Genomic DNA, 236,597 nt, shown 5'->3' on the forward strand with positions numbered 1-236,597 from the left:
TGCAAGGGGGCCCAAGGATCGTCCAACGCTACGCAATGCAGGACTCTCCACCTGCAGTCTCTCATCCAATTTGAAACCATATCGGACCCTGCTTAGCTTTGCAAAAGTGCTAGCAGTTTTATTGCTGCGCCACTAAATACGTAGAAGGTATCTGAGGGTCCCCCTCAAACACACACACTCAATAGGTGTTAAAACATACAGATAATTACAATAAAAAACAGCGCAGCACCAGCCCTTTAATTAAAAGCAGTCCGTTCCCAAAAGGCTCTTCAGCCAGGAGGGGCAAAGCCTGGAGATGTCGCCATTGTCAGCTTCTTCCGTCTGAGGCGACCCGGAAGTTGGCGAGGCTGCCTCAGTCTGCGTTTTGCCATCGCTCATAGCACCAAGTCCGTAACGGCTCTGCGAAGGCACTTCCTGCCTCTCCCGGAAGTCGCCTGACGCCACTTCCTACTCCGCCGGCCGTGGTGCTGGTCGACCGCTCCTGAGGGCCCGGAGCCATGAAGGCCATCATCCAGCGCGTCACCCGGGCCAGCGTGACAGGTGCCCCCGCTTCCTCCCCCTCCCCTCTCCGGCCTCCGCCGCGGGTTGAGCCGGTCATGGGGCTCACTGAGAGCCCGCCGCGGTCTATGGGAAGCGCGACGGGGCTTCTTCCACCTCAGGCTTGTCTCTTCTCTTTTTTTACGCATCCGCCTGCCTGTTAAAGCAGCTGCTCCTCAGAGGTCCACTGCCTCTGTCCCTGGAGGCTCTGCTTAGGTATCGTGGCCAGAGAACCCAGGGTCATCTAGTCCAGTCGCTGCAGCGCAGGAGTCTTTCGCCCAACGTGGGAATCGAACCTGCGACCCTCAGATTATGCCGACTGAATCAGACTGACCAATAGGATTTGCCTTGGGAGGAGTGGGGAAGGGACCGTGGAAGAGCCTCGGTTCAGTCTCCAGGGGCATCTCTAGGTAGGGCTGGGACAGAGTCCCTGCCTGAAACCCTCCAGGGCTGCTGGCAGTCAGTGTAGACAAGCCTTTCTCAACTTTGGCCGGGGGGGGGAGCTGGATCCCCCCCGCGCGCCTGATGCTGTTGAACTACAGCTCCCATCATCCCTAGCTAGCAGGGCCGGTGGTTAGGGATGATGGGAGTTGTAGTCCCACAACATCTGGGAACCACCAGCAAGGTTGAGAAAGGCTGAGGTATGCAATACTGTACTAAGCTAAATGATCAGACTCAGTATCCCAGGGGTCTCCAAACTAAGGCCCGGGGGCCGGATGCGGCCCAATCGCCTACTAATTCTGGCCCGCGGACGGTTTTTACATGAGTAGAATGTGTTCTTTTATTTAAAATGCCTCTCTGGGTTATTTGTGGGGCATAGGAATTCGTTCATATTTTTTTTCCAAAATATAGTCCGGCCCCCCACAAGGTCTGAGGGACAGTGGACCGGCCCCCTGCTGAAAAAGTTTGCTGACCCCTGCAGTATCCTGTAGCTTTCCATGTTAATAAGAATTTTACTTTTGTTCATTTGGGCCTTAGTAGAGATAAGTTTCCTATTCTGCCACAGATGTTAAAATTTTTAGTTTAGCTGTTGTCACGATCATTTACCACTGTAGTCTTAAAGGGTTACTGTGCTCATTTTGCATTCATTCTAGCTCTAAATGAATTGTCAGTAACTGTGCTCTCTACATTTCATTTCCCACTGACCTTGGTATAAGGCAGCTTCCCATCTGTGTTCCTAATAGTGTAGGAAGTTCCTTGAGGACATGCCGTGCCTTTTAATCTCTGTGGTTGTGTCTGCATTGCTTTGGCAACAGGGAGCTGGCATGGAAGCATTAATTAATTAATTGCATTTGTATATCGCCCTTCACCCATAGATCTCAGAGTGGTTCACAACATAAAATTACAATATATAAAAAAGGCAAAATCAAACCAATAACTCCTCACCCACTCCCAATTTTCTCCTGTTTTTTCCCCTTGTGTGAATAGGGCAAGCTGCTGGATAGCAGTTAGAGACTTGATAAGCACAGGGTTGCATCCATATCATCTAAGCAGATGTCCTAGAAGTTGTGTGACGAGCATCCCAAGGTGCCATAATGTTTAAGGAAACAATCTTTAAATCCCAGCTTAGGCTTGGTGGGACTGAACTGCATGGTGGAGCTGCCGCCACTTGCAAAGCACTCCTGTTCGCAGTAGCCATGGTTGAAGCTGGGAGAAAGGCAATGAAGCTGCCAATTTTTTTTTGCTGTGTGAGCTACAGGCTGCTGCACCAGAATGGCCTGAATTGGGCCAGTGCCCAGTAGCTGGACTGGACTGGCTTAGGATCCCATGGGTTCTTGGCCCAGCTCCCACCCTGGAGGTACTAGTGTACCCCCACTTTTTAGGACAAGCCCTCACAACACATTTGAGCATATTGACAACTAAATGCATCAAACTAAAAAAATCCCTTCCAACTCTATGATCCTGTTATCTTTTTGCCCATACCTGTACTGACCTCAGAAGTTGTACAGTAGTTTTGTTTATATTATTTTTATGCTATGTTTTGCCGCATACTACATATATATTAATGATAGGCCTATAGACAATTTTAAAATAAATAAAAACAAAACATAGGAGGCCAACAACAAAAAAGCTATAAAGTTTCTAAGGCCTCTTACGAATTCAAGAGTTATAATCATGAAATTGATTAATTTGTTGTACAGTGGGGCTCACCCACAACAATGCTATGAGCCTGTTAGGTTAGGCAGGGTATAAATGTAAGAGAATAAACAAATATGCACTATGTAGTGTTGCCAGATTGATTAAGTATGAATCCTGTACATAAAATACCTCATGCAGAAGGAGAATTTTGATAGATGTATTTTTTCTTACCATTCTAAGTACTGTGAGAACTTTAGTAATAAAATGTCTCCCTTTGTTTAGCTGTAAGAGTACTCTGCTTCTGTAATGAATGACAGTAGAAATTGGAGTTCTTGGTAAATTTTCTTCTGGCCTGAGTTCTTGCAATTTACTGTTTATTTCTGTAATGAATGAAGCAAAAAACCCGACAAGAATGTGCACGAAAAGGCTGATTCATAAATTGAATTATATATGTGAATTATATATTCAGCATCAAATGCTAATAAGCGAAAAACAGAGAGTACCTAGCATTAAGCACCCATTTCCAAATACATCCTTCATCAGTGTATATACATGTTGCTGTAAAGCCAAACACATAAAACAATAATTAATATATGTTTGATATACCATCTATAAACATTTAAAAACCATAGGGCTATGCTGATATAAATAAAGCATCACATAGCCATTCAGCAAAGTAAAAAAAATATGTGTTTCCAATAGTGCATGTATGCTTGTTCTTTGGGTCTGGGGGAGGAACACAATGACTATTGGAAGCAGTATGGCTCTGAATAGCAGTTGCTGGGAATCAAAACTGGGAAGAATGCTGATGTGCTCAGGTCTGGCTAGCACAATTCCTATAAGCATTTGGTTGGTCACTGTGAGAGCAGGATCCTGGACTAGATGGGTCTTTGACTAGTACTTAAGGGACAACAAGCCACTGGCAGTAAGTTGGTTTCTTAGATTCAGAAACTTTTAAAACTCCCTATACTGTAGTTTGCTGGGATATATAATTGCATGTGACAAGTTTAACCTATGTTTTAAAATCCCCCTACAGTTGGTGGGGAGCAAATAAGCTCCATTGGACAAGGCATTTGTGTCCTGCTGGGTATCTCAGTGGAAGACACTCAGAAAGAGCTTGAGCACATGTAAGTCAATCTAAAGTATAAAGCTTTTTCTTTGTATTGTGCTTATATAAATTTTGTTTGTTTGTTCACTTATATGAAATATCCAGTCTGGCTTCTAGTTAGGCTTCCGAATTAACTAACAATACGCTTCCTGATGATGTTAGTTACTGAGCTAGGAAAAAACTAGGCTCAGACAGTCCTTAGGACAGCCTTTCTCAATTTTGTATTCCTAGCTCTTGTTGGACTACAACTCCCATCATTCCTGGTCACTAATCCTGCTAGCTAGGGATGATGGGAGTTGTAGTCTGACAACATCTGGGGACCCAAGGTTCAGAGAGACTTCCTTAGGGTATCCTGGACCCGAGTTGTTCAGAGCTTTGTATATTAATACAGGGACTTTGAATTTGGCCTGGTAAAGTGTTTGCAGTCAGTGCAGATGTTTTAGTAGAGGTGCATGCTGTCAGCTATTTGTTTCTCATCAATCTGGCTGCTGCATTCTACATTACCTGGAGCTTCTGTACCAGGCCCAAAGGCAACCCCACATAGAGCACATTGCCATAATCTAGTCTTCAGTTTACTAATGCATGGACCACAGTGGCCAGGCTATCCCGATATGACTAGCTGGCAAACTGGATGAAGCTGAATAAAAAAATTCCTTCAGTAGCACCTTAAAGACCAACTAAGTTTATATTTTGGTATGAGCTTTCATGTGCATGCACACGAAAGCTCATACCAAAATATAAACTTAGTTGGTCTTTAAGGTGCTACTGAAGGAATTTTTTTATTTTGCTTCGACTCAGACCAACACGGCTACCTACCTGTAATTGGATGAAGCTGGTAAAAGATACTACTGGTCACAGAGATCACTTGGGTTTCTAATTACACAGGAATACCCTCTTGCTATATATCTGCTCTTTCAGCAGGAATGCAACCCCATGCAGAACAGGCAGTTGGCTAGTCCCTGCATTAAGGCACAGCCGTTCCCAGTTCAGCTGGTAAGGAGAACTAGAACTGTGTGTCATTGACATATTTATTATGTCATGACTCATGCTCCAGTCTAATGACCACTCACAATGGCTCATGTAGGGGTTAAATATTACTGGAAGCAAAAGAATGTCTGTGAAACTCCATAGCAGCCATGCAGGTAGGAACAAAGCCACTGTAATAAAGTGATTCCAAAACCCATTCTACACAGTTGGTCTAGGACGATGCCATGGTCAATGGTACCAAATGCTGTTAGGCAGTAAGAGTAGCAGGGTCACACTCTCTGATAAAAGTCATCCACCAGGCGATCAAGGCCGATTTCATTTCTGAAACCAGGCCTGAACACAGGTTGAAATGGATCCAGATAAACTTTTAATTTTCTAGATATGATGACAAAATATGGAATCTTCAAGGTCTATGAATCTTTTCTTTGTTCCATATTTTCAGGCTGTGGTTCCCCAACCCCACTTCATATTTATGTGGAATTGTAAGAATGATCTTTTTTCGAGACAGGGACCTTTCATGTCTTTTGGTTTTCAACTTAGGGTTAGAAAGATTTTAAACCTGTGTGTGTTTGAAGATGAAAGTGGCAAACTGTTCTAAAAGTTTAATGGACTTTTCATGTCTTTTGGTTTTCAACTTAGGGTTAGAAAGATTTTAAACCTACGTGTGTTTGAAGATGAAAGTGGCAAACACTGGTCTAAAAGTGTAATGGACAAGCAGTATGAAGTGCTCTGTGTCAGCCAGTTTACTCTTCAGTGTATCCTGAAAGGAAACAAGCCAGACTATCACATGGCAATGCCTACAGATCAAGCAGAGTCTTTCTATAACAGTTTCCTAGAACACCTTCGCAAATCATACAAGCCAGAGCTCATTAAAGGTAAGGCCAAATTACAGAGTTGGATAAATGGGAAAAGCTTCCTACAGCACAATCCTATACATGTCTATTCAGAAGTAAGTCCCACGGAGTTACTTCTTAACTGAGTCTTACTCCGTGGTGAATATGTGAAGAATCTAAATAAACAATAAAACATGTTTGCCTTTTGGTAGCTGCTACTTTTATTTTGCCTTTTTCCTATCAGTTAAAGGGATCATTATTTCCTTAAATTTGTGGACCAGGGAAAGCACAATGGCTCCAGAACATAAATGAAAACAAGTAGCCTTTCTGGTCTGTTAAAACAAAATTCACAGGGACACTTGAATAACATTGCTTTGTTAATAAAGTGGAGTATCTGCATATCGATGTGCTGGATGGAAAAATGAGTGGAGAGACAAGACAGAAGCGAGTCACTGCAGATTGCAAGAGGGAGAGGTCAAAATAGTGTGCAGGAAAAACTGAACTTGTGAAATGACAACCCTGCCTCTCCTTTTTGCCCCTCTAAAGCCTGCTGGAATTGAGAGCTCAGTGCTCTGCCATAATATTGCCTTGGAACCCTCTCCTGCAGTCCTGTGTCGCCTAATCTGCATCAGAGGTTTCCCCAACCTCTGGGGGCACATGGGAGACTGCTGTGATGGAGAAGAGCAAAGGACATTCCTGTTTGTGTGTGCAGTAGTCTGTTGCATAAGTGGGACATAACAGTTGGATAATGGATATCACTCAGCAAAGCAAAGATATTACCTTAGATACACTAAAAACAAAAGTGATCCATGCGGTTAATTAATTAATTAAAAGAATTTATATATACAATATTGTCTTTCGTTTCATAATTAATCAGTTCATGTAGTTATCTGGAAATTTATGTATGTATCTTTGTACTAGATTCTTTGCAATATTGACAAAATGTGAGGTGGGTCAGAGGTAGATCAGATCAACACTAACCAATATTGTTTGCTTTCTTTTCATGGACTAACAACTGGTTACAGTATATATCTTCAGAAAATTCTGGCACTTGATTGTATGTTCAATCCTGTTCCTGAAAAACTAACTTCCAAATGAATATGCTTATAGATATTGGAGGCAAAGCCAATGTTGAAAGAATCCCTGTGTCTCTTCCCCACCTCATTATAAAAGAAGCAGTTGGAGATTTGGAATGGCAATTGATTGCCTGGGAAAGTTTCAAGCCACAAGAAAACCTTGCTCAAAAGTTAGGAAAGGGGGATAGCTCAGTCGGTAAAACATGAGATTCTTAATCTCAGAGTTTGGGGTTCAAGCCTCACGTTGGGCAAACGATTCCTGCATTGCAGAGGGTTGGACTAGATGATCCTCATGGTGATTTACAACTCTACAATTCTATGAAACATGTAGCTTGGCCCTAACTAGAAATCTCTTGTGCATTTTGGAGACTTCTACCTTATAAAAAAGGCATCACTTCATCCCTTGACAATGTTCTATACCTTTCTTTAGAAGTAGCATATTACCACCATGCCATTCTGTTTAATCTGTTTAATATTGTCATATTTTATAGGAACATTTGTGCTTGAATGGGAGGAAATAAAACAGTAGATAGAGAAAAGTGTTATGATTCAAAATCCTGATTGGCAGTGCAAAGATATAATCACTTATCATTATTCCTTTTGAAAGGAACAGTGCCTGATAGGGTTTAAATCAATTTCTAAAATGTCAGTTTCTTGTCACCTACTTTGTATTCAATGCAATGTAGTTATAACGGAGATAATGGATCTGCGAATATGTGGGTTGAAGCTTTTAGACATAAACATGTTAAAATAAAAGTTTCTTGTAAGCTGTCAAATCTGAAAACTAAAGCATCAAATGGAACTCTTCTTATTCACTTCAGATTCTGTTATGATTAAGAACCAGTCTTTAAAACCTAGCACCAGGTGGTTGTGGAGGAATTACGTTCTTAGTTTACTTACTAAAATGTTTGCCAAGACACCAGCATCTTCAGCTTTTTTATTACTGTTAAAAGATTTGTGGCTCTCAAAGTCAAAAAGAAAGGGGGAGTAGTAGTATACGAGAAATATAAATACAGTGCACAGGCTTTTTACGGTAATTGAAGGAGCAATATTGTAAGTTTAGCAGAAGGAAAACTGTACTGCCACCTAGTGGTCACTTGGCCAACAGCATAGCATCTTAAGCCAAGTGAAAAAAATATTTCCTTGGAAAGAAAAGCCTGCAACTTTACTGTTTTATCAATTGTTACATTAGACAAGGTTTCAAGGGCTATGGATGTATTCAGGCAAAAATTGGCAAGAAGATGGATATCTCTGTAATTCTTTGCCATCCCTATGGATGGGGAAAATGCTCTTCCAAACAGCGTCCCATACCTATAAAAATGTATAAAAACAAGTACAAATACCTGCTAGAAATGTAAAGAAAAGGAAGGTACCTTTCATCATATGTGGTGGCCATGTAAGGCAATAAAGGCATTCTGGGAAATGATATATAATGAACTGAAAAAAATGTTTAAAATAACTTTTGTTTTAAAAAGACCAGAAGCCCTTTTATTAGGAACTACCTGGCCCGGCCACACGTTGCTGTGGGTTTTTGTGTTAAGTGGACCTTTTTCTGTTAAGTGGACCTTCAGAGTCTCCCTTCAGAGTCCCCTCACCTGCCCTGTCCCAACCCTGACTCCCCTACTGTAAGTTTCAAAAAAAGACTCCCCTACCCACACGTGTTCCTGAAAATGTCCCCACCCCCAACTGCTTTGGCTGACTCTGGGTCCTACCTCCCCCCCCCATGGCCATGGGGTTTCCCCCCTCCCTTTGTTGTGCCTCATCCCTGTGATTCCCTCACCCTGTGAAAGGCCCATATTCTGTTTGTTTTCGCCTGTGGCCTACTGGGCAGTGTTGCGACCTACTCAGTTTTCCCTGTCCCAACCCCCCCCCTGCTTTGGCTGACTCAGGGTCCTCCCCCCCCATGGCTATGTGTCCCCCCCTTGTTGTGCCTCATCCCTGTGACCCCCCTCCCCGGTTGTGAAAGGCCCTATTCTGTTTGTTTTTGCCTGTAGCCTAGTGAATGGTGCGGCCTACTCAGTTTTCACTGCTTGGCAATGCTGCGGCGTATTGAAAAAGCTGGGCCTTGTTGCTGCCAAAGGACTGTTTTCAGTTGGTTGCTGTGGAATTTTGTGATGTCATCTGGCAGCGCGGCTTTGGAGGCGGCAGTGTGCGATCTGCCTTTCTATTGGATGCTGCTGGAGTCTTCAGACCTTCTGGTGGTGACATCTAATTTGGGCGCCACCTTTTTGTGTTTAATCATTATTTTAGGTGTGAAATGTGTGGGTTTTTGGAATTTTTTTATGCCAGATCCCTCCCTGATGGGCATGGAATGTTGTGGCCAGATTTGTTACATTACAGTTCAGCAGTTACGGAGAAAGGCTGTGACCTCCGCGCGTGCAATGCCTACATTTAGATTGTAGGTACCAACATCCCAAAGGAACAGAAAATACTTTTTATGTATGCGACTGCAGCAGCATGGATGTTACTAGCCCAGATATGGAAAGAAGAAAGAGTCCTTATCAGAGAGGAATGGCAAAGCAAGCTGTTAGACTATGCCGAAATGGCAAAACTGACCAGAAAGCTCAGGAACCAAGAAGACAAAAACTTCAAGAAAAGAATGGGGGGAAATTATAATTTATTTAGGAGACTACTGTAAACAGATGAAAACATTAGCAGGATTTTATTTTTATTTTTTAAACATACTTTTTATTAATTTTACAAAATACAAAAAAAAACCAACGGTACATACATAAACACCTTTTCCACCTCCTTCCTACCCACCCACATGGGTCCTCCCCTGCCACAGAAGTATCCCATGTATGTGAACAGTCAGAGATGGTCCATTTTATGCTTGGATTTCTGTCCTCCTCCCCCTCCCCTGACCCCAAAGCCCCCCCCCTGCCACCAGGGAGCTCCAGCAAACCAGGGCAGTACGCAGGAGGCCATCCATCCAACCATCTATTGTCATACCAAAAAAAGAGAAAAATAGAAATAGGAAAAAAGAGAAAAAAGAAAGGGCAAAAAAAGAGAAAAAAACAATACAAAACAGAAAAAATTTTCTTACATTCATAATTGTAAAACCATATTTTGTGGGCTTCCCCTCCCCCCCTTCCCCGGTTTTCATCCCTTTTTTATCATCTGCAACAGTTTCTTACTTTATAAAAATACACCTTTGTATCTTATACAACTTATAAATCAATTGTTAACATTTTCATCTAATATTCAAATCACTGAAAAATCAAACTCCCATTTTATCTTCCCGTGCCTAATTTTTTCTCCCTCTATAAGCCTCCATATTTTCACATTTTTCCAAAATCCATTCACTTTTAAAACTATAACTATTCTCAATTTAACCTTACATCCCCGATTACCGGCTCCACCCCCCCAATCCAGCAAATTCCATAATCAGCAGACCAGTTATAAATCTGTTAATCCATCCTTATAATCACAACATCACTTTCCCTTCACCCCACCCCCTGTTTACAGTCTTTTGCCATCCAGGCCACCATACAGGACCCCTGAATTTCTTCTCTTCTCTGCATATTTTTTCCTTCTTCCCTGTGGGCGTTCTGGAGTTCCAATAATACCAATCGTGCCCCCCTCAAAGGCAGGGCACTCCATCCAACTTTTTGTAGAGTAAAGTCATCATTTTTTTCGTGGTGTGCTTCATTTTGTGTTGAATCATCACAGTCCTCATCTTCATCTTTTCCTTCCAAATCACAGTCACCATCATTGTCATTCTCACATTCATCTTTTTCAGTGTCAAAAGCTTCATCTTCTAAAAAATCATATTCTGCCATCACCATCTGAAATTGTTGCTGTAACTCTTGCCGTCGTGTCTCCTCTTGACATAGCTCTATTCTTGTTTCCCACATTAAGGTCAAAACAGACCGCTGGAACTCAGGGGAACACTTTTTTGTTGACATAGTTCAATCCTGCCAAGGTCAAAACTTGTCACGTGGGGTGGAATATGATCACAGTTTATTTTCTCGACTCCATTTTAACAAGCTGGCTGCATTCTTCAAGTCTTATTAACAATAAAGTTCGAACTCACATTTCACAAACATTTAAACCAAAAAAGAAATTCCACAAAGTCCAGAAATACAAAGTGAAATAAAAATTGACTTATAAATCCTGATCAACTCACTGGGTTGTCTGGGCTGCCGGCTCCCGAGGAAAAGAAAGGTTTTTCTTAGTCTTTACCTCTTGCTGCAGGGCACTCACGACCACAGTCTCTCTCTCTCCCCTTTCACCCTGCATCAAAGGGGAGATTCTCTTTGATGCCTTTGAGGGATCCTTTTGAATTGCAAATCTTCTGTTTACGGCTTCGGGTTTCTATTTACTGTCTCTTTTGTTGCCGTGGGGGGGGGGTGGCTTCCTCTTTTCTCCCCTCTCTCCCAGATCCAAATTGTTTTATAATCCAAATCGTGAAGTTACTTACAGTCTTGTTTCCAATCGTTTTATTTTCGGAAGAATCCAGCGCTCTCCGCCTTCGGCTTGAAGGTTCTCCCTGCTAGAATAACGTTGCCGCTCAAAATGGCCCCCGCGACTTCTACCCTCCTCGCTCCGGAGCTCTTATTAGAGCTAGCCGAAGGGTTGGGGAGTCCGGATTGGGGCTGTGCCGAGCAAATTTGCCCCCGGGACGCCCTTCCCGAGGTTCTAAGGGGCGCAGCGTCACTCTCGCTGCCCTCCCCACTCCTAGCAGGGATGGGCCGTCTCGGAGACGAGACGAGACCCCGCCGATCGGCGCTGGCGCTGAACCCGGAAGCCAACATTAGCAGGATTTTAATCTCATTTGTAATGTAACAAATACTATGAACAATATGGACAGATATAAAATATAGATTATGAAATAATATGCATTTGAAAATGCTGGGGGAAGTCTCAAGATACAGAGAAATCTCTTTATATAGATATGTATTTGGTATTGCTATAAATTTATATTTGTAAAATCAAATAAACATGATTTCAGAAAAAAAAGGGAAGGAGGGGAAACTGAAAGGGAAGCTGTTATTGCGAAGGCAGACACCACTGTTACAGAGAAGCTAGGGGAGGGAGTGTTCTCCTGAAGGAGTGTCTCCACCCCCATCGTTCTGCCCGGACACTGAGGTCCAGTGCCGAGGGCCTTCTGGCGGTTCCCTCGCTGCGAGAAGCCAAGTTACAGGGAACCAGGCAGAGGGCTTTCTCGGTAGTGGCACCCGCCCTGTGGAACGCCCTCCCACTAGATGTCAAAGAGAAAAACAACTGCCAGACTTTTAGAGGACATCTGAAGGCAGCCCTGTTTAGGGAAGCTTTTAATGTTTAATAGATTATTGTATTTTAATACTTCTGCTGGAAGCCGCCCAGAGTGGCTGGGGAAACCCAGCCAGATGGGTGGGGTATAAATAATAAATTATAATTATAATTATTCTGCTATTGGAGGGGAAACTGAAAGGGAAGGCAAGCAGGCAGCAATTATATCTCCCCCTGGAGTTTGAGGGCTGTGACTTGCCTGCTCAGTTTATTTGAAACTGTTATCACGATGTGGATTTAATATTGATTTTGGATGTTATATCAATATTTCACCCAGCCCTACTAGCTATAACCTTAGGCTAAAAGGATATCCAAAAGATAGTTACAAAACAGGTCCTTTGGCGCACTCTTCCAACCGCTGGAGATCACTCTGATTCTTTAGGCTGGTAGGTGGCTGCCTGGGCTCCCATGCCCACAACACATCCGGATGGTAAACAACCCTTTCCTTTGAAGTCTAGTCTTTTTATACAGTCCCAGGCAGCAAGATGCCAGTCTCTAGACATCAGTGTGCCTCCCTTCTATGTTCTCAGCAGTGAGCCAAAGTTTATGTCCAGGTGCCAGCTCCATGGTTGGGTCAAGGCAGACCTGTCCTCCAGTTGACTCCATTATCAAGGCCACCTGGCAGAACCCCTGTCTTTTACCAAGTCTTGTAATGGGGCTAAATATATAGCAAATAAGCATTGGAAGCAGGTACACCGTGCAGTGGCTGCTGTCTGCCACTACAAAAACCAAAGGTGGTTCTTAGGTAAATGTCCTCTTCTTCCCACTCAACTCTAATTTAATTTTTCAGATGGCAAATTTGGTGAATATATGCAGGTACATATTCAGAACGATGGACCTGTCACTATAGAACTGGAGTCTCCTGCCCCTCCCATTGACCCTAAGCAGGTAAGTGACATTGATGCTTTCCTTCATCTGAGGGCCAAAGTTTGGGGGTGTCTGGTATAGAGCTGCTCCATCTTTGGCTGCAGAGAATATAATCAATCTGATTTCGATGCTGCCCATCTGGTGATGTCCATGTGTAGAGTCGTCTCGTATTGTTGGAAAAGAGTGTTTGTGATGACCAGCTTGTTCTCTTGACAGAACTTTATTAGCCTTTGCCCAGCTTCGTTTTGAACTCCAAGGCCAAACTTGCCAGTTGTTCCTTCTATCTCTTGATTCCCCACTTTAGCATTCCAATCCCCTCTAATGAGAAGAACATCCTTCTTTGGTGTCATTTCTAGAAGGTGTTGTAAGTCTTCATAGAATTGGTCAATTTCACTTTCTTCAGCACTGGTAGTTGGTGCATAAACTTGGATTACTGTGATGTTAAAAGGTCTGCCTTGGATTCGTATCGAGATCATTCTATTATTTTTGAGATTGCATCTCGGTACAGCTTGCGCCACTCTTTTGTTGACTATGAGGGCCACTCCATTTCTTCTACAGGATTCTTGCCCACAGTAGTAGATATAATGGTCATCCGAACTGAATTCACCCATTCCCGTCCATTTTAGTTCACTGATGCCCAGGATGTGAATATTTATTCTTGCCATCTCATTTTTGACCACATCCAGCTTACCAAGGTTCATGGTTCTTACATTCCAGTTCCTGTGCAATATTTTTCTTTACAGCATTGGACTTTCCTTTCGCTTCCAGGCATATCCGCAACTAAGTGACCTTTCGGCTTTGGTCCAGCCGCTTCATCAGCTCTGAATCTACTTGTACTTGTCCTCCACTCTTCCTCAGTAGCATGTTGGACGCCTTCCAACTGCAGAAGAGCATTGTCACTCCCACGTAATGATCCTGCCACTTCTACCCCACTAACCAGGTCATCACTATTGGTTAGATCAGATCTAAAATGGCTGATCCTCTTGTTGATCCCACTTTCTGGACAATGAACTTGTCTGCAAGGCCAGTGAGGAATCTGTTCGACCTTATGCTCTTGGCTGAGTTTTACATCCAACAAATATCAGGATAGTTGAAATCCCCCATTGCTACTATCTCACTTCCTTTTGAATGCTTGGTCATCTGTTCCAGGAAGGCTTCATCTGTGTCCTCAGTTTGGCTTGGGGATCTATGCAATATTTGGCTTGGGGATCTATAGTAAACTCCCACAATGAGATCACTGTTATTTTTCTCTCCCTTAATTTTGACCCAGATACTCTCAATATGGCTTTGAAGTTTTAAATCCTGGATCTCTTCACAGGTATACACATCCCTGATGTATAACGCCACTCCTCCTTTCCTGTTTGGTCTATTTCTCCGAAATAGATTGTATCCCTCTATTACTACATTCCCATCACATGAGGTTTCAGTGATGTCTATTATGTCGTATTTAGTTTGCTATACCAAGAGCTCAAGTTCATCTTGTTTATTTCCCATGCTCTGTGCATTAGTATACAGCAGGCATCCCCAAACTGCGGCCCTCCAGATGTTTTGGCCTACAACTCCCATGATCCCTAGCTAAGAGGACCAGTGGTCAGGGATGATGGGAATTGTAGTCCAAAACATCTGGAGGGCCGAAGTTTGGGGGTGCCTGGTATACAGACATTGAAGACCATTGATTATTCCCCTATGTCTCTTATTTAATGATTTTTTCCTCCCACCACTAAGTCTGCGTGCTGTTTGCTCCATTTGGCCCTTGACATTTGGGTGATCTTCAGGACCACTGTCTCCCTCCCCCACATAAGTCAGTTTAAAGCCCTCCTGATGAGGTTTTTGAGTTTCATGGCAAAAATATTCCTCCCAACCCTTGCGAGGTGCAGCCCATCACTTGCCAGAAGTCCATCTTCAAGAAACTGCAGACCGTGATCTAAGAATCCAAACTGTTCCTGTTTGCACCATTTGCGAAGCCAGTTGTTCACTTCCCCTATTTTTTCCTCTCTCCCTGGGCCACGTCGTTCAACTGGGACGACAGATGAGATGACAATTTGTGCATTTAAGTCCTTCAACTTCCTGCCCAGAGCCTCATAATCACTTTTGATCTTCTGAAGGCTATGGCTTGCAGTGTCATTGGTTCCCACATGGACCAAAAGGAAGGGGTATTTGTCAGTGGGTTTTATGATTCCTTGCAGCCATTCTGTTGCATCTTGGATCTTGGCCCCAGGGAGACGGCACACCTCTTGAGATGTCTTATCAGGCCCACAGATCACTGCTTCTGTACCCCTCAGAAGGGAATCCCCTATCACCACTACACGCCTCCTCATAGGCTTGGTTAGGATTCTTCCATGTGCTGTCCCTTGCAAGGTCACCTGCATATTTCTGGAGGACTGACTTTACTGCTCATCTTCATATTTCTGATCAACTGTGATGAGGGAGAGATCTTCAAATGGAGTCTGTTCTTTGTCTTCCATGTTAAGGGAGAGCACTTCAAATCGATTGTGTAGTTCTAAACATTCAGAGCGATCCCTGGGCCTTCTACTTCTATGAGTCACGTTCCTCCATACATCTGGCTGCTGTGTTGGGGAACTGACCTCCTCCTCAGGGATGTCCCCTGTCTCCTCCTTGGTGCTGACAGTGTGCTCTGCTGCATCCAAGAAAAGCTCCAGCTCTTTAATTCTCTGGAGTGTAGATACACGGGCCTGAAGTTGCCAGACCTTGTCTTCTAGTAGGGCAATCAACATGCAATTGCTGCAGGTGTAGCTGCCTACATCCTTTGGCAAGAATACAAACATTGCGCAGGAATTGCAGGTGACTGCAATTGTTCCCTTACCCTCCATCTAAACTAAGAAGAAGAAGCAGCCGCCGTGGCCTAGGTCTCCCCCAATAAACGTTTAAGACTAGCTCCCGTAAATCTAAAAGATGGGTCAAACTGCGCTGAACTCCAGGCACTGACTAGTTCCGCCCACAGCTAGTCACCTGACTCACCTGACTCCACAGAAGCCCCACCCCCTCAGACCATGTGCTCAGGGAGAGCACACTATCAAGGTCACCGGCCAGAAACAAGCACACACACAAGCCTGGACAGTCACACAAATCCAAGAGGCAGAAGCCCTTGTGCTCCCTCCTCAGTCGCTCCTCAGTGACTCCTTTGTTCTAAAGTCACTTCAATGACATTATTTTCTTTTTGTAAAGTGTTTTGACTTTGAGGTGTTTTACAGTCAAGTGGTATACAAATTGTTTGAAATAAAATAAATAACTAAAATTCAATCTAGTTCATGCTTTCTGGTTCTGCTTTGTTGGCTAATTGAAAACTGGTTCAACAATTCAAATATACCATACCACAGTTAAGTTTCCTTCCTTAACCATGGTTCATTGCAATGCGTGAATGAGCCCAAGTGTTTCTTCTTTACTTTACAACTTACTGGTAGTATGATGGCGCTGAGCACACAATTGATTTTACAGCATATAGAGAAGGGGTGATGTTGTGGCATAGCCTCAGCATTGTTGGCTGCTAGAGTGAGTGAAATTGTGGACACTGTGGCAGTCATTGTTCATATCCAGTGAATGCATCTGGCTGGATTTAAAAACATTAACCAGCACCACAATCTTATTCATACTTGGGAGGAAGTCCCATTGAACAATAAATTTGAGCACAAGGGTGTGGTTTAGACTAGGATCTGGGAGGCCAGGGTTTGAATCCCCACTCAGCCACAAAGTTCACTGGGTGCCCTTGGGCCAGTCACATCTTCTTAGCCTAACCTACTGTAAGGGGGTGGGCTTACAGGGAGCAGCCACCCCCCCATCAAATCCAGCTCAGACGGTTCGGACAGCAGCTGAAGGAAAGGAGAAAGGAAGGAGGAAGTGAGCAGAGCGGGCCAGGGCTCAGACAGCATACAAGAGCCCTTCCTGCAGCCTGGGATATCAGCAAGGAAGGAGGCGCCAGCAGAAAATTCCAGCGGGGAAACAGCAGAGGGGCGTCCTTTCAAATTCACCCCGGAACTGAGGCGATCAATGGCTCGCAAACGCAGGGGGAGGAGATTTGGGGTCCCCAAACTACTCTGCTGGGGGAGGAGCCAAAAAGCGCCATTGGGAGAATCTGATAGCACTGAGTAGACATGTTTTCATGAAGCTCTTGCATTGTAAATAGCTTTCGCAATAAAAGCATTAAAGACAAGATGTTTTGGAGCAGGGGTCCCCAGACTTACCCGCCTTCGGGCCGGTGCCCGCTGCGCCGATCGCGCGGCGGGCCGGAGTGCGGGGGAGGGCGCGCGCAGTGGGCCGGAGGGTGGGGGAGTGCGCGCCAGTGCGCATGCGCACACCCATTTACTGGCGCGGTGGCACGCTTCCAGGCCGGAAAAATTGCCGAAAATTGTTTGTGCGCATGCGTATGGGCCTCCCCCGACCCGGAAGTGCACCTCCCCTGACCCGGAAGTGCACCGGAAATGACCTCTTCTGGGTCGGGAGAGGCCCATACGCATGCGCAGAAACGATTTTCGGCGATTTTTTTTCAGATCTGGAAGTGCGCCGCCGCGCAGAGCGCCACAAGAGTGGGCGGCGGCAGCGGGCGGCGGGGGTCGTCGCGGGCCGGATTGGGAGGCCAATTGGGCCGCATCCGGCCCGCGGGCCGTAGTCTGGGAACCCCTGGTTTGGAGTGTCGTTGTTCGAGGGTAGCCAGCAACCGCCCTGACACCTACCTCACAGGGTTGTTGTGTGGATTAAATGGGGGGGGAACCATGTACGTCACCTGGAGTTCCTTGGAGAAAAAGGTGGGATATAAATGCAACAAACAAACAAATATGCCTAGGCTTGAATCTTCCCTCATATTCTCTTCCCTGCAAATGGTAGGGAAATGCTCTTCAAGTCCACCCAAAGAAATTAGATGGGGTGGGGGGAAAGAGAAGCTGGTCTGCTTTTAAGAGATCCACCATGAGTGAACATTTTGAACTCATTGAAGTTTATGTGATTTACATTCTCTGTGACTGGGCCTTACCTTGCTATCTGTTGCTATGGGAGCCATGTACACAAATAACAGTCATTCTCCATGACATGGTTAAAAGTTTTAGGAGGCTCTTTTAATTTTTCTCTTTGAACAACCCAAACTCTCTTATTCTGATTAGATTCTTTTAATCTATTCTACTGTGTTTCAAAGACATAATTTACTTCCCTGTGAAGTTCACACCAATTGAAATAGATTTGAAAGAAAAGACTCTTCATGGTCCTTTTGAAGGACTTTATATCTAACTGGAAATGCTTCATTATAACAAAGAGTGATGTTGTAGGACTTAATTGATGATCTCTGGGGACAAAGGAACCTCAAGGAGGACAGCATGTACTGGAAATGTACCACGCTCACTTAACACTCCTAGAAGAGGAATATTAGTTTTAATTTTTAATGCCCATTCTGCAATAGAAGTCTTAAACTGATCCTGTTTGTTCTTACTATTTCCGGCCCATATTTTGTATGTGCAGCCTGAGATAAGGAAGCAGGGAGGTGCTGAACTGTCAATGAGTCTATTGTGCAGCTAAATACTGTAGGTGGTAATAACATCATTTTAATTATGTGTGTTCATTGCCAGTTAATTTGTGTTTTGAGTAGGGGTTTATGTTATCAGTTCACAGGAACATCTTGCCTGGAGTAAATTTTAAAGTTAGTATAAATCATTTTTAGTTTCTTGACAGGGCACCTGGAGATGGATTTGTCCACTGAGAACATAGATAGGCAAATAATGTGTAATGACTCCATGGTAATGTCAGCTGCCTGTGAGACTAATTGAAATCATTTTGCATGGTGATGTCTTAATATATTCAAGGACAAGGTAAACTCAGAAGAGAAAGGAATTCATACTTTCCTTAAGGCTTTGTATTGGTATCCTGACACCCTTCACAGTCATCTCAAGCTTCCAGTCTCTGCTATTAAACTTCTTTGCTTCTTACCTGACTGCAGCTCCTTGCTTGTCTATTGTTACATTTATTTTTTACAAAAACAGAAACCTTTTACTCTGGTACCCTGATACAGGCAAAATGCGAAGTTACTTTCTCTGCCCTATTTTGAATAGTCGCCGGGGATAAAATGGACCTCAGCACAGATGTTTGGTAGTTTCAGTGTTTATTTCAGTAAAAGTAAATTGCACCCTTGTAACTAAGTAAGTAAAGCTTAACTTTTTAGAAAATTGAAAGGCTGGGGCAAAGGAAGGAAACATCACAGGACAACTGGCCCCTTAATTGTTGAATACAAAGACTATGATGTGACTCAAGTTTGCAAAATAAATAAATGCTAATAAAGTTTTACAAATATTTCAAACAGATGCCGGAAGGGTTAACACCTGTTACTTAAGATGAATGCCCATGTTACTAAAGAAGGGTTATACTATTGGAATACTGTACACATGGTAATTTAATTATTTCATGCTGTAATTTGTGTTTGTAAATCATTTTTTAAAAGACAAAATATCTTTCTTGCACAAATCCCAAGGAACCGCAGCAGTAGGTGATTCTTGGTAGAAAATTAGATTTGGTGCATAACCTTCCTTAAGAGATGCAAAAGTTTTAAGATTTTTTTTTTAATCCAGTAGTCTGTTCAAAACGTCTTGTTTTGTTTTTCTTTGCAAACAGCTGGCAAAACTTGAGAAACAGCAGCAGAGGAAAGAGAAGACCCGGATGAAGGCACCCTCTGAATCAAGCAGAGAGAGAAATGTTCCTAGAAGTAAAAATGATCCTAGTGCAAGCAGTGGGGCTGAGGGGGATGTGTCTTCGGAAAGGGAACCATAACTTATGAAAAGCAGGTTCAGGTATGGACTCTTATTTCCCAGCTAATATCTTGAACTCACTCTTTGCATGCTTCAGTTCAGGGTGAAGGGGAATTAATTCATGAATGCATAGTTCCTAGTATTTTCAATTATTTCCTTGTTGCTTAAAAGCATTGAGCCACACCATGATCAACTCACAAAATCCAGGGATGAGAAGAGGGCAAGTTGCTCTTCTGCAGGGATGTGGGATCTGTGGCTCTCCAGATGTTGCTGGTCTACAACTTCCATCCTTCCCGACCGCTGTCCATTTTCACTGTAGTTGATGGGAGTCTGGCAATATCTAGAGGGTGACAGGTTCCCAACCCCTGGTCTACTAGTTTGCCAACTAGCAGCTGCTAGTTGCTGAGATTCTTACAAACAGTGCTTGACTAGGTTGACTTCTCCAGCAAACTTCTAGCATTTTAAAACAAAACTGTATATGACTTAGCACAAATTACTTATGCCATAGCAGTTAAGAGAACTTGAGTGTATATTGTTGTTTTGTGTTTAAAGCAAGTTAACAGATCATGGCGAATTATGAAGACTAGACCATGCAAGACTGAAGGCAACCCGTTCTTGGCCTACTCATGCTGGCCTCCCATTCTTCCATTATCTCCTATGTCAGTTTGCTATTTCTCTGCTAAATTTTGTGGACTGCTGTTGAGATAATTTCTCTCCTTCCATCACTCTTTGCATGCACTTCAAGCTTTGGGTCCTTTTAATACTCTCTTTCCATATGACTTACAATTTCTTCCTCCTCTCTCCTTGTGCTTAGCCTTTGCTCTTTTGGCACATAATAACTGTTACAAGGTCTAAAGGCTGGTTGGCAACAAAAATCAGCCCTTTGCATTACAGATAGTCACATGGCAAATCTGTTGTTTAACTTTTCCGTTGGATTTCTTGATCCACTGCTGCACAGCTTTTTCTGGAAAGGTAAAAATCAGAGTCTCTGGATCATCTGGATGTAGCTCAGACTGCGGCTTCTTCACATTGATAGTTTCACCCCTCATGCAAATGGAGACAACAGTGGCTTGGAAATATGCAGCACGTACCGCTTCCATGTGACCTATGGCTTCCTTGGGGATGCGGGAAGAAGTTGTCATGCCAAAAGTGGTATGAAAAGAAGACTATTGCTACTCCTTTGGGCATTCCTAATTTGAGATTAGCATAGCATGTCACTCAGAAATGAAACAGGGTATTTTTTTGTTTTTTGTTTTTATTAAAAAAAAACTTTATTGATAAGTTCACTTTAAAAGCAAAACAAAAAAGATAATATATGTAAAACATCAATACAAAACTAATATATTGTTACATAATAAGCAAACTATACATAAACTGTTATTATTCAATCATTTGTTACACGCTTACCATTGCCTAAATACCTAAGGTAAAGAAACAGGCTATTTTGAATGGGATGCATCACGATGCACAAAAGATTTATTGGGACAGAAGGTGAAAACAATGAACCTTTATGATCATCAGGGTGTGATCCCACTGGCCAGTCATACCACAAACAGCTCATGCTCAATAGTGTCCAATGATGCATCATTTAGGTTGCAATTATCCCAATCCATCTCTAGGTGGAGTTGGTCAACCAAGGCCACAGTGTTTTTGCGATGCCGAGGCTGAAAGCCAGACTGGCAGGAATCCAGTAAGCTGATAGAATCCAGGTGTGACCAGGCTACTCCTCACTCAGAAACCTTCCCCAAAAAGGGAAAGTTCAAAGCAAGGTAGTAGCTGTTTGGAGAATCTGCATCCTGGCTTGTGTTTGTTTTTCTTCAGAGCAGAAACTAAGCAACCACAGATTTGATGCCATAAAATAGTATCCAACAAATCCCTATCACTTTTTGTGGCTGGATTTTATTAACTTTGAGTGGACATTGGTCCAACTATTAAAGTGTTTACTTGGGAGGAATGACACTTTAGATTTGTAACAGTTACTTGGAAAATGGGGGGGTGGCATAAGATAATAAAATGAAGGGCCCCGACTGTTATGTTGAACAGGTTTCTGTTTAACTAACATTAAAGTTATCTGACACAATCTCTTTCACCCCCTTTCACATGCCACCTCCCTTAATCCTTTCCCCTTTAGGCTGATGAGATGGCTACTCTACTCTAACTACTCCACATGTCCCTTGACCTCCTGACTCCCAGTTGCCTTCTCCCCCATTTTTATTGCCTTTCAACCACTATGTCTTTTTTATTTTATTTTTAAAATAAACTTTATTTCTCATTTTAAAATCAACAAATCAACAGACAAACCAATACAAACCTACAAACAAAAGAGATATAAGTACAAAAAAGACAAACAAACAAATGACAAACACAATTCTACAATAGAAAACCATCAATACACTCCAATTAAAATTTCTTCCAAACCAATTATATATCGCTTTCCTTATAAGTTCTCCTATTACTTGCATTACGATTTTGTTGTTCTTCTACTAAATCTAATTTTCCCCATCCTTATAGTTCTCCTGCGAAATATAAATATATCCCCGTGATACTTTCAACCACTATGTCATCAGCCAATCTTTCTCTGGCTCTTTCCTTATTGAATGCAAACATGCCGTCACCTTTCCTATTCTAAAAAACAACAACCCACAATTGAGAATGGGTTTTACTTCGCTAACCAGCAGCCAATTTCATCTGGTATCCTTTTCTACCACTTCATTTGCAAATCCAAAGGTTGGTACTCTGGCATTCATCATGGTGCTCCATGCGCTAGAAGTGGTTTAGTCATGCCTGGAAAAGCTGTCTGCAAACAAACGCTGGCTCCCTCGACCTGAAAGCAGAGATGAGCACTACACCCAATAGTCAAATTTGACTGGACTTGACCATTCAGGGGTCCTTTACCCGGGCTACCTTTGATACAGTTGATCATCCTCCTCAGCTTGACCTCACCTCTATGACTATTCTTAACTGTTTCTTCCGCTTCCTGTCTGATCACTGATTTGTTCCCACTGGGCAAGGCTCCTCTTTAGCCTTTCCCTCCTCTGATTGATTCCTCAAGGTTCTTTCCTTCTATTCCTATTCCACTCTTTTCTGGGGGGGGGGGACTCCATAAAGGCAAATTATTTTCAGTATCCTATGACAACACCTAGCTATATATCACCATTTCCTCCACTCTATCTAGTGCCCCTCTCTCTGCCTGCTTCTTGTGTGTTTCCCACATTCAATATGTTATCATCATACAGTAAAAACCACCCAATTCCTCTCACTTGTTACGACAAAATCTCTTGTTTATGCCTTGGTCATTCTCCTTGGCTTACCCCTCCAGAGATCATTCTTATTTCTGTCCCAAACCCTTCTGTGAGAATCTATCACTTCTGTCTCCCATACTTTTCTTTTTGATTTTGTATAGCAAAATTGACCTTTTGTAAAAGGTAAGAGTGGTAGTGATAAACGGGCCAATTCCAGATTGGAAAGAAGTAGAAGCTGGTGATAGTTTGGCTGTGTGCTGTTCATGCCTTGGATTAAGGATGGTGTGTGGCTTGACAGGGTTGCACACTTTCTGAAGCTCTGAAACACAAAATGTGGACCATTAGACATTAGTGTGCTTTGAAAGGGACTGGAATCTTGAAAAATCAAGCCGCTGTGTTGGGTGCATCCTCAGTTCCCTCTCTTTCTACCAATATATGGGTTGTGACATTCTGGTAGAACGAATAAGAAAGCACCAAGTATTTCTTACTGCTGTCCATGTGACAGCTGATAGTCATGCAATCATGCAGGAATCCTGGAAGCATCACAGTTGCTAGAAAGTACAGTTTTAACCGAGGAAAACTCTGCCCCAGGTATCAGAAGTGTGGGAAATCTTGCTAAGCCTGACCCCACTTGCTAAGCCTGACCCCACAGCCTGACCCCACGGTTACCCTCCCCTAAGGTTTTATTTCATAATGGTTTTATCTTATTCGTAGACTTTTAATTTTAAAATTGAATTTTAACATTGTATTAATCTGCGTTTTAACTGAATTGTTTCTTTTATACTTGTGTTATTATTTGTTGTTAGCCGCCCTGAGCCCGGTCTTGACTGGGAAGGGTGGGGTATAAATAAAAATTATTATTATTATTATTATTATTATTATTATTATTATTATTAATGAGTAATTAATAATATTTCAAAAATATTAACAGTTTTCAAACTGATGTTTAAAATAAAGCTGTCTCCTTGTTTGTTAAGGTGAGGAAAAGCAATGGCGATATAAAATAATAGTGTGTGTTTGATGAATATCAGCTCTCCCTTCATGTCTTGTGATACTCCACTTCTTGCTTTGACAGAAAAAACTCCATCAGAAGCTTCTGGTGACCTTTTCTATTCATTAGCTGACAGCACTCAATTCCTACATGAACAAATTGGGACAGAAAGAACATTTGGAACAGAACTGAGAAGTAAGATGTTATGGACCTCCACCATATTGCATTCAGGAACAACCAAAGGGATGTTACCTGTCTCCATTGTAAAATGCTTAAAAGTGGGGGTAACAGAGGACATTTTTCTTGTTTTCTGGTTCTTATGTTGTTGTTACTGAAGTGTGCCTGCCATATCTGTCTGGTTGGTTCCCATGTAAATGGGAAGTGATCAGATATTCCACATGGTTCTTGGCACACATCTACAAATGCTTTTGTCATAGCAAGTGTCTTTAGCTACTTCTTGGAGTCCGATCCTCAGTGAATATGGCAAGCCCACTTGTAGTAGGGGAGGGGGAGTTGGAGGATTGGGGGCAGAGGACGACCCTGCAGCTGTCCTGTGTACTGGATAGGCTCCTAGCACATTGGAAAAATAGCTTCCCTGCCCCCAATCTCAATTATTGGAGGGAGCCTGGGGCTCTTCAGTGTTGCGCTGCTGCTCTTTTGGAGCCACACTTAGTGTGGCCTTCTCCAGGCCACTTCTTGAACTTGGAACTGGGGAAGGGAACAGGGGCTTGTCTGTAACCTCATGTTGAGCTCCAGAGGCACTTGGAACACCTTCCCAACTCAGCATGATGTTAGAGCCATCTGACATTATTCTGGTGGTGTGGGTAGTAGGCTCCTTTCCATATCACCAGGAACGATGGGAAGATGCAGGCCATGCAGAAGGGGCCTCCACTGCAACTCCTCCCAACCCCTTCCAGAAACCGGAACAATGTTGTTTTGGAGAGGGCCTGCAGCACAGGCTCCTCTTCTGTGGCACAAGGTTTTTCCTGCTGCCTTGGTGATAGAGGAAGGAACTCTCCGCAGCAGCTCTTTCATCAGCATGTAAGAAGAGGGCCACTGTTACTGAATGAGGAATGGTGGGGGTTTTTTCTGTGCAGGTTGCAGCAGTCCTGCTTGTATGAGCTATTGATCATATGCTTCGTTTTTATAAAATCAAGAGTTTTTTCCTTACATTTTCACTTTGAATCTAAAGAGCAAGCTTATATTTTGATTCTGTTGGTGTGATGTCACTAGTGTCTCTTTTCAGAGCCCTGTATATGCCTATTGCATTGTCTATGTGTGTCTGGCAGTACAATTTGTGGGAAATAATTGAATTTAAATGAGACTGATCTGCCTGTTATTTATTTATTTATTGTGAACAGTGTATGCCTCTGTGTGTGTGTCTTTTAAACTTTTTGACAGAGAGAAAAACTTTAATAAAGTGTGCCTCCTGAGTATTTCTTCTGTAGGACGCCTGTTCTTTTAGGAAATTCAGCGAGGCTTATCCATGTGAATGGCATGGTGTATCAAAATTACCTCTCAAATCAGTATTTATACATAAGTGGGTCACAATCAGCCTTCTCAAAAAAGCTTTGCCACATTTCTTTCATGAGGTACATTCAGTATGTCACATTGTGCTGGCCACTGATTGCCAAATTACACATTGAATGCAAACATACGTAACTGTAGCTCTTAGACCTACTCCTACCCACAGGAGTTCTGCGCTTGAAACCCAGTGGGGGGAAGCTGCAGTGGGTGGATTTGGAACAGGAGAAAGGTTGAACACTCCCTTACCACCTGCTACTTCTGTGCTCCCAGAAGCCTTTTTCTCTTCGAAAAGGGCGGTTGAACTATGATTATATGTGCTTGTGTTCTGTGTCTGATGGCATTTCTACCTGAGCCAGCAAAGGCAGTCTGGTCTTACCAAGCAGCGTTGTGCAAAGAGAGCAGAGACAGCAGATTGCAAATTGCTGTTGTTTGTGCTGGTAAGTCAGGGAATTTCAGCCCCCTCTAATCCACAGCTTGGCAGATGCCATCTGCTTTGCCAAATACGCCATTCTGTATCTTTGTTTTTATACCAGAGTCTGTGGCATAGGACTTCTAGGAAAGAACAGCAATTTAAAATTTTATTGTAGTCAGATTGCTTGTCAGGTCAAGCAGCTCTGCTATACACAGTATGTGCTTTTAGGGATTCTATGTGTGTTTGAATTCATTATATATAACTATAGATTAGCTCTTCATTCCAGTTGTTACTTGCCTTGACCTTTCAGGCTATGTTAGGCTGCAAATCTGAATAGTCAACATACTGAAGTACTGAATCAATAGGAGTATAGCATCTAGATCTAGGGAAGTAATAGTACCACTGTATTCTGCTCTGGTCAGACCTCACCTGGAGTACTGTGTCCAGTTCTGGGCACCACAGTTCAAGAAGGATACTGACAAACTGGAACGTGTCCAGAGGAGGGCAACCAAAATGGTCAAAGGCCTGGAAACGATGCCTTATGAGGAACGGCTTAGGGAGCTGGATATGTTTAGCCTGGAGAAGAGAAGGTTAAGGGGTGATATGATAGCCATGTTCAAATATATGAAAGGATGTCATATAGAGGAGGGAGAAAGGTTCTTTTCTGCTGCTCCAGAGAAGCGGACACGGAGCAATGGATGCGAACTACAAGAAAGAAGATTCCACCTAAACATTAGGAAGAACTTCCTGACAGTAAGAGCTGTTCGACAGTGGAATTTGCTACCAAGGAGTGTGGTGGAGTCTCCTTCTTTGGAGGTCTTTAAGCAGAGGCTTGACAGGCATATGTCAAGAATGCTTTGATGGTGTTTCCTGCTTGGCAGGGGGTTGGACTGGATGGCCCTTGTGGTCTCTTCCAACTCTATAATTCTATGAAGTGTTGAAGACCCTGGAACTTGGTTTTTAGGCTTATTGGTAAGGAATGTTCAAATGTGTAGAGTGTGGTACATGTCTGGAAAACTACATTTCAGATACACATGTCCGTGAACATGTCTGAAGCTACCTGGTGAGTGTATACTTGGTATAGAGATTACCTGGCCAGTAGTGTATGGAATGGCCTAAAGTTCAAAAAGAATTCAAGCTTCCCAAAGTTCTTTTCGCTTTCTGAGTGACTCAAAGAAGCCATATCCCAACACTGATGTAGGGATCATGGGATCAGCCACTTGTATTTTTTCCAATGTTATTATAGAAGTTATTATCATTCAAATCTATTTACTCCATATAATTTCTGGAGAAGATTTAGGGGAAGGGTCTACCCACCTGCATTTTTATTGGACAGAAGTAACAGTTGTTCCATTGCAGGCTTGTCCTGAGGACCAGATTCAAATAAGGTCAACCAGAGTTGGAAGTGGGCAGGGCAAAAGACAATGCAAATTTCCCTCCAGTGTAATAAACCAAAACACAAATAAAAAACATCCACCCAAGCGGCTTCTCTCTCTCCATTACAGTGGTACCTCTGGTTAAGAACTTAATTCGTTCTGGAGGTCTGTTCTTAACCTGAAACTGTTCTTAACCGTAAGCACCACTTTGGCTAATGGGGCCTCCCGCTGCCGCCACGCCGCTGGAGCACAATTTCTGTTCTCATCCGGAAGCAAAGTTCTTAATCTGAGGTACCATTTCTGGGTTAGTGGAGTTTGTAACCTGAAGCGTTTGTAACCCGAGGTACCACTCTTAATTGTTATCAAAACACCTTTCTTCCAAAACAAAATATCATCTGTCTCCCCAAAAGAGTGGTTTTCACACACATCTCATTTGCAGTTTGATCCATGAAGTAAGACTGATTGAGAAGTAAATAACAACAGTGGCAGCAATGTTATCCAGGCACTAAAGCAAAGTGTCCTCAAACGCACCCGTGAAAACTCATGCTAGGAGCAGTTCAAAACCTGATTTGGAAAGCGCTTTTAGCTCCCAGCAGTCCAAGTAGCTTCCTCCGAAAGGGAGTGGGCAACATTACGCTGTAAGCCAGGACCTCTCTAGAGCAATCCAGGAGTAGTTACATAGCAACCACTGAGCTGCTAGTAAAATGCACCACATTCAGGCTCTGCATTTAAGGAAGAACCTTAAATGCAGGGTTGCACTATAGTGTACCAGCAAAAGTAGGAAGGCACAAAAGGTGCAAAATTTACACAATGCATGAGCAGCTGACCTGTGGCAGCAGGTGGCAGTTTGCAATAGTGCTGCAGAGCATCAGTAGCAACCACTGGCCCATTCCTGCTGAATACGGTGGGCGGGGGCCCTGACTGACTCCAGCTATGAAAGTTGAGGCTGCTGAACAAACTCTTGGGCTGGAGTATTGTTTGAGGAGTTTTGTTGCTGTCATTAATACTTACTTTTTTGCATCTTTATTTTTAGATCTTATGGAAACTGTTTTTGTGTACTTTTTGATGTATTTTTCATGTTTATTACTACTTTTGTAATTATGTAAATCTTTTCATGTTGTGAGCCGCCTTGAGCCTAGTTTTAACTACAGCATACAAATAAAATGGAGTTTTCTTGGCAGGGATACTGGAGTGGCTTGCCAGTTCCTTCTCCAGGTGGATCACGTTTAGTCAAAACTCTCCACTATGACCTGTCCATCTTGGGTGGCCCTGCATGGCATAGCTCATAGCTTCTCTGAGTTATTCAAGCCCCTTCGCCACGACAAGGCATTGATCCATGAAGGGGACGACAGAGGATGAGATGGTTGGACAGTGTTCTTGAAGCTACGAACATGAGTTTGACCAAACTGCTGGAGACAGTGCAAGACAGGAGTGCCTGGTGTGCTCTGGTCCATGGGGTCACGAAGAGTCGGACACGACTAAACAACAACAACAAATAAAATGGCTGTGGTGATGTTTAAAGATGCCACTCTAGATTAATGAAAGCTGCAGCTAAGAATTCACAGCTGAGGCCCCCAAGGAAAACATGAAATAAAGCTATGGCGCATGCAGTAACTGACATATTGACAAGTGAGCAGGAAATGGCCTAAATGGGCAACTTTAGACCTACGGTGTAACGTTGGAAAATGTCAATCGCTTCTACCTAGGCAGTTATCTTTCCACAAGGGCCAACATAGATGCCGAAATCCAGCATCACCTGAGCTCTGCAAGTGCAGCTTTCTCCTGATTGAAGTACAGAGTGTTTGAGGACCGGGACATTCGTAGGGAAACCAAAATGCTTGTTTACAAAGCTATTGTACTACCAACCTTACTATATGCTTGTGAAACATGGACCACTTATAAACACCATTTCCAAGTCCTCGAAATATTTCATCAACGATGTCTCCGAAAAACTTTACACATCACTTGGGAAGACAGGCGAACTAATATCAGTGTACTGTAAGAAGCAAAGATCACCAGTGTCGAAACAATTATTCTTCAACATCAACTTTGTTGGTCTGGTCGTGTTGTGCGGATGCCTGATGATCATTTTCCAAAGCAACTGCTCTATTCCGGAACTTAAAAATGAAAGCATAATGCTGGTGGTCAACAAAAGAGGTTTAAAGACTGTCTCCAGGCAAATCTTTAAAAATGTAGTATAAACACTGACAACTGGGAAACACTGGCCTGCGAGTGCTCCAGTTGGAGAACAGCCTTTACCAAAGGTGTCATGGGCTTTGAAGAAACTCGATCTCAGGGTGCAAGGGCTAAAGGCCAAGCCTCCGCCTTATGTGTTTGCGACAATAAGTCAACAGAATCCCTCCGGCATATAATGTTCAATTGCCCTTTGTATAGTGCGGCTCGGACGAATATACTGATTCCAATAATCCAGGAATTTGATGACAAACCAGCAGAGTCATACCTTGCACTTACTCTACAAGATAATAACCCCCATAGAACTCTGCAGGTAGCAAGGTTCTTAATCTCAGCCCTCTCTCATAAGAGACGGACTGGAATGCTGTCTGATTATTGAAAGTTCTACATATTATTTTATTCTATTTTCTTTCGATATATATATATATATATATATATATATATATATATATATATATATATGCATATATATGTGTGCACCCAAATGGCTGTGGTGTAAATTCTTACAGATGTTTTATGTTTATGTTTTTCTGATATATGGTTTGTGTTTTATGTTTCGATGTATTTTTTATTATGTGGGCTTATAGCTGCAATAAATCTGAATAAAAAAAGGATGCAAGGGAGAAACATGCTAAGAGGAAGGCAAGCTTGGCAAATCCACACCGTGATCAACTCCCGGCTGGAAACCACAGCCACTTACGGACCCATTGTTAAAACCATGTTTATGAAAGACAATCTTACTCTGCTACGAATGATCGCCAAAGAAGAAGAAGTATCGTGTTCAAAAGTAAGCGCTTTGGAGCATATTCACCAATTAGATAACAGCATGCAAATTAACCAAAACTTGCTGATGACTGGCATCACCCAACAGGCAAAGGATGTCTGTGAAACCAAACCCCACTCAGCCAGACATACAAGTAACACAGGTAACACAGCTGTTGTGTCCACACTGGGGTAAATCTGAAATGTACCCTACTATCTGAGACCCTACTGTTACCCTACTATCTGGGTAATAATTGGTAATTCTAACACACACACACACACACACACACACACACACACACACACACACACAAAACCACAGTTGTGGAAGGGAAAAAATGTCTTCAGATGATGATCAACACATCTGAGGAAGCTGCTGTCTCAGATGTGTACATGTCTATGGTATCAGCCTACAAAAATTCTTCGGCAAAAGCCACCAGGCTTCAAAGTGGCCTAGTCTTTGAAGAATTTGGCTGCCACATCAAAGAGACTGGCAGTACCTTGTGATAAAGGCGAATGCCATCTTTCAGTGGGACGTCATGAATGAAGATGGTGGCACAGTGGACTCTAGACCTGAAGACTGGCTCTGGCGAGGTCTACCATGGCGCTTCCTGCAAGCCTGCAAACACTGTTCATTCTCTCTTACCAAAACTTCATGGAGCTTGCGCTGGGCAAGATAAAGCCATAGAGAGCTTTCCTGGTGAAGGTGAGGGGCAATTAAGAAGTAGGGAATTAACACATTAAATAACAGCAGCTAGAATGGCTTTGTCATGCTGGCCACATGACCTGGAAGCCATACGCCGGCTCCCTCGGCCAATAATGCGAGATGAGCGCGCAACCCGAGAGTCGGTCACGACTGGACCTAATGGTCAGGGGTCCCTTTACCTTTACCTTTAGAATGGTAATAGCCAGAAATTAATGAATATTGACCATTTGAATAATACAGCCTGACCAACAGTTTTCACAAAAATTGAAGGTGGCAAGGGGAGAGAGGAAAAAGTTACACTCTATGCTATGATTTTATTAAATATTCAAATGAAACAACACATGGATGAGAAGTACCTACAACATATAATGCAATATTGCAATAAATCCAATATTGCAATAAATATTCTGTTTCCCAAGTTGATTTACTGAATAATCTATTGAACTGCTGTCCTGTAATCATCTCATTATTATGTCTTGTAAAATAATGTTCAGTATTTTACCCCATGACCCATATTTTGCCTGTCATGTTTTATGATTTTATGTTTTATGTTACGTTTGTACAATTTTGTAAAAGAAAAATAAGGAGAGAGAGGAGAAGGAAAAGGAAAAGATAACAAAAACAAACCAGGTGGTTCTTCCCCCTCAATTCTATCATCACAACAATGAGAGATAGTGACTAGCTTGAGGTGACCAAGTGGGGAATTGATCTTGACACTGGTCCTGATGTAACCATGGCCCCTAACTCTTGGGGGACAAAATAATTCAAACCCAGTGTAAAATAACATTTTGTACACTTGTCTCTATTATTTTCCTACTATGTCACGTTTTCAAAGGCCCCAGATGGTGTCCTTGGCTTTTTGTGCAATTCAAAGCTAATAAAATTTCATAGAAAAGGCAAAGACCGGTGGTTTAAGTGTTCCTGGTTTCACACAGTACTAGAGATTTTCAGGAAAATGCTTGATGGGTTTGTTTCTCTAAATACAGAACTTGAGCATATGGTACAACAAAACCAGAAGGCTTATTAATATGAGGCAGGCAGATGAACAGTTTGGCAGGCAGGATGTATGAGACTGCAGTCACAAACAAAGGGAAATGGTGAATGAAGGGAAATAAGCCTGATGTTGCCATGGAACTCATTTGCCCCAACAGCTTCAGCATGGGTGGTTTCTTATTGGTGATATTAAAAATTGAATCAATTCCTCAAAACCCTACCTTCCCGATTCCTGTAGCTCTCTCACACATCTCTAGAGAGGTTAGACATTCCCCAAGTGAGAGTCTGGACACGCTAATGCACCACATAAATTAACGGAAGGAAATAGTATCATGAGACCAAAGTATGTATCTACGGAGGAAGCTGCCCAATGCATCTCTAGATGAGTCACTAGGCTTACCCTTGGTGCCTTTCAGTTGGTTTTTGCTGGAAGATGGGTATCTTGGAACTTTGGTTGTAAGTGCATCATTCAATCAGTTCTGAAACTGAAAACCTGTAGAATTACAACCCCCCTTTAGAGGAGGGTGCCTGTTGCATATTGTTACAAACACCCCAATCTACGAACTGTGTGAGATTCCAGAGGTTCCAGGCACTTATCCAGGGTTCACGTGTCCTTTGGGAAATGCGGCACAGCAGAGACTGGTATCAATATGATAAATGGTTTATTTACACATATAGATGACCTGAGCTGGAGGGGCTCACAGCATCACCTACCAAGAGGTTATTGCTTCTCCATGACTTCAGCTTCATGACTCACTGATCCAGACCTACCCCTCTGCTACTTGACCACTGTGCCCAGAACAATGATGCACACAAGCACAGAAGTCAACTGTTACGAAGTGTAATTCTTGCTCTTACATACAGTGGTACCTCTGGTTAAGAACTTAATTCGTTCCGTAGGTCTGTTCTTAACCTAAAATTGTTCTTAACCTGAAGCACCACTTTAGCTAATGGGGCCTCCTGCTGCTGCCGTGCCGCCGGAGCATGATTTCTGTTTGTAACCTGAAGCGTTTGTAACCCGAGGTACCACTGTACCAGTCAACTGTGCATTGAATTTTAATTCAGAAAAAAATATTGGTTGCCTTGGTTATCAGGAATCTGAGAAAAACTGAGGTGAGTGCTAGCGGATTCTAAGGCCAGCTAAAGTAAAATATACTGGGAAAGATTAGGATTAGCATTAGGGTTAGGGATAAGGTTGGATTAGGGATAGGACAAGGTTATGGTTGGGTTAGGGTTGAATTAGGGTTAGGGATGGGATGAGAGTTAGGGTTAGGGTTGGACTGGGGTTAGGGTTAGGGTTGATTTAGGGTTAGCATTAGTGTTATGGTTGGGGTTAGAGTTAGGGTTGGGATAGGATTAGGGTTGGGGTTGGGTAAGGTTTGGTTTGGTTTAGGGTTAGGAATGGGGTCAGGGTTAGGGTTGAATGGGGGGGTAGCCTGGGACAGGGTGGGAGTGGGGTGAGGGGTAATAATGGATGTAAATTTTTGATTGATTTAGATGGTTTGAAACTGGAACGACTTATGGAACTCGCTGACGTATCTGGGAGACCCTGAGTCCAGGGGAAAGGGGGCTGAATTAGTTTGATATGGTGTTTTTATGTTTTTTATGTTTTGTTTTTGTGATTTTGCAATATTGGAAAATGAATAAAAAATTATTTGGGAGAAAAAAAAGAAAACTCTGTCCAACCATCTCGTCCTCTGTCGTCTCCTTCTCCTTGTGCCCTCCATCTTTCCCAACATCAGGGTCTTTTCCAGGGAGTCTTCTCTTCTCATGAGGTGGCCAAAGTATTGGAGCCTCAGCTTCAGGATCTGTCCTTCCAGTGAGCACTCAGGGCAGATTTCCTTCAGAATTGATAGGTTTGATCTACTTGCAGTCCATGCGACTCTCAAGAGTCTCCTCCAGCACCATAATTCAAAAGCATCAATTCTTCGGCGATCAGCCTTCTTTATGGTCCAGCTCTCACCTCCATACATCACTACACTGGATCTACACTGATATAAATATATGCAATTTTCCATTGACTGCTGTACAGCACCCCTTGGCGTCACATTTTAATAACACGTTTATAACGTTATAACTCACCAGTATAGATTAGTCCCAGGTGAGAGTCAGAGGCAAACTGCCTAGTCAAAAGCAGGCAGAGGGACACAGTTAAGGGAGGAGTGAGCAATTAGGATTTTCCTACACATGGGGTCCAGATGTGTGAGCAAATGTGCGGTCCATGTGGGAAAATAATATGCTTCCAATATTACACATGTAAGAGAAATTGATTGATAGATTTCTAATCCATTCTTCAAGGAAATTCTTCACAAAATCAGCTTACAAAATGAACCCAAATTGCAACATATAAAATCTGATTTGGCACAATTTACTCTACCTTACCTCTCACTGTTTCCCTTTTCTATAATTTTCACACATTTATAATAAACATATAATGTCCCCTCTTAAAATGTATTTCTTCTGTTCAAAATGTGCATTTTGATGCAAATAACAAAACCACCCCAAAACATAATCAAAATCAACCATGATATAATAGAAGATTCATATTACTCAATAGCTTAATTGTGAGAGCACATAATTGTGATATTCAGTAGCTAAGGCTGGTTGGTAGGTCCAGAGGGAGGAATCAAGTATTTTTATTTGTAGAGGAAACATGCAATCTTTATATTCAAAAATGCAAAAACATTTTAACAAGTTTAACACACGGAAGTTCATTAAGTTTAAAATTAAGTTTATTTCAATACAGGAGTTAAACATATGCTTAAATCTTGCCCATTGAAATCAATAGGACTTAAAATGCTTACATTTAGTGGGACACTGCTCTGTGTAGTTTGCTTTTTGGGCTGCCTTGAGATGCCTTCTAAAGGTCTGGTAATTGTTGTTCACTTTGAATGGGAGGGCATTCCACAGGGTGGGTGCCACTACTGAGAAGGCCCTCTGCCTGGTTCCCTGTAACTTGGCTTCTCCTAGCGAGGGAACCGCCAGAAGACCCTCGGCGCTGCACCTCAGTGTCCGGGCAGAACAATGGGGGTGGAGACGCTCCTTCAGGTATACTGGACCGAGGCCGTTTAGGGCTTTAAAGGTCAACACCAACACTTTGAATTGTGCTCGGAAACATACTGGGAGCCAATGAAGGTCTTTCAAGACCGGTGTTATGTGGTCTCGGCGGCTGCTCCCAGTCACCAGTCTAGCTGCCGCATTCTGGATTAATTGTAGTTTCCGGGTCACCTTCAAAGGTAGCCCCACGTAGAGCGCATTGCAGTAGTCCAAGCGAGAGATAACTAGAGCATGCACCACTCTGGCGAGACAGTCCGCAGGCAGGTAGGGTCTCAGCCTGCGTACCAGATAGCGCTGATAAACAGCTGCCCTGGATACAGAATTAACCTGCGCCTCCATGTACAGCCTTGAGTCCAAAATGACTCCCAGGCTGCACACCTGGTCCTTCAGGGGCACAGTTACCCCATTCAGGACCAGGGAGTCCCCCACACCTGCCCGCCTCCTGTCCCCCCCACAAACAGTACTTCTGTCTTGTCAGGATTCAACCTCAATCTGTTAGCCGCCATCCAACCTCCAACCGCCTCCAGACACTCACACAGGACCTTCACCGCCTTCACTGGTTCTGATTTGAAAGAGAGGTAGAGCTGGGTATCATCCGCATACTGATGAACACCCAGCCCAAACCCCCTGATGATCTCTCCCAGCGGCTGCATATAGATGTTAAAAAGCATGGGGGAGAGGACAGAACCCTGAGGCACCCCACAAGTGAGAGCCCAGGTGTCTGAGCACTCCTCCCCCACCACCACTTTCTGAACACGGCCCAGGAGGAAGGAGCGGAACCACTGTATGACAGTGCCCCCAGCTCCCAGCCCCTCTAGACGGTCCAGAAGGATATGTAAATGGATATAAGTAAATGTGTGTTGTAACCCAACATTAATCTCTTGAGTTGGAGGAATGCAGCTTGTTACATTTACACTCTCCTTCCAAACCGTATCACTTTAATCTCCTCCATAGTCTTTTCCAGTAATGCCTACTGGCAATGGAAAAACAAATTAGCTGAAGTTCATTTATTTTCTCCAGAACACTTTTAACTCTTGGGGAACTTAACACCAAAAGCAAATCAGTGGGGGTCAGTGACTGCAGCATACGGTATTTACAAAGGCTGCAGAGTCTTCTGGGGAAGGAGGTGTTAACAGCAAGGTTTTGTTGCAGTCACTGCTAAAAGACAGAAACAAAAGTTGTCACTGGCCCAGGAATTAATCTTGCTAGTACTGGGCCATTAGAAGCTTGTAGCTAGGAGTGCATGCTTTAGGATAGGAGAATAAAAACATTTCTCCAAGCATGTAGACAGTTTGTGTTATTTTCATGTTACTTTTTTAATGCAGGGGTTAGCCCTGCTGCAAGAATGAGAACTTTTAGCGCTCCTGAACTGCTCAAAGCCCAATGTGTTCCTCCCAATCTTGTTGCAGGCCCACTGTATTTTAATATTCTGTTGGAAGCTGCTCAGAGTGGCTGGGGAAACCCAGCCAGATGGGTGGGGTATGTATGTATGTATGTATGTATGTATGTATGTATGTATGTATGTATAAATAAATAAATAAATAAATAAATAAATAAATAAATAAAATAATTATATAGTGATGCAAGATTCCAGGGGCTTCAAGGCCTTTCCCAGGGTTCGTGCTTCCTTTGGAACAAGGGGCAGTGGTGCTTTTATGATATATGGTTTATTTACACATATATACAACCTGAGCCTACGATGGAGGGGTTCACAGCATTAATAATTTTGGTAATTTTGTCTTTGCCGCAGCAAAAAAAAAAACCACAAATGAGCGCCGTACCCCGTAGTCGTCTCTGACTGGACTTAACCTTCCAGGGGTCCTTTACCATATTACCTAGTTCCCTTAAATATCTTCTTTGAGGTGGGTTGTGTGCTTGGTTGGTCAAGACGAAGTTGTGGTGCTGTACAGAAAATACAGTTTACATTCTGAAAATTAGAAAAGGAATTCACCAGAGACCAATTCACCAATGACCATGAGCATCTTAGCTACTCATGAGTAACCTGAAGGGTGATGGATCTGTATGACATTTCTGGTTAACCTGACCCAGAGAATGCTTCTGCTAACGTCACTAGCTGTTCTGTCAAAGCCATTGTGACCTTCACTTACCAGAGCTCAGGCATCTCCCTGGTTTACAGGGAGGCTGTTTGGACAACATCTAGAGAACAAGTGGAAAAACATACCCATTTTGGCCAAATATCACCATTTGGTGACATTGCAGAGCCATTGTACCTTTCTGCAATCACTGTTTTATCTTTAATCCTGCATTAGGCAGGGACGTGGACCTAAATTCCCCTCTTCCTCTAAGATTTATATCGCTTGATTGTAAAAAAACAAAACCATAAAATAAAACCATAAAATTAAGAAAAATCACAACCATAGTTAAAAACATAGAAAGATTGAAATTACGTAAATGACCTCCAAAGTCCTTTCCAAATTCTGTAGTTCCACGAGAAGAGGGGGATGGGCTAGGGCAACTCACACGTGTGTGCATATTGCTCACTGCTTGTAATTAATGTAAATAAGCAGTGGTTTTTTTGTGTGTGAATGAGCTGATACAGATGAATGATCATAGGCAGAGTTTTCATATTTTCCATTGTCACTTTAAACCATGTTTTTCCTGCCCCAAGGGAGTCTGTTAATGCATTCCTTTTTTCAGACATTCTAAGACTGTGTTGAATCAATGTAAAAAAATTCCTTCCAGTAGCACCTTAAAGGTAAAGGTAAAGGGGCCCCTGACCATCAGGTCCAGTCGTGTCCGACTCTGGGGTTGCGGTGCTCATCTCGCTCTATAGGCCGAGGGAGCCGGCGTTTGTCCGCAGCTTCCGGGTCATGTGGCCAGCATGACAAAGCTGCTTCTGGTGAACCAGTGCAGCACACGGAAACGCCGTTTACCTTCCCGCCGGAGCGGTCCCTATTTATCTACTTGCACTTTGATGTGCTTTCGAACTGCTAGGTGGGCTGGATCTGGGACCGAGCAACGGGAGCTCACCCCGTTGCAGGGATTCGAACTGCCGACCTTCTGATCAGCAAGCCCTAGATTCTGTGGTTTAACCCACAGCGCCACCTGGGTCCCCAAGGTAGCACCTTAGAGACCAACTAAGTTTGTTATTGGTATGGGCTTTTGTGTGCATGCACACTTCTTCAGATACCTTCTTCAGATGCACACGAAAGCTCATACCAATAACAAACGTCGTTGGTCTCTAAGGTGCTACTGGAAGGATTTTTTTAAAAAAATTGTTTCAACTACGGCAGACCAACATGGCTACCTACCGGTACCTGTAACGTGAATCAATGTGTTAGCTGATACTAATTGTGTTTAAAAACAAACAAACCTGCATGTAAGATTCAAAGACCCAGTTTACCTTTATGACTAGTTTGGCCCCAAATTACCTCAAAGTAGTAAATTCTATAAATGTTGCCTGAGGAAAGTAGGAAATTCTATAAATGTTAGCTGAGAGCACTTGCTCAGTGTTTGTGATCTGCTTTCGGATTAATTTGTTGCTAAAAAAGAGGGCCCTTTGCAGATAACCAGAGTGCATTAAAATGGTTCATTGGTTGGTGAGTGCATTAAAACGGTGCTTCGAAAGAATAGACCTTGTTCTCTTCCCAACTCAAGTACCCATAGTATTACAAGGAAAGGGGCTGCCTCAGGCATCAGATTTTGGATGTGTGTAGATTTGATCCTGAAAAAATAATCTAGTAAAATATTATTTAGGGCTTACGCAGGACAATGTCTTACTGTGTCCTGTGTTAATATATGGGAGGGGAAGACACCATTTTTATTTCATTTTTTACTTCAGGCACAACTGTGTTCTAGGCCAGCAGGCCTTGGCTTCACGAAGGCACCTATATAATTATAAACTTTTCAGTGAAAGCTTCATGTTCCCATTTTTCTCGAAACAGTTCAGTGCTTTAAAAGAAATTATTGATAATGCGGAGTTTTTAATAGCTTTTAATTCATTGGTTCATAATGTGCAAATCTTTGATTACAAAACCAACTTGGTTTTATGTCATTTATTTTAAACTGCATCTGGGTAAAATGTGAGAACAACAAGAGTTGTCTTTGAAAGAACTAAAGAAAGAGAAAATAACCGGTGCTGTTTATTAGCGAGAAGGACTGCATTCTGAGCCTAAACAGTTTCCCCATCATGCTTGCTACTATTCATAATGTATTTAGGCCTTTAAATTGTTAAAGATGAACCACACTTATTCTACTCAGCTGTTAGTTTAAACCAAAGCAAGCAAATGCAAAATATGCAAGAAATCATAGAGAGTATTGTACAACTTGGGGCAGTGGCAGGTGGGCAGACAGGTGATAGGAAGCACATTAGACTGGTTCATGCAATGCATGTTAATTACTCAACATGTTTTGTTTTTTGTTTTGTTTTACATTTTAGTCTCACCCTTTCTCCAAAGTCAGAGTAGCATGCAAGGTTCTTCTCACACCCATTTTATCCCCACAACAATCCTTTGTTAGGCTAGGGGATAGTGGCCAAGATTACCCAGTAAAATTGACATCTGTGTGGAGATTTGAACATGAGTCTCCCCAATCCTAGTCTGATACTTACAACTGTACTGTGTTACAGTGGATCACGAATTTGCTGGGGCTGATGCATTGCAGGTGTGAATGTGTGAAACAGACCATTTACAACAAGCCCCTCTGGCTCAGCTTACAGAAGAAGAAGAAGAAGAAGAAGAAGAAGAAGAAGAAGAAGAAGAAGAAGAAGAAGAAGAAGAAGAAGAAGAAGAAGAAGAAGAAGAAGAAGAAGAAGAAGAAGAAGAAGAAGAAGAAGAAGAAGAAGAAGAAGAAGAAGAAGAAGAAGAAGAAGAAGAAGAAGAAGAAGAAGAAGAAGAAGAAGAAGAAGAAGAAGAAGAAGAAGAAGAAGAAGAAGAAGAAGAAGAAGAAGAAGAAGAAGAAGAGTTTGGATTTGATATCCCGCTTTATCACTACCCAAAGGAGTCTCAAACATTCTCCTTTCCCTTCCTCCCCCACAACAAACACTCTGTGAGGTGGGTGGGGCTGAGAGACTTCAGAGAAGTGTGACTAGCCCAGGGTCACCCAGCAGCTGCCTGTGGAGGAGCGGAGACGCGAACCCTGTTCCCCAGATTACGAGTCTACCGCTCTTAACCACTACACCACACTGGCTCCATTCCAACACGAGGGATGGATGGACCTGCTTACTTGCCCAAACACCTGGGCTGCCCTGATTGGCCGTTAAGTCATACCCTAAAAAAAAGATCCAAACACATCAATGTTCCTCAACCTAAGTGCTTAGCTTGAAAACTTTAGCAGTCCCACCACCTTTCTCAAACCCACACTATTTCCTCCTCTGTCCACCTTGTCAGTTTCCCTGTTCCTCAAGACAAAAGCAACAGGACCTGCAGCAGGGGGCAAGAGAGGAAAGCAAGCGAGGAAAGGGCTGCGGAGGCTTTTTCCAGTGGCAAATGATGTTGTCTGCTGCCAAAAATCAAGGAAGTAATACCTGGAGCTGCCAATGAGAGGCCCTTTGGAGATCCTCTGGACTAATTATATGCCCTCCACAGCCTACTCCACCCCCACCCCACCCCCCATAAAAGGAATACTCTCCCCTTGGATATGCTGAGGTTTGTGGAGCAGATGAGGTGGGGTGTGAGCCTATTTTCAGTGAGGCTCAGCTCAAAGGTAAAAGGCTAGGCTAAACTCAAAAAGGGGTTGTGCCTCTGAGCAGAGGGGAATTGCAGTTTTGAGGCCCCCCACTTTTTCAAATATGTTAAAAGTCACCCAATATAAGTATCAATTCCATTACAAATGGATTCATACAAAGGGAAGTCTCTGTTGCTGCTTTGAAAGTGGTTTCAAAAATGCGTAATTAGGGAAGTCAGCCTGACGGCAAAGTAGTGCAGATTATAATACAGCAGCAATTTTCATTTTAATAAATATGTATAATGTAAATAAGATATCTGCTCCATAAAGTCAATGGAAGTGCAGTCCATCATTTTGGAAGAGCATTGTTAGCAGCAATAATTCACAAGGCTTAATGGCATAGTAATGAGTTGTGTGGACAATCATTCATAATGCTACACTCCTAAGAGGACAAAGAACAGTTAATCAGTCACAATACATTTATCCATTCATTTGCCTTGAAATGAGTACAAATCTATAAACCTGAGCAGGGCATGTCCAGATGCTGTCCCAATATCAGAGCAGCTGAAAACCCAGTAAATTACGGAGACATTTTGCATGCTTTAATGTACACTAATAATTGCAAATCTTTTCACTCTAAAGGATAAATTTAAGAAGGGCTTAATTCTGTTTCTCTTTTGGCAGATGCCACAATCCAGTGGAAAAATCTCTCATGGAAGCTCCACCAAATTGAATGGGAGAAATGCAAGAGCATGGTGTTGTTGTTGTTTAGCCATTTAGTCGTGACCCCATGGACCAGAGCACGCCAGGCACTCCTGTCTTCCACTGCCTCCCGCAGTTTGGTCAAACTCATGTTCGTAGCTTCGAGAACACTGTCCAACCATCTCGTCCTCTGTCGTCCCCTTCTCCTAGTGCCCTCCATCTTTCCCAACATCAGGGTCTTTTCCAGGGAGTCTTCTCTTCTCATGAGGTGGCCAAGGTATTGGAGCCTCAGCTTCACGATCTGTCCTTCCAGTGAGCACCCAGGGCTGATTTTCTTAAGAATGGATAGGTTTGATCTTCTTGCAGTCCATGGGACTCTCAAGAGTCTCCTCCAGCACCAAGAGCATGGTAGTAACTCACATATAGACAGGTAGCATATTGGTCACTATTGTTGTCATTGCTGTAATCACTTGTCAAACCACGTGAGACACAGGTGGTCAGTTTCATTTGACGCTAGTAATGCTGTTGATAATTAGCTGTGGGTAATGGATTTCGATGACGCTATGAATGCTCATTTTGTACCAGGAAACACTTTCTGATTTTATATAAAGAGAATGGGGCCTATTGTTTCCTATTACTTTCCCTAGTCACAAAAAGAGTTCAGCGTACCCTTTCAGGCACCGTTGTCCTAACAACAGAGTTTTGGCCTTTTAAATTAAAAGTTGAGTGTACCTGTGGGTGGTTGTTGGTGAATGATAGCAATCTTTGTGGCTGTTTGGAGGTAGTTAAAAGCGGTATTTGTTGTTCATCTGTTTGCACCCCCTCTCGCTCTGTGTTTCTATGGATGTTACTATCTACACATTTTTCTGCACACAAAGCATGCTTATCAGGTAGGAATTTGATAATCATGAAGGAGTGCTTAGTTTAATATGGAACCCTTCTGGTGTAGTTCCGTCTGTGATGGAACTGCAGTAAGAATATGTGATGGAAATGGACGTGTGGTATCATTTTGGGCGGAAGATAGGAAGCTGCATTATACGGAGTCGGTTCATTGGTGCACCTATCCTAGTCTTGGCTGTCCTGATAGACAGGATTTCAGACTCCTCCCAGCCATGTCTGTAGATGTCAGAGACTGGACATGCATGCTGAATATGTGTCCATGTTCACTTTTTTCCTTACATGCACTGATGATAGCCATTGTTTGGGTGGTTTCCCCCCCCCCCCAATCCATTTCTGCAGTCACACAATCATTCAGTAGCTGAACTGGTTTCCACACAGTCACAAAAGCAAGTCACAAAAACAAAGTCACAAGTCACAGTCACAAAAACGAAAAAGCCACACGAACAAAAACGCAAAAAAGAGCAAAAACAAAAGCTCCAAATATCACCTCTGTGTTGCATCGGTGCTCGGACTCAGGACTCAGCCCCTGATTAGCAGCGGGGGACTCAATTCACAAATGAATACATTCGGCAGGAAGCTGGACAAGGCCAAGCTCACAAAAAGGAACACCTACTTCTGGGTTTGCAGAGTTCTATTTCCAAGTTGTTCATAAACTAAGCTGTTCTAAAACCAAAGTACCACTGTACTCTCCTTCCTGTTAAAACCCATCCCACACAGAGGAATGATCCTGAAACTTTGGGAAATTCTCTTTAAAATGATCTACAACATGTTTAGGAACGATGAGTCTGTAGGTTGACATTTTAATGGAATGACCCTGTGATTTCCAAGGTGTGGTGTTTACGCAGCCTTCGAGTTAAGAGAATAGAGGCATGGAAAGGCCATATGGTTCAACTTTGTAACCAACCAAATATTCACATCAGAAAATATAATATGGGGACCACAGCTGAGGACCTGCCAAGCTGTCAACATCTGTGGACAAGTCAAGCCAGGGAGCCAAGCCACATGCACCAGTGACTAGTGTCACTAGTAATAATAATAACAATAACAATAACAATAATAATAATAATATTTCCATGCCCTCCTCTGGGCTTTGCAGCTCCTCCTACCTTCAGAGTTCCTTTTCATCATAACTGTTGGGCACATTTGTCTCAGCAAGTCTCTCACCATCATCTGACAGGCATCCCTCTTGCAGACCACTAAAAGGCTTGCTTGCAAAGCAGCACTTTGTGACATCAGCTGGCAAACAGGGGCCAGGCTGCTGGGTTGCCAGGCAGCTGAATTCAGAAAAATAAAATCAGGGGGGTCAAAGTGTGCTGGGATTAGGCCACCGTGGGTCAGGCCAGAGGGTGCTGTTGGGGTGTGTGGTTGTGCCTCCCCTTGTTCTGCATCTTGCTCCCCCATCATTTCCATTACCTGCTTGATAGAATCATAGCGTGGTAGAGTTGGAAGGGATTCCAAGGGTCATCTAGTCCAACCCCTAGCAATGCCAGGATCCTGCCCACAACCAGCCTTGGCTGGGCTCCAAACCCCGACCATCTTCTTACCAGCCAGATACACTGACCCCTTGCAATTCTGCTTGGGGTGGAGAAAGGGGAGAGAATTTTTTTTTTGCTCTCTCTCTCAGGACATTGATATGAGAGCCACACCATGCAGCCCTGTCAATATCTCAAGGGCTGTCACAGGGAGGATGGAGCAAGCTTGTTTTTGCCTGCTCCAGAGGCCCTCAGGACCTGAAGCCATGGCTTCTAGTTACAAGAAAGGAGATTCCGACTAAACTTCAGGAAGAACTTTCTGACAGTAAATACTGTTCGACAGTGGGAAGGAATCCCTCGGAAAGCGGTAGACTCTCCTTCCTTGGAGGATTTTCAGCAGAGCAGGGCCATCTTATCCATAGCCTATAGGGGTGCGGGGCACCTGGGCTCTGGGCTCTCAGGGGCACCAGGCCGAGAGTCTATGGCCCAAGAGTTGAGTCCGGGGAAGAGCCTGCCCGTCGGTCGGAGTGAGTTTGGGGATGAGCAAGTTCGGGGCCTGCCAGCTCTGTGCACCTCAAACGCCCTGCCCAGAGTGCACTGCCCACCTGACGAGGCGCCCGGCCTAACGCCACCACCGCCTCACGCTCCTCTGTGCCCTGCACACCCGGGGACAATTGAGGAGGTAGGTAATGAGTAATTTTGGTTTAAGTTTCCTGTTTTCTTTTCATCTTTGCACCCCAGCGCCGCATATGCTTTAGACTGCCCTGCAGCAGAGATTGGATAGCCATCTGCCATGGATGCTTTAGCTGAGATTCCTGCATTGGAGGGGGCTAGACTAGATGACCCTCGGGACCCTCCCAATTCTACAAGTGTATGATCCTATGATTTAAAGTGCATCCAAAGAGGATTTAAAGCACATGATATCCCCCAAATGGGGTGGGCATTGCAGCTTCCCTTTCACAGACCTACAATTCCCAGAACCCCCAACAAACTACAATTCCCAGGATCATTTAAGGGAAGGCACCTGCTTTTTAGAGCAGGGAGGAGAACCTGCAGCTCACTCCCCAAATTTCCTAGGAACCAGGAACGCAAAGCTCAAGTGTTTTTACTAGTGTGACTTCAGGGAGCAGGCTTATAAAATATTGTTCCAAAAGTTGAGTGCCTCCCCTCTCTCTGCTGAGCGGTGTAAGAGCCCATGGGGTTCCAGGCTCTCACCTTTGGAAAACTGAGACATGGCGGAGACTCTCGTAGCTTTAAGAAATACAGTTTGTTCACCTATCCCGATCTTACAGCAGGGTCCTTTTAAGAGGGACTTGTCCCCCACAGCAGGGCAGCCAGTCAGCCTTTCCAATTTGGATTCCAGACTCTCCTCCTCCTTCTTCTTCCCAGCACCCCTTGCTCAAAGCCTCTCTTTTCCTGCCACCTAAGCACCCAGTTATCCTGTCCCCCCTTTCATATCCCCCGTCTCTGTTCACACCACAGGGCAAAGGAGAAGGACTTCTCTTGGATTTCCAGTTACGTCTCTCAGGAGTCTTGAGTTTTTTCTTAATGGCCCTTGCAGCTTGTATTTTCTCCCTTCAAAACCCAAATAATCCCAAATCCTGCCATTTATCAACTTCCAGGGTTTAGTAGGATCCCCCCTAAACTGATAAAAATATTGTGTATAATATGATAATTGAGGTGATGCTATTAGAATTCCAAAGGGAATGTCAAGCAGGGAGGGAGGGGGAAGAGAGAGAGTGGAATTCTGGTGGAGACGGAAGGTTGGAGGAGGCTTGGAAAGGGAGTTTGAATGTTGTGGGGGGGGGGCAGTTGAGAGTTAGTTGAGAGTGGTGGGTTCTAGAAGGGGGCACTTGGTAGGGGACCTGAAGCTGGGCTGGGCAGCTATTCAGCTTAGGATCAGTATGACAGTTGCCATTTGATGGTGACCAAAAAGGATCGGAGATGCAGAAAGAGACTGTAAGTCTCTATGGTGGCCGGGGAATGTGTCAGTCCCATGCCCAGTGAAGAGGGGCTCTGCCAATTGCCCAGGAAACAACAGAATTCCCTCGATTTAGGTGGGCCATGGAGCCAGGGCATGGCTAACATTGCTAATGCTCAGATACCTCACACCAACCCCTCCAATTACCTGGAAAGTAGCTCTACAGACCTGGGCTATGGCTGATTATCGTCTTCCCAAGCAACATAAAAATAAAAAGAGGTTTAAAGACTCTCTCAAGGCAAAGAAATGTAGTATAAACAATCAGGAAACGCTGGCCTGTGAACGCCCCAGTTGGTGAACAGCCTTTACTGAAGATGTCGTGGACTTTGAAGACACTCAAACTCAGGATGAAAGGGAGAAATGAGCTAAGAGGAAGGCATGTTTGGCAAATCCTTACCGTGATCAACTCCCACCCGAAAACCTACTGTATGTCCCCACTGTGGAAGGACGTGTGGATCCAGAATTGGCCTCCACAGTCACTTATGGACTCACTGTTAAGTCCACGTTCATGGAAGACAATCTTACTCAGCTACAAGTGATCGCCAAAGATAAAGATAGATTTGGGGTCTACGGCCAATTTCATGGACATGGACTTCATGGAACACTCTTGGGAAGATGTCTCACATGTCCATGCTCCCCCTCCCTCCAGTTGGTCCAACACTTCCACCGTCATGCTCCCCAAAAGCCGGCACACATCTGGCAGGTGGAGGCGCACCTTGGGGAAGGGGCTAGAAGGCAACTTCGCCTGCTGAACAGCAGTCTGAAGAAGGAGTGACTCCAGATGATCAGCCTTCAAGGACTCCGAGGAGAAGGCGCTGATGAGAACCAGTTGGCTTCAGTCTTCTTAAGCAGAGCTCCCAGCAGCTGTCAGAGAAGGAAAGAAAGAAAACAGCTTGTTATTTATTCTTTTTAACATTGTTTATTACGAAATATTATTTGATTCTTGGCATATCAAAAGCAACCAGTTCCTCCAATTTCTTTATTGCACTGAGCTGCCTTCAACGACTTGGAAGGACTTTACAATCCAGAAAGGCCAGACTGGAACACCACGGATGACGGAGTTTGGCTCTTGTCCATTAGCTTGGGAAGTGGCAACGGAGACCATTCTCTGGAAGTGTGGCCCTGTGAAGGAAGAAGGACTGGGTACCCCCCTGGCAGAGGTGGGAAATAGATGCCCAATGCCCCTGCCCTGACATTGCTCCTAAAGAAAGTTTGGCCAACCAACTTCAAAATGAGAGCACCTCCTTTCTACTCTCACGCAGGAAGGTTCTTTAACCTCTGTGACAGACAACACAGGGCCTCCACCACCACTGGCTATTCCCGGTCTCAGCTCGCATGCGGCGCTACAGTTCCCAGATGGACGCAGAGAGGATTACAAAACTCAGGAGCCACCAGTAATTTTATGCCTTGCGAGTTTGCTCAGCAGCATGGTGTGACAACGCAAACATTGGGGGATCTGTGGACAGCGAGAGCCCATTCACATGAGAGCCCATGCAGTACTCTGCTTCCTCCACAGAGTCATGCGTCCAGGGATCAGGCTCCTTCTCTGTGTGAGTATGGCTCCTTCCTGGCCCTGTTTGGCGCTGAAGCAGGAGCCCAAGTTTCCTCGATTAAGACCACATCTCAGCTAATTTCTGTGAAAGTGGCAAAGTGGGGAATGTGGGGAAAGGCTCAGAGTTCAGGTAGGTGAAAACACCACTTGAGTGCCCTATATTATAGGAATGCTTCCTTCCCATGCCCCCCCCCCCCGCACCAGACTGGTGCTAGCATGGCTGGGAGCCAGGCGCCTGCTGATGTTTCCCAACTTTTAACTTGTTCTGGCCAAATCCCTGGAGAGACATGACGACCCTCAGGTACCAGGGCAGAAGGAAGGGGTCCTTGTGAAACACATTTGGGAGTCATAGGAACACACTCCCCACCTGTGGTTGTGACAGCTGAATGGGCGCCTGAGGCGTTCAGTCTGTGATAGCCCATTCACATGTTCAGGGATTCTTCCCTCAAAGCAGCCCATAGTTGTCCCATGCTTCAAAGATAACTTCTTTCTTGCAGGAACAGCTTTGTGCACCACTGTGGCTCCTGCAGAAGTGCTCTGTGTAAAAGGTTGAGCATAAACAGAGAATGGAATAATAATAATAGTAATAATAATAATAATAGGGGTCACCTGTCACTGATGCATGTGGCTAGACTTGTCTACAGCTGTTGATAGCTTGGCAGGTCCTCAGCTGTGGTCCCAAGATTATATCTTCTGTTGTTAATATATGCTTGGTTACAAAGTTGAACCATATGGCCTTTCGATGCCTCTATTCTCTTAACTCTAAGGCTGCTTACACATCACACCTTGAAGTCACGGGGTAATTCCATTAAATGTCACCCTACAGACTCATCATCCCTAAACATGTTGTAGTTCATTTTAAGGAGAATTTCCCAAAGTTTCAAGATCATGTCATTGTGTGGAATGGGTTTTAATAGGAAGGAAGTAAAGGTAAAGGGACCCCTGACCATTAGGTCCAGTCGTGACCGACTCTGGGGTTGCGCGCTCATCTCGCATTATTGGCCGAGGGAGCCGGCGTATAGCTTCCAGGTCATGTGGCCAGCATGACAAAGCCACTTCTGGCGAACCAGAGCAGCACATGGAAACGCCGTTTACCTTCCCGCTGTAGCGGTTCCTATTTATCTACTTGCATTTTGACGTGCTTTCGAACTGCTAGGTGGCGCTGTGGTTAAACCACTGAGCCTAGGGCTTGCTGATCAGAAGGTCGGCGGTTCGAATCCCTGTGACGGGGTGAGCTCCCGTTGCTTGGTCCCAGCTCCTGCCAACAGGAAGGAGAGTATATGTTAATTGAAATTTATCCCTCCAGATACCCACAAATGTGAGATGAACAGAGTTTTAAAATTCCCTCCTTGACAGCAGAACTAAAAGCTTAGGAATTAGGCTGTGAAACCTTGTTTTGAGCAATTCCAGCTATGAAGTCAGCTGCCCACTTCAGAAAGAATCAGGCAGCAAGCTGAGAAGTTTTAAAATAAGCCTTCCTTACTTTATTATCACTCATTTTTTCATAGCAACAGTAGCAGTAAAAACTATGCAGGCAAAAGAATGTTGTGGATTTGCAGGAGACACCCCTAAACCCTAGAGATTAATAAATTGTAGGGTTTTGAGGGTTTGGAGTATTGAAGGGAAGATTGGAAGTCAGTGGGAAAGTAGAGGCTCAGATTTCTTTCCATGCCTGGGAGAGAGACAGGAACATGCCCAAAGGGGTTGATGGCCCATCGGAGAGCCTGGGAGAGATGCCTGGGACCCCAGGGCTGCCCTGCTGTGGGGGACAAGCCCCCTCTGGACAGGACCAGGACTCCTGTCAGATGCGGACTCCTTCCACGCAGACGGAAAGGGGCAATAGGGGAATAAAGCGTATTTCTTAGTGGTACGGCAGTCTCTGCTGTGTCTGTTCTCCCAAGGAACACGGGCCCTGGGTGAGTGCCAGGACCCCCCTGGCATCTTGCAGAGGGTGGGGGTGGTAACTAGCTTTTGTAACAAAACTGACATTTACATAACCAATGCCAGGCACATGCGGAAGAGGCATGTCTGCATCCAACACGGGTCCAAGGAAGAGAGAGGGGAAAACGAAGTACAATATGCTCCTTTCTCTCCAGGAGAGCAGGGGAAAAGACGTCACACAGAGCCCTCTCTGCCAATTGTATTTCTAAGGTCCGAGTCCCTGGTTATCAGCAATGCAGCTCTGCAGACTTAGCTCCTTTTCATGCTGCAGGTTTTAAGGGAAAGGCGTCTAGCGGGCTTCAGCTTGCACAGGGCAGGAGCATAGTGTGATTTCTTTTGTATTATTTCTTTGCACCATTGCTGTGTGTGATCTTTGAGAAAGAGGTTCCTGCCCCAAGGGGCTTACAATCTTTAATATGACACAGGGAGGGAACAGAGAAAGGTTGAGGTCCAGGGTAGAGCCTGAGCCCTCTGCGAGACACAAGCCAGGGTCTCTGAGTTTAGACTTTGGGATTCCTGGACATTTCCCATTAGTAACCTGTTCCTCTATTTGCATTTTCCTTTCTGTCTCATACTGAGAGGCTGCTGTGGCCCCATGAAAGTGATGCAAGAAGGGGAAGCCGCTATGGAAGTCGTGGTATGTTAATTCCACGGGGAATCCATTCCCCACATGCACCAGGAGGTCGTGGTACCAACCTAAGTGAAACAGGGCTGTGGGGCGGGGGCAGAGGCCCAGCTCCCCCCAGTTTATTGCCCCCCTCCTTCTGAGCCAGGGGTTGGGCCGTCATGTGCCCAGGCAGGAGGAGCGATCGTTGGCAGCCAGTGGTGACGTGGGCATGGGCAGCATGGCAGGGGGGCTTGTTCTGTCTCCCTTCTTCCCTGGGTCAGCTGGCCAGCCACGCTTGCCAGTGCTCAAGCTGTCCCTGCCATAGTTTGGGGGCTGCCCTCCCAAGGGGCCCTATGTCCCCACCCCAGGAAGGCCCTGCCTCCGCCGGCTCGCCTTCCCCTGCGTTGCTGCTGAGCTGTTCTGTGCCACACAGGAGAAGGAGGGAAGGGGCTGGAGGGAGGCAGCAGACTGAGGACAAGAGGGAGCTGGGAAGGCAGACGGGGTGGGGGGAGAAAATACTGAGGGTGATGTGCCCCAGAAGACCACAGGACCCCTGTCCCCTAGAGTGGATTCCTATGCCAGGAGAATACAATGTCCTTCTTCCTTCACAAGACCATGGTTTGGGAGAGGCTCTGGCCATGGGGAAACCCAGAATTTGTAGGCATGCTGAGCTAGGCTGGATGGAACTGAGACGCCCGTAGGGAGGCCAAGTGGGAGAAGTTAGTAAGATCAGATAGGGAGTGTGGGAATGTTAGGGATGTGGAGTAGGATATATTATTAGATAGATCCTATCCAAGCTTGTGTTAGCAAGCTTCCAATATCAGCAGAGTGACATTCCCCTTTTGTGCGCAGCAAAGCGTGAGCATTAGGTTTGTTAGAACCTCTACAACAATATTAAACCTCAATGTTATACTTCCTGGCAGATCCCCTTTGTCCCTCTTAAAAGAAATACACGACACAATAGTATTAAAATAAGATAGAGTTTACTCACATGGCATCCTGAGTTAACAGCATAATCTCAGAAAGGCAGGCTTACGTAGAAAAGTTACAAATATATACACCTGGAGACTACTTAGTAAAGTGAGGCTCCATCTGGTCTCTCTCTTGGCAGCAGGCCAAGAGGGAGAACCATCCTAACTGGAGATTCTCTGGAGATGTGTTCCCGTTGAAGGAGAAAAGGCTAAGAGAGAGAATGGCTGCTGGCTAGGGGCTTTTCTCTGCCAGCTAATCCATCTCATCTGCATATCTGGAGGAACAGGAACTGAACTTAGTCAGGTGTCCCTCCAGGTGAGTTCCTCTTAGTGGACACTCTAGGAACTGTTGTGACTTGTCTGCCCCAGTGTTCCACCCCACAGGGAGAAATGCACTCTTCCCCCACCCTCCTGCCCCAGACTGGGGCTAGCGTGGCTGGGAGCCAGGCGCCTGCTGATGTCTCCTTTTGCTTTGCAGCGAGGGAAAGACACAGCCTGGGAGAGACTGCAGCCCAGACGAAGGACACCTGCCTCAGAGGTACTGGGACAGGGGGAAGGAGGGGGCCTTAGGAAACACACAAGAAGGGTCTGCAGGATCAGGCCAAGGGCCCACTTGGTCCAGCCTCCTCTGCTCCCAGGGGCCACCCAGATGCCTGTGGGAAAGCCGCAAGCAGAATTCGAGCACAAGAGTCCTCTGCCCACCTGGAACTTCCTGCAACTGCTTTTCGGAAGTATGGTTTCCTCCATCAGGACTAGTAGCCTTTGAGCGCTGAAATATACCCGGAGTCGAGTGTCAATTTCATGCTCTTTATTCAGCTCATAGTAGCAATGAATGAAACTTTCCACAAAACGTCTGCTTTATATACATTATTTACACAAAGGGCCCAGTGTGATTGGCCAATCAGGTTGCTGATTCACTTCACCCAGGAGCCTGATTGGCTGCTCCTGCAGGCTAATCAGGTCGCTGATTCGCTTCCACCTGGCGCTGGATTGGGTAGCTCCTGCAGACCAATCAGACTTGCTGCATGACCCTGGGAACTGTAGTTTTTTCGGGGCTCTGGAAATAACTCCCATTAGCATTGAACCCCTAACAAACTACAGTTCCCAGGATCATTTGGGGGAAGACGCCTGCTGTTTAGAACAGGGATGAGGAACCTGCAGCTTCCTCACACCCATTTCCTAGGAACCAGGAAAGGGAAGCTGAAGTGCTTCTTCTAACAGGATGGTTACAGGAAGAAGCAGTGCTTTTCTTCAGCCGGAATTCTCCAGACCTCCGTTCCAACCCCTGAAAATATTAATTAATTTCCCCCCTGCTCGCTGTGAAAAGTCTCTCCCCACCTGTCAATGCAACTAAGATGGCTCGCTGCTGCGTGCCCAGGGAAGGGCTGTCCTTGCCCGCTGCAGCGGACACCTTGTGTGTAAAGAGAAGTATGCTGATTGAGAAGCAGTGGGAAAGCTCAAAATTGATGCAGGACTGCAGGAGGCATCATGCAGAATTAAGATGAACATTGTTTTATGGAATTCAATGTGTAATATGATAAAATACAATATGAAATGAAGCATTTGGGGCACAATTGGGGGGGGGTTGTTTCTAGTCCTGATCTGGAGGCTGTCTTCTACTTGGAAATAAATCCCAACAATTCCAATGGGGTTTCCTCCCAAGTAAAATGTGCGTGGATTGGGGATCTCAACGGCTAAAGCCATTTGTGTGTGTGGAAATACTGCTGCCCTGAGACCTTCCAGTGCTGTCTTGTAAAACACAAGCATTCATCAGAGTTAAATGTCAGCGTTTTGCTTAAAATAGCATTCAGTGCAGTCTGAGGAGTAACTTTGTTGTTGCAGTTATCTAATATTAATATTGAACATTAAAACATTGAGATATTTTCAGTGCATCTGTCTAATGAGCCGGTTGTAAACCCGCTCCAGAGTCTTTAGCCTATGTCTAAGATAGAAGCCTGGAAAGGTTTCCCTGTCAAACTTGGCCTGCAAAGGCTGGGAGAGATAACAATCTGACCCATAGAGCCAAGAAGGCTTCCCACCCTTGTGATAGGAAAACAAGCCACCAAAATACTTGGATCATGTCAGCATCCTTTGTGGGAAAGAAGATTTCCTTTTGGGGAGTTAATTTTAGCTGACACAGAAGGTGAACGGGCCTGTGGCTCAAAGATAGCTGTTGCTGAATCACATGTTCCTTGCAATATAAAGCATTAATATATATGTTAGCATGTACACAAAAAGATAGAAACCCCAAGAATGAAGGAAACAAGAGGAAGGAGATCCTGAGGACAAAGCTGAAGAACCTCTAGGATTCCTTGGCAGGACAATTAGTTCCAGTTGCTTTATTATTGCTGCCATTTGCTGGAGCCCCTGGAGCAGGATGGTTCAACTTTTCATACCAAGTGGGCCACACAACTACTTTGACACAGAACCTATGGGCCACACACTGCCTTCCTGCACAGGATGTGAGGAGCAAGCCCCACCCTCTAGCTTTGGTGCTGCCTTCCCAAGCTTGGCTAAGTGACATGCTGGGCTTTGGGAAGGTGTGAGGGCTCTGACAGGGTCCTAGAGTCCTCGCTTCTTCCCAGCTTTGGGAAGGAGGAAGGAGGGCTCAAGGACCATGCCAGAACCTTTACGCCTCCTTCCTAAAGTGCAGTGCTTTGCTTCGGGAAGGCAGTGTGAGGGCTTGGGGGGGGCATCAAATGTTGACGAGAGTCACCAAAAAAAGGCATTGAGGGCAGCATGCGGCTCTTGAGCTGCACTTTGGACCAACCTCCCCTAGAGCATCTGTGTCTCTCTAGGTGTTGTTAAACCCCAACTTCCATCACTCCTTAACCAGCAATACCAGTGGTCAGGGATGATGCAAATTGGAGTTCAAGTACATTGGAGGGCAACAGGTTCCCCATCCCTGCTCTGGAAAAACAGGGGTTTGAGTCTATCTATTAGTAGGGAGCAGATAAAGGGACTGTGATGGAAGACTGGGAGTTCAGATAGGAGACAGACCAAGGAAGAGACCGTCCTCATTTGCTGTGGTGGCTATCCAAGGAGATCAAAGGGGTGCTACATACCTACCCAAGGGTTCGTCCTTTTGCTGAACTTGTTTGTCCTACTTTTTCCTTGGGGAATCTGCCTTTGCTGTCTCTTTCCCTCTATGCTTTGGGCTACCTTGCATAGTCATGGTGCAATGGGTTTCCAAAAAGAGATCAAGTATGTGGGTGTCAGGCTTCAGGGACTCGGCTTACTCCCCCACTGCCTTTAGCAGCAGAAAAGCAGAACAAAGAGAAAGGAGTCTCTTGCCATTTAGAGATTTTAATGAGCACAACAAGAGAACAAACAATCCATTCCTAGGACGAAGGTGCTCCCTATTAAGGATTTCACCCACTTCCCTCTTCATCACCCACCTCTCTTCTGTGTCTTGCAACCTGATCTCGGAACCACTTTGCTTTCTGTGCTGCCACCTTATCTACTCTCCTTGACCTTGGGCTGAGCGGATGGATGCTTTCCAGTGCAAGAGAGTCTGTTAACTCTCTCTCAGTTCTTCTCTTAGCTGTTCACCACCCAGTTCTTCCCAACTTCTGTCTTCTGAAGTATGTTCCTCTGCAATCCACTGTTCTAAATCTATACTGTCCCACAGCTCCTGAGAAGATTCAGTATCCTGATCAGGAGCAGGGGGAGAGGGAGAGGGTGACTCCTACCCTTCCTCCCCAGTGCAGCCCTCCTCAGCATGATCCCTGACATCACCCCCCGGGCTCTCCTCCTCCTTCCACCCCACTGGCTTGGGTCTATGGGGGTGGCTTGCATGAAATGCCATGTGCAATTTTGGCGCATGCACATGCTGTGCATACTCACATGATCTTTCTGCCTGCCCATACCCCTTCCACCCAATTAGGTACTGCAACTTCTTCCATCACCATCGAGAGTCTAGGATTTGCTCTACTTCATATTCCTCCTCTCCTTCCACTATGGCAGGAGGTGAAGGAGCTTCCTTAGGAGTCTGGTGTGGGTGTGCAGGCACCACTGGTGACAACAATGATCTGTGGAACACGGGGTGAATCTTCATGGATATAGGCAACTGGAGTCTAAAAGTCACAGGATTAATCTGGCCTATCACTTCAAACGGACCCACTCTCTGATGATCTAATTTCTTGCATTGCCTTTTTGCGGCAAATCGTGTGTTGACAACCACATCTGATCCCCTACCTTGATCTCACTGCCAGGCTGCCGGTGAGCATCTGCTGCCTTTTTATAGGCCTCCTTTAAACAGGCCAGACTCTCCTATAGTAACTCCTGGATGGCTGCCAACTCCTCTACGAATTATTCTGTGGCTGGCACTGACAAGGTGTCGGTTGGTGATGGAAAGGAGTGAGGATTGTATCCATAGCTAACAAAGAAGGGGGTCTGCTGAGTTGAAACATGAAGGGCGTTATTGTACACAAACTCCGCTAAAGGGAGCTTGGTTACCCAATCATCTTGCTGGTAGTTGCTGCAATGTGGCATTAGACCTCTCCAACTCTCCATTAGTCTTGGGATGTCTGGCAGAGGAAAGGCACAGCATGAGTTTCTTCCAGAACTGCGAGGTGACTTGGGTTCCACAATCTGAAACCACTCAGAGTGGGAGCCCATGTAACTTGAACACGTGGTCTACGAAGAGCTGTGCTGTATCTTGGACTGTTGGGAGTCCCTTACATGGCACAAAGTGCGCCATTTTGGTGAACAAGTCCACTACTACCAGATTACTGTCTGCTGCTGCGACTTCAGTATATCCATTATGAAGTCCATAGCAATAGTTTCCCAAGACCTTTGTGGGGTAGTTAACAATCGCAGCAATCCTGCTGGCGCTTCCTTAGGCCTCTTTGCCTGTTGACAAGTCTTGCAGGCTCACACATATTCCTTCACCTCTTCTCATACTCTTGGCCACCAAAACTGGCGTGTCACCTGGTATAACATATTGTGCTGTCCAAAGTGACCCACTGTAGGGTTACCATGACATTGACGCAACACCTTGGCTCTAAGGTCACCCGCTGGAACGTAAAGAGCTTCTCCTTTGTACAATAGTCCCTCTTTCTCAGAGAAGCCCTCTGCCCCGTGCAACATTGTTAGCTTGCCTCTGGTGAAGGCGTCCTTGAGAGTTTGCCGTTGGAACTCTGCGTCATCCACCACTGATCCTGCAGCCAACTGTAGCTGTGTCGGCTTCAAGATATGCCTATAAACTGAGACTGGTTCATCCTCCTAGAAAGGGCACCCGCCCCCTCATTCTGACTGACTGCCACATACTGGACTCTGAAATCAAACCTGGCAAAGAACTGCGCCCAGCGAATCTGTCTCTGATTCAAATGCCTTGTCATCTACCAATACTCTAGTTTACGATGGTTAGTGCACACCTCTACCTGGCGCTGCGCCCCTTCCAGGAAGTGTCTCCACACCTCAAAGGCTTCCTTGTTCTCTCAAATGGTATAGTTCTGCTCGGAAGGAGTCAGCTTCCTAGAGTGGAAGGGGCATGGACAGAGGTTGCCATCTGGGTCTGCCTGCAGCAACATCGCACCCACTGCCCTGTCCGAAGCATCCATTTCCACAATCAGCAGCCGGTAGGGATCTGTGTATGCTAGGTACACCTCTGAAGAGAACATGGTTTTGAGCTGCTCAAATGCCTGTTGCACCTCTGCCATCCACTGGAAGGACTTCTTGCCCCTCAAACAATCTGTGAGAGGTGTAGTAAGCCTTGAATAGGCTGGCACGAACTTGTGGTAGTAGTTTGTGAACCCCAAGAATATCTGCAGGTCTTTCTTTGCTTTGGGTTCCTGCCACGAAACCACACTCTGCACCTTAGCGGGGTCCATGTACACCCCCCTCAGGCATGAGTCTGTAACCCAGGAAATCTACAGTTGAGACGTGGAATTGGCACTTTTCCAACTTAGCATAAAGCTGGTGTTCTCTCAATCGCTGCAGCACCTCTGTCACATGCAGGACGTGTTGCTCTGGGTCCTCTGAACAAATCAACACACCGTCAAGGTACACCACCATGAACCTATCCACTAGACCACTGAGGACATAGTTGATAAAGGCTTGGAACGTTGCTGTCCCTGACTGAAGTCCAAAGGGCATGACCAGATATTTGAAGCTGCTGTATCTGGTGCAGAACATCATTTTCCACTCATCTCCCTTATCCCTGACAGTGAACATGTGGCACACTGATAGGTGCCAGCCATGCAGTGAAATCTGAATACCATTTAGATCCATGAGTCTTCAGTACAAGCTTAACTGGTTTCCCTACTTGAAGGTAAGGTTGCTGCAACTCTAAATCTCAGCACCCACAGGTCTTCATGCAATTATCCAGCAGAAAATGCCGGGGCCAAAGTGTGACATGCAATTTATTTTAGGCTGATCATATGCTGGCCTAGTCCTGTAGTTGCCATGGTGCCCGTGATGTTCTAAGTGGCTTCTGCTGAGCTTCCCTCAACATGGATGTTGGTCTTTCAGAACCAACAGCCCATGGGGGCTCCTTAACATCTCCAGCAGCTCAGGCAGGGTGATAGTTGGGCGGATAGCAGCATAGTTGGTACATCTACAGAATCTGCATCTTGTCCCCTGCACTCAAAGCTAGGTACAAGAAGAACACGAGACCAGGGCTGTTTTGGGTAGAAACGTGGAGAAGGAATCTGAACTGCTCTTCCTAGCCATTAAGTCTGTATTGGTGCTGCACCAATAATCTAGGATTACAGAACTGGGACAGACTGAGTCCCCATCCCCAGCTCATCCACCAAATTATTGACGATGCAAGCCAGGCTGGCAAGGATTCAGTTCCATCAGGCTCCTCCCCACATCAGCTGTCACCTGGCAGCAGCCATTCCATTGGCAAAGGGAGAGGTGAGAGGCAAAGCTACTCCACCAGTTCTGTTGAGACAACAGCAACTCTTTGATCCTCCTTTCCTCAAACTGTTTCCATTCCAGGCGATCATATTTAGCTAAGAACCAATGCCTGTTTGTTTTTTCCTCCTCCTTCCCAATCCCCCTTTCCTTTGTGCCATGCACTCTAGATATAAGCCTGAGGCAGGGAATGTCATCCCAGGTGGGGTTTGCAAAATCAAACAAACAATAATCCCGTATTAGAGTTGTTTTACCCTTGTATCAGCCTGGCATTTAGCAGCAGCGCCTCAAGATTTGGCAGCTTGTTGATAAAAGAGGTGGCGCTGTGGGTTAAACCACAGAGCCTAGGGCTTGCTGATCAGAAGGTCAGCGGTTCAAATCCCTGCGACAGGGTGAGCTCCCGTTGCTCGGTCCCAGCTCCTGCCAACCTAGCAGTTCAATAGCATGTCAAAGTGCAAGTAGATAAATAGGTACCTCTCCAGCGGGAAGGGAAACGGCGTTTGCGTGTGCTGCTCTGGTTCGCCAGAAGCGGCTTTGTCATGCTGGCCACATGACCCGGAAGCTGTACACCAGCTCCCTCGGCCAGTAAAGTGAGATGAGCGCCACAACCCCAGAGTCGGACACGACTGGACCTAATGGTCAGGGGTCCCTTTACCTTTTACTTTACCTGATAAAACAGCAAGGGTAATTGTGGATCAAAAGGGACCAGAAGCTAGCTGCAAGCAGGCTTTATTTACCTGACCTTTCTTTCCCCTCACCTAAGAATCTGGCATCATATGCTTCAAGCAGCTACTAAGCAGTAACATGACATGTGCCATATGAGCATAATAAAGGCAGTATAGAAATCAAGAGAGGACAAAATAAATTAATAGCACAAAAACACACTTCCCCCTCCACAAGGTTCAAGCCAATTTTTGCAATCCTCTCTCTTACCAGTGATGGAAGGGTCCCTCTTCCTTCCTCATCCGTCAGGCTGCGGCAGACTTCTGCTATCAATTTCCTGCACAGTTACATCCATTCTCATACTGGACCATATATTTGTTAATGCCATAGGAATGGGTACTCCCATATTCCTTTTGCTCCGAAGCTGAGGGTTGTCAAAATATGCATTTTGAGGTCATGAAAAACCACAAATTTAATTATTGATGAGGAAGAAATGAAAGTATGAAAGAAATGAAGTATGAAAGTGTAGTGTGAAAATAATTGTCCCTTAGCCAATAAAACTTTCCTGACTCTCTCCTGTGGGAAGTAGTCTATACCGGCACCTTGACTCTCACATGCCACGGTGGTTTCTTCCTGCTGTCGCTGTATGTAATTTCTCATGACTGTTTCCTCTCAGCAGTCCACGCAGAAGCAAAGGGGCACAAGAGAAATTGACACAGGGATACCTGGTGCTCCCTGTTGGGCAGCTGGGCTTTTGAGATGTGGTTCAGCGCACAGGGGTCCCCCTCCTGTGGTGGCACTCTGACGGGCTTGCCATATTGTGGACTGGTACATTTCTCTGGGAATCTAACTTAAGGGGAAAGGGAGCTGTCATAGAATAATAGAATCATAGAATCATAGAGAATCAGGAAACACCATCAAAGCATTCTTGACATATGCCTGTCAAACCTCTGCTTAAAGACCTCCAAAGAAGGAGACTCCACCACACTTCTTGGCAGCAAATCCCACTGTCGAACAGCTCTTACTGTCAGGAAGTTCTTCCTAATGTTTAGGTGGAATCTTATTTCTGGTAGTTTGAATCCATTGCTCCATGTCCGCTTCTGTGGAGCAGCAGAAAACAACCTTTCTCCCTCCTCTATATGACATCCTTTTATATATTTGAACATGGCTATCATATCACCCCTTAACCTTCTCTTCTCCAGCCGAAACATGCCCAGCTCCCTAAGCCGTTCCTCATAAGGCATTGTTTCCATTTTAGTTGCCCTCCTCTGGACACGTTCCAGCTTGTTAGTATCCTTCGTGAACTGTAGTGCCCAGGACTGGACACCGTATTCCAGGTGAGGTCTGACCAGAGGAGAGTACAGTGGTACTATTACTTCCCTTGATCTAGATGCTATACTCCTATTGATGCAGCCCAGAATTGCATTGGCTTTTTGAGCTGCTGCATCACACTGTTGACTCATGTCAAGTTTGTGGTCTACCAGGACTCCTAGATCCTTTTCACATGTAGTGCTCTCAAGCCAGGTGTCTCCCATCCTGTATTTGTGCCTTTCATTTTTTTGCCCAAGTGTAGTACCTTACATTTCTCCTTGTTAAAATTCATCTTGTTTGCTTTGGCCCAGTTGTCTAATCTGTTAAGGTCATTTTGAAGTCTGATCCTGTCCTCTGGGGTATTAGCCACCCCTCCCAATTTGGTGTTGTCTGCAAACTTGCTCAGGATGCCCTCAAGCCCATCATCCAAGTCATGGATAAAGATGTTGAATAAGACAGAGCCCCGTGGCACCCCACTAGTCACTTCTCTTGCTCTGTCACATCTTGCTCTGTGAATAAACCTAATTAGACAGCTCTGTGGGGGCCTGAGAAGCAGAAGACAGTGTGTGGAGAAGGCAGAGTTGTATCAAGAAGCCAGGCAGCCGTGTGGCGGACTGTTCAGCGTAGAGTGAATAAAACAGTCTAAACTCTTCCAAAACAAATTTGTAATAGAACTTCCATCCATGCAGGTTTGGAATCAAGTGGACAGTCATCAAGCAATTATTTGTTGGGCGGCTGTTTTGATACCAACTCTGGCACACTCTACTGCATGTTTCCCTCAATGTCTCTGCTGCTCACCAGCCTTCTCAGTTCAGATGCTCGATATGCAAAAGGCTGGTTTGTAAATGGAAATGCTATACAGTACTGTAGTTGACATTGGTGTCCATTGTAAGAGGTGAAGGACAAGCATGATCCCTTTCAGGCTTAGGCCCAGCAAACTGGGGGAGAGCAAGGAGGGTGTGAAGGAGGCTGGTGGAGAATCAGATCTTGGTGTGTGTGTGTGTGCATTCCTAGTTCCCTCTGCTGCCGACTTGCTTCCACTGCCTTCACTCCAAAGACAACTCTTTCCTCTTTGTGCCTAAAACCTATGAAGGGAGACAATTGGCAGACTTGCCACAGGGGCACAGGGGCAAGGGGGTGACTTAATCCCCCACAGCTCCTCTTCTGAAGTGCTTTTCTGTCAACCAGGGTCACTTCCAGTATTGCAACTTTGTCTGGAAGAAAAGATACCTGGAGAGAAGGCCTGTGTGGAGGTGACAGGGAGAGGGTTCTGCCCTCCTCACCTAAACATGCCCTTTTTACTTTTAAAATTCCCAGGACTGGAGCTCTTCTGTATCTATACACACACTGTTCCTAGTACATTCTAGGTTGGTACCCTGTTCCCCTGTCGTTTCTTGCCAGAGTCTTCCGCAAGGTCTTCCTGACTTAGTGGGATGATTCGCTCTATGCAAGTGACCTCTTAGAATGATTCACTGTTGATAGATTGAACAGACCCAACGGAAAAGCATGGCCTTGACCTCTTGCTGAGTGCTCTCATTAATGCTCTGCTTTGATCAGCGAGGATTCATTCACAGTTGGAAAGTGCCCTCCAAACCTTCAGTCCTGAAGTTATGTCCCTGCCTCAGTTCTCTCCAGTGAAACTGAAATTCTCCGGTGAGATTCAAGGCCTAGAGAGGGAGACATCTGGCAATTACAGTACAGTAACTGTGCATTGTGAACCAGTTCAAGGTCCCAGGAGGCTTAAAGTAGGTGAGTGACAAACCTAACTAATTGGCAGGACAGTTGCTATTGCCCATTTTTGTCTCTTCTCTCAGAAGAGATAAGGGACCCCCCCCCAAGTTCTTTCCTCCTCTTCTGCCCTTTAGCGTTGTGTGTGAAATTTGCAACCCCTTGGGATCCATTTCCATATTTGCTGTGCCAATTACTCCTATAGCAGGAAATGCCCCTTTAACAGAAAGCCTGGCCAGGTTGACTCTCCAGTGCTTTGTCAACCAACTCATGCAGGTAAGCTAATTAAATCACATGCCATGCCAAATACTAAGTCATGTGTCTGTCTATTGGGGTGTGTGTGCGTGCGCGCGCACCATGGAACTAGCAGTTGTAGATGATTTTCAGAAGAAAAATAGAGAACTGAAAACCTGACGTGTCACTAGGCCAAACAAGGCAATCTGTGGGAAATTGTTGTTGTTGTTTAGTCGTTTAGTCGTGTCCGACTCTTCGTGACCCCATGGACCAGAGCACGCCAGGCACTCCTGTCTTTAATCACCTTTAGTCATTTGCATCTTTACTTTGTGGCTAAGATGGAAGTTGAACTCAGATCTCCACAGCAGAAGTTCATGGCCAGGCACAAATTAGGAGAGGATGCCCTAAACAACTCATTTCATATGGATGATTTGAGGAATGGCAGGACCTCAAACTCTGTAACAATTGCCTCAAAAAAAAAGCACTGCCTAGCCACCTCCACAATCCTAGGCAGCCACACCTGGAAATGTGACAAGCACTAGTGGCTCTAAAAGCTACCGGTATATAATGATGCTTTACATGACTCAAAGGATTATAAACCAGGAGGTCACAAAGTCCTTTCAATGCCAAAAAGCAGGTTCCTCTACACCAGTAACCTAGAAATTAGTCTGCACAGCCCAAGCCCTTAGCGTGGAACAGGCAGAGGCACTGCCCCAAGGAGCCTACACAGTAGTTAGCTTCTCATGACTAAAACTAATATCTGCATGTGAATGTGCTTTTTAAAAAAAGATTTTTATTGAGGTACGAGAATTTTTACATACATTATATTCTCTCCTTCCAATTTTTAATTTCCCGTACCATTTTCCCTTTCCCTTCCCACCCCTCCCCCACCCATAATCCATTGGAAGGGTTCAAACAGTTGTCCTCAGCCACGAGCACAATGTCTTTAATTTCCACTGAATGTCTTCTGGTCCAGTAGTTGTTATCCATTGAAGATAGGGGTTCCATCTGGTCCTTATCACAGTAGACTTGGCCTTCCATGTTATTTCCTGTGACGTTACTGCCACGATGTCTGACTGAATAAATTCAAACAAATAATTAGTCCAGACCTCTACTGTCCATTTTTCTCTATCTTTCCAACCTAAGGCTATTGTTGCCTTTCCTGCTAGTATCATTGCTTTGAAGGTGTGCTGGTCACCTTTCTCTATGGAATGTGCTTAGTTTATCTTTTGGTTTCTGTTTCATTGATGCTGTTAATAATGTTTTATATATTATAAATGGTGTATTGATTTGTTAATCATATAATATGACTTTTGCTTTGATTCTGATTCTTAGCTTATTTTTAGTTGTTGCTTTGTTAACAGTGTTTTATAGATTGTAGATACTATTTATACTATATTAGTGATGTATGTACATCACGTTATTGTTATGTATTGTTTGTAAGCCACTTCGGGATTCATTTAAATGAAAAGTGCTTGCATTCATTCCCAGTATCTCCTGGCCCCATTCTTGTTCTATTCCTTTTGCATCTACCCTCTTCCCCCCTCCTCCTTCCTAAATTGAAATGTAGATTAAAAGCTTATTGAGTCAGAGTCCTGTCTTTTGTTGCATTGCGTTACTCTAAAGCATCCTGTACTGATGGTGTATAACAGGATTGGGCCAAAGATATACAGGTGTCCACCAGAATTTGCAGCAGACTCCCAGATGCTTGCTGGTTGCTGGATTATTATTATTATTTAAAAGAACCTGTCCAACGTGGGTTTTGTTCCTTGTAAGGCATTTTTATACGCCTAAGCAAGGATTAGTTTATGCTTAAATTGTTAAGAGATTCTAGAAAACAACTCTTGTTTTGTAAAGTCAAAATACATTGTTGAAACACAGTGATTCTAGACCAGCTGGGACCATTCTGATCTTCAGGGATGGGCAGGAAAAGGAGAATCAAAATGAGTGAAATTTTTCTCACATTTAGTGGCTTGCAATCTTTCGCTTATTTATCGGGGGGGGGGGGTACATTAAATCCATAGATGCATAATTGTTTCCAGGGCAGGACACACAATTCTATTAAAAACAATATACATAAGTATAACAGTAAGAAAAGATTGGAGAAAGAATAGGCCTTGTCCAATCCATTACTGATCCCAATTTTAACACAAGCCAGAAACCAGACTGAAGTGGATCCAGGTAACTGGTCTCATCCAAGAACAACTGGAGTTTCACTGCAATTATTTGCATATTTGTTGGTTTTTACCTTCCTGCTTTGATACATGCTCTCAGGGTGGCTTATAGCAGTTCCCCCTAAGTTTTAACAGTACTGTCTCTAAGGGGCTCCCAAACTATAAAACTGGGGCCTAAGGAGAATTTCATTGACACAACCACAGTGGTACCTCAACCTACGAATTTAATCCGTTCTGAATGGACCTTCGTAAGTTGAAAAATTCATAAGTCGAAGCCAATGGGGAAATTTTTTAAATAAAAAATCGTTAAATCGAATAAATTCTATAAAAATTCATAAGTAAAAAAAAAACCTATCTAAACCGCATCCAAAATGGCGGACAGAACTCTGTTCGTAACTCGAAACATTCGTAAGTCGAGTCATTTGTAAGTTGAGGTACCACTGTACCTGTCTCAAGGTGATTGTTTTTTTTAAAATCTTTATTAATTCATATTAAAATCCATACAAAGAAAAAAGAAATATACATTTCATTTGTACAATAATAAGTAAAACAACTTCCGAACTTTAACACATCACTTTCCTTTAAGTTTTCTCCATTACTTGCGTTACTTTCCCCTAAAACAAACACTAAATTTAGGTTCCCTCCTTATCAAATTTCCCACTAAGAACCCTTGTGGTCAGCTAGTCAAAACAGATCACCAACTCTGTTTTAATATCTTTTTTCTTAAAATATTCCTCTACATATTCCCATTTCTTTTTGGAACTTTGTTTCGATTTGTTCCTAATTGCCGCTGTCATTCTATCAAGGTTCATAAATTCAATTAATTTTAACTGCCACTCTTGAATTGGTATCTCTTCTTTTTTCCATTTCTGACCGATCAGCAGTCTTGCTGCCGCACAGGAGTAAAGAAAAATATCTATCCTATCCTCTGGGAGGTTTCCAGGTACCAGACTCAATAGGAAATATTCTGGGTTCTTTTTAAAGGTGATCCTTAACATTTTTTTCAATTCCTCGTAAACTTTCCCCCAAAATTCCTTAATCTTTGCACATCCCCACCAACAATGCATATAATTTCCCCCTTTATTTTGACATTTTCAACAATTTGTTTCTTCATTTTTATACATTTTGGACATCCTTTCTGGTGTTAGGTGCCACCTATAAACCATTTTAAACATATTTTCTTTTATTCTAGCACAGGCAGTAAACTTCATTGTAACTCTCCATAATTTATCCCATTGGGCTTTATAAATTGGCCTTCCTAGGTCCTGGGCCCATTTAACCATGACACATTTAATTTCTTCGTCCTTCAGCTCCCATTCCAAAAGAAATTTGTAGATCTTTGATAATGGTTTAATGGTGTTTCCAAGTAACAACTCCTGTAATTTAGATTTCTCTTTCCCAAAGCCAATTTTTTGATGTTCTTTAAATAAACTTTGTAATTGAATATATTGTAACCAGCTCGTACAACTTAATTTAATTTGATCATAGGATTTTAACACTAATTGTTCTCCGTCTTTTTCTATTAGGTCTTTGTACGTTAACCATCTCCCATTTTTGCTTCTGCCTCCCATTGATGTCATCTCCAAGGGGGAGGCCCACCAGGGTACTTTAGGCTCTAATAAATCCTTAAATTCCCGCCAAACTTTAAGAATTGATTTTTTAATTACATGGTCTGAGAATTGTTTGAATTTCTTCGTGTCCTCCTGCAAAAGATATGTATGCCTTGATATGTCTCAAGGTGATTGATTGGGAATGTCCTTTCCTATGTTCAGCATTAGTTACCTGCAGGAGTCAGCTGCAAGTGGGGGAAGAGTCAATCAAACATGCAGCAGGAGTTAGTCCTCCAAGCACCTTGCCCACTTCCTCATGTTGCAATAACTAAAATCCATTCAATAAAATAAGCCTAAATGGTGTTCTAGATATATAAAGGTAAAGGGACCCCTGACCATTAGGTCCAGTCGTGACCGACTCTGGGGTTGCGCGCTCATCTCGCATTATTGGCCGAGGAAGCCGGCATATAGCTTCCGGGTCATGTGGCCAGCATGACAAAGCTGCTTCTGGCAAACCAGAGCAGCACATGGAAACACCGTTTACCTTCCCGCTGTAGTGGTTCCTATTTATCTACTTGCACTTGACGTGCTTTCAAACTGCTAGGTTGGCAGGAGCTGGGACCAAGCAACGGGAGCTCACCCCGTCACAGGGATTCGAACCGCCGACCTTCTGATCAGCAAGCCCTAGGCTCTGTGGTTTAACCACAGCGCCACCTGGGTCCCTTATATATCCTCTGGATATATACCTTAACTGAACTGCAGAGCTAGTGATGTCCAGGTTAACATACACAAATTTGTTCTGGCAGTGCTCAGCAAACACATCATAGGATGCTTCAGAAAGCTCCTTCACATAATCATTTAGGCCAAGTTGGCGAACACTGTGAATTACCTAGTAAAATACTACAATCCCTCCTACAGAGTAGGCTGCATAATGAGCTTTTATCCATTTTCTGCCACTTGCATTCTAGCCATGTTCCTGTCTATCTCATTTTTCTCAGCTCTCTCTGGTAAAGCAAAGTTTTAGTTAAGTAAGACCATCTGACCTTGTCTTTTTTGCACTGAGTAGTAATAGGTATTGGACGCTGGTGGCACTGTGGGTTAAACAACAGAGCCTAGGGCTTGCACATCAGAAGGTCGGGGGTTCGAATCCCCACGACAGGGTGAGCTCCCGTTGCTCGGTCCCAGCTCCTGCCAACCTAGCAGTTCGAAAGCACATCAAAGTGCAAGAATAGGTACTGCTCCGGCGGGAAGGTAAACGGCGTTTCCATGCACTGCTCTGGTTCGCCACAAGCGGCTTAGTCATGCTGGCCACATGACTCCCTCGGCCAGTAAAGTGAGATGAGCGCCGCAACCCCAGAGTCATCCGCGACTGGACCTAATGGCCAGGGGTACCTTTACTTTTACCTAGCAATAGGTATATACCGTACCTCACATCAAACTCAGTTTGACAGCTGATGTCATAGGAAGTCCCTACTCACTGGACATTTTTGACTCTACAATGCTCATTCAGAATCGCTTCCATGACTTTACCCCAATCCCAGTTATGTTTATACTTTATAGCTGTTATGTATTCAGCATCTAACTCCCTCAACCAGTCTATGATATACTTGGGGCACTTGCCACAAATTCTGCCTGTGCCTAAGACAGAGCCTTGGCTATGAGGAAGAACCCGATTACTGATGGTACTATTGCCATGGTTTCCATGAAAGCAACACATGACCCAAATGTTTTGATCAAGGGATCCTGTGGAAGCTTTAGAAAATTATTCAGCTGAATTCATTTTCAAAAGGGTTTAAAAAAACAACCCATATTTATTGTTCTGTGATTACAGGACTCGCACTTTATTTTGATGACAGACTAAGGTAAAGGTAAAGGGTGGTTAAATCCAGTCAAACTTGACTATGGGGTGTGATGCCGAGGGAGCCTGTGTTTGTTCACAGAAAACTTTCTGGGTCATGTGGCCAGCATGACTAAACCGCTTCTGGTGCAACAGGACACCGTGGCAGAAACCAGAGCGCACGGAAACACTGTTTACCTTCCTGCCACAGAGGTACCTATTTATCTACTTGCACTGTTGTGCTTTCAAACTGCTAGGTTGGCAGGAGCTGGGACAGAGCAATGGGAGCTCAGCCCATTGTGGGGATTCAAACCACCAACTTTCCGATTGGCAAACCCAAGAGGCTCAGTGGTTTAGACCACAGCACCACCTACTCCCTCTATGACAGACTAATTCAAGTTGAGGAAAAAAGCTTTTAAATAAGACAATATTCACCTATTTCCTTTTACTGCAATCTACTGTATGCCTTCTTGAGAATTATTCAATCAAACAGTGGGATATATAACATTTCAAAATGAATTAATTGAATTATTATTATAATTGTTACCATTAATTATTATTATATTTGTTACTATTCACATGCTTAAAAAGAAGACATTATTTTCTTTTTAAAAATTGTTTTTATTGAAATATTTTCAATACATATAGAGTCTCTGTTTTCAGTTCATAGAGTCCTGTCTACAGGTCTGTTAAATTTGGTGTGAGGCACTGTTATCATAGGCACTGTGAAAGGAGAAGGATGCATAGCTGCCAAGTTTTCACTTTTCTCGCGAGGAAGCCAATTCAGCATAAGGGAAAATCCCTGTAAAAAAGGGATAACATGGCAGCTATGGAAGGATGTGGTGAGAGAGAGGTTGGAGAAAGAAGGGGGGGTAGAAGATGACAGTATTTTCAACACATAAAATGACAAGTTCTGCACAATCCAATGGAGACAGAATTGTAAAAACCAAATATAAAATAGACTAAAAACTGGAGAAGACCAAGAACAATATGTTTTATGATGCGACTGTATGCACCTCAACTCAGAAATACAAATGAATCATGGTTGTTTTAAATTGACAGGTTATTTTTCTGTGCTCTGCCCTTAGATTTGCTTGTTTCATGAAATTGTCAGGGGACAAAGAGACTGAAAAACACAGAAACCAAGGAGGAGAAATGTAGAGAGGTCAGAACTCAAATGTACTAGTAAAAGCTGAAGAGAATGAATACATTTGAAGGTAAGTCACTGATTCTTACATAGGAAAAGTAACCAGTGGAGTGACTTTGATTTGAAACATGCAGAAACATCACCACATGCAGAAGACAATCAGGGGAGTGGTACAATTCAAAGCAAAAAGAAGAAACTTAAGCTGGAAATAGGGGAGACTGACTAAGACTGTAATCCAATACACATTTACCTGGGAGAAAGTCCCACTGAATTTACGTCTATGTTAACACTGTAGAGAGATTACAGTAATCCTTTCAGGACAAAATTAGGGAGGAACTAAAATATAAGCAGAATCAACAGCAAAGGATTTTTTTATTTTTATTTTTTAGCAATATTTGATCATTGGAAAAAAATAAGTAAGTAAAGGTGAAATCTGATATGATCAAAAATAATACCAAGCTCTCTAGCCCCAAGAAAAATAAACAAAAGCACAAAAGGAACAGGAAAGGAAGCATCCTCCTGAATGATAAAAGAATGAAATCCTCTCTTTGAAAGAAGTGCAGAGCAATTAACTAGAATTGGAAGACCTGGAGCACCTCCAGACTGTCATTATTTTTCATAGAATCAAAGAATTGCAGAGTTGGAAGGAACCCCTAGGGTCATCTAATCCAACCCCCTGCTATGCAGGAATCTCAGCTAAAGCATCCATGACAGATGGCCATCCAACCTCTGCTTAAAAACCTCCAAGGAAGGAGAGTCCACCACCTCCCAAGGGAGTCTGTTCCACTGTCAAACAGCTCTTACTGTCAGAAAGTTCTTCCTGGTGTTTAGTTGGAATCTCCTTTCTTTTAACTTGAAGCCATTGATTTGGGTCCTGCCCTCTGGAGCAGGAGAAAGCAAGCTTGCTCCATCCTCCATGTGACAGCCTTTTGGATATTTGAAGGTGGCCATCTATCTCCTCTCAGTCTCCTCTTCCCCAGACTAAACATACCCAGCTCTTTCAACTGTCCCTTGCAAGACTTGGTTTCCAGGTCATTGACCATCTTGGTTGGCCTTCTCTATACACGTTCCAGGTTGTCAATATCGTTCTTAAATGGTGGTACCCAGAACTGGACACTGCACTCCAGGTGTGGCCTGAACAAGGGGCTATGACTGCCCTTGATTGGGACTTCATACTTCTGTTGTTGCAGCCTTGAATAGCATTAGAGCAGGTTGTCCCCCTCAAGCTGTACCCCTCAATCCCTTTTGCAGGCAGTTGACAAGTTAAGGTGTATTAAAGGGCTCTGATGCTCTAGCACAATAAATGCACTTTAAAAGACAACCAGGCTTTTTGCAGTTTAGAAAGTGATGGAGAAATGCACTGAAAAGTGTGGGAAGAACAAATGATTAATGGGAAAGACGTGAACAATAAAAAGGAATGAATGAATGCAGAATGAATGCTCATTGTCATATACAGTATTGAGAAAATTTGTTTTTGGGATGAATGAATGCTCAATAAATACTTTGGGAAAGCAAATCAGGTGATTGCTTTATAAATAGGTTGTCTGGAGGGAGCTGCACTTGTGCAATGAGGTTTACTCCCAGGTGGTTAGTATAGGATTGCAGCCTGCTCAAAAAAGTAGAAAAGAACGGAATATTGCTGGCAGAGAGAAATGCATAAGAAGTTTGAAAGGACAAAGATAAAGGATAAAAAGCACAAAATATGAAACTGAGCCTTGTGGAACCCTGACAAACTGATTAAAGAACTATTAACAGAAACATGATGTATACTTGGAAAGATAAGAGGAAAAAGCCAAGACAGAACCGAACTGTGAAAACCAAGTTCATACTATGAAAATGATCAGAAACAATGAAAGTGGAGGATAGATCAAGAAGATTAGTTAATGAAACAAACAGCAATATCCTATACTCAGGATCTGCCAGGTGAAGGGTTTGGCATAAGCTGCACAATACCAGTCAAACACCTGGAAGAGCACTCCAGCAGGGCTGTTCTGCCTGCAAAGATACACCAGCCCAATGGCTAAAACCAGGCAGGGTCAAGGGCAGGATGGGATTGGAACCAAGCAGCACACTTGGTTCCAGACACACTTATGCCCTAACCTACATTCCGCCAAACTGCAGACATGACTCCATCAATGGTGCAGCTTTACATCAGCCCTAGATCTGGTGCAAGAAAATCCCCACCTGTAGACTTAAATGGAAGGGGGAAATGTAAATGGCCAGCCCTGCATTGATAGCTGCCCTGTAATAATTTGGAAAAATTAATAAAAACCATTCTAAAAAAAGAGATCACAGATTTTGCCGCATTTATTGATTCCCCCCCCCCCTGGCTGCATGTATGTTTCCCCTCTCTCAGGCCTTCTCCCCTAACCCCCACCCACTTACAACGTCATTTGAGGACATGATTGCTCTTCAGTTTTGAATATCAGTGTTGGTGTGTATCAGATCTTTCCTAACGTGGCTATTTACAACAACTCCTTAGATGATTATTTTGTACCACTGACAGTGGGTTCTGAATATAATCTCTTGGATTTTTAATATTTAAATAGCAAGAGGGCTATAAAAAGCTTCTATGAATATAAATGTTATGCTGAATATTTTAAAGACAGGCTTTAACCATCTGTTGGCAAGCACTGCTTACTACGGTGTCTTTTTAAATTGTGGCGGATCCCTGAGGAAGAAATGCTGCTTGAAACACATTGGGGGAATGTTTTATATTCAGAACAACTGATTATGTTCAGAACAACTTTGATTTACTGCCTTCTCAGTGCGTTTCTGAGCACAATTCAAAGTGTTGGTGCTGACCTTTCAAGCCCTAAACGGCCTCGGCCCAGTATACCTGAAGGAGTGTCTTCACTCCCATGAGGTCCTCCTCCGAAGGTCTTCTGGTGGCTCCCTCACTGCGAGAAGTGAGGTTACAGGGAACCAGGCAGAGGGCCTTCTCGGTAGTGGCGCCTGCCCTGTGGAACGCCCTCTCATCAGATGTCAAGGAAATAAACAACTACCTGACTTTTAAAAGACATCTGAAGGCAGCCCTGTTTAGGGAGGTTTTTAAATGTTTGATGCTTTATTATGTTTGATGTATTCTATAAGCTGCCCAGAGTGGCTAGGGAAACCCAGCCAGATGGACGGGGAATCATCATCACCACCACCACCCTCTAATCAAGTTGCTGATATAAATAAATCCATATTGATAATTTTTGATGTTTTCTTCATATCAAAATCCAGTTTCACGGTTTCAGTATTCCATCTTTGTGTCTTAGACTTCCTTTGCCCTCCCCTTATACACCCAATTTTCCCAAGAGGAAAAGCCAGGCCCTCCCTTTGGAGATAGGCTGGTCCGAGCAGCTGTAGGATCCCATGGAGGATGCTAAGGAGCAACTGTCAGTTCTGTGACAGTTGACATCCCACATCCCCTTTGCCATTGCAAGGCAACCCAGCCATAAACACTTAGATCCCCTGCCTGTTTACAGGTAATGTTAGGGGCTGCCCAGGTCCTGGGTCTTTTGCTCTTGACCCTTCCTGCTCTGTTTTAAAAGATCTCCAAAAATATTTTTATATCTTGATTTTATTCTGTGAGCCGCCCTGAGACCCCCAGGGTATAGGGCGGTATATAAATTCTAATTCTAATAATAATATTTATACATATTTATAAATACTGCCTGGGTGCAGTGCTAGTGAGACCCCCACCCTCCAGCCACTTACCACCTCAATTTCCCAGATGTTCTTATGTTGATGCAAATTGTATGCAAATCTGTGCCTTGAGCATGTGCTCATCATTTACATCCCCACCGACACCCCCTGCTGTTTCATTTAATATTCCTCAAAGAACAGACACATCTCTTGGATCTGCTTGTGCCAGTTGTAGGAGCCCTGATCTGGAGTGAAGGAAACCTTCCTTTGTAAAAGAAAAAATCGCTCCCTCTCGGGTTCCCCCCCCCCAATGGCCAATGCAGAATTCATAAAATGAAATGTTTTAAGAGCTCAGCTTTGCCACCTTTACCACACCTGTTTAGCGGGGAGGGGGTCATCAGGGCTCTCTCCGGACTGATTCACACGTGCAGCTGGTGGCAGCAACATCAAGCGGTGCGTGAACGAGCCAACCCTGATCTAACACCACGGACAGAATTCTTAGATCTCCGCTGCCCACTTCTCCTTTCCCGAACGGAACACTGGTCCGCTGAGCGTTCACACGTTCAGCCGCCCGCCGCCACCAAATGGCGAGCAACCAAGGCGTGTAGCAGGGGTTGCCGAGGGGAAAGCGGCACACAGGGAGGGACGTCTCCTGTCTCAGTCCGAAATCCAGCTGTGGCCGGGGCTGAGCTTCGGTACCAAGAAAGCTCTGCCAGGTCGCGCGGAGGATAGATTTTGACTGCAGGGACTTGGGGGTCCCCCAAAGCTCTGCCAGGTGCTGCTCCATCCTTCCAGGGAGTGAAGGAGACCATTTGCCAACCTCTCCGCGAGAAGCTGCAGCGGAGGCCGCCCTTGCAAGACGCCCCCTCCCCGGTCTGGCGGAGGAGGCGGAGCCGACGGCCGAGCGCCCCCCCTCCCCCGACCCCCGGCTCTCGGCTGGGGTTGCCGGGCTGGCCGAGCGCTCGCCACTGCCGCCGCCGAGGAGCCCTGCCCTGCCCATGGCGCAGCGCCTCGCCCCCGCCGCGCCGCCTCGCGCTCTCCCGGCAGCGGCGCTGGGAGGCGGCGCAGAGTGAGCGGCGAGCGGAGGAGACGCGGCCGGGCGAGGCGAGGCGAGGCGAGGCTGCACTGCTCGTAGCTCGCTCGCTCGCTCGCGCCAGCCAGGCAGCCAGGGGCGCTTGTGGGCTCGCGCTCCTCGGCGGCGCTCCGGGTCGGGCCGAGATGCTGCTGCCGAGCAAGAGCCCCGCTCGCCGGCGGAGGAAGGAGCGTCTGGCGGGCCAGCTGGGGCTCGTGGCCTCGCTGCTGTTGCTGCTGCTGCTGTTGGCGGGCGCCCTGGCAGGCCAGCGGGCGGCGCGCCCGGACGTCGCGGCCGGTGAGTGGGCGCTCGGGGCTCGGGGAGGGTCGGGCCGGGGAGCGCGGCGAGCGGCTAAGAGCGGGGTCTTCGCCCGCCGGGGACCGGCGCGCGCGGTGATGGCGAGTCCTCCCAGCAAGAGGCTCCCCCTCGAGAAACGCCCCCGATCTCGCCTGGCCTTTCGCACGACGCGCTCCTTTGGGGGAGCCCTTCGCTTGCCCTCCCTGGGCTCGGGGCTTCAGCTCGGATTTGTCCTTCCGCCGGAGAGAGAGCGGCGGTCCCCTTCCGGCTGCGCCTTAAGTTTCCCTGCGCCTCCATTCCCAGAGTGCTCGGAGCGGAGTCGTTTGCCACTCGGCAGAAAGGGGGGCTTCTGCCTCTGCCAGCCATGAAGGGGGGCTGTGGAGGGACAGCATTCTCTGTGGGGCTGGACAAGCTAGAGGGAAACACGACCCCCACACCCCGCCGTCCAAGAGGCAAGGTGGCAATCTCGGGGGGGACAGATTTGGGGCGGATCGGACTCATGTAGGGCAAACGCCTCCCCTCCCCAGAAGTTTTTCCTGCGGAAGCCCCATTGCAATGGGTGCCAGCAGTGCAACAGCCCCCATTCTTTGCCCTCGTGGCCTGTGTCCCATGTGGATGAAACTCGGTGGGAGGGGAGTGTCCATTGGGGTTTCCACCTCCTAAACTGAAATACCTTGAGCAAGTCTACCTGTCTTCTCACTAGCTAATTGTGAAAAGTAGTGTACAGAAATGGCATAATTTGGCTGGGATCACAGTAGTTTCAGTGGCCTTATTAAGCACACCTAAGGCTGTGTGTGTGTGGGACGTGGGTGGCGCTGTGGGTTATGTCGATCAGAAGGTTGGTGGTTCGAATCCCCAGGACGGGGTGAGCTCCCGTTGTTCGGTCCCCCAACCTAGCAGTTCGAAAGCACATCAAAGTGCAAGTAGATAAATAGGTACCGCTCCAGCGGGAAAGTAAATGGCATTTCTGTGCGCTGCTCTGGTTCGCCAGAAGTGGCTTTGTCATGCTGGCCACATGACCTGGAAGCTGTACGCCGGCTCCCTCGGCCAGGAAAGCGAGATGAGCGCCAAAACCCCAGAGTTGTCTGCGACTGGACCTAATGGTCAGGGGTCCCTTTACCTTTAAGGCTGTGTTGGACTGTGGCCAGCCTGCGTATACCCCCATTCAAACAAGGGCCCAGGCATGTGATTTGGCACATGTTTTTAAGGGGGCTACAAATATATACGGGGCAGCAAATCTGCCTTGTACCGAGTCAGCCAAACAATCCTTCTAGCTGAGCATTGTTGGCACTGACTGAGGTGGCTTTCCAGGCAGGGATCTTTCCCATTCCTACCTGGGGGCATCTTGTGCTTGCCAGTCTAACAGAGTTTAAAGGTGGGCAAATCAAAAGGGCCTCCAATGCCGATCTTAAAGCGCAAACAATTTCATGTGTGCCCTGGTGGATACTTTGGGGCACCTGGCCCCAAACGATTCAAGGCCTTAAAACTAGCACTTGGAACTGGGGCCAGAAATGCACTGGGGAGAAGTGCAGGTGGCATAGAATAAGCATAATATGTTCTAATCGCCTGGTCCCAACAAGCACACAAAGGGATGCTGCATTTGCACCAGCTGAGATTTCTGAATCGTCTTTAAAGTTGGCCTGTTGTAAAGTGCATGAGCCTGGATGCGTGGCTACAGCTGTGTCCACTCTGCAGCCTAAGATGGCAAAAGTTACTCCTGAATGCTGCCTGCACAGGTCTTGAATCCAGAAGTACCCCCCCCCCCCCGCAAACTGCAAATGTGGTCCTTCCCCTCCGGAGCCAGTGACACCTCTTCATCCAGATCAGCCAGTTTCCCTACCCGTAGCACCTCTGCCTAGATTAGGCTTCAGCCTATTCACCCTCATCCATCCAGACACCTGTCTGTTCAAGAGTGAGTGCCACTGCTTCCCTGCAAAAGGTGGAAGAGAGTCTACCCCACAATCTGCAGTTAATGGAAGCAAACTTTTCTCCTCTATAACTGACAACCTGTCAGTTTCAGGGGGCCACTTTTCAGAGCTGGTCTCCATTGGTGAATGTGGCTTACAGTTTTGTGTTGTGGCAGCTGCTGGACATTTTTCTGGAGTTGCAAATGTTACTGTTTAGCTACAGTTGCATAACTCTAGTGGAAAGGCTATTCGTTAGATTTCTTTGGTAATCTCCTCTGTTGGATTTTGTGAAGGGAAAGGCGTTTTGCAATGTACCACCTCCCTTTGTACAAAGGAAAATCCCTCTGGGTTCAGCTATTGTCTATTTCTTCAATACAATGAGAGTCACTGACTCAGTGCACAGCTCTGGGTTTTTGTAGGAAGATAATGAAATGTTTGGCTTTGGGAAAGTGAACTGACTGACGGTTTAATACCTTCATGTTGCAGTAGGATACTATCAAGCAATGCTGGGCATATGTTAAGAGGATTTTTTTTGAAAAGAAGATATACAATCACTTTGATGGCTGAGGGACCCATGTCTAATTTCAGACACCTTTTGATTCTTCTTTCCAGTCACAACCACAAAATGTATTGAACATGAACATGCTATCTGCCAAATTCTGGCATGCAACCCATACTTGCATTGAAAATTAGGATGTGTAAGGCTAATCTAGTAAAGGTAAAGGGACCCCTGACCATTAGGTCCAGTCGTGACCGACTCTGGGATTGCGCGCTCATCTCACATTATTGGCCGAGGGAGCCGACGTATAGCTTCCAGGTCATGTGGCCAGCATGACAAAGCTGCTTCTGGCAAACCAGAGCAGCACATGGAAATGCCGTTTACCTTCCCGCTGTAGCGGTTCCTATTTATCTACTTGCATTTTGACGTGCTTTCAAACTGCTAGGTTGGCAGGAGCTGGGACCAAGCAACGGGAGCTCACCCCATCACAAGGATTCGAACCGCTGACCTTCTGATCAGCAAGCCCTAGGCTCAGTGGTTTAACCACAGCGCCACCTACAGCTGCACAAATAATAGCTGCAGTGATACAATAGAGTACTGTATACATTCATTATTGATTTATAAAAGGGTTATTTGTACAAAGAAGGTTCATATATCCCTGTGCATGCAAGAAACATGCGGGGGGGGGCATGTGAGCCCCTCCTTCTGATGCTGACATGCCTGGTGGCCACATACCCATACAGCCCCTTCTCATATTCATCAGCTCGGCAGATGTGGGGTTATGGCTGCCATGTGTGGTGGAGGTAGGGCTAGCCCACAGAGCCCCAACCCCTTTTGTTTGTTCCTTGAATGTAGCAGGTAGAGTACATGTGCCATCTGAAAACCCATGAAATTACCAGGAAATGAAGTTTGCATTCTGCAAGCACAGATGATGTTTCTATCTACAACCACCCACCCATCCCGCTTCCCCCAAATTCAAGCCTGCAGCAGCTACATAGATTTGCAGAGTTGGAAAGGATCCTGAAGTCATCTAGGCCAACTCCCTGCAATGCAGGAATCTCAACTAAAGTATCCATGACAGATGGCCATCCAACCTCTGCTTAAAAACCTCCAAGGAAGGAGAGTCCACCACCTTCTGAAGGAGTCCTTTCCACTGCCTACCCAGTGCTAGAAACTGGGATAGAAAAGCTACCGGTAGGAGCCAAATCACTTCTGGAACCTGGTTGTGGGCGCCAAAACAGAATTTCTGGTCGCCACTGGGGGGATGTCAGCAACACTTTTTATTTATTATTTTGATAAGCATGAATTAATATGCAATTCACAGAAGTGACACAGTGGTAATACCATACGTAATACTTATTTAATTTAGTGTTTACAATAAAAATATTGGTGCTATACTTCAGTTTTCAAAAGTTACAAAAGTTAACACTCTACTTTTGTTAAACTCTTTGACGTATTGTCTATCCTTAACATATACTTTGAAGCTTCAAAGCACATGCATTTCAGTAATCCTTAAGTATCAGCCAGGCTCAAAAAAATGCCACCCAGACTTTTGGAGGTGCTCGCAAATGGAGAATCTTTAGGTGCAAAATGCACCTGGCGCTCTGCTAATTTTGAACCCTTGCCTACCTGTTCTTATTATATTTGAAGGTGGCCATCCTATCACTTCTCAGTCTCCTATCCTCCAGGCCAAACATAACCAACTCCCTTAACTTTTCCTCATAAGGTTTGGTATCCAGACCCTTGGTCACCGTCCTCTTTTATTCTCAGTCTGGAACAACCAGTTGCATGTTGTAAGACAACAAGAGGACCACCATATGGTAAATGGTCACATAGAATGTAATAGGTTCAAAATAAGGAATTGATGTACTTTGCATGATTGTTCTGAAGATTTGCAAGGTAAAAACTGAAAGGATAGTTGAGAATTGATGTAATATCTTTATACTTATTCTGAAGTATATAGTTCGGAATAATACTTAGAATGAAGTTTATGTAATTTTTTAAGACACTAACTATAATGCCATTGAGACTTGAAGGAGGTATTAACTTACACCAAAGAACATGCACATTTGCAGATTTTATTTGGCCCGTTCTATCCCAAATCAAACTCGACTAAATAAAGTAAACATGCGCTTCAGTCTTTGAAACCTCCATAGCTATTGATCATAACAGCTCCAGCTTTATGCCATTGAAATGAGTCTTCCCTAATGGGTGTCTCAGTTACTATGTTATGTGTGATAGGTTCTGATGAACTCCAGATCTCAAGATGAAGCAGGAGGCCTTAGAGATATCTTGAGTTTGTCAGAGGTGAAGCAACATCTCTACAATGTTGGTGTGAGACAAAGAAGGGACCCAAAAGAGCTTAGTGACACTTCGGAGATCCAGGCATCAAAATAAGAAGCATCTGCTGAAAGTGATTTACATTTAAGCTTTACCCTAATGCCATAACGGGATGCAGGTGGCACTGTGGGTTTAACCACAGAGCCTAGGGCTTGCTGATCAGAAGGTCAGCAGTTCGAATCCCTGTGACGGGGTGAGCTCCCGTTGCTCGGTCCCAGCTCTTGCCAACCTAGCAGTTCAAAAGCATGTCAAAGTGCAAGTAGATAAATAGGCACCACTCTGGCGGGAAGTAAACGGCATTTCCATGTGCTGCTCTGGTTCGCCAGAAGCGGCTTTGTCATGCTGGCCACATGACCCGGATGCTGTACGCCGGCTCCCTCTGCCAATAAAGTGAGATGAGCGCCGCAATCCCAGAGTCAGTCATGACGGGACCTAATGGTCAGGGGTCCCTTTACCTTTACCTTAATGCCATAACACCAGGGTGCTATGATAGTGGAAAGGAGAGCAAACACCAAAGTGGAGATAGGACATGAAGGAAAATATCTGTTGTAGCTCACAGGTGTGTCTTGTAATGGGAGGGAATGATTTTGCCATTGCTCTCCAATCTCAGTGTTTCACGGGGGATGGAGCAGATTTGTGAGAATGAAACTTACATCTCTAAGCTGGAAGATGCCAGGTTGGGGAGACGGTGAGAGAGCCCCTTTGTGATTGACAGGACTGGCTTGTGATCAGTGGGAATTATTTTTTACCTGGAAAATGAACCCCTTCTAGTTTTTCTCACCTCAAAATCAACTTTAAAGGTGCCTAACACAAAAGCCCCTTGTTTTTTGTTTTTTGGCAGCGTGGCATGATTCTTACCTAAAGATACAACTGTGATGTTTTTTGACCAATTGCCCACAAAGCTCATGGGGAGATCAAGCAATTTATTTTGCTTTTTTAAAAATAATATTTTTATTAACTTTTCAAAATTTACATTTCAAATTAGACATCTTTTATTATACCATGCGTTCATTGGCTTTCCTCCCTCCCCGTCCAAGGTTCATTTGACTTATCCACCATTCTTGCATATTTTAATATATCCATCTAATTTAGTTTCCCTATCTTAAAAAAAAGTTAAAGGACCCCTGACAGTTAAATCCAGTCACAAATGACTCTGGGGTTGCGGCGCTCATCTCACTTTAATGGCCGAGGGAGCTGGCATACAGCTTCCGGGTCATGTGGCCAGCGTGACGAAGCTGCTTCTGGCGAACCAGAGCAGCGGATGGAAATGCTGTTTACCTTCCCGCCAGAGGTAGGTACTTTGACGTGCTTTTGAACTGCTAGGTTGGCAGGAACTGGGACCGAGCAATAGAAGCTCACCCCGTCGCAGGGATTCGAATCACCAACCTTCTGATCGGCAAGCCCAAGAGGCCCAGTGGTTTAGTCCACAGAGTCACCTGCGTCCCTTCCCTGTCTTACATCAGTTCAAAATATACTGTTGAATTACTTTAATACTGCCAGCATTTTTAACTGTGCACAATTTTTTTCAATATACTAGACAACAAATTTCTATTCTTCTTTAAGTATCTGTTCTTCTTTTTCTGTTATTCTACGTGTTAGACCTGCTAATTCTGCATATTCTATCATATTAAGTTGCCAGTCTTCCTTACTAGTGACCCCTCTCACTTTCCATTTTTGGGCAAACAAAATCTGAGCAACTGTTGTTGCATGTGTGAATAAGTTCTTCTGACTCCTGGGAACCTTAATCCGAACAATTCCTAACAGAAATGCTTCTGTTTTTTAAGGGGGGAAAGTTGTTTTAAATATTTTTGTTCATCTCATGATCCATCATTTCCCAATATACTTTCACTTTTTGAATGTCCACCATATATAGAAAAAAGTCCCTTCTATTTCTTTGCATTTCCAACATAAGTCCAATTCCACATTATACATCTTAACCAATCTAATCAGAGTTAAATACCATCTATGGATCATTTTCATATAATTCTCTTTCAGTGTGTAGCATGCAGTAAATTTCAGATCATTCTTCCAAAGTTTCTCTCAAAGGTTTAAGTCTATATTATATCCAGTATCCATTGCCCTGTGGGTCATTGATGCTTTAACCAACTCATCTTTTGTTTTCTGTTCCAATAATAGTTTATACATTCTGGACAGTAATTTTTCCTTGTTCATCAATAACACTTTCAGATTGTGAGCTTTGGTCCCAAAAGCCATTTTTCTTATCTAATTTAAACATATCATGTAATTGGTAATACTGTAGCCAATCAGTAACGTGGCTCCTTACTTCTTCCAGTGGTTTCAATCTGGGTTCACTCCTTGAAAAGTCCAACAAATATTTATAGATCGCTCACCGTCTATCCATGTTTATTCTTTTGATTGTAATTGTTTCAATTGGCGACAACCCTGGGGTGTTTTTCTTTTCAACAAATGTTTGTGTTTCTCCCAGGCTTTATACAAATTTCTCCTGATAACATGGTTCATAAAACTCTTAAGTATTTTAAAGCAATTTCTTTTGCACCCACCTCCAACAAGGTGCTTGCAAGAAACTGCAGCTATCCTCCTGAAAATTGGTAACCTTGCTAGGAAATTTAATCCAGTTATGGAAAAAAAGTATAGATAATTCCTTCTTAGAAGAAAACCCACATTTTACAGATGTCCAGCACAAATGACCTTGAATCTGTTTGCCTGTAATTTGGCAGGCTTTATCTCTGAAGGATTCTACTATGCCTTCAAATTTCGCCCTCTTCGGGTGTTGGGAACAAAATAGACTTGGGCTTCTGAGCTGAATCTGGCAACCTCCAAACTGGTCAGCTCAATTGGGTTGCTTTACAAAGTGCTGAGTTGGGGTCAGTGCCCATGCCTATCAGATCATAAGGTATTGTGGTGTGTTTATGTACATTCCAGTTGCTCAAAAGATTTTAAAACTCAACAGTAGTTCCCAAGGCCAAGGGATAAAGCAGTGTGCTGTTTGTAGAAAAGAATGCAGCAGCTGTGTCTGTATATTTCAGTAGTGTGAGCATATTAGTATTGCATGTAAGTTGTGTATGTGAATGTAGATGTGAAAAACACATTTACAAATTTCATGTCTCTTCACTTTTGGATTTTTGTGTAAAAAAATGTGTTAAAGACTAGTCTTCCGGTATGCATCCTGTATTTCTTTGAAAACTGAGGCAATGATCCAATCAAAGTTAAATGCATTCATATTTCATTGAATTTAGTTGGAGAAATGTAAGCACTTGTTTCATTTTTCCCATTTAAACAAATAAAATGGAAATGCTTATCTTTGGCTGGGCTTCTTTGATGTTCTTTGCTACATTGTTTTCCCCCGTCTCTCAATGTTATTGTACAAGTCTTCCAGTCTAAGAGAAGAATCTAGGGTTAGAAAAGTCAGGGATAAAATCATGGTTATAAATACACATAGATCACTTGGATCTGTGCAAAGGACTTCCCTTATGAAAGTTGTGCAGAGTACTTTCTGTTTTTGCTAGTTACTTACTTTACTACTCCTGAATTGCAGCTATCTCTGGGGAAAGCCATGGAACAGAGAGCATCAATGCTACAAAGCCATTTCTAGATAAGGAAGAAATGCATTGATCTTTTGCCAACTATGTAGGGCAATGCTCTCTCTGATCTCTAGGCGAGTTTTCCATGTCCTGGCTCCCTGTAGTTTCCCCCATTTTGATGTCAAAAGATGTTTTAGGAATGAAGCCGAGGCAGGTGAACATTCTGACCTTAGCTTGTGTAGGTTTTGTCTTTTGATTTTCTGTGCTGTATAGGTTTTGATAGTTTTGGGTGAACGCTTGTGGCTGTACTTTGCTAAATCTTAGCTTCTAAGGACCAGGGCTTGCAAGAGGATATTAAGATAGGAGAGTTGGCCTACCAAGATAATGTAAGGAAAATTCATAAGGTGTCCACTTAAGCAGTTCTCAAACAGAACAAATGGTTGGTGCTGGTGGGGTTTGGGCAGCAAGGCGGAGGCAGAAGAAGTTCAGCAGAAATGCAAGAAACTCAAAATATTTGAGAAACACTGACCTACTCAAAATAGCAGTTGTTTTGGGAGTGACTTCAGGATCGCTCCTGTCACACTCCACGTGAACAACAGGCAGTAATGAGGGAGGGAGACTAACAACTTTCTAATGAGTAGAATTGTCTAAACTAAGGCTGTCTTATTAAAATGTGTTTGGCTTATTTTTAAATTCTTCAAATATTTCATCCTCATATCCCCTGATAGTTACCAAGTTTTTATCCAAAGCCGAACCTTATGTTTGTAACAAGGGAATTGGCCCCAATGGTGGGAATTTCCCTTTTATGTTCTGTGGTCCAAGTTCTGACACCTCTCCGCCTGTTGGCATACTTTTTTCCAGGCTAAACTTGACCTGGTCCCATTGGTTGGCTTTGTCAAGTGTCCTATGGCCCTTTATAGTTCTGAAGGGACTCCTCCTCTCACTTCCTGAGTCTTACAAAGATACTGCTGTTGAGTCTTCCCAAGTTAATCATCTTGTCGTGGCCTTTTAAAAACTCCTATTGATGTCAGCCACTGTTGCATCAGGTGAGAACAGAGTGCAGGATGGAGACCAAAGGTGGACAAGTTACCCCAGAAGGAGCACAATGTGTCCCCCCACCAGAGATACTACCCCTCCCCTAACACCCCATACATGGCTTCTACTGGCTGGCCAAACCAATCTAGGAGAAGGAAAACGCTGATCCTTAACCTCGGCTGCATTGTATCTTCAGCAGAGGAAAAGGCTAAGGAGTAAACCCTGTACAGTCATACCTCGGTTTACAACTGCCTCCGTTTGCGAACGCCTCTGTTTATGAACGCTGCGGACCCATCTGGAACGGATTAATTCACTTTCCATTACTTTCAATGGGAAAGTTCACTTCAGGTTAAGTACGCTTCAGTTTAAGTACAGACTTCCGGAACCAATTGTGGTTGTAAGCCGAGGTACCGCCGTACAAGTCCCTGAGATGGTTGGGTGCCTTCTGGCAACTCCTGCAGCCCAGCTGGTGCCAAATGTCTTGCTCTGCTTTCCTTTGAACCACATCAGCCAGGCCGAGAGAGGGGAGTCTTGTCATATGGGCTGCCCAAGACCCCCATACACACTGCCTAGGCTTGTGTCCTGGAGACGTCACTTCAGTGCTGCTAACGCAGTAATTTGATTTCCCCCTGGGAGGTGCACTCCTTAGTGTTTCGAGACACATGGAGGCCAACAACAAATTGAAGTCAGTGGGAAGAAAATTAATTGCAACACATCTGGGTCTGGAGTCAAGGTCTGCTGTTGGCTGGAATGTGGCAGGAGTTGAAGGAGTATAGCAGGTGCAGGGACCTGTAGTCCTCCAGATGTTGTTGGACTACAGCTCCCATCATCCCTGCAGCTGATGGGAGTTCAAATCCACCATCTGGCAGGCTACAGGCTCCCCATCCCCAGATATGGAATAAGTGTACTTTCCCCCCAATCTGACCACAACTCTACTCCCATCTTGGCCATTCCATCAACATTTTTTCACCAGTGGTCCGGCTGTGTTGGCATATCTGGCTGCGCTATCAGCATTTCTATCATGGGGGTGGCCTATCTAGTGTTCTGCTGGCACGGAGGGGCTCTCACCAATCCTAAAGCCCCTAAACCAGCATAACTCCAGAATAGGGATTGTGAGCTTCTAGTCAGCATATCGAATAACATTCCTTTTATGCAGTAAGGTTGTGAATTTTAATTACCAGGGATGCAATGGAGAGATATTGCAGAGATTTCCATTTTAGGGCACATAGCAAGCAAATTGTGTTCAGTTGGGAGGAATTTTCACTCGCAGCTCTTAGTATCTGTTCTGTGACATGCGTTCGCTAAAAAAGCAGACGCACATCAAGATTTTAAAGGAATTTGCAATGAAAATGATGTCTTCATAAAGTATATATTACTTCCTAGCATCACTAAGGGTTATCTGTATGCTACAATAAAGTATTGACAATATTTCTGCACCAAGACGACACAAATCCTGCATAAAGAAATGCCGATTTCTTCATACATTAGAATTTAAAAGCTGGAGTCTCTGACTGGTAGTGATCCTCCCAGTCTCTCAAGCAGAAATCTTGCATTGTCCTGCAACCGTTGATTCTTAGCAGGAGGTGGGACTGTCTATCACTCATTCCTGCACACCTTAAGGAAATCAAGCAAATATGTCTGTTTATTTTGCACCATTTCTTCTAATTTTGCTAGTCATGGAGAGAGGCAAGGAACTGTGAACTGCCCTGAGGGTGGTATATAAATTCAATAAATAATAATGATAACTGTTCACTAACCCTCTGCTCCTGTCCAGTTGAAATCTTACCTCTGACAATGAGCAGCAAAATCATCCCACGAAAACTGGAGGAAAGAATTGAAGGCTGCTCATGCTAGGATATAAACATTGCATACCAGAATCCTCCTGATCATGGAAGTTGGGTGAGCCAGTCCAATGCTATAAAGGCTATAAAGGCTGCACTTCTTCTGTGGCCCTTTGAAGCAAGTCATTACTCTGTCTCTGGCACTTCTAAATACGTCGTTTCTTTGCTTGTTTCCCTGTTTGTCTTCCTGCTTGGTGGTTTCTACATCAACCTCCTGGCCCTTCAGCCACGGAAACTACAGCATTGGCTTGGCCTTCTGTTGGCTGCCTCTCGGATGGCTGCCTCTGTTTCCCGGCACCTGCAACTTATGTAGCTTGACAAATTGAGATGCTCCTAGACCAACTATCGAATCCCAACCTTTTACTTTTGTTAAGCTGACACAACCAAAAAATTTACAGTCATTATCTAATGAGTAAAGATAGTGAAGACAGCAAACCAAGTGGAAGGGAACAAACAAAAGTCTATATAGCAACTGATCCAGCAGTCTCTTTAAATGTCTTGTAGACTTTTTTTGAAACCTAGGAAGCTGATCATAAATGAATATGACCTGACAATGTATTTTCCAGAGTGGGAGCAAAGGCTGAAAAAACAGTACCCTATCACAACCTCACAATTCTTCATCTTTTGTTTATGCAACTTTGAACAAAAACGTTCCAGCCATATTTGAAAGGGGTGTGTTGCATGTGTGAGTTTGCATGTTTTGTGCCAGGGGCTTCAGCCATGGGGGACTTAAACTTAAACGCAGACCTTCTAAGAGCCGAGGTGCAGATGGGCTACTAACAATACTTCTCAATTATAACTTTCTTCCTTCTGAAATTTGATAAAGATCCAGTTAAGTAGTTCCTGCAGAACCATCTTACTCAGCAAGCAGTTAGTGGCAGCAGATCAGCAGGATTTTTAAAATTAAAGATCTTTTAAAATATAGTTTACGTGGGTTTTATGATATAGTAAATGTTTTTACTTCAGCCAGCTGGAGTGATTTTCTCTGCAAGTAGACAGTGTGTGTTTCACCCTCAGAGGGAGAAAAATAATTTGTGTTATATTGGCATCTGCCCAAAAAAATCTGCCCCCAAAGTGCAATGGATATCCTTGAAAGGAAACACACACTTGCAGGGCAGCTGAAAGAGACACAATAAAGATTATGCCAATCAAACAAGCACATTGGAAAGGGCATGTTGGTCACTGTGAATCCCACATCCCAAGGAGCAGATGGACAGATTTTTTTTACAATCGTAAGCATGACACAGCAAAGCTGCATCAAAGAGACAGCAAAGGGGCTTGTAGTGTAGTGTATCCGCAGAGATGATGATGTGAAAGAGAGGGGCTGGAGTAGCTGCCAGCCACGGCTGTGCTTTCCAGGGAGCAAGAGGAACAAGAAAGGACAGGCTTGTGTTCTATCCAAAGGCACTGGTAATTTCAGGCCAGTGAGTTACAACATCCCAACCCCTTCTCTTCATAGTTTCACAGTGGACCTGTTTATGCTCATAGAATAGCATCCACTCTAATCATTCAGCGACATTCACAATGTGGGAAGGTGATTCTTTACTTGTTGTTAGTCAAGGTGCCACAAATTCAGAGATTTAGACTCTAACACATCTAATCCCAGCATCTCCCCAGAAGGCAAAATAGGGACATGGACCAGGAAACAGGGACCGTCCCTGGTTAATAGGCCATATGGAGCATAAGGAAATGCAGTGTGTGGGCGAGTTATTCCCATCGGCTGCTTCCATATCAAGTAATGTACTTTTGAATTCTAGTGTTTATGTCTGGGAAGCAAATCATATTCATAACACAGTCACACATTATGTACTCATGGATTTTTTAGTGATGATGATGCACACAGGAATGAGCCTTGTGAGTGGCAGGTGGAAACCTTGATTGACACAAGGGTGGGATGAGCTCTGGCTTGCTTGACCTAAAATGAAAATCCAGCAGACAAATTTGTAGAAGTTCTTTATCCTTCTTGGTCTCAGGAGGACTGCAATTTGGCACACACACTGAATGTGCACAAACTCTTCCGTGCAATTGGGACCCGTGTACGATTGGGGAGCCTGATCACGCGTGCACCTATGCATGTACAGATGCCGGTTGTCAAACATGACTTTCCCAGTGCACTCAGAGCGTCTCTGAAGCTCCCTGTTAGAGCTGAATTGTCTCTTTGCAGCAGGCTCAAGGCATCAGCCTCTTGGCAAAGACTAAGTCAAGCAGCTACTCCTTTATCTTTTGGGGATAGCTTGAAGTGGTCCCCAGTTAGGTGTCTGCCCTTAGATGTGACTCCCACCTCTGTCTGCCCGTCACAGCTTTGTCTTACAAGGCTTTCATGTTGTGAAGTGCAAAATGTTCCCATGTGACAGAAAAAACTTTACTGCTGCATTAGGTGGAGTAACTGCTCCTTTCCCCACCACCAAAGCATGGACAATCCTGCTAGGAATGTGCACAGAGCCAGGATGCTAAAAGCTGTATGGTGACCATTGATTCTCAGGCCACCACTGACAAGTATTTGATTCAAAATGGATGTAGCATTATCTGACTTAAAACAGTTCTGCAATTCACAAACATAAAACCACAGCCATCATAATGGCAGTAATAGTGTCAGTAGTCTCATCCTTCACATCTGTTTGTCAAGCATGCTGGCTTAGCTGCTATTCCCTGACTCCTCTTTTGTTTGCTTCCCACATTCCATCTGCTGCCAAGTCATGCTGCTTCTCCCTCTACAACCTTGCAAAACTCCCACCCATTCCTTCTTGTGCTTTGACTAAAATTGGTTCATCCTCTGGTGATCATCTGCTCCTTGACTGCTGCAACCTTAATCTGCCTGGCTCTTTTCTTACATGCCTCAGTTTCCCCAAAGCACCCCTCTCTCCCATCCCTCTGGTCATGTGGCCTCTCTTAGGTTCCTTCACTGGCTCCCCATCCCCTGCCAGAACCAATGCAATCTTCTTCCCCTTCCTGCTAAAACTATCCACATCTTTCATGCCTCCCCACCCCAACTCACTCCTATCTTTTGGCTCCTGTTTTATGTTGTGTAGTAGAAACGTTAGTCATTTAGTCCTTCAAGCCAAGGACCGTCTACTCTGAGTGGCTTCAGCACTCCAAGATCTCAGGCACAGAGCAGTCTTTGCCACTGCCTGATTTCCCCCCCCCCCCATTTTTAACTGAGGAAACCAGGAATTGAACCCTTCTCCATTCACCGAGTGTGCTCTGCCACTAAGCTCATCTCCCCCTCTTCCATAGCTGCTTGTGACCTCTGCCATCCCAGCTCTGCCATTCTCAGCTGACTGAAAGTCTCCAACTCCTTTATGCAACCCCACCCATTTTCCTTATATGTCAAACTGCCTCTCTGAACATGTATGTGATGCAACCTCTCTCCCTCCCTTCAATTTCTTCTTTAAAACTTACCTTTTTCTGTATGGCCTTTCACTTATCCTCTTAGTACTCATTACCAAGTGTAGCCGAGCTTTTGACACATGACATTTCCCAAATTTCATCCTCCTCCCTCCCTTTATTTCTCCACTGTCTGTTTCAGATTGTAGGCTTTTTGCAGTGCAGAAGACTCTGTTACCAATAATAGGCAGGCAGGCAGGCAGATGTTCTGCACAATGAATAGTTTTTTCCTGGCCAGTTCAGTACCTTTCCCCCCCTCCCTTGGTTTACAAATTGCTATAAAGATGCATGCATCGCCAAAGGGCGATGGGACAAACGAGGACACAGATTTGTATGAAATTTGTATATGCGAAAGTACAATTAGAGGAGCAAATTTAGAAATAGTGATCACTTAAGTAGAAATACAATGTATCTCACCATAGCAAGGAAGAGTGTGACCAGATTAGGTGTGAACCTGCTCAGTGTGCTGTCTAGGTGTCCCATGTTGATGGGCAAGTTTGAGACTCTCTACTTCCCTTTCTTTTGGTTCTTTATCTTTAGACTGAATTTAAGCCCTTCAGTCAGAGGGCACCTTCAAACACAAGGCAGAGGATGCTACGATATGGAGGGGAGAAGAAGAAAAAAGCATCCCTCTTGTAATTGCAGCAGTGACTTGTGAGAGACAAAGGCAAAAGTCAGCCTGACTCTTGGAAGCTGCCAAAGCCCAGGAATATCAACAACAGTTTAGATTTTGCATTTGTAAGAGGTCATGGAATCATAGAATCATAGAGTTGGAAGAGACCACAAGGGCCATCCAGTCCAACCCCCTGCCAAGCAGGAAACACCATCAAAGCATTCCTGACAGATGGCTGTCAAACCTCTGCTTAAAGACCTCCAAAGAAGGAGACTCCACCACACTCCTTGGCAGCAAATCCCACTGTCAAACAGCTCTTACTGTCAGGAAGTTCTTCCTAATGTTTAGGTGGAATCTTCTTTCTTGTAGCTTGAATCCATTGCTCCGTGTCCGCTTCTCTGGAGCAGCAGAAAACAACCTTTCACCCTCCTCTACATGACATCCTTTTATATATTTGAACATGGCTATCATATCATCCCTTAACCTTCTCTTCTCCAGGCTAAACATACCCAGCTCCCTAAGCCGTTCCTCATAAGGCATCATTTCCAGGCCTTTGACCATTTTGGTTGCCCTCTGGACACGTTCCAGCTTGTCAGTATCCTTCTTGAACTTTGGTGCCCAGAACTGGACACAGTATTCCAGGTGAGGTTTGACCAGAGTAGAATACAGTGGTACTATTACTTCCCTTGATCTAGATGCTATACTCCTATTGATGCAGCCCAGAAATGCATTGGCTTTTTTAGCTGCTGCATCACACTGTTGACTCATGTCAAGTTTGTGGTCTACCAAGACTCCTAGATCCTTTTCACATGTACTGCTCTCAAGCCAGGTGTCACCCATCCTGTATTTGTGCCTTTCATTTTTTTTTGCCCAAGTGTAGTACTTTACATTTCTCCCTGTTAAAATTCATCTTGTTTGCTTTGGCCCAGTTGTCTAATCTGTTAAGGTCATTTTGAAGTGTGATCCTGTCCTCTGAGGTATTAGCCACCCCTCCCAATTTGGTGTCATCTGCAAACTTGATCAGGATGCCCTCAAGCCCATCATCCAAGTCATTGATAAAGATGTTGAATAAGACTGGGCCCAAGACAGAACCCTGTGGCACCCCACTAGTCACTTCTCTCCAGGATAAAGAAGAGCCATTGATGAGCACTCTTTGGGTTCGGTCAGCCAGCCAGTTACAAATCCATTGAATGGTAGCATTGTCTAGCCCGCATTTTACTAGTTTCTTTACAAGAATATCATGGGGCACCTTGTCAAAGGCCTTGCTGAAATCAAGATATGCTACATCCACAGTGTTCCCTTCATCTACCAGGCTTGTGACTCTGTCAAAAAAAATGAGATCAGATTAGTCTGACATGACCTATTTTTCATGCTGACTTTTAGTGATCATGGCGTTCCTTTCTAGGTGCTCACAGACCGTTTGCTTAAGGAAATTGTTAAGGAAGTGAATGTTAAGATGGAAGAGTTACGATCCCCCCCCAAAGCAGTGATGAAATGGCGAAGCAGTAAAAGCTAAAAATACTCAAGACACTGATATTTAAATCAGTAATCTCCCCTTGCCTCTAGGAGGAGGAGGAGTTTAGCTCCCTTGTTTCAGATGACAGCAGAAAGCTGCTGTGAAAATGAATAACTTGAGTGAAAGAGAATTAAATGGTGCAGTACATGGAGAGTGGTGACTGTTATAGCAGAGGTGAGCATGCCAGCTTTCTTCCTAGTGGGGTAGCTCATTGAGCTGAAAGAAAGCTAATATACGTATTTGTAATATAGACTTTGAAGGTTGTTTAAGTCATCTGGGGAGGTTCTACTCATGTCACCTCACCCTACAGGATACTAAAGGGTGTTGACCCGAAAACAGGCATTTTTTTATTGTGCTGTGGAATGCCCTTCCCTTTGATATACATGACGCAGCAACCATCAGTTGCATTCAGATATCTTGGGAAGAATTCTCTTTTTACCCAGGCTTTCTTGACACACAAGATAGGTCCCCGCTTTACATGTTTGGAGTTCTCTGAAGTTCTGTTCTGATAGCTTTTATACACTTTTATGACCTTTTTATACTGTTGATTTATTGGTTCTGGGTTGTGTTTTTGTTTTAAAGGTTTAAAGGTTTATTATTATTTTTTAGACTGTACATTGCCTTGGAATTTTTTAAATATTAAATTTTCTCTCTCCCCTCTCCCTCCCCCTCTCTGTGTGTAAGAAACATCCTGGCACACAGCTTTCTTGACCAATCTAGGTTAATCTAGGTCTGGGGTGGCCAACATCTACTTGCAGAATTAACAACTGGCAGTGATCTACCCCCATTTTTTAGAGGTTCAGGTTAAGCTTTTTTAGGGAGGGGGAAAGCCCACTTTTATTGGGGTTCAGATCAAAGTTGGGGAGAGGAAAAGCCCCATTTCAGGGGGTTTGGGGGCATTAGCTTTTTTTTAAGGGGGGTGCAACATTTTTACATTCTTTTAGGGTCAAAGAGAAACAGCAACTCACCGAAGGATCGCTAGGGAGAAAACAGCCTCGGTTTCTAAACTCCATCTTCCATTCTCCAACAGTGGAGGGCGGAGTGGGGCAAGGGGACATCCCCGATCTAGGCTATATTCAGAGGTATTCTGCCCTCCATGCTACAATTTTTGAAAGCAGAAAGTTGGAAACTCCAGGACCACTTCATACATCACATTCTTTAGACATTCAGTTAATACATTTTAAAAGAAAACTAGATGGCCATGTGGTTGTAAATATGTATGTACATAAGCAGCTGTATGTATGTGTATTGGGAATGGGGAATAATTTTGTTCACTTAACATTTTAATAGAGACGTACCTAATTCACTCTAACTGAACTAATCAGACCAAAACACAGCTGTCCTTAGAAATCAATGATGGAGTTCTCTAGCTAAAGGTATACACAAAAATGTGTATATTAGGTGCACACAAAAGTGTACATATACAGAATATTAGAGAAATGTTAAATGAGACAAGATTGTATACAAAAATGCAAACAGTAGGAGAAATACATAATGTATTTCCATGCAGACTGTAAAAAAATAAAGAGAGCAAGGCCAGCTAAATTAAAGACTGGAAAAATGAGAAACTGACAGAAACCAAAACTGTCAAAATTCCGCATACCTAATGTGCAATGTGTATTCTGTATTTATTTCATATTCCACCATATGCTTTAATGATAGTCTTCTGGTGGCTGACAATAATTTAAAATCCAGTCAATGTAAGATACTGAAATCAATTAAAATAAAGTTGGCACAAATAACAGCCACAAATCCATTACAGCAGCTGGTTCCACTGAAACGTAATGGGTTAGAGAACCCGATGGTCCACCAAAACATCACCCAGCTTCACTTAGTTGAGATCCTATGTGCCACCAGAAGAAAAATATCAAAAGAAAATGACTGTACTGCTAAACAGGAAAAAAGAAAGTCACAACTTAGTACCATTGGGTAATAACTTCTTTTTCCCATACTGTTCTTCTGATTTAACTCTCCCACACAACTTACTGGTCAACACACTCTAATTATTATTATTATTATTATTATTATTATTATTATTATGGGTTACCATATTTGGAAGATTAAAAAAGAGGGCAGGCAGCCGGGGGGGGGGAGCCAGCAGGCGATTGGCGGTGGTCGGGTGATTGGTGGCGGCAGCAGCAGGGTGATTGGGTGATCGGCAGTGGTGGCGATTGATAGCAAGTGGGGTGATCAGGTGATTGATGGGGGCTGGGTGATTGGACAATTGGTGGCAGTGGGCGATCAGGTGATCTATGGCAGGGTGAGTGGGTGATCAGCAGTAGTGGGGGCGGCAAGCGGTCAATGGGGCAGTGGTAATCTTGGGGAGTGGGGGGTTGGGTTAGGATTGGAGGCCACCATTTTCCGCCATTTTCCGCCCAGACTGCTTGCCCGCTCACTCAGGCCTCAGCTTTGCCTACCTGCCTGGGCGCCCCCTCCTCCGATGAACGACTCCACGGCAGTGGCAGGACCTGTGGTGTCTGAAGGGAGGAGGAGGAGGAGGAGGGAGGCCTGATGCGGCTCTTAACTTGGCGAGAGGGAGAAGTGGGACCCGCTCAGCTGGCCAGCCAGCCAGCTGCCTGCCAGACTGATGAAGGGATTGATCGCCCAATCCCTCACTGCACGTAAAAGGAAAAAAAAAACCACAGACATTTTCCAAAATTTAAAAAATCTGCCTGGATGGTGCTTTCACCTTTGGAATCCTGGGCGTGTCTGGGGAAATCTGAGCATATTATTATTATTATTATTATTATTATTATTATTATTATTATTATTCCCTGTTTCTCCGAAAATAACTTGTAGCCATAAAATAAGTCATAGCAGGATTTTAAAGCATTCAAGGAATATAAGCCATACTCCAAAAATAAGCCATACTGATAGACAGTTTAACCTTGTAGGTTAAACTGTACCATACTTAATAAAAAAATAAGACACCCCCTGAAAATAAGCCATAGTGGTTTGTTGTTGTTTTTTGAGGAAAAATAAATATAAGACAGTGTCTTATTTTTGGAGAAACACGGTACCACTCTGGCTCTCCTTCCCTTCCCTTATGTCATTTCTCCAGTCTTCAGAGCCGCTGTGTGGGGTCCCTGGTTGCTAACAAAAAGAAAAAGCAGGAAAAGTGGATAATACCCAAAGTATGTGACTATTTTCTCCAAGGGTTGAACTTGGGAAACACCATTTGGAAGTTCTCATAAGACATTGGAAGGGCATAGTGCTGATAGACAGGCCCTTGTGACTTCACGAATCCACTCCTAGCATCCTTACTGCAGTTTTGCAACTCCAATTTTATTGAGCCTTTAAAATGGAGTGAATGAATGCAAAAATGTATATGTAGTGCTTTAAAACAGTCTTTGAAAGGCAGACTGCCTTCCTGAGGCACAAAGAAGATCTGAACCAGTTTTTGATTTGCTGGAGTGAGCATCTGTTGTTTATATTGCAAATGTGGGAAGAAACATCAGAAGAGAAATATCTGCCACAGCTCTATTTTGTCGTTGTAAACACTCTAAAGTTGTGCAGCCTGTTCTATTCCTGGTTTTCTCTCCTCCCACTAACTTCAATTAATCTAATTGAAGGAGCTGCGCATTTCACATTTCTGTGTCTGTGAAGTATTTGCATACATTTAAGGCTGTAGATTCTTATTTTTATTTTTGGGAGCAATGATTCGACTCCAGCAATTCAGCAATTCATTCAACACGGGGTAGCCTTTGAAGAGTATTTGGGAAAGCATTGGCATAGCAGAATGCTTACCCTCCAACTCTCCCAACTGAGAGCAGCAGCATCCCCATCTTCCAGGCCCCACACATTTAAAGAAGCACCTATATGCCTCTGGTAGTTAAAGCTGATACCTAGACACTACAAAAAAAGCCATCTCAGCATTGGAAAGGAAAATTCAGAGGGAAGAATAAAATTCATGCTGGCATTTGCCTATTGAGCTAGACCAGACATCCCCAAACTGCGGCCCTCCAGATGTTTTGGCCTACAACTCCCATGATCCCTAGCTAAGAGGACCAGTGGTCAGGGATGATGGGAATTGTAGTCCAAAACATCTGGAAGGCCAAAGTTTGGGGATGCCTGAGCTAGACATTCACCTTGCTTTAAACTTTGACCTATATGCTTTCTGAGGTTTCTTCTGATTTCTCCATGATGCAAACATATGAAACAACCCATTTTTGAAATATTGCATTCATTGTGAGACAGTTTTTAAAGAAACAAACACCCCACCCCAGTATATGATTCTCTATGTCAGGATATAATTAAAGATATATGTGATGATTTTAGCATATACACTTTGTCAAAGCTCTGTGGAATATTCGGAGATGATTATCTGATTGTATGTAGTTTAAAATTGTATGTAGTTTTAAATAAAAATAATTAATAATAATAATAATAATAATAATAATGTAAGATAAAGTGAAATTGTTGTACAATTCTGATGACCCTCTGAAACTATGTACTATGGAACACAACAGGAAGCTCCTGTCTTTCGCAATTTCTTACCTTTTCCATAAGAATGTTCCAAATTCCATAGATGTGAGGGAGTGGAAATGAGGGAGTGGAAATGATGGCACAGAATCCTCCTTTCTGCACATATAATAGTAGAATGACAAGGAGAAAACTAGGCCAAACCCTTATCCTTGGCATGCTAGTTTTGTTCATTCAAGCCTGCAGCACCCCCATATTTTGCCCAAAGCAGTAAATACCTCCTCCTTGGTTGTTAGGGAGACGTTAGATTCGGTCTGCGTTTAAAAGTTAATCTGTCAATTTCTCACTTTCCCAAACAATATGAGAAGTGAAACATAGAACCAGCCTTCAAAATTCACACTTATCTGAAATTTGCAATGCAGTTCTCCAACTTGAATAAAAATGCATAGATTGGGGGAAAGTGTGCATAGAAATTAATATTTTGGGGACTTCTGCTCGTGCTCGTCGGGAGAATGGCTGACTTTTAACATCTCCCCTGACTCCCACGGGGAAAATTGGCGGCTGCTGGGGGAGTAGGCAGTCGCCCTACCCTCCCGGGATGACGGGAGGGGCCGCTGGCCCGCGGATGCCCCTTAACCCACTCCAACCCTTTGGGGGGTGGGGGGGCCTGGGCCGAGCACCCGTGGGAGTCGGAACTCCTGGAGGCCACCCTGTTTTGAGTCTCAGAACTTTAATTAACTCAGAATTTTAATTAGGTAAAAGGTTTTGGGCATGCCTCGGACAAAGGAGTAAAGAAAATATTGCTAATAGATCCAGCCCTGAGCAGCTAAGAAAGAAAACGGGAAAGAGTGGACTTTATATGGTATGTGAAAGCAGGGGGGAAGGGGGGGAGCCCTGGACCTTACCTTTGTTTTGCCTCAATATTATATTCAACACGGGCGAAACCCCCCCAGAAAATCCACTTTCACTTGGAAATAGCAAGCGGACTTTTTATATTTAAATTGTGTGTAATGAATAATGAGATGGTGGAAGATTTATTAGTAATGGAGGACTTCGGACTTCACAAGTAATGGTGCTGCAAGAAATAATTTGATGCGGAGAGCCCGCGACGCAGAGCACTACGCCATAGGGAGAAGCCAGTTCTGGTTGTGTATTGAGTTTTGATTTATATTAGTTGAATGGCTCTCTTGGAAAGGGGTGTGTGCAAAGCAAGCGGAGGAGAGTAGCAGTGCGAAGAAGTTTGGCAAACAACAGGACAAAAGATGGCTACGGTCGGAATGTGACATTTGGAATCAAGAAAACTGATTTTATACACACAAAGGCATTGTTTATTACAAATTAGTCTGCTTGCAGGCATGCAACGTTAAGAGTGGACTTTATGATGGTATGTGAAGGAGGGAAAGAAGCGGGGGGGGGGAGCCCTGGACTTTATGTTTGTTGTGATTCAATGCTATACTTAACACGGGCGGAACCCCCCCCCCCAGAAAAACCACCTTCACTTGGAAATAGCAAGCGAACTGTTAAGATTGAGACTGTGTGGAATTAAAAACGAGATGTTGAAAGATTTATTAGTAAGGGAGGACGTCCGACTTCGCAAGTAATGGCGCTGCAAGAACTAAATTTAAGCGGAGAGCCCACGATGCAGAGCACTACTCCATAGGGAGAAGCCAGTTCTGGTTGTGTATTGAGTTTTGATTTACAGTATATTAGTTGACTGGCCCTCCTTGTATGTACCCCTTGTATGTGCAAAGCTAGCGGGGGAGAAGAGCAGTGCAAAGAAGTTTGGTAAACAACAGGAAGAGAAGATGGCGAAGGTCGGAATATGGCATTTGGAATTAAGAAGATTGATCTTATCCACACAGAGACATTGTTTATTATAAGTCTGCTTGCAGGCATACATCAGAGGCTGTGGAAATATTGGAAAGAATTATAAAAACAATTTGATAGAGGTGATCAGGGAAGCTCCGACGTCCAAGGCATGGGAAGCCCATATATACAGTATAAAAAATTATTATAATAATTAGGCATAATTGGAATGTTTTTTTTAATTGGGAATTGTATAATTAATTTGGATGTGATTGGATGGGATTTGCATTGGAAAATTTAATAAATAGATTTTTTTTAAAAAAAGAAATTAATATTTTGGTGAAAGTAACATACAAAAATGGATTATATTAGGGAAAATTACCCGAAAAATTTGTATATTAGTCAAAACTGCAGACAGATGTATTCATTAGGTGAAATTTACACTAACATGTTGAAGAATTTTCATGATGATCTTTTTTTAAGATAGCAAATTGTTGCAGCACTGTGGAGAACTGAATTTCAGATTGGAACTGAGAGAACCAAAATGGAGAGATTTTCCCATTACTATTGGTTGTACATGTAGTTGTTGTTGCCCTAAGTTTTGTGAAAGTGCTTCCCTTTGCTGCTACCCTCAAAGGAAGAAAAGTGCAGGCGGAAATAGATGTTAAACTGTGCATGACTCCTGAAAAGGTACCGCCTGTGCCTTGTCTGCCTAGTTTCACAGTTTTCATAGAACCTCAGTGGCTGCAAAGGAGAGCCAGGGATCCGGCCAATATTTGACAGTCCTTTGTTGAAACTTGCAGTGATTCTGCAATGCTACAGTAACACATCATTCTTTTGTGCCATTTGATTGGCCAGTGTTCAATGTGCCTCTTTCAACTGCTCTGTGCTAGCACGGACTGCTTCTTTCCTGTATGTTCTTTTCAATGTGTGCAGTAAGTTTGTTTGGGCAGATTCTGAAATAGCACAATTTAATGCCACTGCACAATATTGTTTGGGCTAAATGGTTTTTTCCACCAGATGAAGACAGTTGTTTCGTGCTTCCTTCTCTCATGTACGCCCTTGGGTAGCCTTTTAAGGAAACAGTTTCCTCATGACGGGAGAGTGCCGGAGCCGCAAATTGTTGCATTTCCAAGTTGAACAGAGTTGCAGCCAAATATAGATAAAAAGTTAGTATGGGAGCACCTTATTGCTTTCAATGAATTCAGGTTTTAAGGGCCAGATAAGTTGTATGTTAGGGTGCTAAAGGAAGTTGCAGGTGTAATCTCAGGGACCGTTTATGATTTTTGAAAATTCTTGGAGAGCAGGTGAAGTGCTGTGAGACTGGACAAAGGCAAACATTGGGTCCATCTTTAAAAAGAGGGGGGGGGGGACAGGATCTAGCCAAGTACTTACTGGTCAGGGTGATGCCAATACTTTCCAGTGCACTTTCCCATATCTTTCCTTACTGCAAAAATTCTGGGCATTCTTAGAAAATAGGGTTTTTTTGCACAAGAGCTCTAGATCCACTTTAGCTGCGTAACCCACCGTATTCTTGTTGTAAAGCTGATAAAATGTGGGTGAGATGAAGCCACTGTTGGATTTGTAGCCATGAAACAGGACATTCTGAGGGCACAGAGGGGTTGAGCTGGCCTGGGATCCATTGGATCGCGAATTGGTTCCACTGCTGTTGTGTGATGGTATGGGGCCAGGGCAAATCCAGGCCCTCTTGCTGCATAGCTCACGGCTGGCACAGCATTCTCCCTGCCCATCCTGCCTACTATTTGTGTGGTGGGGCTGCAGAAGTGATGGCCCCACCACGCTGCTCAGTCCCAGGGGGATATTTGCATGGCAGCCTAAGAGGCGTTATAATCTCATTTTTATTACAAATATTACACAGAAGACAGAATAAATTTGTTTGCTGTTGCTCCAAAGGGCAGGACTCAAGCCAGTTGGTTCAAATTACATGAAAAGGAATTTGGAGCAGACATGAGGAAGAACATCTTGATGGCAGGGATGAGGAAGTGGGATGGAATTTTTTCCAATGCTTTATTTTTCCACAGAATGTTTTCCATTTCCCAAGTTCATTAGGAGCAATGAATGGATGCCAAGTGCCAAAGGTAATATTGGGCAAGCTTGGCAGTTTCAAAGATGTAATTAATGTTTTTCAGGTGATTATCCCTGACAGATGTGAGTCAGCCTACCATGCACAGTTCTCCAGGATGCTAAAATTTATTAAGTGTGCCAACAGCCTTCAGTACAGTGGTGCCTCACTAGACTAATGCCCTGTAAGACAAAATTTTTGCTTAACGAATAGGTTTTGCGATTGGAGGTTGCCTCGCAAGACGATGAGGTTTTCTATGGCCGCCGCTTCGTCTTGTGAAGCGTGGCCATAAAAACCTCTGATCACAAAACCTATTTGCAAAAGGCATTTGTCTAGCAAAAGGGGAACCAGCTGTAGCAAGGAAAGAAGGCAAAGGAAGATCAGCTGAGAAGAAGGCAAAGGCAAAGGAAGATCAGCTGATCTTCCTTTGCCTTCTTCCCTTGCTACAGCTGGTTCCCCTTTGTGTTCTGCTGGTCTCTGCCGGTTGCCGCGAGCAGTGAGGGGCAACTGGCAGAGACCAGCGGAACACTAGTGCGGGAAGAAGGCAAAGGTTTCCCCCCCGCCGCTTGTCCGATCCAGACGGGAGGCGGCGGCAAGGAGAAGAACTTCTCCTCGCCATCGCCTCGCCTCGCACAGCTGGCATCAGACGGGGCTTTGGACATCTTCTCTGAAGCCCGTCCCATGCCGGGGAAGGCAGGCGAGACGAAATTAATTTGTTCCACGGGTCAATTCGTGTAACGAATTTTTCGTCTAGTGAGTCCTGGTTTCCCATAGGAATGCATTGAAACTTAATCAATGCGTTCCTATGGGCTCCGGGGGACTGGCAGCGGCATGGGACAGGCGAAGGCCGGCGAAGGCAGGCGAGGAGGCGGCCGGGAGAAGAGAGCTTCTCCCTGCCGCCTCGCACACAGCCGGCATCGGACAGGGCTTCGGAGACCTTCTCCGAAGCCCCGTCTCATGCCGCCACCAGTCCCCCGGAGCCCATAGGAATGCATTGATTAAGTTTAAATGCATTGCTATGGGAAACCGGGACTCGCTAGATGAAAAATTCGTTACATGAATTGACCCGTGGAACGAATTAAATTCGTCTAGCGAGGCACCGTGATCTATGCCCCCCTCCAGAAGCTCAACAACTTTGGTCAATTCAATGGGTAGATCAATGCCAGTTTTTGTTGTTGTGGGAATAGAACACAGTCTCTTGGGAGTTGGACAAGCCTGCTATAGTGCAACAAAAGCTCCAACTGCTACCATACTGCCCAATGAGGAATGGCTGACCAGAGTCCCAGGTCTCTCGTTTTCTCCTCCCAGTCAGCAGTGCACAGTGACATTTACTGTATGTATGAAGTGCAAAACCAGCTGCAGAGGCGCTGCTTTGTCAGGCCTGCTCCTCTCACTAAGCTTCTGAGTCAGCTGATCTCTGATTTGTGCAGTGCGCTCCTGTACATGTCTTCTCAGAAGTAACTCAATGTGCCTCTGTGTGGTGGTGGTGGTGGTGTGTGTGTGTGTGTGTGTGAAAATGCTGGCAACTGTACTGAATTGTCACACCCATTGTTCCAGCCTGCTTATAATGTCTGGAGTGGAGTTAGGACCTGAACCCACACTCTGTCCCACTCGTCCACATTTAGAGAAAAGGTGGGCACAAAGGCATGAATCAATGAGCAGGAGTAGTTTCACCCCTTTTGCTTTATTGATTCTACTTCTGTGCCTTTAACTGCACCCTGACACACACACAGATTTAGTAGTTGATGCTGTTCTTAGTGTGGAGTCAGGTGCTGGGAAGAAAACAATTCTGCTGCATTTCTGAGCACAGGTTGCTGCTTAGTGTACAGGGGCAGGGTGTGTTAAAAAGCAGATGCAAACAGTTGCTTTATGTGTCTGCTCTGAGCTTGTGTGGCCAGACCTGTCCAACTGCTCTGCTGCTGAGTCATGGGTTTTCCCCAGAGGCTGACGGGGTAAAAAGCCCCATGAAAAGCGGATATGTGGGGAAGGAAGAGCTGCTGTGTTTTAACTGAAGGGAGAAAGATCAAAACTCTATTTTTTTAAATGGAAACTTGGCATAAAGCTCCTCTAACATTTTGCCAAAAGGGGTTGGCAGTGGGCACCCTACTCTCTCCCCCCCCCTAGCATTTTCAGCTCTGCCAGATGTTACTGGCACATGAGCATGCACTTTCTGCTTAATCGGAGCAGCATGCAAGTTTCCAGGATGAGCAGGCGCAAGCAAAAATAAAAGCCTTGGAGAGGTGCCATGTGTTTGCATTGATGCTGCCAACACAGAGTTTTTGCTCACCAGCCTCTCTTCTAAAGCAAGGCAGAGAATGAAGGCAGTGCAGAAGCGGAATGGTCCACTACAGATGATCACCACACATGTCTACTTACTTGGGCATCATAGCCTCAAAATCCTGAGAAACAGGCTTCCTGCAATTCTGAAAACATTATATAGGCAAATTTGTTAGATGAGCATAACAGGGTTTTGCCAAGTTCCATTTTGTCCATCATTTTGCTTCCAACGAACAGCTAGTTGCCACTATAATGAATGCTCTTTGCTTTAGGAAGCCTCTAGCTATTTTGTTTCAGTTTTATTTGCAACTGCATGCTCAGTCAATAGGCCTACTTAGGAGAAAGTCAAACCCTCATGGTCCTGTTGCTTGTGTAAGGAAGGACCATCTGCCTGAATATCAGAGCACCTGCCTCAGGTACATGAGCACCCCCTGCGTTTCAAGCCCTGCTATCTAGATCGAGCTGAATGAACAGTGGACAGACTCCCTTGGGAGGTGGTGGACTCTCCTTCACTGGCAATTTTAAAGCAGAGGTTGGATGGTGTGACGGATTGGTCTGGTTGGCAATAGAACCCCAGGGTGTAAAGAGTTAAACCCCAACCTCCTAGATAAATGACGCATTCCATTCCTGAGGGGCGGGACTGCCAGGAGAGTTTAAAAGGAATGGGAGGCAGTTAATTCGGGTGAGAGGGTTGTGGGAGTGAAGAGGGAGCGAGGGAGCGTGTAGGAGTAGGAGATCTTAAAGTGTTCTGAGGAGTTTAATTGAATTATATTAGTTAAATGAAACTAAGAATATGATCTAAGAGCCTGTACACATGAAACCATTACGCTTTTAAATGTCCACTAGTTTAAATAAAGCTTTCTTAAATGTTATCTTAAAAGTGGATGTGCCTAGTTATTCCAGCTGGTTATCAAAACTCACAGAAGTGGTGGCTCAATAGAGCAGTGTTTCTCAACCTTTTTTGGGCCGCGGCACACTTGTTCCATGAAAAAAATCACGAGGCACACCACCATTTAAAAAGTTAAAAAATTAAACTCTGTGCCGCCCTATATTGACTATATAATTATGACTGTAAGAAACACTTGCCAAATTACAAGGGCGCGCGCACTTCCAGGGGAGCTGCGGGGCGGCTCAAAGGCGAAAGGTTACCTTGGCTGCTGCTTGCGAGTAATTCCGGACCGCGAAGCCCAGCGTCCGCCGCGCAGCCATGGCGAAGGACGGGCGAAGGAGGCAGGGGAGGCGGAGCAACCTCGATGCGGCTTAAGGGGGGCCGGCGGCGGATCTGGAGCGCGCCTCCCTAGGGGGCCTCCCTAGACTCTAAAACCACCCTCCAGTTGTTTGCACTGAGCTTTGGGAAAGAGGAAGAGAAATATTGCTTTCCGGCGGGTTAGTGTTGAATATTGGCGGCCGCCAGGCACGTGACAATGCAAATCACCCTTCTTGTCGCGGCACGTCGCGGCACACCAGCCAGCGTCTCGCGGCACACTAGTGTGCCGCGGAACAGCGGTTGAGAAACGCTGCAATAGAGGACAAAACTTACCTCAGGAATAGAGGCGACAGTTTGTGTCTTAGAGTTACACTGAGGAGGCTTAGGAGGATAACCTGGGGTGCCACAAAGTTGCCAGAGTGGAAAGGGCAAACTTTTGCAGTGGGGAATCAAACTGAGTGAGACCCTTTACTGTAGGCAAGAGGTTATTCCGTCAAACAGCCTAGAGTTTCTCAAGATACCAGGCCACGTAAGCTGGAAGACTCTCTTTACTAAGAAACCCACAAGTAAAAGGGGTTTATTTTGAGGCGGCAGGAGAAGAGGGAGGGTGGTTTCACCCCTGGATTCCTGTGTCACATTTTTAGTAATAGAGAGGGAGGACTTTTCGTCACAGATGGCTGAGATTCCTGCATGGCAGAGCATTGGACTAGATTACCCTTGAGGTCCCTTCCAATGCTATAATTCTATGATTCTATGAAGCGATTCCAGAGGGTGGGATTCAAAAGGTCTTTGGTTGAGCAAACCACAGGCAGTGCTAGGCCAGGCTAGAGCTAGGCTTGTTTCAAATTAGGTATGATTCCCCATCATTTTTGTTAGTTTCCCCAACTAGATGCCCTTGTACATTTCAGCCATGGCAATTTGGGCAATTACTTTGTCTCTTTTAGGGGCAGGCTCAGTTGTTTTGCTTAGTCCTCCATCGCACCCTGTGCTGTTTCTGTGACTCACATCTCTTTTCGAGCCCACCTTCGAGTCTGCCAGCCTACTTGGGCAATATGGAAACTCGCCACATAATATCAACAAATATCACAAATATCAACATATGGACCTCCCTCACCACCAATTCCTTACAACTCTGCTTGTCCTATCCCTATATTCTTAACTAGAAACCATATTGGCATTACTGCACCAGCAGCTTTCCTGAGAGAATGTACATGTTAAAAGAGGAACTGAATGTTGCCAGAATTCAACCACTGTTCAAATACCAAATGGCAATCCCACCAACAGTGCAGGCATGCCATAGCTGCCAAGTCTCCCGTATTCCACGGGAAACCCCCATTTATCCAGCTGTTCCCAGCCGGAAAAAACGGATTTTTTTGTTTTATCCCGGTTTATTCTGGTGCGGCAGCCATTTTGGAACTGTGCGGAGCATGCTCAGAAGCGACTTTTGATGCTGCTTTGCCCAGTTCCAAAATGGCTGCAGCGCGACTTCTGGCGTGACGGCCATTTTGGAACAGGGCAGAGCAGCATCAAAAGTAGCTTCTGAGCATGCTCCGCCCAGTTCCAAAATGGCGGCAGCGCTACTTCCGGTCCAGTCCCTTATTTCTCAGGCCGGAACTTGGCAGCTATGCTCCATGCCTGCACTGGGGCAGGCTCATGTTTTGGATATAGACAGCCCCATGACACCTTCTCAGTTCTAACACCTGCCTCCAGTCCTTACTGACAGCACAATGTACAGTTACTATGCATAGGAGATCCCACAGTGCTGAAAAAACTAACTTTTGTAACAGAAGGATATAGAATCTAGATTAAGAAGTGTGATAACTTGTGAGGTCACTGTAGGAAAGGTGTCATAGGTCTACACTGACCACCCCTTCATGCCACCCTCTACCTACTTTTATCCTTGCACTATGCAAGTAAAAGCATAGCACAGGGGTGCAACTTACTGCCCGCTTCATTGAATGAATGTGATACTCTGCTCAGCTGTGTTCCTCATGCTCACATTTACCATGGTACTTTTCCCTCTCTAGGTTATGATGTTCTGAACTCTGCTTTGGAAACTAGTGACAAGTGGATTGGACGAAGGCTACTGCTGGACGTGGAGGAGAATGTTACGGATAACCCTGAAGAGACAGAGCATCCAAATCGCAAAAACTGCACTGAGCCAGGTAGGATAATAAACTTTCTCCTCTCCCCAACATGCTTACAGCTGGTTTGTCAAGCAGCAGAGCTCTAGAATTGCAGACACACGACTCTTTTGCATTTTTGTTCCTTTTTAGCTTTATAATCACATAGGTCTTGGATTTATTTGGAGCATGAATAAATCCCTCTCAATGTGAACTCAAGAGGATAAGACTAGTAGCATTTCAGGTATCGCAGCTGCATCATAGTTGATATACATATGAATGTGGAGTGCAACGATTTTGAAACTGGAAATACGTTGATATTATTGCACAGGTGCTTGTCTCTCATTATGATCTGAAAATGTGATATGGGCACTGCAGTTTGAAGATGCAATGTAAATAGATTTTGAGGAGAGGGCATGATTAATAGTAATTACTCTTCTTGTTTTTCAAAGCTCCTTCTGATTCTTTTTCTTTTTTAATGGATTTGTTTCTCTTTCACCTTAATGAAAACTGAAACCCCTTTATCTTTGCTGCAGAGAATTGTTGAAGTCCTTCTTATGCATAAAACCTAAAGTTCTGTTGCTGTTTTTCCTACAATGATCATGAGTCATGTTCGTTTTGCCTGAACTTTATATTCTGCCTTTCTTTGCTGAGCAGTTCTCCAACTCAGGCTCCCAGAAAATTGAATGGGACTTGAGAAGAGCACTAGATTGTCCCCCTAAAGATTGCCTTCTTTTTCCTCAACTCTCCAATAGGGATGAAAGAGAAATTTACATTTTTATGTGAACCAACATAATCCACACCACCCAAGCTCCTATACAATATGAAACACAGCTATCCTTTGAAATTCATTCATTTCCAAATTTTGCAAACGTACCACGCTTATATTAGTGAAAATAATGTTCAAAAACCATCCAAAAATATGACGATAAAAATGTCCAAAAATATAAGGAGAAGTTGCTTGCAAAAATCTGTATATTAGAAGAAAAGCACATGAAAATGCAATGCCCATTTTTATTTCAAAAAATCCCAAGCTGAAGTAGAAATGGGGACAACTGAAATTTAGAGTTGTCCCCATTTCTACTTCAGCTTGTTTAGGGAGCTGGGTATGTTTAGCCTGGAGAAGAGAAGGTTAAGGGGTGATATGATAGCCATGTTCAAATATATAAAAGGATGTCATATAGAGGAGGGAGAAAGATTGTTTTCTGCTGCTCCAGAGAAGCGGACACGGAGCAATGGATTCAAACTACAAGAAAGAAGATTCCACCTAAACATTAGGAAGAACTTCCTGACAGTAAGATCTGTTCGACAGTGGGATTTGCTGCCAAGGAGTGTGGTGGAGTCTCCTTCTTTGGAGGTCTTTAAGCAGAGGTTTGACAGCCATCTGTCAGGAATGCTTTGATGGTGTTTCCTGCTTGGCAGGGGGTTGGACTGGATGGCCCTTGTGGTCTCTTCCAACTCTATGATTCTATGATTGTAAAATTAAGAGAGAGAAGGTGAAATAGACATATTTGTTTGTTCTTACTCCCAGGCTTGCCATGGTCTGAATGGTTTGAGTGCTTCTTTGAAAGAAATAATTTTGGTATACCTATTTTATGCCATAACAATGAGGGCTTTGTTGGCTTATCTTTTTTCAGAGATCCCAGATGTTGTTGTTAACAAATGATTGCATTTTATTGTTTTTGCTGTTTCCTCCCAGATCTGGTTTGTGTTGCTTACTGCCACCACTGAATGCAATTGAAGGACCAGCCAGTCTGGTGTGGATTTTAAGTTGTGCTCTGTACTATGGCAAGGCAGGATTCAGGCTGCATGGCCCCAAACTCCTCTATGTTGCTTCTGCAGAGAACAAACTGAGCCTCAGTCCTCCTAATTTTGAGCCCACATTGGAAGATGTTGCTTTGCTATAATGAAACCACATTATTTGCTATGTAGAGTGAAAAGAAAATGAATAAAGAATTGAAAGCCTCCATCCTCTCTCTCCCCCCCCCCCCCAGAGCAGGAACTGATATTGAGGGACAATTAAGATAGAGTTGCCGTAAGTCCAGTTTCTCAAGGGTTCAATCGCCATCTGGAAAATCATGGACATATCCAGGGGTTTCTGTTTGCGAAGCCCACGTGGTCCACCATTTTGGTGGTGGTGGCCTGAGGGTCAGGGCAGCAGCAGGAGCAGGAGGTGGCAACGGGGGGGGGGCGCTCATCTCCTGGCAGGGTGGCAGTGGAGGTGGCAGCAACAGCGCTTCAATTTGTGGTGCCCCAGCCATGCTGCCCATGTGGTACTGCTGCTGCCCCCTCAGCAAGGGAGGGTGTGCAAGCAGTCATATTTTCTGCCTGCCTGCTCGCTTCCTCCTTGGCCTTGGCAGAGCGGCTGTATGCGCCCGGAGCAGCATAGGCCAAGCGATCGAGAGGAGCACAGAGCGGAAGCAGAGCCCCCTGTCGCTGCCCAGCCCTCACCTTGGTTGATGGGCTCAGCACCGCTGTTTCTAGTGGCGCTTACCGGTAACATGCGGCTCTTGCAGAAGGTGGGAAGCTGGCGGAGGCAGTGAGAGCGTGTGTGTGCTCTGCTCCTCCTCAGGGAAGATTGCGAGGTGGTCTACTCCGTGTATTCAGTCTGATTTGTGCCATGTAGCCAACACCTATGTTGCTGGGAAGCAGGTCTCGTTGAAGTCAACGTAGGACACATTGCCAAGGAAACCTTCAGTAGCACCTTAAGGACCAACTAAGTTTTAATTTTGGTATGAGCTTTTGTGGGCATGCACACTTCATCAGATACACTGAAACAGAAGAAACCAGACCCTTATGTATATTCAGAGGGTGGGGGGTGGGCCATCACCCATTCCCATCACCCCCACCCCCCACCCTCTGAATATACATAAGGGTCTGGTTTCTTCTGTTTCAGTGTATCTGATGAAGTGTGCATGCCCACAAAAGCTCATACCAAAATCAAAACTTAGTTGGTCTTTAAGGTGCTACCGTACTGAAGGAATTTTTTTATTTTGTTTCGACTCAGACCAACACGGCTACCTACCTGCCAAGGAAACCTGTACCGTATAAGACTGCAGCCTCCTAGGTATGCCATCTCCCTCCCCACCCCCGCCTCAGAGGTTCTTTAAGAGCTACATGCCCGGCAGACATTCAGCAGATCAGTTGCCCTGCATTTGTGAATGGATGTGGTTGGTGTGCGTGTTTGAGAGAGGGGGTGGGTCGTTCTGTCTCTCACCACTGGTATGCTGCAGTTAACACTTTACCCCTAAGAATAAGAATTTCACCCGATGCTAGAAGGTGCAGCTGCCATGGCAAAATCTCTCTGTGTATGTAAAGCTATCATATTTGCTGCTTTGGGAAGGAGGCAGCAGGACACCAGGATCCTGACAGAGCCTGATGTCTCATTCCCAGGCTGGGCAAGCATGTCCTGGGCATGGGGAATGAGGCACGAGGCTCTGCCAGGACCTGGATCCCTTCTGCCTCTTTCTCTGAGCATGTGTTGAGCGCCTCCCCCTTCCCCCCACTTGGCTGTCCCTCTTCCAACCATTTATAGCAGGGGTGGCCAACTCCCAAGATGCTGCGATCTACTTTCTGAATTAAAATCTGGAAGTGATCTATCCCCATTTTTTGGGGTTCAGCTCAAAGTTGTTGATCTACCACAGACATCACGATCTACCTGTTGGACGTGCCTGATTTATAGGCAGTGAGCACCAGCACCTTATTTTCTGGCGGGGAAAGCACTGGCTAAGAGGAAGGTGATCAAGGGGTGGGAGCTTTAGAGTTACCGGCAAGTTATGTAACACAGCATCAGTGCAGAGTCACCAAGGATAAATGGGATAATCATAAGTGTACGTAAGAAAATCAGAGTGTCTTCAACTTGTATGTTTATGACATTGCTAGGAGGAATATGGTTGAAGGGTGATAGTGGATATTGTTTTTATAAATGCTGTTTCCGCTTGAAAAGGCTGCAAAACTAAGGCCTTGAAATCTAAGGGAGCTGAGATATTGAAAGAAATTTCTGGAGGTGGAGTTAATGTTGAGTTGGCTCAGATTATTATTATTGTTATTATTATTATTTTATGTTGAAAGTTAAGAACATTGTAGAAGTTAGCAAATATGTCCTCTTTTTTGGCTTTTCAAAATATGACAACCCTAAATGAAGAGAAGCTATTCAAGGAGCAATTAACAAGCTAATAGTCAGTAAATCCCCAGCTGAGCTGTACAGGAAACAATAAAACAGGATGAACCTGCAGCCGGGAGCATTTGATTAATGCTGAAGGGACCTTGGATGGATGGATGGGGCTAATGAGTAAGCATAACCGAAGGATCCTGGTCAAGGTCAAGGCCATTGCTAGATTAAGTGCTGTGTGGAACCTCTTTTTTCATTCACTAATTGTGGGAAGGGAGTGAGAAAGGGTACTGGTCTGGTCTGGAAACAAATCATGATGGGAAAAGAGGAAACCTTTACTATGCAGTTATTAAAGGCATCCAGTTGTCACCCTTCTTGCCATCGTATCATGTGAGGTCTTCTAAAACACTCATTAAGGCTCCTCCTCTGTATTTTAAGATAATGAACGATCACAAAACTAGTGTAGAAAACCATGAGATTGAAAGCTGAAATAGCCGCACATTCTTCCGACTCTCTGAATCAGGAATAGATCTTGTTCCTTTTCTTTAACCTCAAAATAATGTGTGTAAATATTTGCTGAATTATTTAAGTGAAAGCATAGTTTTGCCAACAATAATCCCCCCATAAGGCAGTGGGAGTTTTGTTTGTCAACTCATCCCTATAATTAACATTTACAGTCTCTCTCATGCTGTTCTCTTTGTAGAGGCAGGATTATCTTTTTCAAAGGAGTGACTGTTCTGATGAAGTATTCGTCCTTAAAAAAAAAAAACAGTTTTAATGTTTCATTTTATGCAGTGGCGTAGCGTAGGGGGCCTGGCCCCCTGTTTTTTTGAGGGGGTGTGACCAGTCGCCTCCACGACAAGCTCCCTCACCAGAGCCTGGCTCCAGTGCACGAGGGAGCTGCAAAGACAGCTTCCTCGCATGGCCAAACGCCGCCAGCTGCAGCTCCATCCATGGATCAAGCCTGATCCAGGGCAGAGAGAGGGAGTGGGCGGCTGAGGCGCGCGAGGAAGCTGCTCTTGCGCCCGGCCACAACACCTCCACAACACCTCCACCCCTGGTCCAGCAATGCAATTTCTTTTTCAGCTAGAATCTGTGGCTCATTGACTGTGTAAAGTGGAGCCCGAATGTCTTTCTGAGGGAGTTGATTGATGAAAATTGCTTGACATACAAAAATGCATTATATTATGGGAAATTGCATATAAGAATGTATATTGCTGGCATCCGTGTGTCTCAGGATACAATGGAGTGTGCCTCTGGGGGTGATGTCAAACTTCTGGACAATCATAGCACCTGCTGTGCTGCAGAGACCAGTAACTTATAGCTGAAGCCTTCCATGTTGTTTTTGCCACATTAGCAGCACTGAAGTGACCTCTCCAGGGCAAAAGCCAGGGCAGTGTGCATGGGGGTCCTGGACTGTCCAGACAACAAGACCCCCTTTGGCCTCACTGATGTGGCCCAAAGGAAAGTAGAGCAATATATTTGGCACCAGCTTGCTTGCAGTAGTTGCTGTAAAATAAACTTTATTGATTTCAAAGAACAACAATTACAGTCAAATAAAAAGTACAGCCATAACATTGTTGTTACAGTTGTCTTATTTTCCCTTCCCACCCACCCCTCTTTCCCTCCTCTCATCCCTCCCTTTTCCCTTCCCCATCGACTTCTCAACCTATTCTGAGCTTCTCCCTCCCCCCCTTATATTCTCTACATACCTTACTCTTGTTTTACATTTGTTTTCTTAAATTCTATTAATTCTTCTTATTCTATCATTTCTTTATATACTATCAGTTTTGTTATTTGTCCATAGAACCTTTATATATCTGATATGAGGTTTGGTTTCTCCAATTTATCCTTTGTATAATCTGTGAATGGTTTCCAATTGTTATTTGAGTCTTCAAGTTTTATTCCTTTGATTCCTTCATATTTTATCGCCAAATTATAATAATTATCTAAATTTTGTCGCCATTCTTCTTTGTCTGGAACATTTGTGGCCTTCCAATTTTTTGCGATCAATACTCTCGCAGCTGTTACAGCATAGCTTATACAACATCTGTCCTTAGGTTTGATATCATCTGGTATCATTCCTAACAGAAATAGTTCGGGGGATTTCTTAAACGAATATTTCAAAATTTTCTTTAATTCTTTATAAATCATTTCCCATTTCCCCCCCCTTAAGTCTTCATGAAAATTCCCCAAAAATGAAATGTTTTGGGAATTTTCATGAAGACTTAAGGGGAAAAAATCACAAACGGATGTGAAAAACAGAACTTAAGAATGGAAAAATGAGAAACCAAGACTAACCAAAACTGACAGAATTGCCCATACCTAATGGTGTTTAATCTCCATGAGAACAATGGACTTATACCATGTTTACACTTCCAGTACAACATGCCCTCTTTTGAAGGGCCTGAGCTCTACCTGAGAAGCCCACAAGTTCTACAGCAGCAGCAGCAGCACTAAAGAGGAGGAAGAAAGGGACAGCCAGGGCTACTTCTTGGGCTAGTTATAAGGGAAGGCAAGTGAGAGCTGACTGAGGGCAGACTGGGTGTGGCAGAGCAGAGCAGTTAATGTCACTTCTGAGGTCTCCATGGGTGGTCACGATTTCCACAGATAATGTCAGTTGATGTTGGACAGGCCATAAGGATCCATGCTGGGAACGTGGTGACATTATGTACTAACAAATGCCACAGTTATTTCATTGATGTAGGGTCAACAAAGCCACATGGGCAAAGTGGAAATGGGCAAAGGGGATAAACTTCCCTCTTCCCAAAACAAAAACTGGGCAAAACTTTTGTAATTGGTGAAAATGGATGAGTAGTTTCAGCACAGTCCCAGGTTTCCAATTCAAAGGCCTGTGAAATCTCTTTAGAAGAGGAAAATGGAGACTTTTTGCTGGAATAATTAAGCCCATGCCACATCTGTCCTCCAGTTTTATTGAAGACATTGGATTTTGACACTGTTTGATTTATAAATAGCAAAAAGCTAGAGTGGGACTTCTGTGTGATCCTTCCCTATGCGATTTGTTGCAGATTGCTGGAAATGATTTTGCTTTTTGCCAGTTCTTCTCCACAGCAGCTGCAGCCTTGCTTTAGTGGAGCCTCAGCACTGATCTGAAAACAGCGAGTTCCTCCAGCTTCCTCACCTGTCATTATGTTCAGCTTCAATCACTTGTCATGTTTGGAGCGATGATCAGCTTCACCAGAAAGTAGGCCAGCTGTGAATAGAGCATATTGGGGTTCATCCTGGATCCCACATCCTGAATTGCTCTCAGACAGTTATGAGAGTCCCGTGTAAGGAGCAGCGGGAGGGTCATTCTTTTTTTTTTTAACATAATTTTTATTAATTTTACAAATTACAAAAAGCGGTACATACATAAACACATACAAATTACAAAAGCGGTACATACATAAACACATTTTCCACCTTCTTCCCACCCCCCTCCATGGGTCCTCCCCTGCCACAGGAGTATCCCATGCAGGTGAACAGTCAGAGATGGTCCATTTTATAATTGGGTTTCTGTCCTCCTCCCCCTCCCCTGCCCCAGAGCCCCCCCCTGCCACCAGAGAGCTCCAGGAGGTCAGTGCAGGGCGCAGGAAGGCATCCATCCAACCATCCATTCTCATACCAAAAAGAAAAATTTCTACACCAAGAAAAGAAAAGAAAAAACAAGAAAAGAAAAGAAAAATAGAAAAAAGGAAAAAAACAAAACAAAAATAGTCTTTTTCCACTCAACATTGATGAACCATATTTTGTGGGCTTCCCCAACCTCCCCCCTTCCCCGGTTTTCATCCCTTTTTTATCCTCTTCAACAGTTTCTTAATCTATAAAATAATTACCTTTATACCTCATACAATTTTAAAACTTAACTATTATCATTTTCACCAAATATCTTAATCACTAAAAAATCAAACTCCAATTTTTCTTCCCGTGCCTAATTTTTCCCCCTCTATAGACCTCCTTAATTTCAGCTTTTTCCAAAATCAATTCTCATTTAAACTATAACTATTCCCAATCTAACCTTTCTTCCCCAGTTTCCGGCTACAACCCTCCAATCCAGCAAGTTCCGTGGTCAGCAGTCCAGTTTTAATCTTAATAATCCTGATTATCCATCCTATTAATCACAACCCCACTCTCCCTTCATCCCACCCCCTTTTTCCAGTGTTTTGCCGTCCAGGCCTCCATACAGCCCCCCCTGAGTTTCTTCCCTTCTTTGGTTATTTTTTTCTTCTTCCCTGTGGGCATTCTGAAGTTCCAGTAAATCCAATCGTACCCTCCTCAAAAGAGGGGCACTCCACATGTCTTTTTGTAGAATAAAGTCATCTTTTCCTTCGTGGTGAGCTTCATTTTGTGTTATATTGTCACAGTCGTCGTCATCATCTTTACATTCCAAATCACAGTCACCATCATTGTCAAAATCCTCCAAATCACTGTCACTATCATTCTCACACTCGTCCTCCTCAGTTTCAGTAGCTTCATTCTCTAAGAAATCATATTCCGCAATCACCATCTGGAATTGTTGCCTTAACTCTTGCTGTTGTGTCTCATCTCGACATAGTCCTATTCTTACTTCCCACATGATTGTCAAAACAGTCCGCTGGAACTCAGGTGAATACCTTTTTGTTGACATAGTTCAATCCTGTCACGGTCAAAACTTGTCACATGGGGTGGAAAATGGTCGCAGTTTGTTTTCTCGAGCCCATTTTAACGAACTGGCTGCATTCTTCAATTCTTAATACATAAAAGTCCAAACTCATATTTCAAAGACATATAGACCAGAGATTCTAAAAAGTCCAAAAATGAAAATAAAATTTCGCTTATAAATCCTAATCAGCTCACTGGGTTGTCTGGGCTGCCGGCTCCCGGGGGAAGAAAAGGTCTTTTTAAATCTTTTCCTCTTTCTGCAGGGCGTTTATATCCACAGTCCTTCTCCCCTTTTACCCTGCATCTAGGGGAGATCCTTTTCAATGTCTTTAAGGGAACCTTTTAAATTAAAATCTTCTGTTTGCGGCTTCGGGTTTTTGTTTACTGTTTCTTAAATTGCCGGTGGGGGGGGGTGGCTTCCATTTTTTCCCCTCTCTCCCAAATCCAAATTAATTTATAATCCAATCTTTTGAGATTACTTACAGTCTTATTTCCAAATCGTTTTTTCAAAAGAATCCAGCGCTCTCCGCCTTCGGCTTGGAGCTTCTCTCCGCTAGGTTAACGCTGTTGTTCAAAATGGCCCCCGCGACTTCTACCCTCCTCGCTCCGGGGCTCTTATTAGAGCTTGCCAGAGAGTTGGGGAGTCCGGATTGGGGCTCCGCTGAACAAAATTCGCCCCCGGGACACTCTTCCCGGGGTTCTAAGGGGCGCAGCGTCGCTCTCGCTGCCCTCCCCACTCCTAGCAGAGACGGGTCGCCTCGGAGACAAGACGAAACCCCACCGATCGGCGCTGGCGCTGAACCGGAAGCCCCCGGGAGGGTCATTCTTTGTGCCACAAGCACAGCAAGACCCCAAAGATGATGATGAACATAAAATGCAGTAGGAATATTAGACAGAGAATTCCCACCCAGTTCTAAGGGTGAAGATAGATGTAGCAGCCACAATAGGGTTGCTATTGCCACAATAGGGTTCAGTGGCTTGAATCCAGCCTTGCAACTTGGGTTACAGGCATACCAAAATATGACTGCTTCCTTTGCCCCAATTCAGCCACAAGTATGCAGCCAACCTACAGATTCCACACACATCCTCTCAAAATCTCACTCTAGGACAGAAAACTTGCCCTTGTTTGGGGAGGTTTTGAGGGTGTTACAGAAATGCCTCTACCACACTTGGTATTTGCTACATCTGTCTTAACCCCTATAATTCTTAACAAAGGCAAATTATTCTTACAGCACTTAGGGTCAAACTAGATGTGACACTAGGCATGATGCGAGATCTCTGCATCCTGTGTTTAGGATTATCCTTTATTTACTTTTTCTTTTGTGGGAGATTAGCAGCCAAACCTAACAAATGTATATTCTTGCTAGTTAGCATGCTGATCGGCATATACTCAGACCCAGTGCTGTTTTCTGGGGATTCTCAAGGGTACACCTCCCCCCCCCCAAGTGTGACATATACTGTAGCAACTTCATGGTGAGTACCAGCACCTTTGTTTCTAAAAATGAAAACCCCACTCAGACCATAGAGAGGGCTCTGTGTCATGTCATTTCCCCTCCTCTCCTGGAGTGGGAGGAGTATATACGTAGTACTTCCTGTTCCCCTTTTCCTTGACCAGTGTTGAATGCAGACATGCCTATGCTTGTTGCAGTTTTAGGCACATGCCTGAAAGTGGTTATACTATGATGTGAGCCTGCATAGTTTTTACTTCTACTGTTGCTGTGAACCAAAGCATGATTGTAAAGTAAGTAAATTTCATTTTTAAACTTACTTTACAAGTTGTTGCCTGATTCTTTGTTAAGCAAGGGAAGAAGGGGAAAACCAGCTTAGTTCATAGCTGAACTTGCTCAAAAGGAGGCTCTGCAGCCTAATTCCTTTGCTTTAAATTTTTGCTGCCAAGGATGGGATTTTAAAACTCTGTTTAACACATGCACATGGGCACCTGGAGGAATGAATTACAATTAATATATCCTCTCCCACCCCTTTAAAACCTATCCCACCCTTCACCAAATGGCCCCAGGGTGGATTGCAAAAACACGACAAATTTCTCTCCCTGTATATATGAATGATGAGAAACCCACAAAACAAGCCAATAACAAAGTTACAGAGCAAGCGCAGAACAACATAACTCAACAACTTTTGTGTCCAGATTTTCACTTTTTGAAATATGGCAACCCTAGCTAACAGTAGCCACAGATGAGAGTTCAAATCAGATATTTAGGACTGTGGCATGGAGTGGGGAGTAGGATTAAACCCTTCCCCTCATGCCATTACCTCACCGGATATCAATTCCCTGGGTTGCTATTTGCCCCTGAAGCTGCAGCCGTTTGGTATCAAGGCAGCAAGTGCATGTGTCGCAGGCGAGGGGAAGGTCTACGGCAGAATGTTAGAAGGTGGAGCTACCGTACTTGCTGGAAGACCAAAGGAGCAGTCAGACCCTTGTTGTTCTGCTACCTAATGTCAACAGTAGCCTCCTTCCCATCATCTGTCCCGAAATCTGCCATCAACCCCCAGGATCTGCTGTCCTGGGCTGACTTTGTAAACAAGTTGCTGGACCACTGGCAAAGATAGAGGAATTGGTTGCACAACATCGCTAAAAAATCTGGATGTCCTTCTGCTCAGGAAATCTTTTTTTGTGTTAGAACCACAAAAGAGCACTTTTTAGCTGGGGTGAGGTGGAAGTGTGCAGATCCTTCAGCAAGTAACTGAGTGAGGAAATTACAGCAGCAGGATTGGTGTGATGATGGCTGTCAGCCTTAAGTAGTCTGATAATGGTGTCTGAAATACGGATGCTAGCTTGTCGGGAATGGTGAAGCTGGGCTTACTGCGCTGAGGCCACCTCTTCTCCCTGAGTCAGGCATGTGCACAGCACACACATTGTGTGTCGAGGCTTCCCAGAAAATTACCTTAAATAACTCACAACTGACAACAGAATTATGGTTTGGTTTTTGGCAAATAATTTAGGGCCACAACTTTATTAAATACACAATTTAATCCGAGTGTTGGCTTAGGCTTTTGGTTATTCACTCGTCCTTCCTAAAGAAGGACTATCCCCATCTGTCCATCCAGGACAGGACTCAATCAGCTGTCCCCTTAGGACAGGACTCACCTCATCTGCCCCACGTGGCAGGACTCACATCAGCTGTCACCATTGGACAGGACTCACCTCATCTGCCCACGTGGCAGGACTCACATCAGCTGTCACCATTGGACAGGACTCACCTCATCTGCCCACGTGGCAGGACTCACGTCAGCTGTCACCATAGGACAGGACTCACCACTGTCCGCTTGGACAGTTCCTGCTCCGACTTCCGCATGGAAGTCAAGTAAACATACCTGGGAGTGAGGAGGTGGCTGCGCCCAGTCATTCCCTCCTCACCTTCACCAAGAATGTTCCTCAAGGCTCTTGCTCTTAAAATTGGGCCCACCATTCCCGCCAATGGCGGGATGGTAAGGACAAGAGTGTAAGCCCCGAGATTCCTTTAACGGAATACTTCTATATGGAGCAAACGGAGGTGAGGGTAGGCATCCGTGTGCCACCCCCTCTACCAACCGATTAACCAACCAAAAGCCTAGCCGCCAATCAAGCCAGCCCTGGCTTGCCGCCAACACTCAGAGACCTAACCAACTTTTTAAACCCTCAGACACATCACGCAGCCAAATGTCATACCCATCAGGGGATAAGTGAACCCCATCATCCCGATATAAAAGCGGGGCTCTAACATTAATTGCGGGATGACGAATCAAACTCCCCCCGATTTCGTACACCCGTTTGGATGCTGCGCTGTTAACCCTCTTCCTAGCTCTTTCCCCAGCCAGAGGAGGAATATCACCCCGCCATTGCATCCTCTGCAACATTTGGGACCAAAAAACGACGGTATCAGGGAACCAAGTCCTTATCTCCAACAAATCTCGTAGGATAGCCAGGCGAAGAGATAACGGGTCCACAGCGGGGATGTCATTTTCTCCCAGCTGGATCACCAGGGCGGACGGGCACCCGAGCAAGAGGGCTTTGCGCCGCAGCAAAGGGAGAAGCTCCCCCCAGCGCATGCCCCTCTTGCCCATCCAGGTCACTTGGATGTTGGATGGAAGGCCAAGTCGAGGACCCAATGGCGTTTGGCCAGCGCGAAGGCCTGCCCAATGGACTATGGAATGTCCCACCATCCATATGTGCACGTCCGCGAGCCCTGGGAAAACATTGGAAAACAAACGACAAAGTTAGGAGCGCTTCCGAACATAAGATCTATACGCTGCAGATTTCCACCTGCCCAAATCCTTAATAGCATCAACCGAAATACCCCAGTGGGCCGCCGTAGTGGCGGCCCCAATGCGAAAGGAATGAGGAGCGTAATTAGCGGCCACGCAACCGCATGCCGCTATCACCTTCCTCATAACTCTAGTAAATTGCAGCCTAGTCATCGGGTTACCATCCTGATGCACAAACAAGGGGCCCTCCCCAGCTGGCCTTTCCGCCAAGAATTTGGCTACGTCCTTAACCGGGCAGGGGCCCGTCTGCCCCGTAGCAGGCAGTCGCATTACTGCTCCTTTACCAGCCTGGTCGGTCTTGGAACTCCGAATCGTGATTAACAATTCCGTTGGTGACAGACGTATGTCCTGGAGTAGCAAACCCCCTGGCACCCCCTGACGCATCTGACCCCCTACAATTTCACCAATTCTCAAAGCGCCAAAAAAGGCCACTGAGAAGGCGGCCGAAAACAAACGGGCCTCATATTTAGACCAACACACCACCCTAAGCTTCAATCTCATTTTAGTGAGAAGATCAAAAGAAATCGGGTTCCTGGTAGGGGAACGGGGAGGACAAAGCCTACCCCATCCCTCCATGGCCTTACGCACCACAAATTTGGCGCAAGGGTCCCTATTAAAAAAAAAAAACAATTTCGAGAAAAATGAAATGGCCGCAGACTGGAGCTTTATGGTCCTGGCAGCCCTTCCCAGGTGAAACAGGTGTGCCAAATATTGAAGCACCTGGGAAGAAGAGGGGCGGGCCGCTCCCTCCACCGCGAGCGACTGACTGCGAAAAGTTAAAAAGTCAGTCCAAGCTTTTTGATAAGCCCGCAGGGTAGAGGGGGAAACAGAAGCAGCTACTCCCTGCAAGACTAGCAGCTGCCAAGGTTCCAAAGACGATCCGGGAAAATCTCCGGCTGATGTTGTGCGTCTGGAACCAGGGACCTGAAGCGCTCCATCTGAAATCGTGACAAAGCGTCAGCTATATCGTTGGCCACGCCCGGGACAAAACGCGCAGAGAAAATAATGTTAAAACGCAGGCACTGCAGCACGAATGCCCGCAGCAGAGCCGATACCCGAGTTGACTTAGAAGATTGTTTCGCAAGGACAGTCACCACAGCCTGGTTATCTGACCAAAAGCATACGCGGCGGTCCTTGAAGTCGTCAACCCAAATATGGACTGCAACTGCTATAGGAAAGAACTCAAGAAAAGTTAAATCCCGCGTGATTTCAGTGTCCCGCCAAGCAGGGGGCCATCTTTGTGCGCACCACCTGCCATTCCAAAACAAACCAAATCCCAGGGAACCCGCCGCATCGGAGTGCACTTGGAAATCGTTGTGCAGGTTTAAAACATCCTGCCACAAGGATACCCCATTGTATTCCTCCAGGAATACCAGCCACATCCTCATGTCAGCCTTCTCACCCTGCGATAAGCGCTCGAAGGCCGCACAGGCTACGGAGCAGCCCATTGGCATGGCCTTATCAAAATAATAGGCGCCTTCCAACTGAAAGCCCAGCAACCAAAAATCATGCGGATGAATTGGTAATAATCGGAAAGCCGATTCGATATCACATTTTGCCAACAAGGCCCCCGGCCCAAACTTTCTGATCATTTTAATTGCCTGGTCGAGAGAAGCGTATTTGACCGTACAAAGCTCCGGAGGGATCACGTCGTTCACGGACGTGTCCCTAGGGTGAGACAAATTATGAATGAGCCGAAACTCACCCGGAGCCTTCTTGGGGACGATTCCCAAGGGAGAGAGGTGCAGATTGGGAAAAGGCGGAGACGCAAAAGGACCAGCCATGCGCTGGAGGGCTATTTCTTTATTAACCTTCCGCCTTGCGACCTCGTGCATCTCTCTCACCGACTTCTGGTTCCTAGGATTCCTAGCCAGGGGAACCGAAGCTATCGGAATCCGGAACCCGAAGGAGAAACCATCCCGAAGATATGCAGCCGCCTCAATATTGGGATAGGAGGCTAACCAATGTTTAAGGGCCGGTAACTTAATGGGAGAAAAAGCTAACTGAAGCAATTCACTTTGATGTGGAAGCTGCGGGGGGAGCGGGGAGGGCAGGGGCGGAACCCCTTGGCGCCTGCCTGAATCCTCCCCGACCCCCACGAAAGGGCCGCCGGCCCGCATAGCAGTTAACAGCCGGGTGGCTACCGCCACACCGGTCACAAGTGTGCGCATAAATACACCGCGGGCGCTGACACATTCCTTTATTGAAATCCCAGCAGCGCAATTTAGGTGCCGCCTTAAAAGGCTGGGTCTTAGCCCTTTGCTGCTCGGCGGGTTTCCGTGAAACCGACGGAGCCACATACGTGGTCCAAAGGTCCAAGTCTTTCCTGTCAAAGCGGGCGGTGTCAATTTTTGACGCCCGCCTGCGAAATCTTTCATCATAAGCAATTGCGGCCGCTTCCCCTGCCATGTTATATGCTGACCTTACGATGGACTGGTACACGATAAGGTGTAGAGCCCTGCGGGGATATGCCGCTACTACTACCCCGGAAAAAACTTGATAACAATCGAGCCAACGCTCGAAAGTCCGCTCCACCTTTCTCCCCCTGCCTTTCTTCTTAGTACCAACGAGGGCGTTTTCTTGCTCAGGGACCACCTCCTCTGGTGGAGCTAAATCAAAAATGTCTACATATTTACCATCCAATATCCTAGACCTCAATTTAGAGGACAAGTGACTGCCCGGAATAATATCCCTAGTACTGTTGGTGGAAACCGTGGTTTCCGGGACCAACTCTCCGTCGAGACATTCTTGAACAGCTCCATAACGAGCACGATGCGAATTCGCTCGACGAGCCCAGGCCCAACGAGGAAGGCCAGAATCCACTTCCCCGTAAGCCCAGTACAACCCCATAGAGTGATCAGAACCCTCGGAGCTAGAGGACGAACCTGAGGTGGTCGAAGCCGAGGTATCGTCCTTGCGCCTCTTTGCCCGCCTCCTGGAACGACTTTTGTGACGACGTTTTCCGCCACTCGACGCTCTAGCCGGCACTGGGAGGGCTTCCTCGCCGGATGCCGACGAAAGCCCCTCGCGCCGCGAGGCGACGGCAAGAGTCTGGGATGGAGCAACGGGCGAAACAACAACATTAGAGGAGGCCCCCGTCCGCCCCCCCTGCCCTTGCCCACTTACTCTGCCCTTAGCCTGCCTCGCCCTCCTGGTGCGCCGAGGCTGCTTCCCCTCACTTCGTCGTTTGACGGGAGGGGGCGCCGGCACCACCATAGGAGTGGAAGAGGCATTCGGCATCAGAACACCAGAAGGCCCCACGAAGTCGTCATCCGACGAGTCAACTGGCCCAGACGTGGTGGTCTCAGGCAGTCCCAGAATGGTCGCCATGGGGGACAGAGGCTGCGACGCCGCCACCGTAGCTTGCCCGGGGTCCAGGGATACACCTGCAGAGGTAGAGGGGGCAGAAAGAGGGTCTGGGCCTTGCCGGTCTGGAGGCATGGCCGTAGTCGCCGCCTCCCGCCCTGCTTCCAGAGGTAAACCAGCAGAGGTCGAGGCGGCAGGATGAGAGGCCGGGTTCTGTAATAAGGCATCAAGCCCAGATCCAAGCTGGGCCAGGGCCTGTGGGTCACCAGCAATGCTAGCGATGAATGCTTCCACGCGACCCGCTGCCTGCGAGGCTGGCGAACGCAGCTTCTGCGAAGCGCCCTTAATGACCCTCTTAGATTTCCCTGAAGTGGATGGGTGGGCCGCCATCCTGAACTATTAACTACTTGGAATAACAAGCAAACACACGTGGAATCACACAGGGGTGCGTATTACCACTTTAACCACTAGGCGGCGTCACCCCACCCCTCAAATATTGGAGCCTTCCCAACCAATCTGCAAAACTAACTGCAAAATATTTGGGGACACCCAGGCCTCTGAAAGGCCCCAGGGAAATCAGTTAGACTTGTATTGCAGGCTGGTGTAGGCCGGACCCCGGCACACGCCCCGGCCCCCCCCCCCTAAAAGGGGGGAGAGGGAAAATGCGCAGGCCAAAGCCAAACTCCCACCCACGCAACCAAATAGAATCCTTACCCAGAATACGTGAAAACTAAATTAACGTGAATTAAAATTAAATTGAATTAAACAATGGACATCAATTAAGCCAATTAAACAATGCAAGAAACCCAAAACGCAGGCCAAGCAATGTATTCCCTATCTATTGGGAAGGAACAGTATCAAAACTAACAAGGTGCGATAACCCCCTTGAGGCCAGCCGATGGCATAGAGAACCTAAAGTAGGCTGCAGTACTCAGGCCTCCAATTAAAGGCAAGGAGTAAAAGTTTTTTCCTTTCACTTAACCAAAGCAAGCCCACGCAGGTCAAAGCCAATTATAATCCAATTGAATCAATTAAGATTCCTAAATAAAAGGATATAAATTAAATCAAGTAATTAAAGGAAACCAATAAGTTAAAATGACCCAATAAGCTAGTCAGGCAACACAATAAAGTCAAAGCCTGTTCAAGGGACTTCAATATAGGCTGAGGGAAAAGGCAATTAAATTTGTAGGTGTAGTAACAACTCGTGGCCAGTAGATGGCGCCAAACGCCCAGAAACTGGCTGCAAGCACTCAAGCCTCGAAATAAACTGCAGCCAGGAAAAAATTTTTCCTCAGCTAAAACAGATGCAAACAGAAAACAAACGCTATACAGGACACAAAAACTAGAGGCCCCCCAGGTGAATCAAGTGAGGGGACCCCCTCCCAAGGTCCTAAAGACCCAGCAACCCCCCTCAAACCGCTCCCCCCAATGCACAAGCAGCAGCTCTCTGCTTAATAGCAAAGGGGGTTGCAAGCATTAAAATGGCGGACGCAACGTGCAAACCAGGCACAATAACGGCCTGGCGCCCTCCCAATGATGCACCCCCACCCCGCAGGCACCCCAGGGGGGGCGGCAAACGCCACAGCCCCCAATAAGCCAAATTAGAGGCCCCCAGCAGAGCGCAAGCAGCCTCAATGCTCCTCAGCCGGCAACAGCCCTATTAACCACCCACGTGGCTCCAGCCCAGCCCAGCCCAGCCCCAGCAGGAAAACGGCCAGGCAAGGAGCCAGGAGCCAAGGCTCCCTCAGGGTACCAAGGCCCCCTTGCCCACCAAGAGCCACAGCAGGCTAGCCAAGGCAAGCGGGGGGGGGGGAATTTAAAGAATTTAAAGGAATCTAAAGGGGGGGTGCACCCTTTAAATAAAGTGGGATGCCTGTGCGGGGGGGGGGGACTCCCAACGCCCCCAGCCGAGGCCGAGCCGTAGGGGAAGGGAGTGGGGAGGGAGGGGAGGGGGAGAATCAAAACGGAGCTAAATAAGGCAGTAAATGAAAGCTAAAAATCAAAAGCAAGCAATAAGCTGAATAAATCAGCAAATTAAATAAGCCAGATACAACCAGACTCCAGGAATCCAGGAACGCTCTCTTGCCAGACAGGAACCGATAGAAACACACAGTTCAAACGCCAGGCAAAAATGTGACCAGAAAATGGTGGACGCAGCTTTAAGAGGGGCCCCACCAACCAATCAGATCCAAGGAATTTGCATACACACGCCCCCCATTACTCAGCATGAGCTGTGGCCTTACACAAACCAAACCCTAAGCTAAATTTCTTAACAGCCCTACCACAATCCGCTTTATATTATATGATATAAAGCGCTTTATGCTCATTGACTGTAATGTCACAAAGATTATCCTCGGGCAGGCAGGAACTTGGCAACACAAAGCTTTCAGTGTGAGTTATTCTCCGTTAGATATTCTTAAGCTGAGGCACGGGAAAGGAGGGATGGCATTGCTAACTGTTGCTGGATAGTTTCTCCTCTGCTTCTGAAACAAATCTACATACAAATATTTATTTTAAATTGTTATAGAATTGTAGAATTGTGGCGTTGGAAGGGACACTGTGGGTCATCTGGTCCAACCCCTTGCAATGCAGGAATCTCAACTAAAGCATTCATGACAGGTGGCCATCACCTTTCCATAAAATTGTGCTCAAGCCATCTCGTACACAACAATTTAAAATTAAATTAAATGAAGAAACATTTTAAAACTAGCAACACCTAAACAATGTACCTCAATATTTCTGTTTCAAGTGATTGAAAAATGTTTAGTGATGTATGCAGCTATATAATGAGGCTTGTGCTTCATTCTGGACTTGTGCTCATTTTGTCTGATTTGTAAAAACTAGTTATTATAATTATTATTAAGCACTGGAATAAGCAGTAATCAGTTATCTTCCATATCTTTAAATAGTGATCAACAAGACAAATTCCTCCTTTAAAAAACCTCATTTTGAATGTGCCTTCTTGTTAATCAAAAACATGTATAAAAAGGAAAGAAAAAACAAATTTCTCCGAGCAATGGGTAGGGTTGCATCATATGAAATAACTCAGTTTTTTCTATAAATGCATTTTGTTCCTATCTTCCTCTCTTGTCAGCTTAGCCATGTTCCCCCCTCCATTTCCCAGGTTCTCCCAAGCCATTCATTAATAAATGGAGGGTTATCGTTCCGTCCTCCACACATCTGTAATTTATAACCATTCATGTAGCAGTGAGTAGATGAACTATCATTTCCATGTCTTCTGAGAGAACTAAAGATTTAACATAGCAAAACAACATCACTATTGCGGCTGAAGGTAACCAGTAATCTTGTTGATTTTGTTTGTATTATCTACTCAGAAGTTTTTAATATTAGGGACAGGACTAGAGTCTATTTTGTTTGTGAGTCTTGAGATGCCACTTCCCCAACACTGGTCATTTACTGATGCATAAATATACTGTTTACATGGCACCAAGGTGCCTTAATTTTCATTTTTTTGGTATTTTTTTGTATGAATGAATTTTAATACTTTTTTGTTAGGGTTATTTTAAAGATGTGCATACATGTACCCGGATGGGATAGAAGTGTTTTTGGATAACAAAGGAAAGCATTTGGAAATAGAAGCTGGACAAATTCAAACTGCAAGCAAGAAGCACGCTTTTAGCAGTGAGTGAGGTTAATAGACGGCAAGATGTGCCAAAGAAAGCAGAGGAGTCTTGGTCCCTGGAGTCTTAAAATCATAGTTATGTGCTTGTCTTGTGAAAAAGACACATTGTGCAACCACGCACAATTGTTGCAGTTGCCTCAGTAATGACTGAATAAAAGTCACTGACCGTGTGCTAAGCAAGATGTCAGAATATATAAAATCAGTGGGATTATTGGTTACGATCAACCTGGATTTCTGTCCCCTTCGAAACAAATCATGATTCTACTTGAAGAAACACAGGCACTTCTGTAGCCTCTTTGATATTTTAATGTGATGATGATGATAATATTTTTTACTCTGCCCATCTGGCTAGGTTTCCCCAGCCACTCTGAGTCACTTCCAAGACGTATACAGTAATACCTCGGGTTACGAACACGATCCATTCCGGATCGCAGTTCGTAACCCGAAAAGTTCGTAACCCGAACGCGACCTGAAGCGCCATTTTGCGCATGCGCAAAGCACTATTTTTGCAATTTTCGTGCTTTGCGCATGCGCAGACCGCGCGCACCGCTTCTGCGCACGCACACGTAGCGAAAACACTTCCAGGTTTGCGCAGTTCGTAACCCGAATTGTTCGCAAACCGAGGTGGTCGTAACCCGAGGTACGACTGTAAAACATAATAAAAAGTCAAACATTAAAACCTTCCCTATACAGGGCTGCCTTCAGATGTCTTCAAAAAGTTGTGTACTGTAGTTCTTTCTCCCTTGACATCTGATGGGAGGGTGTTTCACAGGGAGGGCGCCACTTCCGAGAAGGCTAGCCTTTTCCAACTAGGAGCCCCCCAGGTGTTTTCTATTATAAATTCCATTAGCCCCAGAAAACATGGCTGTGCTGTCTTGGCCTTGTGGGGCATACCTGCCAAGTTCCAGCCCGAGAAATAAGGGACCGGACCGGAAATAGAAGACCGGAAGTAGCGCTGCCGCCATTTTGGAACTGGGCAGAGCATGCTCAGAAGTGACTTTTGATGCTGTGCCCAGTTCCAAAATGGCCGCCACACCAGAAGTCGCGCTGTCGCCATTTTGGAACTGGGCAGAGCAGCATCACAAGTCGCTTCTGAGCATGCTCTGCCCAGTTCCAAGATGGCCGCCGCGGCAGAATAAACCGGGGAAAAACAAAAAAAATCCATTTTTTCGGCTGGGAACAGCTGGAAAAAGGGGTTTCCCGGGGAATACGGGAGACTTGGCAGCTATGCTTGTGGGGGCTACAGTCCAAATCAGCATAATGACACCAGGTTGGGGTAGGCTGTTTTAAGCTGTGATGTTGTTGAAATTCCGCTTCCCTGGTTCAGGGCCAGAGATAGCAGTTAGCCACTTTTTATTAATAAGCTCAGGTAGGACCAAAGCTTTCTGATCAGGATGTTGTACCACAATCTGCACATCGTAACAGGTTTGCATAAAACTAATTGTCCTTATAGGGACCCAGGTGGCGCTGTGGTTAAACCACTGAGCCTAGGGCTTGCTGATCAGAAGGTCGGTGGTTCGAATCCCTGTGATGGGGTGAGCTCCCGTTGCTTGGTCCCAGCTCCTGCCAACCTAGCAGTTCGAAAGCATGTCAAAGTGCAAGTAGATAAATAGGAACCGCTACAGCGGGAAGGTAAACGGCATCTGGAGAGCCAAGCTTGCCTATGCCTGCTCTAGCCACTACACCACACTGGCTCTCAATCCTTACAACCCCTTGTGTCTGGTGTTGGTGTGCTGGTTACATTACTGAGCTAGACCTTCGTGCTTCTCTGGATTGAGGATGTTATATAAAAGTGAGTCACACATCCCTTTGCCTTCAAGAGAGTCTTGTTCTTGCTGACACTCAAATGCACACATGGAGCTCTCTATACAGCAGTATTGCCACCTTCACAGAGGCCCAAACCCAATCTCAATGGAGGTAATGCACATATTTTGTTATTTAAATAGCAGCTGCAGAGAAACCTGAGCAGCTTCAGGACTGTGGTGGCGAGGACAGTAAGTATAACTGTTTCTCTCTGCTGCAAATCTGACAAAAACTGCCTCTCTGAAGTGCACCTTATATCAACCGAAGTCTTACCACACTGATGCGAATGGGGAAGCCAACACATATATTGTACACCTTGCACTGTATACCAAACCGAAGTGTAGCATGTAGAATAGTTCTATATGTTGCTGGATTCCCTGTCAGATTTTAAACATTGGATTTGTAAAATGCTAAGGCTGCGTGAGAGCAAGCCTCAATGTAATCTAAATTTAGTTATCCTGAGATGCAATGACCTCATCCAATTCAGCTTTTTTTAAAAAATAGGATTAGAGATGCTGCAGAGCATGCAAATAACGGGACTACTTTGTCCTCTTATACCCTGCTATTCTCAAAAGGTTACAGGTAGCATACTGGAAATTTCAGTTATAAAAAATTGTCTGGCTTTTATCTGTCCGCATGGCTTTACTCTGTACTGGGGCATTTTGGCACCTGAGCCACAAAATGGCACCCCTCCCTACCACCAGAGAAAAGAAGGGATGAGTGAAGATCTTTATCAGGAACAACGGTGTGAGGAAACCAGCAGCGCCTATTTTCCAAGAGGCCACTTTAGAGGTGAAATGGGGGAGGGGGCTGCCAAGAGGTAGCAGATCCAGTCTCCAAGGAGCAGGCCACAGCTGCAAGGGGTGCATTCCTTTGAGGCCAGACCTGCTGCCTGTGTAGATCCTGCCACCCGAGGCGGTCACCTTATCTTGCCTCATGAGTGGACTGGCCCCGCTGTGCACTCGTAGGATATCCCACTGATCCAGTGAAGTTTTCAGACCTGACTTATCTATCACGACTAGTTGTTGAATAAGTGAATGTGGTTCTTCATAAGCTTCTTAATACAGTGGTACCTCAGGTTACAGACGCTTCAGGTTACAGACTCCGCTAACCCAGAAATAGTACCTCAGGTTAAGAACTTTGCTTCAGGATGAGAACAGAAATCGTGCAGCGGCAGCGGGAGGCCCCATTAGCTAAAGCGGTACCTCAGGTTAAGAACAGTTTCAGGTTAAGAACGGACCTCCAGAATGAATTAAGTTCTTAACCCGAGGTACCACTGTAAACCTAAACCCAGGCCTTCCAGACTCTGTGTAGTCCAACTCCGTATTCACTGAATCACAGGGTGTCCTCAGTCAAGCAATATGGTGAACTACCTGTTTCTCTCCCAGCTATTAATTTCTGAATCAGAATAAAAACTGGCTGAGCTAGTCTTGCTTTAAAATGTCAACCCGAAAGGGTTCTGAGAACAACAAGCATGTGGAATTGCTCAGAAGAGTCTCTTGTCTTTCGGTCAAACTGGACAAGACAACATATAGCTTTCATTGGATACCCTCTTGCTGTCCATTTAAATGTTAGCAAATAGCAGCTGTGGTGAAGGTGGAGACTAATCTGTGTTGGCACCAAGTTGTTGGGGAAGTGGCAAAACTCTATCTGTGATGAAAATATTTGTCCCCAAGCAGCTGTTTTTACCCAGTGGGTGAAACTTATATGCAGCATTTAAGTTTCCCGCAATGGGACACAGAGGCTAGGTGAGGCAGATGCCTCAGGCGGCACCTCCCAAGGGGGGGGGGAATGCCTTTTCCGTTGCCCAGCTCTGCCACAGGCAAAGTTCTGCGGGATGCCTCCCAGCTTTGCCACTTGGCAGTGGGGGAGGGAGAGGTCCCACTCACTTTGCAGAGCTTTGCACTGGTTTGCTGGGCAGGGGATCTAGAAAGGGCCTCAGGCTACCTCTGGTGGGAGAAAAAGCAGTAGGGGTGGGAGAGTGGGGAAAGATTTTAATTATGACAATGGCACTGGGCGGAAGTTAAAAGGGAAAAGAGGGGGAAAGTATCCAGCATGATTGGTGGTTAAATGACAATAATAGAAGCTTTTACAGATCAATAAAGGTATTACCAAGGCCATAAAGATGCCATTGTTGTTATAAGCAGAAGCAAGGAAGTTATTAGAGGCAAGAAGGCTTCCTTCAGAAAATGGAAGCCTTATCCCAATGAGGAGACAAAAAGAACACAAATTGTGGCAAAAGAAGTGCAAGCAAACAATGTCTATCTATCATCTCTATCTCTATCATCTCTATCTCTATCTCCATCTCCAAGGAACAGATCTAGAAGAACATAGGTACTTCTTCACACACAGCATTGTTAAGCTATGGTATTCACCAACATAAGATGTAGTGGCCAGCCCCTGGATATCCAGAAGGGGATTAGATGCATTCATGGAAGATGAGTGGCCACTAGTGGTGGTGTGTTCTGAATACCGGTTGTTGGGGAGTACATATAGGGAGGGTGCTGTTCTGCTCAGGTCCCACTTGGAGGTTTTCCACAGGAGTCTGTAGAACAGTGAGAACAGAATGCTGGACTAGATGGGCTTTTGGTCTCATCCAGCACAGCTCTTCTTATGGTCTTACGTCATGGATCTCTATATCCTTGTTTTGTTTGGCCTTAGTGTTTGAGATATTATGATCTAAATGTATTGTAGGCAGAATTATTGTTTCCCCCCTTTTTGCCATCCGGTGAAAGCAACTCTGGATTGCTGCATGGTTTGTTTGTGGAATCCATTTCTTGGTCTGAGATTCAGTTGCAAATTGGTCACCAGCAGGGGGTGGTATTGTTGACCTGGTAGTTTTGCACTCTCCTTGCCCTGCTCTGCCAAAGCAAATATTCAGATGCTGCTAGGGATTACTCTTCTTCCAATCCCCAAAACGGCATTCTCAGAAAATAGCATGTGAAACTGAAAATAGAGATAAAAGGCTGAGATCTGAAAGAAGACATTTCTGTTTGTTGATTGATGTTCGTCCCAATGAATTAATTCCATGATGTAACAGGCTCCCTACAAAGAGTAGAGTAAGGGAATACAGATTAAATTGATTAAGAAAGGATTCAGCTGAGCTTGGTGGGGGCAGGTAGAAGGGAGGCTGAGAGACAATGCTGGCAGGGTAATGGGAACATTATCTAGCTATTTGAGACTGAAATAAAGAACAATATTTATTAAGAACTACCGAAATTCCTGACATGACAAGCCAAGCAGGGGACAGAAGGAGGGTGTGTATACTGCAAGGACCTTGGGTGTGTGCGCATCTGCAGTTAGTATGCATGCTTTGTCAAAAATATCATTTTCAGTGAAGGCAGGGACACACAGCAGTTTCAGGTTTCCCGGGGATGGAAAGGCAGCCATTTTTTCATATGGGAAAAGGTGAAGGAGCAAGAGTGTGAATAGCACAGTTGCAGTAGCTGGAACAATACTCCCAGTGTCTAAGGAAGAGGACAGATTTTTCTTGTCTTCAAAGACGTGCTGATTCTTTGAAAAAAGTAAGAGAGATGCCACTGGGACAATAATTTTAGTGAATTTCACCTTGCTTTTCCCCCAGCCACTCTGGGCGGCTCCCAACAGAATACTAAAAACACAATAAAAGATCAAACATAAAAAACTTCCCTAAACAGGGCTGCTTTTAGAATACTTAAAAGTATTCTAAAAGTCAGATACCATAGTTGTTTATTTCCTTAACATCGGGGGGGGGCATTCCACAGGGCAGGTGCCACTACCAAGAAGGCCCTTTGCCTGGTTCTCTGTAACCTCACTTCTCGCAATGAGGGAACCGCCAGATGGCCCTCGGAGCTGGACCTCAGTGTCTGGGCTGAATGGTGGGGGTGGAGATGCTCCTTCAGGTATACTGGTCCCCCAACCACCCACCCACCCCACCCCCTGTCCCTCAAAAACAGTATTTCTGTCTTGTCAGGATTCGACCTAAATCTGTTAGCCGCCATGCTTCCACAACTGCCTCCAGACACTCACGCAGGACATTCATCGCCTTCACTGGTTCTGATTTAAAAGAGAGGTAGAGCTGGGTATCATCCCGCATACTGATGAACACCCAGCCCAAATCCCCTGGTGATCTTTCCCAGCAGCTTCATATAGATGTTGAAGAGCATGGGGAAGATGATGGACCTCTGAGGCACCCCACAAGTGAGAGCCCAGGGGTCTGAACACTCATCCCCCAACACCACTTTCTGAACACGGCCCAGGAGGAAGGAGGGGAACCACTGTATAACAGTGCCCCCAGCTCCCAACCCCTCTAGACAGTCCAGAAGGATGTCATGGTCAATGGTATCAAAAGGCCGCTGAGAGATCCAGCAAAACTAGGGAATAGCTTTTACCTTTGTTGCTAGCCCACCGGAGATCATTGACCAGCATAACCAAGGCTAGTGACCCTCGTGTCTAGGGCACTGGACATACTTTCTGTCTCTAAGTTCAGCCAGTTTCTCTTGTTCCATAGAATTCAGTGGAAGCTACTAAGAAATAATCCACCCTCACCTGTACAGCTGTTTCAAGTGCACACTAGATTAGACCACTTATGGCTGAATCTGCATTGATATAAAAAAACGTTGTGAAATGCTTTTTAAGAAAAAGTTGTATACAGTGGACGCTCGGGTTGCGAACATGATCTGTGCAGGAGGCACATTCGCAACCCGCAGCATTTGCAACCCGCAGCGCCACATCTGCGCACGCGCGGGTCGCAATTTGGTGCTTCTGCACATGCACATGCAGTTTTGCGCATGTGCGAGCACCGAAACCCGGAAGTAACCCATTCTGGGACTTCCGGGTTTGGCGCGGTGCGCAACCTGAAAACGTACAACCTGAAGCGGCCGTAACCCGAGGTAAAACTGTATATGGATTTTGTCATTAGCTCATCAGTTCAATTAGGTGTCACATTTGTATAATGCACGTAAAACTTTATATTTGCAGTTGTATAGCTGAGTCCTATGACCAAGGTTTAGGCTGCACAAATGACTTATGCTTGTACTTACAAAGGGTCACACAAATTGATACCATAACTACTTTCTTCTTTATTTTAGGATTTCAAATAAAATTAGTGAACATTTTGGGGGAGGGGCAGGCAGGAGATTTATACTATTGTGAAATAAAATAATTCATTTATAGTCAGTTAAAGACTGGTCCCAAGTCTGAAAAGGTTGCACTAGATGTCTTCTAACCTCATTATCTGTGCTCATTCATTTTCACATCTCATTTCTGGATTTGTTGTGGTTTCATGTATTGTTAATTGGCAACGTGGGAAATGACCTTTCTGAATAAAAGTGAGCCCAAGCGTAGTATTTACAGATGGAAGGGTCTATTGCAGCCTGCAATGGAATCTAAGGCCAGTCTTGTTTCTTTTCTCCATGTGGCTCTTTGATCATTTGTAATGAATCTCATGTGACTGAGAAATTCTCCTACCAGACTTTTAGTATGATCTTGACCACACATACTTAAGACTGAAGTCCCACTATTCTCTGTGGAACTTGAATTGTAAGCAAGTCTTCTCAGGACTTTTATCAGAGAGGGAGGAAATCTTTGTGTTCTAGTTTTCTTGCGCGGTTGCTAATTTGTATATTAACATAATGCAATCTCCTCTAATGATCTCACATGTTTTCTGTCTTGGCCACAGACAATCAGTTAAATGACATGCTCATTTTGTGGGACCACTTCTGCCTTCTACTGTATGTTTTGGAAAGTTTTTTGTTTGCTATGCATCTGTACACATCTTAAGATATCCTATCCAAATTTTGCACAATGGATTCTGATATAAAGGAGCAGGGTTTTTATCCATGGACACAATTGAGTACCATTTTGAATCAAGATGGCAGACCAAACCTTTTGAAATTGCACTGATTTTAACCAAATTTTGCCTGATGGTGCTTGAGATCAAGGAGCACGTTTTCACCTATGCTTGGGTACAGTTGGGTGCCATTTTGAATCAACATTGTGGCCTGAGCCTTTCAAAACTGCATTAAAATTTTTGTGTCTTTGAATTCCCAAGCAACCCTGGGTATGAGACTCCTACCGTAGTTTTCTGTAAAACTATCCTTTGAGAACTTTCAATTGGTCCTTCCCATGCACCCCTGAAATGGGCTCATGGGTGTCGGGAGAACACCCAGAACAGCACATCGGGGTGGGGTGGGGGTGGAAAGCAGAGATCATTCCATCTGGCAAGCCAAAATTGTTCCCTGAGGGAACAATCACTTTAGGGGAATTTTGTATTCCTCCCAAAGCAGTTGCTTCTTTTGCAACCTTTTCTCCTTTTCTTATATAGAACACTAAGAATGATTGATACAAACATTAGCAGGGGTGGCCAACTTTCAAGAGACTGCAATCTACTCACAGAATTAAAAACTGGCAGTGATCTACCCCCATTCAGGTCAAATTTGTTGTGTGAGCTTTTTCTTTTTGGAAGGCGGGTGCAACTTTTTTACATTATTTAGGGGTCAAAGAGAAACAGCAACTCACCGAAGGATTGCTGGGGGACAAACAGCCTCGGTTTGTAAACTCCGTCTTCTGTTCTCCAACAATGGAGGGCAGGGCGGGGCGAGGGGGCTGGGTCGGAAGAGGGCCAGCAATCAACCGCGATCGACCAAAACCTTGTAGGGTTCGACCAGTAGATCGTGATCGACCTGTTGGACATCCCTGACATATAGCAGTGAGTCAAAGAGTGTACAGTGGTACCTCGGTTTATGAACACAATTGGTTCCGGAAGTCTGTTCATAAACTGAAGTGTTCATAAACTGAAGCGAACGTTCCCATTGAAAGTAATGGAAAGTGGATTAATCCGTTCCAGACGGGTCCGCGGAGTACTTTAACTGAAGCGTTCATAAACTGAAGCATGGGTGTAATTGGTTCCGGAAGTCTGTTCATAAACTGAAGCGTTCATAAACTGAAGCAAACTTTCCCATTGAAAGTAATGGAAAATGAATTAATCCGTTCCAGATGGGTCCGCGGCGTTCATAAACCGAAAATTCATAAACCGAGGTGTTCATAAACCGAGGTTCCACTGTACCTACAGTGGTACCTTGGTTTGCAACTGCTTTGGATTACAACTGTTTTGGATTACAACCACGTCAAACCTGGAAGTGCATGTCCCTTTTTTTGGGGATTACAACCCATTTTGGGGGGGGGAGGCCCCATTGGCGAAAATGCGCCTTGGGTTAGAACCTGTTTTGGTTTACAACCGGACCTCTGGAACGGATTATGGTTGTATTACACAATGCTGCTCCCAGGCTCTGCTTGGAGACAGCTCCCTCTTTGTCCACTCCCAGCAGCGCAGGGTCTGAGCCTCAGCCAGCCGGCATCACAACACTCTGCCTCCTCAGAAAGAGCATCTCCGCCTCAGCCTGCATTGCATTTCCTTTACTTCAGGGGGCAGCAGCAGCTCTTTCTTCTGGGCAGATGTCAGAGGGGAACGGACCCTGTGGATGGGTAACTGGGTGCTTCCTGGCGCAGCAGCCGTTTGGGGGAGGGGAGGAGCGCTCTGTGCAATGTAAAAATCTGGCTCCCCCCCCCAACCTGTTGCCCAGCTCCAATACTGGCTGAGCAAAAGCACTTGGGAAGAGGTACCAAGAGAGGGAAATCATGAAAGGGAGAAGGTTCCTGCATTGCTCAGGGCCCCTCCAGACTTATCTTTTATTGCATGTGACCATCGCCCTGGGCACACTGTCAGGAGGGGGTGCAATCAGGTGTCCCCACAACAGAGGACTGCCTGCCACCTTTCTGGGTACAAGGAAGCTGCCTTGGCAGCTCCCTTGCATGCCAGAGCCAGGCTTCCCGACAATGTGCCCAGGGCGACGCCCCCCATCATTTCACACTACGGCACTGCACACAATCAAGCTTGATTTTCACCTTCATCCTCCTAAAAACGCTGTTTGATGCATTCCAAAATTACTCCTCATGATTTTACTTTTGAGATGCTCTTTAAGTAGATTACAGATGCTAAATAATTCTTCTGGCGGTGATGAAATCACATGTGCATCTCATGAATGTTTTACCTACCCATGTCTGTTTTTGAACAAACATATATTAAGTGCTGGGAAATGTTGGATAATTGGGTCTGAAGTGAATTTCGAAGAGTTTTGAAAGCTGGTAACATTTCTCTTAGAGAATGTTTTGGGGGAAGAACATGAGAGATAAGCTAAATGTGATTATGGTAGATCTGTAACCTTAAATATGGAACAGCCTTAGTGATGTAGAAAGTGTGGTGAGGGATCTGATTTGAAACAAAAATGGGGTGCATTAGGGCTCCTCCGGGCATCTGTTGTGTTGCACATTCATGATGATTTGTGCTCATGATGCTATGGGAGCAGTAACACACAACCCATCATTCAGTACTGGTTGTTTGCCTACAAACCTTTTGCAGTGGTCCACTGTTTCATTTCTAGCCAGTGAATATTCCATAAAGTCATGATGAAATCCTATAACTTTAGATGCCATCAATGTTCTGGTTTATTTTTGTCCAGCCTTTGCTGCACAGCGGCATCCCTGACAGCAATAATGTGGCTTCATCAGGAAAGTCTCACAGAACAAACTGAAGCAGAATAATTTCACCACTAATGTGCTATCATCAAAAATGTGTCACATAATACATCTGAAATAAAAGATCAGTCTGGAGGGGCCCTGAGCAATGCAGGAACTTTCTCCCTTTCATGGCTTCCCTCTCATAGTACCTCTTCCCAAGTGCTTTTTGCCCGGCCGTTATTGGAGCTGGATTATGGAGAATGGCACTTTGGAGAAGTTGTCAGGAGATAAACTGGAGCGCGGGAAGGGTGTACTCCACACTCACCTTTTTTTGCTTTTAAAATCAGGGCCCACTCCTTTTCTCCATGTAATTGGGACAATTCTGTGTTTAAACAAGTTTACTTTTTTGCTAACACATCTAGCATGGCCTTGAAGCTGATGATGCTCTGGCCCAGGCTTCCCCAAACTAAGGTCCGCAGGGGCTCCTTTATGCGGCCCTGGCAACCCCCCGCCGCCCGCTGCTGCCACCCACTCTGTACGCTGGCTCCCTCGGCCAATAATGCGAGATGAGCGCACAACCCCAGAGTCGGCCACGACTGGACCCAATGGCCAGGGGTCGCTTTACCTTTACCTTTACTGTTCACCTAGTGAGTGTGATGTGCCATTTCATCTTTGCTGGGAGGGTGCATGTATGGCAGCAGATTGTTCAATAATCTCAAGCTCAAATGTTTTTGCTTCTTGGTCTCCACCAAAATAATTCAGGGCAATTTGTAATGGAGGCTTAGCTCGCTGAAGGCCAACGCAGAGCTTGTGGCATTGAAGCAACTTTATCTAGCCTCGGGAGCGCTTTTATTATTGCATTACAATTTCATGCACATCTTGGAAAGGTAAAGGACCACTGCAAAAGGTCTGCCTCTTGACAGGACCTTTCAGGAACACTTTATTTCATCTGATGTGTGCCATACTTCTGAAGGTGATGCCAACTGTATTTATAGGACCTAACGTGGCTCTCTTTGCTCTCTTTCTGCAATTGTTTCAGTTAATTGATTTAAATGTGCAGCCCTAGTATTACTGCACAAAACTTCCCATTTCCAAAGTCCCCTGGGTTCATAATAGTGTCTTATTCTCTTAGAGCAGGCAGGGGTGCACAGCCTTTGGCTTCCTGGATGTTGTTGAACTCCACTTCCCATCATTCCTGACCACTGGCCATGCTGACTCTGGCTGAGGGAGTCCATCAACATCTGGAGGGCCACAGGTTCCCCACCGCTGTTCTGAAACCTGCTGGTAAAGGTAAAGGTAAAGGGACCCCAGACCATTAGGTCCAGGTGTGACCGACTCTGGGGTTGCGGCACTCATCTCGCTTTATTGGCCGAGGGAGCCGGCGTATAGCTTCCAGGTCATGTGGCCAGCATGACAAAGCCGCAGCTGGCAAACCAGAGCAGCACATGGAAACACCGTTTATCTTCCTGCCAGAGTGGTACCTATTTATCTACTCGCACTTTGACGTGCTTTCGAACTGCTAGGTTGGCAGGAGCTGGGACCGAGCAACGGGGGAGCTCACCCCATCGCGGGGATTCGAACCACGGACCTTCTGATCAGAAAGCCCTAGGCTCAGTGGTTTAGACCACAGTGCTACCCGCGCCCCAGAAACCTGCTGGTACTGTGGAGTAGATATTGTGGTTTAAGCCTGTTGAGAAAAAGGACATGCAGGATACAGCTGACCCCTGGCACTAACAGCTCTTTCAAGGGCTAAACCCTTAGCATCCACGACATTCTGTATATCATACCCTCCAACATATCCAGGCCGGAAACCAGGATGCATGTTTTCCAGGTTGTGCTCCTGGGTGAGTCATGTGACCTACGTGAGAGGGTGGCCCTGAAAAAAAGCACTTTTTGTTCAGGGGGAGTTTGTGTGAGATCACAGCACCCAAAATGGCTGCTGTCCTCTCATGTGAAAAAATGGGATGTCCTGGTTTTCCCAGGACAGTTGCAGGGTGTGGTATATGGGTATGCTGTGATGGCCATGAGAACAAAGCCTCAATGAAATTAAAGGGTGTGTTCAGATTACTGCCTTAGAGCACAGTGAAGTTGTTGTTTCTTACAGCTCTCTCTCTCCCCCCCCCCCAGCTGCTATATTTGTTTCTGTTTGTGTTCACGCCAGGGGGGCATTGATGGGTGGGGACCTCCTTGACCCTATGCAAAGGTTTCATGTCTTGGATAGACATTAATAAGGAAAGGATTAAGGACTCCAGTTGGTGTGAAGCTGGTTTAAGAAACAACACATCAAACGGTAGTCATTTTTAACAAAGTACAGAATATATAAACATTTGGATAACATTGTGTGAACACGGATTAAAAACCCAGCACTGGAAACTCACAGCAAATGGGAGAGTGAATACAGTCTTAATTGGACTCTTCTTCTCAAGTGCAGCCAAGTTTTTTTCTTCTGATGGCAACACCCTGCCTCAGTTGCTTTGTGTTTATGTGCATGAAGAAAGTCCTGCTTCTTTTTTGACATGTCTCTTGTCTGCAAAATGTGGAATACAGAGAAGCTGGCTATGCGGATTGTGTGAAGCATTGGCCATGCAACAAAAAGACAAATGGCTCATGAAACAAGCAGGCTGTCAGGAGATCTCAGTGAAAATGCCTTGAATCCTGGAGCTAAGCTCAGGAGGACACTGTGCATATAGAGACTGTGAAACTCGAAGCTAGGGCGATGTGTTTGTTTTTTGTCTACCCTGACAGCCTTATATCTTCCTTGCTCTCTGCCCACTTGTGCCTTTCATGACTCTGTTTATTTCAGTTAATGGACCAGACTCTTCTTAAATGGTTCCATTGATTTATTCGGAGCAATCCTAATGAAAGTAATTTAGTGCATCTTGATCCAGCCTCATTAATGGCAGGGCTGCAGTGTTTAGACAATTAATTGGTTAATCAATTAAAAACTTTTGTTTAACAAGGTGAGGTGCCCTGATTAATCAGACAACAATCTTGGAGGAAATTAACTATTTTTACTCCTAAGTATTTAAAACCCTGATGGTAGCAGCCATCATAGAGGAGCCATCCTGCCATCTCACATACATATGAGTGGGTGCCTCAATTAAGATGATACCTTCTGCATACCCTCCAACATTCCTCAGGTGAAACTAGGGACATCTATTCTGCACCATTATCACTGCTTGAGCATTTCCTCCTAGTCAAGTACAAAAGTTATTAGAGGAAACACACAATACTGCAGCATTTTAAGCACAAAAATATTTGAATTCATGTATTGTTTTCAGGGAAGCCTGAGGGGGGGGGAGAAAACCCCAAATCAATAAACATAAAACTCTAACTCTAACTCTCTCTCTGTGTGTGTGTGTGTGTGTAGACTGCGATGTCATTCATGCATTTATGAGTAATTTGGAAGCATGACAACTTTGAGTAACCGTTATTGTTGCGATTGTGCAGGTATGTGATATGAGGTATCCCAATGTTTATTTTGGGGACCAAGGACATGCAAACCTTTGCGTTTGAGGATACATAAAGTTTCATTTTTTCGTGTTTTAAACTTCTGAGAAAATTAGGAATCTGTTAGTGACTGCAACAACCTGGTGCTGTGGTGAATCCTGGATAGATCAGCTACTCATACAGCCTCCCTCCCCCTCCCAGGTATTCCCTCCCCCAGCTGTCCTGGGACTCCCCTTCACCCAAATGTACAAAATGGGAAGACTCACATCAGATTTAAGAAGGTCCCACCAATTCAGCTCATGGGACAGATCAATGCCTTTCCCCCTTCTACATGAGAAGCCAGACAAGAAGGGGCTTTGGAGGGAGGTGTTTTTGCTTTGGATGACCTCTCCCCACCTCCACACTCCCCTTTCTCTCTAGGGATCTACCGTAGTCTGATTTGTTTTAAGCCATAGAGAGAGCCAAGCTGCAGGATCAGATGTCTCTACATCAGTGTTTCCCAACCTTGTGCCTCCAGCTGTTTTCGGACTACAATTCCCATCATTCCTGACCACTGGTCTTGCTAGCTAGGGATGATGGGAGTTGTAGTCCCAAAACATCTGGAGGCACAAGGTTGGGAAACACTGCTCTACATCTCTCTTGAAGCAGGAGTCAAAGAGGAAATGCCCGCTACACACACAGGTGGCGGTGGCTCAGAGATACTTCAGGTTTCCAAATGAAACTGGCAATGAAAGGTGAGGCAGCAATGCAAAGAAACTGGGTAGGGACCTAAGAGGTTTGAACGCAGAGCAGACCCTCCCTGTTTTGCACAGTGTTACTGAGCAGCTCATAAGAGCATGCAAATGAGAATTGCTGCTTCTCTCTTTCCCTGGCCAGAAGGTGGAAGGATCAATGAATCAAAAAGGTGGAGAAAGATTTGAGATTTTTTGAGGCTTGCATTTGGGAATTCGGGACTCTGCATGACAAAGTGAGAAGCCATGATGGCTTAAGGGTTTTCATGAAGGTCTTGGCATTTTTGTGGCAATTGGAGACTTTGTATATATCATAGTGGGGGCCCTTCAAGACCCCACTGCTGTTTGAGTAGATCTGAAAACTAGGCTTCTGCTGGTTCATTACTCCTAGAATTTAGCTCCTGAACTCTTTTTTGTTTTCAGGATTTCGTTCCTAGCACCCAGTGCCCTTACTGTGCCCTTAATACAGTCTAAACTGACACTTTAATTAAACAAACAAATAAATAGGTGGTGCATACCCAATTGTTACTCAGCTGTTACCTTGATCTTTTGTCACTGGACTGGGGCACTTAATTTACCGAAGCTCCACTTTTGCTCATGGAGCAGGTGAATGACCAACTGAGCTGAGATTTACCTTCCAGGATTCTAGAATCAAGACTATCCTGTTGACAGCACTGACAGGTCTCCTTGGCAACCATTAAAGCACCTGAGAAGAGGAAGGAGGAAACATGGTTAATAAATAAGGCCTGATGTGTCAGCCACTGACTCCTGGCTAATGTTGGTTGTGGTCCAGCACACAGCTTGGTGGTGCCTGTGGATGAGGAGGGTGGCACTCACAAAGAGAGAATAACAACAACAGTAAAGCTGTCCACTAACACAGCCTCCCATCAAGAGCACTGCCCCTAAACAAAGCAAGCCACAAAAGAGACAAGAACATCCCCAGAGCAGTAGTAGTAATAACAACAACAACAACAACAATTTATTATTTATACCCCGCCCATCTGGCCGGGTCTCCCCAGCCACTCTGGGCAGCTTCCAACAGAAAAATAAAACACAATACTCTATTAAACATTAAAAGCCTCCCTGAACAGGGCTGCCTTCAGATGTCTTCTAAAAGTCTGGTAGTTGTTTTCCTCTTTGACATCTGTTGGGAGGGCGTTCCACAGGGCGGGCGCCACCACCGAGAAGGCCCTCTGCCTAGTTCCCTGCAACTTGGCTTCTCGCAATGAGGGAACCGCCAGAAGGCCCTCGGTGCTGGACCTCAGGGTCCGGGCAGAACGATGGGGGTGGAGACACTCCTTCAGGTATACTGGACCGAGGCCGTTTAGGGCTTTAAAGGTCAGCACCAACACTTTGAATTGTGCTCGAAAACGTACTCTGAGCCAATGTAGATCTTTCAAGACCGGTACTGTAGTTAATGGCAGAATCTTTTCACCACTGTTCCTTTGTTCCCAGTTTCCAGAGCATGAGACAGGCACAGGCCTCCTTCTTTTTCAGAGATGATGATGATGATGATGATTATTATTATTTATTTATACCCCGCCCATCTGGCCGGGTTCCCCCAGCCACTCTGGGCGGCTTCCAACAAAACATTAAAACACAGAAATCAAACATTAACAGCTTCCCTAAACATTTATAAAATGCTCCTTCTCTAACCCTTTTCTAGGTTTCCTTATTCACAAATGTAGTCCAATGTGCTTGCCAGGGTGGGATAAGGGACAAGTCAGAGTATGATCCTGTTTCCTCCTTTCCCATCAGGCAGCCGAATATTTGAGCTTCCGAAAGATTGAAAGATGGTTTGAAATAAATTTCAAATATGTCTTCATATAGAAATAAGAAGCCACTGTTTTTATATTTCTTGATAAAGGTAGGTAGCCGTGTTGGTCTGCCGTAGTTGAAACAAAATTATTATTATTAAGAGTCGTCTGTTCTTGCACTGCTGGGCTGCTCCCTGACCAATGCATACCTTAAACATGACTCTTGCAGAGACTTATGATTAATTTGTATGCTCCAAATTAAACTGCAATTGCTATATATGGGGTTACAGGTAGGTAGCCGTGTTGGCGTAGGCGTACCCACCACGGGGCAGGGGGGCAGCTGCCCCCCGAAGCCGGCCCAGACCTCTCCGCTGCGCATGGGAGAGCCCGATGAGTGACGACAAGTGGCTCTCTCTCCGAGGCGGAGCAGTAGCGCTGCGCAACTTGCAGTCAGCCATCGCGCAGCGCGAGAGGAGGGGCCGGGGAAAAGAGTGCGAGGCAGCACGGAGGCTCCACCAATCAGGCTCGGTTTCGCCTGACGAGCGCCGCCGGGGTCCTATAAGAAGACGCAACAAGCGGGCCGAGGGATGTTGGGTTTTTTTTGCGTGTTTGGAGAAAGAGGAGAAAGGGAATGCGAGAGGAGAGCCGGCAGCTGGCTGGCTTGCTGGCTGGGACTGGCAGGAGTGGGAAATGTGGTCCCGGGTCCCAGGAGTAGGCTCGGCGGCTGCGGCGCCTGTGGGCACTGGCGTCCTCCTGCTGCTGTTGCTGCCAGTGGTGATGAGGCAGCTGCTGAAGCAGAGCACGCTCTTCCCCCGCCCTTGCCAGGTCGGCGTGTGGCTCTGCGCGTGTGCGTGAGTGTGTGTGTGTAACCCTCTCGGAGTACGGGCGTCTCTCCTTCTTGCTTGCTCCTCAGGCCCTGCGGTAGGACATGCTGCTGCTTCGCCCCGAGCAACGCCTCTGTGGGCGGGAAGCGGTGGCTTTGCCTCTCCCTCTGCCCCACCTAGGCTCCCCCAGCTGCTTTAGTGAGGGGCGGGGAGGCATTAGGAAACCGCAGGGGGAAGCGAGGGAGCCTCGCCCGGGTGGGCGCAGGTTTCCCTCAGCCGCAGGCGAAGCTGTTGGAGCTGAGGGCCAGAGCTCTCCTGCTGGAATTGGGCTTCCCGGGCGGGGGGCAGACTGCTGCTTGGTCTTGCCCCGCCGGCCCTCCTCCAAGGGTGAGGAAGGGGGGGGCGGCTCCTGCTTCTGCTGCTCACTTGACATGCAGCCCACGGCTCAGCTCGGCTCGGACGGCTGCTGGGGGAGGCAGGCCTCGCTCTTGCCGCCACGACACACAAAAGGCTGGACAGCGAGCAAGCAAGCGGGGAGAGCTCTGTCTGTGCGGCCCGAGCATGGCAGGAGCCGAGAGCAGTCCGGCGGAGAAGACACCGGCAGCCGGCTGTCCCGTCCCGTCCCCTGTGGGGGCGCCTCTCCTTATGTCCGCCGGCTGCCGCCGCCCTTGAGCAAAAGCAGCAACAGCCAATGCGGGGAGCCGCATCTCCTTCACTCGCCAGCCCAGCAGAAAAGGAGCGGAGCCGGCGAGGCGGAGGCGTGGGCAGCTCTGTATGCCCCCTTGATGTGTCCCCTGCTGGGCGGGCGGCCTGGCTCACCATGGCAGTCAGCCCAATAGGAAGGACGGCCCTGCCTCCCATCCTCTCCAGCCGAGCAGGGTAGCCGCCGCCGCCGCCAGCCCCAGAAGCACAAGGTGTCCTCGGGCCTGCTGGCCCTGTAGCCCCGCCCACATTCCCAATTCATTGCCCTTCCCCTCCCGTGCCATGGCCCCGCCCCTGAACGACCATGGCTCCCCCCCCCCAGTTTTGATCCTGGGTACGCCCCTGCATGTTGGTCTGACGTAGTCGAAACAAAATAAAAAATTCCTTCCAGCAGCACCTTAAAGACCAACTGAGTTTTTTATTTTGGTATGAGCTTTCGTGTGCGTGCACACTTCTTCAGATACACTGAAATAGAAGTCCCCAGATGCTTATATGTAGAGAAAGGGTGGGGAGGGGTATCACTCAGAAACTTAGTTGGTCTTTAAGGTGCTGCTGGAAGGATTTTTTTTATTTTGCTATATATGGGGATTATACTCTTCAGACTCTGTTTCCAGGGTGCAAGTTATCCTATCGGTAAAAAGGGAATAAAATGGGGCAAAAACTAATTAGTATATCAAACTAGGAAAATTGTCACAAATTGGGTTCTATGTGAACATTAATAGCTGTACAGGTATGTTAATAATTAGGGGTGAGTCGTGGATGCCCCACCCTCCAGCGTGCTGCAAATGCCATCATTCGTCTCTGCCTCATTTTCTGCTCCACCTCCTTCTGTTTTCTAATATTAACCATGTGCAATAGGTATATTTGCATTTTGCCACAATTTGCAGTTTATGTGTTGTTTTTCTTGTACCACATGCACCACCTCATATACGGTACACCCTGATTTAAAACATTGTACAACTGATCTTGCTCGATAGAGCAAATAGGTTTGAAGGAAGGGTCTTGATGGATGAAGAGCCCACTTTTGTAATTCAGATTTTTTTTGCCCTCTGTTATGCTGTTGCATTTGCCTAGAATACTTTCCACCATCCCTTTGTGGCTACCCAGCAAACCACTCTCACTTCCACTGTCCCAGGCTCTAAGGGCCAGCCCAAATCATTTTGGCACCTGAGGTGGACCCCAAAATAGCTTCCTAGCAGGGAAAGGGGATGAGAGAAGATCTACATCAGAAACAAGGGAGGGAAGAAGAATTGACATTGGGATCTGCTGCCCTGGTGAATCCTGCTACCTGAGATGGTCAACTCATGGGTGGGCCAGCCCTGCTGGCTATCTACAGATGGACAGCACATCTGAATATGACTTATGTGTATAAACCAAAATTGTGTTGTTGGTTGCCTCGTATTTTTTTCCGGGGGGCTAACCACGTGTTTTTGGCACAAGGATTTTATGCATGTACACAGCCAAGGATGGCAGGGGCAAGGCTGGAGCGCAAGGGACGAAAGTGGGAGAATATCCATTCTGGCCTTTTGTGTATTTCATGAGCAAGTTTGCAGATGACACCAAATTGGGAGGGGTGGCTAATACCCCAGAGGACAGGATCACACTTAACACGCCAAGTAGTATTGTGTTGTAAAGTTACAAAGGCTTGTTTAGCCAATAAGGTGTTCAAGGCATCTGTGAGGTTGATGAAAAAACGCAGAAATATTACGTGGGCCCTGGCAGACATGGAAAGTAATCCTACTTCCACTCTTAAGAAAGCTGTCGGAGTACTCTGAGGGAGGCCTAGAATTCTTCTGAGATAATTTGTTTGAAAGATTTCAAGCCCGTTCTAGCAGCTTCTGATTCCACCTTCAGAGTTCTACCCCATATAGCATCTGGGGAATCACTTTTCCAACAAAAGCTTTTAGTGCCGGGATCACCAGTTGCCCTCCCCTCGTATTAAAAAAAACTGAGCAAAGCACAGATTGTCCTACGTGTTAGAAGGGTCACAGCAGGCCCAGCATCAACACAAGCAGCACCTATCCTGGGTCAGGTTGGCAAATACCCTTGTAAAATAGATATACCATTTTCTTGTACGGTTTTTTTAGTTTTAGAATCTTTGCAACGAGATGGGCAGATCTAAAGTTAATAAGCATACGTCTCATATAATGTCCATAGGGCAACTATGAGATGTCCATGATCTCTATGGGGCGTAGTGTCTGCCCCAACAGCTGGGTCAGGGAATTTGCGACCGAGTGTTTATCCACCCATTTGTTATAGTTCAAGGGGTGGTTTCCCACCAGTACTGCAAGCTTGCTGTTCTGGAGTTGCAGGGTCGAGTTTTGGATTTGGTTGGGCAGGCATCTTACTTGTTTTTGTGCATGCACACTTGAGCAGGGGTGAGCGGAATTTGCAATGTTGTTAAGCTGAGGAAGTGGGGGGGGGGCGCAACTGAACAAGCCAAAGACTTTTTCAAGCTTCTTTTCGATCCCATCCAGCCTTTTATATAAGTTGGTGGTGGTGTGTGTTATCAACTCAGTCTGGCAGATTAGCAGTTCCAATGCCTCTCGGTCCTCGTTTAACTGGGCTGGTGGCTGGGATAGTTCAGGTGAGGTTTTTTGCGGGGACTCATGAGTCTTTTCATTCTGTTCCTTCATACACAGGCTCGAGGCTAGTTGTGAGCCATCCACAATGCCGGCAGGCTCCTCATGAGTAGTACTAGGAGCAAGGACATCATAGCTGTTTGCGGTAGGGAAGTTTCTACAGATCTCATTTAGGTCATTGTCAGGCAAGAAATCCCTGATATTCGTCTGTTCTTTGGCAGTGCTCGTAGCTTCATTGGAATGCAGCCTGCAGCGTTTCTTCTGAGAGGAATTCAAACAAATAGCCAGCACGTGTAGAGACAAAGTCAGAAAAGCTAAAGCACAGAGTGAACTCAGGCTTGCTAGAGAGGTTAAAAACAACAAAAGGGTTTTTATGGGTATGTCCGTAGCAAAAGGAAGAACAAGGAAACAGTGGGGTCATTTAGAGGAGAAGATGGTGAAATGCGAACAGGGGGAATGCCTCAGTCTTCTCCAAGTCTTCTCCAAAAAAAGAAAACAATGCCTGACCTGAAGAATATGGAGCAGATGATTCAGCAGGGGAAACACAGCCCAGAACAAGTAAGGAGGTAGTACAAGAATACTTGGCTAGTTTAGATGTATTCAAGTCTCCAGGGCCAGATGAGCTACATCCAAGAGTATTAAAAGAACTGGCAGAGGTGATTTCTGAACCACTGGCAGTTATCTTTGAGAATTCCTGGAGAACAGGTGAAGTCCCAGCAGACTGGAGGAGGGCAAATGTTGTCCCTATTTTCAAAAAGGGGGAAAGAGAGGACCCAAACAATTACCGCCCAGTCAGCCTGACATCAATAACAGGAAGGATTCTAGAGCAAATCATTAAGCAAACGGTCTGTGAGCACCTAGAAAGGAACGTTGTGATCACTAAAAGTCAGCATGGGTTTCTCCACATTTCTACATCATTTATTTTTAAAAAATACTTCATGAAAATTCATCAGTGAATTTGTAATACACACATTTTTGTGAATTTGTAATACACAGATGTTTGGCTGGAACTGTGTGATGCTGCTTCATCTCCCCCCCCTCCCTTCCCATGCTCTGCAAATTGCTTCCTTCATTGCTCCACCTTCTCTTCCCCCCCCCTCTCTGTGATTGTCTGTCTCCCCACCTCCATTTGTTGGTGTGCTCAGATTTGTAAAGCAAGCTGATGCTTGGAGCCCTTTCTTAGTTGTCTGTGGAACTCTTCCCCCCCCCCCCCCCGATGCTTGGCTTGGGACTTGCTTCAGAATAAAAGGGGGGACCCCCTTTGTTTGTTGTGTGTGCCTTTCTGTTGAGGCAGAAGCAGCCCAGAGGTTTCATATTAACCCAGCCTACACAGCCAGCCCCATACCTCCAGCACTCCCCTCCCCAGTTCAAGCAGGGGGGAAATACACTCCAGATCATAGCTGCCAAGTTATCCCTTTTTTAAAGGGATTTTCCCTTATGCTGAATAGGCTTCCTTGCGAGAAAAGGGAAAACTTGGCAGCTATGCTCCAGATCAGGCATCCCCAAACTTCGGCCCTCCAGATGTTTTGGACTACAATTCCCATCATCCCTGACCACTGGTCCTCTTAGCTAGGGATTATGGGAGTTGTAGGCCAAAACATCTGGAGGGCCGCACTTTGGGGATGCCTGCTCCAGATGGTTGTTGGCTTGCAAGTTGCTTCAGAGTAAAATAAAAAAGGGCCCTGCTCCGCCTTTTGAGCCTCTTCCCTTTCCCTCCATCTGTATCTGTGTCTCTCCCCCTTGTTATGCCCCCCATTTCCTCCTCCATTCCTACTCCCAACCCTAGAACTCAATTCTCCTCTCACCCCTTTGATTTTTCAGTCATTTGTTATTATTAATAACAAATCAATATATTGATATTAAATGTGAAATTTTGGGTTCACTGTCAATCAAATAACTGGTGTTGTGGGATGTATTGTATAAGACTCAGTGGTGAATTCTATTTGAATAGCTAAAAGTGTGACAATGAATTGTTTTTTTCTCTTCTTTAGTAATGTCGTTAAATTATTAGGGAACATTTTCTCACCTTACCTTTGATATACTGATTACTTTAATTTTAGAGAAAATGTGCTAATTTAAACATTATTGCTACAGTAGTACTATAACATAGCAGTTGTAACAATATGTTAAAGGTAAGTAAAATTTTAGCAGTTTTTGAATTAGACCCATAAGTAGTAGCAGATTACCATGTTCACCTCCACATAGCTCCAGCCTTATCTCAGATATCATGATATATCGAAATATCACTGTGTTTAGCTGGTGATATATTGTGATGTTGAAAACCAGATATCACCCAATCCAGTCCAAATATACTGTATTTGCACTTCCTTCTATCAAAAGTGACTTAGTGCCTATCATAAATCTAATTGGGAAAAGGGGAGACAACCGCAACCCTGAAAATTCCCAGATGATCAAGCTGCAAGCAGGAAAGGGTTATAGAAAGTTGCTGTTGCTTCTTTTGGGTCATGGGTGTTAACCAGAAAGTTGGTGGTTTGAGCCCACCCAGGGACGACTGTGGGCAGGATTCCTGCAATGCAGGGGGTTGGACTAATGACCCTCGAGATCCCTTCCAACTACACTTGAGTCATAGAGATAAATATGTTTGTGGGCTGAAGAAAACCATGAATAACCTCTAATAATGAGTTTGACTGGAGGAGACTATGGTGCTGGAGGAGACTCTTGAGAGTCCCATGGACTGCAAGAAGATCAAACCTATCCATTCTGAAGGAAATCAGCCCTGAGTGCTCCCTGGAAGGACAGATCGTGAAGCTGAGACTCCAATACTTTGGCCACCTCATGAGAAGAGAAGAATCCTTGGAAAAGACCCTGATGTTGGGAAAGATTGAGGGCACAAGGAGAAGGGGACGACAGAGGACGAGATGGTTGGACAGTGTTCTCGAAGCTACCAACATGAGTCTGACCAAACTGCGGGAGGCGGTGCAAGACAGGAGTGCCTGGCGTGCTATGGTCCATGGAGTCACTAAATGACTAAACAACAATGAGTTTGAAGTGTAGATATGGAAGTATAAGATCCTGACTTGTCTTTCTTTTAGAACAAACAAATGGCAATGAGCCACTAATAATCTGATCTGCTTTATTCAGTCACATTTTCTATTTTATTCATAGCAGCATATAGGCTTTGTTACAAAGTGCAGAGAAGTGAGCTGGCAGTTTTGTAATGCTGCCTACATGTCTTTATTTCAATTAAGTCCGCCCTCCCTGCAAGTCTGTGGGACCTTGACGTCAGTAATAGCTTCTTAAAAGAGAGAAGGAAAGTTCAATTAGAGCCTCATGAAAAATAGGCTTCTCCAGCATAAGATTGATTACACAAGAGCTTTTTTTATTCCTTCAAGAACATATGGTCAAAGAGGCAGGTTTATGGTATCTAACCCAGTTTTCTCAATTCTGGATTTTTTAAAGCATGCCCAAGCTTCACCCAAAAACCCATTAGGGTAAATATGCACCCTGTAACCTTGCCCCCAAATTTCTTCTCACGTCAAAAGAGTAGCAATAAAACTGCTAGCACATTTGCAAAGCTAAGCAGGGTCTAGTATGCAAAGCTAAGCAGGGTCTAGTATGATTTCAAAATGGATTCGAGGCCTCATGTTGAGATTCCTGCATTACAGGGGGTTGGACTAGATGATTCTCGGGGTCCCTTCCAACTTATTTCTTGAGACAGGTAGGTAGCCGTGTTGGTCTGACGTAGTCAAAACAAACAAACAAACAAAAATCCTTCCAGTAGCACCGGTCTCTAAGGTGCTACTGGAAGGAATTTTTTCTTGAGAGATTTTTTTGAACATCATGGTTTTGGATTCATGGAGGATAAGACAAGATAAATCTTTCATCTGATTCACCAGGACATTTATCACGATTTCCGCAGAAAATCTCTTTTTCTTGTTCGTCGTTAACCTCCCATTCAAGTAGTGTTTCATACAGTTCAGAAATTACCTTTGTCTTATTTTGTAATAACTCTTTATCAAGTAATGAGATTTCATTTGGAAAGCCTTTTTCTTGTCTGCCTTGAACACTTCGTTTAGTTCAGGCATCCCCAAACTGCGGCCCTCCAGATGTTTTGGCCTACAACTCCCATGATCCCTAGCTAACAGGACCAGTGGTCGGGGAAGATGGGAATTGTAGTTCAAAACATCTGGAGGGCCGAAGTTTGGGGATGCCTGGTTTAGTTGGTGATACTGAATCTACCCTGTTAAGTGTTGTTTTATTTCCTCGTAGTCTTTTAATATCAACTTAATTGTCTTTATCTTTTAATAAATCCTTATATGTAGCCCAATTTAGTTCCATGTTTTTCTTTTTTACCGTTGTCTCTTCTAAGGGTGAAATCCACCAGGGTGTCTTAGGTTCCAGTAATTCTTTATATTTTACATACTCTATATATCGATTTTCTTATGATTTGATTAAGAAATCCCCTGTGGATTTTCACCTTTTCATATCCTAAATAAGCATGCCACCCATAACGGTTATTTAACCCTTCCAGGTCCAGAAAGTCTCCATCTTGTAATATTATCCACTCTTTTAACCAATTTAGGCAAACCAAATCATAATACAAATTTAAATCAGGCAATGCCAATCCACCTCTATTTTTTATCTATTAAAAGTTTATGTTTAATTGTTGGTTTTTATACTGCCAAATAAATTTTGATAGATCTTTTTGCCATAATTTGAAACATCCCACCCCTCCAATAATTGGTATCATTTGAAATAAAAACATCATTTTAGGCAACACATTCATTTTTACTACTGATATCCTGCCACAAAGTGATAATCTTAATTTTTTCCAAATCTCCAAATCTCTTTTGATTTCTTTCCAAATTTTTATGCAATTATCATTGAATAAGTTACTATTTTTGTTCGTCAGCCAGATTCCCAGGTACTTAGTTTTGTAATATCTTCTGTAATTCTTTTTTCTGCATTGTCATATTTTTTGCTAACATATTGGTCTTATTTTTGTTTAATTTAAATCCTGCCACTTTTCCAAATTCAAGAATTCCTTCTAATATTTTTAGAACACAGTCTTCTGGATTTTCGGTGGTTAAAATCAAGTTATCTGCGAAGGCCTTTATCTTATGTGGTTTCTTTCCCACTGTTATACCTTTTATATTTGGATCTTTCCTCATTGGAATCGCTAAGAGTTCTAGTACCATCTATATAAATAAAAATGTAAATGCCCATTTGTACATAGTCAAAAATCTCCGAAAGTTCTTGATTGATTGCTTTGAAATTTTGACACAACATTGCATTCGAATACGGGAGTGTTTGTATATAATTAGATTATATAGATGTCACACCTGTTACAGGTAAAAACATGTTTTTGTGGGAAAATAGTGCCATCTGTTGGATGTCAAAGCAACACATGCTATAGTAAATTTTTTACTCCCAGGACACCTTGGGGTATGTGGTGGCGTCCTTCCGGCGCAAACGTGTAGAGGGTACTGGCAGCAGGTGGGTGGTGGGTCCTTCTGGGAGACCGGGGGCCAGATCCTGTCCCTTCGCCGCTGCCACCTACCCTCTCCCACCCACCCTCGACCTACCCACCTCCCATAAGGAATTACACCTGGTCCGCCTGCCCCCTCCCCCACCGGGATCCGCCGGGGGAAGCGGGCGACCCTCCCCAAAATGTGTATACGGTTGCCAGCTCCTTCTGGGAGACCGGGGGCTGGATCCTGTCCTGCCGCCGCCTCCCCTCTCCCACCCGCCCTTCCCATGTCCACCTTCAATAAGGAACTCCACCTGGTCCGTCTGCCCCCTCGCCCACTGGGATCCGCAGGGGAAGCAGACAACCCTTCCCAAAATGTGAATACGGTATCGGAGGGGGAGAGGGGGGGTTGGGGTGGAGGGTGATGTCATGTGGGGAAGATGACATCACCCATCAGGGACAACAGAGAGGTCTGTCGTTACCTCATACACCTGTCCTGGGAAACGGGGCCCCTGACTGAACCACAGCAACGCGTGGCCGGGTACAGCTATAATAAATAGTAATGGTGAGAGAGAACAGCCTTGCCTGCTCCCCTTGCCTATCTTAAATTCTTCAGTTATCTCGTCGTTAAGGATCAGTTTGGCTCTCTGATTCTGATATATTGCCTCAATACCCCTCTACTAATATTTTCACCAAGTCCTGTTCTTTCTATAGATTTTTTCATGAAGTTCCATGAAACGTTATTGAAGGCCTGTCTCTAGAGGTCTTTCTCACATGTTCAGCTGAACATGCATAGTCAGGGGCATGGCCTGTAGGCGTAGTCCTGCCCTCTGCAGCAAGAGAGGAGTGAATGAAAAAGATTTTGAAGAATGAGAGTTAAGTGCTGACTGTTAATAGACACAAGTGGAATAAGACATTGCAGTGTGGCGTGCCCCTCTTCTGGGTGCTGGCCAGGTATGGCTTTTCCTTTTCTCAGATACTACATTGCATCCCCCCTTTCCAGTTTTCATCTTCTCTTCCCATCATTCTGTTCCAACTGTGCATGTTCGGTCCCCAAAGAGGTGTTCCTGCTTAGAGTTTTTCTTTCCCCCCTAAAGTTTTGTTTTTTGGTAATTCTTCGAAACTTAGGATTTCCCCAAGCTTGCTGAGTCCTTTTGTCTTTTCTGTGGATGATGCTATTTTGGCTGCATAGAATTCCACATCTGGAGAATAAGTTCACTATTAGTCTAAAGTGGCCATATATCATGCCTCTTGTACAGCTGATATCTAATTGAACTTCAGTCAATCTTCATCATATACATGCATCAGAACACAACACAGTTAGCGAAACATAGTAGGAGATACTTTAGGATAAAACTGTCCGGACATCGTAAGGTACGAAAATGGCTCTTAGGACCTATGCTGATGTAATTTCATGCTGTCACTCAAAAAACTTGCCACATTCTCCACAGCATTTTTACTACAATTGTTCAGCAGATAAGACACCCTAGAAAAGTCAGTGCGATAAATCCCCTCTTTCAATAAGGAGGTCAAATACTTATCATATACTTTTGCATAAAATGGGCAATAAAATAAGACGTGTGTGATGGATTTGACCTGCTTTGTGCCACAAGGACAGTATCTTACAGAATATGGGATTTTCGAGAATCTACTTGCAAAACTGCAGACATCAAGACATTAAATTTTGTGAGGGAAAGAGCTCTGTGTAGTTGGGGATAATAAAAGTGATGTAAATATGGAGTGTGCTGGCCAAACAAGGTTGGAATTCCCAACCCCAAGGGGGAACAGATTTTATTGGCTGTGCTGCTAAGGGTTTGGAATTCAATCTCTAGGATTCTGCACTTGATTGTCTGGAATGCTTCCAATTGTGGGAGCATAAGCAGTGACTCGAGTGATAGATCACAGGTTCTGATTTTGCTCTCATTGTGAGTGGTGGGATTCCACCGGCATATGGAAAGTTAAAGAGGACGGATTGGTTAACTGCACCAATCCATAATAGGATGCCATACAGGAGTTTTTGGCCTACTTTGACATTAAAGACCTTTAGTGCAGCTGGGACAAACTGATTCCCTCTGTTAAAGCAGAAATGGGTGATAGCCAGAGCTAGAGTATCTGCCCCATTAAGTGTGAGTTTACAGTGGTGTTGCCAGAAGGCGTTATATTGGAAGTGGATGCCTAGGTATTTAAAAAAAGTAACCTGTTCCAACGCGTTTCCACTGACCTCCCACCTATGAGGCTTCCAAGATCTTGAGAAAACAAGCACTTTAGTTTTTGCGAAGTTCAGTTCCAGTCTGTTGGCTATACAATATTCCCAGCAGCAGCACAAAAGCCACTTCAAGCCAACCCTTGTGCGACAGAAGGTGGCTGTGTCATCGGCATATAGTAAGATGGGAACGTGGATGGAGCTGAGCTTTGGGCAATGGCCATCCACCCCATGAAAATGGTTGAAGGTCGTTTAAGAAAAGGTTGAATAAATACGGGACTAAGATGCAACCCTGTTTTACCCCTTTGTTGGCAATGATTTGGGGGGGGGGTTAGCCTGCCTGATTGGGAGCATCTCACCTGGCAGCACGTGGAGGTGTGTAGTTTTCTGATGAGAAAGAGTAACCTTTTACTGATGTGTCTAATTGAACTTTATAGGCACTGTGATGATCCATACAGTGTTTTTAAATGTTCTTGTTTTCACTTGTTGTATAACTTGTGTGAAAGGGCGCCTTTTATTTTCAGAATCCCATCAGTTCCAATTGCAGTTGTGAACTATAACAGATGCTTCTTTATTATGAAGTAATCCATTTTAAAGGCATAAAGTGATTCCAGATTTATGCTATACATTGTGTCCTGTATGACCTCCTTAGCAGCAAAGAAGAATGTCACACTTTGATCAGTTGCAATGGTGGAGAGGTAATGTTTATTCAGCTCTTTCTGTTCAGACATGTCTGTTTCATACCCTAAATTCTGATTGGTTGGCAGGGCACATGGAAACCTTGGATCATGTTTCTGGATTTTCTTCCTTGTCCCGGATCCAGCGCAGTCATTCCAATTCTAGGCTTGTATCTAGCCAACATAAATGCAAGTGGATATATAGGCATGTTGGAACGAACTGCAATATTTACTCTGACAATTCATTCTTTCAGTTGAAATGTCTTGGGTTTAAGTTACGTGTGGTACAATCCTATGCATGTTTACTCAGATGCAAGCCCTATAAAATTCAGTGAGGCTTGTTCCCAAGTAAATGTGCACAGTATTCAAGCCTTGAAAAGAAATTGTAACCTGATAGACAAACAATAACATTATCTATGAAGCTTGACCTGTAATTCTTGCAAACCATTTTTCCTTTGCTAAACTCTTTTCATTACTGTAGTGGGTCTTTCTTAATTGCCAAGGCTGCATTCCTGTTCACAGTTACTTGGGAGTAAGTCACGAGAGTAAGTAACAAGAGTTACTTTTGAGCAGGACTTGGTATTTTTTGGCAGACTTTATGTCCATGAAAATGCCAGAGGCCCCAGAGTCGATCATTGCCTCCAGGGTCAGCATGCCCCCCTGGGGAAGGAGGAAGCAAACAGGGAGCAGGAAGTGAGGTGCGTGAAAACCTTTGAGCATGGACAGGACTACACTGTTCCCCTGCTTTGTATATTTTCTGTTATGGGAAAAACTGAGAAAGTCCACAGTTTCAAACTCGCCTCTACCAATAGCAGGTAGCCTTAGGCAAGCCACTTCCAATTTGGGCAAACCTTTTGCTCCCAGGAACTGCATGGAACAGTGGGCAGTGGGTCAGTTACCAGAGCTGCTGGTGGGTGTTGGTGGGGCTCTCTTCACTTTTTTATCCACATATGCTCATCCCACAGTCTCTCTCTCACTCTCTCTCTCAGGGCCGTCTTAAGCGCCCCTCGCGCCATGGTGCGCCGGATCTCTCCGGCGCCCTCCCGCCCCGTTTCCCAGCGCGGTGGGCGGGCAGGCACAGCGTGATCTCTCTGGCGCCCTTCCGCCCCGTTTTCCAGCGCGGTGGGCGGGTGGGCGCAGCACGCAGCTGCGTGGCGGACCGGCGGACCGGCCGGCCAGCGGGCGGGCGCAGCTCGCAGCGCCCTCCTGGCAGGCCGGCGCCATGGTGCCCTGCGCCACCCAGCCTATATGTAGGGCCGGCCCTGCTCTCTCTCTCTCCCTCCCTCCCTCCCTCTCTCTCTCTCTCTCTCTCTCACACACACACACACACACACACGAGCCTTCCCCCCTCACTGAGTCTCTTTCACTCTCTCTTTATCTCTTGAACCCATACTTTCTACCCTTTCACCGTCTTGAAACCATAATCACAAAATGCTGGGCTACACCATTTTGTCGGGAGCTGTGCCTCTTATATGGCCAAGTATCGCCCATTCTCAAATCTTCCATTCTTGGGCAAGGTGATTGAGCGAGTGGTTGCTGAACAACTCCAGGCAAGCCTGGAAGAAGCAGACCATTTGGATCCCTTCCAGTCGGGATTCAGGCCTCATCATGGGACTGAAACTGCCTTGGTCGCACTGGTTGATGATCTCCGGCGGGCTAAGGACAAAGGTGAGAGCGGTTTCCTAGTTCTGCTGGATCTCTCAGCAGCTTTTGACACCATCGACCATAACATCCTTCTGGACCGTCTACAGGGGTTGGGAACTGGGGGCACTGTCAGACAGTGGTTCCGCTCCTTCCTCCTGGGCTGTGTTCAGAAAGTGGTGGTGGGGGATGAGTGTTCAGACCCCTGGGCTCTACTTGTGGGGTGCCTCAGGGTTCTGTCCTCTCCCCCATGATTTTTAACATCTACATGCAGCCGCTGGGAGAGATCATCAGGAGGTTTGGGCTGGGTGTCCATCAGTATGCTGATGATACCCAGCTCTACCTCTCTTTTAAATCAGAACCAGTGAAGGCAGTGAAGGTCCTGTGTGAGTGCTTGGAGGCAGTTGGAGGATGGATGGCGGCTAACAGATTGGGATTGAATCCTGACAAGACAGAAGTACTGTTTGTGGGGGACAGGAGGTGGGCAGGTGTGGATGATTCCCTGGTTCTGAATGGGGTAACTGTGCCCCTGAAGGACCAGGTGCGCAGCCTGGGAGTCATTTTGGACTCACAGCTGTCCATGCAGGCGCAGGTTAATTCTGTATCCAGGGCAGCTGTTTATCAGCTCCATCTGGTACGCAGGCTGAGACCCTACCCGCCTGTGGACTGTCTTGCCAGAGTGGTGCATGCTCTAGTTATCTCTCGCTTGGACTACTGCAATGCGCTCTACGTGGGCTACCTTTGAAGGGGACCCGGAAACTACAATTAATCCAGAATGCGGCAGCTACACTGGTGACTGGGAGCAGCCGCCGAGACCACATAACACCTGCATTGGCTCCCAGTATGTTTCCGAGCACAATTCAAAGTGTTGGTGCTGACCTTTAAAGCCCTAAATGGCCTCGGTCCAGTATACCTGAAGGAGCGTCTCCACCTCCATTGTTCTGCCCTGACACTGAGGTCCAGCCCCGAGGGCCTTCTGGCGGATCCCTTGTTGCGAGAAGCCAAGTTGCAGGGAACCAGGCAGAGGGCCTTCTCGGTAGTGGCACCCGCCCTGTGGAATGCCCTCCCACCAGAGGACAAAAAGAAAAATAACTACCAGACTTTTAGAGGACATCTGAAGGCAGCCCTGTTTAGGGAAGCTTTTAATCTTTAAGAAATTAGTGTATTTTAATATTTCAGTTGGAAGCCGCCTAGAGTGGCTGGGGAAACCCAGCCAGATGGGTGGGGTATAAATAATAAATTATTATTATTATTATTATTATTATTATTATTATTATTCACAGTGATAGACTCCCTCTTACCCTAGAGGTTCCACTGAGCCATCATGGCTAGTAGCCTCAATCTCTCCCGGCGAAGGTGTCTCCCTGGGGGTGCCCATGCACACCTCCCATTCCCTCTTTGTCCCCCCCCAGCCCCCAAATCTCCTTCCATGAGGGAAAGGAGAAGGAAGGGGGAGCAGGCATCCCCCCCCATTCATCACTGCCGCTGCTTGAGCCCAAAGCAGAGGTGTGTTCCTGGTCAAAGGCAATGTGCACACAACTGGGCCATCAGATGGTCTCCCTGAGGAGGCAGAAGCAGAGCTGCGGTTGGACTCATGGGTTGGTGTGCTGGAGGCTTGGACTTGCACTGACCTCTCCTCACCCTCAGCCTCCCATCCCATCCCCATCTGCTTTCCTGCCTGGCAAATGGTGGTGGCGGCGGCAGAAGGAGTGGGGCAGGGGCAGGAAGCCAGCCCACAATGGCACCTGCCTCCTGAGAGGTGCCAGAGCTGCACTTCGGTGCGCTCCAGCTGGAAAAAAAAGAAGCCCTGGAATACAGTATGTGCTGCGAGCCAAGGGAATAGAAACAATCAACTTGAATTTTATTTACTTAATGAGAGCTACATACAGCTAGACTGCGTCATAGACTCCCTCTTGACTTTGTCAATTTTTGACCGGATATCAGATGTATTAAAATAGCTGAATGAGCTTGCAGTTGCTTTTATTGACTGGGAAAAAAAGACCAAATGCACCTTGTGCGGTAAGAACCTCAAGGGTGATATATATGAATACATTGTTCCTTAAATCCCCTCCCGTTTCCTTGTAATTAAAGGACTGCATTTTGAAGGGCTGCATGTGGAGTAATAGCAAATCTGACCAAAATAACTATTCAGTAGAACAATCTACAGCAATAAGTGCCATTGCAGTTAGTGGTTATTTTTGAGAGTGGTGAATAGACTGGGAAATGAGTCAGATTCATGGCCCTCTGTAGCAATCCAGTGCTCAAACGCGTGCAGGTCTAGCCCTCAGTTTTATGATGCAAGTATATGCATGTATACTTGGAAGTGAGCCTCGCTTTGTTCAGTGGGACTTAATCTCAGGTAAAAATGTATCGGATTGTATTCTTAATTTAATTAAAAACAGAGCTAAGGTGACTATCAACATAGGTCAGGAGGGCGTCTTCCTTCTGGTATTTTCTAATTCATGTACTGCAACCGTCTCTTCTGGTGTACAAATGGCAGAGCCAATGCAGTTTTTGCCAGTTTAAATGTTGTTGTTGGCATGTGTCTATCTCGGGAGACAATGGAGGAGTACACCTTTGAGGTTGAAGGCAAATCTGTTGGAAGGTTACAGCGTCTGCTGTGGCTGAGACCGATATGGGAGAGACATGTTTTATTGCAGCTGAGGCAGATGAAGGTGTCTGTTTGTGCTGCTGCAGATACACTATGTCATTTCTTCTCTCTGCACTCCTCCCAGTGATCATTCCCTTTCTGGTCACTGCTATGGATACACAGCATGACTGCCAGCGGCGTAGCTAGCTGCTCGGGTGCCTGGTGCGGGGGCGTGGCAAGTCACCCATGGGGGTGTGGCGAGCCTCTCCGCCGCTTGGAGCTTCTCTGCCGCCTCCCCCTTAGCTGTAGGGCGGCTGAGGGAGAGGCAGACCCAAGTCCCACGCTGCCGTTTCAGGCAGCGCAGAACCTGCAGGCGCTTAAGCCACCTTGTCACTCCTAAAAAGTTCTGTGAGCCCATTTTTTATAAAAAAAAACCAACAACAACACCCTGACACAATACTTGACACTAGATGGCCTGAACTCCACAGAGAAAACATCCTTCTGACAGAGATCTCTCCCTTCATATTTCCTTCATTAAGTTAATATGCCAGGAGAAGAATAAAATAATATTGCAGCTGAGATCCATAGGCAGGGCTGGTGCTTGCTAATCAAAAATGGCATGTTTCTACGGTAAGCTTGGTAGAATCAGACTTGGTGTTATTTGGGGAGAATCAACTTCCCAAGTGCCATTTTTGCAGTCAATTTGCAGGGGATGCCTGCAAGCTATGTTCACAACATAAACAGCTGTCAACCTTGATGTGCTTTCCACCCCACTTAACACATCAGAGTAACAGTGCTTGGTTAAATATGTCGTTAGATTTTTTTATAATAAATTTTAGATTTTTTTATATAATAAAAAACTATTTCATGCTAGTCCTCACACTATCCATTTATGTTATGTATTTATCAGTTGGAATTCTGACCAAGAAAACACACAAGACATTATATTTCACTAGAATGAAAGCAAACAAGGTAACTATAAGTGAATGGCCAATGTGAATGGTCTGTAATGCTGCCGATTCACAAGAATGCAAACTGGAAAACCATGCTTCCTAACAAGTTGTATGTCATGTTATTTTAAATGCTCAAGTTCTTTGAGATAGGGTTGCCATACGTCCGGATTTTCCTGGACCCGCCCTCTTTTTCATGGTGAAAATTTCTGTCTGGGGGAATTTTTAAAATATGACAAAATGTCTGATAGTATTAGGAAGGCTGGCAGCAGTGCAAGCTGAAGCAAGGAGGTCTGGAGTTGTCCCCCCATTGCGCTTGGGAGAGGGTGGCGGATGTGCTTTCTCACAAGGAAGTTTGGGGCAGGACTTGCAGCCTGCTCTGTGGCATATGCGTTGGCGTGTTTACGTGGCGCTTAACTTCCAAGCAAACATGCCGAGGGCCGCAGAGATTGGGTATTCTGCTTTGGCTGGAGTCTGGAGAAGGCAAGCGAGTGGCCTGCTGACACGCAAAGCCCTGCTCCCAATCTGTGTCTGTGTGTTAGTGGTAAACTTTTCCCATCCAAGTGTCCTGGCTTGTGCATAGGGCTGGCTTTCTCTCCCCCCCCCCCGCCCCCAAGCCTAGATCCAAGTACTTGGCTTTCCCTCTTGTCTGCATTGTGGGCCGTTCACTCTCTGCTTCCCCACCTCCCTTTCACAACCTCCTGTCATTCTGCACCCCTACGCTGCAAGCTGCTTAGAAATCGCAGACTTAGGAGGTGGACAGGGTGGAGCTCTGACCCTGCCATACAACTCAGAACTTCTCTCAGAAGTAAGGCCCACCGCAACCAGCGGCATTTTGGATGCTTTAGTTGAGATTCCTGCATTGAAGGGGATTGGACTAGATGACCCTCGGAGCCCCTTCCAGCTTTACAATTCTGTGTCCTCTTTTTTGCTTTTCAAAATATGGCAACTCTGTTGTTGTTGTTGTTGTTGTTGTTGTTTAGTCATCTTAAGTCGTGTTCGACTCTCCATGACCCCATGAACCAGAGCATGCCTTGGAAACTCTCACTTCTCAAGGCTTTTCCTTTTTTATGTCCATGGAGTTTTCTTGGCAAAATACCTGGAGTGGTTTGCCAGTTCCTTCTCCAGGTGAATCACATTTTAGTCTAATCTCTTGGCTATGACCTGTCCATCTTGGGTGGCCCTGCACGGCATAGCTCATAGCTTCTTGGAGTTATTCAAGCTCCTTCGCCATGACAAGGCAGTGATCCATGAAGGGGAATCCTATTTTAAAGGTAAAGGTACCCCTGACTATTAGGTCCAGTCGCAGACGACTCTGGGGTTGCGCGCTCATCTCACTCTGTAGGCCAAGGGAGCAGGCTTTTGTCTGTAGACAGCTTCCGGGTCATGTGGCCAGCATGACTAAGCCGCTTCTGGCGAACCAGAACAGCACACAGAAACACCGTTTACCTTCCCGCCGGAGCGGTACCTATTTATCTACTTGTACTTTGATGTGCTTTTGAACTGCTAGGTGGGCAGGAGCTGGGACTGAGCAATGGGGGCTCACCCCGTCGCAGGGATTCGAACCGCCAACCTTCTATCAGCAAGCCCTAGGCTCTGTGGTTTAGACAACAGCACCACCTGCATCCCAATCCTATTTTAGAGCATGTCAATAATTTTATTATTTGTGTCAGGTTTTCTCCCTCATCCTGTTATAGTACCTGATACATCTGTCTAGAACTGCCCAGTCTTCAGCATCATAGATCCTGAAATGTAGGGAGAAGAGCCATGGAGTTAAAGGATGATGCCTCATATATGAGCCTGAGTATGCCTGGTATCTACAGATGTGGCACAGAGCATCCGCCTGATCCTGGCCCCTTACCCTGAAATTATACTCTTTCCCCTGGAAGTGGAAACCCTGAGATGAAAGTTAAAGCCCTAAGCCTGAGACCTGGCAACCCTATACCTGTCCCCTAGGTACTGGGAAAGGAAACTGCTGCCATATTTGGGGGGGGGGGTTCTGTTGTGTGCTGCAGCACCCAGGGGCAATCTTAGTGGGTGCAAGCCAGGATGTTGCACTGGAATCTGCATCATTCCAGCAGCTTGCTGCTTCCGTTCACCTAAAGTTAACATGCAGAAGTTCTGCTTGTGACTGTCCACTCCCTCTGCCCTGCAGCAGCCCTCTTGGCACTGTACCCAGCTGGTCCTCAAAAGCCCCAAGTTTGGTGCAAATCATAATGAGAGGATTGAAAAAGAACTGTAAGAGGTATATAATAAATTCTGAAAAATGAATAAAAAGAATTTGATATTCCAAAAAATTAATAAAATAACGAAACAACAATTGGAAGTCAAACCAGAATTAGCTTTACAGTGAACCTCGTGTTACGTACCATCCCCCTTATGAATGCTTTGGGTAATGAGCTCTGCTTGTTGGGCATTCGCACCAACCAAGTGATCCCTTGAGCCACTGCGAAGAACTCGAAGCGTTCGACGTAGTCTTCCCATGTGTGGGGCTCTGATGGCTGGAAGGGCTCCAATACCCTTGGACTCTCCATTCTCCTAGCGGGCAGGGTCATCTTCTCAGCTGGCCAGTGAATCTTGTTCTCAGCTGCAATCCAGACTCTGAGGCAGGGCTGCGTTTAACCGCTCCTCAGCATTCCGGATCCCACCTTCGTCGCCAGTTGTTGTGACGTGGGGTTCGTGATTTCAGCTCTCTTGACATAATATGCTGGAGACAGTTCTCTAGTAACACTTCTTTATTAAAGCAAACAAGACTAAGCTCTGAGGAGAGGAAATCTACATTTATAGGGACGGGGGACTAGCTAGAAAGGGATACATTTTGGAAGGAACAATATCAGGCAATCACAGTGCTGCCTTTTGGAGGAAACCAATAAGACAGAGGATCCAAATACAGCAGCTTAAATGAACCAATAGTAGCTGTACCTTCTGGAACCAAAAGGCAGTTACTTTACCCTAATGCAAATACAGACAATAGTAATACTGTACAGATATAAAATCCTTTGACTCAATACACAACAATAACCATATATGGGAAAAACCTTTCTGGCACAATGATGGACAATTGGTACAAAACAGTTTGGAAAACAGTGCTCCTTGAGAGATTAACACTTTATGTTGTTTCATTCGTAACTGACTATTACTCAGACTTAATCTAAACCAGGCATCCCCAAACTGCGGCCCTCCAGATGTTTTGGCCTACAACTCCCATGATCCCTAGCTAACAGGACCAGTGGTCGGGGAAGATGGGAATTGTAGTCCAAAACATCTGGAGGGCCGAAGTTTGGGGATGCCTGATCTAAACACAACCCCAAGGGCTCCTGATAAGGCATTTAGCTATGTGCTGTTGAATGTTATAATTTAACTCTAGGGTTGCCACCTTTGGTTGGGCAAAATTGGAACAGGTCGCGGGGAATTGGGGGCTAAAAATTACTTTATCTGGTACATAAATGACTTCAGAGCAATCTCTCTTGCTCTCTGACTCCCAGTCTCCATCTCTGACCCACCCGCCTCTGCCTGTGCAAAATGTTTATTTTCCCTTGCTCTCAACCAGGGCCATTCAACACACACACACACACGCTCTTTGAGTTTGACCCACTCCCCCCCCCCTGCTCGTGCAAAAACTATTTATTCTACACCAAGCCAGGCCCCTACAAACCCACTCACTTGCTCTCCAACTCATCTGCTGCCCCCCTGCCTGTAACAGGCCCATGTACTGCAACCCCCCCTGCTCTGGCTGCACAAAACTCTCTCTCTCAAACTCCTCCTCCCAGCCCCACCCCACCCTCTGCCCTCAAAAACTTCCACTCAAGCTCTTGCTTTCCTCCTCCCACCGGACCCACTGGACCCACCCTCTGCCTCTACAGTTTGGAAGAGCAGGAGGAGGAGCTTCAGTACATGACAGGAGGCATTTTTCTCCAAAGAAAAATGATGATCATGGGTTTTTTTAGAGACGGGTAGCAACCCTAGTTAATTCTTTTCTATCCTCTTTTCCCTTTCTTTTTGTTTAAACCAATTCACAAACCAAGAACTTATACATTGGCATATATATAAAATATAAAAACAAAATATATAAAACATATACCGGTAGGACATTAGTATAAATAGTAACTCTACATCATACAGAAATAATGGTGAGCAGGAGGAGGAAGAGGCACACAAGGGATCCTCAGCTATCATTGTTGAAGGCTAGATGTACTGATTTTAATTACATAAATTCTGGACAAGTAGTGGGCCATAATTCTGGTAATTTCGGGGAAGTCATCCCTCAGCAAGAGCTGGACCACTGTTTCCTTGTTGGGGAGGGTTCCAGGTCTCATAAAGGATAAGAGGGGGCCAAAATAAAAGAAATTAGAAAGGGGACAGTCCAGAATCATGTGAGCCATAGAGTCTACCTCTTTCTGGCCACAAGGGCATAATCTATTCCAGTAGGGGATGCCTTTGAGTCTTCCGGCTAACACAGAGAATGGAAAAGCATTTAGACGGGCCAACATAAATACTCTGCGATAAAAAGGAGATACCAGGTCATATAAATAATTAGGTATCAATCCTTGGTGCGGCGGCAGCCCCAGGAAGGCAGGCGAGCATACTAGAGGTTGGGCAGGATGAAGTTTCTGGAATTCAATATCAAGCAGTCTCTGCTTAATAAGAGTAAAGATATATGAATCCTCATATGTCAGGAGGGAATCCACTGAAAGGCCTAGTTGCCTAAGTTTGTTGGAAATATTAGAGAACCATGTAAAGCTGTGGCTATCTTTCAGAAGATAGGATATCAGGCTATCTGGATCGGTATTAAAATGAATTTTTTAGCCAATATTTAAAAGTAATGATCCACCCTCTTGTCTCAAGAAGGTGTTGGCCCAATTCTGCACAGATAGCCAGGTATGGCACACATTTTGGTACTCCAAGGATTTGCCGAAAGAAGGATGATTGGACTCCTTCTACTTTGTTGTTAAAGCTGGATATCCATAAGGGGATCCCGTATAGAAGCTGGGAGGCGGATTTTGCCTTATAGGCAGCAATTGCTGCAGGTACAAATTGATTCCCACCAAGAAAATGAAAGCGCTTGATTTGTGCAACCGAGCATCTTGCTAAATTAATTGAGCACTAATAATGAACTACCATATATGTTGTAGATATTACTGCAAATTTATTGTGCTATTTTTGTGATTGACAAATGACATGAGAATACTTGGTCTGTTTATTTGTATCATTTGTTATTCCTATGATCCTTGTTTATAAAACGCAATAAAAAGTTATTTTTAAAAGTAGGTAGGCATCGCCTTGATTGTTAGCATTGGGCATCATTTGGCAAACTAAGCGAGGAGGCAGGGCTACACATTGCAGGTCCTGCTCCTGGATAGGTAGATAGCAGTACCAAGTGCAGGCTAATAACATCAGTGGCTTGCTGTGGCTGGGAGGTGCCAGAGGCGTCTTTCGTATAGCGCTTAGTGGCTCGTTGCGCCAGGGTGCCGGCCTCTCAGGGGCACCCCAGCGAGTGGGGGAGCTGCACGGCTTTGCCGGCGGCCTCACCTATCCCTGCAGTGGCGGTGACAGGAGTGGCTCCTCTGCATCACCAGTGCCCGCCACCACCCCACCGCCACCACTCCCCAGAGCACAGACGGCGGCGTAGCAACCACCTCTTGCTCCTCGAGCCGCTGGGCAGCAGTGAGAGCGCCGGCAGCGGGATGTCATCAGGCAGCGGAGGAGTGCTTAAGACGGCCCTGGGAGCTGCTAATCATGTCCAAGCATTATTGCCAAACTAGCCAAACATAGGCACCAAGCGATGATCTTTGGTAAAAGCAGGAGGCACATCCTCAGTTGCCACTTGGCAGGGATGACCAAGTGATGATTCAAACAGGGCTGTCTTAAGCACATCTGGTGCCGTGGCGTAAAGATCCCTCCGGTGCCCCCTCCCTTTCCCAGAATTTAAAACTCGGGGCCCAACTTGCGTACCACCTCGTAGCCCACAGAACAGGCCACCGATGTGGTTGCCACGGCGTGGCTGGCCAGACCGCTGGAACCCCATGCTCGCTTGCGAGGCTCCGGGGTGCCGCCTCCTCTTCCGCTGCCTGACAACGACAGCCCACTGCCAGCACTCTCGCTGCTGCCCAGGTGGTGGTGGGGGGCAACGGGCACTGGTGACGCAGAGGAGGCCCCTCGGGAGCCGCTCCCACAGCTCCTTCAGACAACAGCGGCTTGGCAGCCAGTGGCCGAGGGGATTCCTGCGGCTGAGGGAGAGGAGGCGGCGGTGGAGCCATAAGGCTTAGTGGCTCGTTGCGCCCCGCTAACCATCTGGCGGTGTTCAGGGAAAGGGGAGGCCACCAGCAAAGCCGCGCAGCTCCCCCACTCACTGGGCGCCTCTGAGAGGCTGGCGCCCTGGCGCAACGAGCCACTAAGCCCTATGGGAAAGACGCCTCTGCATTCAACCTTCTCTCCTTATGCTCACCACCACTATTTCAGAGTTCCTAGAATTAAGTTCTCATATCTGTGCTCATTGGGGCAGACTTAAAGCAACAACACAGTGTAATCTAGCCATTGTTCAAATCATGTGAGGAATCATAAGCGTAAAAACTGTAAGGTTCCTAAGAATGCATTGTCTTGGCTACAGTTACAGTTTAAATATCATAATCTAATTACGTGTTTAGAAAGTTCTCTTATAATTATGTCCAGTAGTACAACTCTGAAGATTACAGAACAGAACACTGTGTTTAGAATTTGTTGGCTGTGCCCAAGGCAACTTGATGACACATACTGTTACAAGAAGTGTAGCATCAAATTTCCCAATAAATGTTTACCCAGAAAGGCTTAAAATGGCCAGGGGACAATGAAGTAATTTAAAAGTAACATGCACAGTATGAGTTTCCATGGCAGGAAAATGAAAGGATTGTCAGCCTACAGAAGCACTTGGTTTGTTTAATTAAAGTATCTTTACTATGAACTAAATAAATGTTTCCATTTGCTTGATTTTTTCCTTTTTCCTTTCTAGCTCTCAATGAATTCCCTAATGACATCTTCACAAATGAGAACCGGCGGCATGGAGCAGTCGTTTTGCACGCCTTCTGTGTGAGTCACTATTTGCCTATATGCAAATTATGCTTTTTTAATAAAAAAAATTACACCATACAGTACTAATTATAATTGAGAGATAACGTCAGCAGGAACAATTATTAATAATGCCAATCTGTAGTCACCACCAGCCTCAAAAATGCCTTATAAATAGTTTAAATACTTTAAATGTTCAGCAGCAAGTGAAGATCTATGGCTACCACACAGTGGCGCTGGGTATATGGGGCACGAGGCGCTTCAGCTCCCTCAATATTTTGAGCAGGGGGCAATGCCCCCCTCAATATTGTAGTGGCTGCCATCCCCCGCTGCCCCTGGGCAAGCTCTGTTGCCCTCCGCAATTGCCCGAGTGCCAGGATCAGCAGGAGGCTTGGAGGGTGATTTTTGCCCTCCACGCCACCCACTGGGATCGCCAGAGTGAGCCTGCAAGTGTGGCCTGCTGGGGGCGGGGTGTCGCACATGAGATGACATGCACACATGACAGCCCCCCTCCATGTTGGGTCCAGCTTGGCGTTCCTGCTACCACAACAGGGTTTTAAAAATATATATTTAGCCATTTAATTATTTTTCAACAGAAACTATTTGTAGGAAGGTGTTCTTGTCTTCCATTGCACAGATTCACTTGTCATTTATGCCAATGTATTCAGGGTTTGTAGTTTACAGAATAATTGACTCTCTTTGAATCCTTTTTGAATGGACCCCAAGAGAACTTGATTGAATCAATGAGTCAGTTTTCATGTCATGCTAGACTAAGCCAAACCTTGCCTTGGCACAAATGCACAAACGTACAGGCTTCCAGAGAGGAGCTCATAGCCACTTTGCACCCGTGGTCTTTTTCATGACTATGTTGGCACCAGCCTAAGGAAATAAGAAGTGAGGAGAGTGCTATTGCACCCAGGCACTATTTATTTATTTTTATTTCTTATATTTATTTGTCACTGACTGCAACCCCCTCTCCGCCTCTTTAAAAAAGCATAAAATACCACATTTAAAGTACTATTGAAACGTTAAAAACCATTATTAAGTAAAAGTTCTCCACTGACAATAACACTAAAAATGGCACACCCCACCTTGATTATGTTGTGAACCGTCCTGAGATCTCCAGATGAAGAGCACTCAATAAATAAATAATCAATCAATCAATCAATCAATCAGTAAAGTGAAATGCCTGAGTAAAAAATGTCTTCACTTGCATACCCTCCAATATTTCTCTAATAAAAATAGGGACGTCGTAAGGAAAAGCATGACATTGCGGGATCAAATCAGAAACCGGGGGCTTCTGTCAATTTGGAACTGTCCCTGGAAAATAGGGACACTTTGAGGGTCTGCACTTGTCACCTGAAAGTTGATAGTGATGGCGCCAGGCACATCTCTCTGGGGAGGCATTCCAGCCAGGGAGCCACCACAGAGAAGGCCTGATCTTGTGACACCATCTACACCTCCCTCACCAAGAAGGGCCCCAGATGATGAATTTGGGTAGATTCATGTGGGGAGACACTATCGCTTAAGGTTTTGTGGTCATGGGTCACATAAGGCTTTATAGGTCAAAACCTGCACTTTTAATTGAGCCCAGAAACTAACTGGCAGCCAATGCGGTTGGGCCAGATCAAACCTCCTACTTCCCATTAGCAGCCTGGCTACTGAAATGGCAGGCCACTGTCTCCTCAATGTAGGCGCAATACATATCACGGGTCTTTTTCTCTTCTGCATATTTCTCTTCTGTTCATGAAGAGCAACTTCCTTTCTGGTAAGCAGCCAGCTCCTTTAGAGTACAGCTGCTTATCTTCAGACCAGGCAAGCAAAGCCCTCAAATAACCAGCCAAATAATTAACATAGACGAGTCTACCAATGCTTAAGATGTTATACACAACTTCTAAAACTAATGTTGTTACAGAAAATAATTATCATACCAATAAGCAACACAACTCTGACCATATGGATGCACACTTCGGTTGCCATACATCTTTTCCTTTAAAGAGACACCTCAGATAACACTATAAACTGATAACGCTATTAATTCATTTATGTTCTTGTCAGAAATAGGACATTCATTATTTGAATTGAAGAACTCTCTTTAATTAAATGAATCATTTTTGAGTTTATATGGTTTATATCATTGGGTACAAAACATGTTGTCTGCAACTAAACTCTGGTCCCTGCCCACCTTTATTTAACATAACTGGTCCCAATGTATGAAGAACCACATGCTTGCCTCCTTCACCTTGGGCGAAACATTGGGGAAATTATACATGTGGCAGAGAGCGTAATAGACTTGTGCGCAAGATGTGTTCTGACCTTCCATCTAAATTAAAATCAGTTTTAAAATGCCGAAAGAAGTAATGAGCTTTCTTGCCATTAGTCTTTCTTTTGTGTCACTGAGAGAAACTGATATGAGTTTTTATGGGATCAGTTATTCAGCTGATTTGAATGTTTTCTCTACTGTTATGCTGTTGAAATTATGAGAATTCAGTTCTAACCAATAGACCATTAATTAATTCCTTGCTTATCTCTAGTGTCTTTATAGGGTTGGGTTGGGTTGAGATGTTTTATTTATGTCTCCATACGAAAGCTATGTGCCGATCCCCTGTCAGGACTAGCACTGCTTGACATTGGCTGGGAAGCAACGTGCATGGCCCTTTAATAGCACACTGTTTTTACATCCTTTGAGGACATCAGATGATGAGTTTCTTATCAGGCACTTCATAGCTTAAGCTGGAAACTTGATGGCTTTAAGTTGGGAGAGTCTGGTGAGTTAGTATGATCTGTAAGCGGCTCAGGCCCACCTCAACACCCTTCTCAGACACAGAGGAGGGGTGGGATGTTGATGACTTCAGCTCCTCTCCAGACCCAGCCAGCATGGCCAATGGTCAGGGATGGGGTCCAACAACATGTGGAGGATCACCAGTTTCCCACCCCTGCTCCTGAGCCTGCTTTTCTTCCTTTGTCCAATCAGCAGATCAACATTTTCTCATCGTTGCATTCCAGCTTCCTGCTTCCCACTCAGACCTCCCAAGCCTAGGTTGTGGTACACTTGGATTTCTAACTAGATCTTGTGTGCAGTACTTTTTTAGCTAGATATACTTGTTCAGTACTCAAAACAACACTAAAAACCTATCATAGTACAAGATTACATAGTTTTGTCCTGTAATCCACAACTATGGGGGTTTTTATGTGTGGGGAAGTCTGCCTTGAAAAGTGAGGAGAGGCCTAAGGCCCCCATCCCCATTGCCCAACACATAATATTTCTGTCATCTGCAAATACCCTCCACACTCCTCTTTCAACCTCTGAGTTGGGAACTAGGCATGGCCTCGCAATAGTTATTTGACTAAGAATACTTCAGACAGTAATTCCATGTTTAACTGGAAGTGATGAACCTTTTCATGAGAATTTTAATCCTTGCTGCTTATTTTTAGCAGTGGCACCCCACATACGTTTCTGATCCAGTTGTGATACTCAGCTTGCATGAGACAATCTACCAAATGCAGACAAAACTCTGCAATGTCACTTGCTATAACCATTTGTCACATGGAAAAGTTGCAGTTTAACTTTCCATATGCAGGGTTTCGTTTTTGAAATACGGTATGTGTTCTCCCATTTGAAGTGTTCCAGCCCAGAAAGGACTCTGCTGCGTGATGTTTCTGCATATTTGATTTGGCTCTGTATTTGTATGTATTTAGTGATCAGCATCTTCTTGTAGTAACAAACCTTTTCCATGGCAATAGAATAGGTAGGGACCTATGCCAATCGCAGGACTTTTAGTGGTTTGAGAGAACTGGAAAGTCATCACAATGTGGCTGCAAACATGATCAAATTCACTGGTTATTAGGTGCTAGATTTTGTAATGGAACATTTTAACCAGGCACTATTATTGGCTTGTAAAAGAGGAAATAACTGACTGAAAAGTTTGTTTTATGTAGACATCACATCTTCTGGATTCTTGACTGAACATAACAAAAAAGGGGGAGGGGTTGCCAGGTCTCCCATGTTTAACCTGGAGTTTCAGGGTTTTAGCTTCAGGTGTCTAGGACAAATAGGTGAAATCCCAGGGTAAGGTGCACTTGATCAAAGCTTTTGCTATTAGGTATGCTCCATGCTTGCCTCGCTCCATCCTGCAGGCACAATCAGGCTCTTCCCCTAACTGGCAGGTGATATCATATTATTATGGGGAGTCAGGGTTGGGACAGGGCAGGTGAGGGGACTCTGAAGGGAGACTCTGAAGGTCCATTTGACAGGAAAAGGTCCATTTAACACAAAAACCCACAGCAACGCGTGGCCGGGCCAACTAGTGTAAAATAAAACAAAGGGATGCCGAGTTGAGGAAGAAGAGGCAGTGTTGCTCTCTCAGGTCCCAGCATAGCTCCCAAGGAGCCTGTTGGTTCATCCAGGCCTGGCTATCCATTAAGGATGAGCAATTGAAGGTCCCAGCATCAGATTGAGTACTCCCTGACCCTTTCATTACCAAGCTAAAAGTAACCAAGGCATGTGGAGGAAGAGGTAGTTGTGGCACTGGGACTTTCTGACAGACTCTGGTCTTCCCTGTGAGGCTCCCGTACTGCAAGTGTTCCTCCAGGCATCCAATATTGTTCCTTTGTCTACCTGTTCCCTTGATAGCAGGTCAGTTTCCCTATAAGCTTCCCCTCCTGCCCACTCTCCTTTATGGCTGCTGCCAGCTCCCTCTGGTTCTAGCTCTACAGTTGGGATGGCTTCTTCGGATGGCTCTGTGGAGGGGCTCACTCTTCAACTCCCATGTACTCTGTTGCTTATGCCTTGCTGCTAGCTCTCAGCCTCAAAGCGTTTCTCTTTAGGATTTCAAATGAAAGCAAACAAAAGGGAACTATGAGAAGGAACTTGCATAATCCAGGAAAGACAGGGGCACAATGGAACACAGATTATAATGGGTGCTTTGATGCTGTAACCCAACCCTTAACATGAAACACTAGCATGAAATGATGCCATTTCATTTGACATTCAACAGTGATGTTTGCAACCTCATTTTATTTTCTCATTAGTGGCATTAATTACATATTTTTAGCACCGTCAGAGCCAATCCGGTGCTCCTGCTGATTCTCCTACACATCCTTTTTTTCCAAATAATTTTTATTCATTTTCCAATATTCACAAAAATCACAAAAAACATAAAACAAAAATAAAACATAAAAAGAAAAACATAACAATTCTTACATTTTTTTTAATTAACATAGTTGACTTCCTCAATTCCCCCCATACTGGGTCTCAATTAAGCAATTTTCATTTTGTATCTTAATGATAAAATGTGTTAGAATGATTTATCTCTCAACTATTCTATTCTGAAAAACATCCACTATCCTTCACCAATAATTAATCAATTAATCCAAATCAAAAATTATTTTCCCGTCCTCTATCTTTTATTTCTCCCCTTAGCCTAAAATTTATTACCAAAAACTTTCCTTGAATTCAAATATTAATTTTTCTAACATAATATCATGTAATCACTTAAAACTAAATCAGCCCCCCTTCCCCTGGATTCAGGGTCTCCCAGATGATTCAGCGAGTTCCATAGGTCATTCCAGTTTCAGACCATCTAAAACAATAAAAAAGTAACATCCATTATTACTCCTCACCCCACTCCCACCCTGTCCCTTCCTATCCAACCTTCTTCCTTGGTCATCCCCTGTTGCCTCCCCAATTCTTTAAATGTTACAAAACACCATCCAGCTGCTTTCCCACTTTTTAGCCTTTTCACAATTTTTCTTTCTCTTAAACTCTGGCCCCAATATGAATTCTGCCCTCCCTCTCTCACTGGGAGGGCATTATTCCATACTGGTTCTTATTTAAAAGCTCTTGGAGTCAAACAGGAATCTTGTTTCCCCCCTCTCACTGGGGGAACAATGTTCCCTTCAGCTTCCTTTTCTTCTTTTGATTCTACATTGTCGTCTTTCTTGTCTAAATTCTCAGTTGGGAATAATCCTTCTTCATTTTCCACACAGCTTTGAATTATTTTTTTCATTTTTGCAATCTGTATTGTGTTCTGATACACGTCACATCTTAAATCTTCAATAAGTTCCAGAAGTTGTTTTTGAAGGTCCAAGTCAGATTATGTTGTGACTACTGACATCCTGCTCGTCTTAAATTTCCTGGGAAAGCAGAGATTACTAGACAGGAAATGGCGTAGTTCTTATTTCCAAAGTTCAGAAACAAAAGTTATGTCCGATCTGGTTACATACTCTCATTTTTAATTCTTCTTTATCTTAAAAATCTTGTGTCCATTTATGAAAAGAGCATTGTCCAACTTCATCTACACAGCCTTATATTTTGTGCTCTCTTCACTGCTGACAGTTTCCAGCCTCAAAGAGGCAAGCAAATTCCTTTCTATTATGATGTCACAATAGCGGCTCGCTGATCCCTCCAGGGACCCGACTCCAGCTTTCAGGGGGACTTTCCCCGATCCAGAATAAAGATCTTTACAGGGGGTTTGCTAAGTTGAATCCTTCTCCCCTTTACCCTGCCTTAGGGAAAAGGTTTTAGCTCCAATTTTTGATAATTGAATGCTTCCTGTCAGTCTTTCCGGCTTCGGGCAAATTAACTGCATCTCGATTCACGCAATGGGAGGGATCAACTTCCTCTTTAAATCTCATCCCGTATCCAATTAAAATTTATTTCAAAGTCTTTTTCCTTACGGTGTCCAATGTTCTCAAATCCAACTAATTTGGAAGAATCCACCGCTCCAGGCTGCTGGCACGAAGCTTCGCGTTGCAAGGGTAGCAGTTTAACTCAAGCACCCCGTCTCCACTCCGCTCGCTCTCAGCACCCTTATTAGGGCTACTGGGGGACGGAGGAGACTGAAAAACAGTGCAGCTGAGTCCCCCCATCCCCAGAACGCTCGATCTGGGGCTCTTTTGGGAGTCCGCGTCGCTTTCACGGCTCCCCCCTCCCTCGCAACACTAGGGAATCCCGGAGCTCAGGATTCTCTCGCCAGACAGCGGTGACGGCAGTCGTGATTCTCCTACACATCCTTGAACTCTCCACCACTCTGTCCCTGTACCTTCCAGACGCAAAACAAATAATGGAGCACTTTGCATACTGAAAATCTTAAAAGTGTGTCAAATGCAATTTGGGACATAGCTACACTACAAAAATATATTGATTTTGCAGTGGAACCTCAGTTTAAGAACAGCCCTGTTTCCAAACTATTTGATTTACAAACTCCGCAAAACTGGAAGTAGTGTTCCGGTTTGCGAACTTTTCCTCAGTCTACGAACAGAAGCTGAACGGTGGAAGGGCACCGGCGGCAGGAGGCCTCATTAGGGAAAGCGCACCTCAGATTAAGAATGGTTTTGGTTTAAGAATGGACTTTCGGAACGGATTAAATTCATAAACCGAGGTACTACTGTATTACCGTTAGCTTGTTAATGTATGAATTGTTTTCAAATGAGCCTCAAAACAACTAAAACAGCTTTAAAAACAGTACAAAAACCCACAACCAACGAGAGGTTGAAAAAGAACACAGAATAAACTTCTATGAGAAAGACCTTTTGAGAGCAGAAAAAGCTTGTTGAAACAGAAGTTTATTCAATTGTTTGCATAAAGTACAATCTCATCAGGGATGCTAACTCCACAGAACAGGGTCATATATTACATATTTCCACAAATAATTCTATTTTCTTTATTTGACAAGATTCATATACCTCTTAATCACCAAAAACCTCTAAGCAGTTTTTATTAAGCAAGAAGAAATTTTCATTTAAAAATACCAATAAAAAGCAAACATTTAAAACAAATTGGCATAAAATTGATAAAAAGAAATGAAAAACCAGCACTTTTAAACAAATACACATAATAATAGTACATGATAAAATTACATCTCTGGGTAGGGATGTGTCTTTGGGATGAGTAGAGGATTGGATGAGTACTGAGATTTATCTGCTAAATACAGCCCTCTCTCACACACACTGCAGATTCCAGGGTTCCCTAGAGAGCAGGGATGACTATTACGGATGTAAGGGGGAGAGATTACAGAGAACCTCCCCCTCTCATCAGGAGCAGTTCGTCCCTAAGCAGCCATGAAAGCGCGGGGTCTGAAGGGGCTAGTCAGGAAGCGGAGAGAGAGTGCCAGGTCTCCGGCAGCATGGGAGAGCCCCTGCTCCACAGGCGGGAAGAGAGAGAGGCGGAAAGCGGGGAGAGGGAAATGACGGAGCGTAGACCCTTTCCCCTGGCATCGGAATTAAGGAGGAGGAGAAAGGGGAGGAGATTCACTGTCCCGAGCCTGTTATGTTGGTCAAAGTCGCGAAAAGGGACAGTGCCGGATTCTGAAACGGAATGAGAGGACATGAAACCGACAGCTCACTACACTGTAAATAACATGCACTAATAAAGACTCTTTTAAAGACAAGTATGTGGAAGGTCGTTACTCAAGGGTAGCCGTAACAACCGCTGACAACACCAATTTAATTCTGTGGTGTATCTTTGATGTCATTTCAAACCAGTACAGTGATACCACAGATTACAGGTGCTTCAGGTTACAGACGCTTCAGGTTACAGACTCCACTAACCCAGAAATAGTACCTCAGGTTAAGAACTTTGCTTCAGGATGAGAACAGAAATCGTGCGGCGCGGCTGGAGTGGGAGCCCCCATTAGCTAAAGTGGTGCTTCAGGTTAAGAACAGTTTCAGGTTAAGAACGGACCTCCAGAGCGAATTAAGTTCTTAACCAGAGGTACCACTGTATACATAATGTGTTCTTAATTCTTTTAAAATAATTGAATTATGACAGTATCCTGTTTTAACTGGTGCCTTGTAAACACCATGCTTTCTGTTCTTGCAGGCTGTCTACATGTTCTATGCTTTGGCTATTGTCTGTGATGATTTCTTTGTCCCTTCGTTGGAAAAGATTTGTGAAGTAAGTCTATGTTGATGCTACTTACTCAAATTTATTAATGGAATTACCAGACCAGAATTGTAACCTTTGTTTACATCCCATTAGTTTCACACACTTCATTTCTATGGGCAAAGCCAGATCTTTTTCCAGCTGGATCTTGCTGGAGCTCATTTACAGCACCCCTCAGGTGGGCTCCATTGCCAGGGTAAGAGAACAAGGGAGAAGTTCATGGGGAGCTCTGGCACCTCTTTTTCTAGAAAAATATCACTGTGATTGGTATAGCTTTCATGAAGAACTGTCGCAACTTGATTTAAGGCCACTGCCAACCCCGTAGCATATGAAGCAAGTACTAAGTCATGTGCTTTAAAAGTGTATTGAATGAGCTTTAAGTGTATGGTGTGGATCAGCAGAAGGACTACTTGATCTTACCCGTTAAGAGGTAAAAATAAAAATCTACTCTTATTTGATATTTTCATTGAGCTTGAGCTATCACAAATTTAAGGTAAAAATCATACAAAATAAAACTGAAACATGAAAAGCTTGTTATTAAAATCCCAAGCCTGAGAAACATTGACTTAAGTGTGTAAAGTTTTGACAACTGAAATCATTTATAACATTGTAAGTATGAAATAATGTGACATTTATACATAGCTGCCAAGTTATCCCTTTTTTTAAGGGATTTTCCCTTATGCTGAATAGGCTTCCTCGTGAGAAAAGGGAAAACTTGGCAGCTATGTTTATACATGGAAAATCAAATGGGACAGGCTGATAATTCCTCTTGCCAGCAGACAAGTAATTGATATGATAATTTAACAATAATATAAATAATTTCTCAAGTTCAGGCAGCAGCTGACAGCTAATTATTTTGAACATCAGTAGAAAGCTGCTAGAGAAACAATGTGCTAATGTCCCATTTGAAAAACACAGACAAGAGTAAAGCTATAAAAAAAACTGTGTGTCTCTAGAGCAGGCATCCCCAAACTGCGGCCCTCCAGATGTTTTGGCCTACAACTCCCATGATCCTTAGCTAACAGGACCAGTGATCGGGGAAGATGGGAATTGTAGTCCAAAACATCTGGAGGGCCGAAGTTTGGGGATGCCTGCTCTAGAGCACCATAGGATGAAACCATGCAGAGTAGCCATGACAGTGCTCCCAAACTATCAGAAAGATAAATGGCATCCCTAAAGAGTTCTACTGCATGCCCCTTGCACACCTCCAACATCCTCCGAGTGACATTGGAGGTAATACTTTGGGGGAAGGATTCTGCTGCAGCTACTACTGCATTGCAGATCCTTTGATACTATTCTGCTTGGGGAGGATGTTGGAGACGACCATGAATCCTGAGTCCTGAAACACTCATGGCCTGGGGACGTGTTATATTTTGCTTCTGATAAGAGACTTTTCTCTTCTTCCACAGCGCCTGCACCTCAGTGAAGATGTCGCAGGGGCAACATTCATGGCAGCCGGCAGCTCTGCTCCAGAACTGTTTACATCTGTCATAGGTAACTAAATCACCCGCTTCCTTCTTGCTGTAACTGTGAAAGTAAATTCAGTTTTTTTAAATAGTTTTGTGCCTTATCTTTCCCACAAAGACGATGGGGGATAGATATGCACACCGTGGTTTGGGGTAGAAGACCAAATCCATAAGCCATCCGGCTACCTACCTGTAACCAAATCCATAAGGTTAGCCTTAGTCCAATAAACATTGGCAGAAGGATGGCATGGATGTTGCTGGAAGATTGCCCCAGTGCCAACAACATGCCAGGATGATCTTCCTGGAATGACTACCCAGGAAAATATTATGTTTGTTGGGAATTTTCACACCTGTGTGTTCTTAGTAAGTACAAAACAATATGCTTTTGAATGGCATCCCTGTTGTCATGTGCCATGCAGAAGGAGATGTGAAGAATGGCTCAGTCTACAACTAGATGTGACTATGAAACATCCAATGTGAAGCTGCACAGATAATGAAAATGGATTGGACCGTAACTCAGTCAGGTGCACATGCCTTGTACGCATAAAGATTCTAACACTTCCATAAAGGATCTCAGGTAGCAAGGTAGGAAGGACCTTGAGATGGTGGAGAACCGCTACCAGTTTAAGTAGTTAATATTGGGATGGATGGAAACTGATTTGGTGTAAGAAGGCAGTCTCAAATGTTCGTGTTTTCTTTTGTTGCATCTGAGGTAGTAAAGGTTAGGTGGAGAGAGTGGGGAGCAGCACAGTCATTTTCCGTAGTTCTCAGAGTACTGTATATAACACACTGCAAGGTCAGGTCGGTTGATTGCTAGTGAGTCAAAATCTCTTGGAGGAAGTGGAAAGCTACCTTTAAAAAATGGCCTTGTGTTAAGAAAAAAAACATGTTCACTAGCATAGAGCTGCCATACATTTTCCTGGATTTTCAAAGGCAGAAATGACTTCCAGTGGGGGGGGGGAGCTCAACAACTTTCAGGGTGTCCTAGTTTTTACTTTTTGAAATATGGCAACCCTGCACCAGCAGCCATGGTCAGACAAGGAGGCAGCTCAGGCCCCTGCAGGACAGAGAGATCCTGGGAAGAAAGGATCAGAGCCACAGGATGTGGCAAGCTCAGCCGGTTCACCTCTCTAAGTTTAGGTTGATCAATGTGCTTATGTGTGGTCTTTAGGGGGGAGGATTCAGCACATTCACACCAGGTAATTTGGCCTCCAAACACTGTTATTCATTCTTAGATCAAGGCCAAATTTGAATATTCAGTCATGCTGAAGAATTTTAATGATCACAAACTTCTGCAGAAATATAGAGAATGTAGAGAACTTAATTTGAGATTGGGGAAAATGGGAAACATGGAGAACCAAAATTAACAGATCACCCCTATTTCCAGCTCACAGAGGCAGCCCATACATGCCCTACAGCCTTCCCCTCTGCCAGATTCCCCCAATGTGTGGGCAACAGCAGAGGCCCCTCATGCAATGCTAACCATGCAGAAAGAACTCCTGAACACGGGTTGACTTTAAACAAGTATTTTCCCACCCCCAAATTTATACCTCAATGTGTATAGGAATCCTATGCACATTGCCCCCCAAATAGCAGACAGCACCGGGCATTCAAGTAAAACTTGGTCTTCACATGAAGTAGAATGGGTCTTGTATGAGGTGCTACACAAGTCCTAAAGTGGTAGAAGGCCTGTACCATTTAAGACTGCCATGGTGGAGAGAGAGAGATCCCTGCAAGTAGAAAACCAGCACAGCTGCAAACAGGCAGTATTTCTGTCTGTCTGTCTGTCTGTCTGTCTCTCTCTCTCTCTCTCCCCCCCCTCTCCCCTTCAAAAATTGTGTCTCCTCCACCTGAAGTGGAACAGCTCATTCTACCATCTCATTCTAACATGCGTTGATCAGACCTGCATGTACTGCTAACCAGATGATGAGAAACCTTTGCACTTATTTCCTGTTCCATACTATAATGAATTTGACTGTTCAGCTGGTTAATCGTGCTGAAAACACCTTTAAGTAATCTTTTTATTACACACATTTTCTCTGCTTCTCTCAGTATTAGAAAATATGCTCTTGTGTTTTCTCCTTAATCCCAGAAGTCTTCTTGAACTTGTTCTGGTTTGCGGTGGGAAACCCTGTCTGCCCTTGGCACTGCCTGTTCATTCTGAGCGACACCGGAATTATTTTCTTCCCTCAGGTGTGTTTATCACAAAAGGAGATGTGGGTGTTGGGACCATCGTTGGCTCTGCTGTGTTCAACATACTCTGCATAATTGGGGTTTGTGGCCTCTTTGCAGGGCAGGTAAGAGAATATTCCTAAATCTCCCCCCCCCCTTGAGTAGTAGCCACTGGTGCACAATCAGTATGGTAATCTCCTGCTTGCCTCTATTTATATAACATTTCACAAGAGTTCAATGCATTTCTTATACCATTGGTGTAACAAACATGTAAGATAGCTCAGTTTTATTTATCTCTGTAGCACAATGAACTCATTAATGCTCCTTCCACCCTAGAGGCCTTAAACACTGCTTGTGGCATTGCATTTTCATAATCAGTTTGACGTAGGATTAAACTGTAGGTCCCACAAAGTAGTTAATATACCTTTATGTTTTATCTCAGGACCCTTCTGTGTTTCCTTAGAAGTCAGTCCCCTCCCCCAGTATTAATAAAAGCTTCCTGCTTACAAATTCATTTTTATGCATTTCAACAAATACTTTTCATTCAATCATTCATTCATTCAGCCTTTATTGGCATAATTCAGACAATTAAAAATAGTCCAATAAAACATTAATAGTCCAGACATATTAAACACACAAAACATAAAAAAGACTCAGTAGCCATCATTAGGTAAGATCAAGAAGTTTCAAATTTGACTTTAAGAATTTCAATTTCGTATCCTGAAACAACCTCAGTAGTTTCGGGGATATCATCCTTCATCAGATATTGGATTACAGATTCTTTGCAAGTAGATATTTGGAACTTCAAAGCAGAGGCGTAGCAAGCCCAGGTGGTACCCGGTGCAGAATTTTTTTTGCCACCCCCTCCCACACACACACGGCTCTGGCTCTGGCGAAAAGTGAAAAACATGAATTGCAAAAAAACTAGAGCTTACAGAACAAAACCAACTTCAGATATGAAATCAGCATTGTAAGAACAGTTGAAAAATCTCATGCAACAGGAAAAAAATGTTCCCCAGTTGGGGGCACCGAGTGTCGCCCCCCCCCTCCAGGGTGGCACCCCGGGCAATCCCCCCATCGCCCCCTTGCTACGGCACTGCTTCAAAGGAGTCACCAGTTAAGTCTCTCTGAAGAGTGTTGAACAAAGAGAGAGCAGTCCAAAATTATATGATATATTGTATCTGGGTTGTTCATACCACAGGCAAAGTCTATTTTGGAAGGGTATTTTTTGAAACCATCTAGACAGTACAAATGAAGGGTACATTTAAACCGGCTAACATAAAAACTCTACGATGCAAAGGGGTATCTAAATTATAAAAGCAGTTGGGCATCATTCCATGACAAGGCTGAAGACCCAAGTAAGTAGATAGGCATACAGAGGGCTGAGTGGGGCAAATTTTTTTGAAATTTGTAGTCTAACAGCCTTTCTTTAATGAGAGAGAGAGTATGTGACTCATCAAGTAAGAGGAAAGAGTCTATTGCAATCCCTGTTTGTTTGAGTTTAAAGGTAATTGCAGAAAACCATGAAAAATATGTGAATCAATAAATAAGCTAATAATCTTTCTGAGTATGTACTAAAATGAATTTTTAACCAGCATTTAAAAGTCATGATTCAACACCTAGATTCTAAGAGATGTTGATCTAACTCAGCACATATAGCCAAATAGGAGCCACACTTTGGAACTCCTAGGATCTGTCGAAAAAAGGATGCCGGAACTTTGCTGTTAAAATCTGTTATCTGTAGAGGGGCCCCATAAAGGAAGTGTGAAACTGTTTTCTTACTATAGGCCCTAACCACTACAGATGCATTCTGATTACCATTAAGAAAACACAATCATTTGATTTTACAAGTTCACGAATAACGAGCAGATCAGAGGCAGGTAGAAATCTCACTTGGGTCTGGCATGAAATGGGAGCCTGGGATCTCACCCAATGTCTTATGGAACTGTGCTGAATGTTTTTTTTTGTTTTTGCAAAAGGGGTCTATCTGCTTCTGAGATCAACTTGGACTGCTTAGACATTTCATTTGACAAGTGCTTGGGATTTACTAGCATTTGAACATTGTTCCGTGCTCTTCCACTTCCCATAGCAATGAGAGGTTCCAGAGGAAGTACTACAGGATTTAGGCTATAATCCTAAACCCACTTACCTGGGAGTAAGGGCAAAGTTAGGAGGAAGCTCAGATCACACTGTAGGTGATGTACCCATTGTAACCTCTCTGCAAATATTATGTTTCTCTCCACCCTTATTTACTGTTTTTCCTTCCAGTAAAGTTCTCTCTGGTTAGAGCTCTATCTGAATGATGTTCTGGTTTTGATGTGGGGGGCAGGGAGGTAAAAATCACAGAACCAGCTAATAGAGCAGTTTTAACTAGCAGAGGAATCCTTGCAATGTAAGGCTTAGATAAAACTCATAGCAATGTTAATCAGGCCAAAGGCTAAGGAAAGCTCAAGGAAGGTGCCTTTTGATCTAATATGCCATCTGTCTTCTGGGCTGCTACAGCCAAACAGGCTTAATCGTAGCAATTGCACAATAGCAATTTTACAATTGTGGTGGTGTAATCTTATGGAGGAGTAATCTACAATAGGCACAGAAATGGGATGTTATTTACATTACCTTAACTTTCTTTATCAGAAAGAGCTATGAGGTTTAAGAGAGAGAAATACTCCCATTCTTAAAATAAATATTACCAGTAATAGATAAAAAAATGAAGTAACAGTATCTGTGGTGGTGCCTGTTATAAGAAGGCACCCTCCCGTCTTGTTGCAAAAGTACAAATTGGTAAGTGTATTGTGTTAATTACACCCAAGTAACCATCAGTTGTTCATAATTACTCCTAAAGTTGGCAGTGGACGAAGTCAGTAAGAAGTGAAGCCTTAGACTGTCATCTTTCCTCTTCTTCTTCTGTGTAGGAAGGAAATTTCCCTTGGAGATTCTCACTTGTTTGACAAATAAGTGCTCTGTTCTAAGGTTATTCTCAATATCTGAATTCATTTTGTCTATCATATCCCCAAAACACCCACTAGGACCAAATAGCACTATCTCTTGTGCTATGTTTCCTTGTACAGCAATCATATCATCCACACAGAAGTAGATAGTGAAAGGTCCACAATTGGTACCTACTAGGTTGCAAAAGATTTCCCCCAAGAAAATATCAGTTCTGTCTTTCTCTAGAATAGCTGGCTAGCAAGTTGGAGACAAGCTTTGGAGAGTGTGCTAGTCAGGGCCGTCTTAAGCATCTCTGGCGCCCTGGCACCGTGGTGCGATGGATCCCTCCGGCGCGCCCCACCGATGGGCGGGCGCTGTTGCCGAGGGTGCTGCGGAGCGGCGGAGCGGCCGGTGCCCCCCCTGGTGGGCGGGCGCCGTGGCGCCCTGCGCCACAAAGCCTGGCCGTAGGGTCGGCCCTGGTGCTAGTGCTGTGCAGGTTTTAGACTGCCTATTCCTAATCTAGTAGAACCAGTCCTGTTTCCCTAGAAAAATGGTGCCAGTACTCACCATGAAGTTGTTAAAGTAAATACTGCCGGGGGGGGGGAGCACTGGGTAGAAGTAATAAATTATAATTCTTATTGTATCCTAGGGTTGCCATATTTTGTAGAGCAAAAAAAGAGGACACTATGATGGCCATTCAAAGAAAATAAATGCAATTTGTCTCAAATTTTACCCCTGAAAAAGAAGGTGTGTCCTGGAAAAAGAGGGCACATGGCAACCCTATTATGCAGCCCATAATAATAAAAAGCAATGCATCATAATAATAAAACAATGCCTGCTGGGCAAGACGGAGAAAAACAACCTTTTGCGGTGGGAGACAGCAAAGGAGAGGCGCTTTCCCCCTCGCCTCCTGCACCCGATTCTGTCTCCTCCTCAAATGCTGATCAGGAAAGGAGTGGAAGGTTGCAGCACACACACACACACACACACACACAATTTTTTCTTGCAAAGAGAGAGTCTGTTTCTTTCCCCTCTCCCCTTCATGTTGATGTTTTCCAAAAGGCACACAGCTGGGCATTGCAGCAGCTGTTGTTCCTCCAATACCCACCCACACAAGGTGCACAATCTCTTCTGATGAGAATCGCGTGACCAGGCCCCCTAGGCAGGTTCTTCTGCAAGGATGCCCAGCGAGATCCCCCGTTCTCTCCAGGAAGGGGTGGGTAGCCAAAAGCAAGCTTAAAGCACCAGGCTAGCTGGTGGAGGGAAGGAGCTTCAGCAACAGCAACAGCCACCACCAAAAGAGAAAATTCTCTTGCCAAGATCCACCCTCTTCTGCCGCTGTGGCTCAGCCAGCCATCTGGAGCAGGGAGCTGCCCATGGCCACCAGCTGGCCTTGCAAAAGCAGCAGCAGTTGCCACAACAGTGGCAGCAGCATGGTCCCCTGGCAGAAACAGGCACAAGCTGCCCCTGCCCCTCTGCAGGCCACCTGCACGACACACTCCCCCCCACCCGCCCCCCGTCCTCTCAGAGCTCGCCTCGTCAGAGCAGCTCCCTCTGCCTCTGCCTCCCTCTTAACAGGACCCCAGCTCCACCCACATCGTAATGGGGTGACCCAGCAGGAAAATGCTTAGCCCCACAATGCATGGGAAGGGAAAGGGGAAGTGCGCAGTCATTTCCTAACTTTGCCCCGTGACCTGCTCGCCTTTTCCTCTCTGCCTTGCCACACAGGATCAGTTCCTTCTCCCTGAATATCTGGCAAACATGTCCATTTGTCATTATATTTTCAGGGGGGGGGGAGGCGCTGGTACTGCATACCAGCATCTAACCCCAGAAGAAAAAGTTCTGAGCACAACCAATATATAAGAATGAGCTCCTCAGCAACATATACAATATTATTGTTCATAGAAGAGAGAAGAGGTTATATATTCTTCATTATGGTTTTCCGGCCCAGTTGATTTGCATGTATCTTAATGTTTTAAGCTTTAATTTTTACTAACAACAAAGTAATTCTGTTTGCTGACTAAAAGTAATTCACATTGGCCTAGCCTTTCATCTCTGTTAACATAATTGTTTATATGAACTTCCTCCCCTGCAAACGGTTTTGGGTGTGTTCATTTTGGTACAGGGCACTCCCTGAAAAAGCTTATAGCCCATGGTGCACTTAATGTACTGGATGTTGTAAATGGGGCATGGTAGTGTGGTTTTTCTCCTGAAAAAAGGGGACATAAATGTAGTCTTGTATCATGCCAACTTTTCAGAGGTTATCTGCTACAACCTGGCATTAGACGCATTGCACTGGAGTTAGTGAGGTCACTGAATGAAGCCTATTAGAAGTCTTTCCCCTGGGGATTTTTTGCCAAATGCAGGATTTCTGCTAAAATGAAATACTGTGAGTCTGACTGGAAATATCCTGGTACCATACAAATATAAATGGGCACGTGTGTGTGTGTGTGTGTGTGTGTGTGTGTGTGTGTGTGTGTGTGAGAGAGAGAGAGAGAGAGAGAGAGAGAGAGAGAGAGAACATTACACTCACATACACACTGCGGCATATAATTTGTTTGGTACCAGCTACAATTTGAGGTCTGGTCTACATGTAGCAGAAGGAGGGGGAATGTAAGTAATGGGGTGGACTATACCACTTGAGACTGCCGGGAAGGATTCATATTTTTGAATGCTCCCATATTTTCTCCCCATAAGTAGAAAATTCACATAAGGCGGAGTGAGTAGCATAGACACTTTCTCTGTGATGTGTTAGGTTGTGTGTTTCTTTTGTCCCAGATGAAGGTTGAAGAGATGCTGTCAATTTACTCCACCACCTCAGGATTTTGTTACCTTACGATGCAGATTAGACCTCAAGAGTTTTCTGCAAGAAAAAAGTGACCACCACGCCCCCCCCTTAAAGAGTCGAAGACACACGCTTACCATAGTATAGCAATCAATTCTCTAGTTAGTCAATCTCCATTAAAGTCAAAATGTGGTCATCAGGTTGCCAACAACAACCATAAATTTCTTTCTGACAGTGGTAGATCTCTTTCTGTTTTTTGGCTGTCTTCCTTAAGAGACCCAATCTATCATAAAGAACCTGAAAGGAAGAAGGGGTATCTCACGTCATGCCTGGTGGGAGACAATCTCCCTTTGCACTTGGAAGCACTGAGAGATTGTCTCTAGGGGCTGACGTAAAGTGAGACTGACCCTGTCCTGAGTTTTCTGTCCATGCCAGAAAATTTGGGGGAAGACTGGCTGGTAACCAGAGATAATGGCTGGCAACCATTGCTTCTTCCCCTCAGAATGAGGAGTCTGAACCCTGTGATATAGCCTGGGTGGGGCCAAACCCTAGAAATTAAGACATTATAGGATTTTGATTATTTGGGATGTGAAGAGGAACCATAAACTGCAGAGGAATTGCTGGGCTAGCCTATGCAAAATGACCTGGCTAAGCTAAGGACATTAAGGAACAATATGGGGCCACTGAGGGCCATTGGCTTGCAAGCAAACTATCCTTACGCTCTGCCCCGAGGTGTGAAGAGACTGCGTTTGGAAGGTTACCAGGGTAACTGGGTGTGAGGTTACAGGAAAATAGAGTTTTGAGCAAGGTATGCTGGGAGGAAGAAGGTGGCAAGAGGTCTGAGATCTATCTTTGCACTGCTGTGGGGTACAAGCCCCTCTTGAAATGACCATGCTGTAAGATCTGGACTCTCTCCATGCAGACTGAATATGTAAATAGAAGAATAAACCATATTTATTAAAGCTACGACAGTCTCCCCCATGCTTCAGTTCTCCAAAGGAACACAGACCTGGGGGGAGTGCCTGGAACCCCCTGGGCTTCTTGCCACTGCTCAGCAAAGAGGCACCCAACTGTTGTAACAGGTAACCACAGATAATGGCCGGCAACCATTGCTTCTTTCCCTCAGAATGAGGAGTCTGAACTCCTCATGATGTATCTTCAGTATAACAGGCTCAGCACTTCTGATGGAGAATCTGGCCAACGCTTGGAGATAACGGACTTTCCACACAGTGTTTTTTCTCCTTCTCAATAAATGTTAACTGCATATTTGTTGTATGGAATCTTCTTTCACAGATAACTTTCAAAGTAACACTTTTGTTGCAGGAATGTGACCTTTTGAGGTATAAATATTTTATGCCTGGGAAAAATGTGATTCTTCTGACTAGGTTAGTATACCTATTACAATGACTGTAGAATTCTCTGGTCTTTTTTTGGGGGGGGGGGGAGACCAACAACTCTTCCTTCCAGCTTGCTATTAATGTGAATCTTGGGATCTTATACAGCCAGTTCATTTTCTTCCTGTCTGTTTTCTCAGATTGTTGCACTGTCATCTTGGTGTCTCCTGAGGGATTCCATGTATTATACCTGCTCTGTTGTTGCACTTATCCTGGTAAGTGCTCAGGGATCACTTTCCTGAATAAGTCTTTCTTTGGCAGTCCAAAGTGCCATTTCTTCCATTTCATAGGGGTTCACTAAGCTGATTTACGGTATTTTTACAAGAAGTTTGCTTTTGTTGAGTGTTTCATTTAAATGAGTATAGGACCTTGCTCATTGCAATTTACATCTTTACCAGTTTCATCCATAGTGATTTGAGAAATAATGTTTTGCAATTTCAGATGCCAAAACTAGCTTTGGGTTGGTCCAGTGAAGTCAGGGGGGGGGAGATTTCATTCTAGTTGGTTTCATTTAGAAAATGTGCAATAAGACACTAGCAGAATGGTGAGACCAGAATTTCCCCCCTACAATAAGCAATTGTTATTTCACACTTCTGGCAAAAAACCTTGCTTTCACTCCCCAATCCATTATGATTCCTACTATTTATGATCAGAAACAGCACATTTCTAGGCATCTGTTGGAATTTATGAAGAATTTTCTGCAACAGTGCCTCTTAAATTGAGTTCTGAAGACCACCAGTGGTCTCTGGTATATTTTCTGGTGGTACCTGAGACTATGATGAAGAGTCTGATTCAGTTACTGCTGGAGTCCAATCAAGTGATTTTCTGTGGGCATATATAGGGCTGCTGTTCAGTTTGTGGATGTGTGTTTTACAGGTCCTGGGTAGTAGGGGCAGCCACCATGATCTACAGAATCATGGCAGCTAAAAAAACTGAGAAAATTGTGGCAGGCACATGTCCAGAACCATAGAAAGGCATCGGTTTATAGTACTGGGTTGTGAGACTGCTGGAACCCCCCTCTAGGTTTGCCACATGTCCCTTATAATAAGGCATGGGTAGGCAAATTAAGGCCCAGGGGCCAGATCTGGCCCAATCGTCTTCTAAATCTGGCCTGTGGACGGTCCGGGAACCAGCGTGTTTTTACATGAGTAGAATATGTCATTTTATTTAACATGCATTCCTATGGGGCATAGGAATTTGTTCATCCCCCCCCCCCATAATAGTCCGGCTCCTCACAAGGTCTGCGGGACAGTGGACCGGCCCCCTGCTGAAAAAGTTTGCTGACCCTTGATTGTCCCTTATTTCAAGGAAAAATGCTGCATCCCTTTTTTCTGCCCCACTATCTTCTCCCCGCTATCTTCTCCCCACTCCTTCTCCTCTGCTGAGGTGAGCACTGAGCTCAGTTCCTCCCTCCCTCCCATCTCTGCCAGCACTGTTGCCTCCCTCCCTCCCTCCCTCCCTCCCTCCCTCCCTCCCTCCTGCCTGCCTGTCTCTTTCTTTCTATCTATCTGTCTCTCTCTCTTTCCCTACCCTACCCCTCCCTGTTACACTAAACCCAGCTGCGGCCCAATGGATGGGAATGGAATGTAGGGGCGAGGCTGAAAAAGAATGGAGTGACTTTGGATAAGTGGGAGGGAGGGAGGGAGGAGAGAAGGAAGGTGAGGCTGGCCAGCAGGGGAGTGTGTGTGTGTGTGTGTGTGTGTGTGTGTGTGTGTTTCACATTGAAGCTGGCAGTTCTTTTCCTACTGACCAGGGAAGTGGGGGGTAGTAGGCATGCGTCTTTGTTGCTTTTACGTGCTTCCCTGACCCTGTTTCTTTATAGAGGGGTAGGGTGGATATTGCAAACCTATTCTTTAGGTACCAAAGAAACCCCCTCCCCGCAACCCATGACTTTTTAAAGTGTTTTAAATGTGTACTGCAGATGAGGACTCAAACTCCCTTGTAAGAAACTGTCACAGTCCTAAATTCACGTTCAACCTGATCCTTTGAAATCAGAAATAAGTCCCAATTAGTTCAGTTGAATTTACTTTCAATTAAGTATGCAGAGTATTGAAGCCTTAAAATGGTTGCTGTTTTTTACTTATTTAAATAAATTGATGCAAAATATTGTATAAAGGACCAGGCCAGAAAATGAAGCACACATGTAACCTGGTTAGATGACCTTGTCTGACAATGACACATGTGCTTGAATACACGTGGCATTAGCAGCTACATGGAAAGGGATGTTGGAGGCAAAGCTCTGTGAGGAAGAGAAACAGAATTGTTGCTTCTTTTTTGGGCTAGGTTTCCACATTTACCATTCTTCTGACAGGCAGAAATCCAACAGCTGGGGAGGATGTGAGTCCATTTAAATTAATGTGCATCACTAAATTTCTTTGGGTCTACCCTATTAGTATGACCAGAATTGGAAACAACTCATTGTAATGGATTGCTTTGAAGTCATTTTTGCAGCACGTAAAGTAATTTTTAGACCCCACAATTCCTCTCCTGACACATTCCTTATTTTGCCCAACCAAAGGTGGCAACCCTAATCCCCTCTCATGAGCAATCATATCTGAACCCACCATGGAAGAGAAAAGTTGAAGAGGCTATTTTTGTGATTCCTCATGATAGCAGATCAAATAGCAGGAGCATCTCTCTTCCCTCTTGGTCTCACCAGCAGCTCTGTGTCCTCTCCTTTGCGTTCATCCTTTTGCTTCTTGATTCTGTACCTCATATGAGGAATCTTAATATGTGTGAAAGTGCAAGTATCTTTCAGCCTTTCATTGCATCTATGTCCTGGGGTATTGTGGGGGGAGAAGGAGAGGACAGTAGTACTTCGACTTACGAACGACTCGACAACCGAATTTTTTGACTTACGAATGGGCCACGCGCTTACGAATGTCGTGACATCCGGGGGGAAACCGCGGCGGTTTTAGATAGGGATTTTTCGACTTACGAATTTTTAGATAGGGTTGCTTCGACTTACGGATTTTTCTGTTTCCCATGCATTCCTATGGGAAATCACGTTTCCAATGCCATTTTTTGACTTAGGAATTTTTCGACTTGCGAAGGTGCCTTCGGAACGGATTAAATTTGTAAGTCGAGGCACCACTGTAATGGAAAAAATAAATAAGTAGAAGATAGAGAATTGGACATTAGCTGTTCTGGGCAGAGTTCTTTTTACAGCAAATAATAGTAGCCCCCTCTCAGGCTGAGTACAATACAGAAATGTCACCGCTTTTCCCAGTTTCATATAATTTACAATGTCATGTTCTGGGAGTATTTAGCCAATTTGGAATGGCAGGAAGCAGGACAGTTAAACCTGAGGAAGAACTGCATCCTTTCTGCCTGACTCTGCATTGTCACATTTTGCCCAGACACCTTACTGAAGCATGAACATGTGTCCTTGACTATAAGCTGACTCACAATAAGGCCTGTAGTTGTGGGTGACAGCTATAAGCCGACAGCAAAGAAGTGATGGATTCCTCCCCCTCACACACACACTGACTGTAAAAGCAGTAGAAGGCTAGAAGGGGGCGGGGGGAGGTTGCCAATATTTCTTCCCACATTTATCGGGGCACTTCATTTGCCAATCATTCCAGGCAAAGCTGAGGGAGAAAAGAAAAGAAAAGCTGAGACATAGAATTTGAGTGCAACCTAGTGGTGACTGAGGAGGAGAATCTCTTCTTTATCTGAATTTCTGAAGGGTAGCCGTGCTTGAACTGATCCATACATTAAGTAGAATGAAGTCTGGACTATCTCTTCAGACTGCAAGTGGGGGATTTGCATTCTTGAATTCTGCCTTGCCTAAAAAGGTATCTGACTAAATCATAATCTGGGTGGGGCCATTGAATCAATTGTCTTAAGTAAGCAATGGTAACTTAAGCCCATGGATTTCACTGGGTCTGATCTGAGTATTGCCTAGACCACCCACTCTGTATAAGAGTGATTCAAACATATGATACCTTTTGGCTGCTGTCTTAAGTGGCACAGAGCAGAATTCTGTGCAGGGGGGGGGGGCTGGAAACCTATGCAGATTTATTGTAGCCGTGGGTATGCTAAACATATTAAAGCCAAACTACACATTAGCTCCTGGTGGGCTCTCCTGGCATCTTGGTTTTTTGCTTAAAAGCAGCTGTGTAAGAAAGGGGATGCAAATTAGGTCTGAGCAGGAGTGAAGCATTTTCCCTCCATGCCATGATCAGAATTTCCTCCCCCAGTGCTACTGCTCCCATACAGTTTATCTTCTTCTTCACAGCTGCTAAAAATGAAAATGTATTGAGTTCTGATCATAGATAGCCTTCATTTCATGTACTTTGGCCCCGCATTCTGTAGCACCTTAGGCTCTGAAGAATATGGACTGCTGACCCTTAGGCCTCAAAATCATCACAACAGTATATAGCTTGGTTGCAGAAAACTGGGAACCCTTTGGTAAATAGGACAGTACCATGGTCAATGCCATGAAAACTAATAGCATGGTTGTGCATGGTTGTGCACAAATCTTGTATGCCTTGTATACACAATAACCCAATTTTAGTCTCTGGATCTCAGATAGCAGGGCTGGGAAATGTTCTGTTAAACCTGTGCCATGTGTTTGCTTCTTCATATACTGATTTAGTACATCGGAAGAGGATTATATAGAAACCTTTATCTAAAAGTTAACAGATATATAATGCATAGAGATAGGATTGAAAAGTGAAAAACCTCCTTTTCATTTTACATTTTGTGTTTCTTGATAAAATCAATGCTGCATCTATAACAAGTAGAGCTGTACATCACAGATGATAAAAAGTGGACATTGGAAGGAATGAACTGTATGAAATTATTTGGGATAATTTGGGAAATTATTTGGGATAATTTGGGAAATTATTTGGGATACTAGAAGAGAGTTTGTGTCAAGAGATATTAAAAGTCTTTTAAAAAGTGTGGCATACCTTACAGACACTCTCACATGGTAATACATTTTAAAAACATTTTTCTCCACAGATTATTTATGATGAAAAAGTTGTTTGGTAAGTAATGCAACTGTCATTTTCTGAATAATGGTAGCAAGGGAGGCAAAAGTTCTGCTGAGCAACCTGGGGACCAATTTCCGTTTCTATACAGGTTCTAAGTAGGAAAGTGATTCATGGAAATCTTTTTTAGAGTTAAAAGAGGAAACATCTCTTTCCCAGCACTTTCTGGGCCACCCACACAGATCTCCACTGAAGATGCAGGGCTTGTATAAGCAGGCTGAATATACTGTCCAAACAATTTCCTTTCAGGGTGACAGTCACAAAAGTAGAAAGCTGAGGAGGATACAGGACATGTGTAGTTGTATCGCAAGTACTATTGATCTAAGAGGCTGGCAACATGGGGATGTCTGTAGAAATGGCTTCATTTTGGGGAGCTATTCCTTGCCTGCCAGCCACCTACAGTCACGATCACATTGTGAAGGAATCTCTATGAGCTCCCTGTGACTGCTGGGGTTCTCTTGTGTGGGGGTTTTCAAGCATTGCAACAACCTGCAAACCTATCTGAGCTGAAAATAGGGTGTGACAAAGTGAATGTGGGTATGCGCAGGCAATGATAAGACTATTATACTGCAAAGACAAAGAAGTGAAGTGGAGTGTGGTTTCTAGGACAGAAAAGGAGAATTGGCAGCTGGGGAATGAAAGGAGGCAAAGACTCATTTGTATGCTCACCTAGATACATTGGTGCTGCTTCTTCCAGTGAAATGCTGGGTATTTGGGAAAGGCTTGTCTCTGGGTCTCCCTCTGCTAGGTGTAGTGTTTATATACATGTGCACACATCTGCATACCACGGCCTATTGGGGTAGCACCATTAAGAAAGACAGTCTTGTGTAACTAAGTGAGAGTGTGAAAGGAACAAAAGAGATGTCAGCAAAGAGGTGCATGAAGAAAGAGAATTGGATGGCAGCTAATGGGAAGTTGGAGCCAGGAGGCAATGACTCAAGAAGAGAACAGGAGCAGAGAACTGGAAATGAGCGTGATAATTGTTGCTAAAGTTATTTAGCAAATTATTCTGATATTTTATGATACGGCACTATAGAAATACTGAAAGGAAGGAAGGATTATTCCCTGTCCACCTAGTCAGATTCATTCAGCTACTGTGAGTGAAGGTTTACTTGACTTCCTCTAGGGAGGAGAAGTTGGCTCTGTTATTGCCCATCAGCTTTCAGTACAACAATAAACTAGGCAATTTGGGCAAGGCCACAAGGAAATGGCAGTTCCATAAACCCTGAGGTCACAATCAGCAAGAGCAAGTGTCAAGGAGACCAGGCTGGAGCATCCAACAGGAATGAAGTAACAGGAGCAGGGTCTTGGGCCTATACTACCGGTAGCAGGGAAGTTGTCCAGCAGGATCCAAGAAGCCAGAACTAATTTTGCCAAACTAGATGAGGTTTCCCACAGGGGGGTTGTACTAAGCCTGAGGAACTAGGGGCTGGTGGGGGTTTTTAGTGGATTGTTATCTTCTTTCTGATCTTCTCAGTGTCATATAAAGTCTACTAAATATTGATCCAGAGTAGATTCCAATGTATAGTTAGCAGAGTAAAAACTTGAACACATTGCAGGATTCCCAAAAATAGACCAGAGGCAATATTTCATCCAGCAGAACTTTACTGCTGCTGAAGGCAAATGAGCATAATGGTCACAAATCCAATACATTCAGGATTGGCACTGTCCCTAAGAAATCCAGTTGCAGTAGACTTAACGTAAACTTACAATAATTTATAACAAGACCAAAACTTAACACTAAGCATACAGAACACCACACCAGACAGAAAAGAGATAGAAAGGGAAAGTACGTGAAACCCAGGCTCCTTCTGGCCTATTATTATAGTCAGCATGGCCTTGACTGAAAGAGATAACAGAACCAGTTTAAACCAGCTGCACTCAGCTTCTCTGAAGGAATAACCCAAACAGCATGAACCTTCTTTCACACAGAGAAGCTCCCAGAACCCTCCTGAATTAAGTAGAATAGGAAAGATCTCTACATGTCAGATTAATACTTTCTGCACTAAGAAATGCAAGCTGAGACTTCTTCCAAGCTGGCCAGATGGAGGGAAGGCCTGACAGTACCAAATGGGCATTTTGTCAGTGGATGTGAGCTTCAGAGGAACCATCAGGGCAAGGCAGCTCCCCTGCACCTCCACCACTTCCTTCCTTCTTGATCTCTGCTGCTGAGCCTGAAATGGAGATATCAATGTGAAGGAGGCATTATGAACAAGATGAGCAGTGGTGGTTGAGGCTGTGGTGGGACAAGATATTTGCTGAGGTACTGGAGCTACGCAGGGCCTGTGCCTAAGACTCTGGCTGGCAATAGCTCTCCAGAAGAGGCTGAGTCAGACAATTGGTCCCTGGCAGTTTCATAAAGTGCCTGTGTTGACTAACTAAAGCTCAGACAACTATTAAAAGAAGTAACAGATAATAGCGCCTGGTTCCATTTGAAAGAAGAAAATCTGGTGGTCTACCAAGACAACGCAAGCTTTAGCCACTTGATCATAGGAACTCCTGCTTAGTCTCACAGTAGCTTTTGAGATTCCTTCTTCACTGATATAATGTTAGGCATGCGGGCTCACCGTGCTAGTTTCAACTGCCGTCTGAAATATATTAAAACGTTGTTTTAAATTGTTCTATGTAATTTCATTTATTATAAGCTGCCCTGGGATCCCTTTAGAGAGGAAGAGTGGTGTATGAATGTAAGGATGATGATGGTTGATGAAGATGCAAGGGAAAGATCCATATAGGAAGTTAGAGTAAGGACCAGCTTTTATGATGAGATTAGGTAAGCTCCATCTTTGAAGCACAAGACACTGCCTGCACCACTAGACTCAGCTGCTGCCCACCTGCCCCACCTCCTATCTGCCAGGCACTAAACTTCAGAAGACCCGGTAACTCTAGGCATCAATGGTCTAGAAAGAGATCCATTTCAGCTACGTGGAACCCTATTCCATATTTGTCTTCATTTTCTTCCTCTTTTGGTTGCAGGTGGGAGTCTTTAATTCTAGTGCTAATGTATGCTGTCTATATTCTCATCATGAAGTAAGTATCATGTATTCCTGTCTGCACATTGCTAAGGTTACCATAAATGGATGTGGGTCTAAACCACTGAGCCTCTTGGGCTTGCCAATTGTAAGGTTGGCAGTTCGAATCCGTGCAACGGGGTGAGCTCCCATTCCTTTGTCCCAGCTCCTGCCAACTTAGCAGTTTGAAAGCATACCAGCAAGAGTAGATAAATAGGTCTTCTTCTTCTTCTTTGGCGATCACTCGTAGCCGAGTAAGATTGTCTTCCATAAACACGGTTTTAACAATGGGTCCGTAAGTGACTGTGAAGGCCAATTCTGGATCCACACGTCCTTCCACAGTGGGGACATTGGTTTCCAGGCGGAAGTTGGTCACAGTGTGGATTTGCCAAGCGTGCCTTCCTCTTAGCACGTTTCTCCCTTGCGTCCTGAGATCGTGTTTCTTCAAAGCCCATGACACCTTTGGTAAAGGATGTTCTCCAACTGGAGCGCTCACAGGCCAGGGTTTCCCAGTTGTCAGTGTTTATACTACATTTTTAAAGATTTTCCTTGAGACAGTCTTTAAACCTCTTTTGTTGACCACCGGCATTTCGCTTTCTATTATTGAGATGGGAATAGAGTGCTTGCTTTGGAAGACGATAATCAGGCATCTGAAAAACATGACCAGTCCAATAAAGCTGATGTTGAAGAATCATTGCTTCAACACTGGTGATCTTTGCTTCTTCCAGTACACTGGCATTAGTTTGCCTGTCTTCCCAAGTGATGTGTAAAAATTTTCAGAGACACTGTTGATGGAATCTTTCAAGGAGTTGGAGATGGTGTTTATAAGTGGTCCATATTTCACAAGCATGCAATAAATTTGGTAGTACAATAGCTTTGTAAACAAGCATTTTGGTTTCCCTGTGAATGTCCCGTTCCTCAAACACTCTGCACTTCAGTTGGGAGCTCAGGCAATGCTGGATTTTGGCATCAATGTCGGCCCTTTTGGAAAGATAACTGCCTAAGTAGGAAAAGTGATTGACACTTTCCAGCATTGCATCATTAAGCTGGATTTGTGGCATGGTGGGGGGGGGGTTGTGCTTGTTGGTACAGCATTTTGTTTTTTTGGATATTGAGCGTTAGGAGCAGGGGCGTACCCAGGATCAAAATGGGGGGGGGGGCAAGAGAGGGGAAGGGAGAGGGAAGGAAGGAGGGAGGGAGGGAAGAGAGAGAAGGAAGGAAGGAAGGAAGGAAGGAAGGAAGGGGTGGGAGAGAGAGAGAGAGGGAAGGAAGGAAGGAAGGAAGGAAGGAAGGAAGGAAGGAAGGAAGGAAGGAAGGAAGGAAGGAAAGAAAGAAAGAAAGAAAGAAAGAAAGAAAGAAAGAAAGAAGGGGTGAGAGACAGAGAAGGGAGGGAGGGAGAGAGAGAGAGAGAGAGAAAGGAAGAAAGGAAGAAAGGAAGAAAGAAAGGAAGAAAGAAAGAAAGAAAGAAAGAAAGAAAGAAAGAAAGAAAGAAAGAAAGGGGATGGAAGGAAGGATGGAGCTCCTGTCCGCCCGCCCCCCCAGCTCAGGCTGCTCCTCCCCCCTCCCACGTTCCTGTCACTGGCTGCAGCCGTGGAGGAGGCGGAAACAGCCCGATTTCCACAACCTGCAGCGACTTTTCCCCTTCATTTTTTTTTTTTTTTTTTGCTTCTGGGGGGCAGCTGCCCCTCGCTGGATACACCCATGGTTAGGAGCAATAGTTAGGAGAATTGGATCTTGAAGGGCTTGAATGTTCATTTTATGCCTTGGTTTTCTTTGTTGAAGCCTGTGTTGAGGTATAATCTTAATAGCCATCATGGAACATATTAATTGTGAACTGTACAACAGTCATTGACACTCATTATAGCTCTGGTAAAGAGTACATCACAGCGATCTTTAACGTGGACAATTACATAGTCTAAGAGGTGCCAGTGGTTCAACCAAGAGTACTTCCATGATGTTTTAATTTATTTATTTTTCAAAAGAGTGTATTGGTAATAACAAGGTTGTGCGCTGCACATACAGTCAAAAATAAAATTCTGTTCTGGTTGCTGTTGCCAATTCCTTCTTTTCTAATAGACCCGGGCCACAGATAGAAATATCGCCCAACTCTTGCGTTAAAATCACCTAGGAGGATAATGTTATTATCCTTCGGTGTCTCTGATAGGTTGGCATCCAGTTCAGAATATATTTTTCCTTTAATATCTTCATCAGCATCCAGCGTTGGTGCATAATGTGTTTTGGAAAAACCTTGGTGGAAAAGCCAGGAGACAAAGCCATTTTACAAAAGTTGAAAACACTGCAAGTACAATTCTCCTTGTTAATGCTACATGAAATTGAACAGAATATAAAATCCCTAAAACAGAAACAATTTGAGTTTGCTAACAAACCAGGGAAGTTATTAGCATAATACAAAGTCACAGAAAAATATATCACCAAGGACAAGTGCTGCGAAATAAGGAGTATAGACAAGCAGACAAATATAGACATAGGTAGTTTTTTTTCTTTACAATCACTCGTGTATTTGATAGAAGTAACATCAATTTTTCTTATGAGAAAATTGTTTAGAAAGAAGGGTGGCTCCTGAAGCTTTATAGGACTAGTCAGGTGAGCTGCGTTGGCTTCCTTGGTTTCCTGATTAGCTGTCAAGTCAGTAATAGGGGCTTCCATTGCAAAAGATAAGGTACTTAAGGCTGACTCCTTCATTCACCCAACCAAAAGCCTTTGCTCCACACACCATAGCTTTGAAGGCATCGCTCCTAGTCTTATTTTCTATGGACTCATATTCTGAAGTTCCTCTTTAAGATCTTCTGCAATGGAAGATTTGCTGGTAGGAACAGTGTGGTCGCTCCACATATAGCCACATTCCAGTCATTATTTATTCTATTTAAAAAATGTAGCATTTATTTATTAGAAGGCTTTCAGACACTAAATATAGGGATTGCCAAAACCTACAAATTGATACACAGGTCTGTCAGGAAAACCCCATGAGAAAGCCATTGAGAAGACATCTCTTTGTTCTTTGTATAGGTTTAATGCCAACCTACAACATATCTTTGAAAGGAGGACAAAGAATGCAACCAATATGGTGAATGGACTAGCAACTAACACAGAGATGGATGACAACAGCAACTGTGATGCTACAGTAGTATTATTAAAGAAAGGTAACTGTTCCAGTAAGTCACACACTGCTTGTTTGCTGAATCCTTCTTGATGTTCTGGTGGGCCAGGCTAGATGCCACTTTAAATACATTTTTGAATCCCATACCTGGGAATCCCCATGCCATCTTTTAACCAAAGCAGTAGTGGAGTCCCAGTCTAGATGTTGTTTTCTCCCTTATAAAGCTGCTATTTGCTTCCTGGGGCCATATGCAGCCAGGGGGGGGGGGGAGAAGCACAGGGGAAAGGGTTAAACCAGGCATGTCAAACCTGCGGCCCTCCAGATGTTTTGGACTACAATTCCCATCTTCCCCAACCACTGGTCCTGCTAGCTAGGGATCATGGGAGTTGTAGGCCAAAACATCTGGAGGGCCGCAGGTTTGACATGCCTGGGTTAAACCATGGTTGTAATCCTGATCTATTGGTCACAGCTTCCTGTAACTGCTTTTGAAAACAATAGCAGCAATTCCAAGCACAGGATTTAAAGATGTGAAGTAGCATTTAGTTTGGCCCCAATCTGTGTGAGACATGTCAACAACTGGAGAAGTTAAAGAGTGAAATGGTGAAATGCCATCTTTGCAAAAGAGACCTCAATGTAGTAGTTTTTTTACAGCATTATAACAGATTTTAATGATCAGTTTGCTTTATCGCCCATCGTTTATAAAGCTTTATAATGTACATGGCACATTTAAAGAAAAGGGGGGGGGGTCAAAGAAAGACCACCTGACCCAAGGAGCTTAAAATCTAAATTTAGACAGTGGAGGAGCTAATACAAGAGGAGAGGTAAGGTGAACTGGGCATGACCAAACACAATTATGTGTTTCAGCTGGGGTGGTGAGAGCTTTGGCTCACAAGAAATTATATTTTAGAGAGTTGTTGACAGCTTGAAAGAAGAATTGCTGCTTGTATGTACATTCATCCCACTTTTGCCTCCAGTAATCCATTCCATTCCAAACCTTTATTGGCATCATTTACAAACATTTAAAACAAACAGACAAAAGAAGAAGAGTCCAGTGCGATCCTGTACAAACATTTGCCAAGGGAGGGGAGGCCAGCAATCTGTTTCACCTCAGTGGGTCTCCAACAGGGGCAGGATCCTGTAATGTACTTCGGCGGCAAAAGATCAAATAGAGGAACTCAGCTACAGTCCTGGTACGCTCCTGATCTCTCCCCTGTCTCCAGTAATCAAAGTCTGTTTGTTTGGGGATTTAAAAAAAAAATCTGCCAAACTTGAATGACAGAGGGAAACAGGGGGATAAAAGAATTGTGTGTGTACACCATGTGATGCAAAACCTCTTTTGAGTCACTGTCAGTTCTTTTGAAACTATTTTCTATCTCTGGCCTAAGTTTTCCAACATGCTGTTCAAAAGCTGTACCCAACATCCAATGCATCCGACTCAGAGATAGTTCCCATTGGTTTCAATGACATTTACTCCCTGGTAAATGGAATAGGATTGTAATCTGAACCATCTATTAGGATAGCCTGGATTCTGACATTCAGCAAGAAGACAGTGAGTGTGCAGGCAGAAAATTCCATGATTACAGGCAATCAGTGATCTTATGCAGAAGTAAAATAGCAGGAAGATGATTCCAGCTGCCTGTAAGGGTGATGTCAGGTAAACCCAATCACGCTCTTAGCTAGACTGAATTGTTTAACTAGTGTTCATTAATGTGAGTGCAGAGTCTGCGCTTTTCAGCTGATTTAAACTTTAAAAATATATTTAGTAGTCAGGACTTTACTTTTCCTGTCTGAGAACCTGGTCTATAATTTCTTCTACAAACTGTATAAAAATCTTATTTAAACTGACCAAGATAAATTGGAGTACTGTGTCCAGTTCTGGGCACCACAGTTCAAGAAGGATACTGACAAGCTGGAACGTGTCCAGAAGAGGGCAACCAAAATGGTCAAAGGCCTGGAAACGATGCCTTATGAGGAACGGCTTAGGGAGCTGGGTATGTTTAGCTTGGAGAAGAGAAGGTTAAGGGGTGATATGATAGCCATGTTCAAATATATAAAAGGATGTCATATAGAGGAGGGTGAAAGGTTGTTTTCTGCTGCTCCAGAGAAGCGGACACGGAGCAATGGATTCAAATTACAAGAAAGAAGATTCCACCTAAGCATTAGGAAGAACTTCCTGACAGTAAGAGCTGTTCAACAGTGGAATTTGCTGCCAAGGAGGAGTGTGGTGGAGTCTCCTTCTTTGGAGGTCTTTAAGCAGAGGCTTGACAGCCATATGTCAAGAATGCTTTGATGGTGTTTCCTGCTTGGCAGGAGGTTGGACTGGATGGCCCTTGTGGTCTCTTCCAACTACGATTCTATGATTCTAAATTGCCCTTTATAATGTATTTTACATGTCTTATATTCTGGTGCAACTGGACACCTCCTGTTTGTAGCCATTATCAGTTATTTTGATGTGCTAGCTGCTTTATGTGGCTGTCCCACTATGGATTAAGTCACATTGAATAAATCCCCCCAAATGTATGAACAAAACTAATAGAGCAGCCTTGCTCCAATTATATAAGACATAGCTGCCAAGTTTTCCTTTTTCTCGCGAGGAAGCCTATTCAGCATAAGAGAAAATCCCTTAAAATAAGGGATAACTTGGCAGCTATGATAAGAGGAATATGATTACACCAGTGTTTCCTGCAGGAAACTCATAAAGTGTATACAACATGCATTCGCTTTGGACTGCACTGGGTCCTTGTTCGATGCAAACCTTTTGTGGAGCTAGTTTTAACCTTTGAAGCCCTAAATAGCTCGAGACCTGGGTACCTAAAGGACCACCACCTTCCCCACCTCAGAGGTGAGGTGTTCCTATATAATGTTTTAATCCAACAGACCAGTTTTTCTGTTGCTATGATTTTATGCTCTTTGTATGCATTTCTTGATTTAGGCATTGTTATGTTAGCTGCTCGAGAGGTTTTATCTGAAGGGTAGGATAGAAATGTCTTAATTAAAATAAAACAAATAAAACTGGGCCGCTCATTGTTCCCTGATGAGAGTACATGAGTAGGTTGTCTTGCTTACATGTTTGCCACAGGGAATAGCAGAGTAGATGTGGCAATGGCAAGATGGCGCCACCAACACACCTAGGGCATTGAAGTAAGACGAGAGGATGTGGTCAAAGTTCCCCCAAGTATAAGGCAGTGATAATTAAGAACTAAGCCTGGGAGTTGTAACCCCCACCCCCAGATTCCCCCATGAAACTGATCTGCATCATGACGTCGGTCTGGTCAGAGGGAGGATCATGGGGGGAAACAAAACCCAGATGATGCCCACCAGCAGAACACTGCTGCTGATGCCAGTGAATTTTGTGCACTCTACTTTCACTCTTTTCAAAGGCAGCCAAAATGCCCTCCCCTCATTTTTGCCACTTGCATAATGGGATAGTAAAGAGGGAGGGATACATATTGTCTCCACCACACAAATAAGAACTTTCTGTTATGTCTTAGTGTATATAGTTTTCCCTCAGGTCCCCAGGTCCTTGACAGTTGTTTTAGGAGGGAACTTTAGGAGGGAACTTTGAATTATGTTTGATACATTGTTTGAGCCAGCCTCTATAAAAGCAGGCCAGCTCGGCAATGCAGTTCTGTTCTGTTCCAGCTTCCAAATAAAGAGCTGCTTCGGAGAGATTGCTGTGTCCAGGGCCAGCCCTACGTGCAGGCTGGGTGGTGCAGGGCACCACGGCGCCGGCCCGCCAAAGGGGCGCCGCGAGCTGCGCCCGCCCGCTGGCCGGCCGGTCCGCCGCGCAGCTGCGCCCATGGCAACCGCGCTGCACCCGCCCACCGCGCTGGGAAATGGGGCGGGGGGGCGCCGGAGGGATCCGGCACACCACGGCACCAGGGGCGCTTAAGACGGCCCTGGCTGTGTCGTCTGCTATGCTTAACCACAACTTAACACTTTCCCCATGATGTGGTCTGAAGCGTCAGGTTCTTCCGACACAGGTTTTTCTCTTTTTTTTAGTGTTTCTAAAAAAAATTAAGGAGAGATTCTTAGTGCTGCTTATTAAAGAGAAGCAATGTTAGGGAACACCACTGAACAGCTGACTGTCATATGGTGGCTTCAAATAGGATAAATATCTGATGATGCAAAAGACTTTTCTCTCTCCTGTTAATTGCCTTTAATTGTCTTTAGGAAACTTCCATCGCAAAGCCTCTGTGATCATGGTGGATGAATTGTTGTCTGCATATCCACACCAACTTTCCTTTTCGGAGGCTGGGCTGAGGATTATGATAACCAGTCACTTCCCCCCCAGAACCCGGCTCTCCATGGCCAGCCGCATGTTGATCAATGAGGTATATTTTATGTTTTGTGTAAACAATGCTTGCTTCAGCAGTGATCGGAACTGGAAGCTAATCTGGACTCTTTTTTTTTATGGGGCATCTTGGTGGGTTGCTATGAGTGATGACTATACAGTGGTGCCTCGCTAGACGAATTTAATTTGTTCCACGGGTCTTTTCTTATAACGAAAAATTCGTCTAGCGAATCCCATAGGAATGCATTGAATTTTTTTGGAATTTTTTTTTGCCCATAGGAATGCATTAATTGAATTTCAATGCATTCCTATGGGAAACCGCGATTCGCTAGACGAATTTTTCATAAAACAAATTCGTCTAGTGAGGCAACCTCCGCTCGAAATATCCTTTCGTTAAGCGGAAATTTCGTTAAGCAGGGCATTCATTAAGCGAGGCACCACTGTACTTCTTCCTCTTACCTCATACTGGATGGCCAGAATCTTTATCACAGCAGGGCTGCTCTGCATGTTTTCCTAACTGGAATATAATGGTAGAATGAGCCATATTGGGGTCTGGAGCATGAGAGTAGAGGAACATGAGCTGCACTGACAGGGTCAAGGAGGACCTCTGTTGTCTGAGGAGGAAAGAGGAGGGAAGCAGGTCCCCAAGAATTGAACACAGCCCAGTCATGGAAAGAACTTGGAAACACAGTCCAAAAATATAATGCTGCTTTGTTTTCAAGACAACGTATGAGATCGGTCCCTTTTGCTCCTCATGTGTTTCTCAAACACAAATCTCTGCCCTTACTTCAGGCCATTTCTGCATAGGACAGAATAAAAAATACACCTCCTTAAAGGGTCCTAAGTATTCATGTAATAAAGCATTGTATGGATGAAATTATATATGATTTTTCAAAATAAAGTACAATGAATACATTGTTATTTGTACTGCGACTTAAGAGCCTTTAAAAGTAAGGTTGCAGTCTTTAATAAGTTTTCTTAGCAACTTAATCAACTAAAGCTTTAGCTGATTAATCAGTATGTTCAATTATAATCAGTGGGGCTTGGAACTAAGGGTGAAGTTGTTCATTTCTTGATGCTGTTGTAGTTTTATAATACAACACAAGTGACTACAGTATTTAAGATGGCCGTTCTATCTAACAGGGAGTGAGAAATTTTTGTAAACTCAATTACAAAACAAGTGTCAGTGATGTACATATATTACATAAAGACATATGTTTAAATAATGTTATTTTGATCATTTAAATATATACCATACTTTTCCATGTATAAGACAAGGGTATTTAACTCTAAAGTAGTGTTCTAAATGTGGGCTCGTCTTATACATGGATAGTGCAGAGGGGGGAGCAGGAGGTTGTGAGCGGCAAAAGGGTGGGTGATTGGTGGCTGCGACAGGGGCTGCTTTTGATTGGCTGCTGCTGCGGCAATTGGGTTGCTGATTGGTGGCTGCAGCAAGAGCTGCTGTGGATTGGCTTTCGCTGCAGCAGTTGTGTGTGCGCTTGCTGGCGGCTGGTGGTGATCAAGCAGATGCTTTGTGGCTTTTGTTACACATGCGATTGTCAGCGTTTGTCAGTCTGTTGAGTGATTTTCGGCATTCCCCCTCCCAACAAAGCTCAACAGCTCTGGGCCATCTCCCCCCATTTTCTAAAATTTGACTCCCAAAAAATACATGGGGGTGTCTAATACAGTACATGGAAAAATATGGTATATATTACTTGCCATCTTTAAAAGCTAGCAAATTCAGCTTTTATCAATGTATATTGAGATTCTCATTAATTGAGGTATGCAGCGGTTTTGTACATCAGCACAACTTGTAAGAGCTCTGAAATAACATGAGTTGATGGTACTATATTACCTGCAGGTGAAGCATTTGTTTTCAGCAGCTGATATGGAGATTTGATCCTACAAATCTCTTCTCCCTTCTCCCTATTTTAGGCTCTTTGCTTTTTAAAAACTACTAATGCATTTGCCATTATTTCTTCCAACAGAGACAAAGACTAATCAACAGCAGAGTATACACCAATGGAGAATCAGAGGTGGCCATTAAAGTCCCTGCCAAGCGTACAGTAGAGAATGGGTCAGGACCCAGCAATTCTGCAGAGAGAGGTGCAAATGGAGCGAGAAGAGACGAGGAGGCTGCAAAGGCTGGGAATGAAACAGAGAATGAAAATGATGACAATGAAAACAATGAAAATGATGAAGAGGAGGAAGAGGAAGAGGATGAGAGTGGAGACCCTTACACTCCCTTTGATGTACCATGTAAGAAATTCCTAGGTTTCACAAATCTGTTTGCTTGTTTAATATTAAACATACTCATTTAATTTTAATATTTAAAAGTCTGCTTTTTAAAAAAATTCATTGGGGGAGATCTCCTTCAGAGTAAGGCAAGTTACTGAGCAAAAAATCCTCCTTGCCATTAGAAGCCTTTGGAATGGGGAGGCACAAATGATCATCCAACCTAAATGGCAGAAAATTTAGACCCCAGTTGAAACATCCGCTATGGTTTGTAGGCAAAAATGAAGCCTGATTTTTCCTAATTGAGCAGCTCTGTTACTGGGTTGCAAAAAAAGAGTTGTAACAACTCTTTGAGGTTCCGTGAGAACAGGCACAGTGTTTGTTGAATAGTGGGTAAGAAGGATGAACAACACAGCTCTCAAAACAACCAGCTCTTTATTCTAGCTCTGAGTCCAGACTATATAGCCAACTGGCTTATATAGTACTCAGTAACTTGCAACAGTAACAAACTTCCCCTAGCTACCCAATCCGTGAACAGCACTCTCAATCCTTCATTTGCATGTTGTGGACCTGAGTGAGAACTGCAGCTACAGTGGGCAGGGTAAGAACTGCAGCCACGGTGGCCAGAAGGAGTACTGCAGTTAACTTAATACAAAACAGTGTTAGCCTATCTTAGCAGCAGCAACAGTGCTCTCCACTACTTTGCAGTATCATCCCCATCCTCTTTAGCTCCACATGATACCAGAATGAAGGCAGGGAGCATTGTTAGTGTTGCTCTGATTTGGCCTGGTGATGTACCATGTAGCCAGTTGGCTACATGATGATATCATGCAGCCAAGTCAGAGTGAAGGCAATACTTTCTGCCCTTGTTCTCCTATTGACTATGTGCATACAGGTGTCCATGTAACAGTATGCCATAGTTTAGTGAACCATTGTTTATCTGCTAATCTGAACCCTAGCAGCAGCTTAACCATGGTTTGTTTGAACACAAGCAAATTAAATTCATTTCTTGTTAGCTTACAGACCTTGGCTTGTGTTAACAATGGTTTTAGGGTTCTAGGTGAGTGTAATGTGGAGCCAAGAACTAAAGAACAAGCAAAAAACATTGAAATAAAGTATGAATATTTCATTTAGCTAAAAGCAAACCAAATAATATTTGGCATGGAGAATGGGGTGAATTGTATAATTCCAAACTCTATATTTATTTTGTTTATTTGGGATGTTTAGTTGTGGCTTTCAAATAATGGGAGTGGCCACAGAAACTGTCCCTTTTCACTTCAGAGGTGAGGTTGTTGTGCTGACCTCAATTGCTCAGTTCTTCATTTTGATATGCTATATTCTTTTTTATGCACTTATCTCAGCTCTGTTCTTAAGTAGAATTTTTGTCATTTTAAAAAAGGAGGTCATAAGGCATACAAGATGGAATCACCTTCTAATGATGGGTTTTTTGGGGGGGTTTCTTTTTGCAGCTGGCGTAATAGAAATTGCCAAATGGTTATTCACCTGGCCTCTGTCCTTCCTCTTGTACTTCACGGTGCCCAACTGTAATAAACCCCGCTGGGAGAAGTGGTTCTTGGTCACGTTTGCTTCTTCCACCCTCTGGATTGCAGCTTTTTCCTACGTGATGGTATGGATGGTACGTATTGGGCCAGACGAAGGCTGGAAGTGTCCCCGTCTCTTGACAGTGCCTGAGCATATGGTGGGTCAGATCAAAGAGTCATCTGATCTAGCATCCTGTTTCCAAAAGTGGCAAGCCAGGTGCTTCTGGGAAGCCCAGAAGCAGGCCATGGCCCTCCATGATTTGCCCTTCTGCAGCCAGCTTGCTAAGTACAATTTTGGTATCATAGAAAGGCAAAGTTGGAAGGGACCCTCGGGCCATCTAGTCCAACCCCCTCCAGGGAAGGAGAGTCCACTACCTTCCGAGAGAATCTGTTCCATTGTCAAACAGTTCTTACTGTCAGAAAGTTCTTCTGATGTTTAGTTGGAGTACTGTTTCTTTTCCTGTAACTTGAAGCCATGGGTTCGGGTCCTACCCTCTAGAGCGCAAGAAAACAAGCTTGCTGCATCTTCCATGTGACAGCCCTTAGGAGATTTGAAGATGACTATCATATCTCCTCTCAGTCTCCTCTTTCCCAGGCTAAGCATACCCAACTCCCTCAACTGTTCTTCATAAGGCTTGGTTTCCAGATCCTTGATCATCTTGGTCACCCTCCTCTGCACATATTGCAGCTGGTCAATATCCTCCTTAAACTGTGGCATTCAGAATGGACACAGTATTCCAGGTGTGGTCTGACCAAGGCAGAATAGAGTGGTACTTTCACTTCCCTTAAACGGGACACTATATTTCTGTTGATGCAGCCTAGAATAGCATTGTCCTTTTCTGCTGCTGTGTCACACTGTTGTCTCATGTTAAGTTTGTGGTCCTGTTTTAAAAGTAGAACCTTACGTTTGTCCCTATTGAAATTACTTTTGTTTGTTTGGGCCCAGTTCTCCAATATGTTAAAGTCATCTTGAATCCTGATTCTGTCTTCTACCCCTCAACTGCAAATTCGATGAGCATCTCCTCAGTTCCTTCATCCAAGTTGTTCATAAAGACGTTGAACAATGACGGGCCCAGGGCCACTTTTTTCCAGGATGATGAGAAACCATTAGTGAGCACACTTTTGGTTTGGTCAGTCAAACAGCTACAAATCCCCCTAACATCTTACCTGATCCAGCCCACATTTTACCAGCCTCTCCGCAAGAATATCACGGGGCATTTTGTCAATAGCCTTACTGAAGTCAAGATACAGTACATCCACCTCAATCCCCTGATCCACCAAGCTTGTAACTCTATTTTTTAGAAAAGAAATTACCGCATTTTTCCGTGTATAAGACTAGTCCCCCCCCCCTTAAAATGTCAAAAAATTGGGGGTGTCTTGTACATGGAAGCGTCTTATAGACAGAAAAATATGGTCAAATAATTTTCCATAACTTGTTTTTAAGAAACTACTCTGGGTCTTAGTAATCACAAGTCCTCAGTGACTGACCATTTAAATATCTGTTCTAGAATCATATTTTCATAGAATCATAGAGTTGGAAGAGACCACAAGGGCCATCCAGTCCAACCCCCTGCCAAGCAGGAAACATCATCAAAGCATTCCTGACAGATGGCTGTCAAGCCTCTGCTTAAAGACCTCCAAAGAAGGAGACTCCACCACACTCCTCCTTGGCAGCAAATTCCACTGTTGAACAGGTCTTACTGTCAGGAAGTTCTTCCTAATGTTTAAGTGGAATCTTCTTTCTTGTAGCTTGAATCCATTGCTCCGTGTCCGCTTCTCTGGAGCAGCAGAAAACAACCTTTCACCCTCACTTTGTTTTATTAATTATCTGCCCTTCACCCTAAGGTTAGGTTCACAGGTTACAGTATTAAAACAACATTAAAAACGGTTTAAAACAACTTACAATCATGAAAATAAGCAAAGACTGGCTGTGCAAAGTACTGATTGGCTAGCTCTTATGATAATCACAAAGCCCTCCCCCCCTGCATTCATTGTTTCTTTAAATAAAATACTGGCTTTATACCATTAGATAAATTTAATGGGATGAACATGCCAGATGTCTAAATTTCTTTTCTTTAAAAAAGACTGCTTGAAGCATGAAGGGATGGAATAAGCACTGGATCTGGAGCTAAATTGATTAATTTGGAAGGGGCACAGCTCAAATTAAATCCACAACATTACCAGGCAAGCCTGGGAAAGATTCCTGCCCGGGACTGCAGAGAGCTGCTGCCAGTCAGAGTAGACAGCCCAGTGGTCTGACTCAGTATAATGAGCTTGCTATGTTGAGAGCAGGGGAAGCTGAGTTCTTCCTGGAACAGAAGAACCCTCCTATAGATCTGTATGTGCTCTGAATGAGCTTAAGCATCCTAACGCTCCGTTTAATTTCTCTAGGTAACAATTATTGGTTATACTTTGGGTATTCCAGATGTGATCATGGGGATCACATTTCTGGCAGCTGGAACCAGTGTACCGGATTGTATGGCAAGCTTAATTGTAGCAAGACAAGGTAGGTTTGTGTAGTTTGTTATAACATGGCTATCAAAGAAGCTGTTGAAGGTTCTCAAAACAGAACCATTGCCTGTCCTTAAAGGTTAAATGCACAACAAATACTGAACAAGCACTTGGAGATGGGAGGCTATTCAGGTGCTACTTGGTAGAACACTGATTTAACTGAGTGAATTGACAAAAAAGTTTCAGATTAGTTTCAGTAGAAGTAAATGAAAATGATGCACCAACCTGAGCCCAAGTCTTTCATATACTTCTGCTGAAATTGAGGGTGTCTAAACCATTTATTCCACTGAGTAAATCTGAGGCAGTGTGGAATGTTTCGTGGTGGCTCGTCCAAAAAAGCTTGTGTGAATGAAGAACCCAAATTCTCATCATTATCATGTGGATAACTGTTGAACTTTCTGAGACTATTGTGTGGATAACTACTGGACCTGTGTGTTCCAAATTAGTGAGCATCAAGACACCTAAAAGAAAGCAGGGGAAATGGGGCAAGCAGAATAAGAAAGAACTTTGCAAAGGAATACTTGCAACTCAGACATAAACAAACTCGCATAAGATGGGTCTATAATAATTCTTACTTTCTAAAAAAAGCCAAAACCGCTCTTGTTTCCTCAGGAATGGGTGACATGGCTGTGTCAAATTCCATTGGAAGCAATGTTTTTGACATTCTGATTGGCTTGGGGCTTCCATGGTCTCTACAGACTCTAGCAGTAAACTATGGTTCCTATGTAAGTACTATGTTTTTAGTCGCTTTTTCCTTTAAGTCGCTTTTTTATGTTTACAAATTGCTACAGCTCCTTTCATGTGATGCATGCATGGAGATTCCCAGGATATCGTGGTTTATTTTCTGTTTAACAAACAGCCAGCAAACAGGGGGAAATGCTGGACTCGAACATGATCAGGGGTCTGTGGTGTGGTGAGAGGCTGACGCACTCTTTGTCCTGGCCACAGACCCAGCTGGAATTGGGCATCCTTGCTCCTGCTGTTTGCTCTAGGGTGAAATATCCCATTGATGGGATGGAAATATCCCATTCAGTTCAGAATTAGGGCAGGTGCTAAGTCCTTTCCTTCACACATCATGGTTCCTGTCTAGCTCATCTTCCCTGTGTCAGCTATTTGCTGTTGCTGTTGTTTCTATAGCTTGGTTCCGCATCCAACTCTTTAGCTGTAGCAATGTAACATCCTGATTAAAGGCGTTGAGATGTTTTAGTAGCAGCAGAAGAGATGAGATGATGAAATGTCCTCTATTGGCCCCCCTGGAACCAACTGCCATTTGGTTCCTCCTCTCTCAGAATTGTCTCCTGCAATGGCTACTCCACCTGGTTATTATGTAACTTCATTGTGTAGTAGCTGGTACCTAAATTTTCTTTCCTTTGCCCTCTTTTTGTTTTTGCTTCTGTATCTTGTCTTGGATTGTAAGCAATATTTCAACCTATAAATTACTATGAGTACTTAGTTTCATAGAAAGCATGTGATCAGTAGGTAAATAAGCAGCAATAAGTATCATTCAGCCATAAAACTTGCTTTAGAAGGGGAAGAAATCTCCTATCTTGAAAAGTTTTCCAGACAGCACCAAATAAAGAGATAATTAGGTGTCATTGGGCATCAATTTCTACTATAGACCAGGCACCCCCAAACTTCGCCCCTCCAGATGTTTTGGACTACAATTCCCATCTTCCCTGACCACTGGTCCTGTTAGCTAGTGATCATGGGAGTTGTAGGCCAAAACATCTGGAGGGCCACAGTTTGGGGATGCCTGCTATAGACTTTCTCAACCTTTGGTTCCCATGTGTTGTTGGATTTCAACTCCCATAATCCCTAGCTAGCAGGACCAGCAGTGAGGGATGATGGGAGCTGTAGTCCAACTATATCTGGAGCCCCAAGGTTGAGAAAGGCTGGGTTGTACCCTCACCTATCGAGGTCTGGACTTCTGGGACTTGCATTAGGGTATTTGGGTGGTGGCACTGAGGTTGTGAAACACTCTCACCTGAGCTTAGACTGGCACTGACATTGGCTAGTTATCAGGGCCAGCTGAAAACATTTCTCTTCACCAGGCTTTCTGAATAAACATCTTATGACAGTTGAAGGGTGATATACATTGTTACCCATGCAGAGATCATTTTAGGGATGGACAGGATACACATTTTAGAAATAAAGGGGGAGTGTCTCCGCTGACTCAGATGACTCAGAATCTCCCTGAATTGTTAATTCATTCCCCATCTAATGTAACATATTCAACAAATTCCTTCTGCTGGGGAAGGACCAGGTCCTCACCAAGATGGTGGCTCAGTATCTTAATTTACTATTTTCTCGTCGTTATACTCTGCAGTCATCTGAATTATTTGAAGCCCCATTGTCGTGAAAGCGGATAGCGGATTATTCCCTGCTCTCTCTTATCACAGCGTTTGCCACAGTGACAGTTTTAATCTGTTATTATTTTGTCTGGGAGTTTGTTTGATGCCATTTAAATTTTTATTATTATTATTCAACAAAGAGAAAATAATTAATAGTGAAGCCTTTATATATAATTCCTAGAAATTTATACAGTGTTATTAAAACCACAACATGTGAACATGCTCACAACTTAGAAGCTTGGAGTGACTATTAGTGGTAATTTCATGAAACCACATGACCACAGAAAGTTTACAATGACAGGAAAGATTGTTAGCAGTAATGTAGTTTTTTGATGAGCTTGTGAAGTTGTTGTGTAAGTTCAATTCCACCCGCTTTGACGACTTCGGCAGGTATCCCATTAGGTCTGCTGATTTTGTTGTTTTCCATTTGGTTAATAGGCTGTACACAACTCTCCCAGATTTGGAGATACTGCAGGCTCATATCTAAGTTGTTTTTGTGGGATTTGTGGGAGGACCTCGGCAGCTACAGGGGAGTTGCGGTTAAGGAGATGTTAGTAATGTTCTTTCTAGCGCAGTGCAATAGCTTGTGTGTCTTTTAGAAGTGTGATACTGTCTGTAGAGTGTAGGGGGCTTATAACATAATTTAATGGCCCATAGATTGTCTTTGTGGCTTTAAAGAAACTCTGTGCATCATGAGTGTCGGCTAAGTGCTGGATCTCTTGAGGTTTTTTAAATCCACCTGGTGTTCTTTAGTTCTCTGGTTCTTCTTTGAACCTCAGTCTTAACATTGAAATGGGTATTTTTCTTAGCGGCACAGTTTCTATCTCTTTGTGTGCGGCCAAAATTTTGCACCCCAAAATGGATCTTCTCAATTATGGATCTTCTCAGTTTCATGCCCCCTTGGCTTGCTGCCCTCTGTGAGGGAACCGCCCGTACCACCCTTAATACTATAGTGCTATTCCTATATCTCGGAGCCTCAGTGTGGGAGGGATATGTCCCAACAACTCTATTCTCAGTAACTCCAAAATGGGACACACCACAAAAATTAAAGGATTCTGTCAAGGTTCTGAGGGTTCTCAGTTCTGATGCATTTCACCATCAGGTGTGATTAGATCATTGATTTGGGAAACACTGGAATAATGGCTGTAGTCTGTGAGCCCATGTGGTCCTTGACACAGACCTGCCTTCTCTTTCAACTCTGCCCCTTATCAGTCAGGCCGGAACCTGAGCCCAGAGTGGCTCCTGAACGGATGATCTGACCTGGGAGATGTCAGCGCCACCTCGTGATTCTGTCTAAAGGAGAAAGTTCCAGGAAGACTAGTTATACCAGCCAAGGAAGCCTCATTTCAGCATTAAGCCAAGGAGGTCTGGTGCCAATCCCTGACTCTTATTAAAGTTTCTGGACCTGGTTTGTTTGTCTTGCTGACCTAAGCAAGTAAGAGACCTGCTGAGCTACAGGTTACCTTTCAGCATTGCACAAGAACCAGATTCAACACTTGACATATTTTGACCAACTTTGCCCTACATCTCCTTTGGCTCATTGAATCCGACCATGCTCCACCCCACCCTGGGCCTGAGGCCTTTCCCCTTGAGTTGGCAGGAACAAGGTTTGGCACCAGCATATGTTGACCGAAGGACTGGATGATGTGTGCAATTCGCACGTGCAGTTTGCATCAAAGTATAGAGTCGGACGCGACTGAACAACAACAATAGGTTTATATGTGCCTGGTGTTAAATGTGACACAGAATATCCAGGAAGCTGTTGTGCTGGAGGAAAGAGAAGATGGAGTGGCTAGAATCCTACGTAATGAAAAACATTCGCAGTCTAATATTGCGATAAGGAATGATTTTTCTTGTATGGAATCTGTATCAAAATTGCTTTTGGCTTTAGCAGCACTATCTCACTTTCTCCTGAACCAAATGCCAGAGTAGAAGTGAAAAATGGAGTGTGCCCTTGTTCCTACTTTCTGGTTTTTCCATTGCAGAAACTTGTTATTCCATTGATATTCTCTGTAAGTAGGACACCAGGGGCGACTCAGAGCCACAGGAATACTGAAATGTGTAGGTATGTGTACTGCTTTTTTTCTGGGGATACTCAAGGGTATGCAGTACCGCCACCTTTTTTTCTAGAAGAAATCCACTGGTTAAAAGTGTTGCACTTACTGTAACAACTTCATGCTGAGTACCAGCAGCTTTTTTCTAGAAGAAAAGCACTGTGAGTAATATTGTTTTAAGAAATGGAAGATCCATCATAGTTCTGGCTCGTGTGCTCCCTGGGATGGTAGATGAGTGGAGATGCCCTTCTTCCTCCCCATCAGTATGCACATAATGTTATGTGTAAGCTGAGCGTGCACACATCCTACTCAAAAAAGAGAAGAAATGTTGGTCCAGTTAGGCATCCTTGTGTAGAGCATGGTGGGCAGGCAGAGGCATGTTCAGTAGATAGAGCTGAGCCACAGCTCACCATCCTGATGATAATCTTTGTAATCTGAGAAGGCTGGTGGTCTTCTAGGAAGAGAAACCTAAAAGAGCTTCCCTTCCCTACTACAAAACAGAAGAGAGCTTCCCCCTCATTCTTGGTATGAAACTTCCTGATCAACTCTAAGAAGGCACAGTCAGGAAATGTGGCTGGCAGTGGCTTTTTGGAATTGGTTGCTGTTCTGCAATTCCAGCCCAGTCAAATTCTCATTGTCTCTCAGTAGTATACAGAATAGGAAGCAATTACTGTAAGTGATGCCTAGTGGATAATCTAGGCAGTAATATTATATCCGGCAGGGGGAGTTAATACTGTGTTGCTTTAGTCTTGTTTTGCCATTCAGAGTGTGCACATTCCTGGTCCCTAGTGGCTTTTTCAACTATAGTTTGAGCTGCTCTGTTTAATCCTTCTGCCTTTACCTGCAACATGGCATGTCAAGTTCACCTTACGGACACCTGAACCCAAGGGGAATTTACACTTTATGGGCCAACAACCACAACAAAGCACAGTGAAATCTAGCCTTTGTTCCAGGAAAGGCAGCTGTGATGTCTAGTGTGGGCAGCTGAACCTCCTGACAAAGTGCATTACAGAGCCATAAAAGCATCTTGCCAACTGTCCCTGGGAATTTCCACACACACTCCAATCAATCTTCCCTGGGGAAATTAGCCTCTTTTTGTTGACTTGAAATACTTTTAGATCTGACATCAAATGGAGAGAACAGAGAAACAGAGTGATTCAGATTTTACTACAAATTAAAATACTGCCCCCAACCCAATTTCATCTCTTATAAGCACCACAACACCAGCACATTAAATGACAAGGAAGAGATCAGGATATAATTTAATGCTTTGTCCCTTAGGAACTTGCCTCCTACCAGGTCAGATTATTTGTCCATCTGTCTCAGTAATAGCAGGCCTACTCAGTCTGGCAGTGGCTCTCCAAGGGCTCAGATAGAGGCCTTTCCCCCTTTCCCTTCCATGATATTCCTTAAACTAGAGATGCCAGAGGCTGAACCTGTGATCTTCTGCATGCAATAGATGTGCTGCAAAAAAGGACTGAGCTACAAGTCTTTCTTTACTCCCTCTATTTTGCAATTGTGTCTATAGAAATCAGAAGGCTCTTTATCATGTTTCCTGGACTGTGAGTGATGAGCAGCTAAGTTGTCTCTGAGCACCTCTTGGATAATTGCAAGCAACACTTTATCTCCCTGAGACATTTGCATAGCCATGGCCTTTTCTTAAAAATAAAACTTTAAAAAAGAAAAGAAGTGGTGCTGGTGGGAAGCCTACCAGCTGAAGATCCATGTCCTGTGTCTTGATAATTTTAAAATCTTTTGTGTGTTTATTATCTTAAGGCAGCCCTGTTTAGGGAAGCTTTTAATGTTTGATGGATTTCTGTATTTTAATGTTTTGTTGGAAGCCACCCAGAGTGGCTGGGGGAACCCGGCCAGATGGGCGGGGTATAAATAATAAATTATTATTATTATTATTATTATTATTATTATTATAGATGGTGATGATAATATAACTTTGGCATCCACACACGTTTGCTAACTAAGAAATGGGTGAATAACTGCTGCTGATGCAGTGTGGAAAATTATTTATTCAACTGGCAACACAGTAAATTACTTTAATGCAGAAAAAAAAATTGATTCGATTTGCTCATTAGACGGAAAACAACTTTACGAAGCAGGGGAACAGCCCAGCTGTTGTACAAACAAGAGGCACATTGTTAGTGGTACATGAACTTTTATCCTCCAAGTTATTTTGTGGTGACAGACGGATGCTTTTCCTCCCGTCTTTCTGTACATGTGTCAGCCCAGCTGAGTAACCGAGATCTGGAACTCATCCCATCACCTTTAGAGGAAGAACGCTAGTTTTACCCTGAGCCCTCAAAAGGCAGTTTGCCATTAAAAAATTTCTTGTACTCTAACCAAAACAAAAACAAGCCAACCAATATTAGATGATGTCTCTTATCAAAATGACTCTGGGGGAACCCCCCCCCCAACTCATGTTTAATATAAACTGAGTTACTAAATAAATACACAACTCTGATAGGAATCCAGCCAACAGAATAATTCAATGTAAGGTCTGGAGACAGGCAATAATTTCTCACAGGATTGAAACCAGTTTAAGGAAGTCTTTGCTTGCTATTTAGCATACCACACAGAGATTTATTTGGTCGCCCTGTCACCTCTGAGCAAACAGTTTGGCAAGTTTTGTTTTTGTTTTTTTAAGAACCAACTTTACAAACCCGAGGCAAAAGTAGGGCAAATTTGTATCCCTTTCAAGCTGCCTTCAGTTGTTCAAAAAACTTACATCTCTCTAGCCTAAATGTGCCTTTGCAACTGCCTTTATTCTAACTGCACATTTTGAACTCATCTCATCCCCAGTTACTGATAAATTTAGACAATATGTCTATGTAGATACCCAGTGCAAAAATATGGTGCTTCTGCGGTGACTAAATGCAAAGGTGAATGGGGCTGACTGTCCAGATTAGCACAGCTAGCTGCCTGTCCAGATTCCATACTTTCAAAAATTACAGGGATCCTGCCCCCACGAAAGTAGACAATATTGTATCATAATCATGATGTGCCTAGGAGATACTACTTGAAAGCTGGTGTAGCCTAGTTACAAAGAGTACAACAATGATGTTGATGGCTGGGGGTGGGGATAGGATGGGTGCACAGAAGCCTCTTGGCTGAGCTCCACTGCTGGAGAGGAGCCCTGTTCCACTGTGATGGACGCCCCAGCTGCACCCTAGGGGACAGAAAGCTGGCGGTTGCCCAGGCAGTAATAGCAGGCCCTGAAATGGGATGTTTCAGGGTGGAGTGTCATTCCTTGAACCTGCTGGATCCAAAGCCCTGTGGATCCTCCAAGGGACCCAAGCTGAAGCTGGTATAATGTGAAAGGGGAAAGGCTTGTCCTGGCTGGTGTGAGGTGGCAGGACTTTTGATGGGGTCCCCTTCCTTAGGACTGCTTGGTATGAGACTGTTCTACTATGTGTGTCCCTGCCATGACCCGTAGGGTATTGCTAAGTCTTTTTTTCAAGTCTCCCGTCTGCATTATGGAGACAATAATACAGAGGTAGTACTACTATATATGTACCCCCAAGCTTCTTCCAAGGAGTGGAAGGTGGCAAGCATGGTTTTCCTAAGCCAGGCTGAAAGAGAGTGGGAGGCAGGCTTTTGCCTTCATGTCCTGCTTCTGGGCTTCCCAAGAGGCATTTGGGTGAAACCACTAGACCAGGCACCCCCAAACTGCGGCCCTCCAGATGTTTTGGCCTACAACTCCCATGATCCCTAGCTAAGAGGACCAGTGGTCAGGGATGATGGGAATTGTAGTCCAAAACATATGGAGGGCTGAAGTTTGGGGATGCCTGCACTAGACAGACTAGATAAGGGCCTTTGGTGGGACCCAGCAGGATAAAACTGAAGCAGCAAGTTTACAGGTTAGACTACTGCCGGGTGTTGTGATTGTTCCTGAATGTCCTCATGGAGGTGGGACCAGGAATGTGTGACAGGTTTATTTATTGTTCCAGTTGCAGCCTTTCCCACAAAAATAGAATTGACCTCAATGACTAAGGTCTGTAGTCACCAGTAGGTTAGATAGGTTTTATACATTTTTTGTGGGTTTCACCTTCAAGGTGGAAGCTTCTTTTGATTCAGAAAATAGTTTGCAGGGTTCTAAATTGTGCCAATAGATCAAATCATATTACACCAATCTTTTAGTAACTTCACTGGTTATGGCATGTGTAGGCAAACTAAGTCCCGGAGGCCGGATCCGGCCCAGTCGCCTTCTAAATCCAGCCCGCAGATGGTCTGGGAATCAATGTGTTTTTACATGAGTAGAATGTGCTCTTTTATTTAAAATGCATCTCTGGGTTATTTGTGGGGCATAGGAATTTGTTCATTTTAAAAAAAAAGTCTGGCCCCCACAAGGTCTGAGGGACAGTGGACCGGCCCCCTGCTGAGAAAGTTTGCTGACCCCTGGGTTATTGTTTATTTCTGGGCTCAATTCAACCTCCCCCTACCCAAGCCATTCCTTCCTACCTCTTCAGTGTGGGCCTAGTCATTGGCTGGTGGGCATTAGAGACAGAACCTTGTTGGTTGTAGCACCTATAATCTGGAATGGCCTCCTCAGAGAGGGATACCTTGCCTCATTGCTGCTCACTTTTATTGAGAAACAAAGATTACCTTATTCCTGTGGGTTTTTGCCAAATACTGCCCTTAACAAGGTTTTGGCAACGGTTGTGGCTGCCTTTAGAATATCTGCTGTAATTTGCTCTTGGTCTGATTATTATCCTATTATTTTAAGGAATGTGAGGTGCTATGATTATTTTTATGGAAAGGTGAGGTTGAAATGCGAAGAATAAATAAATATACATCCAGAAATCGAAAACAGCCAGCCCTGCCCAGTTCTGTGGATCAAAGGGCAGCAGAGTTGCTTTGAATACAACATTCCCTTTGGTGTAAAAGAATGTGACATAATGGTCTTATCTCATTTATATCTATGAGATTACAGTTTTCTGCTGTGTAGCTTTTATAACTGGTTCATTATAATCAAAGCGGAGACAGAATTCTTAAACAGTTGCATTAACTTTTCAGATTCATTTAAACAGCCGAGGACTTATCTATTCCGTGGGCTTGCTGCTGGCTTCAGTTTTTGTTACTGTAAGTAGACCACAATTTTATTCTGAACTTTTAAGATAATAGCAAATAGTGCAATAAAAGCTTAACCCCGTTTTTGATGAGGCATGTATGAAAAACAGTGCAGTTGTGGAATGTAGCAGTGTGTGTTATGATAAATGTAATGGGTGATTCATGGGCAACATCTTCCATAGACTTCTATTGCCCACAGGATCTGCTTAGACCAAATGGTAGCTATAGAAGTGATGAGAGATTTCTAGGACCAGGTTGGTAGATCTAGGCTGTGGTGGACTTTGGGTCTCAAATTTCAGTGGCGCCAAAATTTGATGCCCGCTGTCTCTCTCCTTTGATTCTGCATCATAGTTGTGATGCCCTTGAGGCTCCAAGCCCAGTGCAACCAAACCAGTTATGCTCCATTAAATCTACCTCTGACCTAGGTCAGCTGTATGTCTATGTGAAATTGTTTTATGTGCCTCAAGGAAAACATTTTTTTTATTGTCTATTTGTAGGTGTTTGGTGTTCACTTGAACAAATGGAAGCTGGACAAGAAGTTGGGGTGTGTGTGCCTTCTGCTCTACGGCATCTTCTTGTGTTTCTCCATCATGACAGAATTTAATGTCTTCACTTTTGTGAATTTGCCTATGTGCAGAGATCACTGATCCTGTGGATGGACTGCTGAGAGGCAATTTTCTTCTGTACCTGTGCAATATGAAACACGGTTGGCATCTCCAAGCAGTGTGGGTACATCATGAAGGCCATGAAGTACACCTCCGCACTGTTCATTGGGTCCTCTTCCTGTTTGAGCTTAGCCTCTTTCTAAGCCACTCCTTCACACATACAGACACACACACCTGGAAACCTCCTGAATCGATGTGAAGATTTACAAACTCAGATACTCTAAACAGTGACTTGCAATCTATATGGACTATCTTCTACCTGGCACTGAGCCAGAGAAACTGAACTGCCACAGTTTCTTCTTTTTAACTTATTTGAAGACTAATCTAATTTATGAATTGAGACTATAGCTAGGATACAAAGAAGAGGTACATTGTGTTGGGTGCTTTCTGAGGAAAATAGAAGGGACCTATTTTATCCCCCCCCCAAGCTCTGTTGCAACTTCCTTACGTTTCTGAGTTTTCAGTTTCATTTGGAAGATCCAAAAGTCACAAATGGCACTCAGGGAGCTGAGTTCCAGGTACTTGTTAGTAGGAATGGACTTCATACTTCACAGGAAGTCATGTATTGCTCAAAGCTATTTGAGAGGAACCCTAACTGAATGCAGACTATAGAACTGAATGTTGCTACCATTTTATTCTTATCATCAGGATTTGATTGCTAAGTTGTTTGTTATATTTCCAAGCAATAGTTTTAGGTCTACCAACTCTGGAAGGCTAACAAGGTGGAGTTCTGGTTTTTAACTGTCAGTAATCTGAAATGCAAGGTCAGAAGCAAAGCCTAGACTGACCTTTTTGTGATTTCTCGATATTTCTAGTTTCTGTAGCACTTTTAGATTGAAAAGTACTTTGCAATCCTTACCTTCTTTGTCCTGACAACAATCCTGCAAGGTAAGTCGCTCATATTCCCACAGAGAAATTATTTTCAAATGCTGGAGCTGAGGCTGAGAGAGAACAATGTGCCAAAAGCCGATGAGTCCATTTAGGGCTGAGCTAAGGCTTGAACCAAAGTAGTCTGGGTTCCACTCAGACCTCAGGCTACTGGATTCTCAGACTAGCTCTCAATGTATTGGAGACTGGGAAGTGGGGAAAGTGCATGTAAAGCTATCTTTTTAACTGAGAGGAGAACATAAGCACATGACACACATTTTTAAAAAAGTTAGTTATGGACACTGGTTTCTGAAAGGCATATTTTGCACATATATTATTGCTGATGTTATCATTTGCCACTCTGCAAAGGATACACTGGACCTGGGTAGGGTTTTTTCTCTCCTACAGATGCATCTGGCACAACACGCTGGGAATTTGTCCTGTGTGAGCTCCATTTCAGGAGCACTTCAAGTGAATTGTGTCATCTACCTAATTCAAAACTGCTTAGAATTCATCCTGTGTCCTCTTGGAGGGTAGGGCAGGGGACAGGAAGAGGGAGGAATGACGATGACACTTTGAAAATTGAGTATTTAGTAGCTGAGTTGATTGTGAAAGATTTGCCATTCAGCATTACATTGGCCCTGCTGTCTTTGAGCAATACTGCATTTTGTCCATATGACAAATGCATTACACCTTGGTAGAGCCGCCCTTCACTGCCACAGCTTCATAGTTGTCCTGCTAGGCAAATGTTTGAGGTATATTTTGTCTATGGTACAAACAAAGGTCATTTTTAACAGAGAAGCAGCAAGCTTGAAGTGTTGGGGTTAAAAGCATGCTCCAGAGTAAAAAAACTATCTACCCACTGGTTTGCACTTTTACACTTGATTATTTTAAAATGAATTTCCTTGGGATAAATGGTGTGAAATAAAAAAAATTAATTTGCAAACTCCCTTCATCCTAGCACCTTGCTTTCTCTTATGATAACTACAGTGAGCACCTAGTAGTTGTTGGAGTTTTCCTTGTTTCTTGTAGCCCCATACATGGCTGTTCAATGGCCAGCCTGGGAGAGTGAATCCCATAGTTCAATGGAGAATGGAGGAGGTGGTTCATTTCCCCTCCATCCCCACCACTCTCACAAACACACACATACTTTTTTGATGTTTGCATTTCTATGTCAAACAACTTCAGTAACATTTGCTCAAGTGGTACAGTAGTCCCACAACTTACGTGGGCGTTACGTTCCAGGGATTCCCTCTAAAGCCATAATCACATAGAGTCAAAAACCTATTGGGTTCAGTTGTCGGTGGGCTTGCCAAAGTCATTTTTCCTGGAAACCTGCCCACTTTCCACCCCCTTAAAAAAATATATCCACGTGTGTAAAGCTGAATGCAGACAAACTAAATGCATGCAAATTGTGGGTTTACTGTACAGTTTTTTACTAGTTTATGAATAATGTTCTAATGCAGGGGTCAGCAAACTTTTTCAGCAGGGGGCCGGTCCACTGCCCCTCAGACCTTGTGGGGGGCTCGACTATATTTTTTTTGAGGGGGGGGGGATGATGCAAAAGCACCACGAGTCCTGGTGGCTACTTACCTGTGTCTCGCAAGTTGCAGGGGCTGGTGGTGACTGTGGCAGAGGGATGATGGGTGGCACGCGAAAGGGCTACGGAGAGGGGCTACTTAAAATGGCGGCTGCTTGAGTGCTGCTGCTGCTGCTGCTGCTGGCAGCAACAAAGCCCAGCCCTCTTCCTCCTCTAGGCAGGGCAGGGAGAAGCCAGGAGGAGGGAGGGAGGAGGTGCCGCCACCGCTGCCCTGTGGGGGGGAGAGGGAAAGAACGCACATGCTGGCGATTCCTGCACTGTCCACGGGCTGGATCCAGAAGGCAGTTGGGCCTGATCCGGCCTCCAGACCTTAGTTTGCCGACCCCATGTTCTAATGTCTGTCATGAGGTAATCCCATTTCTCTAGACCAGTGGTTTTCTGATTTCTATCTTTAAGGGAAGGGTGATTCCATATCAGCTTGTCTGTGGAGAAACCCCGAGCATCTCTCATGGGACACATGTGTGCTGCAGAGGATTCTGGGACATATTCTAAGTTACACACGCTCTTCATATAAGGAACTACTGTAGTCTAGCCTTCAAATGGCAGTGCAGTCTAAAACAGACCCAACACTTTGCTACAGCTATTGATTGCATGGAAAGTTAAGTAATGGAGATAAGCATCAGAGGAACTCCAGGATTCCCAGAACACAGTTTGACAAGGTTTGTTTTTGACATTTGTGCCATTCCTTCTTAGTGGTGTTTTTTTTATTAAATCAGTAATAGTGACCATTCTTTCTTTATAGGAATCAGTAATAGTGACCATACTTCCTTTAATCAAAATTTTAGCACCCAGAAATACATCAGGATTTTAAAAAGTTTGTTGCTTACTGCTTACTTGATTGTACAATAGGGCTTAGCAACACTTACTTTACCTCTACTCTTTCCAGGCATGGTCCACACATTAAAGCTCTGTTTCTGAGCACCTTCCCCCCCCCCTTTGCTCCGGAGCTTTCCCTGCAAAAAGCCGTTCTTTAAAGTTCAGTTGGAGCAAACAGCAACCTGCTTAGACTTGACACTTGCTCTGAGCACTAAAGAACAGGTTGTCACGGGGAAAGCTCTGCAGCAAAAAAAGAGAACATGCTGGGCTACAAAGCTTTTAAGTGTGAACATGCAACTGGAAAGAGGAAAGCACAAGGTAAGTGTGGATAAGCCCATAGCTTGTATTTGGAAGACCTTTTTAAGCAGAATATCTTTCAACTATTTGGAGGGCAGCTCCAATGGAGCCAGTTGGATTTATTTCTATGAAATAGCCTTTATATATCTTGTGATACAGCATAGTATTATCTGCATCAAAGAGACCTCTCATGTGGGAGGGAATCATATATTGTAGGAGTTCTGTAGCATTGAATGTGCTTTTCTAACACACCAGATGGACATTATGAAAGCAGGTCAGGAATCTGAGCCAATTTGATTCAAGTTGGGGAATGAGGATTTGGTTTGCAGGTCAGGTCCAGAGAAAGACCACTGAGTATTCCTAAATTCAGACCTGAAGTGTGTGCCCCCCAGCCCTGCCTCTCTGGGGTCAGTTGCTGAAACTGGAGTTGGTGAAGGTCAGACTCCTAGTATTTTATATACAGTCTTGGTCAATCCAGAGGCTTCATACTGTGTGCTAATTTCAGGGTGTGGTGTTGCATAGTAGTGTCCCCTGTTGTGCATGGCTAGCACTCTTAAGGCTAAATGGTGTTCTAGACTGAGTTTCTGATGACCCCAGCTTCTGATGACCATCTGTATCCAGCCAAAATTCAGTGCTTGGTGATGTGTGTGTATCTGAATGAGAGATTGATTCACCTTCTTTACAGAAGCAAAGTCTATGTAACTTTGAAATGCTGGCTAGATGCATGCTGACGTATTAATGCAAGACAAATGGATCATTTTAGAGTGATCCATTCAACCCACATTTTGAACGTATCAATTTAGTTGTCTGAATTGGCCCCTGTTGCTGGTACAGATAGGTTTTAGGAAGACTTCCATACCTATTGCATCTTAACAATATGTGATCACTTACTGTGATGTGTAACAATTTAATAAGGTGATCAGGTGTATTGCCTAGTTGTGAAGATAATTTTACCGTCCTTTCTGCTTCAACATATAATTAGGGGCTGACTTGGGGCAAAATTCTCATTACTTAGTAGGATTGCACAGATTACCAACTTAGGTCACATGCACATTTAGAGTGAGTTACCACTTGGTATATAGTGGGTTGTACCATGTAGGGTATAATCTGGAGCCTGTTGCTCACCCATAAGTCCTGCTGAAATGAGTAGAATGTATTTGATAGCCTCCCCCCCACACACACACACAAATATACCCGGCATAATAGGTTCAAAATGGTTTGGAGACATTTCTTTGGTGAGCAAGTTTCCTTTGTTTCCAAGATAAAATAAATAACACCAGCTTTTGTACCAAGATGTGAACATTTTTTGTATAATAACATGTGTGTGTGTTTTAAGTGGCTACAGTCATGGAATCAGTGTATATATAAAAGCAAACACATAACGGAAATCCCCAGGAATATAAAAAAATGTTTTCATAGTTTTTATCTTGGCTGTTGATTCAAAGAGTTCTGGGGAATTTTTATGTAGACTGAGCAGCGGGATCAGCTCTGTTAGCCTTGAGTGTACTTTGAAGAACTCAGTGAGTCGGCTACTACCAAAGAGCATGTTGTTCTTGTAGTGTTTGGGGTGGGGGTGGGGGGTTGTTGAAAAATGTATGTAGAGAAATAAACGATAAATTGCAAGAACTCAGGCCAAAAGAAGATGGATTTCAAAAAAATCTTCACAGGGTTTTATTGAAGTGATGCGGAGTTTAAATGGGAATCGATCCCAATGTTGAAGGCAAATAAAGATAAATTCCAGTAAAAATCAGGACAAGGCCCTGTTTCGACTATTCTTCGTCAGCAAAGATTCACAGGTCAAAGTACTTGGTACTTTATCTTTATTTGCCTTCAACATTGGGATTGATTCCCATTTAAACTCCGCATCACATGAATAAAACCCTGTGAAGATTTTTTTGAAATCCATCTTCTTTTGGCCTGAGTTCTTGCAATTTATCGTTTATTTCTGGACTTTCCCAAAAACTCCAATTTCCACTGTGAAAAATGTATGTAAGCAAGCATGGTTTTTTCTAAAAGAAAATGCACTAGTGTTGGAAGTTGGTTTCTTTAAAAAGTATCCCTTATAACTGTATAGCGAAGGATTCATATTGGTTGGGTCAGTCAACATGCTTTCCATTTTTCTTTGGTGCGTGAAATGCTTGCCAATTTGAGATATACAGACTTCTCAGGAGAAAAAAAATATGATTAAAGATTATCTGCAAAACCAGTTGAATGAGCTAGGCATTGAGAAAGCTTCACAAGTACAGGCTCACAAGCTGTTATGGTGTGTGTATATCATGAGCTGGGCAAAACCATTGCACTGGAGAAATGATGTGGGTCAGAAGTACTGTGCCAGACACAGAAAGCATTATCAAATGCAATGCATGACATAAAGCAGAAGTGGGGGTGGAGAGCCTGTGGCCCTTCAGATGCATTTGGACTGCAATTGCCATCTGTCCTAAGCAGCAAAACCAGTTGTCAGGGATGGTGGGAGTTGTAGTCAAACAGCAGGGAGAGGACTACAAGTTCCCCCCACCCCGGCGTAGAATCAGCAAAGACATACATCCTAACCCAATCCAGAAATAATACAGAGTTGATGTTTTGTTTCCTGGGCATCCTCTGGACTTAATCAGAGTTGGGTACAAGACATTTCCCTGGCCTTGGGCAATGACATCAGCTGATGCCATGCTCTAGGGCATGAGTAGGTTGCAAGTTGCCATAGAGATACAGCTTTCAGCCTAAGTCCAAACCCCTGTGCAAGCAGTCAGTTCAGACCTCAGGAAAGTTCAATCTGTCCCCACTGGGCAAGGAAGAAATGAGAGAGATTGGGGGGGGCATGGCAGGAAGAAAAGGGGTGACCTACTGACCTGGGTCCCACCTACAGCCAGCATGTAGCTCCTGGCAGATTCCCATGAGAAAAATGTGTCTCTTCAGGACCTTGCTAATAGTCTTTACTCCACAAAAAAGACTCCCCTGTTTTGAGTAGAGAGTATTGTTTCAAATCGCTTGCAGCCTGATCCTGTACATGATCAAAATAAGTACAGTGCAATTCAGTGCAATTTGTAGGATTACTAGATTAGCCAAACTGTTACTAGTAGATTTAGTCAGGCTAACGGCTTTTAGATGGTTCTCCAGAATGTTCTGATTGTTCAATTTACCGTGTTTCTCATATTTTAAGGCATCCCTAAAAAATAAGGCATGGCAGGATTTTCAAGACCTTGCGAAATATAAGGCATACCCCAAAAATAAGACATGAGCAGGACCCGGCAAAGGCAGCAGTGCGCGCTTTGCCGAGCTCCAAGCCGGCGGCGGGCTGCTGCTGTCCCGCTCAATTTCCCTGCCCCCTCTCGCGAGACTCGCCGCCGGGTCCGCTCTCGCGCACATGGCCCGGTGAGAGGGAGCCTCCCCTGCGCGCGCGTCTGCGCTCACCCTCCCCCCTCCCTCCCCCTTTTCGGCCCAGCGCGCCGCCTTGCCTGTTCGTGTGCCGCGCGTGTGAGGCGAGCGGGAAGGCAGGAGACCCAGAAGAGCCTGGCGGCCGCCGAGAACCCCGCCACCGCTCTTCCCGCCCAGGACGAGGGGCCCGGAGGAGGAGAGCCCGGCGGCGGCGGAGAAGGAGAAAGAGGCGGCAGCAGCAGCGGCGACTCAGAGGCCGAGCTGCTGGACGGGCCTTCCGCGGAGGAGCCTGTGGGGAAGAAGGAGCTGGAGCCCGAAAAAGGCGGCAGTGAGGAGAAGGAGGAGGAGGAGAAGCCGCGAAGCAGCAGCCCGCCGCCGGCTTGGAGCTCGAGCCGGCAAAGGTACCGTAGCAGCGGCGCTTTGCCGAGCTCCAACAGAGCGGGAGCTGGCAAAGGCAGCAGCGCGCACGTTGCCGAGCTCCAAGCCGGCGGCGGGCTGCTGCCTTTGCTGGTTCCCGCTCAGTCGTGGCTCGGCAAAAAATTAGACACCCCCGAAAATAAGCCATAGGCTTATTTTCTTCGGAAAAAAAAATATAAGACATGTCTTAAAATATGAGAAACACGGTAGCTACAGAAAATAATAACTCTGGAGATGAAAAAGAAATGTTTGACTCAGCAGATTTTCCTTACCGAAACACATGCTATTGAATACACTGTCTTTTACATTGTTCTCAATAGACAAATGACCATACTACAGAAAATGTTTTGGGTCATTTGTATTGAATTACGTTGGCTGCAGATGGAGGCAGAAATTAGGAAGTATCCTGGGGAGGCAGGAATGAGTTGCCAGGCCTCAACACAAGTATGCTCCAAACCGTTCAGGTTTCATGACTTGGAGGGAGAAACTGACCATCAGTCTGATTGGACAGAAGCAGGTGGATGGTCCAAAACAGGCACAGGGATTGTGCTCTAGTCAAGAGAAGGAAGCAGGAATTTAAGAGGATTCACTTGGACCTCCTCATGTGCTGAATGTGATTTGGCATCAGGATTGCACTGCCTTGCCCACACACCCCACCACATGTATTCATGTACAGCTCCCCTACACAAAGATTGCTTTTTCACATGGAGGACCTGTACAGAGAGCCCCTTCACATGACTGTCAAATCCATGGTTGGCACTGCAATGAGAAGGAGCAAAGCACACTCAGCCGTGAGGGGGCTCCATACACCTTGGGATGCCCTCAGGCACTCTTTCTCTACAGAGCAGGATTTGCTCCCCTTTAGTCAGGCAGTGTCTTCACCCAAGAAGCAAGTTGTTCAGTCTGGGGAACAAGCTCAAGAGTTAGGCTGTTGCACAAACATAGTGCCATGTTACAGGACTAGACCATCTCCAACTGCAGGGTGCAGGACAATCTTTTTTCATAGATCCATAGAATTGTAGAGCTGGAAGGATCTAATCCAACCCCCTGCAATGCAAGAATATTAAGGTGTCCCATACAGGGATCAAACCTGAATCCTTGGCATTATCAGCAGCATGCTCTAACCAACCGAGCTATCCTGCTCCCTCTCAGTTAAAAAAGCATCTCTGCAAGTAGGAAAGTAACTCAGCAGGGAGGGCTGGGTTAGGATGTTTGCCTTCCTGGTGTCCTAGCTTTCTACTTTCAATGAGGGTCTTTTTAAATACTGGAAATGTTAAAAACTGACAGCCTGAAATTTCAGCTGTAGCCTGAAATTATATAGTTTGTCCATGTGTGTTTGGACTTAAGATGTCATTGTGTCTTAAAATGTGGCTTCTGCCCATACCACCAATCCTCTGTTTCCATTGCCGGTTTGGCAGATTGGTCTGTAGTTAACTGCTGTTCAAACTGTGTTTTGATCATAGAGTTTTAGAGTTGGAAGGTGCATTAAAGGCCAATCTCTAGCCCAACCCTCCTGCCATTGCCAATTACAGCATCCCTGAAAGGGGGTCTTCCAGCCTCTACCCCTAACAAATGAGAGTTGGGGGCCCTCCAGATGACCTGTTTGCAGAGTATTAATCCTGATTTGCAGTATTTATTATTGAACATCCATCCTGAGCTGCTTGTGGGGTGTTTCTACATATTTTCATTACCGTAATCGTCTATTCACCCCACACTTTTCAATGCATTTCACCATCCGTTTCCAAACTGCAAAAAAGTCCAAACAGAGCCCTTGGATTCACTTCAACTGCCCAAACCTAAAGTTCCAGTATTTCTTGGGTTCCATGATCACTGCATATGGTGACAGCAGTCACGAAATTAAAAGACGCCTGCTTCTTGGGAGAAAAGCAATGACAAACCTAGACAGCATCTTAAAAAGCAGAGACATCACCTTGCCAGCAAAGGTCCGTATAGTTAAAGCTATGGTTTTCCCAGTAGTTATGTATGGAAGTGAGAGCTGGACCATAAAGAAGGCTGAACGCCGAAGAATTGATGCCTTTGAATTATGGTGCTGGAGGAGACTCTTGAGAGTCCCATGGACTGCAAGAAGATCAAACCTATCCATTCTGAAGGAAATCAGCCCTGAGTGCTCACTGGAAGGACAGATCCTGAAGCTGAGGATCCAATACTTTGGCCACCTCATGAGAAGACTCCCTGGAAAAGACCCTGATGGGAAAGATTGAGGGCGCAAGGAGAAGGGGACGACAGAGGACGAGATGGTTGGACAGTGTTCTCGAAGCTACGAACATGAGTCTGACCAAACTGCGGGAGGCAGTGGAAGACAGGAGTGCCTGGTCCATGGGGTCATGAAGAGTCGGACCTTTCCTGCAAGGAGCAGTGAAAACAGAATTCCTCCTATTGAGACTATGAGTTTTTTCAGCTCTCCTCCTTTCAATGAATGCTGATTATGCGCACATATATCTTTCTACCCTAACACCTGGTTTTGCTGGGCAATAGAAAACAAACAAGGAACAGACTTAGGAATGTTGGCATGGGTTTAAGATGTGCAAGTTTTGTTTTGTTTTTTTTAAAAGGACAATTGCACTTCCCCTTGAAGGACGCAATAAGGTGTCTCCTGAGGAAATTGCTGAATAGGTGGGCATGTGCAAAATCAGGTTGATCTATTTCTGTTTTTAAACAGAGCAGCAAAAAGAATCATAGTCCCTCAACTGAACAGTAGACAGGAGATTCAGAATAGTCTCCAGTGGTGGCTGGTGCCCATTGAGACTGGACATAAGACAGAGAGGCCACAGGCACAGCCAGCTAATTCTAGTTTTGTCCCCATCCTCCTCTCTGCCAAGTGCTACGAAGGCACATGGGGGAAAGCTGACCTATCTGACTTCCGGTCTGCCGCCATCAGCCGCCGGCGGGGTTTGTTTCGGTCTCCGAAACACCCACCGCTACCGAGGAGGGGGTGAGTCGCGTGGGCGCCGCAACCACCCGGAGAATCCTCAGATTGTGTGTTCTGAGGGCTGGATACCCAGCGGGCTCCAAAAAAGCCATGGAAACCGCCCGGAGAGCCCCCGTCGGAGCCTCTGAGAGCAGGCTGTACATGGCGGAGCCTTGGGACCATTGCTACCTCGGCAGCGGAAAGCTCCGAGCCGGAGACAGAGGAGCGACAGATACCTTCTAATTAAGATTCGGACTGTGAGTAAGATAATATATTGTTTCTAAAAAAGAAGAATTTGGACTTGGGAGGGGAATAAAAAACGGAGGTCGTTCCCCCCCACACCCGGAAGGCTGTGACACTAACTTGCCTGCAGCCGATCGAAGAGAAGGGGTGCGGATCCCCCTGAAAAATGGAACTTGTATCCCCCCTTGGAAGGCAGAACTAAGGGGGGAAAACATATGTTTTGGACTGCATTGACAAATTTACCATTGTGATAAAGAACACACACACCCCCGAAACCGGGAGCAGGAACCTAAAGCCGCGACCAGCTGACAATACAAGGATTTATAAAGAGTAATCGTTGTGATTTTGTGATATCTTTTGGATTATATTTAAGTTGACTGATGGAACAAAGTGGAGAATTGGAAAAGTTTGAATTAAGAATTTGAACTATAAAGGACAAACATGGTTGGAAGTAAACAAAGGAACTAGCCTGGGCACTATAGCACCATCTCTGGCGGATCAAGTTACAATTCCCACAGGAATATAGAAGGACAAAGAAGGCTGCCAGCCAAAACAACCCTCTTAAAAATGGAGGAGGTCGAGCTGCAGTACATTCTAGACTTTATTAAAGAAATGACAGAGGAAGTACATTATGGTAAAGGAAATATCCAGACTTTAAAAGAAGACCAGCAACAGACATACCCAAGAGAGACTTTAGAATTGGAAGAAGAAGAAATCATTGAACAACAGACAGAAAATAAGGAGCAACGGACTAAGAAATCAATGCAACCTGTGGGAGAGGAAGCATTGATCACCTACGTGATTTTGGATGCCAAGGACCAAGATGGACTCTGGGACCTGGTCCGCCCAGTGAGAGAGGGTGGCCAGATCTCAGAAGGAAACAAACAAACTGAAGAGGGAGGAAAGAGTCTAGCCCTTGCCCCCCCAGTGAGAGTGAGGGGATGCAGGCCAGACAGAAGACTGGAAATAGGGGACAGTGGAAATAAAGATGAGGGTGTGAGGCTGGTGGAAGAATTAAAACAATGGAAGGGGAAGAAGGAGGAATGGGGTGGTTTAGAATGGCTAAGAGTGGGTGTGGGGTGAAGAAGGAATATAAGGCAAATGAATGGATGGATTAAAAGGTTTGAAATCGGATAGTATGAAGACGCTGGCCGGGGAAAAGGGGAAACTGCTACCTGGGGAGGGAGGGGGTGGGATTTGAGGATTGGCTAAAAGAATGGATAGAATCTGAATCAGGAAAAGAGATATCTTTTTAGGGGGGAATTATAGACTAAAGGAAATTATTAGAAATAGTTAAAAGCAATATAGTTTAAAATATAATCGAAATTATTGTGTGGGGTATAAAAAGAAGTTGTGAAGTTTGACATGGAATTGACCCGGGAGGGGAGGGACGGGGAAGTCGGGGATAAGATATTGTTAAAGATATTATCTTTTTTCTTTTTCTTTTTTCTTTTTTTGTGTTTTTTCCTTTGTTTTTTCCTTTTTTAATTTTTTCCAAGCTTTTGTAGCTTTGTGTTGTATTTTTTATTGTAAAAAATCTCAATTAATATAATTTAAAAATAGATAAATTGAATGCACATGGGAATCTGTGGCCTTTTCGGATGTTGTTGGACATCAGCCCCAGCCAGCGTGGCCAGGGACCAGGAGCAACAACAGGAGCTGTAGTCCAGCAACATCTGGAGAGCCACAGGTTCCCCATCCCTGAATCAGTAGAGATAAACCAGAGTCGTAGCTATGGGGGGGAGGGGCTGGCGAGTTTTTTTGCCCAAGGGGAAACCTCCAGAGGGCCCCATTGAGGCTCCCATCCTGGGTCTTTGACCCAGGTGAAATGAAGCCTAGTTTTGCCCCTGAATAAACCCTCCTGTCTTCGTGTATGTGGTTGGTCCTTTCCCCCCCCAGACGGTGGCAGTAGGGCCAGAAGGGCCAAAACGTGGTTGGTATGACCCCACTTCAAGCAACTTTGTCAGAGTTAAAGCAAATAAGCGGAATTCAAACTTCTTGCCAGGGGAGCCACCTCCTTCCAGCAACTGAGATGGAACAATTTTCTGATTTTTCTATTTATCATTTGATAAATAATAGTAACCCATTTGATATAAAAGCAATAATTTTATCCTCTTGGACCAGTCAGTCTCTTGAATACAGAGAGCTCTCAGACAGGGATGGGGAATCCGAGACCACCCAGATGTTGTTGGACGCCTGCTCCCATCAGCCTCCGCCAACTTGGCCAATGCAGCAGCCCCACCCTATCTTGAGGTCCACAGGGTTCCTATCCTTGCTCTACACAGGGTTCTCTGCTCATTTCCATGCAACATCACACATGCACAGGAATTCATGCATACCTCCCCCCCCCCAATCATGGAAGTGAATGGGAAAGGAGCTCCATGCAGGCCTCAGAATAATATATCATACAGTATATAAAAGGCTGTTGCACTGGAGTGCGATCCAGAAAAAGATAGACATAATTGGGGCCTGGTCTGAGCATGCAGCAGAATATGGCAGAAGAATCTTGCAGTGGCAGGACCACTTTATATTGCATGTGAATGTTCTTTCACATACAAAACACTGTGGCAGGGGAGAAACCTATCGTGCCAGGGAGAAATGCTCTCTGTTTTGACCACGTCCTGCTGTGCTAGATTTCTACTCTTGGGGAACTTGAAAGGAAAGAAGCAAACTTAGGAAAGCTTTGTGTCTCTCTCTGGAGGTCAGATTAGCCTGGGTGGGCAGCCATGTTGGAGGAGCCCAATGAAGTGGCATTGTCCATTTACCACTTCAGTCTACTGTGTGTATATGGAGATGAGGCCTAAGTCCCTACTGCTCTTTAGCTTGGTTTCTGCTAGGAAATTAATGGGTTTAACATATGTGGCATCATTTACCTATTGGTTTCATGGCATACCTGCCAAGTTGCTGTCAGAGAAATAAGGGACTGGGCCGGAAATAGCAGACCGGAAGTAGCGCTGCCGCCATTTTGGAACTGGGCGGAGCATGCTCAGAAGTGACTTTTGATGCTGCTTTGCCCAGTTCCAAAATGGCTGCCACGCCAGATGTCGCACTGCAGCCATTTTGGAACTGGGCAGAGCAGCATCAAAAGTCGCTTCTGAGCATGCTCCGCCCAGTTCCAAAATGGCCACCGCACCAGAATAAACCGGAGAAAAACAAAAATATCCTTTTTGTTCAGCTAGGAACAGCTGGAAAAACGGGGATTTCCCGGGGAAAACGGGAGACTTGGCAGCTATGGTTTCATGGTCAGCTGAGGTAGAGAATGCAGAGAAAAGGCCAGAGAGGAGGAGGGCTCCTACTGAGCCACCCTTCAGGAGGAATGCAGTGAAGTATTGCAGTGGGAAGGGGGGGCTTATTTCACCCCTCCCCCAATGCTTGTATGTCCCAACTTGTATATACTGCAAATTATATTAGCAGTGGTGTCCTTCCACAGATGCCCCTATGATCTTGGCCCATTGCTTGTAGGTCAGCGTGTTGTGCTGTAGTATAAACTTAAGCATTTGCTGACACAATCTGTTCCTTTTCTTTGAGTCTTCCTTTTCTTTGAGTCTTTCCACACACACCAAAACTGCATGCAGTGATACAGCTTTTCATTTGCACAGAAAAATGCAGGGCAAGCGGAATTATTCCAATTGTTCCCATTCTACTAATAGATTACATCTCCACTGAGATGTCAATAATTAATTATTATGTGCTTTCACAATATCAAGTTATTCAGCGGAGAAAGTAGCAGTTTCAAAGTGGAGTTGGCACTGAGCACAGAAAAAATTACTCTTATGTATAATTCTTAGCCCACCTGTTTGCTATGTGAAAAGAGGGTCTCCTGCCTTTTTTAATGATGTGATGGTAGCCTGTGCACTGACGATTGCTGTTCCAATAGGATGAATGCAGTTTTCATGAGCATTTAAATGTTCTTGAAGACTGAACATCCTGCATGGATAGGTGGAAACATTTCTGTCCTTTTTTTAAATTAAGGAGCATAGATTTATATTCAGGTCTGTATCTTACATACTTTATATTATATTAATATTCCCCAGTCTGTGGTAGCTGGCTGCCATTTGAATAGAAATTAGTTGTTGGTTGCTGCTGAGCTGATTACTCATATTTCTAAGCATAAAATATGATTGCTAGTTTTGCATACCGTATTTATGAATGAAAATCCGAACAATAACATAGCACTTCAGTCGTGTGTATAATGTATTAGGTGTAACTGGGTATATCTTTGTAACTTTTGTAGCATTTATCATTAGCGTTATTGCTGAACTGGTTTGCTGAACTGGTTTCCTTCTTTGCATATAGGGAAATTTTTTGATTTGCATGCAGTGGCCTGGGAAATTATCCACATATTTATTTTATTTATTTTTCATTAAGAATGTAGGTTGTGTACCAGGGAAGCAATCCTTATACAGTACTGGAAGGTTATGTAAATCTGTTGTTTAAATCTGATCATATTTTAGTTCTTTAAGCATAGTACTCCAAATGAGCCATCTACTTTTGCGCTTTCCTGTACCAAAGCCTAAAATTGGAGCAATTTAAATATTTTGAGCACAATCTGTCTAGACGTTATCTGGCACGAGCACTGCTGAAAAGAATAAGCAAGAGCTTATTTCAATGGTCATTGCACAGGATTTTTGCTGGATTGTGCCCTTTAGCATTAATTGTGTCAACCTCTGAGCTGGTCATCTATTATATTGCTGCTGCAGTCATTCTTATATACTAAACAATGAACGTATATGCACAGTTAGAGCTGGCACACGTCTCCAAGGTGCATACTGAATATACACTTTAAAAAATATAAGTAGTAATGGCTCAGGTTTCGTGGTACATTTGTGTGTGCATGTGTGTTTATTCAAGACACCAAAGGGTTCTCCCGTTCCAACTTCATAACTATTTCTTATGATCTCTAGTGTTTCAATAAATGTGGAAAAATAAAAGAAACAATAGAGTGTTTTCAGACCAATTATTTTCTTATGCTTGCTGAAATTAATTCTAATAAAAGTAAAGCATTTGTAGGAGGAAATATTCCTTAGGATAATTTTAACTGTGTTGGAAAACTCTGGGATTTGGGTTGGGGGAGGTGAGAGTTGTCAGAAGATCCATCCATTTTAAGTCTCCTCCAACCCATTCCACAGTACTTCATCACCACTTGAGAATTTGTGCTAGTATGCTATTAAAAAAAAAAGTTGAAGGCTCTTTATAATGTACAAATGCACAATGTCTGCTGTCACCTTTTGCAGCTGTTATGTGATTTAGGAGTAGAGAGTTCTTTTGAGGTATTTTAATTTTTGTTGGAAGCCGCCCAGAGTGGCAGGGGAAACCCAGCCAGATGGGCGGGGTATAAATAATAAATTATTATTATTATTATTTATTGCCACCCTCTAACTCTTCTATACAACAGTCGGGACAGCAACCATGTGTACTTGTGTGCTGCAGTGCTGAACTATTGAGAAAATTAAGAATTTACCCCCTATTTGTGTTCCTGGTATGCAGATTCCTGACACTTGTAATGACTTTCCATTCACTTCAATGGAAGGGGCAGCGCCAGGAACATTCTGTCAGCAAGCAGGATGGGGAACTTTCTGTGTTGTGCCTCTGTACTTCGGAATACAAATGGGCTTTTCAACGTGCGTTTTGATGTATCAAAGGGACAGAAAAATGTATGTTTTGCACAACACAAGCAGAAAGCAAGTGAAAACGGTGTAAACATCTTTATTGAAAGGATGGTTTGTGATGGATGTCAGCAATTTGTCTGTTCTATAAATTGTAGTTTTGTAGTGATTTTCTCTGAAGTAATATTGGCTCTTTATAGTATTTTGTAATCCACATCAGTTGTAAATTATGTTTTATATTCAATTGCGGGAGGTGGGGTGGGCAAATTATTAAAAATAAGATGTAAATTCCACCAGTAAGTTCTCCTGCAGAAGCTTAATGGAAATTAATGGGAGCTGTCCTGGAACAAGACTGTGTGTTCTTGCATAGATCTCATTCTATTGAGTGGGACTTGGACAGGAGAACCTCACAATGGATTGTGGCCAATTTTTTGTTTCACTTTTTGAGAGTATATAATTTCACCCCAAACATTACAAAGTGTGCACATATATCAGTAAAGCGAAGGGCTTCTTTGGCCATAGCTTGCATTGACACAATAATTGTCCCAGGAAGACAACATAAATAATGAGTTTTTAAATGGCAGTTGCATCTATTTTGAAAGTCTAGTCACAGAGCAATATAAAGAGATATTGGCACATGAGCATGGCCCATTAACAAGGTTGAATCTCATGAGCAAAGTATTATTATTAGTAGTAGTAGTAGTAGTAGTAGTAGTATACTACCCTTCATTCAAAGATCTCAGGGTGGTTCACAACAAAGTTAGAATTATGTTGCTAATAATTTTAGTGCTTTTAGTGCTTCCCAAAGCTGTTCAAGTGAATCTTGAGCACGCTTACTGGGCAATAAGTCCCACTGAGCTCAGTGGGGCTTATATCTGACATGCTTAGGATTGCATTATGTATGGTTTCACTTTCCATTTCCATTCCACAAAGTTGAATTCCCTGCCACACTCTGTGTGATGGCCATTAGCATACATGGCTTTAAAAGTGGATGAGACAGATTTGTGGAGGATAAGTCCATCAACATGACCCCTGAGCTGAATGCATGTACAGAGCATCTGGCTGGTTAATACTCAGAATGGATTTTTAGACTAGATGGACCTTGATCTTATACAGCAGATTAGTTCTTATGTTCTCAAAATAGAAAGCATGTTTTGCTGGACTATTTCTACCAGTACTGAAAAATACTGGATGCCTGAAAGCTATTTCATATTTTCCAGGGATGGTGAACCTGTAGACCTTAAGCTGTTGTTGGACAACAACTTCCATTGTCCTTGACCATTGGCAATGCTGGTTGGCACCCAATAATATTTGGAGGGCCACGCCCCTCTTCCCTGATCTATTTTGTGCTAGGGCTCTACTGAGGCAGAGGTTTTTAAAAGCACATACAGTGGAACCTCGGTTTACAAATTTTCGGTTTATGAACGTCGCGGACCCATCTGGAACGGATTAATCCACTTTCCATTACTTTCAATGGGAAAGTTCGCTTCAGTTTATGAACGCTTCAGTTTATGAACAGACTTCCGGAACCAATTGTGTTCATAAACCGAGGTACCACTGTATATGGAGAAGAAATCTCCGACATAACGTTCCTCTTGCAATGTGAATGACCACCCAAGCTCCCCTCATTCTAAATTCTTTCGACACGAGCCTGGGCTGCTTGGCACTTTGAGGCAGTGTTCAAACCTCCTCAAGGGCACACTGAGGTCCCTGGAGCGCCTTCCACTCAATGAGAGTCCTCTCACAGATGCAGTGGGTTCTGTTGCACCAGGTTTCTAAATATAGGATGGAATTCCTCTCAAAATTTAGTCCTAACAGGGTGGAGAGGATAAGCACTTTGGAAATATATACGCTTGCTTTTGTGGCCAGACAAATCCACCAGGCCTGCACATCAAGCCCAACACATGTTTTTGCAGTCCCAGCCAGTCAGCCAAAGCAAACACATTTTATAAAGCCCCTGGTAGGACATGTTCGCCTTCATGGATTACAAATTGTACAGGCCTAGTTTTATGAATGCACTTCTTAACCTCTTTGTTACATTGTAAAAATAGTTAAATGAAAATGCTACATTTAAAAGCTATTTAATTGGTGAATACTTGTGCCCCGATATGGTTTGGACCTTGCTTTGAGGTTTCCAGAAGCACAGCAATAAATACGACAGATGGGAGCATCTCTGAAATCAAGCTAAGTTAGTTTTCTACAGATCAATGGATAACTCAGTGTTGGTTTCATGCTATCAGGAATATTGCAGAGGAAATAAAGTGTAAACATGACAGTGCACTTAGAATGTAAGATAGTTAACTGTTAACCTATTAACAGCTGGGACTTCCTAGCTGAAGTAAATCAGAGGTTTGTAATAATAAACATTTTATTCATTATACCCTTTCCTTAAAAAAAAGTTTTGAAATGTTCCACTGTTAGAGGCACAGATAAATATTTAATATTTTTTTTAAAAAAAATAAGTTGAAATAATCTTGTCATACTTAGACTAGTGTTTATGCGTTCTGGGGCTTCTTTTGTATGTTTATTTTTAAAGTTTGTTGTAGAACATTTCTAGTCTGCGTTGCTGTTCATCCACTTGCTTGTGAATTTTTTTAAAAAAACAAGAACCTAAGAAATGAGAGCATGCATTTTTCTGTTTGCTGACAACATGAAGTCAAAAGTTTGTACACCTGTGTTTTTTAAAAAGTCTTAAACAATGGCAGCATTACTGTATCTGAACATACAAAAGAAATATGAATTGCTTTCAATGTTGTCATTTGCGTTTTGTGATGTATCTGAATACAATAATACAGCAATTATGAATATAAATATTTTTCTCTGCTTTCTAAGATAATAGTGCAGGCTGGGGCCCCCAAAAGCATTGACTATGTGCCCACTGACTTACACCTACATAAGCTCAACTAACTACTCAGTGCTTTGACTGAGTTATGTATTTGTTTGTTTATTTGGATCCACAGCCACTAGTTATTTTATCTTGTCCCTGCCCAACAACCACCGCTTTGAATAAACCACGTTTTACCACTTTGGAAAATTCCAAATCCACAATTTGCTTTTCCTATTTTTTGCAGGGCAATCAGTATCTCATGAGAGAATTATGTTAAAATGTCTGCTGCTGTTGACTCTGGGGAGAAGGTGCTTTTGCCCGCATCTTAGCTTGTGCAAGAGAAACTAACTGAGTGATCCCATCTGGGGCCAGGAGGCAACAAAATAGTGAAGCAAATCCACCCTGGTGACTTGTACTGGTCCAGGGCCAAGGCGGCTCTCTTACTTTTTCCACCACGCCAGCTCCATGCTGGTGTAGCTGAGGGCCCATGGGGGTTCCAGGGATCCAAAGGTGCTCTGATTCCTATTTGCTTCCTACTGCTAGAACCAGCAAGGGTAGCTTTCAGCACACCTGGGCAATCCTAGGACCTCTGCTGCAGCTGAGTCCACCCAGCTGGCATCGCTCCTTTCTGTTGACAAGAGGCCAGCAGAGAGGAAACTACATACCATCCTAACCCCATCCCAGACATCAACATGGGGGTGGGTTAAACTGGATTCCTAAAAACACTTCACTCTGGGTGAGTCTCGTCTAGCTAAGTGGGACTTATATCTGTGTAAACATGCATAGGATTACACTGTTAAGTTGCGTAGGTTCCTGGCATTCTGGGTGGCACAAAATGGGCTACTGTTCTATCTTAGAACCAGTCTGACCTGCCTCCCATTCTGATACTGCCTAATTCACTCCCAAATCTCTTCTCAGGACCCTGTCGGGTACCATACCCTCCAACATTTATCCGACGAAAATAGGGATGTCCGAAAGAAAAGCTGAACCATAAAGAAGGCTGATCACCGAAGAATGGATGCTTTTGAATTATGGTGCTGGAGGAGACTCTTGAGAGTCCCATGGACTGCAAGAAGATCAAACCTATCCATTCGGAAGGAAATCAGCCCTGAGTGCTCCCTGGAAGGACAGATCGTGAAGCTGAGGCTCCAATACTTTGGCCACCTCATGAGAAGAGAAGACTCCCTGGAAAAGACCCCGATGTTGGGCAAGATGGAGGGCACAAGGAGAAGGGGACGACAGAGGACGAGATGGTTGGACGGTGTTCTCGAAGCTACGAACATGAGTTTGACCAAACTGCGGGAGGCAGTGGAAGACAGGAGTGCCTGGCGTGCTATGGTCCATGGGGTCACGAAGAGTCGGACACAACTAAACGACTAAACAACAACAACAACAAAAAAAAAAAGCAGGGCATTCTGGAATCAAATCAGAAACTGGAACTGTCCCTGGAAAATAGGGACACTTGCGAGGGGCTGGAAGAACTTTTGAGCATTAATACTTTGCACAAGCAGAAGATACTCCAGAGAGAACTCACTAGCATCTTCCATGCTCCGAATCCTTTACCTCATCCTAGGGAAATATTTGGACACTTTCAAGATGGAGCCTGCACAAGAGACAACACCTCTGTGGTCCGAGGAACTACCGTAGTTATTTAGAACGAAGGGGAAAATATATTTGTATAGTATCTGCACATCCTTTATGTACCTTCCATTCTTCTCC

The 236,597-nt window shown here is 44.6% G+C and overlaps 3 protein-coding genes across 5 annotated transcripts; 2 read left to right on the forward strand and 1 right to left on the reverse strand.

Annotated features, from left to right (window-relative positions):
- Window positions 1-424: 424 nt before the first annotated feature.
- DTD1 (D-aminoacyl-tRNA deacylase 1) lies at window positions 425-25,168 on the forward strand. Its single transcript, XM_060278156.1, has 6 exons — window positions 425-540; window positions 3,653-3,743; window positions 5,351-5,586; window positions 12,685-12,782; window positions 19,368-19,543; window positions 23,819-25,168. The coding sequence occupies exons 1-5, from the start codon at window positions 498-500 to the stop codon at window positions 19,521-19,523; spliced, it is 624 nt and encodes a 207-aa protein (XP_060134139.1). The 5' UTR covers window positions 425-497; the 3' UTR covers window positions 19,524-19,543; window positions 23,819-25,168.
- Window positions 25,169-72,769: 47,601 nt separating this feature from the next.
- Window positions 72,770-222,974, forward strand: SLC24A3 (solute carrier family 24 member 3). 3 transcript variants are annotated; one of them, XM_035101990.2, is made up of 17 exons: window positions 72,770-73,018; window positions 103,479-103,616; window positions 164,361-164,437; window positions 173,238-173,312; window positions 174,710-174,794; window positions 176,960-177,063; window positions 184,186-184,260; window positions 189,014-189,039; window positions 192,019-192,072; window positions 195,081-195,226; window positions 199,345-199,505; window positions 201,454-201,724; window positions 203,170-203,336; window positions 205,633-205,747; window positions 206,365-206,477; window positions 215,186-215,251; window positions 215,737-222,973. In XM_035101990.2, the coding sequence occupies exons 1-17, from the start codon at window positions 72,868-72,870 to the stop codon at window positions 215,884-215,886; spliced, it is 1,974 nt and encodes a 657-aa protein (XP_034957881.2). In that variant the 5' UTR covers window positions 72,770-72,867; the 3' UTR covers window positions 215,887-222,973. The 3 variants fall into 3 exon arrangements, with proteins under 3 accessions (XP_034957881.2, XP_034957882.2, XP_060134141.1); XM_035101991.2 differs by having other exon boundaries at window positions 195,081-195,214; XM_060278158.1 differs by lacking the exon at window positions 72,770-73,018 and adding an exon at window positions 143,944-144,028 and having other exon boundaries at window positions 103,552-103,616; window positions 215,737-222,974.
- On the reverse strand, window positions 115,199-121,732 carry LOC132592573 (uncharacterized). Its single transcript, XM_060278159.1, has 2 exons — window positions 119,475-121,732; window positions 115,199-116,510 (listed from the first exon to the last, which is right to left on the reverse strand). The coding sequence occupies exons 1-2, from the start codon at window positions 120,283-120,285 to the stop codon at window positions 115,936-115,938; spliced, it is 1,386 nt and encodes a 461-aa protein (XP_060134142.1). The 5' UTR covers window positions 120,286-121,732; the 3' UTR covers window positions 115,199-115,935.
- Window positions 222,975-236,597: the final 13,623 nt, after the last annotated feature.

Source organism: Zootoca vivipara, chromosome 8 (genome assembly GCF_963506605.1).
Source record: "Zootoca vivipara chromosome 8, rZooViv1.1, whole genome shotgun sequence".
In the NCBI taxonomy this organism is placed as follows: domain Eukaryota; kingdom Metazoa; phylum Chordata; class Lepidosauria; order Squamata; family Lacertidae; genus Zootoca; species Zootoca vivipara.

Excerpts from the sequence above, each read along its gene's own strand:
- DTD1 (XM_060278156.1), top strand. The coding sequence starts at position 498 with ATGAAGGCCATCATCCAGCGCGTCACCCGGGCCAGCGTGACAG. Across the intron at positions 541-3,652 it reads CACCCGGGCCAGCGTGACAG|TTGGTGGGGAGCAAATAAGC; the intron begins GTGCCCCCGCTT and ends ATCCCCCTACAG. Across the intron at positions 5,587-12,684 it reads CAAGCCAGAGCTCATTAAAG|ATGGCAAATTTGGTGAATAT; the intron begins GTAAGGCCAAAT and ends TTAATTTTTCAG.
- SLC24A3 (XM_035101990.2), top strand. The coding sequence starts at position 72,868 with ATGCTGCTGCCGAGCAAGAGCCCCGCTCGCCGGCGGAGGAAGGAGCGT. Across the intron at positions 164,438-173,237 it reads TCGTTTTGCACGCCTTCTGT|GCTGTCTACATGTTCTATGC; the intron begins GTGAGTCACTAT and ends CTGTTCTTGCAG. Across the intron at positions 203,337-205,632 it reads CCTACGTGATGGTATGGATG|GTAACAATTATTGGTTATAC; the intron begins GTACGTATTGGG and ends TAATTTCTCTAG.
- LOC132592573 (XM_060278159.1), bottom strand. The coding sequence starts at position 120,285 with ATGGCGGCCCACCCATCCACTTCAGGGAAATCTAAGAGGGTCATTAAG. Across the intron at positions 116,511-119,474 it reads CTCGGCTTCGACCACCTCAG|GGCTCGCGGACGTGCACATA; the intron begins GTTCGTCCTCTA and ends ATGTTTTCCCAG.